Source organism: Gasterosteus aculeatus, chromosome 9 (genome assembly GCF_964276395.1).
Source record: "Gasterosteus aculeatus chromosome 9, fGasAcu3.hap1.1, whole genome shotgun sequence".
In the NCBI taxonomy this organism is placed as follows: Eukaryota; Metazoa; Chordata; class Actinopteri; order Perciformes; family Gasterosteidae; genus Gasterosteus; species Gasterosteus aculeatus.
Genome location: NC_135696.1, coordinates 6824372 through 7076075, shown reverse-complemented (window position 1 = coordinate 7076075; position 251704 = coordinate 6824372). Strand labels below are relative to the sequence as shown.

The 251704-nt window shown below is 43.8% G+C and overlaps 24 protein-coding genes across 47 annotated transcripts; 11 read left to right on the top strand and 13 right to left on the bottom strand.

The window, feature by feature from the left end:
* The first annotated feature begins 9375 nt into the window (after positions 1 to 9375).
* Positions 9376 to 30373, top strand: abcc6a (ATP-binding cassette, sub-family C (CFTR/MRP), member 6a). The gene is made up of 31 exons (XM_040185765.2): positions 9376 to 9564; positions 11636 to 11812; positions 11939 to 12064; positions 16642 to 16779; positions 18688 to 18810; positions 19753 to 19814; positions 19919 to 20050; positions 20463 to 20669; positions 21742 to 21919; positions 22128 to 22289; positions 22382 to 22474; positions 22997 to 23200; positions 23377 to 23523; positions 23638 to 23725; positions 24271 to 24340; positions 24423 to 24549; positions 24642 to 24818; positions 24915 to 25082; positions 25291 to 25474; positions 25583 to 25667; positions 25756 to 25873; positions 26026 to 26233; positions 26345 to 26655; positions 26941 to 27140; positions 27261 to 27387; positions 27639 to 27740; positions 27849 to 27995; positions 28094 to 28252; positions 28405 to 28571; positions 28724 to 28918; positions 29070 to 30373. Exons 1-31 carry the CDS (start codon positions 9523 to 9525, stop codon positions 29176 to 29178), a joined length of 4533 nt encoding a protein of 1510 aa, XP_040041699.2. The 5' UTR covers positions 9376 to 9522; the 3' UTR covers positions 29179 to 30373.
* A 213-nt stretch (positions 30374 to 30586) lies between these two features.
* cep20 (centrosomal protein 20) lies at positions 30587 to 32675 on the top strand. Its single transcript, XM_040185938.2, has 4 exons — positions 30587 to 30805; positions 31501 to 31698; positions 31772 to 31856; positions 32174 to 32675. Exons 1-4 carry the CDS (start codon positions 30778 to 30780, stop codon positions 32301 to 32303), a joined length of 441 nt encoding a protein of 146 aa, XP_040041872.1. The 5' UTR covers positions 30587 to 30777; the 3' UTR covers positions 32304 to 32675.
* A 3626-nt stretch (positions 32676 to 36301) lies between these two features.
* Positions 36302 to 60942, top strand: myh11a (myosin, heavy chain 11a, smooth muscle). 4 transcript variants are annotated; one of them, XM_078080325.1, is made up of 43 exons: positions 36302 to 36493; positions 39387 to 39751; positions 40050 to 40206; positions 44185 to 44212; positions 46917 to 47016; positions 47146 to 47172; positions 48946 to 49038; positions 49148 to 49211; positions 49601 to 49699; positions 49799 to 49942; positions 50027 to 50122; positions 50260 to 50378; positions 50466 to 50618; positions 50725 to 50898; positions 51039 to 51212; positions 51365 to 51479; positions 51632 to 51825; positions 52516 to 52637; positions 52736 to 52805; positions 52911 to 53071; positions 53235 to 53343; positions 53490 to 53621; positions 53742 to 53948; positions 54060 to 54197; positions 54268 to 54391; positions 54495 to 54666; positions 54818 to 55030; positions 55174 to 55318; positions 55407 to 55613; positions 55725 to 55829; positions 55971 to 56123; positions 56221 to 56469; positions 56596 to 56808; positions 56949 to 57161; positions 57382 to 57543; positions 57874 to 58002; positions 58083 to 58171; positions 58251 to 58374; positions 58457 to 58665; positions 58831 to 58939; positions 59031 to 59203; positions 59581 to 59612; positions 59992 to 60942. In XM_078080325.1, the coding sequence occupies exons 2-42, from the start codon at positions 39410 to 39412 to the stop codon at positions 59603 to 59605; spliced, it is 5832 nt and encodes a 1943-aa protein (XP_077936451.1). In that variant the 5' UTR covers positions 36302 to 36493; positions 39387 to 39409; the 3' UTR covers positions 59606 to 59612; positions 59992 to 60942. The 4 variants fall into 4 exon arrangements, with proteins under 4 accessions (XP_077936451.1, XP_077936452.1, XP_040041690.2 ...); XM_078080326.1 differs by lacking the exon at positions 47146 to 47172; XM_040185756.2 differs by lacking the exon at positions 59581 to 59612.
* Positions 60943 to 60946: 4 nt separating this feature from the next.
* Positions 60947 to 65924, bottom strand: LOC120824806 (nuclear distribution protein nudE homolog 1). Of its 2 annotated transcripts, none has more exons than XM_040185884.2 (9): positions 65654 to 65924; positions 65122 to 65252; positions 64821 to 64974; positions 64436 to 64584; positions 64131 to 64267; positions 63366 to 63542; positions 63189 to 63274; positions 62897 to 63051; positions 60947 to 62592 (listed from the first exon to the last, which is right to left on the bottom strand). In XM_040185884.2, exons 2-9 carry the CDS (start codon positions 65205 to 65207, stop codon positions 62499 to 62501), a joined length of 1038 nt encoding a protein of 345 aa, XP_040041818.2. In that variant the 5' UTR covers positions 65208 to 65252; positions 65654 to 65924; the 3' UTR covers positions 60947 to 62498. The 2 variants fall into 2 exon arrangements, with proteins under 2 accessions (XP_040041818.2, XP_040041819.2); XM_040185885.2 differs by having other exon boundaries at positions 65122 to 65300; positions 65654 to 65913.
* A 172-nt stretch (positions 65925 to 66096) lies between these two features.
* On the bottom strand, positions 66097 to 71358 carry LOC120824799 (pannexin-1). Its single transcript, XM_040185879.2, has 6 exons — positions 70221 to 71358; positions 68906 to 69027; positions 67925 to 68124; positions 67296 to 67797; positions 67039 to 67198; positions 66097 to 66918 (listed from the first exon to the last, which is right to left on the bottom strand). The coding sequence occupies exons 1-5, from the start codon at positions 70399 to 70401 to the stop codon at positions 67049 to 67051; spliced, it is 1155 nt and encodes a 384-aa protein (XP_040041813.2). The 5' UTR covers positions 70402 to 71358; the 3' UTR covers positions 66097 to 66918; positions 67039 to 67048.
* On the top strand, positions 71321 to 85550 carry marf1 (meiosis regulator and mRNA stability factor 1). Of its 2 annotated transcripts, XM_040185763.2 has the most exons (28): positions 71321 to 71471; positions 71966 to 72176; positions 72487 to 73359; positions 73570 to 73732; positions 73857 to 74071; positions 74256 to 74373; positions 74465 to 74637; positions 74957 to 75469; positions 76203 to 76357; positions 76443 to 76604; positions 76730 to 76916; positions 77047 to 77225; positions 77312 to 77392; positions 77516 to 77752; positions 77996 to 78115; positions 78202 to 78380; positions 78478 to 78698; positions 78775 to 78917; positions 79094 to 79227; positions 79506 to 79708; positions 80077 to 80304; positions 80718 to 80957; positions 81039 to 81290; positions 81411 to 81471; positions 81643 to 81747; positions 82179 to 82337; positions 82780 to 82978; positions 83585 to 85550. In XM_040185763.2, the coding sequence occupies exons 2-27, from the start codon at positions 72024 to 72026 to the stop codon at positions 82962 to 82964; spliced, it is 5439 nt and encodes a 1812-aa protein (XP_040041697.2). In that variant the 5' UTR covers positions 71321 to 71471; positions 71966 to 72023; the 3' UTR covers positions 82965 to 82978; positions 83585 to 85550. The 2 variants fall into 2 exon arrangements, with proteins under 2 accessions (XP_040041697.2, XP_040041695.2); XM_040185761.2 differs by having other exon boundaries at positions 82780 to 85550.
* Positions 85551 to 85612: 62 nt separating this feature from the next.
* Positions 85613 to 99819, bottom strand: bmerb1 (bMERB domain containing 1). 2 transcript variants are annotated; one of them, XM_078080336.1, is made up of 6 exons: positions 98866 to 99819; positions 91893 to 92013; positions 89285 to 89358; positions 87662 to 87776; positions 87075 to 87157; positions 85613 to 86955 (listed from the first exon to the last, which is right to left on the bottom strand). In XM_078080336.1, exons 1-6 carry the CDS (start codon positions 99167 to 99169, stop codon positions 86837 to 86839), a joined length of 816 nt encoding a protein of 271 aa, XP_077936462.1. In that variant the 5' UTR covers positions 99170 to 99819; the 3' UTR covers positions 85613 to 86836. The 2 variants fall into 2 exon arrangements, with proteins under 2 accessions (XP_077936462.1, XP_040041855.1); XM_040185921.2 differs by lacking the exon at positions 98866 to 99819 and adding an exon at positions 94960 to 95231.
* Positions 99820 to 104146, bottom strand: ntan1 (N-terminal asparagine amidase). The gene is made up of 10 exons (XM_040185896.2): positions 103869 to 104146; positions 103246 to 103348; positions 102649 to 102714; positions 102437 to 102545; positions 102286 to 102359; positions 102139 to 102192; positions 101998 to 102051; positions 101814 to 101911; positions 101468 to 101581; positions 99820 to 101324 (listed from the first exon to the last, which is right to left on the bottom strand). Exons 1-10 carry the CDS (start codon positions 103947 to 103949, stop codon positions 101160 to 101162), a joined length of 918 nt encoding a protein of 305 aa, XP_040041830.1. The 5' UTR covers positions 103950 to 104146; the 3' UTR covers positions 99820 to 101159.
* Positions 104147 to 104277: 131 nt separating this feature from the next.
* On the top strand, positions 104278 to 111676 carry LOC120824769 (putative ATP-dependent RNA helicase DDX17). Its single transcript, XM_040185812.2, has 13 exons — positions 104278 to 104528; positions 105305 to 105464; positions 105778 to 105874; positions 106060 to 106193; positions 106397 to 106462; positions 106554 to 106695; positions 106829 to 106989; positions 107091 to 107263; positions 107408 to 107518; positions 107646 to 107707; positions 107956 to 108015; positions 110127 to 110372; positions 110458 to 111676. Exons 1-13 carry the CDS (start codon positions 104488 to 104490, stop codon positions 110928 to 110930), a joined length of 1926 nt encoding a protein of 641 aa, XP_040041746.1. The 5' UTR covers positions 104278 to 104487; the 3' UTR covers positions 110931 to 111676.
* Position 111677: 1 nt separating this feature from the next.
* Positions 111678 to 122253, bottom strand: LOC120824767 (ADP-ribosylation factor-binding protein GGA1). Its single transcript, XM_040185809.2, has 17 exons — positions 121288 to 122253; positions 120551 to 120635; positions 120150 to 120225; positions 119946 to 120044; positions 117955 to 118078; positions 117373 to 117473; positions 117178 to 117258; positions 116658 to 116795; positions 116465 to 116546; positions 116227 to 116337; positions 115983 to 116120; positions 115649 to 115692; positions 115274 to 115464; positions 114818 to 115092; positions 114522 to 114691; positions 114311 to 114421; positions 111678 to 114208 (listed from the first exon to the last, which is right to left on the bottom strand). Exons 1-17 carry the CDS (start codon positions 121334 to 121336, stop codon positions 114098 to 114100), a joined length of 1986 nt encoding a protein of 661 aa, XP_040041743.2. The 5' UTR covers positions 121337 to 122253; the 3' UTR covers positions 111678 to 114097.
* On the top strand, positions 121420 to 143672 carry micall1a (MICAL-like 1a). Of its 3 annotated transcripts, XR_013450650.1 has the most exons (17): positions 121420 to 122351; positions 134225 to 134273; positions 135478 to 135619; positions 135772 to 135872; positions 137065 to 137213; positions 137339 to 137943; positions 138035 to 138095; positions 138302 to 138723; positions 139029 to 139420; positions 139495 to 139623; positions 139824 to 139950; positions 140293 to 140383; positions 140958 to 141183; positions 141281 to 141354; positions 141493 to 141607; positions 141709 to 141755; positions 141881 to 143672. XR_013450650.1 is itself a non-coding variant. In XM_078080327.1 (16 exons), exons 1-16 carry the CDS (start codon positions 122209 to 122211, stop codon positions 142009 to 142011), a joined length of 2736 nt encoding a protein of 911 aa, XP_077936453.1. In that variant the 5' UTR covers positions 121420 to 122208; the 3' UTR covers positions 142012 to 143672. The 3 variants fall into 3 exon arrangements, 2 of the variants coding, with proteins under 2 accessions (XP_077936453.1, XP_040041712.2); XM_078080327.1 differs by lacking the exon at positions 140958 to 141183 and having other exon boundaries at positions 139071 to 139420; XM_040185778.2 differs by lacking the exon at positions 140958 to 141183.
* Positions 143218 to 148425, bottom strand: c9h22orf23 (chromosome 9 C22orf23 homolog). 6 transcript variants are annotated; one of them, XM_078080334.1, is made up of 7 exons: positions 148302 to 148425; positions 145292 to 145385; positions 145094 to 145156; positions 144791 to 144964; positions 144548 to 144685; positions 144255 to 144355; positions 143218 to 143987 (listed from the first exon to the last, which is right to left on the bottom strand). In XM_078080334.1, exons 2-7 carry the CDS (start codon positions 145383 to 145385, stop codon positions 143892 to 143894), a joined length of 666 nt encoding a protein of 221 aa, XP_077936460.1. In that variant the 5' UTR covers positions 148302 to 148425; the 3' UTR covers positions 143218 to 143891. The 6 variants fall into 6 exon arrangements, with proteins under 6 accessions (XP_077936460.1, XP_040041844.2, XP_040041842.2 ...); XM_040185910.2 differs by lacking the exon at positions 148302 to 148425 and adding an exon at positions 147069 to 147156; XM_040185908.2 differs by lacking the exon at positions 148302 to 148425 and adding an exon at positions 145768 to 145920.
* On the top strand, positions 148425 to 152032 carry klf1 (Kruppel like factor 1 (erythroid)). Its single transcript, XM_040185881.2, has 3 exons — positions 148425 to 148714; positions 149760 to 150618; positions 150704 to 152032. Exons 1-3 carry the CDS (start codon positions 148640 to 148642, stop codon positions 150877 to 150879), a joined length of 1110 nt encoding a protein of 369 aa, XP_040041815.2. The 5' UTR covers positions 148425 to 148639; the 3' UTR covers positions 150880 to 152032.
* Positions 152033 to 156884: 4852 nt separating this feature from the next.
* On the top strand, positions 156885 to 160405 carry LOC120824795 (uncharacterized). The gene is made up of 2 exons (XM_040185872.2): positions 156885 to 158007; positions 158479 to 160405. Exon 2 carries the CDS (start codon positions 158571 to 158573, stop codon positions 159825 to 159827), a length of 1257 nt encoding a protein of 418 aa, XP_040041806.2. The 5' UTR covers positions 156885 to 158007; positions 158479 to 158570; the 3' UTR covers positions 159828 to 160405.
* Positions 160406 to 162595: 2190 nt separating this feature from the next.
* nfil3-5 (nuclear factor, interleukin 3 regulated, member 5) lies at positions 162596 to 171408 on the top strand. Its single transcript, XM_040185814.2, has 2 exons — positions 162596 to 163065; positions 167486 to 171408. Exon 2 carries the CDS (start codon positions 168022 to 168024, stop codon positions 169879 to 169881), a length of 1860 nt encoding a protein of 619 aa, XP_040041748.2. The 5' UTR covers positions 162596 to 163065; positions 167486 to 168021; the 3' UTR covers positions 169882 to 171408.
* Positions 171409 to 178365: 6957 nt separating this feature from the next.
* rgl3a (ral guanine nucleotide dissociation stimulator-like 3a) lies at positions 178366 to 193212 on the bottom strand. Of its 3 annotated transcripts, none has more exons than XM_040185801.2 (18): positions 193085 to 193212; positions 191382 to 191622; positions 187010 to 187299; positions 185269 to 185313; positions 184863 to 185032; positions 184624 to 184772; positions 184209 to 184523; positions 184010 to 184113; positions 183710 to 183794; positions 182945 to 182995; positions 182249 to 182335; positions 182129 to 182161; positions 181892 to 182013; positions 181525 to 181617; positions 181202 to 181337; positions 180673 to 180939; positions 180229 to 180343; positions 178366 to 179741 (listed from the first exon to the last, which is right to left on the bottom strand). In XM_040185801.2, exons 2-18 carry the CDS (start codon positions 191550 to 191552, stop codon positions 179587 to 179589), a joined length of 2388 nt encoding a protein of 795 aa, XP_040041735.2. In that variant the 5' UTR covers positions 191553 to 191622; positions 193085 to 193212; the 3' UTR covers positions 178366 to 179586. The 3 variants fall into 3 exon arrangements, with proteins under 3 accessions (XP_040041735.2, XP_040041734.2, XP_040041736.2); XM_040185800.2 differs by lacking the exon at positions 193085 to 193212 and adding an exon at positions 192331 to 192470; XM_040185802.2 differs by lacking the exons at positions 191382 to 191622; positions 193085 to 193212 and adding an exon at positions 188367 to 188636.
* Positions 193213 to 194006: 794 nt separating this feature from the next.
* Positions 194007 to 200406, bottom strand: odad3 (outer dynein arm docking complex subunit 3). 2 transcript variants are annotated; one of them, XM_078080331.1, is made up of 13 exons: positions 200191 to 200406; positions 199848 to 199969; positions 199642 to 199719; positions 199118 to 199309; positions 198910 to 199011; positions 198263 to 198388; positions 197895 to 198017; positions 197548 to 197697; positions 197296 to 197456; positions 197049 to 197205; positions 196760 to 196912; positions 194900 to 195020; positions 194007 to 194793 (listed from the first exon to the last, which is right to left on the bottom strand). In XM_078080331.1, the coding sequence occupies exons 1-13, from the start codon at positions 200267 to 200269 to the stop codon at positions 194669 to 194671; spliced, it is 1689 nt and encodes a 562-aa protein (XP_077936457.1). In that variant the 5' UTR covers positions 200270 to 200406; the 3' UTR covers positions 194007 to 194668. The 2 variants fall into 2 exon arrangements, with proteins under 2 accessions (XP_077936457.1, XP_040041756.2); XM_040185822.2 differs by having other exon boundaries at positions 194900 to 194987; positions 200191 to 200404.
* A 341-nt stretch (positions 200407 to 200747) lies between these two features.
* On the bottom strand, positions 200748 to 215052 carry slc44a2 (solute carrier family 44 member 2 (CTL2 blood group)). 4 transcript variants are annotated; one of them, XM_040185787.2, is made up of 22 exons: positions 214848 to 215052; positions 209598 to 209646; positions 209446 to 209519; positions 209064 to 209148; positions 208900 to 208984; positions 208659 to 208778; positions 208507 to 208567; positions 208293 to 208419; positions 207463 to 207546; positions 207035 to 207147; positions 206811 to 206942; positions 206617 to 206716; positions 206230 to 206322; positions 205827 to 205911; positions 205440 to 205702; positions 205208 to 205302; positions 204627 to 204730; positions 204473 to 204546; positions 204299 to 204369; positions 204099 to 204187; positions 203938 to 204022; positions 200748 to 203694 (listed from the first exon to the last, which is right to left on the bottom strand). In XM_040185787.2, the coding sequence occupies exons 1-22, from the start codon at positions 214882 to 214884 to the stop codon at positions 203231 to 203233; spliced, it is 2490 nt and encodes an 829-aa protein (XP_040041721.2). In that variant the 5' UTR covers positions 214885 to 215052; the 3' UTR covers positions 200748 to 203230. The 4 variants fall into 4 exon arrangements, with proteins under 4 accessions (XP_040041721.2, XP_040041725.2, XP_040041722.2 ...); XM_040185791.2 differs by having other exon boundaries at positions 200748 to 201560; XM_040185788.2 differs by lacking the exon at positions 214848 to 215052 and adding an exon at positions 210966 to 211381.
* Positions 215053 to 216242: 1190 nt separating this feature from the next.
* On the top strand, positions 216243 to 220660 carry LOC120824791 (glutaryl-CoA dehydrogenase, mitochondrial). Its single transcript, XM_040185865.2, has 12 exons — positions 216243 to 216665; positions 217108 to 217210; positions 217358 to 217390; positions 217508 to 217648; positions 217948 to 218010; positions 218163 to 218333; positions 218445 to 218574; positions 219121 to 219337; positions 219436 to 219539; positions 219622 to 219747; positions 219837 to 219997; positions 220225 to 220660. The coding sequence occupies exons 2-12, from the start codon at positions 217108 to 217110 to the stop codon at positions 220296 to 220298; spliced, it is 1323 nt and encodes a 440-aa protein (XP_040041799.1). The 5' UTR covers positions 216243 to 216665; the 3' UTR covers positions 220299 to 220660.
* Positions 220661 to 220720: 60 nt separating this feature from the next.
* Positions 220721 to 222940, bottom strand: syce2 (synaptonemal complex central element protein 2). The gene is made up of 5 exons (XM_040185934.2): positions 222674 to 222940; positions 222025 to 222151; positions 221698 to 221771; positions 221418 to 221532; positions 220721 to 221235 (listed from the first exon to the last, which is right to left on the bottom strand). Exons 2-5 carry the CDS (start codon positions 222136 to 222138, stop codon positions 221035 to 221037), a joined length of 504 nt encoding a protein of 167 aa, XP_040041868.2. The 5' UTR covers positions 222139 to 222151; positions 222674 to 222940; the 3' UTR covers positions 220721 to 221034.
* Positions 222941 to 223374: 434 nt separating this feature from the next.
* LOC144383294 (uncharacterized) lies at positions 223375 to 225157 on the top strand. Its single transcript, XM_078080337.1, has 3 exons — positions 223375 to 223552; positions 223866 to 224018; positions 224262 to 225157. Exons 1-3 carry the CDS (start codon positions 223441 to 223443, stop codon positions 224552 to 224554), a joined length of 558 nt encoding a protein of 185 aa, XP_077936463.1. The 5' UTR covers positions 223375 to 223440; the 3' UTR covers positions 224555 to 225157.
* A 2161-nt stretch (positions 225158 to 227318) lies between these two features.
* On the bottom strand, positions 227319 to 231135 carry acp5a (acid phosphatase 5a, tartrate resistant). 2 transcript variants are annotated; one of them, XM_040185891.2, is made up of 6 exons: positions 230192 to 231135; positions 229694 to 229784; positions 228476 to 228675; positions 228254 to 228378; positions 227814 to 228159; positions 227319 to 227724 (listed from the first exon to the last, which is right to left on the bottom strand). In XM_040185891.2, the coding sequence occupies exons 2-6, from the start codon at positions 229782 to 229784 to the stop codon at positions 227485 to 227487; spliced, it is 1002 nt and encodes a 333-aa protein (XP_040041825.2). In that variant the 5' UTR covers positions 230192 to 231135; the 3' UTR covers positions 227319 to 227484. The 2 variants fall into 2 exon arrangements, with proteins under 2 accessions (XP_040041825.2, XP_040041826.1); XM_040185892.2 differs by lacking the exon at positions 229694 to 229784 and having other exon boundaries at positions 230192 to 230566.
* Positions 231136 to 231749: 614 nt separating this feature from the next.
* LOC120824757 (interleukin enhancer-binding factor 3 homolog) lies at positions 231750 to 241664 on the bottom strand. Of its 4 annotated transcripts, none has more exons than XM_040185781.2 (20): positions 241242 to 241664; positions 240875 to 241015; positions 240433 to 240544; positions 239840 to 240033; positions 239535 to 239703; positions 239256 to 239421; positions 237395 to 237486; positions 236814 to 236909; positions 236560 to 236671; positions 236375 to 236472; positions 236186 to 236294; positions 235951 to 236091; positions 234190 to 234380; positions 233844 to 233963; positions 233583 to 233714; positions 233241 to 233390; positions 232861 to 232987; positions 232713 to 232751; positions 232274 to 232603; positions 231750 to 232164 (listed from the first exon to the last, which is right to left on the bottom strand). In XM_040185781.2, the coding sequence occupies exons 2-20, from the start codon at positions 240982 to 240984 to the stop codon at positions 232058 to 232060; spliced, it is 2595 nt and encodes an 864-aa protein (XP_040041715.2). In that variant the 5' UTR covers positions 240985 to 241015; positions 241242 to 241664; the 3' UTR covers positions 231750 to 232057. The 4 variants fall into 4 exon arrangements, with proteins under 4 accessions (XP_040041715.2, XP_040041716.2, XP_077936455.1 ...); XM_040185782.2 differs by having other exon boundaries at positions 241500 to 241664; XM_078080329.1 differs by having other exon boundaries at positions 239840 to 240308; positions 241500 to 241588.
* A 1484-nt stretch (positions 241665 to 243148) lies between these two features.
* Positions 243149 to 247892, bottom strand: LOC120824801 (prostaglandin E2 receptor EP1 subtype). Its single transcript, XM_040185880.2, has 3 exons — positions 247432 to 247892; positions 245778 to 246688; positions 243149 to 244242 (listed from the first exon to the last, which is right to left on the bottom strand). The coding sequence occupies exons 2-3, from the start codon at positions 246645 to 246647 to the stop codon at positions 243976 to 243978; spliced, it is 1137 nt and encodes a 378-aa protein (XP_040041814.1). The 5' UTR covers positions 246648 to 246688; positions 247432 to 247892; the 3' UTR covers positions 243149 to 243975.
* Positions 247893 to 251704: the final 3812 nt, after the last annotated feature.

Here is a 251704-nt window from a genome sequence, read left to right as displayed (position 1 = left end):
TATTTACCCAGAAGAAGAATGTATGACGTCAACATGCATCAGTGTCTGAGCGTACACACGTAATATTGCTTTTGACATCGCTGTCCTATAATAAAGTTGCAAAAAATAATAATTTTTCTTTAAAGCATTACTTTCTGTCAGATTTAGCATCTCCACAATCTTTCTGAAGTTGTGTATGTGTCTATTTGGGAAAGTTTTTCCCTCAAAGATAAATAGAGCCCTACAGAAAATACAGCAATGTAAGTTTTTATTGTCATTCTAGCTAAAAGTTTAAAAAAGGACCAGAGTAAGCATAAAGGGGGTACTCAAACAATAAAACATTGCACTTCCATCAAGGGGCTATGGTTCAAATTTAAAGGAGCAGAGGCCAAGCTGTCCTGACTTTTATGCCACACAAATTCATTTCAAAAGAGTGTTTTAAAAGAAAAATGTTCCACGTCCGAACGGGCGTTCCAGTGTCATTTGAGGAACAAGCCATAGAAAGGAATATCATGTGACTGTTCACGGGCTCGCAGGTCCTGGTACAAACGGGAAGTAGAAGTGGTTGTTTAGTTACAAAGAAATACAGTATTATTCTGCTAATAATAAAAACATGCTCTTCTATAATCTTCCCCTCAAACAGACAAATCTTTCTCGCAAAAAGAGAAAAACTTATTAGTTAAAAAGTCCATAGTTTATTCCAGTATTCAAGCTGCATCCTGTATTTCTCATTATACAACTTACTAATATGTGTTTATGAATCCCTCCCTGGTTTATGTTAACACATCAATATATTTAATTTTCTCCAACTCTGCCTGTTGGTTTTGCATCTTACCAACGAAGCCTCTAACCATCTTCTTCTTCATTTTCAGACACAAGTACCTCCTTCTTCTTGTCCACTACCCGTTTTAATTCCTCCTCCAAAAGTTTGTTCTTGGCCACGTCCTTCTGAAACTTTCAATCCAGAACCTTCAATCTGAACTTGGATCTCTGTTCTTGCAAGTGCTTTGTGAATTTGTCCCAGATTTTTGTGTTTTTCCTGCCAGGCTTCCACTCTTGTTGAGCTCAGTTTCTTTGCTGCTCAGCTGTTTTTCATCTCTGTGAGCTTCTCAGAGCGACTGTCCTTATCTTTGTTGAGATGCAGGAATTGGGCCCTCTGCACCGATCGCTTGCCCCACTTGATTCCAAGTGTGTGCACGTCCTGTTGTTCCAGGTCCAGGTCTTCCAGTGCATTTGTTCTCTGATAATCCTCTGCTCTATTTCAGCCTTGCTGTAAAGAAATGTGTTAATGTAGCGTTAGACATTCCTGCAGCAGTCTATCGTTAGTACAGCCGCCAACGTGGTCAGTTAATACGTCCCAGTATTATTATTCACGGGAGAAAAAGGACAGACCGCCATCGTCTCTTTGGTCTGAGAACTCGCACTGACCGGTTTTATTTCGCGCTTATTTACATCAGCATCCAGGTGCACGCAGGCACACGTGTTCCAATGTGACGTCATTACGTTAGCTATTTGACATGGCTTTGGACTCATATATGCTCAACAGTTAAAAAAAAAAGAAAAAATGCAATCATGTAAAAATCCATAACCCGACCAAAGCCAGGGTCATTTTATTTGCTGCACGGGTCATGTCAGTGTGACCACGACCACAATCAATGTATTTGATAAAAAACAATTCTTACTCGTATGTGAACTTACCTTGAGCATTTCCTGAGTAAAAGATCTCCTGTGTGGAAATGGTTACCTCGCTTTTTAAGTAAATGTCACAGATTTATTTGTCGTTTTATCCTGGAAAAGAAATATTTCTGGGGAAATGCAGAAGAACAGCAGCACATTGCATCCGATGGCTCAGTAGCACGGTTATATGCCTTCAGTTATGAAGCCTCTGTCCTTTCTTTGTATTGGGATGATTCTGAGGTCAAATAATTAATAAAACTGTTTTCTAGTCCACTTTTAACTTTAATAATCACGTAAGACACTATTCAAAGTGGCAGGAGGTCAGTGACTTAGTCACTTAGATGACCTCCAGAGTTTGGGTTATGTTGGGAAAATTAAAACAAAGTTCAGTGTGGTGAGTGGACAGAAGGTCGGTGACCTCTTGAACTGATACGTGTTCCTGAGATAAACAGATGTTAAGGATCTGGGTATTTTCCCAAGGAACTCATGTCGTGAAGTTTTATTGCTTAAGTGTAAACAACGATTCTCTTCCTTCTATCATGAACAACACTGCTGTCTCTCTCCCTCTCGCTGTCTCTCTTTGATGTGGAGGTGACCAGTGGGAGCAGATCCAGCCCTCCCCTCCCCCGAGGAGGGGGCACAGACGTCTGTCACCTCAGACTGTGTAACTTGAAGCTGAAGGAAGAATCCTTTGAGCAGCCTTGCGTCTTGCAAGCATTTAACAAACGTCCTGTTCAATGATCGCACACGGGGTCGAGTCAAATCTCTCTAACAGGTTATCACAACCAGAGTTGCGTGTCACTTTTATTTATGACCTCGGGGGAAGCTTTGCTGATACACACAAAAGCTGGACAGGCTACTTTTGACAGTATAAATTCAGTTTTAAAAAAAGCAGTTAACCAACCCAAACTGCTATAAAAAAAAGAAAATAAATTAAAGTTATCCAACACTGTTTAAAAAGCCAAACATTTTATGGTGTCTCTCTGGAAAAGGAAAGATGTCTCCTAAAGTAGCACAAAAAAGAGATTCATTTCACCAACCCTTGAAAAACCCCACCTAAGCCTTTTTTATAAATGGGTTTACAAGATTTAGAACCAGGGGGAGGGATTCCTCTTCCATTATTTGAAAATGTATCTTGTACAGACCTAGTAAAAGCTCTCTCTAAAACGCCTGTTTTCATGCACACTGAAGAGTGTATTTAGCTTTGTCTGGTACAAGTTGTCCCGTCTGTCTGGCGCTTTTCTTTTAGCTCTATTTTCTTTCACCAGAGGAACGGGAGATAGTGTTAAAATCTATTCCTTTAGTTTGGAGCGGGAAGGGAGGGGGGGTCATGGCTGCCCTGGCGATGCACGTTGAGACCAATTTCTCAATAAACCAGTCACATAAAACTGTCAGTTCAGATGGGGAGCCAATTGAGATAAAGATGCAAACAAGCTCGGGAAAATGAGCCAAAAGTAAAGCGTCGTCAATGGCAAGCTCAGACGTATCATCAGGTTTATAAAAAGAAGGTGTGCTCAGTCGGAGAGTTAACCAAGTCATTTGATGCACTTGAAGAGAAACTGTTCCTTTTCATAGTAATGTAGTCCAGGATAGGGGAATCAACGTTTTTGGTTGACATAATGAAACATCTGAATGCGCTGAATGTTAATCTTTGAGAAAAAGATGCAGAGGTGAGCCAGCTATACGCTCACATCAAGGCCTTTGGAACCAAACGGAGCCCTGCACTCCCCCTCGTTGACAGTTTCCCGCAGGACAACATCCGTGCCCAAGTGAAGAGTTATGCAACAGCTATCGGATCTATTTCTGTCGAATTTAACAATTGCCTCCGGGACAGTTATCGAAAAGGACAGGTTGCCTTTCCCTTCTCCCGTCTCTCCGTGGACCCTGATGATGCTGGAGCTCATTGAACTCCAGTGTGACGACAAAAGCAGGTTTCCGGACATGCGATCATTCACTACCAACATTCTGAGCTTATTCGGCTCCAAATACTTGTGTGAGCAAACACTCTTAGTCAGGAAGTCAAACAAGAACCGATTCATGAGGCAAAGATATTTAACTCATTGAAATTTCTATTCTATACAGTTTGTTCAATGTTATCTGACCTAATGAAAGGGAATTTTGTGTTTTTAGAGTTGTTCACGTCTTCCTGAGTGGCTCACATTTAGTTACATGGTCATTTCAAAAATAAAGTTCTGTATTTTCATGTAACTTGTTAAAAAAAATCTCAGAAGGAACTATTTGCCCCCGTGCATTTTTACTTCATCAAATTTAGCACTCTATGCAAAAAGTTTGGAAACCGCTGATTTAAAGGGTGTGATGCCGAGCTGCGCAGCCCTTCATTTGTGCAAGCCTGTCATTTAAGCAGCATTTCCTGTTAGCCACAGGATGTGGCTCGCTTTACTTGGCCTTTGCTGTCCTGAATGGTTTTTCCGGAAGTCATGTTTGCACTCTCGGATTTCCAGACTACAAATTGTGGGTTACCAGTGTGTATGAGGACGTACTGTACAAATGGCCCTGCAATACGAAGTTGAGTGACAATTGCTAGTCTTGTATTTTGGGTGCGTCATGTTGGCAGATATACAATTTGCCATCGTGTATGGGACTCATTTCCTGGCATTTTTTTATGACTCAATGTAGAATCTGTTTTGGATAGAATGAATTCATGGAAATATCGTCATGAGTTTCTGAATGTACAATTTTAACCGACGCAAAATAAGTCCAAGTTCTACCACAAAGATGAAAACATCAACATATTTCACGCTCACTTTGTCAGTTTTGGGCTGCAGGGATTGCGACTAGCTGGCACATGTTAACTTTTATTGTTGCTGTTATTGTAAAACGGCAATGACCCAAATGAGTGCTAAACAGCTGGCTGCAGTCCAAAAGACATAACATAAAAAGCCAAAACCCACCAGAATTAAGGCTGCGGTGGACTTCGGTATTTGGAACATAAGATATAGTAACAACAGCAGGCAGTGGTAGGAAATCTGCCGGTCATGATTTTACCACATTTACTCATCCGGTTGGGTTTTTAAGGTGCGCGGGGAGTGGATGATTCCCTAATAAATGTCACCACCACAATACAGGCCGCCCCCTTCAGTTTTTCTTGGTGATATTTTTAGAAGGGTTCGGTCCCACAAGCCGCAAGGGAAATGCCATATTGTTTTTGTTGATGGCCGTCTCACCACTTCAGTGCGGTGATTCACGATGAGCTGCTGTCGGCGTACGTCACGAGAGGCGGCAGCGACTGGGAGTCAGGCTCCGTGCTCTATTAGGAGGGTGCCAGTCGTCCGCGTTATTGGGCAAATAGTGACGGGGTACCGTCCCGTGCATTTCAACTCGCTGCTATTTCAGGCCAGCCGTCTGTTTTGACTTTAGAGCGAAGCCACAGGACCCTATTAAGCATTGTTGGAGTAATTGGGCTGTGTTTTCTCTGAGGGCCGGCATTTATAAACGGTGGCTCCTGAGTTTGTGTAGAGACGATGCAAGACAAATGACAAATAACATCTATCTTTACAACTAAACACTTGATGAAATGATGAAGGCAAGGTATGAGATAATGTAAACGATCCTTTGGTGTTTAATTTTTACCTCTTTAAGATTTCATTTTTCTTTTTACAAAATATACCAAAACACTGGCAAAGAGGAAGATCTTAGGTAGATAATAACAAGAATACATATGAAAACAAATCACACCCTTTAACACATTTCTTTTAAATGAACGTCACTTAAACGTTCTATAGAAATTATTTGTATCCAACTCCAAACTTTAATTGATACTGAGAAATTGTATTCAGAATATGTCAAATTCAAGAACACTTTCAAATCCGAGAACTTATCACGATTCATGGAAACAACACCAAATAAACGTGTCACGATCACGATGTCATGTTCGAGAAGAGTCTTTCAAAAAGAATATCTGGCAACAGCTTAAAGTTTATGTAAAATAATTGAATTCAGCATTCTCTAAAAGTTGGTATAAGTACAAATAGTGGTTTGTTTTCAGGGCAGATTTACAAAATTCCTCCAACATTGAAAAAAACCCATCACTTTAACATGGCTTTTAGGTTCAGGGAATCGTTTGTGACGTCAGGGGTCGGGATGGTTCGTAATGGAGCAGCAGGCCAGACATGTATTTTGGCCATTTGTAAGAAAAAAATAACTCACCACCCACGGTCTCTGCCGTATATAAAAAAAGAAATACAGGTGGTCTTTAGAATGACTAACTCAAAACACCCAGATTTCTTGATCTGACTAATAGACTCACTTGACACATCGTGCAGTGGAAAACATGTCTGTAAGTGAAGTTTTTTTTTTTCTTTGAATTTCCTCCTTGTTTTCAGTGGCAATGTCACAGAACGCCATTTACCACCAAGTAATCACAGAAGCAGAAAAAAAATACAAAAAAGTTTACATTGACGTGTGTTCTTTTCCATTGTTTGTCTGAGGGCTCCAAACCAATCCCGAGACACTTCTGGATTTCTCCTGCCGGGGAATCGTCCCCCTGGTTTTCCTCTGAATGGTAATCACAGCACAGATTCAGACAACTTCCGGTTCCAGGCCCGTGGAGAAAATAATAGCACGACATCTTGCGTCCTTCTTTACTGTGTCTGAGGTTTGGAGAAGTCGCCCTGGGAATAGATCCACCATAGAAAAAAGCGACTGGGGCCCAGCAATTACCTTACTAATTCTGAACCGGCTGTGCAACTGAATTATCTCCTGGTGTTAGATGGGGGTGCTAGTAGACATTTTCTGGTCTTTATGATAAGGTAAAATAACTCTCATCTAAATCTAAGGATAGCAAATACGTTTATTTTCCAAAACTTTGACGTGATTGTGTCTATAACCATTTCTACAACAGTGCGAATAATCGAGCCGCGTGTATTTGGACCTTTTATGAATGCCTCTCAGCAGGTGATGAGCAGTAAGGTGACAAATACTTTCATGCTTGCATCACTCTCGGAGGCATGTGAGAAGGGTCTGGAGGACGACACAATGAGGAAGCAGGTCTGACACACGCAGTCTCACACGTGTGTGTGCTTTCACTGTAACTTCCTCGACATATCAAGCGTAGCTCAGCAGTGCAGTTGACAAACGGACCAAAGGTGCGTCTAAAGAGCGGAGCAGTAAGGAAAAAATAAAGATGGCACTCTGTGTGAAGGCGGGAGGGAGAGAAGCGGAAGACCAATTATAACTATAATAGCGTGGGCTGACACATCTGAATTTAAAGATTCGACTCGCTCATCTAAAATTGCTTGTTTAAGAGTTAAGAGAGAATAAAAGACGGCAGATATTTGACCTTACCCTACTTTATTTCTGTTTTGGTCTCCTGCCTTAGTTTTGCTGTTGCTAAATTTGTCTCCGGTTGCTCCAAGGTAAGAAGCTATAATGACACCATTATATTGACTAGACTGTGTTGTGTCCCGAGCAGAGAGGCCAGAGGAAGTGTAGGTGACCTACACTGGTTAACCACCGCGTGCCACCCTCTGCATCCTGCCAGGTCCACATTACAACTACTACTCACCACGACCGCAAGTGGTCCTGCTGCAGTCTCCCATCGCGCTGGGTGCCTTTTCTCTTGTAAACAGTCTGCCGTCTGGCCATCGGCTGGCCCGGAGCTCATATTGGTCGTATTTGCCGGCTAAATGTGTGCATGTTTATGTACGTTAACCAGTCTTGGGCCCGTGCCAGCAGCAGTTTGCACGACTCTGCACACGTGTTGTTTTTGTGCGACCTTTCCTCCATGAATTGCAACACCTCCTGACCTCAAGCCGCTGTCTGGGGGCAATCAGCTGAGGAGTCTTGGCTCTGTTGCTACAGAGAAGTTTATTCTGGATGCACCTGGGGGCGATATCAAACTATCTCACCTGAACTCACCTGAAAACAGAAAACCCAAAAATATATAAATACGCACATTTACTTACAGCCGAGGTGACCACAGGGCACCTTTTCAAGGGAAGTCCTCATAAACCTACGCAGCCAAACACCACATGTCGTCTTCTGATTACTGTTGATTAGAAAACGCAAACACTCCCTGTAACAAATATTCCAGAATGTCACCGACATGAGTTAAAACAGAAAGGGAAGACATGCAACGTGTCTTTCTCTCTGCGTTTGGACCCCGGGTGTTATTTGGAACAAAGAGGTGTACTGTAAACACTAAAGCCTCTGATTGTCGCGTGCACAGACACACACACCCACACACACACACACAGCGCACCCCACTGGTCCGTGGTACATTGCATGAGGTGTTTCAGACCATTCCTTGGTGGTAGAGGCCCTCCACTCACGCTCTGGGAGTGAGACATAACAGGTTGCGCCTTGGACATCTTTTTTTGGTTTACATCTGTCTGACAGCTACATTAGGCTTTGTCAGATGGTGGTCTGTTAACCCCTCCATTAGTTCATTTTGAAGCCAGCAGGATAAACATTGGGGGCACCAGAAGCTCATGTCGAACTTTCTGTCCTTGGCACCAACTCATAATCATCTAACTTTTAAAGGAATATCTGATACAAATGAATCCATAATTACACAATACTCATAATTTTACACCCGGTGCTGAGGTGCTGAATAGAAAACACCCGCCATCCTGGAGTGATGACTCATGTTTAAAAGAATAATAATGTCATATTTTCACATGGCGAGACACAGGACCTGGTGGTGGTCTGCTGAACTTTCCATGTTCCTTCTCAGCGGTGATGATGGCCACGGTGGTGTTAGTCCTGGAGACACTGTCATACTTTCCTGCACAGCTGCTGTTTTTCCCCAGTGTCTTAAACAGCGTAGCTGTCATCACGCCATTCAGTGATGCTTTTCAACAGACTACAAAGAGCTTTCAGGCCATACAACCTTTCCCTTTAAACTGTGTATAAAAATGTTTAGGATTGATTCTGTACTTTTTATTTTGCGTTTAATGATGCAACTGCATCCCTTTGCACGCATCAAGTATTTCAGACTTGCACACATGATGCAAATAAACTGTTTCCTTCAGAGTTCCTTTACCGCCAAATTGGTCACAGAAATTACACTTATTTTGGCATTTTACATACGATGACTTATTAACTGACACATTCCCTTTTCTTGCCGTATCAGCACTTTTTTTTTCCGCAGTACCAGGCTACATATTTCAAAAAACGTTTAGACTGATAAACTGAATTTTGCAACGTACTGTTTTGTAACGCATGTGTGACGCACTATGTGTGACGCACATGCTATGTGATATATTGCCTAATATGATATGCTAGCACGTGTGATATACTTTGCACCAAGCTGGCAAAACTATAAGGTTTGCCAGAGCCCTGCATTTAAGTAATGTAAATGTAAAAGTCTGAACAAACAGACTGGTGGTAGGATGAGCGGTTTGGAATGACAAAACACCACAGCTTCTCATCGCCCCAATGAGAATCTGTTTTGTGAGTGTGAGAGAGCGAGAGAGCGAGAGAGAGAGAGAGAGATTTCCACCCACCTAAGAAAGTGACACACTCATAAACAGAAGGCAGGCAGAGTAAAAGTCAGATAGACTCAAGATCTCAGGACAGCAGCAGATCAAACAGCGAGACAGACGGAGACAGAGATTCATTGAGAGAAGCTGTTAAATTAAAGGGGAGGAAAAGTCACGCTGACACACTCAAATACACACACACACACACACACACGCACACACACGCGTACACACTAATAAGCATAGCATGAGCATGAGCCAGACAGGAACCAGCTAACCCCAAGGTTTACTGCCATTAGCCAGAGAAGAAAAGTCCAAACTCTAGCCCCCCACATTACACACACACACAGACACACACACACACTGGTGCCGAGAGGCTGCTACCTGGCGTGAGGAGAAGGGCCGATCAACCCCCAACGAGTGGATGGATGCATTTTGCAGAATCAGCGGGCTGGATCCCCTGTGGGTAAGTTAATGTCGTGTTCCCCTGTAATATTTGTGTCAAGCAAGTTACTTTTGTCACTCAAGCTTGTTTTTTTTAAGCCCGTATTGATGGGTAAACGTTCTGGTAAAAAAAAATGCGTTCTTGTGTTTATGAGCCTGCATTACTGTTAGAAGAGAATTGTTATCGCACTTTTTAGCCTGAATGTAGATATTTAAGCATGTTTGAAATCCACACTGAATTGAGGAATTATCATTAATATTGCGCCGAAAACATTGTTTAGCGTCACTGAACTCTGCGATTCAGCACAATGAGATGCTGAGAGGTGGGAGAGCATCACAATGAGTGAGCGGCTGTCGTTGGAAAAGCCATATGGTGTTTTATGTCCACATTCTGGATCTGGCTGGAGGGTGGACATGTCAGCCGAAAGTGAAAAATTCTTGAATGCAATCGCTCCCAACTTTTTCCCCCTCTTCCTCTCTTTCTCTCTCCTTCTGCTCCTTTGTTTCTCATTATGGCTATTTTTTTAATTTTCGCTCTGGCAAAACCTCAAAACAGTGGCACTGTTTCCAGATGTTGCGCTGCCCTCTTTGCCACAGAAGTTTAATGTACAGATGCTTGTTTTTGGCCACGCTACATCAATTGCAATGCATAGTTTTAACAGATTTTTTGACTTACTATGTTGGCTGCAAAGTATTCAGTTGTTAACTGTACTAATCATCCTTTCACGTACTTCTGGGACAGCGTCACGGGGATTTATATTTTTTACTACTGAACTGAACTGTCACAATTCAGCTCAGCAGGAGAGGTTTAATCCAGAATGCATGTGAGCTTTTTAGGCTGCACTGATTGGAAAGGGGTCATCACAGAAGCCAGGAAATGTGTATGGGTGAGACTGATCAATGCCAACAATATCCGCACAAGATTTGGTTTATTTCACTTATTGTTAGCCACTGAGTTTGTGCGGATTCAGCGGGTTCGCAGCACAGTTATAGTCTCTACTACTTTCACATCACTGTGCTAGTCGGGCAGAAATAGCCTCCTCAAAGCCAGTGGCATCGTCTTCGTCCACCACAGAAAGAGGCTGCTGAACAAAATGCACAAGAAAGTGCTTGGAGAGGGTTTGACAAGTTGAATTTCTTTTCATAAAAGCGCACTGTTCATCGTCTGCCACTGACCACTGAGTCAGAAGGGTTTGCGAAATCCTCCCACACACTGCCTAGTGTGTTCATTATATACCCTAAACCCCATCCAATCCAAAGCTGTAGCTGCGTGGGAATTTTGTAAACCTGCTGCAGTCAAAGGAGCGACACCTGATTTTAACAGGTATTCTACCGTGATTCAGACTTTTGCGGCTCCAGAGGAGGGAAACAGGAGAAAATGATGGTGAAGTGAGGGAAACGCCGCCCTCCCAGAACAGCAGCAACTACCAGAAGTTATGCGTCTCACCTGGCCAGGTTCAGCACCGGGGCTGTTACGTAACGGAGCCGCATCTGCCACCAATTGCGGCTTCTCTTCCTTGTCCCAGTTTAGAGTGCACCAGCAGGGCCAGACTGCTCCGCCACGGTCGGAGCTCTAAACCACTTCCTGCGCCGTCTCCACAGGGCAGCCTCGTTAGCGCAGCCAGACACCCTGTCCCTCATTAGGCCAGTCAAGTAATAAACAAGTCAAGCAACACTACAACAGGCCACTTATACCTCGGTGTTGTTTGTTTTGCTGAAGAAAACCCACCTTGCTTCTGGTGCTGTTACACAATCTCAAACTTGTGCTGTTTAAAGGCTTCGTTAACAGTGTAACCCTTGGCCTTACTTTTTAATGTGCTTACTGAAATTAGAAAACACACATCGGCAGATGTGGTACAAAACAAAACAAAACACAAACTGACTCCGCTTTTTAGCAAAAAAAAGCCGTTTCCAACTCACACAGTGTCGGAATGGGTACACGCTGTGGTTTGACTGTGCGCTACCCAGATGGATGGAACTAAGGTCTCACGTCTGAATCCACTGGACTCCCATCGCTGATGATCGACGTAACCTCTCTGTTTGACTGCAGGGTATTATCTTGATCCAGCTTTGTTACCCTCTGTTTGTTGTAGGACTGGAATCGCACATGGTACACAGCCAACCCAGACCTGACCCAGTGTTTCCAGAACACAGTGCTGGTGTGGGTGCCGTGTATTTATCTGTGGCTGTTGGCGCCTTTCTACTGCCTTCACCTCTACTGCCATGACTCCGGACGCATTCGAATGTCCTGCCTCTGCTGCGCCAAGACGGTGAGACTTCACTTTATTGTCCAAAGCTTTTCACACAAAAGAAAAACGGTTTTAATTTACCTCAACGTAAATCTTAATTATCGACTGAAAATGTGACAGCTTTTACTACTTTTTTGTCCCATGCAGATGTTGGGCTTCCTGCTGGCCTCCTTTGGCTTTGTGGAGTTCTTCTACATACTGCTGGAGAGGAGTCAGGAGATCGAGCAGCACATGGTCTTTTTACTGAGCCCCATCATACGCAGCATGACTGTGGTAAATACCGTGTCTCGTTTCCCGTTGTGCTGTTCACACACACATTTTATTTATCTAAACTGGGAATTATCTGATCCATTTCAATTTCAAGCTTTTTTGGTGCCGTCAAAGCGAAGGGCCTTCTTTGACTGCTTGTATGGATTTAAGGATTTAATGGCACTAGCAGTGAGGTTACGGACTGCAAAGAACTGAATACCCTTCTACTACTCTCCTTTAGAAAATCAAAAATGAAGAGTCTTCGAGGCTAATGCAGAATCTGTAGACTGAATATATCAATTGGAGTTGATTAGTGCGACAATAGACCTTGCTTTGTGGGATGTCAATTTGCAGCCTTGAGTTATTTTGGCCATCACCAGCTTGTTTTTTTCCATTACATCTTGATTTTGAATAAGATATTTTTAGATTATGTAAAAGGTTACAATTACCTTTCCTGAACCAAAAACACACTGGAAAAGTGTTAAAAGTGGAGAAAATTAAAATAAACAACTCCCAGACCATGAAATTATCTTTACAATGTTTGCAAGCGTAATAAAATTAATGAGAATCAGTCATTTTCTCATATATTTAAACACATTTTAAAAACCTTTTGCACCCAGAGGTGTCTTCTCCTGATGGCCATTAGAGAGAATGAATGGAAGAGAAATCAACAATAATTTAAATTGTTGTCTGGGCATTAAGTCCAGTTTGAAGACTCATCCATCTAAAACAGCCAGTACACGCACTGAGTAGAATTTAACAGAAAAGTGCCTTTCATACATACCTAATTGTTTCACATTGTGTGTTAATTGTTGAACCATTATAAAACTGTTGACAGGTCCTGAAATAATTGAAATAACTTCCTATTTCAAAGCAATTTCACAAGTCTCTATAAATAGGGAAATATGAATACTCTGTTGTAAATTCTTGATCAAGTATGACATTCATACTGACATGTGAGGGAATGGCAAAATAATAAGGCAATTTTTCATTAGTTTATCAGTTGCTCTAAGTATTGAGCTCACCCATCTGACATCCCTCCAGGGTTGCTCTGGGTAACAGAAGTTTTGGGAATATTTTTACTTGATCCCCGCTGGCTCACATGTTTATAAGAATATACAGCCTATGTATGTGTTGGACAGGCACTGAGGTGCAAAGATGCTTAACCAGGTTAGATTTATAGTGTGCAGGCAATGCAAATATCCCAGTACCCTGTGAACGCCGCCAGTATTTGACCACCACTCATCAGTGTGCAGTGTACATGTGTAGTGACATCAGCTACTATTTGATGTTGAATTGAACTGTCTACGTAAGTGCAAAGTTTCAATTCAATGAAAAATGTGCTTGGTAGGTGCTGTGCAAGTGAGAGGCCATATGTCAAAAACAAAAATAATGTATATATATATATATATGTATATATATATATATAAAGAATTGAGAGGCTTTACTATTTCCCACACCATTGCCATTTCAGGATGATCTTAGTCAGAAACTGTGACGACTGAGTCACTCATAAACTCCAAGTTGACAGTCAGCACTTTTCCACCCAAAGTTATTAAATGTAAATGAGTTGTACAGTGATGGCAGCGTGTTGACTCATTATGCACTTTAAGTCAAGCTCATCCGAATCTCTTCCAACCTTTTTGTTCATCTTTTAAAAAACACAAAACCACCAAATACATCGGCGATGAAACACAATTGTCGTCAAACCTAATTACACAGAAAGCTCCAGTCTTTTATAGGCAAGGCTACGGGTGTGGACTGTTGCACTGGTTTGATGCCAGTTCCTTATTTGAGTGCCATTGTTCTGACCAAAACTGTATTTGTTGCGATGCAGAATGAGCTCCAAACATTCATTTAACTTAACCTTGGAATAAGAACCTGAGGTCTTGAATAAACATAACCATCCCCAAATTCTAGTGAAAAATAGTGCACATTTATATTGCTCAGGTCTGAGGAGGAAGAAGTGCTAACTGAAATGTTGGGATCCATTTACGTGGTATAGATGAGATGTGTAATCTTTACAAATGTTGTTTGTCTTACTTTCAAGCATCTTTAATCAAACTATAACCCCCAGAGAGGTATTTATAGAAGACACTGGCTGCTGTGCAATCAGAGAAGGGTTTCAGAGGCTTGTGTTGATGAAAACAACCCTGAACATGGACCCCGCTCATTTTCATTTGATGAATGTAACTACAGTGATGAGTAGGCGCCCAGAGAAAAGGGTGCGGCCGACCACATGGATGGAAAGTTTAAAATGCTGTCTGTCTTGAGACGGAGTGACGTAACATTTACAACGCAGTACAGTAAAGGTTTCCTGTGGCCCGCTGAGCTGTTTACTCACCGAGCTTCCTCTCTCTGCGGCCTCATACATGTACTGCCGTCTCAGACAGCCCACCTGTGGTCTTTTCTGGCTCCTGAGTCAATAGCAAAACACGTTTGGGTACAAATACACTGATATAGTTAAACAATTTTTCAGGCCAAAGGGAAAGACAGCAAACATTTACTACACCCAGACCTCGAGCTTGTCACCAATCTGCAAATGCACCTGCCAGACTATCTCTATTGAAGGATATGACTTTCTTGATCGTAGCCGTCCACCATCAGCCGTTCCCTGAGTGCAGGACTGGAACACTGTGCGCTTGTTGCTCAGGGTTTGGTAACAGTTTTCAGCCCACACATCGTGGTCACTATTGATGAAAAGCACACACGACACTGACTATAATCGGCAATACCATGACGTAAAAGTCCCATTCCTTCCCAAGAGCTGCACACTTCCCGTGTAATTATAGGGCAGGGTTTTGATTTGGGGCTCATTGATGGACTTGGTTCCACCCACGGATGGTTTGGAGCAATATGGCAAGTTAGAAGGGAGGGCATGAAAAGCAGGGTTCTTGCCCTCAGATCCTGACCCGAGGTCAGCTTTATGAGTCAACCACCTATACTAAGGTTTGGATTGAGGCTGATGCAGCCTCTACCTCTTTAGCACTAAACGCACCAGCAATCTAGGACATAAAGGTCTTACCATGGGTCTGGTGCTGCCCGGTGACCAGAGGAAACTTGAAAAGTTGATCAAAACTAGAGAGGAAAAAATTACACATATATTTGGCTTACATTTTACAGCTGCAGTAATCCATATTTTAAAATCCACAATAGATGAAATGACCCTGTGTATCTCATATAGTGATGAAAACAAAAAAGATCATCACAGACTGTAGTTGCCCTCAGCTCTTTCTTTAAAAATATTTCCGCTAATTGTGTTGGTTTGGTGCCCTTTTAGAATAAAGTACATTAATAATCCTCTGTGCACTATATCTCCAGCACCAATCAGCAGAAGAGGTTAGTGAGAAAATAACAGAGCATTTGGCTGCCAGAGAGACACATTTTTCTTTCAGGAGTTGATGGAGATGAAATCGGAGCTAAAAGGAGAGTAACTATTGTACCCACATTCATGAGGTGGATGCAAACACTGTAACGTTGCTTCATTATGACTGGATGCGTAAACTGTTTGCCAACATGTTTGCAATTAAAATTTCACAGGATGATAATACGTCAATTATTTGCTTACAGATTTTATATTCCAATTGGCCAAAAGAATGGTAATAGTAATTGTTATCGGTCGATTCTCGCCTCTACGCACAGTTCGTTTCGTCCACTCTTTATTTGCGCTTTCGGCTCAAACACGCAGTAAAGTGGACTGGAGACTCTAAATTCCCCATAGGTATGTCTGTAAATGCCTGTCTCTCTGTATTCCTCCTTCAATAGGCTAGTATCAAGTGTGCAGGGAAAATGAATGCACATAAGAATAAAGAATCAGTGTGTCACCACATTTAATGGAAAGTGTTGTTTGAATCTACCGGAGCGGATGAGGATCTTTACCCTCACAAAACAGAATTCTGTACACATCTCCCAGAGGAATGTATACGGTTGTTGATGTGAAAAACGTATGTAATTACAAAGTCACTGTGGTTTATAACAGGACACGTCTGTGGCTCATCTCAAAGTAACCTAAAGCTGCTTTGGGCCGGCAGGACAACGTGACGTTTCACTGGCCAACCCCTCACAGAGGGACCAATTACAGTGGTTCAGGAGCAGATGAGTGACTCCTCTGAGACAACAGCGTCGAAACCCTGAATCCGGCCAATTTTTGGGAACACGTCCCGCTATAGAACTTGTTTTTTTTTTTAAGGATAGTATGTGTTCATGCACGGCATGCAGCATACCATGCATTCCTTTTTTTGCAGGCCTGAGGTCAGCTGGAAACCATCAGTTCTTTCTCAAAACCACAATAGACTACATTAAAGTGAATATTACTATGCCTTCACTGTTGAACAGGTTTGCATTAACATATGCAATTGACATGGGAGAGAGGGCTTTATTTCTTTGCATTTTTTGGTTTAGAACTAGCATGCGAACATAAAGCTAATGGGTTGGTAAATAAGATTTGTTTTTCTTTCAAAAAGCTAATCCCTACTTAGAAATTATGTTTTTCTTGTTCTTGTTGAAGATTATAGTGCTGTCTAAATCAGGGATTGCTTCCTCTCCTGTGCTATGAGACCCCAACATAAAGTCCCCCTATACCTCTGTGTCTCCCTCTCTAGATCTTGGCCTTATGCATCATCCAGTTGGAAAGAATACGAGGCTGTCGTTCCTCTGTATTCCTCTTCCTCTTCTGGGTCTTGGCCGTGGTCTGTTCCCTGGTTCCTCTAAGAGCGAAGATCCAGCTGGCCATGGATGAGGTATGTCTTTAGACTAATTAATGTTAAGTATTGACAAAATAACATTATTTCATTAAACAATACATCAGTGCATTCCAAGCATCCCAAAATGCCCTTGAAGAAAGTGTGTTTGTCAGGTTTGAACTCAGTGAACTCTCCGGGATAAATAATCAGGTCCACTTCTACCCGTAGTCTAGACACACGACTCCAGCAGCGCAGCTTGAGACAAACCCTCTGTTTCATCCCCGCGTTTCAACCGAGGTAGCCGACGTCAACCAAGCGTTGGAGGACGGCACTGACAATTCCGCTTGTGTGTGTTTAAGTTTTCCTTTTCTTCCCCGTGCCTCGCGTCAGACACTGCAATCACTGTCGTGTGGGGTAAGCTTCTATTTAAGTGCACACTGCAGCCGTGGGGCAGTCGCATTTGCATTTCTATAAAAACACACAAACAAACACACATCCATATTTCTGTTTTATCGTCCTCAGTGTGACATTCCCACACTGCTTGGGGGAGAGTAATGATGGCCCTTGGATAAATGCTGGTGAGACATGGCAGCCCAGGGTCAGACCAGAGGAACGTCAGTGCTGTGTTGCGGTGCCATTTGGAAAAGGCAATTCACTAAACCATAAAACCAAAAAAACTAAAGGTTCTCCTGCTACAGAGAGCAATAATTTGACATTTGGATACGCTTGCTAAAAAAACTAATAAGCTAAGCACAAAGACTTGATGAAAAAGCTAACTTTACTTTTTCCAAGTTTGGTTGCATATTGTGGACCTAACTGGCTGATATCTCCAGCATTGTGGTGTTATTACAGTAAGTCTTGTAGGTTGTTGTACGCTGCTGCTGAGTTACTATTGCAGGGCAATTCATCTGACATGGTAATGATTACTTTACTCCTGCAAGAAGTATTTGTGCCAACATTTGTGTTGCCCATTTTAGCCGTTTGTCCGTGTCTAGTGTGTCAACTCACATTAAATACACACATTGTGAATATTTATGAAGACAGTGTCTAATTCACATCGCAGCGTTGATGGCCTGAGTTGACTGACCTCCTGTTTGTCGATCCTCGGCCATTTTTAAGTCGCCTGACCCACATTTTTCCACCCACTCCCCGACCACCCTGACCCTTTTTTCACTGTGTGGCCGGATCCATTTGGCCCCATTCATATCTCCTTTCTGGGCACAGCACCACACTTTCAGAGGGATGTTTTTACTGTTTGCCATCTGACTTTCATGCACACCCGTTGCATGCACGTTGCACAGACTGGCTGTGGCAGTGGCCTTGACCAAATAGTAAACAATGCACCTGCCAAACCCCCAAATTTCTGTACTTCAAGAATAACAAGTCCCTTATACATTTCACAAAAGTCTCAGAGTGGTTAATATCGCAGCTACTCCCTTGATTGACTGTGACTGGACTGGTTTGTACAACCACAATCTCTCTATTTACAGATACAGGCTCTTAGCGTGGCTGAGAGGCACCTATAACTATCACTTCATTTATTTAAAGTACACTATTAACGCCTGGGTTCTCACTCTGATTTAGCTTAAAGGTCCAAAATACTTTTTATTGTGTCTGTGATCTTAAATAATACGTCCGCTATACATTGTAAGAATGCAAAAGCAAGGTGTTCAAGTTGCAGGGTATTGTGTGATTTTTTAATAATGTTGAAAGGAAGAAAACAGCCAAAACACAACGATCACGTTGAAAACCTCACGTCTTATTTTAAGAGCAATGTTTTTGTTATTTGGAATGTGCTCGGCCAAAAAGCCAATTAATTGTGTCCTTTGCTTAACATATAAGTCTAACTATAAAAAACCTGTCTGGAATGGTTCAACACAGATAAACAGAAAGGACAAAAGGGCAAAAGACTGGTATTTTCATCCCTGTAGCAGCTTCCTTAATCTGTGCTCTCTTATTCCACAGGGAATTTCCTCAGACATCGTACGATACTTCGCCTTCTTCTCCTACTTCACAATACAATTGGCCCAGCTCTTCCTCTGTTGTTTTGCTGACAAGCCAGCCGAGGGAAAAAAACTCTTGGAAAAGGTAGGCGTAGGAGAACGCATCCCACTTCCGTCAGAAACATCCACACCTATTTGTTACCTGGGAAAGGAAACGTCTGTTGTCAAGATGTTTTCCCTTTTGCAGGAAATGATGTGTTTCACACTCTTCCTTCCTTCCGCTCTCACTACACCACTTTGGCTTCCTAGTGCTAATGTGTGTGTTTGTGGTTGTTCTTCTGCATACCATCGCCACGACTCATTCACTACAGCGCCGGACAACATCAGGACCGCTGCTGTTACAATGCAACAGCAAAGGCCTTACTCAATACATATCTCACCATCCCAACAAATATGAACCCCATGACACTCGAGCTCCAAATAGCAAGCAGCTGACAGGTTCATGAAAATGAATTTGTAATCAATCAAAAAGACGTGTGACGCAACGTTTCCCCAGTGATGAAATTAAAATAATAGTCCCTATGTAAAGTCCCTATGAAGCCCTTGGCTTGTATTGAAGAGGCTGAGGGGGCAGAAGCCGCAGTCTGGCGTGGCGGACGCACCCATTGGTCGCTCTTTGCCGTGTCCTACTTGTCCTCCTCCACCTTCTCCTCCTCTCCGCCCTACGCTCTGGGTAGAGTTACTCACAGGAAGTACGAGCAAGAGCGCTGGAGATGAAGTGAGCAGGGTGGAGAGACGCCATGAAGACACATTTTCTCTGTGTATCAACTCGTTGGACAGTTTGTGATTAGAGGTTTCGTTCTGTTTGAGCTAGACCTCAAAACGTCATCCCCCGCCCGTGACACTGAACTCTATTTATTCTGTCCTGTGGGAGTGCATGGCCTCACCCGACTGTAGACACATTAGCGTACTTAAACACACTCCTCACTAGTGCGCCATTCAATCATCACCCGACGACTTCTGTGAAGCTGTGCGTGTCTAAATGGCCGCGAAAACAACATTGAGTCCAGTCTTTAACCTGTTGCAGAATCCCTGTCCCGTGAAGGACGCCTCTTTTCTGTCAAAGATTCTCTTCTGGTGGTTCACTGGGTAAGATGGTTCTTCCAAAACCCGTCATTTTTTGGCTTAGGCCGAGCGACAGCAATATGTGTGTTTTGTTGACGATTGTGTGTGTAAAAAATCATCCTCCCCAGGCTTGTTGTGAAAGGATATCGCACCCCGCTGGAAGCAGAGGACTTGTGGACCCTGAGAGAGGAAGACACGTCGCGCAAGATAATAGCTGAGCTGGAGGAGGACTGGACGGATGAATGTGCCAAAGTTCAAAAGTGAGAGCCTCGGACAATTTGGTATTGAACTTTCGTAAAAGTTGAGTTAAGCGAGTACAAGGCATGCGTGTCCTGCACAAAGAATACATTTTGCGGCCAAACATCAGCATGGCGTCGGTTGAATTTATGACCCAAGCAGAGCGGGACCATGATTGCAGCAAATTGGAATTTGGGATGTGTCATCGCCAAAAGCATTTTGGGCCACAAATAGGTTCAAAGCGGTCCCTCGAGCACACAGATCACCATCATGTCAATGGATAATGTCAGTGAATAATGTCTTTTACTAGTGGCCAATTATTGAGTCCATCGTTGATGGTGCGAATAACAACAGCCTGTTTTACATTAAAGACTGGAAAGGCGCAGCATCATGACACAGATGGATTGTCTGTAACAACAGCTTGTTCTCTTGCAGGCAGGAGAAGGCCTTAGCGGCGGTTGCGGCGCTGGGGAGCAGATTACCAGACCAGGCGCAGCTCCTCAGGAAGCTGCAGAAGGAGCAGAGCTCCGGCTTTTTCCTGCTCAGGACGATGGCACGCAAGTTCGGCCCGTACTTTCTGACCGGCACCCTGTATATTATATTCCACGATGCCTTCATGTTCGCCATCCCCCAGGTGCTGAGGTAAGAAACAGGAAGAGGTCATTGAAACCATCACAATGAGTGCAATCTGTCAAAATGAATTCAAATGAAATGCTTCTTTGAGATTTGCCCAATACTTGTAGAGATTCTCTGGAACCAGTCCCACGAAGCTCAGGTTTATTTGGTTTTACACTTCCAAAGAGCACCACAAATAAAAAGATAATACACAAAAGATTATTGATTTGAAGTACAGTTGGTATCGCAAATGACCATACTTGGAAAATGTTGTTTTTCAAATATCACTTTCCCAGCTTCTCAGTGTTTGGAGTCCCACAAACCATACGGCATTGCGAACTCTGTATCAAGGAAAGTTGCAGCCAATATTTCAAAACCTCAGCTCAGACTGAAATTACCTTGATTGACTCCAGTCGAGAGTAAAATTAGGTTTTATAGGGATTTTGTGGGCGTTGACTGTCCAATTTAGGGATTTAGGCAGAAGAGAGTACATTTTCCTGGTATTATTTAAATAATCATTGGTTAGGCAGATACTCCGTGCTCCACATATGGATACACTTTTGTGTCTAAACAAATGGTTAACAAGATATCCCCTTCATTGTCCTGTTTTTCAATGATTTGTGGCTCGAGCAACAACAGACGCTGGCAGCAATGAAAACAGGTTACGCTGCTCAATCGTACCAGCCAGACTGGAATGTTGTTGTTGATGCACAAACAATCAGTGGAAGTGGTAATTACGGTCATGGAGCTGTGAGCAGATAAAGTAGACGACGAGACCGCAGCCCTGTGTTCTCCATTGAGGAGGACAGGCCTGGAGGGAGAGCAGCCTGTAAACAGCAGAAATGCTGTCGTACCACAATAAGGGAAGCGCTGGCCAAGTGTGAGCGTCGCTGGTTTAGGGACACAGTGAAAGTCACATAATACCACATTGACTTTAAAAATAAGAAGGGTTCGGTAAGCTCGTCTGTGACTGCTTTCATTGGTTTCACTGCGCTCCAGGGAAAACCAGACATAGTAACTGAGTTTTTTTTTTTTTATTGGACTAACATGCATTTAAAAACCGAACATCCGGATTAAGTATTAACTTCCTCCTCCGCAGTCTTCTTCTGGATTTCATGAGGGATGAAGATGCTCCGCTGTGGAAAGGCTACTTCTACGCCACTCTGATGTTCCTGCTGTCCTGTCTCCAGTCCCTCTTCAACCATCAGTACATGTACACATGCTTCACAGTGGGAATGAGGGTGAAGACAGCTGTGATGGGCTTGGTTTACAGGAAGGTGTGTAAATTTGCATCCACGGACGTGTAGCCGCCAACCTCGTGAATCACGTCTTAAACAGCAAAAACAACAGCTGTCTCTCCTTCCAGACAGGAAAATCGAGCAAGATTACCAGTTTTTTTTAGTCTAAAATGAATAATCGTCTGGTATCTTTTTGAGTGTGCAGTTCTATATTGGACAGCTGAAATGTCTTTTGTTGTCAATCCAGTCTTTGGTGATAAACAGCTCTGCCAGAAGGACTTGCACTGTGGGCGAGATTGTGAATCTGGTTTCGGCGGACACTCAGAAGCTCATGGACTTTGTGGTGTACTTCAACGCCGTCTGGCTGGCTCCCATTGAAATTTCTCTTTGTCTCTTCTTCCTCTGGCAGGTATGTCCAAATGTTTTTCCACTGCCCCTCATTCATGCACAACTGCCTCTTCACTTTCAACTTGACACCGTTTCAATCTTTATTTTATTCAGCATCTCGGGCCGTCGGCTTTGGCAGGAATCGCCACTGTCATTCTCATTTTCCCCCTCAACGGATTAATAGCAAAGAAAAGAAGCAAGCTTCAGGTAAAAGCGTGACAGGAATTTTCTGACTTTTCGTTCCTGACATCTGGCATGTTGGGTCGGGGATGTCGCAGCTGGTTTAGATAGTGGCTGAAGAGCCACGTGGCTGTTTTGGCTTGGATGCTACATTCTCCCTTGTCCTTTTGATGTCCATCCCATATAACGTGCTTAAAAGACAATGAAGGGAAAGGGTGGCAGTAGGCGGGCATAACATTTAATTTCATTGGAAAAACAACAGACTGTAAATTTAGATGGAAATTTAATCAAACTTATTCTTGAATGCAGTGACCACATTGCACGCCCTTTGTTGTTTACTTGTACAAGAATCACTAAAATGTAACAAGCAATACTTACTGAATTGAACAATTTATATGATGTTCAGGAAAATGACTACAGTTGTGATGAGTGCCGACCAAATACATGCGTATTTGCTTTGATGTGGTAATGTATCTCTAGTGTGTGACTATCTTACAATAGTTTAATTGTCTTCACGACAAAAATAAATTGCTCACGTCTGGTCAACAGGAGGTGCAAATGAAGTTCATGGACGGACGCATCCGACTGATGAATGAGATCCTGAGTGGAATAAAGATCTTGAAGTTTTATGCCTGGGAGAAGGCCTTCCTGGAGCAGGTTTTGGGACTAAGAGAAAAGGAGCTCAAAGCCCTGAAGAAGTCTCAGATCCTTTATTCAATCTCCATCGCGTCCTTCAACTCCTCTTCTTTCCTGGTAATAGCACAAAAATAGCTATCAATAAAAAGGGTACATGTAATTCGAGGCACTGCAAGTCTAACACAAATTGATTGGATTGGAGAAATGTATAATAACACCAGCCTTATCCTATAAATTGTGTCTCCAAAGATCCTCCAGTCTTTTCCCTAATATTCCCTCTATTTGTCCCAAAGATTGCCTTCTCCATGTTTGGAGTCTACGTGATGCTTGATGACAGGAACGTCCTGGATGCACAGAAAGTTTTTGTCTCAATGGCGCTGATCAACATTCTGAAGACCCCACTCAGTCAGCTTCCATTTGCTATAAGCACAACTATGCAGGTAGGTTGTATTGTAATGTCGTATGTGATTGTTCTTTTTTTTTTTTTTTTTGTACTTCCATGGTGCATGATATGTTATTATGTGCTCTGTTAACTAACGCTGTTACTGTTCCAGGCTATGGTTTCACTGAGACGTCTGGGAAAATACCTGTGCTCAGAGGAGCTGAGAGAAGACAATGTCTCAAAGGCTCCGTTCTGTTCTGGTACGAGCCCCACCCATGTATCAACTTTAACATTAAATGACATTATGTCATTATTCCGCACGGTTCACCACATTCCACAATATGGTCCCTGTACTGCCTTAAATCATACGCTGTCATAATCAATATCAACAACCCGCAAGATTATGTTGTTGTTATTTCTGTGGAGCCCCAAAAACCTTGTATGGATCATACGCGCTGTCACTTTCTGCGTCCCTGGCTAACTGGTAGACAGGGTAATGATATGATGTCCCCACTTAGTGGTTGGATGTAAATCACAGCATGAATTCAGACCTATGATTCATAGAGAAAGAATATAGAGAAGCCCTGCAGTTCTCGGTATGTAATCTGTCAACACTTCCTAAGACAGCTTGTGAAAAAGCAACAGCTCTGTAATTTGCATGATTAAGCTAATTCACTTGTAATTACGCCCAGGCTGAAACTTCAAGGGGGATTTTTGTTTTGAAGGTTTGTTTGTTACTCAGGTTGAAAGAACAGCATTTATTGCAGGTTTTCTTCACTTAACTCAACATTTCTTTCTTGCTAAGATGGGGAAGACGTGGTGATAGAAAACGGCAATTTTAGCTGGTCTGCTGAGGGCCCTCCATGTCTGAAAAGGTACGAGTTTAAAAAAATAATGAAATGTAATTTAACATAAATACAAAAAGTGTAACAGAAGAAAATGTTTCTTTGTTGACAGGATCAGTATCCATGTGCCACGCGGCTCCCTCGTCGCTGTGGTCGGCCATGTGGGCAGTGGAAAGTCCTCCTTGTTGTCCGCCATGCTCGGCGAAACAGAGAAAAGAAGTGGCTGCGTCACAGTAAAGGTATTGAGTGTTTTACATGAAGGTTCAATTCTCAGTCGTGAGTTTCATTTCATCAATGCTGACGGCTTGACTATTGACGTATGTCTTCACAGGGCTCGGTGGCGTATGTGCCCCAGCAGGCCTGGATCCAGAATGCCACAGTCCAAGACAACATTTTATTCGGCCGTGAGAAACTAAAGACATGGTACCACCGAGTGCTGGAAGGCTGTGCACTGCTGCCCGACCTCGAAATCCTACCTGCTGGAGACGCTACCGAAATTGGAGAAAAGGTTTTGAAATGGAGAAATAGAAGATACATGTTTTTTCTTCTTTATCTCCAAATCCCTTGAGGTTATCTAAACCTTTGAATCCTTGTGTCTCTGCAGGGATTGAACCTCTCAGGTGGGCAGAAGCAGAGGGTGAGCCTGGCTAGGGCCGTCTACAGAAAGGCGGATGTGTACCTCATGGATGATCCTCTGTCTGCTGTCGATGCACATGTAGGCCAACACATCTTTGACAAAGTCATTGGACCAAAAGGAGTCCTTAGAGACAAGGTAATACATGTAACATAACCAAAGTGCATTTCAGCTGCAAGAAGCTAAAACGCGGTCTTACAATAACTTGAACCACTTACGTGGCATGAGCTGCTGTTCAATACGGAAACCACCATTTTGCTGACACTTTTGTTTTGAAGAAAGCCTCAATTAAGTACGGGGTTGTGCTTACATGCTATTTTACTCACTTGTGTGGCTTTCTCAACAGACCCGCATCCTAGTGACCCACGGGATGAGCTTCCTGCCGCAGGCTGACTTCATCCTCGTCTTAGGAGACGGAGAAATCACAGAGAGCGGCTCCTATCAGGAGCTCCTAAGCCGCCATGGCGCCTTCGCTGACTTCATTCACACCTTTGCCAACGCCGAGCGAAAAGAGAGTGCCATACAGAGAGGTGAGAAGCATTCTGTCAAAAGACGACCGTGCAAATCAAATTCAGTCTGTGCAGAAAGGAGGACCTAAAGATCCCAATGGTGAACCCCTAAATGTCCCTTTCTTGAAGCTGGTTCCAGGAGGTCCAATGCTCGTCTCAGCATGGTGGACTTCATGCCATCTTCCAGAGACCTGTCCCAGGAGCAGCTCATCGGGTGTGTAAACAATCATGTAAACTGAAAATTTGTGATAAAGATGTTTGGCATCCCAAGCATGACCTCCAAGCGTCTCCGTATTGTGCAGGGGTGACACGACAAATACAAACCTGCAGAACATGGAGCCCGTGTCTGAAACAGACCAGGAACCGGTACCAGAGGACTTGGGCAAGCTAACTGAGGCTGACAAGGCCCGCAGTGGAAGGGTAAGTCTGAACGTTGCTTTTGACGTTTTTGAGATTCAGCACTGGCTAAACATGAATTATTATCAGATAAAACATGAAATAGTTGATACAATCATCATCGGATTCTTTGAGATTCATCGTGTTGTACTGCTATTCTGCTGTTCTTCTATCAGGTGCGGTTGGCGACGTACAACAAGTACTTCAAGACCATCGGCTTGGCCATCATCATTCCCATAGTCTTCCTGTACGCTTTTCAGCAAGGCGCCTCATTGGCCTACAACTACTGGCTGAGCGTGTGGGCTGACGACCCGATCGTCAACGGCACCCAGACCGACACGGACCTGAAACTGATCGTGTTTGGTGCGCTTGGCTTTGTGCAAGGTCAGTTCCAGAGCTTTAAATATCGCCAAAGCTCAACCCGATGAAGAGTCGACCCCGGTTTGTTGATGTTTGCCTCTGATGTGATCTGAACGCGCTCCCCCCTTACTTCAGGCATCGCCATCTTTGGTACGACGGTCGCCATCTCCGTCTGCGGCATCATAGCCTCTTCCCATCTGCACGCGGACCTGCTGATCAACGTGCTGCGCTCTCCGATGTCATTTTTCGAGTGCACGCCCAGCGGCAACCTTCTCAACCGCTTTTCCAAAGAGATTGACGCCATCGACTGCATGGTCCCAGACGGCTTGAAGATGATGTTGTGCTACGTCTTCAAACTCATGGAGGTCTGCATCATTGTGCTGCTGGCGATGCCCTTTGCAGCCGTGGTCATCCTGCCTCTGGCTTTACTTTACGCATTCGTCCAGGTACATTTCTCCACCAACATTTAAACTCACCGCAAATCAAATGTTTTCTTTGAGAGTTTCATGTCAAAGGTGACTCAGCAAGAGCTGGCTTCCATTAAAGTGTATTATTGGAAAGCTCCGGGCCCAAAACCAACCCTGCTGATTTTGCCATTCACTTGTGTTTTGTTTCCCAACTTGCTGACATGGATGTTACACACATTCCCCACGAATTATGGGAAAGCCCTCGCTGCTCCCTCTTGTTTTCACTCATTAAACGTGTGTTTTATTTTTCCACCGCGCCTACAGAGCTTCTACGTCGCCACATCCTGTCAGCTGAGGAGGCTGGAAGCCGTGAGCCGCTCGCCCATCTACACTCACTTCAACGAGACGGTGCAGGGCGCCAGCGTGATCCGGGCCTTTGGCGAGCAGTCCAGGTTTATTCTGCAGACTAACAAGAGGGTCGACTTCAATCAGACCTCTTACTTCCCTAGATTTGTGGCCACCCGGTGAGATGATGTGATGATTATAATGTGCTCTCATTTCACACAGAAGGACTTTTGGCTTAAGTAATAAGGATACATTTTGGTAGTCGCCTGCCAACAACTAAATCAATATTGCATCCACAGATGGCTGGCAGTCAACCTGGAGTTTGTTGGCAATGGTGTGGTCTTAGCTGCCGCCATACTCTCTGTGATGGGAAAAGGCACCCTGAGCCCAGGCATAGTTGGTTTGGCTGTGTCACACTCCCTCCAGGTAAGAGACTCTGCCTGCAGACACACTCACACGCATTCTCACACAGCAGTTCTGGAAGTTTCCCAGTAGCCGACTTATTACGAACAAAGACAGCCGACTCCCCACACCGCACGGCACTGTGCGATTGCCATTGGAGCTTAAAATTGAGACAGTGGAATATAAATGCGTTGCTTTTGCTCAATCAGCAAATGCACTTGTCGGCACAGGAACGTATAAGATCTAAAGTAAACCTAAGTGTTGGATATTTACAGGTGACTGGAATCCTGAGTTGGATTGTGAGATCCTGGACTGATGTGGAAAACAACATTGTGTCCGTGGAGAGAGTCAACGAGTATGCTGATACTCCTAAAGAGGCAAGTGTTCCCACCGCACCCACACAAACACATCACAGCTCCAAACACAAAATCCAACATGAAAAAATAAAAGTTTTGGTACTCACCCTTCCTTATTGTCTAATGCAGGCGAGTTGGAGTATTGAAGGCAGCTCCTTGCCCCCGGACTGGCCACAGAGGGGCACCATTGAGTTCCAGGACTATGGGCTGCAGTACCGTAAAGGCCTTGAGTTGGCTCTGAAGGGCATCACCTTACAAGTTCACGAAAGAGAGAGAGTGAGTCATTTTGTGTCATTTAACCATCTTACGTCTGGATGTTTTGCATTTCTTGTATTATGTTGTATACACATTCTGACTAAAAACCTCTTTTCCAGGTTGGAATTGTGGGCCGGACAGGAGCAGGGAAGTCCTCGCTAGCCCTGGGAATCTTCAGGATCTTAGAGGCTGCAAAGGGAAAGATCTTAATAGATGGCGTCGACATCGCCGACGTCGGACTCCATGACCTCAGATCACGCATTACTATCATTCCTCAGGTGCGACAGTGGTAATAACAGGATTTGAGCCTTGGCTTTCATCACATAAACTGTTTGTAATAGCTGCAATCTGTATCTAATGAAGAATAAGCCATTCTAAATTATCGTAAGTGTGTTACCGGCGGTGAATAACACGTGCCGTCCTCTATCAGGACCCGGTGCTGTTCTCAGGCTCCCTCCGAATGAACCTCGACCCCTTTGATACCTACACGGACGAGGAGGTGTGGAGGTCACTGGAGCTCGCTCACCTTCAAAATTTTGTCTCTAATCTGCCAGACAAAATCAACCATGAATGCTCAGAGGGAGGGGAAAACCTCAGGTAAACAGATGTGACTCCACGTAATGTATATAAAACGCTGACCATTGTTTTTCTAGTGTGTAAACAGACTTCATAGAAGGAATAGCCACATAGAGTTTCATGGTACATACAGGATCAAATCTGACATAATTGTATCCCTCTCCTTTGTATAGTCTGGGTCAGCGCCAGCTAGTGTGCTTGGCAAGGGCCTTGCTGAGAAAAACCAAGATCCTGGTTTTGGACGAGGCGACAGCTGCTGTTGACCTGGAGACAGACGCGCTCATCCAGTCCACAATTCGAACGCAGTTTGAAGACTGCACAGTCCTGACCGTTGCTCACCGCCTCAACACCATCATGGACTACACCAGGTACAACGCTATCTGCTCAGTGGTCCACGTGAAAAAACAAATTTTGAAGTGGTAACAACACAAATCCCACGATTTTAGATGTGAGGTGAGGTGTGAAAAATAAATGCCGGATCTAAAAAAAAACACCCTACACTTTTTTGCCACTTCACAGAGTGATCGTCATGGACAGAGGACACATTTCAGAGATGGACACTCCAGCCAACCTCATCGCGCAGCGCGGACAGTTCTACCGAATGTGCCGGGAAGCTGGTCTGATGTAATTTCTCATTGGGCTTTGTACCACGAAGCCGGTGTCCAGGTGTTCAGTTCTGGCATCTTATTTGTGTGGCTCTACAGCACGGGTAAAATTGTGCAATTCCAACCTCTGCGGCAGCTCAAAGCTCCACGAGGGCATCGCCAATGAATCTGAAGAGCAGCTGCTGACAAAGTCCCTAAATGTTGGTTTTCAACGCACAGTCTGTCCTGAAGACTTTATTATCCTCGGATAATGATCCTTTGGAAGAAATCTACAGTGGTCTCCGAGCTATAAATATTGTATATAAAGTGTTGGAGTCAATTTATTCCAGGAAAAGATAAAGTCCAGAGCTACAAAATAAGACTTAAAGTCACAAATCTAAAGGATTTTTGTTCTCTTTTTTAAGGACGTTGTGTTGTTTTTACAGTTTTGTAAGTGGTTTAAAGCATGTGATATATTTTCTATGTTGTCTCAGGCCTTGCTGATGTTTACTTGTTTTTTTTTATTACTTTTTTAGCCTTTTATACCAAGAAAGAGACAATTTTGTAATTGTAAACTGTTACGATTCAATTTCATCTTCTCGCCCCAGAAACTGGGACAGGAAATACTCTGACACACTAACCTTCAGAAATCTGAGCTGGAAGCAGTCCAGGTGGACTTTTTATATGTCTGGGAAAAGAGGAAAACATTGAAGTGAGCCAAGACATAAGCAAATGTCCAACTATTTTGTGGCTGTTGTTTATTTCTGTCAAAGCAAACACATAAAAAAAGTCCATAGAGACCTTGCTGGTCAGATTCAACCTGACGCGGTACTGCAAACCACCACGAATGAAGAGAATGCCTTTTCAAAACAATGGTGATGAATCTCTGCGGGATTGCCGCTCTGCTTCCACCACACAACTCAGGCCATGTGTAGAGAAGGAAAAAAAACCTGTATTATTCTTATGGTGCTGACATCACAGACTGTAAATAGTCCACGTCGACCTCAATTTCAAAGGAAGAACCCAATGAACTTTTTAAAGAGAAGAGGCATTCACTGTTTTGTCTTACTGGTTTAGACAATATATTATAAGGAATTGTATTTATGTTAAAGGACAAAATGTATTAAGCGTCCTTAAGATTTGTATTATATTTATACTTTTCATAACGAGCTTGTTATTTTTTTAACTTTTACCGGTAATGTACTGTCTTGCTGAATAATAAAATTGTATTTGAGTCTACAGTGTCTTTACTATTACCTTACTACTATTTGCAAATTAGTGCTGAGGGAAAATATTAATAAAATTAACTAAATACTTTGCTCCAGAGGGACCAAAGCATTATTGATTCTCCACATTTTTTTCATAAACCTAACACAATCAAGTCTACGTACTGCATCTGATCATGGATGGCCATATTTGGATAGAAGTGGATGTGATTTACTTCTAATCATCATGCAACAAAAAAAACTGCGCCAACGCTCATTTGGGGCATACATGTTGAAGAAAATCCCAATAATAATACGTTTTACTACACTGATTTATTGGAGCGATTGCACGTGGTGTTTGGGGTCTTTTAGTCGAAATGACACAACCACGTCACCAGAGGGCAGACGTTTGTGTTATGAACCTTTACACTTGTTTCAATGGCGACCATCACTGAGCTGAAGTGTGGTAAGCGCTCGCTTTCATTTGTCTACAGATATTTATTATATTCTTGAATCAAACTGGAACAGATAAACAACGGATCGAGTTACTGCACGTGTTAGTTAATCTGTCGGTAGCTCTGGTCCGCTAACGTTAAATCGACGCCGTCGTTTGAATCGGTCTCCATTTAAAATTCCAACAATTGTAAAAGATAAGAGAGGCTTGTGTCCTCTATTGGTCACCTGAAAGTGCTCTGAAGTTATACTAAACTGGTGAAACCTTTTATGTAAGTTCGGCCTGTGTGAATGATAGCTATGTGCCACACAGTTCTTGGTTTTCATGGATTTCCCACCCAGCTCGCCGCTGACGTTACCCCGCTACGAGGTCCTCCAGTCGGGGTCACGTTGCGTCCGCTCCGGCAGAAGACATTCGTAGGAATATAATAAATATACATTTTTGAGAATCGAGAATGATGTGATTCATGCCGATTTGAAGGCCAGTTCCTAATGCTTCGGTTACAATATTGAAACACGTGTAAAGAGGTTTGTATTTCTTTTATTAGTTCAGCGCGTTTTAATTTCGCAAAAAGCGACTGGAGCACGGCAATTATCAGACGGCCCATTTTGCGACCAACAAGTCAACTGAATTCCGACTGGTACCAAGTCACGTCAAAGTCCAGCCGACGCACCGAATACCCAACTTCTCTCTTTGTTTCCTGTCAGCCGTGAGGGACACGCTGGAGTCGCGCGGTGTGATGGGGCAGCTGAAGGCTCGCATCCGGGCGGAGGTGTTCAGCGCCCTGGATGAGCAGCGGGAGCCTCGCCCGCCGCTGCCCCGCGAAAACCTGCTCATCAACGAGCTCATCCGGGACTACCTGGAGTTCAACAAGTACCGGCACACCGCGTCGGTGCTCACTGCAGGTGGTGGTGAATGACTGGCACGTTTTACCGTGGTGTCCCTTAGTATTTACTTAGCTACTTTGTGTCTTCTCAGAATCGGGCCAGCCTGATGTTCCCTTGGACCGACAGTTCTTGGCGAACGAGCTGAACGTCACAGAGGATGCGAGCTCCAAGTCTGTGTAAGTGCTGTGCGGTCAGCTGTCCACCAACACGCTGTGACTCACTGGGACTATAGTCAGTTATTTTATAACACTTGTGTTCTAACTCGGAGTACAGTACTCAAGGTTTTCTATATGTGCTTGTTTTTGCAAAGCTAAGCACATGAGAGTATTCCAATGAGACCAAAATGATCTGGGTTTTATTCTGGCCCTGGACCTTAATCGTTTCCTACACTCCGTTTGTTAAAATAAATTATGTTTACTAGATAGATATCCTTATTTTTGTGTCATTCACATTCACCATCATGGGTTTATAAGACCACACATGTTATGCACAGGCCTCTCCTCTATGGCCTGATGGCCCACTTTGTGAACAGCGGCGGTCCTGGTGGGAAGGTGTTTCTGCGGGGGGGCTCCCTGCCAGCTGCTACTCCTGCCGGCAACACTGTACCTGGACTGGATGCTTAAAAGTTGATGGACTAAAAAGATGCCTTTGCACACTCTTTGAGTGACAGAATGTTCTTTGTCAGTAGTTTTTCACTGTATTCTCACAGCGTGGACTGTGCAGATACGAATGCAAAACATCTTTGTGTTGATTCATGCTGCAAGTTGCCGATGTTCCCAGATGGCCTTTTTGTTTGGCTTTGAATATCTGGCTGTATCAATAGGTTTGGCATCAGTCGCGCTGTTACTGCTTGCATTAATCCACCTTCTGCATTTTCCCCATAGTTCAGACCAAAAAGGTATGATAACATTCCTTGATTTCTTCTGTTTTAATCTACAAATGTTTTATACTCTCGTATTCCCTTAGTTGTCAAATATTAAATGTTTTATATTTTATTTGTGCAAGTGCTATTTATTTGTCGACCACATGGTGGAAGCCTCACCCCAAAAAAAAGATGGTGTTCACCCCCATGTGGCAAAGTATGTAAAAACTGGGTCCTGTGACTGCCTTAATATAGTGATGTTTTACAACATACATACTGTTAATTCAATAATATGAAGATATGAATTCACATGTTTAAGCAAACGTGTGTCGCTTGTAATCAGAACTGTATTTGCAGTTAAAGTTGGTGCTTTTGAACATTGGCACCCAGGTTTCTAACCTCACTATAAGCTACTTTCCTGTCACTGTCGTAACATTGTGGGACTCCCCGGTGTCTGTAACCGAAACCGCATTAGGATGTTTTTCTTCTCTGGCTCACATATTTGATGATCCACATGTTTACGCTGTGATAAATAGAAAATCCTGCAGATATTTGTCTGCAGCTGCACACCTGCTGGTCCGCGCCTTTTGCTTCGCTGTCTGCAGCGTAGCGACTGGGGCTGTGGAAGTCGTCGTGACCTCCCTTCAGCAGCTCATAAAAGATACATCAACAGAAGTACATACGATAAAGGAACACCACCAAATGTGTCCCGTCTCCCGCCACAAGCCAATAATATCTGCATCTCACTTCCTTTCTCACCATTTATGGGAGCTTGATGCACTTCGCACACGACTAAAAGCACTGATCCATTTGCAGGCCTCGTTGCTGAAGCTGGGAGCTTTGCAGAATCTGCTCCATGTCTACATTGTTTTTTGTTTTTTTGCAGTACACTTCTTGTCTTCTCTACCATGTCTACACGTCTCAGTCTGCATTGTAGTGGGATTAATGGATGCGATCGTAGCGCTCAGATAAGCTCATTGACAGAATCAGGTCTAAATACGCAGCACGCTGTGTATCTTACTGAATTAACCTTCGCCTCTGATAAGTGTGAGTCTCTGGCTGCAAAGTAACTAACTATTTGCCATCAGCGAAGATTTTTGCAGTAAGATGTAATACTCACTTAACTTGTGACATCATTTATTTCTTCTTCAGTTCAATTAGAAACGATGAGTTGTGTGCGCTGAGAATGGAGTCACAGCCTCATCTGGGACACTTGATTTAATATTCCTCCCCGGGAGCAAACATGTATTTGCCCTTAAAGGCTTGTTGCCCTGAGGCGCCTAGTTTGTTGGCACCGCATATCATTGTTCCCTTCAAAATGGCTATATAAGCGGAGGAAGGTGAACAATGGTACATGATTGTTCAATTGGCAGGTTGCCCCATAATAGGTAGCACTGTATAAGTCAGTGGTGTGTAAGAGAGACAGCTGTATAAATACTATTGAATGCACTAGTCTTTTGAATGCAGCAGAGTGGACTGATGTTTGCCCCTGGGCTCAAATTAGAAATCAACTGCATTCCACAAGGGTCAAACATATTCATAAACATATTTTCTTTCCAATAGACGGCCATCTATGGACATGAAGGTGAAGAAAAAACGTAAGAGATTTCTGCAATCTCCTGTTGCTTTGATTATGTATTTATTCTACCACATTACATTGAAGGACAGGCCACATGTACGCCGTCAGCTGTTACCATTTTGACTAGTTTAGGTGTGGTGGGGGTAGATAGAGTCATGTGACTTCAGTCATTTGTCTCATGAAGTTACTTGCAAGTGTGCACAGCAGATACATTTAATATTTATTTTAGATTTTAAAAAAGTTAACTGCCCTTCAGCCAGACTTTTTATCCATGTCCTCTCCATCCTCCTCGTGGGTTTACACGTTGCTCTCAGTGAAGAGACTTCTTTGTCTCAGACACCCAGGAGAGGTTAAATCTTCTGGTCAAAGTCTGACAATTTTTTGTCAGCACACAGTGCCCCAACTTTCACATGAACCCCTCCAGTTGTTTTAGATTCCTATCTTCAATTCTTCTCGTTGCACGAACATCCGTATATCACATGAAAGAGAAATTTCAAAGGGACCTAATTTCCGACAGCAGGCATGAACTAATGATCGTGGGGATTAGAGAGGTAGGAGAGTCATACTGACCACAAGAGAAATAAACACCGTATATTCCTCCCCTCAGACGGAAAGAATTGATGAGCCATTCAAAATGTCGCAGGTAAAGAAACAACTTTGTTTGTTTGAACAATGGTGTTGCTGCTGGACCATATTTAGTCACTGGGGCTCGGGGTGCTTGCCTCTGCTAGACTTTGAAAGTTACACACAAAGCGGCCGAGATTCCATACAGACCCCACCGTCCTTATATGGCACAGACTGCAACCCCTCTGTTCAGTGTATCTGCTGCTTTGTCTGCCTCTCTCCTCCTCCTCCTCCTCCTCCTCCTCCTCCTCCTCCTCCCCATCCTCCTCCTCCTTCTTCACCCCTCCCTCTAACTGCCCCGTCTCTCCCCTTCGTTAACGCCACCCCGCCTCCTTGATGTTGGCCAGAGGGAGTCGGCGGTCCTCCATGTTGCTTCTTTCGTCTGCCACTTTCTCATACACACACACACACACACACACACACACACACACACACACAGGCACACACTACAAACACATGCACACACCACCAGCACGGTACCGTGCGTCTGGCATAAAACAGGCCGGCCCGAGGCTAACCAGCAGCTTGATCTATTGGATCAAATAGATCGCTGTCCTTATATAGGAAGTTCCATTTGAAAGGAGCTGGAAACGGGAGGGAGGTGGAGCTGATTGTGACGGTGGAATGCGATGTGCGTGGGATGTACACACATTCATCTGGTAAATGATGAGTTATTTTACGGAGGGGGACCTCTCTGGAGCGGTTACAGTAAAGGGGATTCCTGTGCTGGGGACAGCTTGCCTTATGAGGAGTGGGAACAGATTACATAATCTATATGCAGGGAGCTTGCAGCCTCTCTGTTAGTTGTTGTGTTTCCATCACGTAATTGTGATGCCTTTGAGAAAATTGTTTACATTTTTTTAATCCCTTATTTCACCTCAGATGTCGTTCACTTTATGTTCCTGAATGCAATAAATGACTAATATTTAAGTTTTGATGAGGTTTGACTGAGCATGGAAAAGTGAAGTATTTCATCTACTGGACTTTTTCTCCAGAAGACCCTTTGACACAAATGTTCCTACAATCTGCATGTCGGCTTTCTGTCACATTTTCATGGCTCACGACTCTTGAAAATAACTGAGCCATCGATAAAGTAACTAGTAACCTGCCCTTCTCCCACTATGAAACTAGAGCTACAGAAGTATTACTGTACATAAGTACAACAAGTACCCATAAGCACAAATAATCATTGCGTTTTATAAATAGGGGATTATTATTGGTCGTAAGCAGCATTTCAAGTTGATTTAATTATACTAATTTGTAATTTATGACAGACTATATTCTAATATTAATCTGGAAATAATCTAGCAAACCAGTCAGGTAGAAGTACAAGATGGGAAATAAACACCTTACATACAAACACACAGACAAACATTGCAAGTGCCAGTCCAGCCGCGAGGAGAAACCATTTACAACGACTTTTGTGATTTGGATCAACGTGTTTTCCGCAGGACTCTCTGCCCCATTCAGCGGCTTCACGTCCTTCCTGCGGCCGTGCGCACTGCGCATGTCCGCTGCCTCCTCCTCCTCCTCCTGCCCCGGCGGGTGGATGCTCTGCGACGCTGGACGCGGTCCAGCTCGTGCGGCTCCACCCTCGCCCGACCGTGCGCAGTTTAAATGGTAAGACTCGGAGCTCGACGGGGGTCATTTGGACTGTTCGTTTTTGGAGTACCTCGTCCACCGCCCGCTGCTCCAGACGCTGACTTTCCAAACCCAAAGTTCCCTCTGAACGCCAATCTCGTTCTTATGTAAGTATTTGTAGGTGGTCGTTTTGCGGGTGATGCTGCAGCGCACTTGTCAAACCGCACTGTGAAAACGTGTTAACTGAAACTGCCTTTGAGGAAGAAAAGTTTACATGCTTTATTTATTTTTCTCTGTGTTTTATAAGTCGATTTCAATTTGAAGCAAACTTAGTTTAATAGGAATTTGCTTACTTTTTTGTTCAGTTCTTGCATTAGGCTAAACAACTCAGGTGCTCGGGTACCTGCTTAATACATGATGCATTTACTTTGCTAGCACATTTAGTTCATCCAGCACTACATTTGTGTGTTAAATAATGAACTGGCTGTTAAGAGTTCCATGCAACACGCAGTTGACAGTGAGGAAGTTATGGGGATGTTATGTCTGAATATCGCAGTAAAGAAATTGGCTCATTTCAAACCGTGGAGTTTCCTGTTTTCCAAACATGGTCAGAAGACTGAAAAAACAGTTGAGGCTGAAGATGCAAACTTTTGCAGTGAAAACTGACAGTTTGTCACACGTCACCAACGAAACGTTATCAGTTTGGACATAATGTATTTAGCCTTTTCTTAAAACCCTGGTTACCGTTTGTTGTTAGTTCTCGCTATAGTGGCGTTCACTCATGGCAGTAATGTCCAGATTTGCCTCTCTTTTTCTGTCTACATATATAATGTTCATCAGCTCAAAAAAAAAAACCCTCTCCCTGGCTGCCGTAGTTATATTTGAACGGACAGTTGTGTAGTTCTTGGACCTTTTCTCTAAACTTTTCCCTTTTCTCTAGACCAACCAACCTTTATCTGTTTTATTATTTGGGATTGAATTGTTTTCATGCTGTAATCCTAATCGTCTTGAATGTATCATTGAGAAGACGGTCACAGGGACGATGTCTGTGGGACCAGAGAGGAAGCGGGTAAAAGCCTTCACAGGCCCTGCAGGTCAAACTTGTTCCCACACAAATAGAAACAGTCACGATGTCTCTTTGGTGACATTTACACTTGTTTATTATTATTTTAAATAGAGATTATGAAATAAAATCATTGTTATTGGACAACGTCATAGATTTGGATCATGTTCTCCTTCTCCGTGTTTGAGAATGGTCGCCAACATCTAACGGCAGCGAGGGATCTAAACAGAAATGTGATGCTTCTTTGAGTCGAGGGTTTGGCTGAAACAAGCAGTGGCCTTTGTGCCAAACGGTGTCAGTTAAAAGTGACACTTTCAATAAATTATGACTGTGAACACAGACGTTGTAATGCAGCTTTGATAGTTTGGTATCGTGGCAAATGATGCATGTGATGCCAAACAGCTTTTACATTTCAGTCAGTCTGTAACAACGTGTTATAAACTCCAGTGCAAAGCAGTGTTGACACGACAGAGGGACAGAGGGACAGAGGGACAGAGGGACAGAGGGGGAGGGAGAGGGAGAGAGAGAGAGAGAGGAGGCTGTACAAATGCAATAAGGTGAGGACAGTTTAAGGGGTTTAGGAGGAAAGCTTTAATTGGCTGAATGTACTTAAGCACAGGGTGGAGTGTCAGGAAAAGTCTGTTTACTTTTATCTGCAGAAAAAGCTAATCATCAAAGCATCGGCTGGTCGTTTCCTCACAACCTCAGAATCTCAGCTCACTGGACTGATTCCCCAGCGCTTTCAACAAATAGGAAGTGTCCAGTTAATATTTCTGCAATAGATTTTACTAATTTTCTGGGTGGTGTGGTTTGGCTGGTCCCTTTATAGGCTTTCTATGGAGGCTCAGTGACTTTTTTACACAGTTGTCAGTCAATTAAAGTGTCTGCCAGTCACTTAGGAAAGGAACGCCTGTGAACATGAGTGACTCATCGTAATCCAGAAACCATCATCTCAATGCGCTATTAGTCTCACTGAACCAATTTTGTTTGGTTGCACATTCAGACGTATGCTGCAGAGAATGCTGATATTAAACATTTGCTACCGTGGTGTCCTTTGTACTTTGTTTAATGTGCAATTGCCACACCTTCGCATTCTGCAGGTCTTTCTCCTTGACACCGTTTGGTGATTCAGTCAATGTTTGTTGCAGTTTAAAATGAGTGTCGCCAAGGACCCAAATGCCGCCAAATGATTGTTAAAGCCCCGTCCTCCCTCCTGCGCTCTGCCTCGCTGTTATCATTTTCAAGTAAACGACCAGGCCAGCAAGAGACATACTATTCCCTAAATGGGCTTTGTTTGGGAGTTCACTCGCCTTGCTGTTTAGATCTGCAGAAAAAGAGTCCTGCTCCAGAGAAGAGGCCCTTATATGGTCATCCCAGCACGAGACTGGAGCCTCCTCGCAGACAGACAGACAGAGAGAGAGACAGAGAGAGAGACATGGAAAACATGGATGGATGTCAATTAAGCACTGACTTCATGATTGAGTATATGAGTAAAGGCCAGTTTGCATTAATGGTTTGGGGATATTTTAGAAAAGCCTGTTGCTCCTTTGGAGATTGTTTTGTTAGTGACTTGATTAAAATCAATTGGCCGGTCTTAATCTTTCTATCTTTCTATCTCCCTAGTGGCATATGTGCATGTGCAGGGTTGTGAGGGGGTGGAGGTCTGGGAGAAGGACTGAACTCTGGGAACTTCCTGATGAAACCAGTACCGAGAGACTCGTCACTTGCTGCAGTTTCTAGTTAGCCGCAGGGGCTTTATGAATCTATCATCTGTATCATGAAGTGTATTTGCTGCAATAACTAAATGTCCAGCAAAATGTTGCCTCATTTGGATTCCGCCTCATCTATTTCTAATTCCCTCCTTCCGGCTTTGCTTTGTTCCCTCTTGCCTCTGTTTCTTCCTGTGTTGGTTTCCTCCTCAACTACTTTCCACCTCCCTTCCTTCCTCACTCTTTTTCAACATCCAATTCATTTCCACATTTTTCTTTCCCAAACAGCTGGACCCCCGCCATAACCCAAAATGTCTAAGAAGGCCCCGACCGAGGACGAGAAGTTCCTCTTTGTTGACAAAGACTTCTTGAACAGCCCCATGGCTCAGGCCGACTGGTCGGCCAAGAAGCTGGTGTGGATCCCATCGGAGAGGCACGGCTTCGAGGCGGCCAGCGTCAAGGAAGAGCACGGCGACGAGGTGCTGGTGGAGCTGGCTGACAACTGCAAGAAGGTGACGGTCAACAAGGACGACATCCAGAAGATGAACCCGCCCAAATTCAGCAAGGTGGAGGACATGGCTGAGCTCACCTGCCTGAACGAAGCCTCCGTGTTGCACAACATCCGCGAGAGGTACTACTCTGGGCTAATTTATGTAAGTATACGGTGAAAACCTGTAGATGCTCACACAAGCATTCACTCGCACCACAACGACGTGCAGCTGCATACAGATGTTTGTTTCAATATATTTATTAGCATTTTCTTACTATTGATTTCCCTAATCATATTTTCAACCTTAGACAAACGTTTACGCAAATACTGATGATTTTTAAGCTCTCTGGCAAAGCCACTATTTAGGGATTTCAACCGTATTTCAATCTTCGTCATTGCCTCCCTGTTATTGAAATACAGAAACAACATGCTCATCTACCTGCCGGCCTTTTCTTTCTCAGACGTACTCCGGCCTGTTCTGTGTGGTGGTGAACCCCTACAAAATGCTGCCCATCTACTCAGAGAAGATCATTGATATGTACAAAGGGAAGAAACGACATGAAGTCCCCCCTCATATCTACTCGATCGCCGACAATGCCTACAGGAACATGATGCAAGGTAGGATGTTGCCACCGCCTCTGTCACTTTGTGATATCTACCGCCATCATTTCCCTAAAAATAATGGATTTTTTAGATGTCCCTGTTGTTTTTGTAAAGAAAGGTTTTCAACACATGGCATGAAAACACCGACAATACAAACATATCTTTCAGTTTTGTGTTTCCAGCTTTGTTGTCTTCATGTTGTGCTGGTTGGCTGTCCACGGCGTGGGTGCATAAAGAGAGCTGATATGTTGAGTGCGTTGCCCCGTTGGTTCCTATGAAAGCTGCTCAACTGTGCATGAAGCTAAACAAGTCACACTTTTGAGTTTAAAATGAACCAAATCTTCCGGCTTTCTTCTGCATTTTGGCGTCCAGAGACCAAGAGCGCTGCCGTTACCTTTAAGTTCTCCTCCCAGCCGAGTCCAGCCTCCTCATTCACAAAAACGCACCAGTGAAAATATCTTTTAGGACATAAAGATTCAAATAAAGGGCTACTTCAGTATTCATATTAGGAAGTTGATTCACCTAAAAAAATCTATGGGAAAAATATCTTTTTTTGGGCCCCAGGGCATCATGTGACAGACCCCGGAAACTGTAATGTGCTCCTCTTCCTGGGGGCTTGGTCCTCAGTCATCCCCTTAGTATCAGCCTCTAATAACTCTCACAAATAAAAACAAACAAACGTTTTTTTTGCAGGCTGCTGGCGTCATAAGTTTTCTGGGGATTTCTGTCAGATGGAAGTGTTTGCCTGTTATCTTTAAAAAGCGTGCCGCGGGTGAGCTCGAAAAGGTCTCGCTTCTGTCGGAGTGATGACAGCTGGAAGCATTTAGCTCTGCCATGATGACAAAGCGGTTATTAAAAACCACAAAAGGGCCAGCGCTTTCGGGCTGATAGTTTCATCTGCAGAGGGGTGATAATTACCATTCACGCTTGAAAATAAACCGTGTTACTTGCCCTACAAGTACAAGTCAGAGTTGTGAGAGTGTGAAAAAACTGTTTTTTATGGCCTATTAGAGAGTCTGTGTGTTGCAGATGTGGCGATAGTGTTCTTTTCAAAGCCGTGTTTACAGTAAATGGCTCTTGCATAAGCCTCCAGTGGTACAGAGCAGCTAGTTTCCCACAGACGCTGTTGCTCGTGCTCCCAGGGGGTCGTGCCCACTGGAACTTAGTGTGGATGTGAGGACGTTCTCTCAGAGGGGGTGACATCTGGACTGCACGTCTGGAGGGCTGTAAAACCTTTCCTGTTTTATTCAAATACTCTCACTATATATTTTTCTCTCAATGAGAATACAGTAGAGATGCTTTTTCTTCATGCAAGAAACAGGCCGTTTAAAGTTCTCATTAAATGGGTTTGAGATTGTACTCCTTTGTTTTGGTTTGGTGAATTCCCCAATGAAACAGGATGTTTTGACAGGACTTACAGTAAAGTTCGGAAGTGATTGTTTAGAGAGCTCTTAAGAAGGCGGGATTATCCCAAATCCTCCACATCCACACCATTCAATCTCTCTGGCTGCCAACGGAGAGACTAGAGACAGTTTAGGCATTCAAGTCACTTTGTCACTGAGATGATTTGACACAAGACAAGCATAGACATGTTTTTTCAATATTCTTTGTGATTTGCAGTTTTCCTTTATGTGAACATACATTATGAAAAATACATTAGTATGCATTCCTCACCGTCATGCTGTCCAGAGCACTGGTGTTTAGGATTTTAGCTTCACACAAGCAAAGTGAGAGCATCCAGGCGTTGTATGGAAAATAAACTTGAACTTCAAGTTCAAGCTTCAAGTTCCATCTCTTAGTTGGTCTCCGTTTCGGTTTTATTATTTTAAGGGAATTGAAACCTTTAACTGGTGCTTCAATTACAGTGTGGCAGCTCCTAAGAATGACTCAAAGGAAGTAAGAAACAACACAGCTGGATGAATGTCTGGCAATAGACATACTACGACTATCAGATTCACTCTTCAATTTCATGAATATCTGCAGCGTTGTTATAACTAGTATCCCAAATGTGTTATGGGTCTTTGAACATGTGAAATATTGATTGATCCCACTTTGAGAATGCAACTTAAACTAATATGTACATTTTTGTATGTATCTGTTGTGTGTAAACACGGAGTCGCATGTAAACAAGAAGGGTGTGCATTGATCTGTGTTTGGATTAAACTCCGTCAGCTCATCCCTGTTGAAGATCCCACACAGCTGCAACTCGGAGACCATTTTCACCCTGAACACCACATTCACATGAAAAAGTGCTGCATTTATTTCAGATTAAACAAATCAGATGTAAGCTCGGGCTCATGAGAAATAACAACAGATGTTTCTGATGGTGAACCACCCGTTTTAGAATTCAAAACGTGCCTTTAGAACTGCTTTGCCCATTAAAAAGTACTAAAGGAAACGAAGCAGCAAAAGCAGCATCGCCAGTCAATACATTTGATAGAAAAGATTGGGGAAGACCATAAACCGGAGGAAATGGACCCAACAACAAAGAAAATCATCACATGAAAGTGCCTCTTTAAACATGACTTTTAACACGTGACAAAGTGTTTCACGGTGCAAATGTGCTTTGACAGTGTCCACATCTGCAGGGTTGAAGAAGGAATCAGCTGCTAGATTGGTTTGCTGGTTTCGTATTATGATCTTTTAGGTTTTGGGGTGTGGCTACCTTGTGATTGACAGGTTGCTGCCAGCGTTGCCTTGTCTGGGAGAGTTTGTCTGTAACCCTTTCACAGTGTGTTTTACTTCATCAAACGCACGTTACCATTCAAGTCGGCTAAAAATGTGTTGATCAAGGTTCCTACTCCACCCTCTGCTTTCCAAAGAACAAGGCTGACAAACTTGAGGCTTCCAAGACGGTCAGCGGCAAATCAACGGGTCACGTCAGGGTGACTACGTCCTCTTCTTATACACAGTCTGTGGTCTTGAAGCATTATGAAGGACATATACGTTCAAGTGTGGTCGCCTATAAAAAATGTTTTTAAATCCTCAACTACGACTAAATATACACATGCGTGAAGCCTTTTTTGAGCCTTTGTTAGCAGGGAGTTGTGTTGCTCAATTACTTTGTGGGATTTCCCATGAAGGAGTGACCAATGGCAAGGGATGTCTACAGTGAGCAGCTCACATGTTACAGTGGAAGTGATGCATAACGACTGCAAATCCAGATAACTGGACGCCTAAGCTCCGAGACATGAGGCATTCTGAGACATTCCAAGATCCCATTCTTCCAAAATAGCGCCTCAGTCTTTGATGTCCAGGAGAAACTATTTGAAAATTCCCGCAGGGAGTTTGCTGTCCCCTTACATGTTTCTTCTGCGCTCCCATTGTATTTGTGTTTTCCAGACAGGTGCAGAGACATCAAAACTCCGACATTCTGACATCAAAAGTCAGATTTTTCCTTTATACTTCCTCTGAACAGTGTTACAAACTCATGCTAGTTTACAGTTTAAGGCCGACTGCTCACTGTAACACAACTTAATGACGTCGCTGCAGATTAGTGATGCTCTTCGCTGTATGAGGATGAGGAATTGTTGGCAGTAAAGCTTCCAGATGTCACTTACGAATAGGTTTTAATGTTGAAAACTGAGAGCAAAGTTATCTTTTCCCCTGGGCGTTGTCCCTGTACTCCCCCAGATCCACTTTGCATTGACGAACAACGTTACAAAAAAGCCTTACATGGACTCACTGTATTCTCCCAGGAGTATTTTTGGAGCTGATGTAATGACTCATTGCTATGCGCATTTAGAGTCGATTGTCATGGTATTTGTGGGAGTTGCATGTTTCTTTAGGCACAGGGGATCCTTCTGCAAATCACCGAGCCTCATCTAAGCCTTGAATGGAATCCCAGGTTGTGTCTTAAGTTTAACACATGATTCATCTTTTTTTCTGAAGAAAGGATTGTGAGTTTTAGGCCTTTATACAAGTGATCTGAACACTCATTCACTGCATGTCATAAAACCTGTTTAACGCTACAAACGTTCTTTGTGTCTACAGATCGTGAGGACCAGTCCATTCTCTGCACGTAAGTCAAAATCTGTCACCTCCAAATCGACCCTTGTTGTCTCTCCTTGACCTTTTTCCTGGAGGTCACATCGGTGGAAGAAAAGAGGCGTGAATATCTGTGTTTTTGTGTGCAAGAACAGTTATTTAATGCTTGTGTAAACACAAAGTCAAATAAGTTAGATATCTCTCTGGTCCAGACCGCCAGCAAGAAATCATGCTTAATATAACTGTGAAATATTCTCTGGCTTGATTGGTAATGCTGTAGTTTGTTGGATTTTGTGGCAGACACTTGTTTTGTATTCACATGGAGCCAAACTGGATGAGCGTTAATGCGTCCCAGAGGGCTGTGGCCTCGCTCCCTTCGGTCAGGAAGTATGCCCTTTCTGCCGATGGGAGAACCAGATTAGCTCGGCAAATGTTTGGTCTCTGTTTAGTTTGGTTTATTTATTTATTTTCAAACCAATTATTGAAGAACTCGGACATCCATCGGACATCCAGGGATAAAGGGTCTCAATTTGGCAGCAGTAAGAGCTTCGCCCTGGGCTGTAATTTAATTTATTAATTTACATTTTTTAGTAATATTGTTTTGTATAAATTGTATGTTTTCCCAGGTCATGTTTTGTTAATACATATTGGTTTATTCCCGATTCCCAACTATTTCCACTCAGTTTGCACTCACACGTACTACATACATACGCGTGTTTATCCCTTTCCACTTGTTTCTACTGGTAACATTTACTCCATGCTTATTTCATCAGATCGATAACTGTTGAGGGGGAGAGCTTTTGTGCTCCAAGTAGAACAAATAAGAGATATTGAAATAAATTGAAGGATTACTATCAAGGAGCTGAGCGGGTCAACACCCAGATCACATTATCTCCCGCATTAGTTTTAAGTGAGAAAGTAGCATCCAGTTGTTCCCAGAAAGGGGATGAAAGGACGGCTCTCTCTTCTCCAAATGTACAGATGCTTGGATGCTTCACATTTTTGGACCTCATCAGACCATTTCCTCAACTTCCAGGCTCTCTCTGCAAGTATTTATCCCTCCGTCGTGTGGAGGGAGGTTTTTGTTTACAGTTGGGGTGAAGATGAAGCTTTTTGATACAAAGCACTATTTAAAAATGAGTTTGATGGGATAAACTGGTCCCATCATACCACAGAGCTCCGTGGAACATTGGTCACGTTCACACAGTCACTTACACGTCGGAGTTTGAGCTACAGCTGGTCTCATTCTCAGCAGGCGTCTGGAGCCATATATGGGAGAAAGGTTTGCAGTGCGATACGTGGAATGTCATGTATGACATGCTCCTCCTGCACGCGTGTTTACACGTGTGGTTCATTGCACCGTGTGTTCTTCTTTGGTATTGTTTTTACAGCAATCCTTCATCCTTTCATGACCTTTTAAAGCATGGCATTTGTAAGTGTTTGTTAACAGGTTGTTATGGGAGAGTTGTGAAACTTTAATTGTAGGGATTTTATCGTTCATTTGTTTTCATTTGTGCAAAGAAACACATTTTGTAGACCTTTTCAGCAGTTGAAGGGACACTTCTCCTGCATGTGTGTTCTGGTAATTCTAGCAGTGATTCTAGTCCTCAAATTCCTCCACACAGTAGCGATATTTTGTCATGGGAAAGAGGTTGGGAGCCCGCAGCTGAATCCATTGCAGAGACGTTGACATTTCATCTCAGCGGGGTCACCAATTTCCTCGGTCCAATGCGTGTGTGTGTGTGTGTGTGAGGAAATAGACTTAGTGGTCGTGAAGTTGCAGGATGTCGCAGAAAAGTACAGATGTTCAGCCTTTTTTTTCAAACGCCACTGAGGACTTGGGGGCATCACATGCAATAATGGAGGGGTTCCTTAAATTGAGGTGCGCTGCAGGGATTCTCTGCTACTCTAGTGCAGGAGAAGAGAGTTTGATCGGCCATCTGGAGGAAAAACTCAGAATGGATTGTGTCCTAACAGCTCCCTGCAGCAGGAGCCTGGATGTCGTATGTCCTTACGAACTCCACCAGGACGGAGTAATTAGATTCCTCTCACGGCTGCCAAGTCCCAACACATGGAGCATCCCATTCCTTTTATGGATGGATGTTTCTGTGAGTTGGACTGCTGGCTGAAGGCTCTGTGATCATTCACCTTTGTCCTTCTAAATATCCCGGATCGTTTTCGGGAAAGAATGTCCTCTTGCTTCTGTTTGAAACTGTTTGCGTTGTAAAATGTCTCCTAAAAAGTTAAGTACAGATTTAACTTTGAGGTTTCTGACATAGTATATGTCCTAATGATTTAGCAACTGTTATACGGTTTTATTACAGCTATAAACACACAAAACAAGTATACATGTATTCACTTTCATAAATAGAGATTACCCACTGCAAGAGCAACCTGTTAGCTTAGCAAAGAGGCTCACTTAAGACTAAAGGCACATGCCAAAAACATGCCTCCTAGTTTCTGAGTAATTGTTGTTGTACAACGATTCCCGTAAAGCCCTAAAATAAATCACTAAATAGATATGGATTATGGACATGATAGTTGGTTAAACGGATCTGGTCACCAGCGTGTAGTAGGCCGACTGAAGAATAACGTTATGCTTGGAGTTAGACATTGGACAGACATTTCCATTCAATTAAACTGGGTTATTGAACTGTGAACAGAGTACCTGTCAGTGCTGCTTATCTTCTTGCTCTCTCTGTATCTTTTAATCCCCCCGCTCATTCTTTCCTCTCTAGTGGAGAGTCTGGTGCTGGCAAGACGGAGAACACCAAGAAGGTCATCCAGTATCTGGCTGTTGTGGCCTCCTCGCATAAAGGCAAGAAGGACAGCAGTGCTGTAAGTATCCCTGTGAAGGGATCACATCGCATTCAAAGTTTGGGGCGTGTTAGCCAGTTCCCTCACTCTTCAACATGTGCAGGAAACTGCCCGCTTTAATCTTTTTATATCGCCATTTCCTCCAAATAGCAACAATCAGGAACACAGTTTGCCTACGTGAGTAAAAGGGAATGCCCGGAGTGTGTTTTTGTGTGTAGTGTTTGTGTGTGTCCCTTCCTTAGGCTAGAAAAGTGCATGAGGAAAGTGTCACTGAGTTCCCCAAATGAGCTGTTTCTGTGATGACTTGTCCACACCAAAGGGTCGCGATCCCAAACCTCGCTGCTCGTGAGTTCGGAGGTGTTTTACTCTAACGTTCGTTGTGTCTGTAACTTACCCAACAACAGTCGATTTAGAGTGCATGACCGTCATCAAAGTACTGACTCCCAGTCACTTTTCCAAAGCTCCTGGATGTCCGGCGACGGCCTCGTGGTGTCTTTGCCTACTTCTGGTCAATCATGTTGAGTTTGGTGTCATCGATCCTCTTATCAACACCCTTTCGCTGCCGGCGGAGAGCCTCCCCGACAGCGACAGGGTCTCTCACAGATCAACGAGCACAGTGTGAGCATGTCCTGTCCTGATCTGTTAAGCACCCCTCCCCCCCCTTTATCCCCCATCCTCCATCCCCTCCGTCCTACTCGTCTTCTCATCTGACATTTGACCCCCGTGGAGCGCCGCTGGTTGTTTTTGAACCGCACTTTGAGTCAGGATGAGTAAAATGGCGTCACGGGTGGTTTGTGGTGTTGCTCTGCCGGCGGTGAAGGTCTGAAGGATTCATTTGTGTGTCAAAACGATTGGCTTGGACTCGCTATCGGCTCCGGCCACCGAGGAAACAACGTACTGACTTAAGTCTACAGCGCAACAGGAAAGAGGATCACTGTTTTCATTCAGCCCAGCGCTCATTAGTTTGAGCTTAACGGTTTTATTAACAGTATTTGGGGAACAATACTTCCCATCTGCTTTCTTTTGCTTTCTTGCCATTTTGCTGCACTTTGTTTCTCTTCTCCTTTCTTTCTCCCAGTGGCTTTATTGAACAAGACTCTCCTCTCTGCTCTGCCAACTGTGAACTGCACCTCTTCAGCTGGTCTGTATCTTTCAAGTTCTTCCTTAAACATGAAAAAAGATTGACCTTTAATGACTAATGATCTTTTTAGAGATCTCACCGCGGCCGTTTTTTGTTACAATAATAACGCAGCCCCCTCTCCTCTCTGTGGCTTTAGCTGGTTTACAGCTGAGGGGAGTGTTGTTAAGGTACAGATCTCCAGCACCTGACCGTGATGCGAGGCTGAAACAGACGCCTTTGATCAGCGGGATTAGCTGGATTCAGAGTGAAGGAGTGTCTGCCTCATTTACTGACCGTCACCCAGCTGCACTTAGCAGTCTGCAGGCACGCTGGAGGAAAATCAAAGCTCCAGAAGGCCGTTTGTGAATCTGAATCATTTGGATTTTCCAACACATTGAATGCAAATACGTTGGCAGGATTCATCAAAGGTTTAATTTTTTTTTTTTTAAGTGATACAGATGCCGCCTCTCCGGACATGACCTCGCTTGTTCATCTTGCTCTCTCTGTTTCCACACCAGCAAAAGCAGCTTCTCCTCTTTTTTAAGACTTTGTCTTTCAAAGCAGACGGTGTTACGTAAAGTACTGAAGAAAGTCAAAGGAGATCGGGAAGGAGTTATTCCGTCACATTGAAGCAACGAACAACTGGTTTAACTTTGTAATGTTGATTGATTAACTCCTTCACACTGTCGCTGACACATCCGTGGTAATGCTCCGATAAACCGGCCCGCATCCACTTCATCATCACTGACCGCCACCTGAGGTGCAGCTCTCGGCCTCCAGCCACTCATCGCCGTGTCAGTGATGTTTCTGTATCCCACCGTTGTCACCAGGGGGAGCTGGAGAAGCAGCTCCTGCAGGCCAATCCCATCATGGAGGCCTTTGGAAATGCCAAGACCATCAAGAATGACAACTCGTCCCGATTTGTGAGTGCGCTGCTTTCAGAAAGAGAAGTAGTGCTGTTTCTTGTGTGCCTCTCTAGGGCCTGTCGTGTTTATCACAGCATTTCAATTGCCACATATTGTTGTCTCACAGGGTAAATTCATCCGCATCAACTTTGATGTGACCGGCTACATCGTTGGCGCCAACATTGAGACTTGTATCCTGTCTGTCGGGGGCTTCGCACTCTGGAAAACAGCTTCTGTTTGGGCACTTTTTGTTAGGGGAATCTTTGAAAAGGATATCTCACATTCACTATCAGTTCAGTTTTAATCCAAGAGGAGATTTATTTAGTCTCTAAGCATTTTCTTTTGCTTAAGGTAATTTTGTATACATGATATGTACATTTTAAAATGAACCACTTTTTTCAAAGCACTGCCAATTTAATGCTAGATTATTATTCTTAATTAATCTGTCCAGCTTTAGAGAGAGAGGTGGATTAGACGTAAAATAGCGCTGGACTCTTCTCCCAATGTGGAACACAGCTGGATTTCCTTTTTAAACCTTCCCCAGTGTGCGTATTTATTCTCTAAAAACTAAAACTCTCAGACTTGCTGGAGAAGTCTCGCTGTATCAGACAAGCAAAGACAGAAAGAGCTTTTCACATCTTCTACTACATGATTGCCGGAGCCCAGGGCAAACTGCGCGGTGAGTGGAAGCTCAATCAGCCATACCGCGTCCTGCTGGACGGCCACGTTTAGCTGCAACGTGTTCACATCGCCACTGTCGTTCGTGGATGTCTTTCAGAGGAGCTTCTTCTGGAGCCTTTCGGCAATTACCGCTTCCTGAGCGCGGGTCACGTTCAGATCACCGGCCAGCAGGACGATGAGATGTACGAAGAGACCATGGAGGCAATGAAGATCATGGGCTTCACCGACGAGGAGAGAATCGGTATCAGCGATCTTGACTCCACTTGGCGAGTGTACGATGGGCCAAACCGGAGGTGCCGCTAACTCTCACGTGGCTGTGTTTCAGATATCCTGAAGGTGTGCTCGACCGTCATGCAGCTGGGAAACATTGAGTTCAAGAAAGAGAGGAACCAGGAGCAGGCCACCATGCCGGACAACACCGGTCAGACACGACAACCGCTCTCCTTTCTTGTTACCAACAAAATATGGACTCCAAATTGTATCTACACAAATGTACAAAAAAAAAGAAGAAGAAGCATTTGTGTGCTAAGTGTGCCCACATATTTCTATTCTCTCTAGCGGCCCAGAAGGTGTGTCACTTGCAGGGCATCAATGTGACGGACTTCACTCGGGCCATCCTCACCCCTCGGATCAAAGTGGGCAGGGAGGTGGTGCAGAAGGCACAGACCAAAGAGCAGGTACCACAGGGAGCACACGGTGTGAAACACGAAGACCAACGAGGCTTCATTCAATGAACATTTACTGCTTACACGTATGTTTGCTAGGCTGACTTTGCTACTGAGGCCCTGGCTAAAGCTGTGTTTGAGCGACTCTTCCGCTGGATCTTGTGCCGAGTCAACAAGGCCCTGGACAAAACCAAACGCCAGGGAGCCTCCTTCCTGGGAATCCTCGACATCGCTGGCTTTGAGATCTTTGAGGTTTGGACAGGAGGGACATACATTCTGATATACAATACTGGTAATAGATATAGGCACAAACATTTTCAGGTGTCGTGTGTTTGATTTTGGATTTTGGTTGTTGCAGGACAACTCTTTTGAGCAGCTGTGCATCAACTACACCAATGAGAAGCTGCAGCAGCTCTTCAACCACACCATGTTCGTCTTGGAGCAAGAGGAGTACCAGAGGGAGGGCATCGAGTGGAGCTTCATTGACTTCGGCCTCGACCTGCAGCCCTGCATTGAGCTCATTGAGAGGCCGGTGAGCGGCCTTGAGACAATAGAAGCACAGCCTCATTTAAATCCACTTCCGCTTGTGTTCTCCTGCCTGCCGCACATATTTGGTTATGTAAGATGTGTCTTAATTTACATTTCACTTGCTAATCACTACATTCTCTGCAGAACAACCCTCCAGGCATCCTGGCTCTGCTGGACGAGGAGTGCTGGTTTCCCAAAGCCACAGATGTCTCCTTCGTGGAGAAACTCATGAACACCCAAGGGAACCACGTGAAATTTGCCAAACCTAAACAGCTCAAAGACAAAACAGAGTTTTCTCTTTTCCATTATGCAGGGAGGGTGAGTATTACGGGGTGTGTGTATGATATCAAGTCTATGTGGTGTCCTGATACGCTGTCGTTGAGTTGCAATTTGGATAAAATGATTGGAAACAATATTGCTGTTACATGTAAGATCATTTGTGTAAGTGTGTAAGTGTCGTTTGCTTGTAGGTGGACTACAATGCCACATCCTGGTTGACGAAGAACATGGACCCTCTAAATGACAACGTCACATCGCTGCTCAACAACTCGTCCAGCCAGTTTGTGCAGGACCTCTGGAAAGATGGTGAGGTGTTTGGGTGTTGACTTGCAATAGAAAGCAAGTAACCATGTAGTGAAAGAAATCCCCAGGAAAGATATTTAGATGGGCACCAAAAACATTCAATCCACCACATTTTTTCAACTTTTTTTCACATAAGCATAATGTGTCTATTTCAGCGGACAGAGTCGTGGGTCTTGACACACTTGCCAAGATGACGGACAGCTCCATGCCGAGCGGCTCAAAGACCAAGAAGGGAATGTTCCGCACGGTGGGGCAGCTCTACAAAGAGTCTCTGGCCAAACTCATGACCACGCTGCACAACACCCAGCCCAACTTCGTCAGATGCATCATCCCCAACCACGAGAAGAGGGTAAAGAACACTGCAGAAATGGGTCAGATGGGACGTATTGTAGATGTGATGAGATAGAAATATGGGAATAATTTATTTATATTATTTGCCCAAGTGGTCCAAATGGTTGCAAATGAGTAGAATAAAAGTAAATATGTTACAGACAGAGGAAAAATAACGTCTTTTTTGCTTTTCTTTTTTCTTTTAATTACAATTGCTTTGTCTTGCAGTGTCATAAACACTAAAGAAATGTGTGGTGAGGCATGTAATCTGTTTTACACAGTGAGAAAAGGGTCAGTTTATCAGATGATGAAATAACTTGTTTTCCCAATCATATTGTTTAACAGGAGGCGGCTGTCACTTTCCTGTGTGTTTACTGATATGTGCCTCGTGAGACCGGTGCACTTTATGACTGCCCGTAGGATCATTAGTTCACAAAATGTCCCTCTTGAGGGATCAATAAAGAATCTATCTATCTATATGGATGTTTTCTAAAAATAAAAAGAATAAGCAGCATTTTCTTTCGTTCTTTACCTTTACCTTCTGGTACAATCAAACACACGTGTGCGTTTCCTAAAGCCGTGACATGATTTCGATAACATTTAAAGAAATACCCACTTGGTTTTAAGCAGTAACCATGCAGTACTTTGTGATATGTGTCATTCCTTCTTAAAACCCAGCGTATTAAGACTTAAATTCTTTTACTCCCAGGCCGGGAAGCTGGATGCTTTCCTGGTCCTGGAGCAGCTGAGGTGCAATGGTGTGTTGGAGGGGATCAGAATCTGCCGACAAGGTTTTCCCAACAGAATCGTCTTCCAGGAGTTTCGCCAGCGGTGAGCGGGATCCGAGGAGACACACTAGCTGATAAAGTGCCACTAAAGATTATAATATTTGTAAACCTTACCGAGCATATCTCTTCCCTGTCTCATAGTTATGAGATCCTGGCTGCTAGTGCCATCCCCAAAGGCTTCATGGATGGCAAACAAGCCTGCTGCCTCATGGTAAACGCTAAAGTTCACAAAATGTCCATTAAAATGTACGTTCATTCTGAGGTTTTTGTACACCGTGACAGCCTTCTTTTTCTCACTGATCTCCTGTCTGTGTAGATCAAGCATCTGGACTTGGACCCCAACCTGTACAGGATCGGACTCAGCAAGATCTTCTTCCGCACGGGGGTGCTGGCCCAGCTGGAGGAGGAGAGAGATCTGAAGATCACCGTGGTCATCATCGCTTTCCAAGCCCAGACTAGAGGGTTCCTGGCCAGAAAGTATGAATACTTAAAGCCTCCTCTCCGCTCATTTCTTATGATATCTAGTCTTTTGTCACAGTACAGGTGGTTTCTATAACTTTTTGACAAATATGTACCACTATAAATTATAAAGACTTTGCTTTAGGTAATACATGGTTGAGGTTTCCCTGTATTTTTGAAGGGCATTTGCCAAGAGGCAGCAGCAACTCACAGCCATGAAGGTGATCCAGAGGAACTGTGCTGCCTACCTCAAACTCAGGAACTGGCAGTGGTGGAGGCTCTTCACAAAGGTCAGCTTATCATTCTGCAGATAAGGCAGCACAACCACAGTACAATGCTTTTATAATATTTTAAATGTATTACTCGAATGAGTTATTCATGTCCTTTAGTTAACCTATTTTTAAAATGTGACGATACCCATCCTCCTAAACAACAGGTCAAGCCTCTGCTGCAAGTGACCCGCCAGGAGGAGGAGATGGGTCTAAAAGACGAAGAGCTGCAGAGAGCCAAAGAAATTGCTTTAAAGACTGAATCTGAGTTGAAGGAGATCACCTTGAAGCACACATCGGTAAAGTCTCAAAATCTTTTTAGTCTTTCATTTAATACACGGGTAAAAACAGTGGGAGTCCTTTTGAAGCCTTACCAGTTACCAACGAAGCTCAGCTTGTATCCGATCTTTCTGCTCCAGGTTTTGGAGGAGAGGAACGCACTGCAGGAGCAGCTACAGGCAGAGACGGAGCTGTATGCTGAGGCTGAGGAGATGAGGATTCGCCTGGCGTCTAAGAAGCAGGAGTTAGAGGAGATCCTCCATGAGATGGAGGCAAGACTGGATGAAGAGGAAGAACGTGCTCAAGCGCTGTTGGTGGATAAGAAGAAGATGCAGCAGCAGATGCAGGTCTACACATTTGTTTCTTCGTTCTCAACGTTTTTATACAGATTCTGTATCAAAAACGATGATGGGAGGAAATAGCATCAGAAGGTGAATGCTCCAATAATGTTCCTGTAGGAATTGGAAGAACATCTGGAGGAAGAGGAAGATGCCCGTCAAAAGCTGCAGCTGGAGAAGGTCACCTCTGAGGGAAAGGTCAAAAAGCTGGAGGACGACATCTTGGTGATGGAGGACCACAACAACAAGCTGCTGAAGGTAAGTCCGGACAGAGACACTTATATTGGTCAGTCACTTGTCAGAAGACAAAATACCTATTCTTCTGTAGGAGAGGAAGCTGATGGAAGAGAGGATTGCTGACTTCAGTTCCAACCTGGCAGAGGAAGAGGAGAAGTCAAAGAACCTCACCAAGCTCAAAAACAAGCACGAGTCCATGATCTCTGAACTAGAGGGTAATCATCTGTTGTGTCGTGTATTAACACCCTCAATTCCATTATGTCCCAACTGGAGCGATGTTTATTCGTGCTTATTTTGATCTCTCTGCTGTGCTTCTAGTCCGTTTGAAAAAGGAAGAGAAGGGTCGACAGGAACTGGACAAGGCTAAGCGGAAGCTGGAAGCAGAGTCGAATGACATGCAAGAGCAGATTGCCGACCTGCAGGCCCAGATTGCTGACCTCAAAGCCCAGCTCGCAAAGAAGGAGGAGGAGTTACAGAACGCTTTGGCCAGGTAATGTTCGGAGAAGTGACAAAAGTGGAAGCCATTTACAGCTTAACACAATTTATCGAAGGTAGAGAAGCATGTGAACGTTGAACGTCTTGGATTCAATTCATGCAATTTAATCCATGCTGACAAATATCCTCCTCGATCGACATATCAGGTTAGAAGATGAGACAGCTCAGAAGAACAATGCTCTGAAGAAGATCAGGGAGCTGGAGGGACACATCTCCGACCTGCAGGAGGACCTCGACTCTGAGCGGGCGGCTAGGAACAAAGCAGAGAAGATCAAACGGGACCTCGGAGAGGAGCTGGAGGCCCTCAAGTCTGAGCTAGAGGACACTTTGGACACCACCGCCACACAGCAGGAACTCAGGTCGGTCATACAATACTTGTACATATACAAATGTAGTGATGTAAAATGATCACATGGTATGCTATGGTATGGTATGGTATGGTGGAGGTTTTATAGAAAAGTAATATTACATTGATACACATCGGCATGAACCATCTATCCAGGGCCAAACGTGAGCAGGAGGTGAACCTGCTGAAGAAAGCCATCGACGAGGAAAACCGCTCCCACGAGTCCCAGACACAGGAGATGAGGCAGAAACACACGCAGGTTGTGGAGGAGCTCACAGACCAGCTGGAGCAGTCCAAACGAGTATGCCCACGTCATTTCATGCAAATGCATTCACCTTCATCTACACAAAACATTGGATATTGATCTTGTATCTTGCTCTTTTGCGCAGGTGAAGTCGAACCTGGAGAAGGCCAAACAAGCTCTGGAGAAGGAGACATCAGATCTAACCATTGAGGTGCGCTCTCTCTCCCAAGCCAAACAAGACGGGGACAACAAGAGGAAGAAGTTGGAGGGTCAAGTGACAGAACTACAGTCACGCTTCACCGACAGCGAGAAGCAGAAGGCCGAGCTGGGAGAGCGCTGCGCCAAGATCACTGTAAATGACTTTCAGCAGCTACATCAGTCCTGCACACACGAAAGCATTCATTTTTAAATGCTACCAGACCGTGGTGACGAAAGTCCCAGAAACCTCTTTGTCTTGGTGCAGGTTGAGCTGGAGAGTGTGACAAACTTTCTGAATGAAGCAGAAGGCAAGAACATCAAACTGAGCAAAGATGTTTCCAGCCTTACCTCCCAGCTCCAAGACTCACAGGTAACTGGAATTTAAGCAGGTTCATTTCAGTCATTCAGTCAACGTGTTACCTTCACAGTGAAAATGCAATACACCGCACAATACTTCCTAACAAAATGTCAGAATCAAAGCATCAACCTTTGACCTGGTGTGCTGCCACAGGAGCTGCTGGCCGAGGAGACACGTCAGAAATTGCAGTTCTCTACAAAACTGCGGCAGGCGGAAGACGACAAGAATAACCTCCAGGAGCAGCTTGAAGAGGAGATGGAGGCCAAGAGGAACGTGGAGAGACACGTGTCCACCCTCAACATCCAGGTCAGAGTTCAAACGGACTCTAATTCACGTTGAATTTCAGTGAAGATTTACCGTCGTCTTCAACAACGTGAGCCATAAAGTCTTCTTCTGTCTTCAGCTGTCAGATTCGAAGAAGAAGCTTGATGAAATGACAGGAAACATCGAGCTGCTGGAAGAAGGTAAGAAACGTCTGCAGAGAGATTTGGAGGCAGCAAACACCCAGTTTGAGGAGAAGGCCTCTGCATATGATAAGATGGAAAAGACCAAGAACCGTCTGCAGCAGGAGCTTGAGGACACGCTGATGGACCTGGACAACCAGAGACAGAATGTGTCCAACCTGGAAAAGAAGCAGAAGAAGTTTGACCAGGTCAGCTGTTTTAAATTACTATTATTACCCAAAGAAAATCCAATCCAATCCGCAACACTACTAATTACTTTACTAGCATTACTCCCTAAAAACCTTCTCCATGGTTTCTCCTCTCCTCGTCTCCAGATGCTGGCTGAGGAGAAGAGTATCTCCAGTAAATACGCAGATGAGAGAGACAGAGCTGAAGCTGAGGCCAGAGAAAAGGAGACCAAGGCTCTGTCCCTGGCGAGAGCTCTGGATGAGGCCCAGGGCTCAAGAGAAGAGCTGGACAGAGCCAACAAGGCCCTGAGGATGGAGATGGAGGACCTGATCAGCTCCAAGGATGATGTGGGAAAAAATGTTAGTGCTGAAACACCCTTTCATCACAAACTTCACTGACTAACAATGACATTTGGAGACTGAAAGTAGTGGTTTAACTGGTTACTTTATGCTACTGATACCAGAAATATTGAAGTTACTTTATTCTTATATGATGGCAGGTTCATGAGCTGGAGAAGTCCAAGCGTGGTCTGGAGGCCCAGGTGGAGGAGATGAGGACCCAGCTGGAGGAGCTAGAGGACGAGCTGCAGGCGGCTGAGGACGCCAAGCTGCGCCTGGAGGTCAACATGCAGGCCCTTAAAGCCCAGTTTGACAGGGACCTCCAGGGCCGAGATGAGATGGGAGAGGAGAAGAAGAGACAGCTTGTCAAGCAGGTAACAGGGTCCTTGAGTGAGTTCTACGGGGTCCCAGCAGAAAAAATGGAATCATTTACTTTCATTATAATTCCATCCACAAATAACACAATGACTTCACTCAGTAATAAAACAAAAGTCATATGAGATCCGATCAGGTACCGTGGGTCTAATTAATGGGTCCTTGACGTGTAAACGTTTGGACACCACTGATCTAAGCGGTACGGAATCCCTACTGCAGGTCCGTGAGCTGGAGACGGAGCTGGAGGACGAACGTAAGCAGAGGACCCTGGCGACCGCAGCCAAGAAGAAGCTGGAAACAGACATGAAGGACCTGGAGGGACAAATCGAGACGACCAGTAAGGGACGGGATGAGGCCATCAAACAGCTCCGCAAGCTCCAGGTGAGACTGAAGGGAAGGACGAAATTCAACAGCAGCATTTCATTTTAAATTTCATTTGAACTGATTTTAGATGAAGTTATCTTTTTGAGTCCATGTTGGAAGTGTGTACTTAGCGCGTCTCTAGTACCAGCTTCTAATTAAACAAATCATTTGGTACCTGCGGCACTTAAACTAAAGCGCTTATGAGTTAGAAATGAATAAATGTAAGTATTATGTGTTGAGTGTTGCATCCACAATCAAAGCTCTGATTACTGCTTTACTGTAAATGTACCTGCTGAATAAATCCAATTCTGATGCACCCCTTATTTCTGTTCCTCTTCATCACATCAGGCACAGATGAAGGACTACCAGAGAGAGTTGGAAGATGCCCACGCTGCCAGAGAGGAGGTGTTAATCACCGCAAAGGAGAGTGAGAAGAAGGCCAAGGGTCTGGAGGCTGAGCTCATGCAGCTACAGGAGGTAACGGCAGATCACAAACAAGCAAATTGTTTTGAATTAGAGGCTCTTAATTACAGATTCATCTCCAACAATGTCTCCAGGACCTGGCTGCAGCTGAGAGGGCCCGGAAGCAGGCAGAGGCCGAACGCGACGAGCTGTCTGATGAGCTGTCCAGTAACTCCTCTGGAAAGTGGGTGAAGATCTGAGTCCTTTGGCTGTGAAATGAACGCCGAGGACACAGTATCGGTTATACTGGTTTCTGTGTACAGGTCCGCCTTGGCAGATGAGAAACGCCGTCTGGAAGCTAAGATCTCCCAGCTGGAAGAGGAGCTGGAAGAGGAGCAGAGCAACATGGAGATCCTCAACGACAGGCTGAGAAAGAGCACGCTGCAGGTGACCAGACCGCACCAGCTACTCGAGTCCCAAAGGGCTCCAGATGTGCGCGGGCCTCACCCTCTTTCCTGCGTGCATACAGACGGATCAGCTGAACACGGAGCTGCAGGCGGAGCGTAGCACCTCCCAGAAGAACGAGAGCGCCCGGCAGCAGATGGAGCGCCAGAACAAGGAGCTGAAGGCAAAACTCCAGGAGATGGAGAACCAGGTCAAGTCCAAGTTCAAGTCCTCTATCACTTCCTTGGAGGCGAAGGTGGCACAGCTGGAGGAGCAGCTGGAGCAGGAGAGCAGGTCAGGAACAGAGAACGTCTGATCAAATTGTTTTTCAAATGATTTTACTACCTCTAAGATCTAAAATGAATGAATGTGGCATCAATGTTCTCGTGTCATTAAAAACTTCAAACCAACAGTGGAGAGGTCAAAGGTTAAATAGCGTTCACCTCTGCACTCTCTCAGGGAGAAGCAGGCATCGGCTAAGACCGTGCGCCAGAAGGACAAGAAGCTCAAGGAACTGATTCTGCAGGTGGAAGATGAAAGGAAACAGGCGGAGCAGTACAAAGACCAGGTACGGCGCTCATGTGTTCGGTTTCCATTCTTCTGACTACAGATTGTATCCCAGATGAAAGTCAGTGCATTTCCTCTGTCCGCCCCGCCAGGCGGAAAAGTCAAATACCCGCATGAAGCAGCTGAAGCGGCAGCTGGAGGAGTCAGAGGAGGAGTCTCAGCGCGCTACAGCCGCCCGCAGGAAGCTGCAGCGGGAGCTGGACGAAGCCACTGAGGCCAGTGACGCCATGAGCCGCGAGGTCAACACGCTCAAGAGCAAACTCAGGTGAAAGAAAAAAAGACAAAAGTGCCCAAGAGTCCATCTTTCCTTCATGTGGCTGGGAGGAGCGTTGTTTTGTGTCTCTAGTCTTGTTTTTATCCCTGTGACACTACGAGAGGACACAGATACCCCGGTAGGAGAATTAACAGGGTTGTAAATAGTCCCAATCAGCGGGATTCATGTGTATTTGTGTATCGTTTCACACAAATCATTTAATTCAAGTAGCAATATCTGTTCTCAGGTCACCTGCATTTCAGTGCTAAAGAGCACGTTGCCACTACCGGCTTGTAAACACACATTTAACGCAGTAGAATGTGAGTAGCATTTAGTTTGGTGGCCTTCACTGAGCATAAGCACAACAATGGTGTCCATCTCTATTCCAGAGGCAACCCTGAACCCAAGGAGTAACCAGCAGGTACCTCTGCGCCTAAGTTACCATAACTTCTCATCCCCCCCATGCACTTTTAATGCTGTCATTTCTTTCATTGAGCCTAACTGAGACAAATATGGCTCATCAGCTACCATGACTTCCTTGGAAAAACTAAACTGTTTGTTAGCCAACGGGTGGCCATATTCTTCTCAGTGCTTGGTTTAATTGCCATAAACCAAACTCATTTTTCTGAGCCAGGAGTCAAATGAGTTACAAAGATAACCAGCGTGCGTCATGCGTAACCAAAGCACAACTGTCCATTCTGTATTTCATCAACACAAGCGTGGTTTTCTTCACCAGCTCATAAAGTGTCGCGTAGCCGCTCCTCTCACTGTTGGGATACGTGTCTCTTTGGCGATTTTAGGCGTGGAAATGAGCCCTCCTTCGGCAGCACGGCCCGGCGTATGGGGGGCGGCCGACGGGTGCTGGAAGACGCCTCCGAGGAGGAGGCCGACTCCCAAAGCGACTTCAACGGAACCAAGTCTGGGGAGTGAGGGACGCCGAATAAATCCGAAGGACCTACCAGGACACCTTCTGCCACCTGGACAGAGAATAACTTCAAAGCCTGTTATTCGATCTTGTTCTTCCATATAACTAAAATATATATTTTCTTAGACTAATGTACTGATCTGTCGTCTTGTTTCAGAGCACCTTTGCTTGGTACACAATAACCAGAAGGGGAGTTGTTTGGGTGGCTATGCTGATGTGTGATTTGCTGTTCCTTTGTTTTTTTGAAGTTACACTGTTTTGTAATGCTCCCTCCCTATGCAAGTTTTGTATACAGGTGCCTCTAATTACCACGCAGACCCGCCAGCAAAGCCTCGAGTGTCTCTAATATGTCAGCACAACTTAACGCAGACATCATGTAAATCAATGGACGTGGATCCGTGTCGTCCTGTCGCCTGTGACTGCTGTTTAGAGCACCACTGATTGGATGCAGACTGAAAAATCTTTCTACACATCCAGTCAGTGCTGCCGTTTGTATCCCAGTAAACAAATATTTAGCTGTTAAACATTTTTGAAGTCACGGTTTTATATAACTTGCACTTTTCTTATGCCCCGATGTTTAAATTACTTTTCAACTAACCCGGTCAGCATTTTGTTTCGGTTAGACAAGCTTTCTGGTAGCCTCAAATATATAAATCACCAACCGCATTTTATCGCAATTTACTGTAAATGGTGAAAAAGCCTCTTAGTACCCTGAAAACAACTCTCATTTGATCATCTTATCTGTAAGCAGCTGCTGTTTACGTGACACCAATTCTATCTATTTACTGTTGAACCACCTGCACAAGAAATAAAGATCTTTAAACAAAAACAATGATTTACTCCTTTTAATATTTGCATTTTGGTCAGTAACGTCAAAGATCATTAGAACATTGTTCAGTTCAATAGAAAAACAACTGCAAACCAACAGGATAAAAGTTGGGTATAGTACCTCAGGCACATACAGTTCATAGAAGCAGTTGCCGGGTGCTGCTGTATACAAACACCTGGTACACAGTGGTGGTGGATGAGTTCGCTCAAGAGAGGTTGAAGAGCAAACAGAAGCTTCTCATATGAATTAACCCCAAGATAACGCCACACCAAACCTGCACCGCAATGTGGTATTCAAATATGTACTGTAATGTTTGATAAATAAGATGCTGGATGGCAGTAGTGACCGCTCCAGATTAACCAGAAACATTTCAAGGAATAGCAAAAATGTCACGTTAAATCTCTATTTCCCCGAGTCACAATATCTCCTACTAAAAAGGCATAAACGCCATATATACAGACACAAATGTACGTGATGGACTGTGCTTATCTTTGACCTGTTAAAATACATTATTGCTTTGTATTATTCCTCATTCGCCCATCGTGATGGCTGACGGGGTCTCACACTTATTAGGGAATCATTACTATACATTCAGTAGTGAAAAATGTGCCAACTAACAATCCTTATGAGAGTCATTGGCAACACTAGATCATGACTGACAAATGAACATCTCACCTCTGAGGCAGAAAACCATTTCTATGCTTTACGTCCATCGTCTGGCGACCACATAATGATGAGCCAGCAATAAACAAGTCCGTGCAAAGGTAAGACGACGGTGCTGCAAAAGAACCTGCGTCACACCACGCGATATGAAACGAGCCTGAAGGGAAGCGGCATTATCTCGCTCCTAGACGACTTCAATTATTACAGCAAATTGCTACAACCGGAGGAGGTCACGACGTGGAGTAAGGCAGCGATGGCTAAACTATCCACACCAGTTCTTGGCAGCGACTTGTTAGCAGTAGAAAATATTAGTCGCTTCTAGAAAACAAATATGGGGCTATCATTTTAATATCTAGTTAATTAATGTTAGTTTCGTTTAGTGCTACAATATTTGAGCGACACAGAGCGAAAATATTAAAAAGTGTCACTGTTTTGTTTTTCTGTTCAGTTATTATTTATTAATCATTACTTTTAACTTTGTTCAGTTCTCCCGTATTTCAAAGCTTTGGTTTTTAACTGTCATCAAAATATTTTTTTTATGAACGATGCTTCAGGTTCTTGATTCCTTCATCAGGGTCAGTGGCTCTTATTCATTCAGCAGAGTAAGAAAATCAGTAGACAGAAGGTTTTAGTGAATGCTTCCCACAGAAGGAGTGTGAGCTGTGGCTCCTCTGTCCCTTCCTGCAGCATCCGTTGACGGGTGGTGTGGGATACTAGCCTGATCGTGTGGAGCGAAGAGAGTGGCTTTCTTGTTCCAAATTGCTCAGTGGGGGCCCGTGGCGACAAGGGAAGGCCGCTCAGTTCAAAGTCCAAATGGCTGAAGCTCATCAAGGATGGAGAATCGACAGGTTATTGAATGAGGGGAAGGCGCTTCGTCGTCTTATTTTCTCTCATAGCAGAATCTTCACCCCACCCTGGGGAGACTGAGCACCCTGGGAGACGCCTCTTGGAGGAGCTGGTCCGAATTCTAACCGTTTGACTAAGCTGCAAGACAAGAAGCAGCACAGACACTCGTGAGCAAACCTCAGCTACAACTAAGCGCAAACGTATTGGTCCTGATATTCGTTGGCTTTACTGACAAAAAATAAATACAGAAAAATCTAAATGATTCCAATAGTTTAAAAACAGCTGACTCTGTAGCTTACATCATGAAATAAACCGGTGTAGCCCTGTTTAGGTAGAAGTAAGATGATGCTTAAGGGAAACACGGACTTAAAAGCCCAATAAAAGCAAATGCATTTCCAGTCATTACACTTCCAACTGCTGATGATGTTGTGGTTTTCCTCACCTGTCATACTGGGGGGGAGGGCTCATGCTGCTAGCTTGGACCTCTGAGCCTTTTTCTAAACAAGAAGGACTACCAGGGCCAGCCGGAAGTGCTGGCCTGTTGACAGACGGGTCGTACACAAAGTCTCGACAGGACGCCAACTTTGACTCCAGATTCTGGCAGGGATATAAAAATTTAAAAAAGCTCATACACCGGAGGGAAAAAAAAGTGCAGTGATCCTGTTCAGAAATAACAGCTGTGTACATCATGCATTCATAGAGTACTGTGTAGGGGTCGTCTTTAAATCGCTTACTCCAACTTTTCTCAGCAGCTCCCCGACAATGTTCAGTGCAGATATTCTAGCAGACGTTGTGAGGGGCGTCCCCGTTAGACCATCTCCTAAAACCCAACAGATGCGAGTAGGTGCACACATGTGTTAATATTAAGTTGCTACAGTCTCTATTACTGTGGTCCACGTTGTTCTATTCACCTCGTCGGATACTGGAAGGAGGTGGCGTGGCAAACGAGCTGATGGGTTTGGAGGGTGTGACGGCGCCGGACGGGGAACCGGCCGAGGGGAACTGCGGATCTGCTCTGTCCAGGTCTTTGCCCAGGCTGATGGACGGACGTCTCTCCTTCTGACGTACAGCCAGCTCCTGGCGGAGGTCTGACACGAACAGGACGGGCAGGAAATTTAGATGATGACAAAGATTTCAGAGCAACATGTTTGACGAAAAACATCAGTGACCATTGCGTTTTATGAAGTACAAAATGGTTTTATCTGCGACTTTGAAGTACTATAAATAGATCATTCATGAGGATGTGTCACTTGTAATCGTGTGCATTCTTTTATCCAAACAAGAAGCGACAATTCAAAACATTTAAGCAAGGGTCTTATAACACAGAAGCGACATGAAAGCTAACATAACAAACATCTTAGTCTAATGTTAAAGATACACCTGAGTAGACCACAAAGGGCACGGCCAGCTGATCAAGATGTGCTCTGCACATCCCCATTACACAAGCAAAAGAAAATCTCTAGTCCCCATTGACCGTATAAAAACCATTTTACCCTAGAGTGAATTTGATTCTTCACAAATGCTCAAAAAACATTGTTAACATGAGTTAAGTATGCATGTCAGTTTTCAGAGATCAGCAACTCTTGCAAACTTGAGAAGCCACAATGTGTGTGTGTGTGTGTGTGTGTGTGTGTGTGTGTGTGTGTGTGTGTGTGTGTGTGCACGCACGCACGCACCTCTGGCTTCATCCTTCAGCCTCTGAACAGACTCAAGCAGGTTCTCTTTCTCGTCCAACTCGCTTTCAAGAAAGGCATTCCTCTCAATGACATGGTTCATTCTCTGCTCAAAGTCCTCCAGAGACATGATGGTAGCCCTGGGACAGAGAAAAGGGGCCATGAAAGTAAACACTGGGTCTATTTATTATATTGGCTGTGCGTGCTCCACTCTAACTGTACGGGTATTAATGACAGGGACAGCGGTTTTATTGGATGACAAAAGCCCATTGGTGAGAAAAAGACACGAGACCTATTACGACACAGACCTTTTGGTCCTCTCCAGGTCATCGTTGGACTGCTCTAGCTCTCGGATGTATTTCTGCAGGTGATCTCTGACTGCTGTGGTTTGTGCCAGATTTTCCTCCAGGGTTGAGATGTGCCTAAAAGCTTCGGAATGCTGAGCCTCAAATTTCTCCTGCGGACAGAACACGGAAAAATCAGATTCATACACATCCCATTGCCTGCTTAGCAATAGCATGGTAGATTAATTGGTACAAGTGCACACATGTTTAAAAAACATAGCGGTCAGCTGCCTAACAGCAAGGCAGCAATTTTCCTGATCGCAGCAGCAATGCTGAATATGGGTCAGCTAATGGTCTCTGTCCTCATCACTTGTCAGTAACTGGAGCATCAGATCTGCAGGGGCCCAACCTTTATGCTTTCCAGTTCCATGCGTAGTCGGTTGTTGTCTAGAAGCAGCTCTTTATTTCGACCCTCACACTGTTTCAGCTCTGCTTCCAGCTCCGCTTCATAGTCTCGGCTCATCTGCTGAAACTCCTGCAGCTCCTCCTGAGCCTCATCAGCCCTGATGACAAGACCATGTTAACGCCCACATATAACGTTAACTCACTTCCCCCACGCTGTGTGACATTGCATGGTTGTGATTTCAGGTGCTTATTAAACATTCTTAATGAGTGGCGTTTCCTTTCATGTTAACGTGGAGCATCGCTACCTTTGCTGATGTGCCTCTGCCTGCTCCTTCCAGAAGCCCAGCTCTTCTGCTGCGGACACAAACGTGCGTGACGCCGGCTCTGCCATGTCTGCAGCGTCGTGTCAGGATAACGGGGATCGGCGACCTATTAACTGTAAACCACGGCAACGTCACTGTGTTTGATTTGACACCGCGTGCATCTGCCAAAACAGTAGAAACATCCTAAACATCCCAACAGGATAACTGTTGAGGTTAGCCGATGCTAGCGAAGCGTTAGTTAGCTAGCGCTAATCTACAGCGCTATTTGGCGTACTAAAACTACAGAAGCATGTTATGGCATTTACTTGTATCGAGTGAGGAAACGTAAATACATGAACTGAACGCATTAGAAACTTTAAAAAGCCAACAGCGGCGCTGCACGGTGCATGTGGCTAACGAAGCTAATGTCAGCTAGCTGACTCAGCTAAGTAACTTAACGTTGTAACTTATAGCTAACGTTAGCCAGAATGTGAGATCCAAACACAGCAAAAACACGGAGACTAGTCGGACTCACCCGCATATAAGGGAATGATTCAAACAAGCTGTAGCTAAGGAAATATTTTAAGCGGTAGAACTAAATGTTGGAGACTTTTGCAACAGCCGGATTGTGATTGCACTAACTAATCTCTCGTAACGTTAAGACGGTGCTCGAATCACCAACCAAATGTAAACGAAGCTTCACTTCTCGGACGCGATTGGACAACATCGATGACGTTGCGACCGTATCATCCAATCATATTACCCAACACACTTAAAGCTGCGGGAAGCGGAGCCACAACACAACACAACGCTCATAGCTGTAGCGGTAGTTGTCTTACCCCCCCTGTTGATATGCGCATATGGTGCAGTACAATGAAAAGGGCAAACTATTACAGTTTGTATGGTGTTTCTAGTATTTTCCTCCCAAATTTAAGCATTACCATATAATGCAATGCAATATCACACAATAGACCAAGATCATTTCACAATTACCTTTTAGGTATCGTATTTATTGCAAGGCAGTTGTTTGCATTATGTACAGACCTTTCTAGTTCCCTGGTCACAAGTATTCTGGAAATTAATATATTTTACAAGAAGCGTGAAATGGAATTCATTCAGATTAGACTTAAACTTCACATAAATGATATAAAGGGAAACAACTAACGTCATTGTATATGGCCAACTAAAGCTGCATCGGTTAAATCAGACCAGTGTTATTGGCATTCTATTTCCTCTAAGAAACTTCATCCATCTTTCATATGAAAGGAACAGCTGCCATCTCTCCATCTGTCTGGACAACCCACGGTCTTGTTTTACTTTCAACATGCAGTATACCACCTGTTGTTAACAGCACATCTATGCATAAATAAAGGCATGTTTACAGTCGAGACACGGCTGCTCTAGAGGTTCTTATATTACCAAACAATTAATGTTGATATTATGCTCAGTCCAGACTTTTGAATCTGCCGGCTCCACAGTGTTACAATTAGAAACAACTGACAATTCTGTCTGATATCAGGTAAGAGAAAAGTAGCATCTACCATAGAAAAAGAAACAGCGTAAATGGTCAGCAGCCTATCGCCTAAAACTTGGAATAATCACATTTATTAAAAATAAGACATCGGAGAAATAGAATGTCCTCTGGCCAAACTACAGACTGTGTGCATGTATGGAGGCCTCTGTTTTTGATGTGTATTAAACTGCTGTAAGGCAATACGTCACCAGCAATTCATAGAAAATGTAAGTGCACAGGTTTTCTCACTGATCTTCTTTTCCACCGCAGCAGATCTCATTCCTTTGCTGTTGAATCAATAGGGAAACATGCAGAAATGAAGGAAAATTAAACATGTTCAAGGTTAAATCCACCACATAATCTGTTCATTTCACTGAAGTTTACACAGGGTAAATCTTCGTCCTTACCTCAGAGGAATCATTCCTCAGCTTTAGTAGTTTCTTTGTTGTTCTTGCGTGAGCACGTCTTCTCACTGTCTATCACGTCAGTCTTCACCTGACCCAGAGTTCGCAGCAGGCACATGGTGTCGAAACCCTCGTCACCAGCCTCTTGCAACAACCCAAGCACCTGTAAATACGTCAAGACGCTTAGTTTTCCACAGAAAAAGCCAACGCAAACGCCCAATGAGGTGTTCTAACTACAGGCCGACAGTATCTTCACTGACCTGCAGACACTTGTATGATTTCAGTTCGCTCAAATTCTCCTGCAGGAACAGCAGGTAGATACTGAGGTCGTTGTAGAAGGGCGTGACCACACCCAAAGCGCCAAAGCCCGGCAGCAGCTCGTAAGGCCGGAGAAAGCTGGAGCTCTGGCGAGCTGGTCCGAGAGCAGCGTACACCACCAGCGGAGCCAGAAGCACGTAGACCCCCAGGTTGATGTAGCTGAGCAGCCTGAAGACTCCCACTGCAACCAGCTTACACTGCACAGCGGACGGCACCGTGCTGTCGTTCTTCAGCACCCCGGTACGCAGGTTACAGGAAAACTCGTCGGTGAGGGAGGCGAGTTGGATGTAGTAGCCTAGGTAGACGCAGGCCAGCAGGAGGGTCAGCAGAGTCAGGCCCCGACCTGATAGGTACTTCACCACGAGGCAGCGAGAGAAGCGCTTGGTTTTTAGATATTGCTCCACCAAAGGGTACTTGAAGCAACTGTCGTTCAGATCCAAAACACTGCAGAAGAGAGGGACATTTTTGCGTTTTTTAAAAAGAAACGCAAACGTCACAGTATTTACCTGAAAAAGATCATCGCATCTCCTGCTGAAGAGGACATAGTAGTGAGCAGCAACGAGGTGTTTACCTCTGGGTGTCCTCGGATGCAGCTTTGCTATCTAAGGCTGCTAGATTCTTGGCCATTCTGATGGCTCGATTATAAAAGCGGTCCAGCTCCTCCATGATGAAGTTCAGGTCAGAGGAGAGGTGAGGAGCTGCAGAGAAACGCCAGAACAGTGCCGGGATGTACATGAGGATGGCCAGTAAGAGCAGGATGTATGGGAAGAACTGAGGGAATCACAGAAAGAGAGACGAGAGAAGAGAGAAAAATAAGACCAAACAGGACTTCTGTAAACATTTAGGAGCAGAACACAGGGACGGCTTGAAGGAGGCGTCTTCCAGTCCCCCTCCAAACCAGACTGTGATCACTTTTATTACACCTATAAATTAGTGGGGAGACAATTAGAGGCCCTTCTGACCAGATACCAGACCAAGACTGTGAAGACCATGAAACCCCCCCTGGAGAAGAGCGACGGGAGTAACCAGGAACTGCTAGAGGCCCCAATGACTTACTCAGGCTCCCTCATGACAGCCATGGCAATTTTCTTTCACTTGACAGAAAAATGTACCCCGATACAAGATGGGTGATGGTGTTCAACATCAGATTAGATCAACTCTCCTCTTTATTAATACATTAATATAGTACTTTTCCTTGCGGTTATTGTGTACTGTATTCCTTAATTGCTTGGAAATTGGAAGTTGCTTTGTAACCAAATTCCTCAAAGTCATAGGAATATAGACATCAGGTATTATTTCTTCTCACTGTAAACTGCTGTGCATCAGAACAGATATTCAGATCTTTTAATAACTATGTATGATCATTTAAGAAGTTCTGTGTTCTGAGATCTGTGTTTATCATGGATACCGCCACCTTTAGCTGAGCATGTCTGGTGATTGGTTATACGTTTCCCACACCCGTCTTACCGCACTCTGCCTATAAAAGCCTATAACAACACAGTGACATGTCAATGGGCATTTGTGGTTGAAAATTAAAGACAGAAACATGTACCTTGTGCAGCCATAGCGGCGAGCTGTCACTTTGTTGCTGTACAGCTGCCCAACAAAACGAGTCCACGTATGCGGCCTGTTTCCAAGAGAAGTTAGTTGGAGCAAAGCAACTGATCTGTGTACCTTGGGGAGGAAAGTAAAGAGTTAACATGAGCTGACTCCTTTTAGGCATTCTGAAAAGAGAAACAAAGACTTGCACAATTGTCAGTCTTCCAGCTCTAATTTGTTGGTGTTTTTTTTTAACATACGTTGTGTCAGTAATTAAGCCATACTGCTGGTATTGTGAGGAGGGGGTTCAATCAGGCATGTACAAGTCACAAATGACCCAGATAGTTACCGACAGCCATACTAATATTAATATACAGAGTATTCTTTAAACTAACTGAACACATTCTCACTGCAAAAGTATTTATGTGTTGGTTTACATCAACGATTCAATCTTTATATAGTGTTTGTTTGGAGAATGAAGCACAGGGCTTTTTACATAATGGACAGTTCATACTGTTCTCTGACTTTTACTAACCACCAGGGACCATCAGGGTTACCCAACTAACAAACTAACTAACCCAAAACTACCCAAATAACTAGAAAATATTAATAAAAATAACTAAACCGACTATCAAACAGAAATATAATAATATAGTATAATACATTTATCATTCAAACTCAATATGCTAACATAAAAAATAACAATAACAATACTGATTCTGAATACAACATTTTAATTTTACAGACTGCGAACATTATGACCTATGAAGATAACAGAGATTTGTTAAAACGCTGATAAAGATGTTTATATTTTAGTCTTAGACTGAAAAAGAAAGCAGATTACTTTCTGTTCATTTGTGTGAGCTGTTCTTCTATTACTTACTCAAGTCCTCACCCCACTATGAACTGCCCAAACATCCTATTACCCTCACCACCATCACCCTTATCCTCACAATTATCAGCAGCAGCAGAACGTCTCTCTCTCTCTCTCTCTCTCTCTCTCCCTCTCTCTCTCTCTCTCTGTCTCTCTCTCTCTCTCTCTCTGGCCGTGAGATAAACAGAAGGGTGGAGACTTAAACCACACCCTCTCCAACCTTCACACCTCGATTGTTCTGGCCTTATTCTGAATAAAATACATCTCCATTCATGCTGTTTGGTTAATTGGAATAAAACGTGTCCACAGCAGCAGGCATCCGGAGAGGGACAAAGAAGCTTAGCAAGGCTCCCGAAACCCACAGGATTGATACCCTCAGATGGAGGTGGTGGTGGTGGTGATGGTGGTGATGACGGATGCTCCTGACAGGATGCCCACAAATTCAGCAACTCACCCACTGACACCTCTTGAGCGAAAGCGAGGGAGATGAGAAACAAAGGCAGTCCCACCGCCAGAAACGTGACCATCTTGTCCACCGCCAGCTCCAGACGCACGCCTCTGTACTTGGCCTCGGTGGGGTCCTTCAACAAAAAATCGGAAAAAACGTATTCGGTGGCTACGTGCGCGATCGCCATGACGGACGCGAACAAGAAGCCGGTGTTGTTTAATTGATGCAAAAGTCGAGCGTATTTTCAATTAGTCCAAAGCGAACTGCGCGGGAGGTTTCAAATAAATGTAAAAAAACAACAACCGCAGAATAGAAACGAGTAGAGTTTAAGACACTGGTGCGTTATTGTTAATCCATCACCGCTCCCAACTGGGACTGATGGTTAAGCTGCTGTCCCGTTACTGTGGCCCTGTCATCACAGGCATTGTGCGTCCCTGCCGGCCGCTAGAGAGCGCTGCTGTGCCATGAAGTGCACATGCCAAACATAAAGCCCGACATGCAGACAGGGTGGGACAGTGTGGCTTTTAGAGACAAAGAATAATACGATAGTCTTTTATTTTGAGTGACTTTTCCATAACTGCGTTTATCTGCATGATGAGTATTTTTAGGTATTTAGGTAATGGATCAATTCAGAATACATTATGTTATTAGTGATGTTTGGTTTAATCCAAGCAATACTATTTAAGTTGGTCAAACTATGTTCTAAGGAATACAAACGGGAGAATTCTAATTCTAATTAGCTAAACGTAGCATTGAATGGAAATACTCAAAACATGATGAAATGCAAAAAAATCATGACAGCACAAAAGAGTAAATTAAATCGCAGTGAGTAAATAAAATAACAAGATAGGTTCAACATAATCTAAGACATGTGTCTAAAGGCCAAACAAAATATCATCATGGCTATCAAATAGTGATAACGTGCGTGGTTTTCTAGCACATTTTATGGCCCAATTTAAAAACCTAATTCAACGCACGTATGCAACGAAATAACAGTGTTTCAAGATTTGTATTTATTTCATTTTGTTTAAACAAACGAAAAAAACAGCGCTCAATGTGAACGCGTCTAATACCTCCTGAGTGTGAGCATATGCCCGCCGCGTGCCAGTCACAACAACAACAACAACAACAACATTTGCGACAGCTGAGAGTGATTTCTGGCAGAAGTAGGTTACAAAAAGGTGCGGGGAGCCTACGGCGCCAGACGGGAGCAACAACGGTGCTTGGAGGAGGATGTAAGAGACGAGGTCTTTCCAGGTATCCGACTAACTCACTTTTAAAGACATTTCTTTAGCTGTTTACCGTGAAGGCGACGGGCGGCAGCAGCTAACGTAGCGTTAGCTGCCTGTTTAACAAGCTAACGAATGGTGTCCGTTGTTCGCTTAAATCTTAACGCTCGCTCCTGGGAAACAATCTCACGGTAACGGAAGTGAACGACGGCTCATTAGTTAAATTGCCGTCTAGCCGTTTAACCAGTTCACGTTAATTAATTTTGTAATCAGCTTACGTCAAGTAACGTTAGCTAAGTTAGCCGAGACACTGGTAAAAAAAAAAAAACTGGATCGCGAGCTAGCTTGTGGCTAGTTATCGATAACGTCGATCGCTTCGCTTGAACTAATTTGGTAAAACGCTACTTTCTGCGTTGATTGGCTTCCTGTAAGTAAACTAGTCCAACACGCGTCTCACGTAATCCCATGCAATTGAAAGTGCGACCAGCTGCACTTTCATAACTTTCGTTTTCCTCTTTACAGGAAAGCATGAGAGAGAAGATCGGAGAAAGTATGGTGAAAGACCTCTGCGGGTCGTGTAATGGAAGGACTGGGAGCCGAGAGATCGCTATGCAGCTCTAGACCCTTCCCATGGCTCAGACACCCCCAGACGGAGGCCTCCACCCTGCTATGGAAGCTCGACGACCGCTTCCCCACCAATGAGGCGCCTTCTGCTCACCTCGCAGATACAGAAGTACGTATTTCTATGTATTTAGTGTACACTGGCACCAAGGGACAATCACCCAGGCTCTTTATCAGAGATGTGGTTCTAGGGAACTATCCTGCGTTGTTTATTTCATACATATCTATATTACCGTGTCTGCGTTACATCATAGCTGTGACATTTTTAAATGCAGTTGGGACGGTTATCCATCAAAAGTGCTGTTTATAATTCTACAGCTTCAGATAATGTTTCCCTTTTGCTGAAGATTTTAGCTTGTTATCAATAACTGATCAACAGAACATTATTAAAGTGAAATAATGTGCTGGTCATTCTGTTACAGAACACTTACATGGATAGCAGGAAGGCCGTGCTGGAACTGAAAGATGTCCCTCCTCCTCCACACCATACATCCTCTTCCCATCCATCTCAGCCCTTCCCTCTGGCCCCTCTCGCTATGCCTCCTCCCCGCTTGCCTCCTCCTCCTCAGCTTACACACGACTCCCACCAGCAACCGCCACAATCACAGCTGCAACAAGAGGGGACTGGCCCTAAAGTAAGCATTTCCACGCACTGTGACTATTGCAGCGCAGATGCCTACAGGTTATCAGGTGGTGGGAATGTTCTTGGTACCAGCAGCAGCATCGCTGGGGTTGTCTCGCTCTATATGGCCCCAGGCTCCCTAGCAGCACCCATCAGCACCAGCAGTATTGGCAGTTCAGACCTCTGCTCTGTAGCTTCTGTCCATCAGTACAAACACATGAGCTGCAGAAGTGGAGGTGAACCTCTTGGTTTCCTGCCTCCTCTCGGTTACAAACCTCCGCTGTCGTCTTCTGTTGCTACCTCTCAGCCGGTTTCGTCACAACCCTACCTCTCCTGCTGCTCAGGGCTTCTCCACACATACCCAGGTGCACCGCTTTCATGCAGTCAACCCAGCCTCTTTCACTCCTCTGCACCCCTGGCTTCCTCTCTCCCCTTTGTTTCCTCTACACCCACCCCCTTGCGTGGCTCTTGCCTGGCCTCTTCTGGCTACTACACCTGTGGTGCTGACTGCTGCCCGTTGGCCAGAAGATCCCAGAGAACCACACTTGGTGATCCCCCAACCATCACCACTACAACCACCTCAGCACACTTCTGCTCCAATCCTATGCACCTAAATGTAGAACACACGGTTTGTGTGAAGGGCGCACACTACTGCCAGGAGTGCCTGTTGAAGGTTGGTAGAGTTCACTTCACAAAGTGTGGCCTGTCTTTTATATCTGTGTACCCAAGAGATCTATGTAGGTAACTTTGTTATTTGTTGGATGTCCTTGCCATGTGAGACTTTCCTTATGTCTGTGGAGAGTGTTGCTCGCAGTTGAAGTTAGTTTGTATTTATTTTTACGCATTCCTACTGACCTTTGTACTGATTTGTACCCACCTGCAGCCCATGAACGGTCTGGCATCTGACTTGGAGAAGGCATGGCCCAATGCACCTATTCCCCAGTCTGCTCCTATGCCTATTCCCATTTGTAATGGCTGTGGAACGGCCTCTGATGGCATGATGCTAATGCCGTCAGCCAACCTTGGCAAGACTGGCCAGAAGTATGGTTAGTGGATGCTACATTTTATTTTTTTTGCTGTTGGTCTTGTGAAATATTGTTTGGACTGATAACGTTCAGGCTGTTAAAGCCAGAAATATATTTTTCTGATTGTTTGCAACCGGTTTGGTAGGTTCTCCAGAGAATGGCGGTCCTGAAAACATCCCCCCGGTGGGCGTCTTCTGGGACATTGAGAACTGCAGTGTCCCTAGCGGGCGCTGCGCTGGCGCTGTGGTCCAGCGTATTCGCAGCAACTTCTTTCAGGGCCACCGTGAGGCAGAATTCATCTGTGTCTGTGATATCAGTAAGGAGAATAAAGCCGTCATCCAAGAGCTTAACAACTGCCAGGTACCATCAAATGGGTATTGTTTATGATCTCGCTCATTATGAGGGACATTTAAACCTGAATTGGTGCCCTTGAGCTACAGTTTATGCTAGCCAGAGTGACCTCACACATTGATCTCCATAAAATTACAAACAAGTCCAATGATTTCGCACAAAAGCAATCAACTAAATGAGTTTGTCACATCAGGTTACTGTTGCACATATCAACGCCACGGCCAAGAATGCTGCAGATGACAAGCTTCGCCAGAGCCTGCGACGTTTTGCTGAGACCCACACGGCACCTGCAACTGTTGTACTGGTATCCTGTGAGTCCACATCTCACACACTGACTACAACCTTGACATCACACACAACTTTTTTTTGTAATGATGTGCATTTTCTTTTTGTTTTTATTAGCGGATGTGAACTTCGCAAGTGAGCTGAGTGACTTGCGTCATCGCCATGGTTTCCAGGTGATCCTGGTCCATGGCAGCCATACATCTTCAGCCCTGCTGCAGCATGCCCACCGCCACATGGCCTTCCAGGACATCACGGCTGATCTGCCCCCACGTTTGCTTGTCAAAGCACAGGTAGGCCCCACAAATGCTTCATTAGGACTGAATGTTTCTTTTAGATCTGTTCTGTATTAAATAAGGTGAGTAGCTTTTGGCAAATGTAACCACGGAGAATTTAATTTCAGTGCGGACCATCCAACAGGGGAGACAGGCAGTTGGAATGTGAATTTGATAAACTTTGCAACCATTTACTCACGCAGTTATTCTTTTTGGGATTCAAGTTTTCCATAACCTCCATTACTCTGCGCCATTGTTTTTCAACTAAAAGGAAGACTGCTTTAATTTTAAAGTGTAAATCATACAAACCAGACAGGCTCTTCCTCCCCTCCCTCAGCCCAGTTTCAACCTCCTCTATGTGCACAACCTCCCTGTCAACTGTGACAAGAGCCTACGGAACGCCGTGAAGCTCAGGCTACGCCGCCTATCAGACAACTGTGGTGGCAAGGTGCTGGGCGTGGCCCAGGGCACAGCCGTCCTCCGTTTCGGCAGCGCCGAGGCCGCTGCGCGTGCCCACAAGCGAATGGAAAATGAGGATGTATTTGGCCGCCGAATCAGCGTCTCCTTCTCCCCGCGGCCTAGAGACGATGCAAGTCCTGAGCCTGAGCCGGAGTCTCGGCCCCACCCCTTGACTCTGGCCCAGACCGGTCAAAACCAGGACTTAATGTTCGAATCGCCCCTGTCCCTATCCACCTCCGCATTTCTGCCCTTGGGGATGCAGAGGTCACCCAGGAGGCCACGGCGAGCAACCCGCCCAAGCCATGCCTCTGGCCCCTTGCCAGAAAGGCCCTACAGCCCCAGGAGGGGGTGCAGTGGGCCTCCCGGTGGTGCTCCAGCAAAGCCCCATCAGGTCAGCAGACTCGTCGGTGCCTGCTTCCCCCATAACCTCCGCCGCCCTCTGTCCTTGTCTGGGCTGCAGCCCAGTGTCCCTCTAACTACTGCTTTGACTAACCGCCTTGAGCTGCACACTAAGCTTCACTTGTCTGCTTGTGCTAGCATGCATTAGTTATCATTAGCACTTCATATGTCTCCTATTGTCCTGTATAGTCCTTGGTCATTTTGCATTTTAGTGCATGAAATAGCCTGTAGCTTGTGTTTTTTCCAGTATATCAGTGCTGATATACTTAATGTAACTAATGTGCGCCATGCCTCGGTTTTTGTTTTGTCCTTTAATTTATCCTGTTTGAAATGTGTAGAATGAAATTAAACCAGTGTGGAAGACAAACGGTTTTAACCTGCCCAACTCGAGCAAAATGGGAATACAGCGGTAACATTACAATTAAGTTTAGGAGTACCGAAAATGCATGACTATCAGCTTTGTTCTTGGAGTACCTAGTACAGTGTGACTACCAATAAGCTGTTAATAACAAAGCTCATAAGAGCTTGGATGCACCAAATCATTTGTGTTGATTACTGCCGTTTTCTCTTCAACCAGTTGATTTTCAATGTACAACCCTAATTAAACTTCCAAATGCCATTCCCTGACACACACACACACACACACACACACCTCTCAACACATCAGCCGTATCCAGCCACCCGCCATCTACAGTATTAACATCTGCTGCCTCTCTCTGGTCCAGGATCCGGGTATTTTGGAGGGCAAGCCCAGAATGAGCTTCCACCCCCTGGAGAAAGGACGCGCTGCTTCCTCGTCCCCTCAGAGTAATGGTGAGACGGGAGCCGTGGAACCGCTCTCCAAGCCGGGCCTCACGGGAGAGTCCATGTACAGGAAGAGGTGTGCACAGGAAAGAGTGATATTAGTCCAAGTAAAGTGATAATAGGATGAAATTTCCTTTAATGATTATTTCATCTCCATGTAGAAGAGACGGCTCGCACCCTCGTAGTGTGACCGAATCCCCTATAGAACAGGCGGACAGGAGCTCAGGGGACTTCCAGATCAGCACACCCTCAGCCTTCAGCAAGTTGAACCTGCACAGGAGCTTCAGTCCCCTCATCCTGTCTCCGGGCTCCTGGTCATCCAGGTGACATATTGGGTCATATTTTAATAAGTCTACTTGCACCATTGTGCAGAGGTAGCATATTGCTAATGCTGCATACATTCTCCAAACCTTCATTGAAGTTTTCTCTGCCTTTTCTCTAACAAAAGGAGTGCATCACCCTGTCTGTCCAGCCGGTCCTCCCCCCTACCGGCTGCCACTCGTAGCCAGTGTCCTGAAGGTCCACATGAGCCCTTCTCGGATGGGGCAGAGGTCCAGGTGGCCAACCTGGACTACAGAATGTCTCGCAAGGATCTGCAGCAGACGCTGCATGAAACATTCTCCCGTTACGGCCGGGTATGGCCAACTCAGTCCTGTCTTATTCACAGCAGATATTTGATTTAGTACTGTAGTAAAGCCCAGGTGTAAGGATTTAAATGATTATTATTACATTTTTGTTGACACGTGATTCTTTTTTTTTGTCCAGGTGAAAGCTGTGGAGCTTAACCCCCACACAGACTATCAGCTCAAGGCCACAATCCAGATGTTTTCCCTGCAGCAGGCCATAAGTGCAGTCAGTGGCCTGCACCGTTACAAGATCGGAGGCAAGCGGATCCAGGTGTCTCTGATCACTGGTGGAAGCAACAAATCCCTTTTCCTGCTCAGGTACAGTTGATTTTAGTTGAAGTTTGTTTTCTTTAGACTCCTTTGTTTGGACTGTGAGGGTAAATTTCTGCTCTTTAACTATACAGCTCGGAGATCATCAGCATTCTTCAAGATGCACCTGCCAGTTGCCTTCCCCTCTTCAAGTTTTCAGAGATCTATGAAAAAAAGTAAGTAGCTTTGTCTCCACTTTACTCGTAGAATTTGTTTTACTTTGAGTAAAGCAGTTCCATAGCGGTGATGTGCTTTTCAGAGTAGTTTTGTGTGGCCCAACGACATGCTCCTCTCTCCAGATATTCCCGTAAGCTGGTGGCTGGGGATCTGTACAGGCTACCCGATGTGGTGGCAGTGCGGGAGCAGGGAGGCTCCAGGCTGGTGTGCCTTCTGCCCAGCAGCCAAATCCGTCAGAGCCCACTGGGATCTTCCAAGTCGCAGGAGGGCTCCTCTGCCGGCGGCAGCCCTGTGGTCTTTGAGGAGTTGGAGTACCATGAACCAGTCTGCAGAGAACATTACACACAGCGGGACTTCAGGTTATTACAATTTTGTTTGTGATATGATGCAAAATGTGTAACGACATTCACTACGATGGACGCTGGTTCCTTTGAAACTTGTTCAGCTGAGAAAGCTTTAGTTATTTTATGTATTTAAATAGTATTTTCTGTTTAGTGTTTCGTATTGTTGGCCAACTGGAAGCATCTGACCCGCCCTAATCTTGTCTACATACGTTTCCATAACGGATTGTCTTATTAATCTTTTTTTCTCGTTTTTTTTAGTGAGGCTGACTTTGACCCCGACTCTTATCAAATACCTTTTGTTGTGATGTCGCTGAGCACCATTGCATCGGAGGTCCACAGTCTTCTGCAGTCACATGAGGGAACTCTTCCATTACTAAGGTTACAACCAGCTCTTTAAATGTATTTTTATTATCCTAATAACACTCAAAAATGTATAAGATTGTAATTCTGTATTTTTCACGTAGTTTTCCAGACTGCTACGCAGCTAAATTCGGCCTTCTGCAGCTGGGAAATGAAACCTTGGAGGGGGGGGTTCCTCTGGAGCACCTAATTACTTGTGTTCCCAGTATCACCATCGTCACGGCTCAGAATGGCTTCAAAGTCATCAAGTGGATCCACAACAAACCACCAGCACCAAACTGTGGTAGGCAACATTAGAAAAAATAAAAATAAAAAATACCATCCATATGTATCAAATTCTGTCATTTCAATTGAAATACAAAAAACGTTTTTCTTTGAAGAGCCATGGATTCAGCGCTGCAAGAGTTCAGTTGGCAACCCGCAACTCATCCAATTCAGCCGTGAGATAATTGACTTGTTAAAGAGTCAGCCTTCTTGCCTCATGCCCATGAGCAAGTTCATACCTTCTTACCACCATCACTTTGCCAAGCAGTGCCGTGTCTCTGACTACGGCTACTCCAAGCTGCTGGAGCTACTGGAGGCGGTGCCACATGTCCTGCAGGTATTCTGGTTAATGACGAACTCTGAACTGTTTTTATTCCATGTTTTTTGTGTTTATTTATTTTCTTTGCTTCCAGATATTGGGTATGGGTACCAAGCGTTTACTGACTCTGACTCATCGTGCTCAAGTGAAGCGCTTCACGCAAGACCTTCTCAAACTGCTTAAATTTCAAGCCAGCAAACACGTGTCAATCAAGGACTTCATGCAGGCATACCATTGGTCAGTCAGCATATTTTACAGATTAAGATTCTGTATTTACAATGCCTTTATACTTTCTGGAAGTTAGAATTTCATTGAGCTAAATGTAAAATTTACAGATAGCTCTGTCTGTAAAGGAGGAGGAAAGTATTAAAAAGTTGTATTGTTAATGTTTGTAATGTAATCTTGTGCATCAGGTGCTTCTCTAGAGACTGGAGGGTAATAGACTACGGCACATGTGACCTGATGGACCTTTTGACTGAGATCCCAGACACCACCATCACTATAACGCATCAGGACATGGATACCGTCATCTCTGTTCCCAAGAGAGGTCTGTTACCACCGCTTTAAATTGTCTAGGCTTCTTCTCTACGAAGGGCGATGGGAACGGTTATTTCTGTCATCCCAAAGAAACGTTTGTTCTTAAATGTACATTTTCTTTTTAATTAAATGTTTTAAAAGCAACAAATTTCAATGCTACTGGCATATGAAAGTACTTTAATTCTCTTAAGGGATGGATTGATTGATTGATTGTATTGAACCATACTGATGTTGGTAATTTGAAGTTCTACTTTTTTCATTGATTACATTTCTCTTATGTCCCTGCAGAGCGCACGGCGGACGAAATGGAGCGCACTAAGCAGTTTGGGAAGGAGGTGGTGGACCTGCTCCGCCACCAGCCGCACTGCCGGATGGCCTTCAGTAAGTTCATCCCCACCTACCACCATCACTTCGGTCGGCAGTGCAAGCTCAGCTACTACGGCTTCACCAAGCTCATGGAGCTCTTCGAGGCCATCCCCAACATAGTGATGGTGAGTTGGAAAAGGTGTTTGTATTGTACTGCCCTGCGACAACCCCCAACAATGAGGAATTCACGGGTATTTCTGTTATCCGACCACGTCCTTGGCGTCCATGTCGTGCAGCCAAAACAAATGATTGCAAGGTCCAGGATGAAATCTCTAGACGTGGACTGTTGTTAGTTCATGACTTGTATGTTTCCATCTGCTTTATCAAGCTGACTAGCTTCAAACTGACCCAATACTTTCTAATCATTAAGCTCCTCCCGTTGTATTTACAGGCTTGTGTCAAAAGTCATGTGTTTGTATTGAACGGTGTTATTGAATCGATTTTTAATTGCGTAAAAATGTTTTCCCAGTCTTATTTATTTTTATTTTGTCAGGTGTTGGAATGCGGTGAAGAGAAAGTGCTGACTCTGACAGAAGTCGAGCGCATTAAGGCTCTGGCGGCTCAGCTGGTCAAGCTGCTCCGGGTTCAGAAGAACTCCAGCCTTCCTGTCAGCCAGCTGCTCACAGAGTACAGCAAGACCTTCGGTTATGGGCTCCGCCTGCAGGACTACGACGCCAGCTCCCTGCCGGCTCTGCTGGCCAAACTCTGCCATGTAGTCAAGGTAAAGAGTCTAGTGTTTTTATTGGTCACATTTCACTGTTTCCGTTCGTGCTGCTGTAAGTCTTCGAAATACAAGAATCCTTTTTATTACGGGAGTTTAATCTGCTTTAGATATGAGACTACTGGCATCCAGCGAAACAAAATGATCCACTCAATGCTACAGCTTCTTTGGCAAGTCTAACTAGCCAATTAATAAGCCTGTCAATCATGTATTTGAATGCATTCTTCGTTAAAGTCCAATTAACCAAGCATTGGGAGACTTTCGATCAAATCTATCGCTGCTCTTTGGACCCAGGAATAAAAGTTAAAAGCTCAGTAGATGACTTCAACCTGCACATTCGATCAAAAAGTAAATTGATCAAACAAATAGTTTTCATCAAAACAATCAAGCTGTAACGTTCTTTAAATTTCAAGGTGGCGGACGGCTCGGAGGGCCGCGAGGTGCAGTTGATCAACAGGAAGTCTTTGCGCTCGCTCACCTCCCAGCTGCTGGCGTTGCTCATGTCCCAAGAGGAGCAGCAAGTCACCAGGGGCCTCCGAGTGGAGGAGCTGAGTCAGCATTACCTGATTGTCTACGGAGCCCCGCTCAACCCATGTGAATATGGGTTCCTCTCTCTCAGCGAGTTACTCAAGAGCCTGCCCTACCTTGTGGAGGCAAGAATGCGTTCAAAGATGACGGGAAAAGCAAAATCTTCCATGTCCCTGTGCTCTAGTCACATTCTCTTCTTTCCACAGTTGTATAATATAGAAAATAACAACGATGACAAAGCTGGCAACGCTGCCAGTGGTTACGGCGAGGAGTGGGTGAGGCTAACGAGGCTTTACCAGTTTGCCCGTAACGTGCGCGCCCTGCTCCACACCTACCATTACAACCAGATCTTCCTGACGGAGTTCCAGGCGGCTTACAGCAAATTCACGGGCTGCGGCCTCGAGCCGCGTCCCTTCGGATACACCAGCACCGACGAGCTGCTCAGCGCCATTCCACAGGTGGGATCGCATTTCCTTCTGCCCGTTATCAATTTGTATTTTGTTTCTAGTCTGAGTTTTGATGGAACGCTGCACTATCTGCCCATTTTGTGTCATTGCTTTGTTGCGTGTCATTATCAGGTCGTCTGGATCAAAGGGCACGGTCACAAGAGGATTATCGTTTTGAAGAACGATATGAAAGGTGATGGCATGCTTTGTTAAAGTCAAGCTTATCAGTTTGCAAATGGCATTTACAGGCTAATCATATGATGGTTTTTGGAACCATGAATACTTGGGTTGTTTTTTTTCAAGTGGAGCCGACAACAAGAATGAAAAGAAAGTACAAAGATTTGAGTTTGTTTTCTTTCTGTAGCAAGGGCAAGCCCTTCAGTCCCTTGTAGCCCCCAGCCGGGACAGAGCATGGAGAGCCCAACGTCCAGCCTGACTAGCATCGCCACTTCTGGAACCCATAGTCCAGGTAACGTATTTCTTCTTACTAGTACGGGAGAAGGGAATGATTTGTTTCAATGCTTATCTAGTAAAAAGTCTTGATGAATGATCAAAGTTGTAAAAGTCAATGTATTGCTTGCAAGCAGGGGATTAAATACACAAGCACGTATTACAGTGCGTCTCTGGGAATTTCCACTGATACATATGACACTAGGTTGTGAAACAAGAAAAGGAACTGCCAACTACCACATCCTCAACTGTACCCCAATTGTCTCACCTGCTTTACGAGAGCATGTTGACTCGCCCTCCTTTCTTCAAACACAGCGGCCATTTTACCATCACAGGTCACACGCGTATTTATACCACGATTAGTTTGTTTGTTAATTAGGAATATAGTAAAGTAATTGTATTACTATTGAGCCAAACTAAATTCTTCGTTTTGTTTTTTTTACCTGGCAGATGGTGCCGCGGAATCCGAGCTGGCTTTTCTGACCTCATCTGGAGATCTACTGTGTGGTCCTGTACCATCCTGCCTACCTTCACCTCAGCTCCACCCAGACCCGGTTCTCCTCCAGGAGACGGACCTGATTCACTTTGAGGAGAAAACGGCACAAACAGGTCACTTTTAAATCCTCCAAGTTGGCATTTCATCACCTGTACTTGTTTTCTTGTGAATAATGTTTTTCACTTCTGTTTAGCAATGCTAGTAATCTTTCTTTTAGCTTTTACTTGAAAGCAGGTTAATGTTAACCAGCCACTAAATTTGATAAGTTTTTTTTTGTTTTTTTTTGTTTTGTTTTTTTAATATACTCTCAAATAGTAATCTTCCCAATGCTGTGTGCTCTAATCCGGTCTGCTTGTCTGACTATTTTGAGCCATGGAGGCTTGAACCTTCTTAGAGCATTGGCCTTTCGTAGTTATGAAACTAACAAATGAGTGGACTGTAGTGGCCTTTCACCCACATGCGCTGTCTAGTTTTCAAAAACATGCAAGCGGAAAGTCATAAAATGCGTATTGAGTGCGTCACTTATTCTTATTCCCTCTGTACGTGTGTTGTCAGTGAGCGGGGAACCAGAGGTGGCAGCTGTTGCTGAAAGCGCATCGGATCCAGACGACTCTGCAGCCAGACCTCCGTCCCCTCCGCCCAACGCGACGTGCACCGCCTCAATGGACAGTCCCAGCAGACGAGGCACACGAAGCAGAATTAAGCTAGCCGCCAACTTCTCCTTCACAGCAGGCCTATGATCCTTTTCACACATGTAAGCAATACTAACTCGCACATATTGTAACTCTAAATACAAGAGTTGACCAGCTACAGAGGACCCCTGAGGACCGTTGGCGTCCCCCTCCACGTCCTTCCACAGGCTGTTGCTTTCTTCCTCATTGGGCATCTTTGTGCTTTGTTTCACAATCCGTGAGTTCTTCTGATGTTCACCAAACTGAGTTTCTTCTTTGCAGGTATTCTGCAATTCCTTAGTTGGCCCAATTCATGTACTGTAACCTATGTTTGATCTCACCTTAAGGGGCGTTAAGTAATGTTTTCATGCGCATCTGCGGTTTATAAAACACTGGCTTGCGATGACTGAAGAGTCTAAAGATGAGTTCGTTGCCACTGTATGCAGAGCATTAGTTCGTGGGAGAAATGCCATCGGCGACTTTTGTGTTCCATCAAAGACGTGTCGTTGCCCACCTTCTCCGTTCATTGACAAATAACAGAAGGTTTATAGAGCCATTTTGTCCATGTACCATATAGAGGAACCTCCCTGTGAACCATTTTCTTGCTGTATCTTAGTGATGGAGCATTTGATTTAGAACATTCATTTTTAAAATTCCTGTGACTGTTTGGGATGGATTTTGCTTTGTAGGTGACCATAGACTCGTCAACTGGACGCTGAGCCCCGGCCCGATTCAGTCTTTCATGCACTAAGGATTTCTGAAGAGGTAGCTTCTCTTTGAGGTATATTCTTTTTCTTTTTTGTTCGTCAAGCAGCCTCGTGACAGTATCTTCTGTTCCTTTTTATATTCTGCAGAGTATTCTGTTGTCTGCGGACGAGATTTGTCTAAATGTGTTGTGTATTTGGTGCCGATTCAATGTTGTAACTGCACATCGGTGTTCACTGTTCAGGTTGTGGCTTTTTGTTAACTCAAGCTAACTGGTTCTGAACAGTCTCTGCACCATCGCAGGGTTTTGCCGGATATTGTGACAAACGCTGCTCTCGGGAATTTTTATTCTTGTTGTACTTTGACTTAATTTATTGCAAAGACTTTGGCTCATCTCTCCAGGGCCACTGACGAAGGCCTGATGTGTGCTACGGCAGCAGGAACTGGGATCAGTAAACTGAATGTTCGGCTTTAGCCAGCAGCTGCTGCCTTTTTTCCTTTTTAGCTGTGTTTTGTGTGGGTTACACTGGAGATGGTGGCGTGAAGTATGCAGGGTGTGCATAAATAAGTTTATGCATGGTGTAAGCCCATGAGAAACAGACGGGGACAAGAGATCGCAAGACATTTAAGATCGGCCTTTTATTTCCACCATGTTTTAGGGATTTCGGCGTTTGCCTCACCCTCGCAGTTGCGACTTGAATGCTCAAGGTTTTTAAGAGTTAACCTTGTTGCCGATCAGCGCTGCGCGCGTGGGAAGGTCCATGCCTGAGTTGAAGATATCAAGGGCAGCAGTGAGCCCTCATGAGTTTTTGATTTTTAATGACTAGGTGATTGGTTGTGTGATTTTTAGAGGAGAGAGCGATGGGCCGGGAGGCGGGAAGCTCTTAGTGGAGCAGCATAGAGGCTCTGTGCAGCCTCCTGAGCAAACGGGACGCTGTGCGGCTCTCTGGAATCCGCCGGGCTTTTACAATGGCTTGTATCTGCCACGGTGCCAAAGGGATCGCCGTTGTATATCCCCGTTGCCCACATCTTGAAAAAAGGAGAAAAAAGGATACCTACTGATGTGTCCTTCTCCTCCGTCTCAAGTGTCTACAAGACTGTTGTCTACTGAATAGCCACCAAACAATGTCTGCTGCCGTTAAGTTGAAGTCTGAGGGTTGTTTGCGTTCAGAGAAAAGGCTCAAAGAATGGGTGAGAGCCCATTTAATCAGTCTCTGTCCAGCTAGTGTTTACCTCTTTAGCCAGAAGTGGCAGTGTTGATGATTTCCTTTCCAGACTTTATTTTTGACTTGGTACGAAAAGCCTTTTTAAAGCTGAGATATTCCACCTCCCAACTCGCCAAAAAACTTCAACGTCTATCCAAATGTTTTTAATTGGGGCTCTAAGGGTTCAGGTCTCTCCTGCAATGTTTTACTGACTCTTTGATTAAGGGATGGATAGTTATTGATTTAGAATAGTTAATGATAGAAACCGGGTGTAAATGATTTCACTTTGGCTGTAGGGATGTATAACTTTTTGTGACTTGCTCTCCCCGGAGGACCACAGTGGCAACCAACTCATGAATAGATTTAACTTCTTTTTAGCTTGCGCTCTTTTTGGTTGGATCAGTGAGAAGCTACTGTACCTGTCAAAATATGCACTTATGCATAGTTTTGCTTCATGAAATACAAATGTGAGATTGGGTAGTGGCCCGGGAGGGGCTGCAACATGTTTGTGTCTTCTGCTGTCTAACTGAATCTGGTCCTGTTTTCACTACAAGAAAATGTTTCCTTTATTCAGCAGTGTCCTTTAAACGCCTGCCCTGCGATACATTTTTGTTGACTCTCACTGTTGTTTTCCCTCTATACCCCCACCCCCCAGTCAGTTTTACTGCCTCACGAGACTAAAAGTCACAAAGTCTAACGTTAAAGGGACCAAAACATTTCTGTTAATAAATTTCACAAGCATCAATTCTGCTTAGTCTGTTTTTTTGTGTTTAAGACTCAAATTACTTAAATAAATAACCCGGCAAGTTCCTCAAAGTTCCTTTATTTAAATATGTATGTACAAGTACGTTCAGCTTATTTTCTGCATATTTGTTCAATGTTTAACATAAGGGCTTTCATAAATTCACTACTACAGAATAAGTTAAAGGTAAGAAGGAAGGTAGTAAAGTGACAAAGAGCAACACTTTTCATGGAACATGTCACTAATCTCCTAAATACACTCAAACATACACAATCTATCGTAGGCATTTACAAGATTTGCATTAATTTCCTGGTTATCATATAAATGCAAGACTAAGTTCAGAGGATGCAATATTCATTGTCATACTACGACTGTCAATAACTCCTATTTGCAGATGGCTGAGATGAAGCGAGCAGCGATGGGATGACGAAGTTTGGTCCATGTTTGGGGCATGAAATGTCACCATGGTGACTACGTACGTTTTTGCATGTACAGAAGTTGACAAAGATGATGAAAGGGTTGTGAATGACTGGGAACTGCAAAGTCTCGTCTTGAGGTGGCGTGACATGAAGTGATGGGCTTTAAAGAGAAAGATGCACACACACAGCGACATGTCTCATGTGATCAGACTTTGTTGCAGCAGGTTAAAAATATTGCTCGGCTCTGGGGAAAAAAAGGGAGAAAAAAAAGAAAAAAAGTGCACGCTGGCATTCTTGTAACATTTTCACGCCAATCATTGAATCGGTAGCCATATTGTTTATCTGAGTGGCATGTGATCAAACATTAGTTGTAGACTCTTGAAAGTGAAAGTTCACTGGCTGATAAAAGATGAAATGGGAGAATTACCCGTCTTCGAACATGACTCATTGATGACTTCTTCTTTTTCCTGTCTGTCAGAGAACCTCAGCATTTATACTTTGTGAACATTGTGCTTGTAGTTCTGTAAAATGCTTCTGTTAGTATTTGCCTCACCAAATCATTTTAAAGGAATGTTGAATCATGACCAAATCAGCTTCTAATTTAAGAACTTTTTATTTTCAGTTCCCGTCACGTTATGTACGCGGTGAAGTGTCTTCACTTAAAGAAGCTCCTCGTTGTACATCAGCTCCAGAACTCTGAGCTGCAGCCTTGTGGCTGAAAACGTATCTGCGATTCTACTACGAAACCAGACTCCTGAGCAGTTTTGAGGGGTGGGGGGAGAAACCCCCCCCAGTTAACAGGTTCACTGATCCACAGGAAGGTGTGTCCGTCCGTCCGTCCGTCCGAGGCCGTGGAGCGGTCCGGCTCAGCTACATGACGGCACACTGCGTGGCGCCGCAGCAATCCTTGATGATTGCCGCCCCCGACTTGGTGATGGAGGGCTTGTTGGGAGGCGGCTCCGGGATTTGTCTCTTAGGCTTTGGAGGATCTTGAAATAAAAAGGGGGAGGGGGGGAAAGATGATCACACCATGGAAGTGAACACAAATGGCACTTGTGCCACTCTAATTTTTTATATTTTATTTTTTTAATTCAAACCAACCACTCACTCTGCGAGGATTTGAGCTTCTTCTCCAGAGGCACGAGCTTCAGTCTGAGGTACTCGGCCATCTCCTTGTCCTCCTCTTGCTCTCTGTTTGAAAAGCACTCGCATAGTCAGCTGTTTAATAACAATGAGGTTTGTGGTGCATACTTTCATGCTTTTATCAGCCCTTCACCACGATCACAGATGGAAAAGCAGTGGTGGAAATTAAAAATGTAGCTGGCTGAATTCCATTTTTTAAATTTAACAGGATCAAATGCATTATTTAGTAAAGGAGAAAGAAAGCGTGTAAATATACCTACAAATCTAGAGTTCAAATTGTATTCTACGGTTTCTTGCCTGATTTTAAATACATAAAAAGCGTAGCTGTTGGGATCTTTAATGTCATCTGAAATAGCTGATTTCTAATATCTAATTTTGTACAAATATCCACATTCCCCAGAAGCTGAATCCCAATTCATTCAATTCATTTCCCCTCTGGCCTTTGTCGATCAAATGAAGAGATGGATGCAGTTCAACCCAAAACTATCCGGGTAAACATCCGGTCAGTCCGCTCCCGGATATTAACCGTGGTCGTCTGTGGCAGAGCGCTACCTTAGTCTCTCCACCTCTGCGTCGTCGACCAGGAAGTCCCTTTCCTGCACCAGTTTATGAATCTTCAGGATCAGCTCTTCTTCCCGCTGCTTGTGCTTCTTGTTTTTTTCTTTTTCTGGGGTGGAACAAAGAAGAATGATTGTCATGTACACATAATAAATGGAAAGATGGTTGACATGAAAACAAAAGTTGGCTGACTTACAGCTACGCCAGCTGGCTCATCACAAACTGACCCATAATCCTCCTTGTGTATAGTTTATCATTTAAACAAAAAAAAGATCACGCACATGGTGGAGGGCTGTTTTTTGTTTTCAGTCAGATCTAGAAACATCCGCTTTGATTAGTCTCACTTATAACCTTCACCCTTCGAAGCGCAAACCGATCAAGGAACACACACACACACGAGCAGACCGCTGCAGAGAGATTGTCTGCCCCTGCTGGACTGGATGGATGAAAATGGTTTGTAAAATGACTGCTGACTAGAGTAAAGCGCCGACAACTGGTCCACCAACAGTAAGCATGAGGCCCCAGTGGCTCGTGGGAATGTCTGCATGGTTCACCTTTTTGTGTGACATTGTCATCACGAATGCATGCATGCAGGGAGGGGGGGATTCGTAATGGGGACGAGTCACAGGATAATCAAAGTTGCAGCTGAGGAAAGTGAGGCCACATCGGAGTTTTTTTGCTGGGAGTTTGGTGGCTTTCATTCAACAATATAAACAAATGGTTGATATTTTACAGACCTGTTCCTGTAATTTTTAGGACAGATATTTAGATTTTCCTTCTTGTCAACGAACAAAAATACAAAATAAAAGATTCAGTATTTCCAAAAATAACCACTGAGGTAAATCAACATTTTTCTAACGTACAAAGAAACATCAGCTAACACGCCCGTATCCCGTATCAGGCGTTTGTAATTCTGTCCTCACGCTCAACAATGCAGGTTAATATTCTAAGTAAAGAAAACGCCTGGTGATTGACAGGTCACCGGTTCCTTTCCAAGGAACGCTAATGGGCATGTGCCTTGTGTGTCCTTGAAAACGACACCAGCCCCCCTCCTCCCCTCACCCCCCCCCCCCCACACTTCGCTCAAACACTGACACATGATGACGTGCAGGAGGAGTGTTCTCTCCTTGTTGCCAGGTCCTCTGCGGGGCCTCGCGTAGGCCTGCGTTGCTATGAGTGACGCTTTTAGTGTCAGTACACACAGACAGACAACCGTGGAACGGTGGAGTTGAACAAGAATTTGATTCTGTTCTATAAAAAAAAACATCCAGGTAGTAAAAAACGTGTGTTTACTGAATTTCAATTTGGACGCCTCGTCTGCAAAGTTTACATCAGCTCATATTACCTCAGCACGCAAATGCAGGTGGGCTTGTGTGTGCTTGTGTGTGTGTGTGTGTGTGTGCATGTTTATCCTTGGGACATACTAATACTACTTGTTAGTTGTGTGTACATTAATCGTATGTAGTTTAGCGTGACGACGACTCCTATAGATCATGAATCCTTCAGAGGTTATGGAACTTGGTGCAAGCTGCAAAAAGAATGACACTGATATGTTTACCGCTGGTTATCATTAGGAGAATGAAGGTGTATGTGTTTGTTTGTTTGTTTGTACTGTACCTGGGACTGTGACAATCTGTCTCAGCTCCTGCTTTAAACTCATGATGTCTTTGCAGAGCTGAATGTCGTCCATCCTAAAAAGAAAATTTAAAAAAAAATGAGAAGGAAAGAAAACAGTACATCAGTGGCCTCTATTAGATTACAGGCAACTTTTATTTTTTGCTGTTTCAGATTTGGATGTAATAATCTGACTGGAATGATGTTTGGCAGAGTTTTTTTGAATTGTGAACTGACGGCAGACTGAACAATCGGTGGAAGGGATCTATGCACCAGTTTTATTTGATTAAATGAAAAGTTATTCTATTTCCAAAACCCAGAAATTCATGTTTTTAACTTTCTCTGGTCATCCACAATATAGATGAAAAGAAACATTGTGGAGTAGGTAAAAAGGAAGAGGTTATCATATTTCTGCTATGGGAATTAGGGGGCATCAATCTGTAATTGTTCTAACCCTAATTGTAACTGTTTTAAAGCTCTTTGTAAGGAAGGTTGTTGGTACTCATGTATCAGTTGAACACACAAGTACTACTATACGGTGTCCGGTTCAGGAATGGACTCCACCCTATCCGGATAGCTCTGACAGTGATGATGAGTGTGAGGATTGTGTGTAACTAGACAGCATGTATGTGTTAATGTTTGAACTCTGAGGCGTTCTGAGGTGAACTTGAACCATTGTTCTATGATCTGATTGACTATCAACACATCCCGAGCTATGCTCCTTACCTAGAATAGTTATGTTGGAAAATGTTTTAGCTTATTCTGAAAAAGATGTGAAAAGCATCTTCCTTACTAGAATAGTACCCACAAGACTTTGAGAGGCAGATAAATACAAGTAGGGGACTGAAAGGTGTAGATAAGATAATACACAAGATATTAAACCAACAATTGATACAAATCATGATTAAATCCCACCATTTACAAACTTGCAAGGACATGTTTGGCACGTTTGCTAAACAACTCAGTGAAACCATTATTCTGAATGACTGCTTTGTCGACACATCATTCCCCCACTAATCCCTGCACCGTGTTGTAAAAACACTCTTGCACTTGTATTCTGGACGTCAGTGACTCGGACCCCGATGTGATGGAAAACGTGCAACGTGAATAACTCCATGCTTCTCCCTGAGCCCTTTGCAGCCCTGACACTCGGGGCCGAAGCACAGTACCTCTTTTCCTGCTTGAATCCTCTCTCTCTCTCTCTCTCTCTCTCTGCAGAGCAGTGACAGCTACCACAGATTTAATTCTGTCTTGTGATGGATCAGGCCGGTGACTCATCTCTCCTCCTCCTCCTCCCCCTGCGTTCACCCTTGTTGCTCAGTTTTACACCTCCCTCTTTCTCTCTTCCCCTTGACCCCTCCCTGCAGCTTCTTTCGCCTCCTCACTTTCTGTTATTCTCCCTCTTTCTGCCTTGTTTCACTCCCTCGGTGCTATCTGACGATTTCAGCTGCTTCTGCACTCTGACACAACATCTGCTAGTGTGTGTGTGTGTGTGTGTGTGTGTGTGTGTGTGTGTGTGTGTGTGTGTGAGGCTCACACACACCAACAAGCCTTGAGTCACACAGAGCCTGACGACAACACAACAGAGAGGAAAGCGCCTAATGAAGCCTTTCAAGTGGCCGTGTGAATCAACATGTTCGACTGAGTGAGCTTTCTACGATGTGTCTCAGCTTCGTGCGACACATCGACCATCGGGCCCCGATGTTTGGGGCGTGATGACCCACGAAAGGCCCGATTCTCTTAGATACGTCAGACTGATGAGACAGTTTAATGCAGTTCAATACGTCAAAATAAACAGGACAGCCGCTATTTCCAATTACAAATTGAGTTTAAAATATACATTTAAAAAAAAGTAAAGCAGTTTGTTTTGTTCTTATATGAAAGACAACAGGACATGGGGACAAAAGATGATTTGTTTCAGCTCAATAACAAAATTGCCAATTTGGAGCAGCACAGCAGTATGAGTGCAGAATCCTTCTCTATAGAATATCAATATATTGATTTTGCATCATTTTATTGATACAAATTTATTATTAATTTGGCGCTGCAACGGTTAGTGGAATTATTTGGTCATGAATGATGTAGCTTCAATGAGAATTTGCTGCTCTACTTGTTTTACACTGAAGTAAAGGGATTATTTGGGGATTTTGGACTGTATTTAGTGTAACGACATCTGGGGGCCTTTGAGATGATTCTATAATTCCTAATTGCTCACTTGTAAACGTTTTACTGCTGGATGTTCAGCTACTCATCCACCCAATAAACATCGGCAATACTGGTATTATTGTATTGTATTGTAAACGGGTTTCTGTATTGAACAATACAACGAGAGACCAGATTGTAATTTGCCGCTAAACTCGCATAGAAAAATCCATGATCTTTAAGGCTGATCTTGGTGAGAAGCCAAATGAGTTGATCGTGGTGACGCATCAGGCCTCGGATCGTCATCCTCTCTCAGCATCTCAGCCATCCCGGGGAAATGACTCCGCGGCACCACAGAAAACGCCATTACCAACTCCAGCGTGGCGGTGGGGGTTGTTGTGACATTTTGTCCAACTCGATGACGCGTGTTGTCACAACTAAACGCACACAGACAAGTCCGGCAACTCACATGAAGCGCAGCTCGGACTCTCTGCGCACCAGAACCTCGCGCAGGCGCTGGATGCGCGTCATCTCCACCTCGATCTCCTCCGGGGCCATGGTGCTCTCTGCCATGGACACATCGGAGTGACCTGCGAGTGAAGGCAGGGAGAGAAGAAATAAGTATCCAACATGGCTGATGTTTTCTCCTACAAAAGGACGCTCTGCTTTTGGGCGTCTCTGTTACGCAATTCTCTTCACTTTCGAGAGCAAATTGTGGCACAAAAGTAGTTTGATGCAAAATGTTAGTCGTGAATATTTTCTTTTGTTTTTCTGTCACACATTTATCCACGAGTTCCGTGTTTAGTCACTTTTTTTTGCAAAGTTCCCACAGTGTCGGCGTCTTGCCAAACGCATTTCTCACCTCGCCTCCCCGTGACGCGTCCTCGCGCGTCAGCCAACAACACGATATTTGGAGAGAAGCGGCATAAGAGAGCTGTGATTTGCGCTTTAAATTCACAGCAGTAACTCACACAGCGTCAGTCACGGGTGAAAATGTGTGTGACATGAAGGAACGGATATGCTCCCTCATGGAGAACAGTGATCATGTTGCTTTGGCCCTGATGGATCACAAAGTAACTTGTGAGAAACATCTCTGCTCGACACAAGATTTAAAGTGGTGCGTTTTAGCCAATTGGCTGTTGAGGAGGAGAAAATAGACCTTCCCACCCAGCTGTGGCTCCCTGCTGATTGGGTCACTCTTCTCTGACCCCACGCTCTCTAACAATCAAAAAACACTTACACTGACCAACACTTATTGCAGTGATCAATGCAGCGACCACTGCAAATGCAGCAACAGACCGACATTATCCGCTCCAACAAGCAAGCAACAGAATCTTGATTTGAAGCAACAAATAATGAAACTGAAGGAGTTGATTGTACATTATTTTGTTGTCCTGGTTTTCAGCATGTCTTTGATGAAGTCATCAAGCTTTCTTACTCCAAATGTTCCCAACCTTCCGTTGCAAATAATTAAAGAAGCGCTCCAGCAAAGATGGGTTTACTTGTCAGCTACTCAGCCTTTCCAATAGTTGTATAATGTCTGTGGGAGGAGCTTTGTCAAGCTTGGAGAAATAATCATTTATATTCACACCAAAGTTTTAACAGAAAGAAAATGTGGTCAGAGAGAGTCTTATTAAAGATGCACTGTGGGAAGTGCAGGATGAAGGATGTGACCCTTGATGCTTGGGCATAATATCACTTCATTTTGAGCTATTTTTCTGCCTCTTGCAAGCCGCCCATTGGGAGGTAAAACATTCTACAAAAATATTATTTATTGATTAAATGTTTGGTCTAAAATAATTCAGAACATATAAGATGTAAGGGGATGCCTTTGAATGTCTCGTTTCATCAACTGTCCAAAAAACTACAGATATTCCATTTATAAACACACGTGCAAATTAGAGAACATGGAACCAGAAATGATTTTTGCTTATATTAGTCTTAATATGGACACACATTTGTTATATATGGATATTAACCCTCCTGAAATCCCTTATTATGACAAAATCCCCATTCCGCAAGCAGATAGTTCTTCATACAACTGAATACAAAGTAGTTGCATGTCCCGAGCAGACAGGAGGCCTGCCGTTTGTCCACTGTGTGCCTTGCAACACTAGAGGACGGGATCAGCTCCTCGTCATCCTGCAGCAACATAAACTGCAGTCTGCATTTGAGGTACTTTTCATGGATGCCTGCTGAGGACGGAGCTGACTCACCACAGCAGACAGAAGTCTGCACAGGAGGGCCCGCTTTGCTTTGTGCCTCGCTGATATTGAATCATCACCCGACGTGTCTGCTGAAATATGACGCGGACACACAAATATCGAACTTTGCACCATGAAATAACGGCCCAATGCAAAACACAGCAGGAGCTTTTCTCAGTGTTTTCTTTGTACACTCCAGCCATGTGTTTACAATCACTAAGCCCTGACTGGTGTCAAAGTGGCGTTTGATAATGTCTTCACAGCTCCACCTTAACTGAGCAAGCCACTCTGCATTCAAGACATTACAGGGAACAAAGCACTTCTGCACTTCCTAATTAAAAGCGTTTTGTCCACCGGGCCCAAGTCATCAGCTGCAAATACAAACCAGTCTCATACACTGAGTTAATTAATCAGCATGAAAAGGCCTGTTTCATTATAACAATCTGGATCATCAATGTGCATTAAGATTATGAGGATTGGTGCGGGGGGTGCAGCGCCCACATGGGGGTCGCCAACATGTCATTATCTGCAGTCCCACTGTACATGAGGCTGCTGATGAACGTCTTCAATGTGTCATTCATTGCTCGTCATCAAACAGGACAAAATAGTGATAGAAAGCTCGAAAAACAATGGCTCTGCCACCATTATTTCTTTTTGTTTTAAACTCTTCAGCGTTAGGGTTGATTTTGAGGCACTTATTTAATTTAATTGACAACATGTCAATTAAATAAATACTAATTGTCATGAATTAAGCAAAACAGTGATTTCAGCTGTGAGAATTTGCTGCTTTTTCCAGGGTGACAATTTGCTGAGATCATTGAGTGTTGAGCTGTGGGTTAAAAAAAACACTTGCAAGTAATATAGTTAATCATATACATTTCCAATTAATTTGTGGTTTAAATTGTGTTAAGGGGGTATATGCTCATCTTTGTCGTCAATAGCCCGCTGTGACATTGTATTATGTCAATAGAAACTATTTTTATTGTGCAAAAAATATAATTTGCCCCGTAACAACTTAAAAAAGAATAACACAGTGATGATATGAGATGGACCACAAATGTGGTCCAGAGTCTATGAAAGACCAGGTATTGGACTCCTCGTGCTGCATCAGCTCAGGCTGAATCCAACCTTCACATTCATTCACAAACAGCACGGAACCCGTAGTGCCCGTGTGGGGAATTAATGGGCCCTTGAGCACCGGGGCAGCGCTATTCATAGCATCCCAACCCCCCCGCGCGTCATGTGGGGGGACATCCACCGGGAAAAGAAACGCACACGTTACCGTCCTATCCGGGACCACCGGGCGGGCGGAACAGCATCGGCGGCGCTCACCTTTGTCCGTTGTCCACGCCGTTTCCGACACGGCGCCGTAGCTCCTGAGCGCGCGCTCGGTGTCCGAAAAGGATTTCTTCAGTTCCATGTCGTTGTCTTTCTCTTAAAACCACACGGCTCTTCTGCGTGCGTCCTCGCTGATGGGTCGTTTTTTTTGTTTTTTTGTTTTACCCGGTGACAAGCCTGCGAGCCGAGACGCTGAGCATCTTCATTCGAGCTTTCAAGCTCCTCGACGTGTGGATGGAGAAAAGGATGCAGGGCGCATGCGCAGTGCGGGCAGGGACGTGAAGACTTGGGAGACACCCACCACGATGATGTTAAAAATAAAACAACAGGCCCAGTTGCTCTGGAGTTTTTATCCGCAAGCCATACACATGTGTTTCTGCCTGGTTAAATTTATTATTAATAAATATATTTCTTGATTCAAGGTAGCGTATTTTAGACTGCATAAAGAAAGCATGCAGCAGACGGGCCCTTTCAAGCAAGCGTTGTTCTTCATATATTCCCAGAGACAGAGCTTGAACGAAGACGTGAGTGATATTTCTGTTTGAACACAACACACGCACTGCTGATAGAGTGGTAACAGATGACGTACATGATGCAGCTCAGATCAAGACAACTGTGGGTCTGTTATGTAGACAAATATAACATTCTACTTTCAAGCACTCAAAGTCAGTCATGACTGATTTATTTTGTACACCCAGTAAAGATGCAATGAGTCATTGGGATGTTTTCTTTGTTTATTTAACAATAAATAATACTTATCTGTGATAAAATACGTTTTATACATTACAATCAAGAGCCCCAGTATACCTTTGTTATATCCAAACTATCAAATTTGATACAGAAATGCAGTAAAAATTCACATCTTTGAATTATTTAGTAATATTACTCATTCTTCAGTTTCTGAACTGAACCAAAGGAATATTCAATGATGTTCCAGTTTAGCACGTCAGCATACAAAGAACAAACAAACCGTAAAAGATTATTGTGATATTAATGTCATTATTCATTCAGTTCTGTGAGGCAGACAAAATACTTCAAATCAAAGAGCGTCTACTCTCTCACACATTTTGCATAAAGCACAAACACAAGTCAATGAAATGTTTTTTTTCCCTTTGTAAAGATCGGCCTGAGGCACACGAGATATCTTTGCACTAGAACTAATAGCTCTCGTGCTGAGCTATTTATAAAAATGACCTCTATAGAAATCTGCCTGGCGGTGGCATCTGATGTTTCGTTACATCCCAGTTTTCAAGAATCTCTGCAGGCGATCAGACAAAGATTTTCTCATATCCAAGAATTGATGAAATAGCAAACAGTATTTAAAAATGTGGAAATGACGCAAAGAGATATAGCAGAGTTTACTCCACAGTACAACATTAACACAAGTATAACAGGCAGGCAGGATTTCTACATTCAAGTAAATGGATGTCTGAGACAACCGTCGTCAAGTAACAACGAAAAAACTGAAAGGAATAAGTGATTGATTGCCACACTATTTTGTAAAGGGAAATCAAAATGGAACAGAAGCAGAACGTCCTAGGAGATGAAACACTATGTTGCAGTAAAAGTACACCGTTTTGAGATATTGATATTTAAATGATTAAACATCTGCCCAATCTAATAAAAGGAAAAGTATAAGCCTATTATTAAGATTGGCTGCCACTGCAGCAACATTTCCCTCTGAGGAGATTTGCTGCTTTGTTATTTTTAGCGCCGTTTCACAAAGCACCGTTTTAATTTCACCGAGACTTTCAGTGAGACGTTTAACTCAAACCTTGGCGAGAGACGGTGCAACATGAAGGACAGGTTGGACAGCCTGGATGGGACGCCTGCTGCTTTCATTGCTTTCAGTTGTCAGCAGGTTTGGAAGCATCCGCCCTGTCATTGTCTTTTGCTTCACCTTCTTTAGGGAACATCCACGTCAGAGCGGCGCTGGCCGTGCCGTCGCCGCTCTGACGTGAGAAGCAGAGGAAAGTGGCCCAGACGAAGGCACAGCAGCCGGTGAAGGTGGTCCGCACATACAGAGGCACCAAGGCGAAGTTCACAAACTGAGGAAGGTATAGACAAAGATGAGCGTGTATTTATATCATTGTGGCCGAGGTATTACATGTTCACATATTGACTAATAACATTTATTGTTGTGTAGTATCTAAAATAAATAAATGCACTCACTTAGTCAGTAATGTGTTATTAATAATAACAATAATAATAATAGTAATCTGCACTAGTTATCTGCAAGATTTCCTTACAGAATTGATCATATTATCACATATAGCAGGTGCTGAAAATAACGGAAGTCAGAGGAAATGTAAGATTTGAATGGTAAAGCAAATGCAGACTCTCGGGGTCCACTCACTGAGCCACCAGGTTCATTGTGAGGCAGTGAGATATGGCTCAGAGTAAAGAATCATTAGCCGGTGGACCTTTGAGCTTAGATTGTCTTCGCTACGTGTTTTGTTCACAACGGTCAACGATTAACATCCATGCCCGTCAGATGTTAATATTTACCTGCACAAATGGCCAGAACATAAGCCCCGTCTGAAAAAGGGAGACAAACAGAAAGCAACATGAATCCAACTTACACAAATGTTTACTGACGGAATCAATAATGTCAAGAACATTAAAGGCCGGCGCATGCTTCTGCGTCGTTGCGTCGACGCACTCGTTTCAATTCATGGTTCTGCGTGTGTTGCAGAGCAATTCGCCGCCAGAACGACAGGCGGAGTGGCGCGTTTTGTTGAAGACGGCCTAGAGAGTCACGTCTATTTATTTATTAGTAGACACCTCCCAAAACCAGATAACGCATCACAAATGAACTGTTGGCATGCAAAGTCCTCTAAATAGAATGGGCGTGTTGCCACCACAGCTTCTCCTCTTTAGATTTAACAAGTCTCTCGACATGTGAAGGTGCTGCTACCGGCTGGTCTCGGCCCCCACTCACCTTATACGTATTTAGGAATTTTCCCCTCCAGTCTTCAAAGATGTCCTCTTTGCCCTCCAGGAAGCTGACACCTGGGTGGAAACAAGGCAAAAGGGCCGTCCGGTCTGTGAGTGGTTTGACTGACGGAAGGTTTAAAGACAGCGTGAAGGCACGATGAATACAGTATATGTGTCGAATAGGAGGAGGATAAATGATCACTTTAGGTTTTCTCAAGCAGTGTTATTGACACACTGGGCCAAATATTGACACAAACTATTGTGTAATAATACCAGTAAGTATGACAGCATGAACAATGTATTGATTAAGGATGAGTATTATGAAACTGCTGCCATCAGTTTTCTGCTTGGCTTTTTGGCATCAGATTAATGATATGGTTACATCACATTCATTTTCTGTTCTCTATAATTGTGTGACATTTTATATTATATAGGTAAATAGAGGCTTTCTGCCTCTTGCTGCACTGTGATCCTATCACTGTCAGGTTTGTGTCATCTGGTTATCATTTTTTTGTGCAAAATAATTAAACTAAACTGAGCAACTGTAAGGTTGTATTTTTCATGGACTTTTTTTTATATAATTCCACATATGAATGAAATCCCACACTTCATAAAATATGGATTTTGACAGAAGCATTCAACTGTGCTCTTAGTTATTGGCATTTATTACCATGTATGTGTGATACCGATCCTGATAATTAACAGGTCTGTTAACGCCGCTCCACCACCATGATGTCAAATATGAAATCTAACAATTAATCTGCTCAGCGATGACTGACCCTTGACCCCTGACCCCTGGTCAGGCTGGTCCTCGGGACCACGGAGTACTGATCTTTGCTCTACAAGAGGCGAGCACGGGGAGGATTTGCGATCAGGTTACAAACTGACAGCTATCTATTTTGAAGTGGACCAAGAACTACCCCGGCAGGGTAAACGCCCCCTCCCCACTGCCCCCCGTCCTACCCGTGTAGAAGACGCTGGTGGCCAGCGGGGCCGCCGTGGTCTGGTCCAGGAGCAGCTTCCTCATCACCATCCTCAGGGAGTTCCCGGGGAACCTGCGCTCCAGGAACCGCATCCAGAGGAAGTTGAAGTTTCCATGGAAACCGAACGCGACGAGGGCCACGTTCCGCGTCTGCCTCCAGTCCATTTCCCGCCGCCGCGAGAACCACTGGTGCACGACGTCGCCCCCGGCGAACAGCCCCCCGTACAGCGTGACGTTGATGGCCCACGGGAACCGACGGACGTGTCTCAGCAACGCCTCTCGCATCGCGGTCCAGTTAGTCAAAACAGCGGAAAGAAATTACCCCCCCCCCTCTTCTTCTTTTTAGCGAAATGTAAATTTGCTCAGAGTAATCTTAGCTAAATGGGACCAATTCCATCGACGTCATCTCTGCGTGGAAGCAGCGAACACGACATTCCGGTCCAACGGGGGGAGGCTCGCGAGGCGCGTCGTCGACGCGCTGCTTGTAGTCCTCGTGGAATGAAGTGGTTAAAGTCAATGTCGTGTAGGACACCCGCTTGTCATCCGGCGTTACCCGGTGCGGGACCCGGCGCGGGACATGGCTGTCAATGACTACGCCCCTTTTTACGTAAAAAAAAACCGAAAAGCAGGTTCGTCCACGCGGTGGAGGGCGGAGCGAAGCCGCAGCGGACAGAGTCCAACGCAAACGCGATAGAAGGGAGACATTAAAGGGACCTGCATTACGTTGAAAACCACCATGAAACTCATACCAACCTGTCAGAATGTGTTTCAATTTAAGTGCAACCGATACAGAATTGTTTAGGCTGACGTCGAGTTTTAAAGGATACATTTGCTAATTAATGACAGGATCCTGTCAGGTCGTGGCCAACGCGTGGATCACTTAATGGAAAAACTATGAAGGTCAATCAATTTCAGTGTAATAGACATATTTAGCCTTTTTTAGATTAGATACGTTTTAATTGCATATTGCTGTTAATGGGCAGTGTGACATTGCATTTAGCAAAACATTTATTCTATTGAAGTGCTGAAATAAAAAAACAAAAATAAAAACATTTTTCACCCCATTCAACTTCATTCACTCTGAGTATGAACATGTTATACTAGATATGACCATTCATATTTATTTAGCAACAGGTATGGTAGGTTTGAAAGTTTCACTGAATGCTTTAAGCACCGTGTCATTTTCTGAACAACACAACTGATGAAAAGGCCTCAGACAGTATATATGTTTTCATAAAGAAATTGGAAATCAAAATCATATTTAGTTGTGTTTGATAAGAATCCACATCTTCCCCTACAGACTGCTAGACACATTTACACATGCGGTTTCCTAAAACATACACAGTCATGGCAAGTATACAGCGGTATGAAGTAGAATATCATATTCCGCTCTCGTCTGGAAGGTGCGTTTGTGGAGAAAAAATAAAGTTTGCTCAACTCAAAAACAGTGCAGAACTTGGCAATTAGTATTATCTTCACTGATTTAAACAAATTAAAAATAGACATTTGTTATTTAAGTTCTCCACCTCAAATGACTCGTCAATAGTAGGTCAGGCTTTCGGTCATTCATATGGTTTCACATGTTTCACCCTGTAAATACATATTGTGCATACAGTTCCATACCTTTTAAGTTTAGTTTTACATTGTAATATCTTCCAGAAAAGAAAAAAAACGATTTAAAACTCGTTTGGGTTGGCCCGGTTGGATTTCCTGGGAACACAGTATTTGACAACATTAACCGACAAAAGAATATCAAACAAGTTAAGTTTTAATTGTTCGAGTTGCTTGACTGTACTGTTGTAAGCTGAACAATCGATGCATCCAAGTAAGGAGGTAAAAAATGCTTTGTAAAATACAGGTTTTGAACCAAAAATAAATACATAAAAAGGTTCAGAATTGTGCTGGAAATTAAACAAAAATGTGAATAAGTACATTTACAATTTAAAACAGCCATATGGTGAATTTCACTTTCATTCACTGCAGAGGGCATACGTTGCTGACTTGACACTATCTCCCGAAGTTGTAAAGATGAATTGTTAAGAGGCATGTTGTTCCTTCTCTATACTCTTTACTACTCGAATGGCAGATTCAGATATTTTGTCCCAGTCAGGAGTCAGGAGAGCCACTCACCAGAGAACACTGCAGCCAGGCGCCGACTCCATGTTAAGACAAAACGAACAAAGCAATGCCGTAGATGAGTCACAGTGTATCCACTGAGCGGAGAGGCAACCCCCACCCCCCCCGCTTCCATGGTGAGGTCCAGTGAGCTCGATGACTAGACAGCCCTCTCCCAGTCCCCACTCGCAGTCCTGTGGTAGAACTGTGGCTGACCCCCGGGGAACAGGCTGTCAGAGTTGGGGTGTTCTAAGAGGAACCGGATGGTGGTCTTCATGTGCTGAACGAAGTGTGGCGGCTCGGCCATCGGCGAGGTGGACAGGTACTGGGCAGGGGAGAGAACTACCGCCGTCAGGACAGCCGCTTGACACTCACAGTTTCTGAGACTTAACGAGCGCCCTCGAGCGAAGCATGAAAATTATGAGGCAAACCGTCTTTTTAGGAGTAACGACTTTCACATTCCTTTACCTTTAGAATTGTGTCATCATCTTGTGACAACCAGAAGGCGATATCCAGATTTGGAGACCACTTGCAAGGCCCGATTTGAACGAGCCCTCGACTTGAATCATATGTGTCGGCCATCTGCAAGAAGAAGCAAATCACTTTAATTTGTTTACAGACCTTCACATTGAGACTGTGCCCTTTTTAATATGCCGAATGAACAATTACCAATTCTAGAAAGAAATTCCTATTTGCTTTTTTTCCTCATAAAACATAGTTAAACATGTGACTATGCCTTTTTTGGATGCATGCTTTTGTGCCATACATGTGCAGTATTCCCACATAGTAAAACATGTTGTATATCTCAGAGTACCTGGCCCCCAGTGAACGTCCTTGCCGAACGCAGCTCCTCTGCAGGTCCTTTATAAGTGAACGACGAAGGGAAAACTTCGCCTGTTTTAACATCTACACCTGTGCAGAAACAGACATGTGCAACATATTACAGGTCACATGCTATGAACGCATTTCTCTCACTTTGTAGCATCTTCATGACTTACCTATTCCGTATACTATAGGCCGATGAGTTCCATCAACAACAATGTCATTCATTTCTACAAACACAGAACAGAACGGTAAGCTGGATGAAGGTTTAACTGCTTGAGTACATGTAAACAACAGTAAACAAGTATCAAGGTTACCTGTGATGCAACATGTTTCCAGATAAATATCCTCTTTAATTTTCTGGAAAGCTGCTGCAAAGTAACAAAGGGTCTTTTTACGTGGTGCAAAGCTCAACAGCTGCCAGCATTATGTTAAAATAAGACAGCTCGTTTGTAAGACTATACCCAGTATGTTAAGGCTGAGTTTAAGGGATGTTTTTGACTCATCGTTAAATCCACCCGCAAGATGGAGCTCAAGCCTGCAAAATGGAAAGCAAAGGAAGTCAAGACCATCATTCCCTTTTTTTAAAAGTGCTTTTACTGGTGTAATCCCTACCTGCCCTCCTTACTGATGTCACTCAGTGACGTCACTGCTTTCACAAGGAGCGGGACTTCAGTCCAGGTGCTGGAACCATCGCAATGAGCGAGGCAAACTGCTCCACTTCCTAAGAAACGATAAAACATTTCACCCGTTAAACATGTCATTCCTAACTGCATACACAGCCAGAATAAGACAAACAGCATGAATTTAAATGAAGTGAATGTTACCGGTGTGTCGCAGCACAACCAAATGGCAGGTGGTGGCATCACCAGATCCAATCACTGAAACGCAGTCTGATGGGTACGACAAAAGGCCGGCGTTATCAGTTTGATCCTGAATCGTTAACCAAGCCTTTAGTTATAAACAAACAAACGTTGCGATTCTAGATTTCATCTCAAAGACTGCAATCAAATAAAAGTGCAAATATGTGTTATAGCCGAAGAGTGCATTCAAGATAAAGAAACTTGTTTTGGATCAGACATTCCACTCAATTTGAAGGGACTGTTACAATTTCTACACCGTGTGCACAATTATTAGGCAAGAGAATAGTTGGACCATATCATCATTTATATACATATTTTCCAACTACAAGCTGTATGAACTTGAATGCCTATTGGATTAAGACAGGTGCATTTGTGTTCATTATTATTTATAATAAATATGCTTAATTGGGCATTTTCTTTTCCTCTGTGATGTTTAACATTTTGGATTGACCGAGAGCACTTTGGTTGTCAAATAATAAAATAAATCCTCAAAAATCGAGCTTGCCTAATTGTGCGTGCTGATATTCAGGTGACTGGTTCCAACCACGAGGCTTCACTTACTGTCTGCTGGTGTTGTTGCGGCAAACTCTCTTTGCTGGACGTACAAGAGGCCTTTTGGGTCGACGTCCACAAGTGGCATGGAGCTAAATTTCCTTGCATTTTCCTGTGACCAGGGTAGAAATTAAACGTATTTATTAAACACCAAGGGTCTATGTTACTTCCGAGTAATCAACACAGACTGTAAACTGTCTTCTGAATGACCTATAAAGGAACATTTAGTCCAATATTTAAACTGATGAGAGAAACGACTTAGTGAAAAGTGTAGAAACCATAAACTTGTCCTTGAAGTTGACGTTAGAACAAAAATAATTTACAAAAATAACAGACAGAAGGTCATCAACTAGGTCAGCCATCCCTGTTTTATGTCATTTATTGAATTTTAGGAAAAATCCACTAACGTTACGCTCCTTTAGATTCAAACAAACATAACGCACGGGTTTGTGTTTTCCCTGATTGATTATTATATCACACCAAAACCCCGTCCACACGTCCAACAACCAGCTTGCCTCATCATTAACGGTGGCTCTGCCAATTAATGGGTAACTGTCACATACACAAACAACTATGACACCGCTGACAGTGTCTCAGTTGACTGAAATTAGCCACGCTTCCTGGATACAAACCTGTAAATGTGGATATTTGTCGAACAGTTCCGCCGTCGAGGTTATGCAGTCGAGTCCTCTATTTTGAATTAACAACGGCATTTTCGTACGGTCCACTTTAATATGAGCGGATAGTCATACAACTATAAAGACTGGTACTTCATATATTATGGGTTAACACGTAATTCTAGCTGAAAAACAAACGATGGGATGGAGTTTCCTGAAGGTTTTCTTCTTCTTCTGAGGATCCAGGATCGCAGTTTCTGACACAGCGACACCAACCGTCAAAAGGCACGCACGCGTACAACCATAGTATTCCCTATTGTTGTTAAGTGCAAAGTTGTGCGCAGTGTCGGTAGCCGAAAGCAGGCTACGTAGAACTACTAGTGTGGTTTACGTAGCGTTATCAAAGCGGCCAGGCAGGAGTGGGAGGCGGGAGTAGTTTCGCAAACGTCGCGTGACGCATTCGACATTTGTTTACCGAACATACGTATTTGTGCGTAGTTATCGACCAATAGACACGTTTTGCTATCGTGAATAATATTTTCTAACAGCGCACAACGCAAACGAACAGGTGGAAAACGATCTAAACGTTTTGCTACGTTACAAGTATCGCGGATAATTGTTACTTTGTTTCAACATGAGAGGGGGATCCTCCTTTGGCGACCATGGACGAGACAGGTAACGTTACGTCTGTTGGTCTCACGTGGAAATTAAACTCATTAACGCTGTATTCTATCGCATTTGTTGCATAATGTGTAGGTAGACGTCACAAGCGGTTTGGCCCATATTATGAAAAATGCAACGTTTAACGTAAAGTAGTGCTCAAAGCTCCGCGAGGCCTCTTCTCCTCCGCGGTGCGTTCACTGTGAACACGGACCCGGGTTCATGTCGTGTTTACACCAACGTCTGCGGGCTGCAAGACGGTTACTGCCATCACAAATTAGTTGTTTTCGTCCACATAATGGATGTGGAAAATACGCCCCAACAGTTTATTTTCAGGCCACCGTTGTCATAATGATGAAATATATGGACGAACCGCGAGCAGACGAACATATTCACAGTAAAAAGCTTTTAAAATTTCCGTGACGTTCATTAAACTTTGGACATTTTAATTAATAAACCGGATTCGTAGATCTAGGCGTGTACGTGCAGCTCTATGCAGTAATATTTATAGCGTAAGAGCCATTTTGTTTTTGTTTTGTTAACCTCCCACCACTTGGGGGCGCAAGGCCGCTGTCCGCGAGGACCGTGCAAGGAGGTGACAGGGTTGTTCGACGTTGAAGGCCATAATTAATAGTATTATTATATTAGGTTAATTTTGAGTAGGACGGTTTGAATGAAGAAAAAGAACGTGATATGTTTTATATTTATAATTTGGAGAACAAATTCATTAAGTAAATGCATTGTTGATAGTTAGTCGATTGTCCATTGTTCTTATCTCTCTCCTCTCTCAGGCCACGGTTTGGGGCTATGAACAGTCGCAGTGGACCCTCACCGATGAAGTTTGGGAATCCAGGTGAGCGTCTCCACAAGAAGAAATGGAACCTGGATGAGCTGCCCAAATTTGAGAAGAACTTCTATGCTGAACACGCTGAGGTCCAACACATGAGTCAGGTAAATTGTTATATTCCTCTGTCTTACTTGCAAACATTAATACATCATAAAACGAACACCGAAAGCGATAAATTACATTTCAATGACCCTTATTTATAATTAGTTTAATCATCATTTATGTTCATCATTTATTTTGTTATGTTGTAATTGCAGACAATATCTATACACCAAGCAACAAACAATAACACATTTAATCCTCTTGTCGAAGTACCATCATAACTAATATAATGTCTACTCATAATCATATTTCCTCCCTGTATCAGAGCACACCGTTTCCAAACGTACTTTTCCTCTTTCTCTTTTAAATATCCAGCTTGACATGGAAGAGTTTCGCAAAAAGAAGGAGATCACAGTCAGAGGCACAGGCTGCCCAAAGGCGATCCCTGCTTTTCACCAGGCGCAGTTTCCTCGTTAGTAATCCATACACTAAAATAAAACGTATCTTGTCTGTAAGGTGAAACCGTACACTTGCACTTGTAATACTTACTAGGAGAAAATATGGACTGTGCTTTTTGTAAAGTCCAAAAGTTAGAGACCCAATTAAAAGTCCAGAGTATAAGTGTCTTGTTGCTTGTCTCCCTCCTTCTTCTGGCAGAGCACGTGACGGATGTGCTGAGGCAGCAAAACTTCAATGAGCCAACAGCAATCCAGTCTCAGGGCTTCCCCGTGGCCCTGAGCGGCAGGGACATGGTGGGGATCGCACAGACTGGCTCCGGAAAGACACTGGCTGTAAGGCTGCCTGGCAATCATCATCCACGATGATGTCATTTGGTCATAAAAGGCTTACTCGCATGGCACATTGTGCATTTAAACATAACATAAAAATTCATAAACCGTACCATGATTTCATGGCACATAAAAAATCGTATTAGTTATTTAAATATAGATGTTTAAATGTTGTTTGTGTTTTTTTTTTTTTTCCTTCCCTGCAGTATCTCCTTCCTTCAATTGTACATATCAACCACCAGCCTTACCTAGAGAGAGGAGATGGCCCAATAGTGAGTGCAAATTACATTTGTGTAAGCTTAGTGTTTTGCCTAAAGTGTACAATCCGCCTGTGAAACATTGCACTTTGACCTCTCTTCATAGTGTCTGGTGTTGGCGCCAACCAGAGAGCTGGCTCAGCAGGTTCAACAGGTTGCATATGCGTATGGCAGGTCTTCCCGTATCAAAAGCACCTGTGTCTATGGCGGAGCACCTAAAGGACCACAGCTTCGAGACCTCGAGAGGGGTGGGTACAGTTGTAGACGACCACATGCAATAGATAATTCAAAGTAGAGTGTAGTTTTAAAATATGTGTATCAAGTAATTGTGCTGCTCAAACAAAGCATCTTATAATGTATGTTTTTTCTGTTTGACTGTAGGTGTGGAGATATGTATCGCCACACCTGGTCGTCTTATTGACTTCCTGGAGAGTGGGAAAACTAACCTGCGGCGCTGCACCTACCTGGTGCTGGACGAGGCTGACCGCATGCTGGACATGGGCTTTGAGCCACAGATTCGCAAGATAGTTGAACAAATCAGGGTAAGCTCAGTCAGCTACAGACATACTGTTTTGATATGATCATCATGACTTATTTATTTGAAAGTTAAACCAGTTGCATGCTCTCCCTCTCTTTGTTTTAGCCGGATAGACAGACTCTGATGTGGAGCGCAACCTGGCCAAAGGATGTTCGCAAGCTTGCGGAGGACTTCCTAAAGGACCACGTCCAGATCAACGTTGGCGCTCTGGAGCTCAGCGCCAACCACAACATCCTGCAGATAGTTGATGTCTGCATGGACAATGAAAAGGACCATAAGTAAGTGACCGTAAACCATGTTATGCCATGATTATCTCTCATTAGCTGCTGAAATTGCGTTAGAGAACACAAGCTCGCCATTTCTCACAGTTGAAACGGAGCGTGAGGCCACTGATGTGCTGTGATCGTTTCCCCTGTCTACAGACTTTTTCAACTGATGGAGGAAATAATGGCTGAGAAAGAAAACAAAACCATCATCTTTGTGGAGACAAAGAAGCGTTGTGATGATCTTACCAAGAGGATGAGGCGGGAAGGGTGAGAAATGACTGTTATGGCATAACTTGATGACGTTTATACTATGGTGACTCATCGATAATATTTGATTTTGAGACCTAAGCTATTCAGAGTCTAATCATCCCACTTCATTGTGTTTTTTGTTTAGATGGCCAGCTATGTGTATCCATGGAGACAAGAGCCAGCCAGAAAGAGACTGGGTACTCATTGGTAAGAGTAACTGGAACACAATGATATTACTGTCCGCTGTTTACATGTAATTTCCCAGTCCACACTGGTCTTCATCTGTCATCCCTGGGGAGCAAGTTGACAGCAATACAGACGTGTCACAGCACAAAGACTAGTGATCAATCATTGAGGGCACTAGTTTTAAAGTTGGTCATTCATTATGGCCTGCGTTGTGTGTGAGTGAAGAGGACTTCCTTGTCTAATTCCTAATATTTGGTTTGATCCTACAGAATTTCGCAGTGGTAAAAATCCGATCCTGATCGCTACCGATGTGGCCTCACGTGGTCTGGGTATGTCTGCTCACACATACAGTCGAAGCTGCAGAATGTCTCACACTATTGTCGGTTAGCTCATTCTTTGATGCATTTTCCTGTAATTTTTTTCCTATAAATAATATTGAGTGTATTAAACACTTATGGACTAACCCAAGAAAACAACCACCACAGTTAATCGTGTACGGTACAACTGCAACTTTTTTTTTTTTTTACCAAGAGGTGAGTATGTTACGGATGAGAGAAGCTCAAACTGTCCGGAAATCAGATGGGGCAAAAACATTCTTAGCGTTAATTATTTAATTGAATAATTGACTAGGTGATACGATGACAGTTCACTACTTCTTGTAACGGGTATCACACTAGGGATGTTGTGGTATCCGTTTGAATTGGATAATTGACACTGAAATAAATTGGGACGTTATATTTCAGAATCTGTCACTATTATAACTGACGGTTCAACGTCAGCCTAGTGTGGAGGCTCCAGGCTTGCTGGGTTTATAGTCTGTTTCTTGTTACTGCACTTAAAGAGCTTCCTTTAATCGGGGCTGTTTTGCTGCCTGAAAGGAGGGCCGTGTGGGGCAGCTGCTACTGCACACCTTTTCTTCTCCTTTTAAAGTGTCACTAAAAAGTAACCTAAGATGCTGCAGACATTACCCGTCCTTCCACGTACTCAATCATAAACTGTATTATGTCGTGAATCTTTTGTTCCCGGGTATAATTCTGCAGCATGATCCACATCGTTTAGTTGTGCGGATGCAATGGAGCAGGGCCGTGTCAGCGGAACTGTCTCCGGTCCATCATCATTTAGGAAGGCTATTATCTATTTTGTTGGCAGGATAAATGTGAGAAGGGGGGATGAGTGAAGTGTCTTTGACTTGCTAAAATCCCCATGACCGTATCCTTGTTCTTTTTTTTTTCCCCCTCTTCTCCTCTCAGGGTTTGACAGCACACGGCAGCTGTAACAGTCTGCGCTGCTGTCCCTTCCCCGTCAGTCACGTTAAAGTAGAAGCTCGGCTAGTTTTAGAGGGATTAAAGCCCTCCTGTTCTTCTTGGGTAACTTAAGATCCCCCTGCCCAGTATTGTCAGAGTTTTAAATCCAACGAGCCTTCCTCGGGAGAAGCCTGAGGGCAGACGCCCATCGGTCCGTCCCAAAAAGCAGACGGACGGGGGCGAGAGAGTTAGATGGGCTCGTCTGGATCCAGTCCTGGCCAGGGTCTGAGGAGGGTCCTGCCATGCAGCGAGAGCAACATAACCGGCCGTTGTGCGTGTTAACGGTTCTGCTCCCCTGGTGTGTGCAGAAGGTGAGGGATGAATCCTGTCTCCCTCCCCCTCAGCCCCTCACTATATACCAGGACTGATCAGGGGGAACTGACTACCTTTGTAAAAACGACATGACGGGGGTAAGTACCTCACCGCCCCTTTCTCCTCCATGAGCTCACCATACATTCAGGAACTTCCATCGTGGTCATATTGTAGTCTAAAGAATATCCAAGTTTTGATCCCCGCACACGGTCATTCTGTTACTCAGTAGGTCTCGGTTGGTGAAATGGTTTCCCGCTGTCATGCTGGAGGGGAAAAGGTGCTGTCAAAGCCTCACTTCTTATGTAATACGAAACAGGCTCCTGGTCGTCACACATTTGACCAATTCTCCTATTGATAATGAAGCCTGACCTTGATTAATGTTCAGCTTGATGTCAAAAACCCTGAAGTCAAGATCAGTTTTAACTTCATAGGTTTTAAATTAGTTACTTAAATAACTCAAATAAGTTATTGGATTTGTCGATTCTTTTTTTTTTTTGTCGATTTTTTTTAATTTTATTTTTTCACGACGATGAAGCAGGTAAGTTACTTTTCTTATGAAAAATATATATACATATATTTGTACGTATAAAAATGAAAACTATATATATAAGCGTATGGCTATATATATATATGTATAACCAAACGCTGTGCGCTTTTTAAATGTGTGTGTGTGTGTATATATATGTATATATATGTATATATATATATATATAACACAATTTATCAACTGTTGCATTCTTTTCTCCGGAAGCTTTTCCCCTGTGACGTTATCGTGTTTTCTTCTTTCCTCCACGCTGTAAAACCAATTGCTCTTTATCCAAAAGATGTGGAAGATATCAAGTTCGTCATCAACTATGACTATCCCAACTCCTCCGAGGATTATGTCCACCGTATTGGACGTACGGCCCGCAGTTCCAACAAGGGAACTGCCTACACCTTTTTTACCCCGGGGAACTTGCGGCAGGCTCGTGACCTCGTCCGGGTTCTGGCAGAGGCCCGGCAGGCCATCAACCCCAAGCTGCTTCAGTTCGTGGAGTCGGGCCGTGGTCTAGGAGGAGGAGGTGGAGGCGGTAAGAACAACTTACCACATCGCAGCACTACATACTGTAAAACAAGGTTCAGGAATATTGACTCTGCTTTTGATTTTTGTTTCAGGCGGCAGGATGCGTTACCGTGGCAGCAGCTCTAACAACACGTACCAGGGGGGATATGATCGCCGCATGCACGCCGGTGGTGGTGGCGGTGGCGGCGGCGGCAAGGACAGCCACAGCAGCTTCAACCGTGACGGACGCTACAACCATGATGGAGACCGCTCCACTTCCTCTTTCAGGGACAGAGGCCAGGATCACAGGAATAGCCACAACTCGGGCTCAGACCAGTACCAGAGTTACAGCGGCGGCTACAACTCCCGCAACGGAGGCCAGTCCAGCGGAGGTCAGGAGAAGTCCAGCCAGCTGCAGGGTCAGTTCGGCCAGCCTCCCGCTCCTCCTGCTCTGTCCGGAGGGATGCCGGCCCTGCTACCTCAGCCGTTCGCAGCACAGCAAACGCTCATGGGCTTCATGGGGCAACCGCCGTACCCTTTTGCTGCTCCACCCCCTCCTCCGGGCCTTCCACCTACCAGGAAGTAGAATTATGAGCAGGAAGCACTGCGTTTATTTCTGTTCAAAGGGTCATTTTAATTTCACTGTCAACTCTTTCTCTCAAAGAGGGGATGTGAAAAAGTGTTTGGCTAAGGAGGAAAGGGCTTCTATCTTTGTTGCACATTTTCTACTAAACTAAACCTTAAACTTTAACCTTTTTTTTCTTTTTAAGCCCAACCTAAGAGTTTCTGGACTTAATTTCATATATACACTTTTCAGGGAATTTAACCTTTTTTCCCCTCAGTCTTCACTTTAGGTCGTTGATCAGCTGTGTTAAGATTTGATGACCATGAAAACTTGGTCATCAATTGATTATATACGTCTCAGTCCAGAGAAATGTTTCGCTCTGGTTTCATTAGAGTGAGGCGTTTTCTTTCCTTTTTTTGTTTAAGCTTTTGAGTAGCATTACTTAACTATTGCATTGATTTGGGGGTTGTGTTATTCTAAACAATGCAACCAAGTTGTGAATCTTTTGATACCATGTTAGCACAATTATTTTATTTTTATTATTTTTAGTAGTCAGGATCTTTTAGATAGATTTTCTCTTTAGTTGTTCCCGTCCAAGATAAAACCTGTGTTTCTATTTACTTGTAACTGTTAACTCCCATATTGTTTTAATAAGCAGGTCAGCTGTTGCAGACCTGTTTTCGGATGGATTGTGGACTAAATTGCAGTTTGTTGCTTTGCCTTTTCATGTATTTTTTTCTTCCTAAATAAAAAAATAGTATTCTCTACTTTATTTATTTATTCATTGGGTAAATTTGCCATACAAATGACTTTATTTGCCATAAATCACATTTGTAGTACATTCTCATTTTGTATCCAGCAGTATGTACAGTATTTTTATATATCTAAATATACATCATGGCAATACACTTTTATTTACAATAGAACCTTCCCTTCTTCAGAAATACACAGATGTAGAGGCCTTGTTACAACACTTAAAGGTGTTTTACTTTCAGTTGTGTAACAACCTAAAATATGTGGATCCAGTTTAGTTCCTTCAATGGTTTTTCTTGCAAGTCAAAATGAAGCGAGTTCCAGTTTGATAATACTCTCAGAAGCTGGACTAGGATGACAGAATTGCATTAACAGTGCTTTGTGACTTTTTGTAGTGAAGCATAGTTTTTATAAGTAAGTAAAAGAGGGATTTCCATCTGGAACAGGCTTTGTAGCGCCTCCCTAAATAAATACTTCTCCCGGGCACAAAGCCGCATTGCTACAAGACTCTTCTCTCTAATCTATCAGCGCAGGCAGGGGAGACAAATTACAAGTGACTTGCTGAGTTAATAACAGAAAGCGGCGTAGTCGTCATCGGCCTCACAGACTAATCATTTAAATATGTATTCTGATTTATGCTACTGCGGTCAAATAATGGGCTCACACTAAAAAGAAATAAGCGCTAAACCTCCAGGCAATGACAAAAGGCAAATATGTGCACGTGTGAATGAGCTTAATCTGTTTCTCTCAATGTAGTCAAACACGTTACAGCCCCCTCAGTGCATAGTTTACGACACATCGTACAATGTTTATTATTTGAAATCAGCTCAGCTTAAGCCACGCACCGAAGACCGAAAGGAGCTGCCTGAGGCTACTTTGTCTCTTTTTGCGGTCTTCCTTCCAGTCACAGACGAGTGAGTGCTGGACCTGTAAGTAAATGAAAGCATGTCTCTGTGGCTCATTCAGAGCATCGGGAAGCAGCCCATCTTAATGATGACTGTGTGATGAGTTAATCTACCGTAACAACTGAACTGAATCAACACTACGCATTCTGAAATTCATCCCTCATATCATGAAGTGAACCTCCAGCTCCACTGTAGTAACACACATTTGGAGTTCATCCTGTTTCAAAATCGTACTTCTCAGGTAGAACCAATCTGATTCTATTTGAATCTTTATGATGCTTAGTGCTCCAATCAACTCAACGGACGGGATGATGCTGTGACATTTGAGGTGTCTGTTGTTTTACTAATCGTATGTGATACGGACGTGGACGTATGAAAACAAAAACAAAGATCAAACTAGTTACTTCCATACTTAAATGTACAAGAGCAAATAAAAATATAGGTTCCATCCCAGGCACGTGTGGTAGAATCAAACTAGACGTAGGAGACGTCAACTCAGGACTGCACATGTTCCTCTTTGGGTCAATCAACAGTAGGAAAGTAGCAAATGAGAAAAGACAATGTGTTGGTAAATGTAATGGTTTCATGTGCAAAAGTAAAACAAAATAAATGGACAACTCATGTTGTGTAAAATAACTCAAATGGGAAATCCTCAGTGAAACAACATCGAAAAAATAAAAAGTGCAGAAATCAAAAGTCCCTTCCTTCATGGTCTCTCTTCACAGAAGACATTTTGAAAACGTATTAAACACCTGTGCTTTTCTTGTGACAAGTACGATAAAAGCAGTTTGTCACAGTTAAGACACACACTGACCCTCCACCACATCAAGAATAACCACCAAATCACTACCTTAAAACGTTGTACCAATTCATGACGTATACTAGCAGGAGGCACTGCTCCATTGACTGTAAGGGGGAAAAAGACTTCAATCGTTTCAAAGTGTTGATTCAATTTAGTTTCATCAATTCCTGATGCAACTAAAAGTTTGGCAAGATAGAATCCAACTATTAAATCCACTGATGCTGCTCTTCCTAGAGCACTGATGTTGTACTGAAACACATCAATCGTTTGATAGGAAATACATTCAAATTCTGGTAATCAAATTATTTATCAGGTACAAATAACCAGTGCTCCATACCATAGGTTAAATACAGGAGTGTTTTGGCTGTAAACATCAATATAAGCATGTAACGGACTATGTTTAACAGAAAAATATTAACGATGTATTGAAAAAAAAAAACTGTAACAATAACTGACTGTATTGAACCAAAGTTTTGTATGAGAATGATTGTTGGAAGAAAAAGAAAAAGAAAATCAAGATACGATACACAGGAACATGGAGCTGATTGAAAAAGGAAAGGAAGGCACAAGGTAGAAGCTGGTTCCCACAACTGGTCCCTTGTCAGTCTGTATTACCCAACCAGAGTTTGAAGCCACTGAAGTCTCATCTCAAGCCGGTGACGAGGGACACCTTCAATCTAAAGCTAAAGGAAGCAGCAGTTTAGATGACAGCAGGCTGCTTTCTCTCCCTACAGGTTTCCCCAGGTGCCTGGAGGCGGGAACTGGTCCACATCACCAGATTCATCATGACACGCGTCCCCCAGGTTGAATGTCAGCTTGTACCGCAAACGCACTTTTTCCTAGAAAACACAAGAGAGAAAAAACATCAGTTTTCTTAAAAATGGTGAAAGTCTCAGTGTACACTCAGTGCTGATCAGCGTGATGAAGTGTGGGCGGAGCACCTTGTGAGGGTTCGCCAACAGTAGGATCTGTGTGACGGCGGCTGGAGGCAGGATGGGATTGAAGGCTGGGAGCTCGGTGCTAGAGGGAGGCTGCAGCTTCACTTTCATCACCTGAGCACATCCACACAAAAATCATATTAGCTATGATATGCGCCAATAATGCTTTCCTTGAAACGACGTGGTTTCCAACAGACAGGTGCCTTGAACCAACCTTTGGTACGGCTGCCTGAAAGCGGATGTTGGTGACTGGAATGGGGGCGAAGGACAGCATGGAGATGATCACCACCAGCAGGTCGGGCCGGGATGGAGGACAGTCACGGGAAAAGGTGAACAAAACACGGAGACTGTGTTTGTCGAACACGGTCACCGGTAATAAACTGCCTGAAATATGTGCAGAAACACGGGAGGAAAAAAAAGCACAACGCAACATGAGAAATGAAAGAGAAAATTGCACGTATGACAAGACTCAGCGTCCCGGTTGGGCCTGGTGATGCTGCCCGTGCTTACTAGGTCTGATGGCTTCCAGAGGCACCGTAACGTCAGACAGAGAGATGTTGTCAGAGGGGTCAGTAGCAGCTAACGAGCCTCTCTCAGCAGCTGCAAGACTGAGAGCGGATGGGAGCAGAGTGGCTGGCTGCTCGGGAGGGACAGCCGATGGGGGTCCTGCAGCCAGAGCAGGACCAGCAGAGTGTGTGGTGGCATTAGGAGCCGGTCTAGAGCTGGCGTTGGACTTGGTCTGCAGATCTCGTAAGGTGACTCTGGATCGCGGTTGGAGCTTATCCCTAGACACACAGACACAAGTTAGAAGGAAGAAACAACATGAAGCGCATAACTCCCCATTATCAGTGCACTCAGGGCAATGGAGGACTAGTGCATCAAACACAGACATACTTTCTTAAATCAAAGAATTAACAACTCAAAAAAAGGTTAATGATTCCATATACTCCAGTTTACTTAACTTACCATTTGACCTGCTGGCTCTGTGGGGGTAAGCACTGCTGTAACAAGGTCTTCCCCAACAAGTCCAGCTCCTCCATGGGTTTGGGAGCAGCAGTCGGCCCCCCTGCTGCTGCAGCCTGTGGTGCTTGGACCACAGCAGGTTGCAGCACCGCAGCACGGACGGACGGAGCAAATGAACCGGGGCCATCAGGGGACTGAGGGGACAAACAGAGGGTTCAAATCTGCCTGACAAAAAAGTGTATTAGAAGACAGCAATGATTCAAAATGAAATCAGTAAGATTATCTAAAAGCGTAGGTTTTTGTTGAGTTTTTTTAGTCTGTTTTGTGAAGCCTTTACATATAATGCTTTTTAATGAGATCAATACAGTAAAATCACACCTGAAGATTGTTCTGAGAGTTGGAGTTTTCTGTTACATTCAGTCCTAGGAAATAAGAGACAATGGTTAACTCAGTTTTATTCCAATCTCTGGTGTTTACGACATATTAAAAGAAAACACCGTTCAAAATTCATGCAAATAAATCCTGTACATGAAAATTTGTGTTGTGAAATGCCAGATGTGGCCTGCTTCTGAGGATGCCATCTTAGACCAAAGGAGGGCCACACACACACAACTCAATGTGCTCACTCTGCAGTTTTTAGCTTGTTTCGGTGTCTACCATCTTACTATTCTACCTTTGCATTTACAAGCCAGAAGAGGTTTTTTGTGCTTACCTAGTGACATGAGCTCATCATCCAAGAGGCTGACGCGCTGAGCTGGTGTCTGGAGGCCAGAGGGCTCTGGGTTGGATGATGTCACGTTGCCTGATGCGTTAAGTCCCATCAAGTCTACAAGGGCTGAGCTACTGCTGCCTGTTTTGGACCAACGGAACACATCTGTGATCATATAGTCTACAAAAATGTTTGAAAGATCTGTGGATCAAGCTTAGTAAACCGATGAATGCCAAATCCCACCTACCTGGTTGTGAGGGCAGGGTTATTCCATCCTTTGACACATCCTCTCCCTTTACCAGCTTCCTGTACAGGTTGATGACCTGAGTCAGGTTGTCATTGGCCTGTAGGATCTCAGCTGAAAGCAGAAAAAAAACACTCATTAAATTAACACGCTTTGAAAAAGGGCCTGATTCCTAATTAGAAGCCGATTCTCCCTATTCTCAAATGACATAATGTCAAAGCCACGAGGTCCTCGATCTTACCTAAAGCATCGTCACTATCCTCTGTATCACTTGCTAATCGGAATAGAGTGGGCCTCATCTTCTCACAGCGCTGGTAAAGATCCTGCGAACGGACACATGTTAAAAACACTTAAATCACACCTGGGGTGAGTGGCACAAGCACAATTACTAGACTGTGGCTGCAGCTAATTTCAATGCGTCGAGATGTGCCGACCTTAATGAGCTCCTGGTTGCTCTGGGAGCAGGTCTCCTTGCTGTAGCCATCCAGCAACTGGCTCAGCAGGCTGACACTTTCCTTCAGCTCCTGGATGGCATTCAGTCGCTTGGACACCTTCTCTACGCGCTTTTGGTCCTGAAGAGAGAGCGTGTCATCAAGAGGGTGACCATGGAGTCAATATATAGTGTGATGTAATTAAAGGCCATCTTACAGTTAAGGGCTATTCTTATACATATTTGAATACACCATTTTTTATAATGCTTCACTCTAATAATTTAATCTGAAAAACGTGATTATTAATTGGATAGTCAGCCTTCCACATCTGTTGTCGATGTTGGAGTTTTAAACACCATGATAATAAAGAAAAAAAGAAGGCCTCAAAATAAATATTCAGGTGCATTAATATTGTCACGTTACATAATCTGGTGTGTTATTTGTGCAAAGGATGGAAAAAAAGAGACGTGCCTTTGCCCCACGCACTCAACAGCACATTTGTTTAACAAAACGAATGACTCACCTCCTGCACCATTTCCTTGATGAGCTTGTTTGCTGCTCTGAGATCCTCTTGGTGATTGCTGTTCAATAAGCGAGACAGCGTCTAACAAACAGGATAGGACAAAGGAGGGAGAGGAAAGAAAAGAGGGGAAGAGGAGGAGAACTTTATAAACAGTTGAGCTACTTCAAGTGACGGGTGCGTTGTGGCTACTGATACCTTGGATTTCTCCTCATCCTCAAAAAGGACATTTTTGGCTCTAGGTGGAGGAGGTGGGAGGGGCTTGTCATCAGGAAGCTCAGGATCCAGCTTAACAATACCTGGAAGGGGAGCAAGAATACAAATTAACCGAATGTGTAAACAGCTCAGACGAGTCAAGGTCATCTGGGTCACCTCCTATTATAAACGTCACATAACATGTAAATCACACTACACTAACTATGACTAAGGGCGTTGGTCTCATGTTTGTGGCTCATCCCCATAAAAAAGGAGAACAGACTGGGAAGCAAAATATAAAATATGGGAACTGAACAAAAACATGTATTCATGAAACTTCTTCTTTTGTCTAATGACAGCAGATGTTGTTTGCATTTAGTTTCCAATTAGATTTTTTTTAAGTTTAAGGAAAACTTCCTTCTTTGATACAACCCCCACCATTTAAAACCACTAACACTTATGTTTTGGTAGTGGGAAGAAACCTGTAAAATGCAAACGCCACCCCACTAGGCCCTGAGTGGGGATCGAACAGTGCTGTTTATCTTAATGGTTTGTTATCTTCTCTTCTCGTCCTGAAACGCTTACCCTGTTTTTTCAGCATCTGATAAGCGTCTGCGATCTTGGTCTCATCAGGCAGCCTCACGGTCCAGCTGTAAATTATTTCTAACACCTTCTTCTTCACAGGCTCTGGAGCCCGGGTACCCAAATACTGCAGAAAAGAGGGAATTCATGTTTTAGTTGTTCATTTACATGTGATTATGGTTTAACAACAACTGGGTAAATTCACTGACAAAACTGGCCTCCTGCTTTTCATTTTCTATAAGCATTTCCATAAGAGTTTTTCTAAGCCCTACCCCCCAAAAAATACAGTTTCAGCCAAACAGGTACAGTTGCAATCAAAATTATTCAACCCCTCCATTGCACATTAGGTTTATTAGCAAAATATACAATTTCTCAGCTGTTTGCAATAAACAAATTACACAATAATTGTTTAAGTAGTTTAATAAAACTAATATTACAACGGTTTTATCCAAATTCAACACAAAATGCTACTTTTAATGAATTTACTGCAGTCTCAAAATGATTCAACCCCTTCGTGACAAGCATCTTCAGTACTTACTAGTAGACTATACTACTACTTACTAGTAGTACAGTACTAGTAGAGCACCCTTTGAAATGATTCAACTCCCTGTATCAAGAACACCAGGTGCAACTAATCAAGGGCTTCATTAGTTCAGGTGTGCTTGAGATAGAACACATAAATACCTGGTCTGGCTCCGGGTTTGTTCAGAGTGACGTTTGATTGCATGTTAGAAATATGTCTAAGTCAAAAGAATTGTCCAAAAAGTTCATTGCCTTGCACTAACAAGGAAAAGGATACAAAAGGATGCAAAATCACTGAATGTCCCTAGAAATACAGTTGGAAACATAGTTTGCAAGTTCAAAGTTGAAGGAACAGTGGCTACACTACCTGGACGTGGCAGAAAGAAGAAGCTATCAGCGGCTGCCACCAGATTCCTGAGGAGGCAACTGGTCAAAAAGCCTCGAGTGACTCAAAACACCTGCAGCAAGACTTGGTGGCAACAGGCACTGAGGTTTCAGTTTGCACAGTAAGGCGCATACTAAACACTGAAGGGTTCCATGCCCGGACCCCAAGACGCACACCACTACTGACCCAAAAGCACAAGAAAAGTCAGCTCCAATATGCTGAAAACCATATAAATAAGTTTGGGAATTCTGTTCTGTGGAGCGATGAGACAAAACTAGAACTATTCGGGCCTATGGATCAGCGCTATGTCTGGAGGAAGAAGAATGAAGCATATGCTGAAAAGAACACCCTGCCTACAGTGAAGCATGGCAGTGGCTCAGTGATGCTCTGGGGCTGCTTTGCTGCCTCTGGCACTGGAAACCTGCAGCGTGTGGAGGGCACGATGGATTCAGTCAAATATCAGGAAATCTTAGGAAAAAACGGCATGCCGTCTGTGATGAAGCTGAAACTTGGGCGTCATTGGACCTTCCAACAGGACAATGATCCCAAGCATACCTCAAAGTCCACCAAGGCTTGGTTTCAGAAGAAGAAATTGAAGATTCTAGAGTGGTCGTCACAGTCACCTGACTTGAACCCCATCGAAAATCTCTGGTGGGATTTGAAGAAGGCGGTTGCAAAACGCACACCAAAGAATATTACTGAACTGGAGGCCATTGCCCATGAGGAATGGGCTAAGATTCCTCAGGAACGCTGTCAGAAGCTGGTGTCTGGCTATGCATCACGTTTGCAGCAGGTCATAACAGCAAAAGGGTGCTCTACTAAGTACTGAAGATGCTTGTCATGAAGGGGTTGAATCATTTGAGACTGCAGTAAATTCATTAAAGTCATTAAAAGTAGCATTTTGTGTTGAATTTGGACAAAACCTTTGTAATATTAGTTTCATTAAACTATTTAAACAATTCTTGTGTAATTTGTTTTTTGCAAACCGCTGAGAAATTGTATATTCTGCCAATAAACCTAATGTGCAATGGGGGGTGAATAATTTTGATTGCAACTGTATGTAGGTATAAATTACTGGTATCATTACCTTAGGCGACACCACTTTGATGAGTTCATTGAGAAAGCGAAACTTTCCCACCTCACTGTGAAATCGCTTTCCACAGTTCTTAATGCACGTCTCCAGAACCTGGGGATTGTGTAATTGTTTTATTTTACATTTGTACAGACAAGCTAAAGAAGACAAGTTCCTGTCTTGTGGTGTTCTGTAGATCTTTTATACTTGCTAGCTCACCATAAGGGATTGCATGGCCTCCCACTCCTGAGGTGACTGAATTTTGTGGGCCAGAAGTCTGGTTGCAAGCTGGGGACTGAAAGGGAACAACAACATGTAACTATTGTAGATTAACACAAGGAATGAATGTAATATATGCCATAAAAAAAACAGAAAATGTGGAGAGTTTAAAGCCATACAGAAAATGTGAATGGCCAGACATATATTGTTTTGTGATTAAATATTATGTAGCTTATATGATTTTTCTTTGATTTTTCTGACAGAGCTGTGAAAACCAGATTAAAACCGGTTGTTAGTGTGTATCCATCACAGGAACAGCACTGATTTAATTGTGTTTTTTTCTATACAGCGATCAACAAAAATGCACTTTGTAATGATGTAATTGATCATTATCATCTCACCCTTCTGGTTCATTGTTGAGCTCATCACAAAATCCCTTGATAGTGTCCCAGTCGGTCTCCTTATTCAGAGGGTTGGTGGCCCTGTCTGTGCAAAACGAAAATACATTAGGTTAAATTCTCTATCAGCTGGGGTTTTAAAACTCAAAAACGACTATGTGTGAAGGCTGTTCAAGCTCTAGGTTTCGAAAGGTCTTGTGGCAAACTAGAGTGGAGTCTTTTTAAACAAGGAGTTCTCTGGTGTGAAACAGGCAAAGACAGCCGCTCTTGTTTGAGAAAAAATGGGTTTTCTGATCCATGCAGCGCTGCTCGTTAAACCAGACGTCTAGTGTCTGGTGGCTCCTGATTCAGTGTTTGTTCAACTGGCTTGTCTTGATCCTGGAGGTAACCGCCAGCAGCTAACGTTAGCCCGCAACCGCTGTCTTTCTTTCTTTTTTAATTCAGCGTTTAATGCTATGTTTTTGTAGCTGAGCTCGACATGTCAACATAACATACAATTAGCTCAAAATACGAGCGTCTGACAGTTAGCGTGTTAACGGTTATAATATCTGAAGGAGTTTGTTAATTAACGTTAAGTTAATTCGGATGACATTCGCTGTCATGATTCTCAAAAATATCCTCCCTCTGGAAAGTGCTATGGCAGACAACAACGACTTTAGCCTGACAATGTGTCTCCGTGCCCTCTTAAAGCGTGTCGTCTATCGCTTTCTGTTGAGAAGTTTATCTGTGCAATGACTTACTGATGCGAGCCTGGAGTGTAGCCTCATCCGGAGGCGCCGCCGCCGCCATCTTTCGTGAATTCTAAACAAGTGTCAAATCTCGCGAGATTTAGAAACATCGCGCAGGTAGCAGTTGGAGAAAAAAAAAACGTCACTGGAGCTGCCCGAATAGCGAGGCGGAACGACAACGTGTATGTCGTCAGGCGGGTACAGATTAACTAGGATACAACCGGTGCGACGCTGTTTTAATCCACATTCCTTCTCGGGGGTATATAACGTTATATATATTATTTGCAGTGGCGCAATCAGGGGACGAAAAGAGGACGTCGCCATTAGTGCACGACTTTGTATCCGGCGTTTTAACAGCCATTGCACTCACTGCAGCAACAAACCAAACCGCGTTGTGATCCACCTCCAGGAGGAGGACACCGTCACCTCGGCACGAAACGGGATCAACGCCCCACACGGTCAAAGACAATCCCCAGAGCCAGCCGGCGCCCGCTAAAAAGAAGCAGAATTGCAAGATGTAAAGTTGGACATAAGCTGACAGCGGGCTAACACACCGTAGCGTCTTAGCTAACGTCAGTAGTCGCTACGTCAAGAACTTTGTTTGTTTGTTTTTTTGGTCCGTGGTTTTGGCCACAGTACGTTTGCACTTTAAATGTTGTCACAGCTGTCTGCATAACTCGATACGGAGGCATAACGCAATTTGTACTTTCCAAACTGCGGTAACGTCTCGCTAGCCATGCTAGTTTTCTCGACGTCACTCGCTGGCAATGAATGTATCGCATCGCATCGTCGGGTGTCGTCTGGCCGTCGCCCCCTTCACTGAAACTCCGCCGGTGACTCGTGATGTAACCAGGGATAAATACGCCTCGAGGAACGGGACCATTTTAAATTGACAGCGATACCGGTTGCTTGGACTTCATCGGCAGTCGTATCATGGGGTCTCTGAAGGCTCTCCAGGAGTGGTGTCGGATCCAGTGTGAACATTACAACGATGTGGAGGTAAAGGACATGTCGACGTCCTTTCGGGACGGTTTGGCGTTTTGTGCCATAATACATCGTTACAGACCGGATCTGATGTAAGTATCCCGAAATTGATCGACGCAATGTTGCTATTACTTCTAATAACCTTAACGTTAATTAAGCCAATTTAGGATTGAGGAACCCGGGGTTAAAGTTCACGGTGCAGTGAAACGTGCATTGTTTCAGGAGTCACCGGCTACATGCTGTTTTTAAATTGTTTTAAAAGGTGTAGTATTTGGTATGTTAATCCATTTTAGATACAAATGCAGAATGAACTCAGTAGCTAGCCAGATCTAGATCTTGCTCCGGATAAATCCCTTAAAAAGCGTTTAAGGACTCTGATAGTTAAGGGCTCCTCTTAAACATGGTTCTTTTTCTAAAGTAATTTTAAGTAGAGGCTGTTATGGCACACAATCACTGCATATGATAGTATTGGGAATTCAATCACTTTTTCTACATGTATTTTTTTAATAGGCTTTTATATTACATGTCTACCCCATCTAATCTTTGTTGATGTTTTTGCGCTGATGGTGTGGCAAAAACACTTTGAATAGGTGTAAAGAACGTTGTCAGGCCACTGTGATTAACTGTGGCTGACAAGTCGTGCCCTGTGTGTACCAACTCACCCCTCCTCTCTGCGTTTTACACCTACACACACTACAAAACACAACCGCACTGCCACTGGGACTAAACAAGGATTGTGAATATGAGGAAATCTAATTGTTTTGGTAGACAAATGTCCCACAGTCCATCAGCTGATGTATTTCTTACAGGTGAGGATCGGCCTTTCAATACTTTGATGTTTGTAACAAGAGAGCCGTCGAGTGTTTGTTGTGTTAAAGGCAGGGAAATCGCTTGATTTCAATTGTTTCATTATCTGCAGTGCTTCATGAGATATTGGATGTGCATCTCTTTGGAAAAGCTCTAGTCCTGTGCAGCATAACGGGCCTCAGTGCAGCTCAGTGGGAGGTCAACTTGATTGACAGCGTTACATTAGGGGTTTAAGTTCCTCTGAAAGAAGTCCACGACTCACCCAGTTGTAGGAAGAGTAAAAGCAGCCTGCAAGTTACATTTAATTTAGTTTTTTGTTTTTTTCTCCCGGTGGGGTAAATATGCTACGATGGAATGACGACCAGCATCTTGCTGGTGCTGCTAACCTCTCAGGTGGGCCAGGCTCTTGTGAGCAAATTTGACTCTGCTTGAATGGTAGCAGAGCAAACATTCACTGGACCAGTCACTGAAGGACAAGTCAGTGGCAGTAAATACAGCCTTTTCCCAGTAAAGCTGACTGTAAGATAGTGGACAAATCCTAAATACCCAGCTTTCAAGCTCTGCCTCTCCAATTTGTGACCCAGCCTGTCTCCCCGTTCAGCCCTCTGTGGCCCAACGGAGCTCTCTCTGATTCAGACGGACAGTTTGTCAGGCTAATCTGCAGCTGAGACCTCCGCCTGTCAAACAGGATTTAGGTCTTAACACTGGTCCTGGCCATTGTATGGTGATCCCGGCTGCACTCCGCAGCCAATGTATCCTCATCAAAATACAGCACACTGATGCAGAGGAGGGACAATACTTAGTGCAGCAAATGGCCACCATGTCTGTTTAAGCCAAGACTAACTGTGTCCACCGGTGGGAGAAGTAGACATGGCTGTGAGCATAACTAGAGTGCATGTCATCTTTTAATTTAAATTCCATGTGATCCATGTAGCAGTGCAAACAGGTCATACATTTATTTTCCATAATTCACTACCTAAAATTACTATTATTACATATGGATATGCTTCATTTTTGATCGACATCACTAGATCTTGTATGCTCCAGCACAACAGTTTTGTCTGTCAGTACCAGACTCCGAATATACTGTGTACTGGTACACCCAGCTTTTGATCTTGTTGATCCTGAAACACACACACACACACACACACACACACACACACACACACACACTGTTTCTTAGCAGTCCTCTTTCCCAAAATACACTTTTGAGCGAGACACCGTGAATTAGTTTGCAGTTCAGATCGCATTCTGCACTTTGCTCATGTCCGTATTGGCTGGCACTGTCTGTTCTGTGAGTGTCAACAAATTGTGGAAATATTTTTAAAGTAGCTGATCCAGTGGACTTGTGTGGACACTGTCTTGCTATTGGAGCTGTTTCCCAGTGTGTTTGTGACCATGGGAACTAGATTAGAGAGAACAGAGGTTACTTTGTCTGCCCCCAACACGGATCTCATTCACAGGGTTTTTCCTTCTTGAGAGTTCCACATGGCCTCCACATGCTCTCACCAGGGTCTTGGTGGGTTTTTTTTTTACTGCCACATTGCTGTTCCACTAACAGACGCGGTCACCTTATATTTACTTTATGCACACAACAACACTTTCATCCCAAAACACCTCTGAATGTTTCCAGGTTTACTGCAGGATGTTCACTGGCTTTTGCTCTTGGCCCCTGGCATCTCAAAGCGGAGCCTTGTAACTATTAGCCCATCCCTCCTGTTTGGTGCTGGAGTTCTTTCCTTTAGAGCTGGCACATGGAGCATCATTTATGAGAGGGGTCGGGACAAGTTGTTAACTTTGTTAGTCTGGAAGCTTAACTGCTCAGCATTGCTGCATGTCCTGCTGTCAGGCCAATAATAGCTTATAACATAAGTAGCGTCCTATATCAGTATTGCTATTCACTTCTTTATGGTCTTCTTCTGCTATACAAGCGTGCTGACATAAAGCAAGATAACTTTATGTGCCTTTAGAGCTGTAAGCTGATTACCCTGTAAGAATACGTGTTCAAGATTTGGAGCCTGGTCGGGGTTATCAAAAATTCAGCCGAATGACTTCTCTCGTTCTGGGAAATTTATTTGTCAGATCACAGGTCAAGTATCAGCGCTGCGTTTGCAAAGGCAGGAGCAGTTCAGGCAGCACACAGGCCGGAAGAACAACTAACTAACATCAGCAAGAACATCATGTTTTATAACCCTTGAAAGACAGAGAAGGAAATATTTCTATTGGCCCTAAACTGGCGTAGAGGAGGACCTTCCACCTCCCGCATCTAAGATCCGGTCACATCCAATGTCCAGACTCCTGACTTAACGTAAACATCGTAAACAGAGTGTGTATGTTGAATAGTGTTGGTGTGTCTCTAACCCCCTTTGGCTGGTAAATCTTCTAGTTGACCCGCAGACCTTACACTCCTCAGCCAGGACAGAAACTGACTCCCCATCCTGTCAGACTCGTGTCTGCCTGCTTGGCAGATCCTGCTTACCCCCTTACTTAACTCTTAAATCAAGACAAGACAGCAAACCCCCAACTAAGCCCATGAAAATAACTTTTGATTATCAATTCCCCCTTTTTACATAATTCATTATGTAAACCAAAAAAAAAATCAAAAGAAACCACCAATCTAAACGCTAAATATCTATATCAGTGAATACGGGTGAATGCAGCAGTCATGGAAATCCCTAAACAGTACAAAAAATCTAAACCGAGTATAATAGACACAGAATACATCCTAGCCTAGAAATATCACACCATCTACGTGTATGCATCCACTATATATGATGTGTGCAACAGTTAGCAGATCACGCGGACAGGAATGTTGAACCTAAAAGGATTTCTTCTTCGGGTCCCTCGAAGTCGTTCTTACCATACCTATCTCCTCCGGCCCTAACAATTGGATCCTTTCATGTAACAAAGCCATCTGGTATGGCAGGGGTATTTTAGCATCTATTGCAGAGGTGATGCGTCGGAGACATAGTTGTCTGATAAAGGGGATGTAGCAGCATCCACTAAGGGCAAAAACCACTATTGCGATTACTAAGGTCAGAAAAACTGACAGGAAGAAGCCCTTCCATTGTCCAAAGTATTTACCAAACCAATTACCGACGGTGCCGTCTATACCAGAGTGTTCAGCTAATTCAACAGACATAACTCTGAGTCCGTGTAATGCTCTAGTAAAGGATCCATCTGGGGCGGTGTTATTGGGGATAAAAGTGCAGCACGCTTGGCCAAACATCGCACACACTCCTCCTTTTTCAGCTAATAACATATCCAAAGCCACCCGGTTCTGGTAAGTCATCAATGAGGTGGCCGATAGTTGGCTGTGCACCCCTTCCAGAGCATCTCTTGTCATATTAGTGAGCCGCTGGATATTGAAATGTACATAATTTAGTCGATCCACATTTTTGTTTACAGTTATAAAAAGGGAACAATGATTCCCATCCGGCCGCTATCTGATCCGTTAACTTGTATTGATCAGGTACCCCTCTCGGCACACTATCACACAGTGCGTGGTTACTTCTGCAACTTTGTATGGACCTTCCTAGCGGGGATCAGTCCAACTGAATCTGGCTACTTTACGTAGTACCCAGTCATCCACCTCCACTGGTGCACACTCTCCTTCTTCTTCAGAAAGGATCTCTGTCACCTGTTGAGAGATACTCATCACAGTATTATTACACATTCTCATATAGTCAGATATTTCCACATGTTGGTACTGCAATGGGCTGACAGTGGTAGGCAAAGTGGTTGTTAACGGACAAGGCATCTTTCTTCCCGTTAATACCTCATGGGGGCTTATCCCTAACTTAGAGTTAGGACATGATCTTATCCCATACAGCACTATCGGCAGGGCTGCCACCCACGTCAGCTTCGTTTCAGCACAGACTTTAGCCAAACCTTCCTTTATGGTTCTGTTCTCTCTCAACTAGCCCTTGAGACTGAGGATGATAAACTGCCCCAAATTTATGTTTGATCCCAAACGTTTTCTCTATTTCTTGTAGTTCAGCGTTCGAGAAGTGTGAACCATTATCCGATCGTATGACTTCTGGAATACCAAATCTGGGTATTAGTTCTCTGGTCAGCCATTTTACTACGTCTGCTGCTCTTTCTGATTTTGTGGGGATCACCTCCACCCACCTAGAAAAAGGATCAACGCATACCAACAAATACCTCTTGCCCTCAACTTGATTCTTCATTCCCATGTCTGTGAAGTCAATTACCACCTCTTTCCATGGTGCCATAGGGGCAGGGAAACTTCCAAGTCCAGCCTTCAGTGTTAATCTCCACTTTTATTGCTCTTCAGCCCAAAAGCAAAGCAGAGGGTGGGAGACATGTCACAGACACTTGCAGATAAAACTCAGCTCATGCTCAGTTTGATCCAATCTATTCATTCATTACTGATAGATCACCAACCTCTCATGGTTAGCGTATCCAAATGTAAGGGTGTACTACTTGTTGAACATTACAGGATGACCGTCTGTAACAAGTTTCCATATTTCGTGTACTGGTGCTATAAATGTTCCTTTGATCAGACATTTGCTTCCATCATCAAGATACTGTATCAAGTGTATCGTGCACTATACACTCAATAGCAGCACTCAACAATTTACCGCCCATCTCTGAATTTAGGAGAAAACTCGAAAAACTACAAACATTAATCCAAAAAATGGACAATATATACAACAACTCTCCTAATTCCTTATCACCTTCATTCCTCATTTAAATCTTACACAACCGTATCTCTTAATTTTCAATGACTGATTGTCTTGCCGTGGAAAGTGTGAACGCGTTTGACTGTAAGAACGCAACTATTCCATGCGATGTGTGCACAACAGTCTGGTGTTCCATTGTTATATGGGCCGTTTTAATCAACGCTCTTCCAATAGCAGCTACGTTTCTGACACACGAGGGATGCCCTATTTCCACGTTATCCAGCTTACCACTATAGCACATCAAAACCTTACGATCTATGTTACCCTCCCCCTTCTGAAACAGAACGGAATTCACAAATCCGTTCTTTTCATCAACATCCAGATGGATGCGTCTCGAGTAGTCAGGGGGGTGAAACGTGGCTGCGCTGGCCATGGCCTGCTTGGTGGCAATAAATGCAGTCTCCGCCTCCCGGGTCCACACCAAAGGCTCTGAGTAGTTTTTATAGCCTGCACCCAATATTAGCGCCCTCAAAGGAGCCACCTGCACCGAGAAATCAGGTATAATATTCTAGCTCCATGTTACAAGTCCTAAGAATTTCATCATTTCTCTAACCGTCGTTGGCCGAGGATGTTGCAAAATGGACGACTTCTGTGTGTCAGTCATAGCTTGCCCTGATGGTGACACAATTCTCCACAGAAAATTCACCTTCTGTCTCCCAATCTGCAATTTCAATTTGGACACTTTGAAGCCGTTCTCCTGTAACCACTGCAGAACCGTTCTGGTAGACATAATCGTTTCTGAACTAGTCCCTGCTAGCAGGATGTCATCCACATATTGTAGTAAAACAACTCCTCCTGGTAGTTCCAACTCGGCCAAAATGGTCTCCAGAACATGGTTAAAAATCGATGGTGAGTCCACATAACCCTGTGGTAACCGCGTATATGTATATTGGCACCCCTTATACGTAAACGCAAACATTAGTCTCGAGCGCACAGCTAGAGGGACACAGAAAAAAGAGTTCGCCAGGTCAATGCAGGTGAACCATCTTTTATCAGGGCCTATTGCATTTAACATTGTATAAGGATTTGGGGTGTCATAGTGAGTTGGTACTACAACTTTGTTGACGAGCCTCAAATCATGCACCATTCTATAATCAGGCTTTCCGGGTTTAGGGACCGGGTTAATCGGGGTATTCCAGGGGGACCCCGTCCTCTCCAATACACCTGCCTGCAGCAACACTTCAATTGTTTTTTCTATCCCTGCGATTTGTTCCTCCCTTAAGGGGTACTGAGGACGGTAAATTTGGACCGTTCCGGTTTTTAATTCAATTACCACTGGGGCCATTGGAATCAATCCCACATCAGCTCCCCCTTTTGTCCAAAATGTATCAGGAAAATCAACTAGCATGAGCTGTGTGTTCTCATGGTCAGTATTTTCCCTACCATGTGTGCGGCTTAGCAGGTGTTTCTCTGGTATAAGTTTTACTTCTGAGGTATGTGCAATATGGTACATGTCATTAGCCTGAGAGTAATGTAAGTTAACATTTTAAGTGGGCACCCAGTCCGTGGCATCAACCCCCGCTTTAACCATCGGCCCCATGTTCTCGGCTTCTCCTCCGCTTTGGATGAGCAAGGTGATGTGAGGAGCAGAGGTCTCTTGTAGCGCATATAGAACTTGTAACTCAGAGGTTAGTTCCACCGCAGCTGCCACACCTTGTTTCCCCACATAGATCTCTCGGACCTTAACAGCAGGATGTCCATGGACCTCGCTTTCAAACTCAAGTCCACTCCACAGGGTGTCATAGTTCTCATCAGGAGACAGCGAATAGTTCATCGTGCAATGAGGAGGATCCGCAGGTGGTTCAGTCGGGTGTAATACCTTAAACCATGGGCCCCAACGGCGGACAGTCTCATGCAGAACAGTTCCATCATAGTCCTCCACTCTCCCCCACCAGACCTCTGCTTCGTCATTCAGCGTCTGTTGAACTTCAGCTTGCAGCAACTGGTGGCCATAAGAGTGGGGTGTGGCACATCGTTGCTGTGTCCCATCCGGGAATGTTACAGTGATACATCCCTTCGTCATTTGCATAATGATATTTTGGGAACACAAAATGTCTCTTCCGTTGATTGTCAGAGTCACCATGGGTTCTGGGAACAGGTTTCCGTCAGCCGTCGGATCTGGGCACCCCTATGGCATTTGCTGATGACCTGGGGCCTGATGCCGCAGGCTATTACCCTGTTGTAGTGTATGTGGTGCTTGCGGTGGATAGATATCGTAAGGGTATTGAGCTGGGTAGGACTGAGGCCTCTGACCCTGAGGTGGATGGGGGCATGCGTCGGACCAATGTCCAATCTGCCCACAGCTGAAACAAGTATTCTGTCGTTGTCTAAACTGCCCTAAATTGTTTGGAACTCGGCCACGATTTCCCCCTCCCCACTGTCTTTTCGGTTGCCTGAAGCCACCGTACAGTGGGGCCCCCATCATGTGTTGTGGTTGCGGGGCATAAGGTTGGGGATAGTAAGCCTGTGGAGGAGTGTACACGGCCTGTTGTGGCTGCTGGCAGGCTGGCGCACATGGGAAGGGAGGGGGGTCTGGATAAGGGTCATATTGAGGTGGCCCTTCCCCCTGAGATGGCGCTGTTGTTTGGGTCATCTGTTTGGCTTCACTCTTGCCCTGGTTCACCTTCTCTCTGCTTTACTCCAGCTGTGCTTTCGCCAATTGTAACTGAATATTGTTTAATTCACCCTTTTCCTTATCATATTTTTCTCTGCTCCGGTCCACATAGTGTTTAATCTGTGAGGACCAAGCATCAAAATTCATGTCAGACAACCCCACTATTCCTCTTAGTTGGGTCTTCATTGTCTCCGAGACAGATGACTCTATGGCGCCGCGAAAAAGAAGCTTGGTTCTGTGATCATCCATGACATCTTCCCCTAACTTGTTGTCCCATAATTCTCTGACTCTCCTTAAATAACTATTTCCACCCTCACTGTCGTGTGGGGGAACATAAGTGAGTTCTGTGGTAGCCACCTTCACAGGATATTGGAGTCTGAGCTTTGGCCAGAGCACTGACACCCAATTTGCCAGAGGCTCCCCGTCAGGGAGGTCAGAGGTCCTGGCTTCCCCCTCTAACTTCTGGAGGTCAGCTAGTGAGGCACACGCCACAAAAATTCTTCTAAGATCCCCCAAACCGGGAACACTACCCGCACACTGAGCAAGGAACCCACGAATCCACACTGCACCACCCTTCTCTATTTTAGGTAATGCGAGCTTCATCATGCTTAGGTCTGACAATGCGAGTGGCGCATATGTTGTTTTTTCACTTCCGTCTCTACAAATAGCCGTTAACAGTGGTAGTTGATGAGAGGCCTGAGCATCCCGTCTGATTTTTGACTTCAAATCATTACATTGATGCACATTCGCTCTGGCTGCATTCCCCTGATAATATCTGTTCCTATTACCTCTTAACCCCTGTCTCATGGCGCTCCATCGGAGTAGATGACTGTGGTTTTTGTGACTCTAGCGCTGCTCCATGCTCCTGAAATTCCTCGTCCCAATCATCTGCAGGGCCAGGCTCATCTTCCTCTGACTCAACCTGCCTCCCCCGCTCATCCTATCCACGCCGGGTGATTGATTGCCGCTCTGCCTGGGCTATGACTAACAAAGTTTCTTCTCCTGAAACTCTTTCTCCCCCTACATTAAATGAGGTCATAGGTCTGTGCTCGGGTTGCCGCTTCTTTACGACTGTCGAGTGACCCTGTGTTGTGTTAGGATTACTCCAATGACAGGCTCCGACTGGGGCCTGTCCTCCAAATATTGTAGCGTCTCTGAGAGAAAAGCAGAAACCTTCTCCACCCCATCATTCTCTTCATGTGGATATAAGGTTACCTGTAACAACCCTTTTTGAACTACCAAAACCTGAGATTCTCCTGGATTAGTAGCTTTCCCTTGCCTCAGTGGCATCTGATGTGGTTCATTTAACAACCGATTAGCCTCCGCATATGGGCCTGTCGAGTAGGTAGGAGGCGCACTAGATTTACAACCGGTCTCATGCACTTTCTCTTCTCCTGCTTTGGTTTGCGGCAACTGCATTGCCGTCTTACTCACGAATACCGCATTTATTTCTCCCAGAAATGTTCTACAGTCCACTAAGAACTCATCTGCCTTTTCTGCACTTTCCTTCTCTTTTCCACAAAATCTCCCCTTAACGGCAAGGAGCGCATGCGCTTGGTCTTTTCCTCTTCTCGCCATCCTAAGATGGTCCTGCAGCTGCTCGCCTGTTGGTTGAGAATCTATCTCCCTTCCAAACATTCCTCTTTCCTGCATCTGTGCAACCCACTTCACATATTTTTTGTTACACATTTCCTATCTTTTTCTAGGGTTTTATCCATATGTCTCTTATAAGTCTTAAATAGGGCGAAACCCAGAGTGCCTTCTTTACACCTCTCCCATATCGTTATGGTTTCCTCCATTTTCATCACAGGTTATTTATTTATTCACACGTGGTTTTTGAACACAAGAGAAAGGACTCAATGCCCAATACTGTGAACCCAATCAAGAACCTTCTACTGTATTAGAGGAATACAGCGCTCGATTGTTGAGGCTTATAACACCAGTTCACTCGTATTGTTTTATTTCTCTCGTATTTATACCACCATCATTTAACTATGATTTTCCCTTTTACCCTTTAATACATATCCCCACAGATGTGTAATCCGGTCAAACACTTTTCACTGTCGGATTCTCAGTCCTTTTTCAAGTCCTGATACGCACAGCTTCCAGGTTCGGTAAAACACCAGGAGTTACACCAACCACCCACACATTTCCCAGTATGAAAAACAACAAATCTTTCCCTGTGTCCTTATTTCTTCATCTAATATTCTAACCTGCCAGTCCAAGAATCACACGAGTAGGACTGCAGGACCAGAGGTATCTACGTACCACACGGATTGCAACTTGGATTTCTACAGACTAAGATTAACATAAATCCCTGCTCTATTCTAAACTGCCAGCCCACTGCATGCAAACGTGGGACCCCAGTCACCAGAGGTATCTACGTACCACACGGATTGTAACTTGGATTTCTACAGACTAAGAGTCGACCTCAGGGAACTCAAGTGAGCCCCGTCATTCCTTTTTAAACTCCTCATATATTTACCTAAGTCCCTAAACCTAAACCTAAACCTAAACCTAAACCCCTACACTGTCTAAACTGCCAGTCCACTGCATGCAAACGTGGGACTGCAGTTACCAGAGGTATCTACGTACCACACGGATTGTAACTTGGATTTCTACAGACTAAGAGTCGACCTCAGGGAACTCAAGTGAGCCCCGTCATTCCTTTTTAAACTCTTCATGTATTTACCTAAGTCCCTAAACCTAAACCCCTACACTGTTCTAAACTGCCAGTCCACTGCATGCAAACGTGGGACTGCAGTTACCAGAGGTATCTACGTACCACACGGATTGCAACTTGGATTTCTACCGACTAAGATTATATATATTTTTACCTAAATCCCTAAACCTATGGACACTTATTCACTTTCCCTAACGTTGAATTCAGTGTGAGTATGTGCTTATACTTTACATGTGATCAACAGGAAATTTTCAAATTTAGTTTTAAATTTAATGGTCTTATAACGACCTTATTCAGTCAATGGACAGAGACGAATTCTGCAGTTGACAACAAATCTTTTTAGAAGTATCCAATCACAGACATTTTATTCATTTAGAACAAAAGGTTGTCTGCTCACCTGATTCTGTTTGCGCGCCTGTTGTCAATGCTGAACCACGCCGCCGGTCCTTTCGGCTCGGTCCGGAAAACGGACGTCCCCGTCTTTCTTTGTCCAGGTCAGCAAATCACGTCGGGGTCACCAAATTGTAAGAATACGTGTTCAAGATTTGGAGCCTGGTCGGGGTTATCAAAAATTCAGCCGAATGACTTCTCTCGTTCTGGGAAATTTATTTGTCAGATCACAGGTCAAGTATCAGCGCTGCGTTTGCAAAGGCAGGAGCAGTTCAGGCAGCACACAGGCCGGAAGAACAACTAACTAACATCAGCAAGAACATCATGTTTTATAACCCTTGAAAGACAGAGAAGGAAATATTTCTATTGGCCCTAAACTGGCGTAGAGGAGGACCTTCCACCTCCCGCATCTAAGATCCGGTCACATCCAATGTCCAGACTCCTGACTTAACGTAAACATCGTAAACAGAGTGTGTATGTTGAATAGTGTTGGTGTGTCTCTAACCCCCTTTGGCTGGTAAATCTTCTAGTTGACCCGCAGACCTTACACTCCTCAGCCAGGACAGAAACTGACTCCCCATCCTGTCAGACTCGTGTCTGCCTGCTTGGCAGATCCTGCTTACCCCTTACCTAACTCTTAAATCAAGACAAGACAGCAAACCCCCAACTAAGCCCATGAAAATAACTTTTGATTATCAACCCGCATGCACAGACGTATCTCACGTGCCATGAAGTTTTCTAACAAAATCTGTCTCTTTTTTTCAGTGACTTTGGCTCGCTGTCCAAAGAGAATGTATACGAGAACAACCGCCTGGTGAGTCAATTGCACTGCTGTTTTTCTGCTTTCAACACTCCCGTGATCTTGTTTTGCACACTGTTTTCAGGTTATGAGACAATCTGCTCTTGAAGGGAGGGGAAATCACCTATGTGGTTTCAGTCACTGCCTGAGTCACTCTACGTGCCTCATTCAGCCATAAAATACTAAACCGTACCTATAATTGTGTTCAGTCATTTGGGTGTCACTCCAGAATATCCAACGGTCTGTGTGAAGAGCTGTGTAATTTAATCAAGTTGGAGCCTGACCAGGTAAAAGAGGGAGGAGGCCAGAGCATTCAATGTCGTCAGAAACGTTCAAGTTAAATGAAGAACTCTTTATTCTATTTCCCTGGTTGTTGTTTTTTCCACATTGACTGTAAGCAGAACATTGAGGGAGTCTCCTTGTTTCCAGTCAGAGCTCAGCTTGACAGTTTTTTGCTGCTGTTTGCGTACTTTTTATCAAACTGCTTTCAGGGAAAGTGAGACAGCTGGAGGAAGCATGAGGAACAAATGATGTCTACTGGTTCAGTCTGCATTTACCTGTGGGCTGGATTATTTCAGTGTTGTGTGACGGCCGATGATAGAATGCTTGTGTTCTGTAATATCACCCCCCACTCCCCCTCGTTTCCTCAGTGGAATTTTTCATTAGACCGATAACAAAATGTTACACTATTAGCTGAGGACTGATGTTTTGTCATCCGTCAGATTATTCAGGTTGTTCAATATGTGCTCGTTGGTGAGTTGTGGAAAGCTTTTAGTTTGACTGAAATATTTTCATGTCTGAACAATGACAACGTTCTCTCATTCTGCTGCCACCGCAGTACAATGATGGTAAAAATAACTTTGCTTCAAGCTCGGAGCAAAGATGATTTATATTTGAAAGAAAACAGCAGCGTGTCTTTCTATAAACATCGTCCCAGTTACTAAGGGGGGGGGGTTCATCTACCTCCTTTGTTCCATAGCAATAATCCCAAAAGTATGTTGAGTTGTGTTCAGTCACTTAGTTCACACATCACTGTATTTGGTTAAGATTGGTAGTGATAATCCTGATCATAATAATAGTTATTAATTATTGTATACATGCATGTAAACATACTGCTTAGCAGTGTGCGGGCTAATTTCAGGAATATAATTTTAGGGGAAACACTGGCTTACTGTCTGTCAACAACGTACCTCCCTCTTCTGTCTTTGGTTCCTTGTAGGCCTTTGATGTGGCAGAGACACAGCTGGGGATCCCAGCCCTGTTGGACCCAGAAGACATGGTGTCCATGAAAGTGCCTGACCGTCTCAGCATCATCACCTACGTCTCTCAGTACTACAACTTCTTCAACAACAAGTCTGGAGGTGGATACAGTCAATTTGTTTGCGTTTCCCTTCAAGCAATGTGCACATAAAACAAACGTAGTTCTTGAGGCGGAGCAACTTGTTGAACTACTGGGTGTCTGACAACAACATATATTATTTGTTAAACAACATCATGACTTCCTTTTCTGCAGCAAATCCCCCTTGCTTGAAAAGGCTGAGTTCTGTGGGTCATAATGAGCCTGCCCAGAAGAGGCCACCAACCCCTTTGGAAGACAAAGTAGTTGAGTCTGAGGTAAGAACACGACTCGGCACCAGCAGAAACCCTCGGCAGGATTTGATTTAGAATATTTTTTAAATTTACTCCAAGCCATAAATAATACCTTTTAAAAAAATATGCATCAGTTAACTAAATTATGTCTGCATGATACTCTACTGGAGTTACTCAAACCATAGAGCTTGTAACATGTAACTTTTCTTTTGGTGTCCTTTTCAAGGCCCGGTTAACCACACTTAACCGGCATCCGCTTTTTATGTTTGTTATTACATCGGTGTGTATCTGAAGCCTTTCATTATCTAAGTCTAATTCTGCATGTACTATTTGGGGATGTTATGTCATCAGATCTGTACAATACAAATCCCATCCTGCCGTTGCAGTACGACAATCTCACCATAAGTATTCTATAATTACTACTTCCTTGTGTGGGCTATGTATTGCACAGCTGGGGAAAAGCTAAGCACCAGAGGTAGAGTACGTCTACAAAGATAGCCTCTACATCCTGTCTCTTTTCTTTCGCATGCCTTCAACTTCTTTCATCCATTGCCATACTTCCATGTACTGGACACCCCCATCCCCCACCCACCTCCCCCTCTACTTCAGATGGAAATCCATTCCACTCCTTCCTCTTCCTGTTCTTCTTCCTCATCCCATCTGATCCCCCCTCGACTCTGTGGTCCCGAGCCTAGGCAGTAGGATGGGGGTGGGGTGGCCTAGGAGGTTAAAAAACCAGTTAGGCTAGTTAAGTCTTTTTTTTAATACTAATGGTAGCTCTTTCCTAACACCGTGTGCAAAGGTTTGCAATGCGCTGCTGCTAACCCCTTTTTATTTTAAAACTAATTTTAAGAAATACCTAAAAACAATAAATGTGTCCTGAACGTCAATCTATTCGTAAAGTGTGACTCCCAGAACGCCTAATCCAGCTGTTTGGATTTTGTTACTAATAAATTACAAACCTTTTTCTATTTGTCAAATTCTTTTAAAAAAAGTATTTTTTAATCCAAAGTAGAAAAAAGTATCCATTTCAACCACAGGAATTGATGAGCTGTAGAAGACACAGATTCACCCAGCCAATCAAAATGAACAATCAGCATCCTCAAATCCTGACTCCGTGTTTGATCTCCCCGTCAACCATTACTCTCCATCTTCCCCCCCTTTCCCCCGACATCTCCCCTCTCCCTGTACACGACGTCCTGGTTGCTCGCACTAGCCGAGCCGGCCTGCGCAGACCGGTGCAGAAGCGGTTGCAGCAGTCAGGCCCGGTACACTCAGCAGCACCTGTGCCGCCTGCCAGAAACATGTCCACCTGGTTCAGAGATTTCTGGTGGACGGCAAACTCTTTCATCGCAGCTGCTTCAGGTGAGCTCTGTCGCTGCGGCAACTGCCTACATGCGTGTGATGCTATTATTATTTTGACCTGCGCTCACATACATTGTAACTTTATCTCAACAATCTTTATGCCGGTTTTAAATGTGTTGTCCCAGGTGCACGGAGTGTCACAGCACTTTGCTTCCTGGATCTTACAAATTCGGAAGCAGCTCTGGGGCCTTGGTCTGTACACATCACCTTGCAAGGCATGCTTTAGCCAATCAGAACGGCCGGCCGGATTTTAGTAAGAGACCAGTGGAAGGTCAGTCTTCAAGGATCAGTGGGAGCATAATCGCTCACACCTCGCCCTCTGAGGTCGACCGAGCAGAGACTCCTTCTCCAGTAAACCAAACCAATGAAACTGACATGCCAACCAACGACTGTGACGCGGTCCCTGCTGTCACAACAAATGGAGGAGACTCTTTGGAAGAAGCCAAAGTGATGGACGGCAGTGGAGAGAGGGAGGAAACGCCTCGTTCTTCTTCTCCTCCCAACCCTTTTGATGAGAGCGATGAAGAAGTGGAAGCGGCAGAGAAGGCGGAAGAGACAAACACTCCAGCCAAATTAACAATCAATGGGGACCTCCCTTCTGCAGCGACCAGTCATAACGAAGGTGCCAGTCGGCCAGTACCGGCACCTCGTCGGGTCCCGGATCCCTCCCCTCCTCCTCGCCCTGCCCCTCGGGTTCGGTTAACCTGTACGGGAGACGGCCTTACAGTCGGTGCGTGCTGTAATGAATGAGTATGAATGATTATTGATGAAGAATAAAGGATCCGTTGATATTCATCCTCACATATTTCTTGAAATCACAGATGAATACCAGAAACCTCCGATTCCTCCCAAACCGCGAGCGAGATCACAATCTCCTAGAAGGTAGCTGAATTTTCCTTAATTGACTTTTTTTCCACCCACTGTCACCATTTCATTGACCTTAATTGTGTCTTCCTTGTTCTGTCTCATTTTTTAATCGCGTCTTGTTACAGGATGTTCTTGCTTGACCCGTCATGCCCGCATTAGGCCTTATTTTGTTGTCTTCCCCTCTGTGACCACTCCATCCCTATCTGTCTCTCACTGTCCAGCATGTCAAGTGGCACCCATAAACCCAAAGACCCACCATGGCTCGCCCTGGTCCAATCAGAATCCAAGAAGAAGAAAGCCCCTCCCCCTCCCGGACTGGCAACCCTCCCCAATATAGGCTCTCTGTCCTCTCCCAAAGGGGAAGGCTCCAGACCCAGAACGCCCCCTGTACCCGCCAACCCCTTTGAGGAGGATGATGATGAAGAGGAAAATGCGGGGGAAGCAGAGGGGAGCGGAGGAGGGGCAATTCCGCCCCCAGTGGTGGCGGGCCACCCGTGGTACAGAATCACTCAGGCACCTGACGAGACGGGTGCTGACCCTCCCCCTAGAGGAGGAAGCTCGTCCCGCTCTGCGAGCCCCGGGAGCGCCAAGAGCAAGAAACGGGCGGCACCTCGTGCTCCGCATCCACCTGCAGGTCCCCAAGGTCAGTCTGATCAGCAGCTATGCTCACCTTTGGGGTTTCATTTTGTAAAGACATGCAAGACACACAATGCAAAGAGGACACTGTACATTTTTTGGGGGGGTTTATTGTCCTCTCACCTCACCAGCTCGTACTTTGTGGAGACGTGGCGGTTTGAAATGAAAGGTTGGAGTACAAAAGGAGAGACTGACTGGAATGTTGTGTATAGATAATCATTGTTTTTTGTTATTCTCCCCATTTCCTCTATATTTCCGTCTCAACTTCTTTTACTCCTGTTTAATTTTTATCGAACCATCCTGTCTCTTCAGTTCCGTCTCACTCTCAGCCCTCCTCTTGCTCTCCTTCTCCAGCTCTCAGCACAGAGAGTCTGTCCTCCAACTTGGACTACAGCTCCTCCCATCCCCAGTTAGGTGGCTGTGCCAGCGGCGACCAGGAACACGCCTTCTCCAAAAGTGTCTCTGAGCCTTCCATCTGTTCACCGTGCAGCGCCACGCCATCTCCTTCCTCCTCCTCGACCGAGGGTCTTCCTCATCCTTCCCTAAGCCCCTACCCTTCTCCCATGCCATCAAATGCCAGCTCAGCTCCAGCTACCCCACAGCCAAGTCGCAGCCCTGGGACGAAGGGGAGCGTAGACCCTCCCCCACGACCCGCGACGACCCCCAGCTCATTGGCCACGGGAGCCGCCCGGCCACACAATAAGGTAATAAGTCCACCTCCAAAGGGAAAAAATACACTTTGTACGTTATATTCCAGCTTTATCTCTTCTCATTTTAGCGGATCTGCAAAGAGAATCCATTCAACCGGAAAGCTTCTCCCACTCCCGAGAAATCCAAACCAGCAAAAGGCCCTCGTCCAGCCAGACCCCCGGCCCCGGGCCACGGCTTCCCTCTTATCAAACGCAAGGTAGGAAACTAAAGACAATATATACTTCATGGTTTGGTGTTAAAGGAAAAAAATACAATGCCTCCCCTAGTTTTACAACTTGGGGGGGGGGGCGGCAGTAGTTGGGCAAAGGGTTCAGCCCACCAGAAGTGAGGGGTTGTAGTCTGTCTATCAATGCATGAAGTTCCCAAATGATCCGTCTTGTCCAAACATCAATCCAGGTGCAGTCAGACCAGTACATCCCAGTAGAGGACATCCATGGGGAGATGGGTCAGCTGGAGAAGCATCTGGATGAACTGGAGCAGAAGGGAGTGGAGCTGGAGAAGAAGCTGAGAGACAAACCCAACGGTAACACATTGTTCGATCAGCTAACGGCCAGTTACATACTGAAAAGGACTTTTAGTTCCAGAGGAAACTCTCCAAAGTGGTTTCCGTTCGGTTCAGCACTTCCTTTTGAGCAAAGGTTTTATCCCCTACCTGCAGGGCTTACAAGATTCCCCGTAATCCAAAATAGAAAACTCAAATAGCTTAAATAGCTCACAAACGTATGACAGAGGATTGTAACCAAAACAAATGATCGGCTAGAGGAAAAGAGGGGGAGGCAATATCCTTCGCTTTGACTTGAAAGTTCTGTACATGATAATATAAACATGACACACATAACTCTGTGTTCCTTTTTTCTGTTTCCAGATGAGGATGAGGAGCACCTGTTGGTGGACTGGTTCACTCTCATCCATGAGAAACATCTCTTAGTACGACGAGAAGCTGAGCTTGTCTACACGTACGTATGAGACCGCAGCAAGGGGGCAAAGGATGGAACTATTGGCCTTCTTTGCCGATTAGTTATTTTTACTTCACTGAAGAGCAGTATTTAACTAAAGAATAAAAGGTCAGGTCATAAAAGGAGTATTTATAAGCTCCGACATTACTGATGCTTTTTATCCGTACTTTTTGTATAATTCGTTATCGCACTGCAGCTTCTACTCTCCCTGCTAAGCTCCTCCAGCTACACGTGCACACACACACACACACACCCACACACAACAAGCTAAAACAAGCTGTCCGTGTGTTGTCCAACATTCTGCCTTAGTTTGCCCCAGTAACCTTCCATGCTGGCCAAGACAAAGCAGCCAGGAGGTCAGAGGTCAGAATGAGTGGCCGACACAGACTCATTTTTCATAAACTTTACTCTGTGATATTTTTTATTTTATTAATATTTTGGATTAGATTTCAATGCATTATTAATTACTTTGTCCACTAACTTTTCTGTTGGAAAAACAAATATTTATTTCAAATGTAAATGCATTGTAATCTGTTTTTGGAATTTATTAGTTTTTAAAATATGTGTTTCAAAGAAAATCCTCCAGTCATGAAGAAGCATGGAGAATCCTTTGTAGTCTCTGAGACGCTTGCAACCAGAAGGGTCAGCGGAGGGTTTTGTATGAGACCTGCAACTCGCCACCAGATGCCACTAAGTCTCAGTGACCTAATTCCTTCACTCCTCTGTCAGCCGGGTAGTACAAGATCAGAGAAGGCTTTTCAGCGTTTCCACACCCAGCTATTGTAATTGCATGAAATCAGGCGAGTTTAGTATCCACAGTAGTTGCGTTACAAAAACAATTGTAAACGGAAAGTATTAAATTGAAGGTTACCGGTGTGTAAATGTTGCTCCCTGCAGAGCGAAGCAGCAGAGCCTGGAAGAGAGACAAGCTGATGTGGAGTATGAGCTGAGGTGTCTTCTCAACAAACCAGGTGTGTTTTATATGTTAAAAAAACTCTTATGTAATTGTTTGTAATGCTTGACCCATGTTCCCAGGCAAACGAATGCCACCCACATAAATACATACTATATAACGCTATAGTCTATAAATAAAAAAAACTCTTTAACAGAGAAAGACTGGACGGAGGAGGACAAGAGTCGGGAGCAGGAGTTAATGGCTGAGCTGGTCACCATCATCGAACAGCGTAACCAAATTGTTAACAACATGGACCAGGACAGGCAGCGGTAACTCATTTACACAGGTTTTTCTGCAAGAACCCCACTGTGTTTTTCATCACTGATATTATTCCAACTAGCAGCAATGTGTAACAGTCATTCTGTCACAGGGACGAAGAGGAGGACAAACTCATGGAAGCCATGCTGAAGAAAAAAGGTAGGGTTTATAGTGAGCTCTATTTGTAGTTGATTGGTTAAACATTAATTTAACGTAGAAAGTAGATGTGGCATCTTCCGGTTTCTTAATCCTCTTACCTCTTATCTTATTTTCATCCGCTTCAGACTTCCATAAGGATCCGGATGTTGACCCGCCAAAGAAAAAAGGGGGAAAGTTCAAACCCATAAAGGTGCTTAAGCGGCTGAGCCATAAAGGAGAACCAGGCAAGAGCCCCCGAAAGGAGAAAACGCCGTAGCAAGAACTGCCTTTTTTCTCAGCGCCGGCTTCCTTTTTTTCCCCCCCCCAACTGTTGTCAATAAGGAGATGCGGCCACCTACTGAAAGGATGCTGCCCCCAGCCTCTTATTATGGCCCCTTCTATTTTTTTGTGCAAGCGTTTCTAGAGCTTCAGGTGTAAAAGATATGAACTGTTTAAAAAAAAGAGCTTGTGCATTACAGTAGAACGTGGAGGGAAAGCTTGTTCTGGTTGTTTAGAATTTTAGTTTGGTTACTTGCTATCATAACAAAGACCGAAAAGCTCATTTTGAGCCGATCAGCAGGGCGGACTGAGTACTGCTGGTGATTTTATTACCTTACACCTTGTGTCGCCTTGCTGTAATGTTACAGATGTGCGCATCTATTAGAAACATGAGGGAGAAATCCTTTGATGCACGTTGGGACAAATGCGTAACAGACCAAATAGACAATAACGTCATTGAAGCACTCCCCAGGAAAAGTGTGCTATGTGGAATCGGGCCCGAAGGCAAATATAAGACAAGGAGAAAAGAAATGCACCAGATGCAGAAGATAAGATGAGGTCACCTTTAACTGTAACATAAATGACTTTGACTCTCCGCTCACATCTCACTTGATGCTTCTCTGCAGTGACTATTAACAGTTGCCTTTTGTGTTTTTAAAGAGACAACTTAACATTTCAACTGCTTTAAGAGCTGGCGTGTTTATAAGCTCTCTGACCTTTCAATTGAGTGAATTGTTGTCCGTTGCAGAGTATGTGCATCCTGCAGGCCTGAGTCAAGGATCATCCATAGTCAGACCAGACAGTTGGCTTTGAATGAAGTCTGATGGATGCAAATTTATGTTTTTAATATGCTCCTGTGTTATATCGGTGTCTCCTGCTCCCAATGGTAGGAGTTGGATATCCGAGAAGGTTTCACCTCGTGTCTGGATTGAGCCTTTGGTACGAGCAAAAGTTAAAAAGTTTCATATGAGCTATGCTTCAAATGCTCGAGCTGCAAAGGCGACCCAAGCTCTCCAGCTGCTGTGTTATGATTGTCTGTGCTGTCCTTGTTTTTACGTTTCTTCTGTGATAGTTTTGCAATGGTGTCTTTTTTTTGTAAATGCATATCCTTAAAGACGTGGATGAGCGTAGAAACAGTATTTGTGCGTGTGTGATTGGACACAAAGTAGAAAACATGAGCTTATGAAAGTCAGCACATAAAAACTTGTTCAACTGATGTCAGAAGGTTTATTAATATGAAAGGTCACTCATGCAATAATGAAAATTAAAAGACCGATCTATGATATTTGAACTGTAACAAAGCACCATCTTATAACAGTTTTAACCATCAGGGAAAACCTGAATATGCAATCATTAATTTATATTTTAATGTTTTTCCATATGTCTGTTTTGCCTTAATGGATAGGAAAAAATGTGTTAATAGTGTTTGTACCAGTGCCATTTATTTAATTACAGGTTTGGATAAGCACCATTTGTTCAACTTATGTAAAGTATGTTTTGTCGCGTTAGAATCTGCACTCCCTTCTAAATGGTAATCTCTGTTGTGTCTGTTTCTGCCCTGTTTCTGTCTTCATGTCCCGCTGAAACCATGGGCTTCTGTAGCAGGATTATAAAAAAGAATGACACAGGAAGGCGGAGGATTAAAATAACTTAAAGCGGCTTGTTCATGTTTCTTGTTCATCAAATGTTTTCACGGCCTGATGTCACAGTTTTGTCTTTACATTGTTTTATAGTACTGCTTATATAGTTGCAGCCAGTTTGCTTTGACCTCTCTGCATCACTACCACACACATTGCATCCATAATCTAAATAGCAGATTGTGATGCTTCCACCAAGGTAATTTCCAAATGTCCTCTCTCTCTCTCTCGTCTCTTTAAATTACATCTTTTCTGTTGTCTTCTCTTTCTGCTCGGATGTAATCTCAGCGCTCCCGGGACTGCACGCCTTGTCCAACACCCGCAGTTCTAGAATCCTCTGTTATTTGAGTGGTGACACAGCACAGGTTTAAGTGAAATTACTCACATTTCAGAGGGCATTGATACTATATTTTCCGTCTGATTTCTGAATCTAAATGCTGCGATACAGCCAGGCACTAATATTACTTCAATGAGTCAGTATCACGTTATCCTGTTTAAAACAACATCACACTAAACGACGCATCAGTGGAGTCAAAAAGATCCAAGACCGCATAATGCCACCTTAATATGAGGCAATATGTAAACTATTGGTTTTTTATTTTACCTGCGATATCTCTGTGTTGATGATGTTGACGTACTGCTTTGCTTCACCCAGAGAAGACATATCTGCCAGAAACTGTCTTCTCTCCTCTATCTCATCCAGGACTACAAATGAAACAAGTTAAAATTAGACTTATTCAAAAGGCCCTGGATATATTTAGTCAAGCAAAGTAACACAGAGCAAGGTTTATTTGGGTAGGTATTAATAGAAACCGACTCAACTGAAACAATACTCAAATGTGGTTTGCTTCTTTTCATGTTGTAATGTAACATGTAACTTCATGCAGTCAGCCTCACCTTCCTGATACCGGTCTTTCTGCTCTGCCACCTCTGGGTTCGGACATGCAGGAACATTTCTGTAAGACGCTGGTTTGGGCTCCTCTTCTCCTGTTGCCAATATATTCTGAAGTCTCCTCTTCTCTTTCTCCAGGTCTCCTAGGAAAGCAAAACAGAAAAAAGGAACACGGAATTGTTTTTACTGTAAACCTGTCGCGACATATGAACGCCGGATCAATAACGTTGTCAGCTTGAAGAACACACTGGAGGGACCAGGATGGTACTGCTCTCTGACGTAGGTGTTCCCGGAGCGGCAGGCTTCGGCGGAGCGTCTCTGAGGCTTGCATGGCAGACTGTTCGGGACATATTTAGTGGTTTTAGGATTAGTTGGGGGAGCTGGTGACGTGTGCTCAGAAGTCGGTGGTGAAGCTGCTCCACCTGTGTAGGAAAGTATTGGGAGTATTTTATGTGGTACTGCAACATATAAACTATTGTTAGTACTGTAGAGAATGCAATTCATCACCACATTGCATCCGTTAACACCTCACCCAAAGGTCTCCGACTTACTCTTTAGACTTTCGTTGATCTTTTTTCTCTGGAGGTGGGTGAGTTTTGATTGCTGCATCATTACTGAGGTCCAGGAGAGAGAATTATTACACAAAAAGTGCACACATGCTAACACACTTGAAATGACATCCACATCAACTCGTTAGTTTACCATTCTCAACCAGTTACACAAAAATAGCAACAGGTGCATCATCTCACATTGCAGCATATCCTGGGTCTCTTTGCTGAACTGGGTGACTCTGCCTTTCTTCCACAGTCCTCTGCCACCTTTTCTCTGTGAGGAGGCCTCCATCTGCAAACACAAAGACACACAACAATACATTAGCAGCCATCTCTGCGGCTCAGATTCACGATGTTACCTTGAACAAATCCCCAGACAGGTGGACATGCAGTGTGGACGTAATTTAACGGCTATTTACAGCTGAAAGGGCGACATGCGAATATATAAGACAGGATGCAGAATTATGTCAAATGAAAGTTCCAAAATGTACAGTCAATAAATTATTATAAGAAATACAACGTTATATAGGCCTACTATATTTTCCGACACCTACAACAAACTAACGTTACGTTAATCGTTCGCTGACGAGTAAGAAGTTGACGTAACATCATATGACCTTACACGAAACAAACATAAACAGAAAGGATACAACTTAACTTTATAAATAGCCTACCATGCACTCATTCTCTTATCACACGTCGTTAGTAAACACAGCTAATTTCGCTAGACTAAATTATACAGCGTGTGTCTCAGTTGCTTAGTAACCGAGTAACTACAGTCACTTCCGGGAACTTTCCTTTTCCTGCCACAATTTCCGGTAACGCACAACTTTAGCGCCGTAAAAAACACTACTACTACACTACTATCACATTTTTTTCTCACGTTTTTTAAAATTGCTAAAAAGTATTGTTCAATACTGAAACCACATTTTCAAAAGTGTATTGCTATAGTATTACAAATAATTGTAAACAATTCGCATAGAGATCATCATAAAAACGCTATTGAGTGTGTAATATTGCATAAAATCTACCATAACTTATTCAATATTAATATACTCCTTAAACAATGCCACTGTATAGAATACAATAGCATCAAATAATGCCAACATATGTCAAAAATGTTTAGTTTTTCATGAAAAGAAATCATAAAAATGTAATATTATAGTATGTTATAAGAAACATGATCTAAAATATGCCATTGTGCGCCATACAAATGTATAAATGTATACTAGAGAAAACAAAAGCTAAATGGTATGTTAGCAATACTAACCAAAAATATATAATGTTCCCAACTGAGATAGGATTGTTGTATTTAATTATGTGGTTGATTTATTGTTCTTTTTCATTTCATTTGCCTTTTTCTCTGAAAAGAAATTGCAACAAGATTAAGAAAATGCCATGTAAATGCAGTTATTTGTTGTTATTGTTGCTGAAAACTAACGACAACTGAAACTCAACACATTGTTCGTTGCAGATCCTCTGATCTGACTGCACAACAGCCCATTCAAAAATGTATTAAAAATTATATTTCTCTGTCTCTCTTATTTTTAATTTCATTGATTTAAAGATTAATTATCTAAATATATTTATTTTTGGATTAATTTGACATTTTTTAACATTCTATTACATTCATTTTTGGACTAGGTTTTTCAGCTGAAAATCATACACATTTTCTCTGAATTTCTGTAAAAAAAAAAAAGAGTCATTGCATAGCTTGTCCCATTAGTGTCATTAAAGAGGTTGAAAAAAGTAATGAGTAAGTCAAAGTAGAGTTTGCCAAACAAAGGACATACAAGCTCACAGTGTAATATGTCATTAGTATATAAAAAATAGAGTTACTGTACTGAAGTTACTGACTGTCATATTGGTATTTTCACACATGCTCAACACATTTTTATTGACTTGTATTTACATTCACCTTATTAGGCATATTGAGCTATATTTTTGAAATACTAAAATATACTTATTAGATCACCTTTTTGAATGTTTTTTTTTTAGATTCTTTTTTTTAGGGCCATAAAGAAGCTGCCCTCAAACCTTTCAGTCTGCGTAGTGGATGACTTGTGTAGTATTCTTCCCTAGGTCTTTATCAGTGGTGGGCACGTCATCAGGGACCAGCAGCAGTCAGGAGACCATTATCTGTGAGAGGACAGCAGCGTGCCTCTGCACATGTCAACAGATAAACCGCAGCTAGAATATAATCACCTTTCACACACAGGTCTTCTCAGAAGCCATGTGTCCTCACTAGGTGGACAGAGACCGACCCGCGTATGTGTTTAGATTGACTTAAAACTATTTGGCTCAACAATGGGATTGACGTTTTATTTGCAAACTTCAATGGAATCCCGACGTGTTTTACTACTTGGTGTGTGTTTGTTTACGGGCTACCTGCTCATCCGTTAACTATAATGCACTAATATTTGTTTGTATCATGTCTTGACACTTCAATATACATTTACCAACACAGTCTGCACTCTGCGCCAAAGCATGCTTTATTAGATAGCGAACAGACATCTGATAACAAGGTTGTGAATGAAAAATGCCATTGAGTACCCTGAACTAATCTGCAGTTTTAAGGGGGAAATTTTACAGCATTTTTTAAACTTGTAGTACATTTTATAGAGAATTTAGATGATTATTTTATTTATCTATATTTTATTTGTATTTATATTAATTGCAATTAATCTTTAGAAATAGATGATTGATTGTTGCTGTTAATTTGTTGTTTGATCATCATGTAATAAGTCAAAAGTCACTGTTTTTGGTGTGTTTTATAAACAATTGCGTTTAACACTGAACGCTTTGTCTTGGAAGTCTCATTGGCTCGTTTGGTTTTGTATTTTGGTTTCTGTATTCTAGTCAATGATTGTTTTCTATGCATCTAATCTTTTTATATAGTTGTATTCTATTCTGTTATAAATGTTTTAATATGCTTGTGATTTATTTTACATTATTATACATTTTCATTCTTTAAATCAAGCACTCAATGTGCAAAAGGTGACATAAAAAAAAACTTCTCAAGTTAATTTTCTTCCAATGAAAAACGTCATGGGATGAATGTTTTGTCTTAATTTCTGAACTTTCTTTATGAAATTACAGCTCTGCGCTCATCGGTTTACTTTTTGCTGTGAAAAAACAGGAGACACGAAGGCAGTGAGTTCAGGTGAGATAGTACTGTCAGTTTCTTACTGACGTATATATTTACAACCTTAATGGACGAAAAAAGGGGGGGCCAGCAAAGAAACGTCTGCTTACGCTCCACCTCCCAACGGTCAAAACCTACGTGAAAAAGAGAGATTTGCAGTTAGACTTGAAGCTGACAGAGATAGACAAGAGAGAGGAGGGAGAGATAGCGGGGGAGGAATGGAGAAAAGGGGGCAGCTTTAAGAGCCTGTTTCTCGGGCCTTGTAACACTGAGCGGACTGTAACTGGGATGAGTAGCTTTTGAATTTCTGTCGGTTGAGCTCAAAATGGCCACTTGAAGACTAAAAAGAAAAAAAACACGGGGAGAAATTTCACTTCATCGGCCTCCTATCAAAGTGCTTGATGGCAGTTACACAGGCTGGGCTGCCCTCCTTCAGCTCCTTCTCCAACCTCGCCCAATCCAGTGACAGTATGAAAGTAAGTATCTGGTTGACTCTAATTGTTTGATTCCTGCACAAGGACAGAAGACGACTTATTGTAGGTATTATTGCGCTGATAATTTGTTTATTCCACACAAAAAATGTCAATGATTTGTCAAATGTGTCCGTCTCTCCAAATTAACTGGAGACGAGATCAAAAACCTCTGCTTCTTATGTATATTTTTAACAAAGGCAATATTGTGAATAATCTAAAAAGGTCTGAATATCTGAGCATACCTGACAGTTATTGGTGACCGTGCTGTCGTATCTGGCCGCAAAAGATTTTCCCTTTTCCAACCGTCTTTTTGAAGTCTGTCATATCAGTTCAAAATTCCCACCTTTTGCCTCCACTCAGTGTCTCCTTGCTGAGCCACACAAAAAGGGTTAAAGAGCAGAGTGGTCATTTTGTGCTGAAAACTAACTTTGGAAGACAAACCCACACGGATGTGAGAGATCGGGACTTGTGAAGCTCATATCGGCTTCAGCTGATCTCCTAACGGCTCTAATTGACAACTACAGGCTGTGTTGTTAGACCAGTGCTTAGGCATTCCACTCTAACTGTGGGGGACCTGGGATCGATTCCCACATGTCACCCACATGTTTGGGGTCGTTGTGGGGCAGGGGGTAGAGTGGGTGCACTGGGAACTGCAAGGTTGGTGGTTCGAGTCCTGGCTCCCCCCTGTCTGAAGTCAAAGTGTCCCTGAGCAAGACATCTAATACCTAATTGCTCCCCGGGCAAAAATGTAAGGAGCCATGGGTTAAAAGTGTGATGTAAGTTGCTTTTGGATAAAAGCGTCAGCTAAATTACCTGTAATGTAATACAGCAAGAGTGACACAATTTATTCATATCAATTTATTTGATTAAATTGCTTTTTTTCTTACAAAGTTAAGAAAACAACATTTGTGCCTTTCACATAAAACACTCAATAAAACACTCGAATTGGTGTGAACAGAAAAAAGTCGACACTCGGTCCTCATTTTATAACTTCACAAGTTGATGCTCGATGATCTTCACTTGTCGACACTCTCCGACCCCCTTCTAGGTGTGGAAGTCTGAGGCGGACTCGCTGCTTCTGGAACCTGTCGGCAACAAACCGTCGGCAGGCAGCTCTGAGCAGCTGCAGGTCTCTCAACAGATAACAGAGGAGCTCCTGGACGATGACAGCCGGGCATCTTGGGACATCGAGTTCCTGCTCTCTGATTGGAGCAGCCCATCGCCCGACCTCAACCTACCTCTGGACAACAGCGATCAGCGGCTCGTGCAGGACCCGAACACAGTGTACCAAGAGGCGGACGCGTTCAAGGACCAAGCTGGACAAGCGCAGAGTGTGCAGCTGAACAGCGGCTGCCTCATGGCGGAGCTTCTGGCCCCAGCTCAGACGACAACGCCAGTCCAGCCAGAGCTGTTCCAGCAGGGTTATAAAGATGAGCAAACTGGTCAGACTTCCTTTCCCAATCTGCCGAATGTAGATCAGTTTGGCTTTCCTCAAGGAGGCACCTACGAGAGGCACAGCAGAGGAAACCTCACTAAAGTCTCATTTTGGGACTTTAACCCTTACTATGCGCACCAACACCCCTCCATGGTGACCTTCCCAGATAGCAGGTTCATGCCACCGCAAGCGGTGACCCCTGACCCTAGACACTACGGCTACGCGCCACACTTTAACCACAACGCCAACAACTTCTGTGAATACCCCCGCAGCCAGACCACTAGTCAACTGCCTCCTCACCAGCAGGCCGTGCTGGTTGCTCCGCAGCTGCCCCCTGGTGGGATGGAGGGGAGGCGAGGTCGAAGGGCAACTGGAAAAAAGAGGCCCGCCATCCACAGCTGTGAATATCCGGGCTGCAGGAAGACTTACACCAAGAGCTCACACCTCAAGGCTCATCTCCGCACCCACACAGGTACACCACCCCGACGAGAAACCGCCCAAGAGTCAGCATAAGCCTCAATAAATGATTTCATGAATTTGTTTGCTTTTCTCCTCAGGGGAGAAGCCTTACCAATGTTCATGGGAAGGCTGCAGCTGGAAATTTGCCCGCTCAGATGAGCTGACGCGTCACTACCGCAAGCACACGGGCCAAAAGCCCTACGAGTGTCTGCTGTGTCAGAGGGCCTTCTCCCGCTCCGACCACCTGGCTCTGCACATGAAGAGACACACCTGATGCGCTGGTGCGAACATACACACCTACATACACAATCATGCTTTCTAAACGAAAAAAAAATTAAAAAGGTAGACTTATGATGATTTGGATACACTTAATTAGTACAATTAAGGGACCTCGAGATATTAACTGAACATGTTCCCCCGTATTACCTTGATATCTGCACTTGATTATCTCTGTGGTTAATTAAATGCCAGCACGGAGACTTGACAACCACGACAGCCCGAGGGGAGATGTTTGAACCGTTGACAGTTTTTGTTTAACTTCAGACTACAAATGAGTGAAATTTAAGTTATGGCAGTAGAGGCAAGTGTGTCCTCGAGCCGCTTACTTCAAGCAGCGACCAGAAGCGTCCGGTGTCCTCAAAGTTCGGTAAGATCACTTTTATACTTCTAATACCACAACCTCCAGTTTATTTTCATTTTCAAACTGACATCATTTAAGACAATTCATCAGACTTGACACATGTCCGTCACAAACCACCAAAAACATTGTTTCCCATGCTTGCAGTGTTGCTCCCCTAACGGCCACTGTACACACTGTGGGTGTGAAGACAGGAAACATTAACACTAACAACAGACCCACAAAAATGTGACTAATACGGGTTATAAAACAATATAGAATATATATATATATAAATATATATATATATATATAGTCCACCCTGTAGGATCTCATGGCACGCTGAACAAAGACTGCTTAGTTACAATGCAGCTGTATTAATGCTGAGATGATCTGATATCTTTGTCCGATTTCTCTGAGAACTTTTGGTGATTGATTGTAACACAAACAAACAAAGAATGAAGTATTTCTTAAGCCATTTGATTGTAAAGTAAATCCGAGATCATCTAACTTTATACTTGTCTTTATACTTGTCTGTTTGTTTTAGTTTTTTTTAAATTTAATAAAAACGTATATGCTTTTGTGTTTTGCATTCGGCAGAGTTTAAAACTGTAAATAATGAGCATCTTTATTAGTACTTTATATTATCTAAACATGTCAGCAACGTATTTAATATTTAATAGTTCAAATGAAAGAAGATGGCTACTATATTATTTTACGCTTTTTTTTTTATATAAAAGGAGTGTTTTAATGTCTTTTAATTATTGTTTTCATTGTCATTATTCTAATAAAGTCCTCTAATGCTGTAAAACAGTCAGACGTGATTGATTCAGGCACCCAATCTTACCATTACACCACTTAACTTTGGAAGGGCTTTACAAACATGCATCTGTCCTCCATGAAGCAAAAGAAAATATGTATCCACAGAATTCATCTGGAACCAGATTTGATTTTTGACCTTTTCACCCACCTCATTCCCACAAGTAATGTCTGCTCGTGGCCTTCAGGTGGCAGAACTCTGTGACTGTGTGAGCCTTGATGCTGCAGGCCGGCTTCAGCAGCACGTTGCCAATTGTTTTCTGCAGCGTCAAATCTGGATGAGGTCAGGATGAGAATTTCCTTATGTAACTCCGCACTCACTGATTCGTTCTGATTATCACGCTCCCTCTCTCTCGCATACACTTGAAAACCCTGAGGAAAGAAAAGGCCCCGAAAAGCAAACCATATTCCTGATTCCTTTAACAACATGTGTAACGCTGACAGGAAGTTGCATCTGCTCGTAGACACAGTTTGAACTTTCTTTGAGTTCTGTTTACATTCGGCAAGATCCAAGTTGTTAATGTTATATTTATATTGTTACCATTAATGAACAAAGAGGGTCATTTGTTTGGAGCTTTGAGTACATTGACTTTGAAGGGGCCCTGATTTTACATTAAGTGTGGTGTTATCATCATGAAGAGAACTGCTCTGCCTGTAAAATGAGTTATATGACAACTGCTCTGACTTTTCAAACGTTTCTTGTCTTGCATTTCAGATTAAATGGTTTAATATGATCCATTTATTTCTACTTGTATGTGTAGCTATTACTCTTTAATTGTTAAGTCAAATTTGCCTCTTTGCTGCACTAACAAGGCTACGATTGGCTTCTTAAACCTGCTGACCTAAGAAGGCCTGTTGGCAGACGAGCGGGTAAGTGAGCCCACACCGTTGGTCCACATCACCGTGAAGCAATCCTGATCATTGAAGTGCAGCAGATACCCACTGGCCATTAATAATCTGTCCTCACATAGCAAGATATCACACATCAGCATATAAATCCACAGCTCCTCATTGAGGCTCCATCTGCAGAGAGAGTTTATCTCCATGAAGAGTGAGTGATTCAGGATTCAGAGTTGACACGAGGACGGGGGCAGAGTTCTGACCGGCAGTGCCCCGAGACGAACAAACAAGCTCTTTCTACTTCCACTTTCTCGTTCCTCCTTCCCTGTTTGCATGATGTGATAGTTGTAAAGAGGGTACTGTGCATAAAGGACAATACTCGGTGAACAGTTTACAAAACATCACTGAAGTCATGAATTATTAGACTCTGTTAAGATTTTGTGTTTTTCTTTGAGTCTGAGCAGCTAAACAGGTCAAAGGTGAAACATTGCTTTTTTTGTAATATTTGTGACCAGGCCAGGGCTTAAAATCTCAATATTGTGTGCTGTAAAGAATTCTAACAGTGTGATGGGTCTTCATGCCCTGGTTTGTTTTTCTCTGCTATCGTTTTCTGCCTTATTACAAATAGTAAATTCTAATAAAACCACTTTGACCTTTAACTGTGATTATTGTTATGTAATAGATCATATAGAGCATCGTGTGGTGGGAAGAAACATACATCCTCAACACGGAAAGAGAGAATAACTGGAGAAGCTGAAGGAAGGTTTATTGCTGATATGTGTAATAAAATTCCCTTTCGCTTTCTAGTTTTGCTCTGTGGAGAAATGCCGAAAAATATTTCTTTATGTATGAAGAGGATCTGTGCACAATGAAGAGAAAATACATTCACCTTCTAAAAAACGTGTTTGACATTTCAAGCTTAATGTTTCTCTCAGTATGGAAACATATGGACATACATACAGTATGTGTTTTAACATACAGTAACTATCTGTTTATATTGTTATTCTTATTCTTTGTATATTTTGATCTTATTTTACTTTATCTTACTTTATTATTTTATTTTATTCTTATATTGCACCAATGCACCAATGTACTGTAAATGGATTCTGATTCTAATGAAAGCTATTAAGCTATAAGATTTTATAATCAGAAAAACACTTTTGGTTACCCAAATATTATTGTCACATCTATTCAAATATTACCATTCAAAGTCCCTGATGCTACAGGCACACACACACACACACACACACACACACACACACACACTGTGACATCCAGTGTACGGGAACAAAGTGAGCAGAACAACAGTGATACTGAGAAAAGGCCGGGGCACCGTTGACGCAGCACGGCAACTTGTGTTCAGCAAACAGGCTTCTGCACACAGAGAAACGCTCTTACACCACTCACACACTGAACTGAGGTCACAACAGGTGCTGCGCCTCCCCAGTGATCGTCTGTGAATGGATTCTCTCTGCATTATTGAACACTGCTGCCAGCCTTCAAACCGAGATATCTATCCACAGCTTGCGTCCATCTACATCTGCAGTGGGCAGAGGCCACACGTTCATGGAGAGAGACAGACTGAGAAATCCCGCGTGTTGTTTAAGAGGCGTTGAATTTCTAAACGCGGATAAACAGAGCGAGCGCCTGTTCTCACTCCTATGAAAGTCCTCGCTTAGCTCAAACAAAGTGGATTCACTTTGTGTGTAATTGTTGATTCTAACGTTTGTTCAGGATTACACAAGTTCACAAAACTGGAGTCTCGCTCTGATGGCCAAAAGCAGAATGACGGCTGCTGGCACAGTGCTGAGACCGTCGAGAGGGAATGTGAGTCCAAGTGATCGAGGGATGCAAAAAGGCAGGGGAGAGAGGGGGAGTGAGGGGGGGGGGACGGGTGGGAGGCTGAGAAGGGTGAGGGCTGATTCCCCTGATTTGAACTTCAGCGTACACACATAGTCAAACAAGGCCAGTGTGCACTCTGTGCTCAGGCAGGCAATTACTTTCTAAATCTCCAGGTACCTTTGAACCGTGGTACCTACGAGGACCCTTGTTGAAATAATACCTCAACTAGCCAGCTTAACCATAAAAGGAGCAGCGGTGATTTACCATTAAACTCAAGACGGTTGAAATTGGGAGTATTAACAATCAAAGCCAACTGGAGTTGAGACATGGGATCACACACCCCTCCTTAATTCCTAACCCCTGTTTCTGGCGACCTCACTCAGACCACTCCCGTCCTCCAGAGTCAACACTCCATAACTGAAAAGCACATTCCATGACGGATATGTACAGTGGGTACGGAAAGTATTCAAACCCCTTTAAAAAAAATAATTGTTAATTATTAATTAGATTTTTCACTCTTTGTTTAATTGCAGCCATTTGCTAAAATCAAAAAAGTTTATTTTATTTCTCATTAATGTACAGTCAGCACCCATCTTGACAGAAAAAAACAGAAATGTAGAAATTTTTGCGAATTTATTAAAAAAGAAAAACTGAAAAGTCACATGGTCATAAGTATTCAGACCCTTTGCTCAGTATCGAGTAGAAGCACCCTTTTGAGCCATGAGTCCTCTTGGGAATGATGCAAGAATGATGCAAGAAAGTTGATTTTAGCAAATGGCTGCAATGAAACAGAGTGAAAAATGTAAAGGGGTCTGAATACTTTCCGTACCCACTGTATATTTGGTCTGTAATACTCACTCTTACCTCAAACGTAACCTTGTTTTAATTAAGTATTGACCCACACACTTGTTCTATTTCTGCTTTGGAATGGCTCACTTTTGAAAAATATATATAATATGTGGTTAACTTAACATTTTGCATGTTTACAGCACCCAGTAAGCTCCTTTTAAGGGGAAAAAGTGTGGCCTTTCATATGGATGTCGAATCAGAACTGATCATACAAATAAAGTGTGGTATTTCCCCTTTAATACCCAAAGTGTTTCATTAAAAAACTGCTGTTCCTGCTTCCACAGCATGAAGTCAGACGTGTGTGTGTGTGTGTGTATTGTTGGTGAGGCCTTCGGTTACTTCACTATTGTTGGTAACTCAATGGCCGTGGAGATTTTATTTTTACAGCGATAATCAACTATTTAAATGCATTTTAAAAGAGGTAAGCCCCTCCACCCCCTCATGTCTATCTAAAGCACTGGAGGTCAATTACTCCCCACCTCAGTATTAAAGGTTCAAACTCACACATAAACACACACACACACACACACACACACACACACACACATTGAGGCTTTCAAATGTTACACAATATTATTAAATTCTAGTTAGATAATCCAAGATACAGATTGGACCATTTGTCCGGCGATGCAGCCATTCATAACTTCAGTACCTGTGGGCAGCAATGGAGTAAAAATCTGGTAACACGCAGCACCGGGAAGATTAGCTCCAACTATTGGGTGGATTAATAAAACATTTTCAGTTGATTATAAATAGAAAAAGAAAAACTCCTCTCTGCAATGATAGTGATATCTTTCAAACATGACTTTTTGCCGTGTAACCCTGTGCAGGAAACTGCTAGAATTCCTGGGAAAATACTTTCCTAAAAGAGAGGGAACCCTTAAAACAGCAGTGAGGCAGGAAAGGAAATCAAAATGTCGTCTTTTAGAATAGAATTTCACCTCATCCTCTTCTCTGAGCGTCACTGCGTGTCAGAGCCGTGAAGCAACATTTTGAAACTGTTCCGCCAAGGTCATCGAAACAGGTCAACACCCATATACATTATCCAGAGAGGATCGGCACGAATTAACCAGCGAGAAGTCAACCCGTGCCTTGTTTTGGAGAAATCGGTGTGCTTGACAAGGCGACGGAGTCGGAGTCCTGGGTGAAACGTTTCCACGTGCGGGGAGGAAGAATCCCTTTCCAGCAGATCACACGTGGAACAATGTTCCTTTTTTTCTGGGCAGCCTCACCCCAGCTGAACTTCCTGCAGAGCACAGTCCTCACATGCTCTCGCTCGCTTGCAGTATTGCGTAACAGCTGTTACGCTGTAACAACTGGAATTCAAATGAGCTGTTTGTAGAGAGACAAGCGACGCATGCACACGGCTCATTCTCCCGTGCAGCTGACTTACCTTGAACCTGCATGGAGCAAACGAGGACAACTGCATCTACCTTAACCGCCTTCCACGCGAGACTCATTGAATACGGTAACGCAAAACAGGGCTCCACAGGCCTGTTAGTGAACCAGGTGTTGACTGGAGGAATTAATTAATTAATTACAATTCCAAGAAATACATGTTTTTATGTTAGGAGTACAAAAAAATAACTAAATATCAAATTAACTTGAAACAAACTCCCACACCACACGTAGTGGAAAACACCACACGGTTCTTGAATCCTCTCGTCTGATTGAGTATCCTTAAAAACTGATCACCTTCCCACCAACCTCAGCTGGAACGTTACTTTGCGTTTAGGAGCCGGTAATCGCAGATAGTTCAGGTTGTGAGTATCTGGGGATAGAACAGCTCAAATGAAGCTCTGCGTGAATGTAGTGAATTCATGGGTGTGTTTGTAAATGAAACTATACTTGTAATTCATATTGCCTCATAAGAGCCGGCCAAACACGATCTCTTTATCAGCCACTTTACATAGAAATGTGTCGTAGGCGAGCTGGCGTGAACCCAACTACGAGGGGGTGAGTTTAAGCTGCGGAGGCCCCCCGGGGTCGAGTTATCTGACGCATCGCACGTGTACCGGAAGATAAAAAGCGCAGCGGGCCAGCGTGCTTTACGTCAGTCACGTGTCCTGCTTGTTTGCCTTAGTGTTATTCTAAAGCTAACGTTGTTAATCTACTACTTTATACTTTGCCCAGTTGCTCTTTTGTGTTGTGTGTCATCAGACGGAACGACCCGTCCGGATCGGTTACTGCGCGGGTTTGTTGTTGTTTACTCCGCAGCGCGTCCCCGCCGGTCGGACTCGGCCGGCTGGCCGTGCGCAGGAGGAGGTGGGAGGGGGATTTGGGGGTGGGTCATCCGGGTTGTGGATCCGACCCTAAACGAGAGAAGACCGTGGAGGAGCAGAAGGCTTCAAGCGATTAGTGAAGCTGCGCATGAATCTCCTCCTCGCGCTCAATGAAGACGCTTTCAGCGAGTTTCCCGTTTCTGCAGCTGGTTCTGTAAGTAAGATCTACTTTATTATTATATTATCATTCATTCAATCAATATGTGTTTGTTGCTTATCATGCAAGGTCATTCGGATTAATTATAATATGATTCGGGTTTAATGAGAAATAGTTGGTAGTGATAACACTAATTGTAAATAATGGTTAGCAAATAATTACTATGAGAGCCATAATGATATTTACATTTGTTCTGTTTTTGAACTTTTCAAATGAGCATTTGATTGATAAAATGTTACAATGACATTTCTCCCCGACATGTGGATAAAATGACCAAAATAGGACCATTCTTTTAATGTATATCAATATAGTTTTATCACCCGGTAATGCCTGTAAGTGTGTAAGTATGTATTTAATATTGTAGTTTTTTTAATTTGCATTTTTATTTTAACATTGCATTAAATTTTTCAACTGGCATAGGTAAAATATTGATTTACTGTTTACCATGAAAACGTATTTCACCGCTAGGTGGTGCCATTACCGCACAGTTCGCCCTAAAGGCCAACTACCAAGCTCCTCACACACTCACTGCTCCCCCAAGAATCAATCGGTGTGAGAACATGACGGGTCGGACTGTGGGAGGCCTCCTCCGGGACCTGTCCGTTCCCTCATTGCCGACTGTGGAAGGACTGGTTTCCAGGCCTCTTGGAAAGGCTGTGTCCTTAACTGACGGGACTGTGTCCAATCCGACTTCCACAAGCCAGCTGGCCCAAAACCTACTGAGTCACACCTTCGACCTCAAACACAAGGAGCTCCTTTCCAACGACGAAGCGAAAGCCGGGAGCAGCTGCGATGAAGAGAACGGCAACAACGCGCGTCGCAAGCGAGAGTTCATCCCTGCAGAGAAGAAAGATGATGGCTATTGGGACAAGAGGAAAAAAAACAACGAGTCCGCCAAGCGGTCCAGGGAGAAGAGGCGAGCCAATGACACGGTGCTGGAGAGGCGAGTCGTGGGCCTGCTGGAGGAGAACGGCCGCCTGAGAGCCGAGCTGCTGGCGCTGAAGTTTCGCTTCGGTCTGGTCAAAGACTCGTCCGATGTTTCCTCCAGGACGCTGTCTGCACCCCTCTGTCCCCAACCAGCACCAAGACTGACACATTTCTACCAACCTCACGCTGACGGCTTCCCATACCCCAACAACCCTCCCAGCACCCACCTCACCCACCCTCGCCCTCCCCAGCAGGGGGCCGTTTATGGGCCGAGGGGAGCTGGACTTCTTTCAGCCAACAGTGTATCCGAGGAGTCCGGTGTGTCCGCCTCATGGCGCTCAGAAGGGGGCAGCCCTGTGTTTTTTGATGACGCAATATGTGAGCGTAGTGGACCTCCTCTCAGGGAGCCGAGGGAGGATCAACAAAGCTACGACTCCCACAGCTGTCCCATGGAGGTCAACAGGAGTCCGTATGTAAGCAGACTGGACTCACCAGAGGGTTTGAGGAGCCTCCCGCATAAGCTCCGCTTCAAAGGGCCTGCTGGTTGCAGCGATGGAGGGGAGATGTCTCCACCCTCCGACACCAGACACGATGGACCCCCTGTAGCCACGGTGTGGCCGAACATCCAGGTGAGGAACAACCAGTACTCGGCATGGGACAATCAGACTGAAGGTCAGGTTTCTGGGTTCTGTGGTGGACCACGGCAGCAGTGTCAGGGTCCGTTATCTGGACCGTACAACGCCTCCTCTCTGCAGTACTCCAGGGACTCGTCCCGGGATTCAACAGAAGATGTCAGTCTCAGGTCTCAGATCAGCTGTTTGTCTCAGGAAGTGGCCCAGCTCAAGAGGCTCTTCTCTCAACAGCTGCTCTCCAAATCGGTTAAAGCCTGAGCACAAGGACGGGCACATTTCTCACTACACCTTCGGAGGCCGTTGATGCGGACTCCTGGCTTGCGCAGGACAGCGTGGCCTCCGCTGACCTCCCAAATCTCATTTCACACACCTGCTTCACTGGAAAGGTTTGGGAGCCTGTTTGTTATGTTATTTCACTTTTAAAATGAGATTCTACTAATGAAGGCAAAGGTTTAAGGGGTTTCTGTGTTAATCCTTCTGTTATTTGAAGGATTGTACATTTCTGAATACTTGACTGAATGAACCCCAGAACGACTGAACCTGTAGATACAACAATGTGTCATATCATACATCTCACCAGGTCCACTTTTTGTCTTTTTTGGAACAATATTTTGTTTATAGGCTTATGAACACAAATAATATGTATCAATATTACGTGATGTCTCCGAAAATTCACTATTATTTGTTTAATTATTTTTGTTATCTTTAAATTGATCGATGCATTTTTATCTTATGAGAGGGAGTTATTATGAATCACTTTTATTGTTGCGTGATTATAATATACAGTAGAACAAGTGAACTGTACTTGAAAATAAAATAATATTTTATACAAAGAATGAATCTCAATCTCTGACAGATTTCTTTCAGTAGATTTTACATGACAACTCGTCCTCATATGGTTTTGTCAAGGCAGAGCAGGCAGCATTCTCTGTCTTCCAGATTGTATGACCTTGTTAATAACTTAGACATATCAATGTTTTGTATCTGCTCTAAAGGCCACGCATATTTTAAGAGACACCGCCGTGATTATACATTATGCAATAGAGTTTTAAGCTTTTTCTTTTTCTTTTAAAAAACAGTAACTGCATTTTTCATTACATCCCAGGTCAGTAGACCAGGCAACAAAAACGAGGGAATCCAGCTGGGGCATAGAGAGAAATTGCAAGTGTGACACTGGAGTGCGTGAGAGTTTGAATATGACACAAATTCTCCTTTTTATTCTTTTGAATGTCATTAATGAATGCTTTAAAAATAAAGCCCTGATGCCAGTCCTTCACTCACTGGGATAAGGTCACTGAAATGAGGGGACGATGCCAGCCGGTGGTGTTTGGATGCAGGGGAAGGAGCGAGACTCTGCATGAGTCATCTATCACGTCAGCAGTACGGAAGCTATTTTTAGCAATGAAGCAGCTGCAGTGGAGACTGATTGGCCCATATGAGAGTGAAGGGTACAGGTTCAGAATACCTTAACACCTGGAAAGAGTTCAAATCTGCAGATAGACATCAGAACAGCTTCTGTAAAAAAAAAAGCAGAGGGCAGAAAGCAGCCATACAGCAACACAAGCAGAATTACAAATCATGGGTTGGTAATGTAATGATAACGTGACTGAATGCCACCATTTGTGTTGAAGCAACACATTCTTTAACATTTACACTTTCAGTATCCGCCGTCTTTTTATCACCACAAGGTGGTGCCAAGTGTCTTTGTCGGCATGGATCACTGATTCATTCATTCATTCACAGCAGTGTTACTAGAGGTCGGCTCCCCCCACCGTGCTCGCTGTAGTACCACATTCTGCATAACAAGCTAGGATGTTATTCGCTGTTGAAAAGACAGCACTGTCTCCTTCAAGAATGAAGCCGGAGCTTGAAAATTACATTCAGATGACATCCACGGATACAAAATGAATGCGTCAAGTTAAAAAGGTAACAGAGCGGCATTGACCCCTCCTGTGAAGGCCCAGACGACCACAACACAAGATACACATGCGATCTTTGGTCTGCAATCAATCTTCATCGAGCCCAGGCTGCAAACCCCCATTCCACGAGCCACGGAGCCACATCGTGAGGAGAGAGATCCTGCTGGTTGCTAGGCAGGCACCAACACACCACAGTTGCCAAGGGAATGCCTGCATGCAGGGGCAGATGAGGAATATGTTGGGGGTTGGGGGTTAAAACAGAGGACTGTGGGGGAGGTGCTCGACAAGTTCAAGGCCACCGTTTCCCCCAACGTGGTCTAATGGTGCGGGTGGTGGTGTGTGTGTGTGTGCGTGTGTGTGGTGAATGGGTTCATGTGTTTGGTTTGAGACAAAGCAGGGGGAAGGGATGTGAATGAAAAGGTTGGTTGGAAGTGAATGCGTGTCTGATAGCAAACAGGGCTGACGTAATAGAATATAGTGGGGTTGAGGACAAGGAGCTCGACGGGATGGTAGTAAAAGCTCAAAGCAGACACGTCCATTTTCAGTCAAGATAAACAAAATGCAATGAATATTATCCGCATAAAATCTGAATAAAATTGTATTTAAAAGAAATGCTAAAAAAAGATTGTTAGCATGATTTGGTTTTAATCATGCTATATATATTATATTATAGAGTATGGCAAAATAAATCACTTGATGAATATGGCATTTTAGTTATAACACCAAACTGTAGCACATTATTGTCAATGTTTTTGAAACAATAACACGATGAAGATGTGTGAACAAAGAGATAAACTGTCGTGATCCAAGCACGGGATTGAAATCCGTCATGGCCTTTAGTTTCTCACTCTCAGCTTAAAAAAATGGATCACGAAACAATATATTTTATGCAGAATATACTGCATATTCTGACATATCCTAACACAGTTGTACTGAAAATATATATACATATTGTTTTAATCTTTGCTGCATATCATCCGCAGGATCCACTATCATGAGAGCAGAGACACCAGTGACCGAAGACTCAAAGGACACGCTGTTGCATTCTATTATTGGACCTCTGCTGATACCAAAAACGCTTCCATGGCGCTTGTTATAAACTCCCTCGAAAGAGATCATGTTTCTTCGCGGAGGAGACGGAGATGGAAAAGGGGGAGAGAGAGAGAGAGAGAGAGAGAGAGAGAGGGGGGGGGGAAGAGAGGACAAGAACGTGACGAGGCAGCCCAAGAGCTGTTATGCAACCGCTGACCTACTAACACACATATCTCCAGCGAGGCAGCCGGAGAGAAACTGGAGCAAAGTGTCCGGCAGCGCACAACACGCACAGGCAGCTCCAGCCAGGAGACGCCAGCGGCCCCCAGTGACTCCAGCGCGCCGCGCCGAGCGACCGCACGACAACTACACGGAAACTTTGTTTTTCCGGGGGAAGGGTTTTTTTTTTGGGGGGGGGGGGGGGGGGGCGCAAAGAAAGGAGGAAAAAACGGGAGAGAGCTTTTGAGTGTTCGGGGAAGCAGATTTTTTTTTCCTTCTTCTTCTTCTTCTTCTTCTTCTCCCCCGCTGCTCCAGGACATGGAAAGGTATGTTAGGACCGAGCGGAAGGCGTTTCGTCTTTGTCTCTTTGTCTCCCCGGTATTCGCTGTGATCTCACTCGGCGCCGTCGTACTTGAACGCGTTCCGGCGGCGCGATGCTTATGGCCGGTTTATTGTTCACATGGCGCCGGTCGGATCCTCCGGCGCGCGCCCGTGACTTTGAGACGTCTGCGGCGGCCGCTGCTCTCTGTTTTTTTTTGCCACATTACGCACGAAAAACTCCGCATGCCACTTTGTTGCGTTTTTTTTTTAGGACTGTTCTTTTTCGACAGGTGATATTTTAACAACAACAAAAAAAAAGGAACCGAAAACGTGGTTGGGCCACGTCGTCCCACGTTATGCGCTCAATGTCAAGGCGAGGTTATTCCCCGCGTGGGGGTGTTTTCCAGGGAATGGGGCTGACGTCGCTCTGTGTTGTCTGGTTGGTACAGACACACAAGGCACTAGCTTTATTAGCTCCTACACGTGGCACGGGGCTGTTTGTATGTGCGCGGAGCTCACATGTAGGTCACCAGATCATCCGGTCCTCTTTCGGGGTGTGCGCGCAAATATCAGCGTGGATGAGCTAAAGCGGGGCTGCTTTTAGGGGACTACCTCGCACAAAGGGCGCTGCTCACGCCACATCTTCAATATCCACCCCGAGAACTCGTGTCAAAGAGGTTATACAATATTTATAAAGATATTGTTTTGAAATACGTCTAACATCAGTAAGGTTTTCAGGATTATCAAGGTTATTCATAGGTTACACAGATTATATCACAGAAACACCACAGGGGTAAAAACACGTGATTGCAACAGGCTTCCTTAAAATGTTTTTGTTTTATTCGTGTGTATCTTTAAAAGTCCCCTTTCTCCAAATATTCAAAGCATTTCACACAGCTGGCAGAATTGTAGATTTTCAAGTTCAAAGGAGAAACAAAATGTCTGATTTTCATTCAAAGTGAGTCACGCTGTGATTTCCTCCCTTTTTTGTACTCATGAGGTGTGTTAAGCCGAGCACAGAGCTGGGCTTTGAGGGGGTATGACATAACCAGCACACAGCAGGGACACCAATAACCAGCAGCTCTCTCTCTCGGGACATGAGGCCTGTAATTGATTCCCGTTCACACCCCTCAGTCACACCTAAAATGAACACCAAATCCCTGTCGCTGAAACAGATAGATATTTTAGAAACGCTTTCATCGTAGACGTAACACAGCTGCTCAGCATCCACCAGTTATTTTTAACTTTCCCCTCCCAAGAGGGAAAAAAAAAATAGGGAACATAAAAAAAACAGAAGTAGTCAGAAGTCTTGATCCAGATAATCCCCCTTTTTTGTTTGGTGTCCCCGAGATCTCTGCTTTACTTTGTTGGGAAATTAGAACGTGAACATCCAGGATGTGATGCAATGCAAATGGAAACTCGTGTCTGGCGAAAGGCAGAGTTCTGGTGGCTGTTGGTCTCGTTGCTGCCAGCTGGTCCTCCTCGCTCCGTCCCAGCTGCGTGAATGTAGGTCAGACCCGTATCGGGCTGAGGAGACGCACCAGGAGAAGCTGTGGGCCCACAGAGCTTTGTAGCCACAGTTGTCTATTAATCAATACTTTCATTTAAAAAAAGGGCTTTTTAGTTTAAAATATATAGGTCACATGTTACCATTTGATCATGTAAGGTTCAAAACACTTAGCCGAGCATTATGCAAATATGTGCTCTTAATAATACGGTGAATCTTTATTTAAAATAGCGCTTCTTTGTCCCGTATTACCTGAAAGGTAAGTATTAAACGGCACTCAGCCAAACATCCCACTTGTTGTGCTGGAAGGTCTGGATTCTTGTCTCTTAGTTTTGTTTCTCAACACAGAGCTATGTTGCAAAATGGTGCCCCCCCCCCCCCCTAGCTGGGGCCCCTCCGCGTGTGTGGTGTTGGATCACTTAAAAGATGGAGGAGGGGAAGAGGATGCCTTGAGCTTTACTCACACTTGCCTCAGAGCAGGTCAGAGGTGAAGCATTCCTCCCGGCAAGTGCCTGGTAACTGCTTTGGAACCCGTGTTTACCGGAGCCCAAAGCCCGGAGAACAAACTGCCCACAGTAACCGCAGCCAATCATCCGTTAGAAAATCAGGAAATTTGCCTCTGTACAAAGAGCCGATTACTCAACGTACCGCGCGCATCTTTGTTTTCCAACTCAAGTCGTGCCTTTTATTCGGAGCACAACATGCGCAGAGGCCAGTGGGTGGTGGAGATTGCGCAGCACTCGCGCGCACCGCCAGTAACCTGTGGCTTTCGCTGCGATGTAACATGCATGTGTTACGCGAGCTTTGCTCCGCAACAAGAGAGCAAATTCAGAGCACGTACGCTACGAGCAACGACAGCAGCCCCTCCCCATGCAGTCCGGAGAGAGGCAGCCTGTTACGTGTGAATTTGGCTGCGGCGATGGGTGTGTGCTCTGACGTCAATGCCGTCTCTCACTATTGTTTCATCTGGCACTGATGCATTGGACGTCGTGCGGTTCTAAGGGATTACTGCTGCATGAGAATCACTGGGGCTTTCATAATTGTATTTCTAGGCCGGTGACAAAGACAAGTTTGTGTGTTTGTTTATTTTTATTTGTATTCTTCCTGCTGCAGATTCTGTAAAATCCCCGTCACATTTCCACCAACCACATTACTTGATCAGCTCCCTCCGTTGCCTCTTTCTGTCACGCTATTTATAGAGTGCTCTCTTAATACCCGCTTTCCCAATCCTGGCCTCCCTCCCTTTCAGTCCCACTGACCTATTTTATGGCACACCGTCAAAGACCACAGTGTTTACCGCTAAGAGTCGTTTCTAGGTCAGTGGGACAGCGCAGACGTATGCATGCTTCCTTCACGCAAGCCTTTGTCCCCCCCCCCTCCCATCGCCCCTCCCCTGTCTGCAAGTATGAAAAAATATTCAGGGCCGGGGAGCGAGGGTGGGGCTGACCTTACATTTTTCCACATCTGTTCGGCATATCTGTACTCCAGCGAACACCAGCCTTGTTTTGGCATTGAAGGAAAGAATTCAGTTGGGAATGAAGCCTGCACAGCATTTGCGTTACAACATAACTGAAGCGGGTAAATAAATGGTTAACTACTTGAAGCAGCTTATTTGAAGGTCTCAATATGGGTTTTCTGAACGGGAGATAATGTAACGAGGTCATTGACTCCGGGGGAAGCAGATAAATGCTGTAACCAGTCTGGAGAAGATGCACGTTAGATGAAATAGTTGTGGCATTGAGCAGATGAGCAGTAAGTGGTTTGGGAACTATAAATTGCAGCGCAGTGAAAGCAGGTCAAGTTTTGTTTAACTGAAGTACCTTTGTTCCACTCGCTTTGGGATTCGAGTGGGGTTTTTTGGCGCTTTTTCCATCAGACGAAATAATTTGAGAAGACTGTCGAGCACCTTTGTTCAGGTCAGACATTCTGCGATGTCTAGCTTTCAAACGCCACTAAGCCGAGCAATTGACAAATATGGGAGCATAAAAAGAAATTATGTAATGCAGCTGTAACGAAACCACTTAAACTGATTATTTGCATTCCTCTGCTCCTCTTTCAAACTGCAACTGTACTGGTTCTGTACTGTAATGAACTCTTTGACTACCGGTGATGCGTTTTTAATGACTTTATACCAACTGTGCAATGCCGCGCAGACTCAGAAGCAGAGGAATCCGTCCAGCAACAAGTGCAGATCTAGTTATTACATAACATCTGTCCGTGCTACATTAACCCCAGATTTCGAAGGCAAAACGCAGGCTGGGTGTGCACAGCTTGCTGTTGAGCTACGGTGTAGACGGTGTGTACGGATGTTCAGCAGGCAGTGGTGTAAATTCAGACAGCGGGAGAGCGACTAGAGAGACATAGGAGGTCTCATAGAAATAAACACACACAAAGATGCCAAAAAGTGAACATTTAAAATGTAATGGCACATCATTTGTTTATTAACTTACCAAACTATAATTACCTGTAGTATAATTACAATATATCATAGTGACGATGCATAAGTTGCTCGTCCCTACAGCTGTCAGTCTCTGCAGAGCTGCCACCAGGTCGTCCGGGCTCCGTCCTGTTATGTGACTATGACGGCAGCGCCTTACACAAGAGCTCTGCAGCAGCAGCATCAGCACGTACAGTGTGTTTAATCCCGGCCACAGTCACACCGTGTGTATCTACTCAGACACTCTGTGAGGTCAATAAAAGACCAAGTCAAACATTTCCTGATATCGTGGGCTTACGCCTCTGGCACAGGTTGAACTGTGATGAACAGATTTTGTATTAATCACAAACTTTGCAGTTACTCTCAATAGTTCATAAGTCTAATCGTACCTGACTGAATTGTGTATGTAAATTGCAAAGAACTACAGCTCATCTAATACTTTCTCTCTCCCTCTCCTCTCTTTTTCTCTCCACCTGCACAGTTAGTGGTCAGCAAACCGCAGCACAGAAGCTGGATCCTTGGGGAGCCCTGAACTGCACGGACTGACCTTCATCCTCCGTAAGACACACAGAGAAATTGTGTAGCAGCTCGACTGGCATCCCGGCTCTGGTGAAGATTGACAAGTAGCAAATTAAGTCAAAATGACCCGCAAGTTCACTGAGAAAACTCCCGTCTGATCGCCGGTGCAGCTGGAAGACTCTTCCAAATACCTACGGGTTTCTTTTTTTAAGTTCCTCGTTCACGACACAAGTTCAATGTCTGAGGTCTTTGTGGAGTTCCACCTCTTTTTGATCTTCTTGGCTTATATGGACACTTGAACATCTAGAAAAATAACGGAAATAAATGAGGCTACCTCCTTCAAGGAGCATAAATAACTCATCTAGAAGTTTTCACCGATCACACAACGTAGGTAAAACCACTTAGTGACAGAGCAGAAGACTCCTACAGTTTTACATATTTTCCCTTTCCCCCCTTTACCCTTTGCTTGTTACACTCTTGCCCCTAGCTGGGAAAAAAATGGAAAGTCTGAATATACACATCCCATCCACCAGCAACAAAAATGCCATGGAGGTCGACTCCTTTTCCTCCTACAGCGGCAGCCTCCCATCCCCGACTCCCGAAGGCGGAGCGCGGGTAAGCCGGCAGTCCAAAGGCTCCAAGTCAAGTGCGAGCTGCCGTCGCAAGCGGGAGTTTATTTCTGATGAGAAGAAAGACGCCTCCTATTGGGAAAAACGGAGGAAGAACAACGAAGCAGCCAAGCGCTCAAGGGAGAAGCGTCGCCTCAATGACATGGTGCTGGAGAACCGGGTCATGGCGCTGAACGAAGAGAATGTTCGCATAAAAACAGAGCTCCTCCAGCTCAAGTTGCGCTTTGGCCTCATCAGCACAGCCGCCTACATGGAAAAAAGTCAGCAGATCTCCAACAGCGCCGCTGCAGCTGCAGCTGCTGCAGCAGCAGCAGCTGCCGCAGCCGGCGGCAGTAGCGGGAGCAGCAACGGCACCCCAAATAGTAACGCCTACCTCTCAAGCAGCGGCTACTCCAGTGCATCGCAGGTGATGCTGAATTCGGACTCATCGGAAACCGAACAGTCCAGTCGAGGCGAGCGCCACGGCATGCTCCACCAGTACTCCCCGCGGGGCTCCGTCTCCGACATGTCTGACGGCTCCTCCAGAGACAGCCCCGAGCCCTTCAACATAAAGACAGAGCCCTCAAGCATGGACATGGCCAGACTGGAAAGCAACGAGGCATCCGACAGCGGGGCTTACCGCGGCAACCACGCCGCGCTGGTTTCTCCTCATCAGCAGAACGCGCCATTGGCTGAAAGCGTCATGGACTACCAGCACCACCACCAACAGCAGCAGCAGCGCCACACGGGGGCCTCGAGTCCGGCTCCTCTGGCCACCTGCGCGCAGAGGAGCGTCATCTTGTACCGCTCCAGCAGCGGCTGTTACCCCATGGAGACCCAACGGGCCGAGGACCAGCAGAGCAGACCTCTGCAGCCCGGCCAGCTCTCCTCAACCTCCTCCAAGTTCTCGGACTGCTCAGCGACCATCACAGAGGTTGCTGAGAAACTGGAGAGGACAAAAACCATGGACTCCCCCGAGTACGAATACACGGATGCCCATGCGGAGGCCAGAGAGGAGCTGCAGACCAGGTACGATGCCGACGGACAACAACAACAACAGCACGAGATTCGTCACGGCCACTACAGGTGCCAGAGTCAGGAGAGAAGTCTTCAGCATGCAGAAAGCCAGCAGAACCCCTTCGCCCCAGATCTGATCAACAACACTGAGGAGGGCAAGTCCTCCTTCCCACAGCACAACGGCTACCTCAACACGCTGCACGAGGACCCCCCCGTGCTCACCTACGAGGGAGGCCCGCTGGCCGGCGGTTTCTTCCAGGAGAACTCCTCCACTAAAGACACCTCATCCAGCGATGGGGACCCCCGCAGCTCTGACAAGGAGGGCTCCACAGACGACGAGTCCCCTTCCTCGTCCTCGGACATCAGCAGCTACCACCAGAAGGAGGCGGCCGGCGGTTCGCACGGCGAGCTCCAAGCCGAGGTCAAAGGCACCGCGCTGCCCCACAAGCTCCGCCTCAAGTACAGAGCTCTGTCCAACGGGGCGGCAGGACTGCAGATGGAGGCGACGGTCAACACCTCCACGTCCCCCTCTCCCACTCTGCCCCAGCACCCTTATTTAGCTCTACCCAGCAACCCTCACAGCAGCCAGTCCAGCGGGGAGAGCAAAGAGGTGGAGAATGACACCGAGTACGCGGAAGAGCTCGACCCTTTGGACGAGAGGGTGGAGGCTAGAAAGGAGGGAGGGAAAAAGGGATCCAGCAGCAGAGGTGGTCGCAACAAGAGGCGAGAATAAGGACGAACGGGAGCATCTTCCTGTACCGTACAAACCATGACTCACGCCGCCACCTGGCCAGACGGACAGCACGCCCGTGTGAGGTGATTTCACCAAGTTTCACTGTGTCACCTGTTCCTCTCCACTGTCGCTCTTCGCCTACCTCCCACCTGTCCCTCCCATGAAAAGGATGGATTGCTTAAAGAGGCAGGGGCCGGAATGAAACTTCAGCGCTGGGGACCGGGATATTTCCCTTGAGGAAAACTCCAACGTTATTCAATTATTCGTTTTTGTAAACTGCCTTTGAGAGCTGGTCAGCATTTATAGTGGCATTATGGGAACATTCCTTTGACCAAAGAATACACATCCTTCCTGCAGTGTTTTCCTTTTTTTGGCAAAGAGTAAGTCTCTTCCTTTCCTTGATCACACTAGCACCATTTAATCCTCCGTCCTCTCACCATCTGCACACACAAGTCCCCGTCAGTTCTGCAGCACTTAGATTGTATATTACTGTGACATACATTTGCATATGAGGAGTATATATTTTAAGCAGAAAAATGTGGCAAAAAACACACAGAAAATGAGTTGAAGCATTGGGTTGCGGAAGTCATAGACTTAAAGGTGATTAGTTGGTTCATGCTGAGACACCTTGTATGGACGCTCTTTGTCTTGAAAGAAAAAAAGAAGTATGGGCCCCAACTTGTAAAAAAAAAAAAGAAAAGAAAGGTACACTTCTTTTCTCAGGGCCCCATTCAGGTGCTCTTGAGGTCTTTGACACTCAGAATCTGTCAAAACGGTAAAGTCCAGCCGTTCGCATATCAGTCAAGTCTATGCAGTCACACGTTGCTGTTTGCAAAACCTGACAAGCACAAGGCAAGACGCGCCTGCCAGCCGCTCTACGAAAATCATCACATCTCAAATATTGTCCGTCTAAGATGAATAAAATGGCTCTCCAGTCACAAACCAGCAAAGCTGCTCTCTCTTCATAAGGTGCCTCTTTATTGTGTTGTCACTTGTCCCTACTAGGCCAATGTCGTACCGGCCCCTCACCTCTGCACTGAGTTGTTTTAGCTACAGGAGCTACACTAGATCATACAGTGTGTGTACAAGTTTCAATGTTTCACGTCTTGGTGCCTGCCTCCGGCCACGATGTATAAATGTAAAGTTGTCTCTATCTCTTGTATACTGATGTCTTTATTTTATTATTATTTTATTGATATTGTTATTTTCTATTATATTTGGGTATTGTTTGGGCTTTTATTATGTGCATTTTTCCGTCATCCTGTTGTGACATTTTGCTCTATACTGTTCCTGGTTGTGCTGTGTATTTACCCATAAGGCCCTTTAGCCCCGGTTACCATTTGTACTCCGTGTGATCGTATAAACTTTGTTGTTTGCCGAAAGGCTTTCCGAAAATGAAAAAAAGAAATTTGAATAAGACCTATCCAGAAGTGATTATGTATTGCTATATTTCATGTGGAAATGCAAAATGGTTACAAAAACACTCATTTTGGATTGTGAAAGATAAAAAATAAAATGTTGAATTTATCTACATGTCTTTTGAACTTTTTAAGTCGCTCTCATGAAATGCAGAGACTAGTAGGCCGACTAGTCGATTCACAGCTCATTTCCGTCTGCCAGTACGGCTCAGTGTGAGCCAACGCCGCCAGAAGAACCTCACTGGTTTCCCGAGTCATCACTATATTCCGCCCGCCCACTGGCAGAGACACAGACGAAACAAGTCAGAACAACACTGAGCCACTGAGTGGTGCAGCAGTGCAGGCAGAACTTAACCTCAGTCTGAATACTTATGTAATATGATTAAATAAACTCAGATAAAGTGAGTTACTGAGAACGGCTCATGGCTTTGTCACCACATACCAAGCGGTAATACATCAACTAGTACTTCCACTTCTCCGTCTCTGATGTTACTGCGTAAAGGAGCAGGGACTTTTACAGATGTGCTTAGGTTGGACAAAAGCAGGGAAATAAATCACCGACTGTAACGTTGGGAAACAAGTGTAAACAAGTTACACAACAGGCTTGGGAGAAACTGCGTCAGACTGTGCGGCAGACGACCATCTGACCGTGCTGCTGATGAAGCAATCGTCTCCTGGGAATTTGTCGTGTGCAGAGCGTTCCAGCGACGAGGATTTCACAAGAGCCATTACGGGACCAAGAGCCTATGAGATACAGACGTGTTGCAACCTCAAGGAAACGCCCAAATTTACTTGAGAATCTTGGGGCAGGGTCAACAAAGACTTTATTTGCTCATCCTTAAATGTTGTGACGCAATAAAAATGCACCCGCCTTACTCCTCCACGTTAGCTCGTTCCTTCATCCCAGGTTCAGACGAACTGCAGGAGGAAATAGAGATGAGCTGGCCACTGATGGACTTCACCCACCAGACAGCTGAGGTGACATTCCTGAGAAAACAGCAGTGCTTACAAGTGTCCTTGCCTCAGTCTGTTTCCTACATTCCCCATCCCTCCCCCGCCTCCCCCCCTCCTCCGCTCAGTGTGTGCTGATCTCTCTCTCGCTCTCTTTGCCCCCCTTTCTTTTTCCAACCCATCGTTGAGCTGTAAAAAGCTGCTTTGTATTGTGCGGAAACGGGCCAGGAGAGTAAAAGTAGGTCAGGGAGGAGGGATGTGAGAGGATGGAGGGGGAAGAGAGAGAGGTTAGTCATAAAGGGGTGACGGAGGGAGGGAGGGTTACGTCACATGCTTCTATCGTCTAAACTTGTACAAACTACTTATAAAGAAGCTCTTTCTCGTTGCTGCCTGAGGACAGCACACACACACACACAAACACACACACACACACACACACACACATGCACACACACGCACGCGTGCACACGCACACACGTACACGAGTTATATTGCTGCGTTAGTTTGCATAAAAACTGACTTTTTGTATTCAAATTATACACAGAGAGGTTTATTGCCTCACATATATTTGGATAATCCATTGGAAATAACCATGAGATTATCAAATGATTGTAGATCGTTATCACAACTATCACGGGTTCTAGTGACGTCTTATGAAAGACTAAAGATCTTATGGTTTGTATTCATTGATTTACTGGAAGTTGGGTGGTTAAATTAGCTCCACGATCCACTTTAATTTACGGGATTTAACAATCCCTCGTATGGTAGTCACTTAAAATGTAACCAGCTGACAATTGTCCTTTGAAGTAGGATAAACTGCTCATTGTAGTTGGATCTAATTTGGATTTTTATCTCAATGTTTTCCCACACAAACCATTTTAATCCGACAGCCTCTCGGGTCTCCGACCCTGGATTCTAAACTTTGTGCTGTGGGGGGAGTGAATGAAAGGTTTAAGTCGTAAAGTGAGTGAGCGTGTGGTTGTGAAAGAGAGGGGGAGTGAAGGGGGGTGAAGGGAGGTGAAGGAGGGTGAAGGGAGGTGAAGGGGGTGAAGGGGGGTGAAGGGGGGTGTCGGCCCCCTGCTCCCTGCGGTGATCAACAGCCCTGGCTGGTTATGTAACTGTGGCGCTGCAGTATGTAGGTCAGCAGCACAGGGAGAGGCAGGGACGGGGTAAGAAGGGTGAAGCCGGGGAGGGTGTTGCTGTGTGTCGCATTGGTGTTCACACTTCCACGTATCTGGTTTGGGTCATTTTAGCCTGTTTTCCATTTACAGGATGTGCAGGTCATATCACACCGAGCAGACGTCCAACACCATCACTCGCTGCAGACGTCTCTGCTGAAGGAGACTCAGATTCACAGGCTGAGGAAGTCGTTGTGCAATGAAGCCAAACTGACCAAGCTTTAAACATTAACTCAGGAGTGTTCACATATCTGAGGGTTGCTTTTCAAAATCCAATCCTCATAAAGTCTTATCACAGGATGTTCCGTCCTCTCAAGGAAATAAAAGCAAAAGGTAAATATTTCATCACATGAAATGACAAATCCAAAAGCTTGAAGCAGTAACTTGCAATGAAGGTCAAATTAAAAGTATTTTACCGTATCATTTGCAAGTGTCTTCATCATTTCAAGTGTTTGATTCTTATTAAATAACAAAAAGGAACAATTTCCTAAATATCTAACTTAAAAGCTATTTAACTCTATATTGACAATTAGGAACAGAGACCTGTTGTGAGTGTTTGTTAGATTGATACTGATATTGTTGACATTATGTTAATACTGTTCACATGTTTCAGGCACATGAACAATGGTTTACCGGAAGTTCTCCAGTTACAGAATAAATAACTGTGGAATGCAGATAATCAATGATTAAACGCTTTGCAGCATGACTGGACACGGAGTCTCTGTGAGGTTTATTAGAGCCGTTCTATAGAGCTTTTTATAAAAGTCACATCTATAGAGCTTTTTATAAAAGTTTCATCCTCCATTTCCGGTGGTAATAGTTGCTGTGATTAGAATAAATTGAAAATGAATGTAGGCCAGTAGGAATGACGTGTGTGTGTGTGTGTGTGTGTGTGTGTGTGTGTGTGTGTGTGTGTGTGTGTGTGTGTGTGTGTGTGTGTGTGTGTGTGTGTGTGTGTGTGTGTGTGTGATGAATCAGCTCCATGTTATGCAACGCCAAACCGCTCTTGGGTCAAATTACCGTTTCTTCTACCCTTGTGCTACAGGAAGTAGCCTTTTACCATGCGTGTCTTTGTCCAAATGGAGGCGAAAGACAGTGAGACCCTTTGGCATCGGGCAATCAATCATCAGGCTGTTGAATTTGTCCGCCTGCTGAGCCTCCACATGTTTTCTGCATGGTGAGTTTGAAGACAAATGGAGCTGCTCTCTTTTTTTCTAATTGGATTACCTTGACAGAATCCTATTTGAAGTTATTCCATGTTCATCTCACTCCATCCTCTTTTGGTCAAAATGTATTTAGGGGGATTTAAGGAAAAGTGAAATTTAAAGTAATTAAACATGGATTTCTGTATTGGTTTTAAGTTAACGTTAAGTTAGTTCAACTTTAAGGCAGAGGCAATTTATTTGTTGAAATATGACTAAATATTAACAACGTGGTACGAACCTCAGTTCATTTAAAGTTTGAAAGAGATCATATTGGACATTTGGGAAAATAAAATCATTTGTTTTGTTCTCCCAGGCTGCCTCCATGTCCTAGTGTGCTCTCACTAGCAGCCACTAGCTTAAGCTTAGCTTAGTTTAGCACAAAGACTGGTTCTGTTCTGTCTAACATGCTGCTTACAGCCACATATTTAGAGTACTAGTGGGTAACTATATTCTCAACTACTGAAACTCCAGCAAGAAAGCATATACGTTCATTTTAATTTCCCAAATGTCCTACTTAACAGTTGTTTAACTGTCTACGGTTTAAAATGAAAATCGATGGTATTAAAGGGGAGTCATCTCATCAAGTCTCACTAAAACAGTTTGTGTTCTAGCTTTTTGAGGGTCTTTTTTATCATTGTCAAATTAAGCTGAGCATTACAGCAAATGTCTCACATTGCATCAGAGGACACTACCTGATAAATCAAGAATACTGATTCAGTCAACAGTTTCCCTCAAGCTGTCTACAAACACTTTGGGTGTTTTTAATTTTCCTCCTCAAATTTCACTTGAATTATTCATATATTCATGAGCTAAATGTGTAAAAATTGTTTACTGGTATCAGATAAACACCAAGAGAAAGACATTAACTCAAGTGGATCGATTCAATCCAAGCTGGGCTGTTCCATGAATATTTTAACTGGAACATCACTGTAGATCATTGAAGATAATTAACCAATGGAGAGGGTTAACACTCTGATTTAAGAGAAAACTACTCACACTTAGTTGTTTTGTTTTTAATTTATACTTGTTAAATAATACAATTATTGATCAATAGTTTACTAATCAGCCGTAAGCTTCCAAAATTCCACTCCCAGCTTGAGTCTGTGTGCATATCTTTGAAGGTGCAGTGTGTAGCATTTAGTGCATTTAGCGGTGAGGTAACAGATGGCAGCCGACTACAGAGCCCTTTGCTCACCTCCAAGACTCCACTAATGTGTGCCGCCAATACTTATACTCAAGACGTTTGCCTTCTGATGCTCATGTTAACGTAGTTTTCACAGGCGTGTCCCAGAACCATGAGCGCGTTTTGGGCATGTGCACTAGTGCGCTATAATAAAACATTACGTACATAACAAGCCATTACTTTTGCTTTTACAGGGTTTAATGTATTTCAGTTTGAATTATGTGACAAAATCTAATGACTTTCGGACACATGGATTCATTTATCTTGATACAGACCAAAGTGCATGTTGTCTCCCATCACTTCAAATGAAATTAGGAGCGGATCTCTTCAGTGAGAAGACAAGTGATTAAAGACGCGTTGGCTTGTGAAAGCAAGCAGTAGACTGATTCACGTATCCTGTATCCTACGTATTGATATTACGTTGATGCTTTGATACAGTTCGCCCAGCTGGTACTGCGTTGCTTCCTAAGGATTCATACCCATTGTCCTTATGAGCCACATTATTTCAGCTCCAGCAGCAGCAGCCTGACAGCATAACAACATGTTAGGTAACCTGCGGTCCTTCGTGGTGGTTATTAAGTGGATTAACCCCTTTGGATTAGTCTCAGCCTTTTCTCCCATCTGTCACACTACAGATCTGCCACTGTGCAGCCAACACGGGACACACACACACACACACACACAAAGATACATAAATAAAGAGGCATTAGAAGTATGTTGCATGTGAGCAAATCTTCCGACTGCACGTCTATGTGACTGAACAGGCAGCACACACAAACATACACACTGTACAAATATTCCTCACATGTGCTCACACAGTGACCTCTGTCTCAAAGGCAAGAAAACACACACACACACGCGCACACACTAATCTGTGATTAGTCGTTATTATTCTCAGTTGAGTGAATAGGAGACGTTATGGGTATCGCTCCATATTGACAGCTTTAGACTTTATGTATTTCTTCACGTGTACTTATAATTGTGCTTGAATGTGTGTTTCCAAATGGACTAAAGTCACTCTGAAAGCCTAACGCAAAGTTGCAAAGAGCTTCTTTCACAGACCATCATGTTCCCATACACTTACATTTACACTAATCACAAAACATTCCTGAATGTCAGTCATACACAACATTTTCATATGGTATATGGTAGAAATATTTTGGGAAAGCAACAAAAAGTAACAAGGCAACCGGGTTTTTCCCAGATGTTTCAGTTTATATGGAACAATTTTGAACCCAAACAAACTATTAGTTACGTCACAATCTGAGCAAGTGCCAAACCAAACTACTGAGGATTTATTTTTTTGCTGCAGTTCTAGTTTCTATTCAACCATTAAGAAGAAAAATATAAAACCTCCATGAAACACAAATCATGTAAAACTAATTTCAGCAGCTCCTAAATAACTCTTCCATAAGTCTGCACGAGGTCTCACATGATACCCGTTGACTGAATGGTTGGTGAGCCTATTGATTGATTCTACCGCCTGTAAGCTCATGACAGGAAAGCGGCCTGATCTGGCCCCATGCAAACGGGAAGTCACTACGACTACGATTAACCACGAGGCCCCGAGGGCAGAACAAGGAACCACCAATGAGGAAAAAGGTAACTCTGCTCCTCCAAAAAAAAACAGATTCCTCCACAAGCGATCAGGGGAGAGTGAAGTGCCACTAAATCATCCTGCACAGATCGTCAACAGCAATGAGTTAACCACACACATGAACAACAGATCCGTTTGCCATTTGATGAGTTACAACTAATGAATACAAAGCATTACCAACACGTTCACCACACAGAGGCCGACACCACAGTTTACACGCAGACCACGTGCATTTTGCATTGAGAAATCTAACCTCTCTCCTACAGTTAACGTGTGCATAGGAATATGGAAATTAGAGCTCCAACAATGCAAAACCAGTCAAACAGGTTGCAACCTCGCACTACCAGAAACGCACACACACACACACCGGGACATCTGTCAGTTTGACCTCTGACCTCATAGTGTTTACTGTTTCATCAGGTTGCAGAAGCAGTAGAACCACCCCAGTGACCCGGGCTTCCTCTCCTCACTCACGTTCTGCAACGTTCCTGCAGATCTTTAGTCTCATCGCGCTCTGCTTGGACAACGGTGTTTCCCTAAGGAAGTTTTGTCTTAGTCTTTACGCTCCCCGCAAAGCCAGCGCAGGTCACCATGAAGACACTGGACGTCTGACTGGAGGATAAACCAGTTTGTTTGTTTCAAGAATGGGAAACTGTGAGGTGAACAAAGCAAGACAGAACAATCCAAGAAGGGTTGTTTGGCTCCACCAGGTGGCCAGCTATGCTCAGTGTTTATAGTTCGGTTTCAGTGGCCATCCTAAATATGAGCTTATGTAAATCTTTAAAATACCAATTTATAAACTGAAGCCTAAAGGTAACATCAAACAACAAACCACCTCACAATTAGAAGCATTTGGTTCCTTTTTGAACTACAGAAATTCCTAAATTTCAGAGAAGATGGACAAACATCCGTGAATGGAGGTCCATTCTTGTGATGAAAAAAAACACTGATAAATAATAAATTGTCTTTATTATCGTACATAGTAATTATAAACATCAAGTTCTAACTTTAAAAATAGAGAATCTGTTTAAAAAAAATAAAAGTTTAGGCTTCCATTACAACTTGCATACAGTACCGTTCACAACTTCACTTACAGATCAAACATACCGGAGAGAATAAAAATTAAAACCTACAAATGAGATGAGAAGAGATGCTAAATCCTTCCCAAAACTAAGGAGAAATTCACCAACGGTCTTCATGTCTTTCTGGCTCAGTTTAAAACAGGAACGCAAAAATTTGACGTCAAACCAGTTGGCTCTTAAAATACTTGCTAGATATCCAGGAGTTTTGGGGAGGATTTCCCATCGCTGTGATAATTGTACATTTAATTCACCTCCGCAGACATTCATTTTCACTTCAGATTAATCTCATTCGCGGCCCAACAGGTGGAGTGACCTTCACGGCACTGCTTGTAAAAAGTCAGTTATTTAATTGCTAAAGGAATACAGACGGCAGTAACCAGCAGCCCCAACGAGCCAGAGACACTTCTACGTGCACAATACAACTCCTATCAAATCCATGGACACAAACACAGTCCAGCCTCCTTTACAGCAGAGTTGTCGGTCTTCATCAGAAATAATACAAACTTGAGTTGCTTGTGAGACAAAAAAGCAATTTAAGTACAATTTATAGTTCAGTGTTGGAGACACAAAACAAAAAAAAAAAGTCAAAGCACATTTTCCTCATGCCCCTCAAGCTGAATACTGAAATGTATTATTTTATTTAAGCTGAAAATTACATTAAGTTATAATAAAACGTTGCTCTTCGTTGAAATGTTGACTCACAAACTAACAGGCGGCACAATGTCCACTTAGTCGCTGCGCTTTAGGAGTTCGTTAGTCATTCGGCCACACGGGCTGTAGAAAAAGTCCCTTTCCATCCTCATCCTGCTTGTCCTGAGAGACGTTGACGTTAAAGGTGGAGGACCTTTTGTCTTTCTCAGCTTCGTCTTGGTGACTCACGCCGGTGCACCTGGACATTTCGCTCATCCTGCATTTAAACCGTCCAGACCTCAGGATTATCCGTCAGCATCGTGAGCCCGTGGGTCTCCGTTTCGGAGTCGCCCATATCGGCCGTGCAGAGACAATCGTCATGGCGACGAGTAGATGCAAACAGCCGTTGTTGAGGTTGTTTGCAGACGAGCAGCTAACTCCTCGCGTTCTGCCAGTCCTCGTCACTTGGTGTAGCGGCTCTTGGGTTGGTGTCCGGGACTGGAGGAGGCGCACAGACGACTCCCGTGGCTTCTCCAGCGTTGGCGCAGCACAAAGTCATTGTCGGCGGAGGGGCACATGGCATAGAACACGTTGGCTTTGTCGGGGATCTGAAGGTCTGAGGCAGAAAGGAATTTCGTCAGCCTAATTCAAGTTTTTCTCTGAATGATGTTGTTATGAAGTGTTATCCTCAGAATGGCCTCCATTCTAAATCTATTTAGAAAGAATGACAGCATTGTTTAAAGCGATGGAAATATTATAAGACCAGTGGGGGGTGAAGGAGCTGGTTTTTGCTTCCTTAACAATATATTTCTTACATTTACTGTTCATGTGTTCCGGAGGCCAAAATGTTTTGTGCTACGTCATTAAATATTACTTTTAGTCAGCTGACGCACACACATTGTTTCAAGGTTGAAATTTCTTTTTAGCATAAAAGGAAACAGAAGAATTAATGTTGTTGGTGGTCTAGTATTTAATTACAAGCTCCTGAACACACGTGTGCACACAAAACAAGAATAAGGCCTGAAGAGTTAATCCTGTGATAAGGATGTTTTCCATCCAAACATTATACTGCTTGAGGAAAAGTCTGACGAGGTGAAATTCACCTTTTCCATTGTTGAGCATCTGGAAAAGGTTGAAATCATGGCAGCTTGAATCCTCCATGTTGTGTTTTTCAAGAGCCCTCTCGATCACCTGCCGTGTGCGGTCCTGACTGGTCAGCTGGGGAGGAAGCAGAAAGCCAGACGGCAAAACACAATGTGATAAAGTAATACAATGTTTTTGAGAATTAGTCATTTGCTAAGTAGAAATGTGTATGATACATTTTAGAGTGGTTACTTGCATAATAAAATATTGTAATGATTTGTAAAGATTCAATTTTATGAGCATGCCCAAATCTTTGGTGTTCTTTTTTAAAAACTCTGTTTTCCAGAACTAGGTTGACAAAAAATATGAAGAAATGGCAACTCTTTGTCCTTTCCATTGGTTTTAATCTACTTTTCTATTTTAGAAAACGTTGACTCGAGTCAACCAAACAACATTGTTCTTACCAGAATGCTCTTGTAGACGTTTCCATTGCTGACGGACTCCACGCGGACCCGGATTATACACGAGTCAGCACCCTGTTTGTTGTAAAGGGGCAGCGCGGCCGGAGAGGAGCAGCCGGACAAAGAGGACTCTGGGCTCAAGGCCACCGAGGAAGAGCAGAGGTCCGGCTGGGAAGAGCTGCAGGAGGAGCTGGAGAGGCTGGGAGAGGAGGAGGACGAAGAGGTGGAGGAGAAATCCTCTGCGACATCGCGGAGTGAGCCCGAGAGAGACTGACAGAGGGGAACAGAGAGAGAGGGGAGACAATATGAAAACAATGGAAACCTCTGATCGGGGTCAAATTGATTGATACAGAAGTGGATATAAAATCCCCAAAATGGAAATTGTAAGGGACTAGAAAGGGAGCTCCACTGTATAATGCTACAGCTTAAAAACACCTTACTAGATGTTTAAACCAACTAGAAAATCTCTGTCATATTGTGGTTGTTTCATGTTTGTAAATAAGGTAGAGCAGTTTAAGACAAGTCTTAAGACCTTAAGTTTGAGTCTGAGGGGAGAGAGCTGGGGGACGGCGAGGTCCTCCATCTCTGAACTGCTGGAGCCAGAAGAGGACACACTCATCTGGTCCGCCTGGGTTTTCCTCAGATAGCTGTTGCTGCCGGTTTGCGACCTGCACACACATACAAACACAGTTTACATTCATCCTGACACGTAGAAATGTTAAGTCCTCTCGGTCTGACAACACACATACACAATGAGCTGAAGTTTTATATCGGAGCGGTCAGCTGGGGTTGTACAGTATGTTGCAGGCTGCAGGAGGTTCCATGTGTTGCTAGAGGGTTTCTATCCAGACTTACGTGGCATGTTTCTTGGTCAGCAGACTGCTCCATGAGGAAGGAGAGGTGGGACAGGGGTCAACTGGAGGCTCCAGGTCCCGGGACAGCTCATAGCTTCAGTAGAGAGAGAAAGGGAACTTTAGCAAATGAGAGATGAAAGATTTAAGTGTAAAAGTCAGCCATGCTTCGTGCTGCTCCACTTCTCATTCGGTTGTTAAACCGTTAAACCTCAGTGAGTCTGACACATGCTGTAGATCGGTTTAAACAAAGTTATCCCGCTACAAAAGTAGCAACGCTACAAATGAAGTTGGTTTCCACACTGACCATCAGCTACGTTGATTTGAAGGTGACTGTTTGTTTTACTCCTCCTCTATTCCTATAGCCTCACCTCTCCTGGTCTGTGAGCAGTGTGTGTGGCTGCAGCCAGGTGGTGATCTGAGCATTTACTGGCAGGCTGTAGCGGGAGGAAGAAGCCTGAAGCTGCCGAATCTGAGAGAGAATCTCAAACTCCTACAAGAGAAATAAATAAAACCCGATTAAAACATACAGCCGAAAATACAACCTGGAAGATATTGAGAACAATTGTGGTGATTCATGCAAAACAACACTAGGAGGCGACACCTACCCGTCTGCGCTTCTCAAAGTTGATGAGTCCACCCTGTGTAAAATGGAACGTTGTTACAAACATGGCACCATAAAAAACACCAGCAAAAGCAGAGCAGACTGAAGCTGCGGGCGTCCTTACCTCTACGGTGTCAGTCAGAGCGGTGTCCAGCATGGTGAGGACGGTCAGGTAGGTGCCCAGGTACGGCACGACACCACTGCTGAAGCTCTATATATATATATATATGTAAATATATTCATTTTTTTGGTGAGAATTGACTAATTACTTGTAAATATGTAATTAACATATTTGCAAAAAGCAGAAAGAACATTTCATTAGTACTCTTTAATGTTGCTTTCATGGAAAACTAGCATGAAGTAACTTGAGAAGAACATTGAGCTCATTGTGTACCATGTCAATACAAATAAAAGTATATTGTATATAATATAAAACATCACGTGTCCCCACCCAGACTGAGTAAACTGCCAGACTGTGAGAAACATTGCGCACACGTCAACTTTTACACCCGTAACCGGCGTATGTGGGAAAACTAACAGTTGGATACACGTGTATCATGTATGTAACATACTGAGGAAGGAGACGGAACTGGAAATCTGGTGTCTATGTCGGAAAACTGTATTAGCTCGAAAACATGTGACTTTTAGGGAAGTAGAATTGATGATCTAGACAGAAGAAAAGATATCTCTGTCTTGTACTGTTAAGTAGAAATAGCTGAGACATTCATTTTATTTTTGGTGGTTGGACCTGAAATTAAAAAAATGCCTTAAAGAGGGTTATTCCCACATAGAGTTATTGCAGTAAGTGATATTTCCTTACAGGTCTGGACTCTGAGCCCGCGGTGGCTCCGCCATCTGGATGAGCCCCATCCTGCACAAAACAAACAACATGCCACGTCAACCGGGACGAAATACAACAACTATAATTAGAATGAGAGGACAACAAAACATGTACGTTTTTCAATTGTTCTCCCCTGGGTGGAGCACCAGCAAACAGGGTGTTGCCAAGTGTCAGTGACTTGCAGTCATTGCCAAACAAACTACCTTTATTTGTGGTTTTATTGTGCTGGCTGCCAACCGCATTACTCCATAGAAAGTTGGCTGCAGATAACAGCGCTTGAATACTTCAGTCATTTTCACAGCGCACAAAGGACAAAGAATGGCAGGTGAGCTGGAGACGGAACTTTAAGTTAACCGTGTCAATAAAAAAGATATGAGATTAGATGGACCAATACGGAGCATTGCTTGACAAAGGACCTCAATTTACTTCACGTTTGTTTAAAACTTTTACTCATACACAAATGCAAACTGTTTCTTTTCTTATTGTGGATTGTTTTTAATACATCAATTCCTGCCTGATGAAATAACACACTCTGTTGGGTGAATATCAACTAATGGTTTCATCATAATACAGACTAAACCGTGCAAAGGTAAGAGGCAGACGGTCCGTATAGTGGAAAATGAACAAGCAACCTGTTATTGTCTTTTTTCAGCAATTGCTTTGGAGTGAATCCACCCAATTCAAAGACTTCATCTCCTCATTAAAATCAGTAAACCACCATACGTCATGCACACATGCAGTTACCTCCACCAGGATCTCTCTGTTGGTCAGCACACAGTTCTCGTTGGGGAAAGTCTCACTCAAGTGGTCGAAGGTGTTCATACTTTCCCTGAAACCAAACCAAAAACATCTCTTAAGGCCATCTTCCTTTTGCCATGTAGTCACCGTGAAAAAGGTTGCATGCGGAAAAAATGACTGATTAACCAAGAATGGAATTGACTCTCTTTCTTAATTGACTTGTTCATTTTTGCATCCCAAAGAAGAAAAAGGTGTGTTTCACAGAACTGTTTAATAAGTTGTAGTGTCTTCTAAGGGTTTACTGACCGGCCCACAGCAGCCCAGGTCTTCTTGAGGCGATACACGGAGTTGGACTGAAGGGCTGAAAGGATGGCCCTCAGAGAGGAGAAATTCTTCAGCTGTCTGCACTCCTGCAGAGAGAACACACAAGAAAACACAGTCATGCTGTGTTGTTTTGGCCAAAGTTATGTTCATTTATGCATTGTAACCTCGCTTTGACCCTGACCTGAGCAATGGCGATCCAGCCCTCGACGATGCGCGCTCTGAGGCCGGGGCTACTGTGACCGCAGCGAGGCGACATCGGGGCAGCGGAGGGGCTCAGGAAGGCGGAGGAGGAGGAGCCGGGTGGTGAGCTCGGAGAGAGAGTGGAAGGGCCGGGGGAGGACGGGCAGAGGATTGAGGTGATGACGCGGTTGGTGACCGCGTTGAACTGGGAGATGGTGGCGCGGACGGTGGGCGCCAGGTTCCTGTTCTGCCTTTTGTCGCGTTGGGACCAGACGCAGCCCAAGCAGTGGAAGGGCTTCACCCTAACAAACAGCTCCTGAGCCGCAGATGGAGACAAGGAGACAATACGAATGAGCGACCTACACTGAAAAAAAAAAAAAAAGAAACACTTTCAAATACTTGTTAAAGAAACCTACAGCGTCCAACCGGGTGAGCTGCTCCGCCACTTCTCTCACAGCAAAGTCCATGAAGTTGCATTTGTCTTCCTCCCTAATGGACGTGTCCGCGCTGTCCTCTGGATCCCCGAGCTCCCCCGACGTGCCGTGCGACAAAGTCTGGCTGCAATCTGTCCAACAAAGCAATGGATAAATGTCAACAAAGCTGGGTTTCATACGACCTACGATCCACGGTAATCCCGTCTGCCATTCCCCTGTACCTCGCTCCTTGAGACTCTTGAGGAGGTTCTCTGCAGTGTGAGCCAAGCATCTGAAGCAGCGGCGATGCCGCAGGTGGACACACAACATCTGGAGGGCCTGACACTGAGGGGGCTCATGGAAGTCTTCGCCATGTTCCTCGAGCAACAGCTGGATCACCCGGAATAGAGCACTGATGGAATGATAAGGGACATTAAATGGAGTTAGTTATAGTGTGTCGGCCCTCTTTCCCGTTCAGATGAAAGGAAGCACGGACGATATGTGTTAAGTTGTGGCAGACAAATAAAAAAAAGAGCAAAGTAAAGCAAAGTCTCATGAAGTGTGGGACAACGTCATTTTACTCACATCACATTGTCATAACTCAATGAGACTGATGGGAAAATACAAAATAATCTTTGCTAGACTCACTTGCGTTGGCAGACAGTGTTATCCAGGTCGACGACTGAATCCTCCCTGTGGAATAAAGGTAAACGCAATCATCAGAGAGCTACATTTCAATGAGAATCTTCACACAAACAGACACCGTGCTTTGGATGGTGCACGCTTGGACGGATACATGGAATAAAAAGATATTCCGGAGTGGGTATAGTTTGCTCACACAATGAAAACACTGGAATCAGAGGGTAGAATGAGTGTGTGCCATATTATACAAATGAATACAACAGAACATACAATGTGGCGTCAACATCAGTGGTATCAGTACTGTTGCATGCTGGGTGTACGATTGTGTGTGTGTGTGTGTGTGTGTGTTTGTAGAGGTGTTGAAGGTGCATAACAAACAGACACCTAAAACAAAGTTAGCCTGACAGAAGAGATTAGATGAGTAAAGAAGATGGAAACCATGAGTGTGAATACAGATTAGAATACACTCCAGAAAGTGATTACAGTCTCTAGCTGTTAAAGTAAAGCGTGTTGGTGGCGATGGCGGTCGGCCAGTATTTGACCAGCCCAACCCGTCTGTATCCGCCATGGCCGGTCCGCCCCTGAATGTGAGGGGCGGAGGGGGTTCCACAGGATGGACCACCTGTTGGCACAGGTGGTCCATCCTGTGGAAATGTCCCGCAACACTCTGCAGGCCTGCAGAGACACTGTGGCCTTCATTCAAGGTCAAACACGCAACATCCAAAGTCATCACAAATCTGTGCTGCTCAGACTGCACACGTTTTCACACCAAAGGACGGACTGGAGACAGACTATCTTCCCCTGGGAGGAACCCCAGAGCAGGTCTGTGAAGCCTCTGAGACGTTGGGAGACCTCTTTGAGACTGGCCGAGCAGCCGGTCTCGTGAGATTTAGAGTAACAATAAAGACTGTGTCATTTTATTGAGTTGCAATATGTTTGCAAAGCCATAAAGTAACCGACTTCCATTCGGCTGTCTTTTTATCCAGATAGTACCTGTGATTTCCTGTTCTCAGAGATACGGCCCGGCCCTCACTTATCAAGTTTAAAAGAAGGATGCCAAAGCCATAAAACGCTACATCTTGAACAAAGTCCTTTAGGGCAAAAGAGGGACAACAGTTCCCAGGATGTCCTGACCTCACACAAAGCTCACAGGAAATCTGTTGCCACCAGCAGCGCCGATATGAGGGTGACTGTTTGACACATAATACATCAACTGAACGGCACTAATGGTCACAGTTTCACACAGGCAGTCATTTTTAATACATTTAGCTGAGTTGAGCTGTAAGGAACCGAGAAAGACTAAAGACCAGTTGTTTAAATAAGTAAATATTAAACATTTTATTGGAACATCTCCTATAAGTAGTAAAACCAAATGAGGCCCTGAAATGTATTAAATACATTCCTCACGCAGTGAAAATAAATATCAGTATTTCAGGTTACTGGGGTTGGATGCAGAAGCACCTTCGCTGGGTGTGGAGGGCGTAGTCATGAGCACGCTGGAACAAAACAAAGCGCCGAACCAATTTGCGTACAGTGACGATCTTTCTAAAAATAACACGTGGTGGAAAAACAAATGAATGTCGATAAGGTGATAAGGAGATTAAGGGGAGATAAAAGCCCTCGAAGCTGCATAAAGATTATGAAAAGAATAAAGCTTTTTTCCAAATAAAAAAGGTAAAAAGAACAAACAAGGGCCCGGCAGTAAAATGAACGATGCCACTAAGCGCGGGTGTGGCCCGTTTCTCACCTCTGAAACAGCAGCTTGACGAGGGTGCTGGTGGAGGTGAAGGTCCTGTAGGTGCAGAGGAAGATCTGGGTGTAGTCAGGTTCCTGGTGCTCAGGGTCCAGCAGGTGGGCGACCAGGCGCTCCAGGGTGCCGGCCTTCAGCCTGCGCACCTTCACCGCGTGGTACTGGACGAAGCTGAAGGCCGTCGGGGGCTCCGGTGTGTCTGGGCTCGGCGGCACGAGCTCCCTGCGCAGCGTGACCACAAACACGGCCCCGTCCTCCTTCTCCTCGCCCCACTCCTGCACCGGATCCTGCAGGACCGAACACAAGGTCATCAAGATCTGGCGAATAATACCTCAAACACTTTCTTGTTTCTTTGTGACGTGGTAGATAACACAGTTGAATGCGCGTTGAATCCCGTGCAGGTATCGTATATAACAAAACTAAAAGTACAAAAAAGACATTTTTAGTTTTTTTAATGGACACCGCCTGCATACGTACTACTCAAACCGATAACTAATGAAATAAACCTTGCGACGGGGTCGTTCCGTCAAACTCCGCGTCAATTAACTTCACCCTTGAGATTCTGCATGAGATCCGGCCTTGGACTCTGACGCAGACGGACACCTGGTCACTGGACCGATTACCGGACGAAGACACGTCCGTCAGTTCATCTAATGTACACAGGGACAACGCATCCAACCACGACACCACTTCACCTTCATCTCATTGTTGCTTTGTAAGAATAGCAACGTCTCCCTGCACACTACGTCATAAAAACCGTAGAGAGACAATAAGAACAATCCAGGTTTCACTGACTTAGTTATTAATAAGTGTGACTCATTTGACAACCATATTTTGTGAATGTGTCGTAGCTTTAGCTGTAGAGCGTTTTGTTTTCATTTTAGAAAGAAACAAAAAACATATTTGAAGTGATAACAAACAGAAAATTATGGCCCAGAACTAATTGCCCACAGTTTAGTCACACCCCGTGGCAATTTTGTGGAACAAAGTAAGAAAATCCATCTTGATACATCATGACATCTCTTATTGAGGGTCAACTATTTGTTCTTAGCACATAATATGTAATTTAATGTGCTAAGAACAAATAGTTAACTATCCATAAGTAACAACAAGCGAACCACGTTCAAGAAAAAATGCAATCACATGACAGAAACAGACAAAACCAGTGTGCTATTTGCAGATAGAATGACACACTGGTGGATCTGTGTGAATAAGCACATTAGAACCGTCACGTTGTAGCTGACTTCATATGCAAATTAAAACAATGAATAAATAAGTGAGACATAATGGCACCGGGCAGACAACCTCGTTAACTTATTCCAACTCGTTTATGAAGGCATTTCATTTGACCTACCATCGATAAGTTCCATTTTCCCATTTTCGTGTCCTCCGAGGCGTGATATCCCATAATATTGTGTTGCAAGTGGTAAACCGGCAGTCCAGGTGGAAGTTAAGGATTTAGCGCCGTCCTAAGGCCGTTCACTTCCGTCCGCGTTATAGCTTTCATTTTTGAGGATAATTTCAAAAAGGTGATGATAAAGTAGAGTCGAACTGTATCCAGACGTTTGAGTCAGACACCGACGGACTGACTCCGCATGGAGCAGCGACCGAGAGCGAGGAGCCCAAGGGAGGAGCCGTACGTCAGTGGGCGGGGCTACGGGGACAGACACGGGCGTGGCTTATTTATTTAATAATAACAATAATAAATAAATCATTGCAATTAATCCTGAAAAAAATTAGTTACATCAGGAAATGTATATAAAATATAAATATGTTAATATAATGTGATTTAAAATGGGCATTTTTCAAGACGCTACTCTCATGGCTTTAAAACAAGAGGTACAAATAAAAATACCAGGAGGCATAGAGAACACAAGAAAGGCTGTCTAATAAAAAGTAACACATTGATGATAATACATACTTATGCCCTAGAGAAGTGTGAATACTTGTTACTTGGTATGACCCACGTGGCAGGATGCTGAGCTTTTCGTGTAGCCTTTTGTGTATTATTATTTTTGAGATGAACCGGTTTGAAATCCCACATGCAGCCCTAGACATCTGTTCACATTTGATAGAAATAGATGTTAAATCCACAGCTGTGAGTGAGTGGAGAGCTCGGCCGTGCTTCATTCAGAGGATTGGCAGTTCATGGGTTAATCAGCAAAATATCACCACTAAAGTAACCTGTAAAACAACTACATGGGGCACTTCACATGATGAATTTACTGTTTACCAGAACACAAATGAGACAGCAGGTCTGTCTCACTCGGCGTCGCTAGGAGACAATTTGCGGGGAGGAGAGCAACAACAACTCTGCAGACAGACCTGCAGTTAGCAGAGGGGCCGCAGGCTGTGATTATGCATGAAGCTTCTGCTGGTGAATAGGTCAGAATTATATATCTATTGGCTATCTAATAAAACGGCAGTCCATAGACCAAAAGCATCAGCTATTATAATGCAGCCACATTAAATAAGTGGCAGACTGATGCGTAATTGGAGTCAGGTTATATTTTGGCGGGGGCAAAAGGGGGCACTAAGGGGTCGTCGTGGCGCAGGGGTTAGAGAAGGTGTGCTGGGAAGCACAAGGTTGTTGGTTCGATTCCAGGCTGCCCCATGTTCCACGTCGAAGTGTCCCTGAGCAAGACACCTAACCCCTAATTGCTCCATGGGCAAAAATGTGAAAAAGGCCATGGGTTAAAAAGTGTAATGTAAGTCGCTTTGGATAAAAGCGTCTGCTAAATGACATGTAATGTAACTATGAGGCGTTTTGGGTTCTGGCAGAACTGGTGTTCCCACTCAGGCCAGAGATCAACGCTCTGATATGTGTTCTGTATCTTTGATAGACTCACAGTTATGAGTGATGGATATGAATACACTCTCAGTAGTTTGTAAACAAACAAAGAAACGTTGTCCCGACTGCACTCACTGTGGCCACCAGGATGTTCGTACGGGTCACCGTGGAACAATAAAAGAGACAAACTGTCCTCAAGCTCTTTGTCTGGAGCAAGAGAAGGCTCATTAAAAAAAGTCCAGTGGTCATTTCACAGGAAAATTGATGCAGAAGGAATTATTATCAGGCTAACGTCACCAGGCAACGAACAGCACCTGTCAGTGCCACTAGAGGTAAAGAATCCAGTCGGGACGGTTTGTGTCATCAGCCAGGAGCTTATGTCCCTGCGCATGGTATCGGGGGCGTGGTGACGGCATACCGCTTCAAACACGTCTGTTCCTCAACACTACGTCCAACATTGTGACGTCAAGGAAGTACAAAAGAAAACCGCAGAAATTCAAAAAGCTTTTCAGTACTGAAAAAGGGTATTTCATTACGGCCACGGACAGATTAACATGCCGCAACTCAGCACACGCTGAGCGTCTTTAAATCGGGCCGTCCGCCTATCTCCCGGCTCAAAAAAAATAAAGAGCTTTTTGTTTCTCTAATGAGACTCTGTGAACTTGAAATCGACCATTATTCTCCCATGTTCTCCCATTCCACTGAGCCTCTCCACACAGGCTGAACAAAAGAGCAGAGAAAGTGCCAGGCGATATCTCAATTAGTCCTCATTAGACACATGAACGGCTGATGAGGCGACAGGGAAGCAACTATTTAAACCATGAATGCAAGATAAGGCCTAAAATATACTGGTTGAAGTCGAGTCTTTGATGAAAAGACATACTTTAGAGGGACATTCTGCGTTGTCTGTCAATGTCAATCTGTCAATGTCTGATGGGGTGTATGATGATGACCACAATACACCAAAAACGGTGCACGGGACTTTAAACAGCAGCGTACTTCACAACAACACAAGTCTTGTTATAGGCCACCATCACTTTTGTTAAATAACAAATAAATGAATGGGTTACTTAGCCAGATATTTAACATTTGATAACTCAGTATTCATGTCTGCCTTAATTAACTGGTTCTAGCTTTGAAAAAGTAAAGAAGGTATGAAAATGTTTGACAGTTATATCAACAAGCATATGTAAATGGCTTGTAGGCTTTAAGGGGGGGGACTCATTACTAATGAGGATGAAAGCCATAAGACATTATTAAACACTACATTACCAGCAAACCATACATGAATAGACACAGACACACAGTATATTCATATTAGGACTTCCTTGCTCTACCTCAGTAATTTGTTCGTGTTTCAGTGATGAGGCCTCTTACATCAGAGTGAGCCTCCTACGTTGGTCGTGTGAGTGTGTTTTGCATCCCTCTTGCTCTGTTTTACCAAGAATTTAAAGAATAAAACAGAGCGGAGAGGAACGGGCTTTCAAACAAAGTGATGTTCGAGGACACCAAAAGCAGCTGTCACAGTGAACTGCGGCCAAAGAACAAATCCCGCGGTGTGGTTTCGTTCTGTCTCACCTCGTACCGGCCATCATCATTATCCAACGCCTGGAAGCCGGTCAGCCACACGCCGGGCTCCGTGGCCGCGCAGGGACTCGCCCTGAGCCACAGCAGCTTCTTCATCCGGCTGCGGAGGCCGCGGGACTCCCCTCGGTCACCGCCTTCGTACGCAGGAATAATAGTCCTCATCTCCAACTCCGTGTCACGCTCACGGGCCCACGCACAAATCGTCAGATCTCGCCTACGCCTGCTGCCTCGTCTGCGCCGGGGAGGAGAGAGCGGAGGCATTAGACCGTTGTTTCTTACCGCTTAGAGAGGTTTTTGAAACCATCAAAGGAGCGTCCAGCTCAGCTGTAAGCCGATGCATTCAAATCCTCCTCAACGTTAAAATGGTATTGATGAGCTGCCTAATGAGCTGCGTTAGATGCAGTTAAAATTGAGCATAAAATCCATGATTAGATTTATCAACGTGAGAGTTTAGTTTAACTCAATTAGTCAATTAGTTAATTTTGCTTCCCATTCACTGAATCCCTTCATAACAAAAAGGCACCTAAAACCTCTAAACAAGCCAATTGTGTCTAAATTTAGGAACCCTCTATAAAAATGTAGACAAGACAATAACCATGATCTACAAAGTGTACATTACCTTAACCAGCGTTGTAGGATTATTATCCTATAATAATAATAATTATCTCTTATCTCCAAAATGACCATGACCAACAATCCACAAAAATATGAAGACTGCGATACAATATACAGTATAATATAGCTACCATGCTAATGCTCAAGATGAACATCATTGTTTTAAAGATATAAAACCCACATTCAGTTACATACACAATTCCCAAAACACCTTAGTTATTTAAAAGTTTTACTCCTACAGCATCCTCAATAAAAATCTGGATACCATTTAAAAGAGACTTTAAATGCAATAACAACCCCATTATCCAACAAAACAGTTACTCACAAGCCTGCCTTGAATCCTGATGAAGACCATGTTCAGGAGCGGTGTGTGTGATCGGTAGTGATCTATGTAGAGAGTGTTAAACTCTGATTGAACAGACTCTGGTATTTATACCAGAGGACCGGTTGTTCTCTGTGTTTGTGGGCGGAGGATGCTCGTGTGTCTGAGTGTGTGTTGGATTGGATTGGATTGGCCTACTTCCCAGATGGCTGTTCTACCGTATAATAATGTCCCATTTTGATTATATCAAACCATTCCAGGTCACTTGTATACTCATTACAACAGCACCTCCACCTCAGAGCGGAACACAATGTCTCCAGCACAGGTTTGTACTCACCTGGCATAGAAATGTCACTCAACATTTGGAAACCACTCAGTTTTCAGTGGAATCAGACAATGTAAATCATATAACCATATATATGGTGTGTGTGTATATATATATATATATATATATATATATATATATATATATATATATATATATATATTCAACTTATGATTTTTCTATATATATATATATATATATATATATATATATAAAAATCATAAGTTGAATGTCTTAATATAAACATGCCGTCTTTGGCACGTGCTAATCGTTTTGCCTGTTAGTACAAACTCTGAAGCACACACCCGGATGATCATTATTTTTGGGGCAGAATCATCCACATATCTTTTTGTTCCACGTGTATTGAACTCGACCTGACAAAAAGTTCGCTTACGTCAATGAAAGGCTTCGACGGGCTTCGATGTTTCTTACCTGAGGTCGGCTTACAGGCGTACAAAAACGTGACAATTAAAAAGCCCATTAGACCCCCGGTACACGTTGGCAGCCATTCACAACCTGCAGCAGTCTGGACGCGAAGCCCCGCCCCCCGCCAGTGATTGGTCAGCGGAAATGACTAAAAACACTAATAGGAAACTTCAGGTCCACACATTTATATTGTTTTACCTGTATATCAGCCAGCGAGTCTCCAATATGATAGAAGTTGATTTCTGTCTGTGGAACGTTCAACCAAACTTTATATTTTAGTGTCCTATTTGAGAAACACAGTCTGTCACAATATTCTGCTTGCCATGGATCCCTATGAAATAAAAAAAAAATCTCATATGGAAAAACATAATGTGTGGTTCATAATCTAGTTTAGTTCCTTTTTTGTTCAATCTGTGTTTTTAGTTCTTCTTTTCTCTTTTTTTGAGAATTTGGACAAACGTGTCAGAATAAACAATAATAATAATCCAATACAATCTCATTATGTTACTTTCCATCGTATGTCCTTCTTTAGTGAGTGAGTTTGATTAAGGCCGCTGTGAATGTAGGCTTTGTTATGAGGCCCAGGGGGAGGGGGGCATTTCTCAGAGCAGGCCCATATTTTCATTAAAGATTTTTTTTTTTTATTGGGTCATCACAGAATGACAGAATGTCTGGTGACGGCATTCCACTTTAAACACGTCTGTTCCACGCCACTACGTCCAACATTGTGACGTCAAGGAAATACAAAAGAAGACATTCTGGGGGGCAGGTACTCAAACCAAAACAAAAGACCACCCATCGCCAAAATTATTCATGAAATTAAAAATTATAATAATTAAATAAAAAACACAGCATTTTCAACTTATCTATGTATTTTTTTTAACAAACTCAAATTGAATAAATAAATAAAAAACAGTCAAACTCAAACCACATTGAAAGTCATTTTTATTCTTAGACATTGATGAATAAAGAAAAAATTGGGCTCCAGCAGAAGGGACACTTTTGTCATCTAGGGCAAAAGGGCAGGTGCTTGAGCACCAATGGGGGTCTATCTGTGCACGTGCCTGAGTATGGAACATTATTCGGGCTATCCTCTGACTCACAGAACACGAAAATCCACCTCACTTCTAGGAGTTGGCTTAATTAACATCACAGCATTTGAGGAAATAGGTGCAACCATTCCTGAGATGCTGAACATTGCACAGACGGTTGAGGCCACGTGTGTGTAAGCAGTAGCTGTTTCGTGCACAGGGCACACGTTGTACGGGACAACGCATTTGCGGCTCTATGTAATCTGTGTAATTTAGCCATGAAATTAAAGGCTGGATTGGTGATCAAGTGATAGTTGCGTTTTTTTGATGTGTGAAAAAGAGGAACATTACTGTCAACAAAACACAAACATTTATAAAACAAATACTCGTCATCACAACACATCATCAAAAATAGTGCTTGTGTTTCTTTTGTGTCTAAGATTGTTCCTTGTTCATTTCAGCCAACAATTTACTTGAAAATTTAAGATTTTTTTGTAACAGCACTTATTGATAATTGTGGCGGTTATCTTTCCTTAAGTCTTGGGACAGTTCTGTCTGTTCAGAATTTGCCCTTCTTCTTATTCCAGGACTTTTTCTTGGATTTAGAGTCAATGATCAGCTGAGATTGACGCTTCAGTGCCTCACGCGATATGATGTCAGACTCTTCCTCGTCACTCTTTTCCTCTGAAACACAAAGAGTGACAGTTTAAACGGTGCGCTTGTATGAGAGTGTAATGTGTGTGTGCGTGCGCGTTATTGTGTGTGTTAGTGACGTTGGCTCCCGACTCACCATCATTGAATAGGTCCAGACTTTGCTCCTCATGTAGCTTGACACGCGTGTTGTAAACTGGCAGTTTGCCTTCAATCCTCACGTAGAACTGCTCAGAGCAACAAAAAGAAGAAAAAAAACACTAAACTAAACTTGTATGTTATATTTCTTCATTGTAAATTGGCAAAATCAGGGATTCTCAAGATTTGTTTTCAATATCAAGATTTTTTCTTTTCTTTCTTGTCTTCTAAGAATAATAACAGAAAATAATAAGTGTTAACACTGATCTTCTGGTGATGTTCCTGTCTATGTTCTTGTCATGTAAATGGTATGAGGGGCGCACGGTCAATCTTCCCCAGAATGGATGCACTTCTTTATGGTAGAAGTGTGAGTTCTTTGACCTGCTTATTACCGTAGCGGTCAGGCAAACAAGGCTACGCTGATTTTGAAATTATCAGCTCAGAGTTGCGTCAAACAGAAAGATTATGCTTTCTAAAAATGGTCAAAGTCAATAGCAGGTCTTACAGTGTGTTACGTGTTTCCTACAGTCCACTCTGATATCCCGCAGTGTGTCATCAAACAGAGAGGTTGCTGCTGAGCGTCAGCAATCAAGAACAAACACTCCAATGGCCGCCTTTCCGTTCAGATAAGCTATGCACGCGAAGCCGCAACCCGCCACGCTGCGTCCATTTATGGCACCACGCAATGCAGACAAGAGCCCAAAATGCCCTCTGAACTGCATTCTCCTCTGAAGATTCACGCCGCTGCTCACACCGTCAAAGCAGGAGTCCACATTCAAAATGTACTTTACACAAACTAACACAGGAAAGTGTTATGAGACGCATGTCCCCAATCCCTTCCCTGTGGTCGCCTCGCACACGTTTGTCAAATGACTTTCAGGAGGCCTCTTGCCAGAGATTCCTCTGTGGGGACACGTTTAATTCTGCTTGAACGCCTCTGTTGAGTACTGAATGTACTTTGTGGTTGATCTAGTTATTTTGAACCTTTGCCACACACCTGTCATTACCGTAATCACAGCACTTATATTGTTCTCACCGTGAGTCTTTCCCCTTGGCAACACGTGGTTTTGGAGACGTCTACTGTGTTCTGAGTACTTTGCCAGGTGATGTATGTGGACACGGGGTGTTAGTTTCATAGTGTTCGTGATAGAGCGACATCCATCAACGGAATGTCAAACCGCTTATTTCAGAAGAGAAGCTAAAAAAAAGCGAAATATTGAGAAATACAAACGACACGTTTCTTCTACAGCTCTACTCCACTGCAGGAATAAGATTTGGCTCTGCATTTTGAAACAATATTTATTTAGAATTGTGTTGAAAACATCTTTTCTTTCTGTCCTATGCTGGACTTCAATGGCGAATTGTTGATCAGGTGTTTTGAGGCTACTGAGGACAGATTTTAATAATGCCTCTTCCCCCCCGCCCGCCCTCCCTCTTCCACACCCAGCTTCAAACTCAACCTTCATATGTAACAACTCGTACATTTTGTGACACTATCACGTTTCACTTACACAGACAGACATTTGGGTCAACCACGCAGACACCGTCGCTGCTGCCAACTCCATACTGCTGTGATTGGTGAATGTCGCAGTATAACCTGCATTTAAAACTACCGTAGGGCCGCTTCAGTGCCAACATTCTCCGTTCAGGAGAAGTGTGCTATAACTAAATGTGCTACGTGGTTGATCTAATTACCTTCTGCCTCTCGCACACACTTGTCATTTTAACGATGTACATAAACCTTATATGTTTGCCAGGCTATTTATGCAAATGATTCAACAATTTTCAAAATCCTGTTCAGCAACAGAACCTTTATTTAAAACCACAGGGAAGCCGGATGAGTGCTGATGAGTGGACTCACCTCCTCTTCCTCCATCTCCTTCAGGGTAGTAGCCAAGTCCTTTCCCTGAAGCTCCTCGAGGAGCAACTGCAACCTCAGCTCACACTGAGTCATCAGCTCCACCACAAACTCATCTGAGTCCGGAGACACGCCGGAGGCCTCTGTATCCTCACTCTGGATGATATGGTGGTCACATGTACAATTATCAGGATTTCTGAGCAGAAAGCCATTTATACTAGACATGGATGTGTTTAGGGAAAACGTAAATTAACACATGACCTACGGTCATGATGGTTGGAGGCGTATTTACCAGCGTGATGTGTTGCAGTTTGTCTGCAAGGTGCTGCACTCCGGCTCGGACAGTACCGAGGGCTTTAACAAGCCCTTCCAGGCGCTCTTCGCTAGCATCACACCTCTGCTGTTGAGCCCGCAGTTGCATCTCACACTCCTGCAGCATCTGTTGGTCGCTGATAAAGCCGGAGAGAACGTGAGGACACTTGAGGCTAAACATCACAGTCACTTGGTTCTACTCCAGCACTACTGTCCGAGTGTCTCACCTGGAGAGTTTAGCCTCTCCAGAATATGTCATATCCTGGTACTGTTGGTCCAGGAGCTCCTTCTGCTCCTTCAGCTGCTGCAGCACCTTCTCATTCTCTCCCTTCAGCTTCTGCAGATGTTGGTGTGTCTCTTTCTGGGAGATAAAGCGCTCCACTATCTCCTAAAAAGGAGAACCTGTTATCAAAACACCCATCCATGTGTGCATGAATACACAGCTGGTGTGAGCAGTCCTTCTCTTTCCACATCCACACCTGTACATCTGTCACCCCGGTGGCCTCCTTGATTTGTTGGAAGGCCTCCTCAAAAGTGGAGATGACCTTTTCCTCTTCATCCCCCATCCTGGGTGTGCTGCGCTGGGCTTCACTGTTCAGCTCATCTGGCTGCATAGTTGTTCTCTGAGCCTTAAAAGCATAAACAATCAACTGTTATTTGAACTAGACAAAAAATACTAATGAGGCTGGCTGAGTGTTGGAGGCCTTTCTGTGGTCATGTGCACATGGCCAGTGAGAAAGTAGCTGTTCAAACAACTGTGCGTCAGTACAAATACTACAATAACGTTGTTGAAGTGTACAAACATGTAACATCATGTGTATCTCACCCTTCTATCGACTTTTTCAGCCTGGGCCTTGTGCTCCTCGACCGTTTTCCTGTAGCCTGCTAAAATGCGCTCTCTCTCCTTGCGCTCCTTGTAGAGCAATTCCTCCTGCTGCTGTAAGTCCAGCTGGGGGGGAGCAGACGATATAGGAGGAGAAACATTTTTAGGGGGAGAATCGCTGTTTGTAAAGTGATGAGGGAGGTTAATGCATCTGTTTTTGTCGTATCCATGCGTCGACACAGTTGGGGAAACACCGATAGGAACGCTTTGACTCATACAGCTATGTTATTAATAACGAGTGAATCATCCTTGTGACGCCGCAGTAGAAACAGGCATGTTGAAAACCCACTCGCTGGAGAGTTGCGAGTCACCTTTGCAGCTTCTTTAGAGAGTTGTGCCTTGTTGTTCACGACCTGCATGTGGTGAAGCTCCTCTCTGTGCTGCAGGATGTCTGCTTCCAGACTGTCCAACTGGTTCTGGAAAGTGAGACTGTCCTCCTGGAGTGGTGCCAGTAAAGACGTGAAAAGGGGAAAGGACAGCAAGAGTGTCACTGAGCGTTTCTAGAATACAGGATCTGTTGTGACACCGCAATATAAACCTCCGCGTGATTTATAACCGTTCCGTTGTCATTTAGTCACTTTAGTCCGAACAAAGGTAAAGTGAGCCTGTGAAAGGAAGGACCGTACGACTCATCGTTTACACATCACAAACACAAGGGCACGACAACGTGTCAGGGTGAGGGCCATCACCCTGCAGAGAAACAGCAAACATCCACTTTTTCTGTACATAGTACCTATATTACTGGCAGACACGGTGGCGAAAACACAGCCTCATAAGGGTATCTGCTCACGGGCAACGCACGGCTAACCTCCAGTGTACTTAAGTAAGTTGCAGTATAATGTCTACAACGAGCTGAGGCACAAATCATTATGTGAGGTGGTGACAACAACACTGGGGGGGGGGGGAGATTTGCACAATATCTTATTTTGATGCTAACAGTTTGAACTATTGAACTGACCTGCAGGTGACTTTTGAGTTTCTGATAGTTAACCATGATGTTCTGTGCCTCTTTGCATTTATACTGGGTCTTCTCCAGGCTGTTCTCCAGTGCCCGCAGGTTCTGAGGACACACATGCACACTGTTTACAGGCCGTGTACTATTAAGTTATGTACATATCGTACGGGCGGACAATAGAATTAGTTTCATTTCTTCACGAGGTAACCACCATGGCATCTTCCTCCTTTTTCCAAATGCGAGCATCAGGAGACGGTGCTCCGCTGCTGCTGTCTGGTTTCATTCTCTGGTATTCCATCTGCAGCTCCTCCAGGCGACGCTGGTGGGTCTGGCTGGTGTGTTTTAGGGCATTGAGTTGTTTCTTCTTGGACAACACCCTGTGCTCGAGTGTTGTCAGAGCGGTCTGAGAAAGGACATGCACGAGTGTGTGAGAGCAAACAAGGGACAGACATGATGACAGTGAGCCAGAAAAGGAGAGTTGTATTATTATTTTTATTTTATTATGCTACTTTTTTAGACACCAAACTGAGAACTTTGTCTATTTTAAATGTTGTTATTGCATTTTACTGGTACCAACAGTAGTTCAGCTTGGATTAGCAGCAGCAAACCCTGTGGTGAAATAGTCCAACAATATAATTGTGTAGATTAAAACAAAAATATATATAAAATATTTTTTTTTAATAATAAAAGTGAACAATTCTGCAATCTCAGAGTATGGATGCTCGTTCCTCTCACCTTCCCTGAAACGCTGCAGTAGGCATCCTTCTTCAACCCGCTGTTGCGAAGGGCCTTCGTGACGATATTTCCATCACCCTACAGCAAGCAGAACACCAAAAAGAACCAGTCAGCAATGATATTTGACTGCTTTATTGACTAAGATAAGCAAGGACACATAATAGGCAACAGATATGGGAAGGTTTTCCCAGCATGGTGGAGCTCACAGCATTGGCCTCTGCCAGCTCTCTGCAGAGCCTCTTGTTGTCCTGCCTCAGCCGGCGGATGTGCTCGCTGTTGCTCCTCACGGTGGACTGAGAGCTCTCATACGAGGCGCTTCTGTCGCCCTCTGGTGGACACATTGAATCGTTACACCAACAATACATAATACACGATACGTGCGTCTCATAGTGTGATAGTCACGAAGCTGACCGCTGGTTTCTGTTGGATTTAGTTATGGGTGGAGAGCAGCTGGTCCCCGGGGCGGATTCAAAGTGAATTCTGGCTGCTTGGAGCGAAGCGAACGTCCGCGGCGACGTGAACGCTCAAGAGACGAAAATACGAACTCACCCAGAAGTTGGATTTTTCGCTGCATCTCCGTGATCTGGTCGTGATGGGGGGGTTTCTTCGCGTCGGCACTGAGAGGCATTGTCGTGCAGATAAATCTTGCACGCAAATTAGCAAAGGCGACGTGGAGCGCTAGCTTGACCCGTGCCTGGCAGCCTCCGGTGTTGCCTAGCAACGTGTAAACTTACAGAAATACTATCACTGTTGGGAAAATACCGTGCTACGCCTGTAAAAAAGTCAGAGGTAAATACTCGAAAATAATTTGTAAAATTTGGCCTCAATTGGGAGCAATGATCATTTTACAATTGGCACAGTTGGACCTATAGGTCCTATATCACTGAACAGAATACACATTTCTGTTCAAATACATGACGCTGCTTTAACAAGTGGATCAAATATATTTAGGCTAATGTTCCTAAATGGCATTCCCTTAAAAAAAAGAGTAACGTTTATAATAAGCTGTTATATGTCGTCATTAGGAAAATAGAATAGACAATGCTGACAATCTATAATCCACGTCGCTGCAAGCCCGAACTTAAGAAGCAGTGGAAATGTTTCTGTTTTGGTGTTCTTATTTGGCAAGACAAGCTTTTATTGGTTTCCAACAAAATAAAATGAAATGTAAAACTTAAAACTTCCTTACAAACTCAACATATGCACATTGATCGTGGATGTTTTATTACACACGTTATATTAAAAAAATAACTTCAGACAAACCAAGTGAAATCACTTGGGTCTTTCGTAATCTCTTAAGGCTTTGAGTAACACACACTTTTAAATGCGTGCAGTAGCAACTTTGGTTTTGAGAGCAAACTGCCAAGTGCAACATAATTAGTTAAACTGACACACAGCTTGAGTCATGTATTAACAGGCTGCATTCAAACATAAACTGGAAATCCAATTGGAATAGAATGGACTCAAAGCTTTCATGTAAATACATAACAGTATACGCGCAATGTGAAAAAAACAATGCCAGAAATATTAAACAATATTTTAAGGCTGTTACTTAAATCCACTGTATGATCTGTAAATCCACTTACCATATTCCTTCAGAAACAAAATAATACGGCTTAAGGCATTGTTACAAAACACAAAAGAAACAATAAAATGCAGACAACATAATTAATCTCATTTGAAAGCATAAGACAGACGTACTTGTACCAACAAAGGAAATGGCACAGTAACCTTTCTTTATGTTCTGCTTTCCCCTTACACCAACACAACCGCACGCACACACACACACACACACACACACACACACGCTTAATCCACAGACTTGGCTTGTTCATTGGACTTCTTTAGGAGGTCGAGCAGCTTCTGGGACATGAAATACGGCCTCTCTGCTGACCCATCGTTGCGCTCCAGATCCTCCACTGTGACGGACAGAAGCAGTTGAGGACATTTTACCAAAAACATGCCAACACTAAATAGTCATTGAACTATTCTCCTATTCATGCATTGCCTCTCTTTAGCATGTTTTGCCTTTCAGCTGAAGAGCCTCCCGTCCCTAAGAGGGACAGTTAAAGCGTCACTTGAAGGAGTATCTTACCTCCAACATCGTCATCTGTACATCTTCACTCACCCTCTGTGACTTCTCACATAGCTCGACGGTGAACAAAGAATCGCTTTTAAAAACAACAAAACAATTTTCGATTCCCTGTTGGCAGTGGTGGCATGTGAGAAAAGGCTTTTCTTACAAATTCAATGTAGTGAGTTATTGATATAAAATAAGTCTTTTTTGGGGGGCTGTAGTGTTCTTCTGCCATTCATGCGTAAACCCGTGTTGCGTTTCCCTCTCTATGGAAGCCCTATAGGGTCAGAACTGAACATAATGAGAATATTCATAAATCTATGACAAATGGTTGTTATTTCTTCAATTTATATTATGTTTTCCATATTAAATCGAATATTTCTGGATATCAAAATATGATGTCTAAATGAATGTACCCCAGGCAGATTCTCTTCTCTCTGGTCAAATTACTTCAACATGTAAAATTAGTCCTGGCCCATTTTGTGGACATAAAAACTCACCTGCCTCCAAACGCCGGACCACCTTCAAACCCACACGTTTAGCCATAACAGCACCACTGATTAACTACAATCACCTTTAATCAAGATTTACATCCAATAAATATGGAATGCCATCAGTAAATTCATTGAGAAAAATCAACTTACATCTTTCACAAGGTGACAAACACAAAAAACGGTACAAAAGCATCCAGAGTATTAAGTTGTTAGTCGGGAGCATTCAGAAGGCCATGTCAAAACCATGCAGCACTTAGATAGAGAGACAGCGAGAGGACAGGGGCACAGCGAGGCGGGTGGAATCAGTTAACTACTGGGACGGGGGGACGGGGGGTCCGCAGAGAGGTCACGGCGATTGCGTCACGGCGACACAAACGCAGCACTTACGCCAGTCCGAAATACCAAGGCAAGTAGGTGGCAATACAATACGTGGAATCCCATCTCGGATCTCTACGGGCCTGAAGCCAAAGAAAATACGTAACAGACGTACAATGCTGCAGCTATATATACATATATATATATATATAGTTCCATAGGAAAAGAAAAATGCAATATTCATACATTATATCAAATATGTGTAACATTTTGGCGTTGGCTGGTATTATTGTAAACAGTGAAAAGAGATTCACCGTTGATTGAGATGTGTGTGTTTTGACTGTAAACACGGTTTTGTAGTGCATTAGGCAACCAGATTAAGACAACAAATATCAGTGACAGCAATCAGGCACAGGTTCAGCACTCACGATGTTCTACAGATCGTCACAATATCAAAACCAACACTGTTCTAAAACCAACACGAGAGAGCTTTTTTTTTGTTTTCCAAGCTACAGAGATGCACCGGGCTTTTGACCTGCTTTGACCTTCGCACGTGGACAACCAGCCTCTCCAGCCGCACGCGGCAACTCTCGCACAGCAGGGCCCTCTCATATTTAAGCTTCAGCTAAGTCGTAGAAACATTTCTATCCATCTTGTGAGGTTTACCGAGCCTCATTTCTCCGCCTTTCATTGCTGGGGACTTCTACTCTTGTGGCGCAGCGGGAGGATTTTCTTCCTTTTCACCAGTCTTCTCTTTCTCCACCTCCTCCTTCTCTTCCTCTTTCTTCTCCTCATGTTTCATCTCCTGCGTTTCCACCTCTTCTTTCTTCTCAGCTTCTTCTCTCTGCTCAGACTCCTCCTCCTGAATCACTTTCTCTTCTTCTTCTTCTTCCTCTTTTTTCTCCTCTTCAGCGTCGGCCTGCAGCGGCTGCTGCTCCTCGTTGCCCTGCTTCAGCACGGCGTGCTGTTTCAGTTGTATCTGCCCGTCTGGTTGCTCCTGAAGAGGAGTCTCCTCCTCCACCTTCACCTCGTCCGCCTGCTTTGCAGAATCCCCCTGCTCGACATCATCGTGGTCTTCCTCCGTCGCCTTGGAGAGGATTTCGTGCAGCTCGAGGGACATGAAGTAAGGCCGTTCGGACGAGCCGTCGTTTCTCTCCAAGTCCTCACCTTTTGGGTGTGTCGGGGGATGCGTGTTTTGGTGTTTTGGATCGGGTTAATGGAAAAATCAGGGGGGAAATTGAAACGTGAAATGAAGGGAATGTGTGAAAATGAAGAAAAGTAAAAGAGAAAGGAAGAGAAGTCAGAAACATGGCAGGAAGAAGAAACCAGCATTTCAGCTTGGAGACACTTGCATAAGTGCTTGAAAGCAGGACGACCAGAGGAGGTTCGGCTGAATGCAAAGTTACTCACAGAAGCAGAGGAACAGTGTGTCCACACACATGGCGTACACGCTGAAGAAGCCGTGGGCGATGAGGTAGGATCCCACTACCAGCGTCTGGGTGGAGAAAAATCACATTCATCGAAGCCCACAGGCGAGCAGCTAAAAAAGGATCCATATCACTGCCTCTCACCAGTATTGGCACCCAGTAGTAGTTCAGGGACGGGGTCGCGTCCTCTATGGCACGGATTCTCCCAGAGAAGAAGAAGAAAGAGAAGATGCCTGTGTGGAACGAGAATGTGTGTTAGCGTATTTCAACTTAAGGATCCCGGACAGATCTCTCTCCAAAGTAGACAACAGACACATTTGGTCTAAAAATAGCTGCGCTCCTACCAACGATTCCAACAATGAGGAGCTTCCCAAGAAACAGCAGGAAGTCAGTCACTTTATCTAAAACAGCCACCCTGTGTTGTAAAGGGCGCAGCAGAGAATAGGAGAGTGTAACGTTAAACATTGATAAATGCTCGTAGGGTTACAGCTGTGGGCAGTAATGCGATGAAATCCCACCTGACAATGTTCCTCATCAGAAGGAAGAAGGCGTCTCTGGCTGAAGGACAGAAACTTTTTCCATAGATGGCAATCTGGAGGTAAAAGGCGACACTTTAAGACCTGAGCAGAGCTGAGATCTCTCACACGGCTGCGTCCTGTTACGAGGTCTCACCATGATGTAGGCGTTCCTGTTGAGAAACTTGATGCACTTCTCCAGACACCAGAAGCAGCACTTCATGCAGCTTAGCAGGAACTTGGCAAACTTATTCTGAGCACCTGAAGGATGAGAGCAAGAATTCCGTTGTGGGTTAGATATTATTATGACGTTTGGTTTTACACATGAATCCAATAGCAATATTCTAAATGCATATTAGCAGAGACAGTTCGCCCCCAAAATGAATAGAGACATACGGATGTTTCTATTAAATGCAAATGAGTGTTGGGGATTATTTATTGCGTCCATTATTCCCACATGAAACTGCTTACTGGGCAGGATTTCTGGAGAGGGTTAGATGTTTTAAACCTGTTCTTTGGTGGTTTGAGCACCACATGCAGTGGGCCATTTGGTTCCAGTATATTGGTAAACAGTATCTCCTACACTAGGCATCTCACATCAAAACAATCTGACTGAAAAACAACATCACAGGTAAGGATAAATATGTGTATCTTCGATATCGGGGTGAACTGTCCCTTTAACACGGTCTCTGATAAATATATGATTACGGTGATGATTCAGAAGTTAAATCTTCTCACCTTTCAACTTGTGATCCAAGTACTCCAGAAGGACCCTGATGACCTGGACCATGGACAGGATCAGGGAGCCAAAAGCCAGGGAGCCTGTGTGGTATCTGGACAGAAGCCAAGCATCAGCATTAAAAACAAAACTCTGCTTTTATATATACTGTATAAAACCAGCAGATCGCAAACACATGCAAGTGGAAAGGGTTGCACACGCAAATACGAAAATATAAATGAAGCCGCTAACCGAAGGGCCCGACCGAGCGAGGAGAAGATGGGGAAGGCGGGGATATCATCGGGCTTCTTGAAGGCCCAGTAATATGAGGCGAAGGCCCCCGACAGAGTGACTTGGCCCAGGGCCGTCACAAAGTTGGCGCACCAGAAGAAGAGAAAGACGTTGTAGAACTGGAACAGGATGAGGTATTTGTGGTAGAGGGTCTCCCCACCGTAGAAGGCAAACAGGCACTCTGCATCAGGACACACCGCTGAAACGTTGGAAGTGTTGAAAGTCTGGAGAAAGAGAGAGACCACAAAACGGTGACACAATGTGGGAAATTTCTGCCTTACTTCTTTTTTTTTTAAATATAAGCAGTATATTTTGCCTTTCTTGTGGCGGTGGCATTTAGAAGCGTACCTTGGGGTTGCAGGTCTCTCTTGCGTACTCACAATCAGAGTTGTTGAACACTTTGTACACCTGCTCGTTGGAGGTGGACAAGAAACTGGTCAGAGCGGTCAAGGAGGTTCAGTCAACACCGGGAGGACGTCTCACAATCAAGAGAAATCGCCATCAAATGTATCTTCGACTAATAACAAAATAAAAAAACAAGTAATAAAGTAAATAGCATAGGATTTAGGGGAAATGTTTTCATTAATTTTTATCTTTACAGGCATTTGATGAAATATTTATTATTAAATGTTTCTTCTTACTTTTCTTTTAACGCAAAATATAGGGAGATATTATTGGAAACAATTTAAGAAACAACTGCATGTAGAGTTGAAAATCTAACTTTTAAGATTGTGACACATGGGAAGGATACACAGCTGTGATGGCCCAGTAAGCAATCACCACGGCGAGGAGGGCAAAGGTCAGCAGGGGGTATAACAGCGATGACATCACGTGACCAACAGCTCTGAAACGAGGAGAAAATCAATTCTTGTAACTAAGAGCAACCGCTTTTATGTAAGAAAATTAGGAAACTGTTTTAGGGAGAAAGACTTCTTGAAGGCTTGTTGAAAGCACAAGCGCTTTTCTTGCAGTGCGCAGCGACTAAACCACATCCAGCCCGGCCTTTTGAGGTGCTGGATGAAACTCTTTAAATATAAAAGGGGTCTTGGTAGATTCCCACAGGGGCCTATTTGTTTGCACCCTTGAAAGGTGGACTTGCAGAGTTCTGATTGGAACTATCACATCATTCAAGACTCACCTGCTGGCCTCTTTGATGAGGGCGATGGCAATCATGATTCTCTTCCTGAGGAAGATGAGGAGCAGGATGACGACGACCTCCACAATAGCCAGGATGATCACTGCAAAACAGAGACCGCGTTAGATGATTGTTATTAGAGCAGGGTTCATAAACACTTCACACAGAGGTGCGCTGAAGACCGGAGGTGTGCATACTGAAGGCCAGCCAGGTCTGTCTGATCTGCAGGTAGACGGAGAAGTCCGTCTGCAGGCCCAGGTCACGGATGGTGACGTCAGAGCCCGGCTCTCCCTTCAGACTCGCAAACTCCATGTAACAGTGGGCGATGCCTTTTGGTAAAAGAACATTCATACATGTTAAGTTCTTCATTTAAAAAAAAAAAAAAAAAAAAGTGGATAACCTCTAGAAGATTGGAGTTTACCATATCCGATGACCAAAATGACCAAAACGATCATGACCCAGACCATGATGCCAGCCAGGAATCGCAGCAGGACGATGAAAATCAAGCTCACAACCATGGCGATGACCAGCCCACTGCAGGGGGGGACACATCAAGGCAACAACACAGTTCCTCAGCCATTTTGCCTGGTAGCTTGACAATCGCGGTCATGCATGCGGTAAAAAATAATCAATAGCTTTTAGTCGGTATTGAACACTCCAAAGTAAAAAAACATTGCCTTGATTACTGTGTTTCGAAAGCTACAGAATGTCAGCTGACTGAATCAGCTTAGTGGCTATAAAAAACAGTTAATAGGAAAAAATATGTAATTTCTAAAAAAAGAATGTTGTGTTACACTCCTGATGTTTTGGTACTGGCTACTTTTACCACTGCGAAGTGGACAAACTTACAGTAAAATCCAGTGCCAGGACTGAGTGTAGTCCTCAAAGATTCTCATGGCCACCTGGCGAGCCTCAACAACCACATTCGATTTCCTGTAAAATGCAAATGAATTCAACAACCATGTCGCAAAAAGAATCCTGTAGACATGTGCAGAATTGGAGAACCGAACCAAATAATAGCCGGTTTGTGAAAGAAAAAGATAAACGTTTGTAAAATCAATCAATTACACGGGAGGGATTGGTTGTTATGTTATTTGTATTGAACATACTGAAGTCGCTCTATTACAGTAGTTAAATGAATTTAGCCAGGGAGCTTTTACTACATGTTTAAGTTTGGGGGCTTTGTAAGGTCAAATAATAAATGTTACATAACGTTTACTTTAGAATGTAATTATTACGTAATAAATTACACATAGAAAATTAAGATGACGATTGCAGTAATAATAATTTGACTCCAGCTGCTGTCTGCAGCAAGAATACAACGGAACAGCTTGTGACACTCGTCATCTTGATAAATAGCATCCAGGGAGCATTGCAACGGCCCCCAGCGGGAATCATGAGGGTAGAAAACACAGACATAAAGCCCCCCCGGGGGAACACACTAATAGAGCAGAAGCAAAGCAGGCGTACGACGTACCAGACACACGGGAACGCGCGGGCAGAATGAGAGCAGAAGGAGCTTTAAGAAGCCCACCAATCGCTGAGGTGTGATGCGCCTGCAGTCAGCTGACGCGTGGCTCGTTAGAGATCGATAACCGCTGCGATTATTAAACGGATCCGGTGGCTTTTAATGACATCCACGTAGCCTCTGTAAGTCGGCGTACGGCGGCGGGACTCACTTGGACGCCTCCAGCACGTCTGTGGCGTTGATGTTGTAGCCCTGTCCGGCATCGAAAGTGGTCTCGTTGCCCACCACCACGACCCCACCTTTCAGTGTTCCCAAGGCCGGAAGGCAGCGGCGCGTGACTGTGGAGGGAGGACACAATCCGTTTGCATACAGACCTTTAAATATCGTTCCATTCGTCACAGGCGCAGGACGAGCTTCTCACTCACAGGCTTTGCTTGGCATCAGCATGGCAGGACACAAGCCGTCTTTCAGGATCTCGGGTGGACTCTGAATCAAGTGAGACGCCCTTTAATACACCGCAGCTTTTGCACATTCATCAATTTAAGCTTGTGTATAATGGGACTAATCAAATAATTACCAATTTAGCAAAGTTCACTCCATCCTTGCAGTACTGTTGGAAGTATTCACGGTCTTCTTTGCTGCCTAACTTGGCTTTCACCAACGTCAGATGCCTGTCGGGGCAGCTCTCCACGCATAACTGGACACGAGAAACGCAATACAGTCACGACACTAAATGAATGGGACAGTTGTTCTCTGGTGTGAGGAGGGAGAGAAAATGTGGCAATGAACACAAAATACAAAGAGATATTGCTTCTGACCTGTGTGGTGGGACACTGGAACTCCAGCAGCACCAGAGGGCTGGCACATTTCAAGATGTTGAAGTAGAACAGAAGAGGCTTCCTCCTGTAGAACAAAACTGTTATTATCACAAATCATGGTCTCAAAAGTGAAACTGAAGACTTTATACAGTCAGCTGACTTACTCCAGAGGGGTCCCAGCTTGTCCGCAGAACTGGCCCCTGCTGTCCGTGGGATAGATCACTTTCCTGGGGTCACCCTGAGACCAGGCTGCACGGAGAACCAAAGGTGACCATTCCATCGAATGACGAAAAACATCCAGAGCGGAAAAGTGGCACGTGGTGCTGGCGTCGGGTCTTTCTAATCATACTAAATCAAACTAACATTTTCCATATCGAGTGTATGAGCGATCACCTTTCGAGGTTGCATTCTGGGAAACACACAACCGCTTGAATATTTGCTTTGCATAATTTGTAATAAACAAATTGGTGAAGGAGAGCCGTGAGACACGTTTTAATAAACAAATAACTTGGACAGCGCCAATGAAACAGTTTGTATGCCTCTTACCGACGATACCAACAGCAAAGTAACCCAACAAGGCCAAGATGAAGAGAATACAGCACAGGACATCTGTGCAGCCCCTGAGCAGAGGAGAGCAAGAGGCAGAGTACGTTTATTTGGGTCTGAATTGTTATTGGAGATTGAAAAAGACATGTCACCTGTTGTGAAGCGGCCCTTTGAAGTTGGGGTCAAACTTCCTGGACTCCCCTGTTGATAGAAACAGACAACGAAGCTTGTTAATGTCTCAGACCAGGAATTGAATTCGAAACATTAAGGACACTAAACCAAAAAGTAGCCGTCTACATCGATGGACCACAAACCACATTCTCAACGAAGACCTGAATGAAAACTTCTTTCCCGTAAGTAAAATACATTTTTGATAATTGAATAAATTAAGTTATGTCAGTTAACTTTTTAACACATTGAATTCCTCGGTTGTCTGTTGTATACTGACATTGGAATTAATATCACAGTATAAATGAATACATATCTATTCCAATTCCACTAAATGATCATACTAATAGAATAAATGCCCATAGTTGCCAATAGTCTTGCTGTCCTTTGACTAGTATATTTTTATAGGAGATGGGAACTAAAATAAAATACACTAAAATGTGTTAAATAAAATAAAAAATAACGAGAATATGAGCACCTCCTGATTGGTAAGTCAATTGTCTTAAGAATTTATATGGCTATTACTATTACTTATGGCTAAAATAATATGAATATGCACCTGTGACTGTTTATTAACACTAATCTTCATTTGTCGGGATCAAAAATGAATGTTCCTCGTGCAACAACACCGCTTGATGGTTTATTTAGATGATTTGATGTCCCGGGGTTTTTCTGTCACAGTTAAGTCCAGTTAGATAAATGGGCAGAAAATATTGTTCCTTGGTACTTTTGAAGTGCTTATTGGAGCACGGTAGCTTTGGCAAGATATGCATGTATGATAGTTTCTAAACTGAACTTTAAATCAATCAGAACATGGTTAAGTGTCACATACTTTGACAAACAGCAGTTCTTCCAATAATGTGCACTAAATCTTGAATGATTACTGCTCACTGTCAATATCTACAAAAGACTCAATGTGTGTCCTCACAAACATGTCTCCTGGTGAGGGAGATACACATATACAAGCTTAAGTCCAAGTATTGACAAAGACCAGACATTCTTAAGAACAAAAGGATTCTCCTGCCCGTCTTGCCGTGCCTAGCAACCCACAAAATGGCTCCCCGGCGACAGGGAGCTCCCCCGTGGACCTCACCAGCCGCCATGGAAACACCTCGGAGCCGCACATCAACCCAGCACAGTGAGCTCATCCTCCCGTTTAGTGTCCCACCTTGTCTTACACGTCTAACATCTAACAGTCTCCTGGACACGCACACCCACAGAACACACGCAGACACGCTGTGTTCGAGGCAACGTGCGACCCAAAGCAGCCCGCTAACTGATTATAGACGGACAGGCTCGAGTAACGACAATAAGACCATCAGTAGAACCCGAGTTCATCATAACCACAGTACCTTGTCGGTCGTATTTTGTCATTCCGTCGTTGTTTCTGTCTCAGTGTCTGTCATGGACTCGGTGTGCCGAGTGCTCCTTCCTGTATGAGATCTAAGTCCTCTCACCCCGAAGTCTTCACTTCCTTTTTTTGAGCATATTCAAAGATGTGCCCAACGCCTCCTGTTCCCTCTATCTTCTCTCTCGCTCTCTCTCGGCCGGGATTCGTCGGGGCGACTTGCAGCAAAAAACTCGGCAACGACGGGGGAATTAGAGAGAGGAGCCGCAGACGCAACAAACACCGGAGACGGCGCCTGTGACCAAAAGGGACGACACGGCGTGGTCTGGAAAAGTAACAGTTATTTTGGGCTTTAACTCAACGAGATGAGCTGTGTTTAGCGTTTCTTTGATACAGCTGTTTTCTCAGCTTCCTGTTTCTACTTTGGGTTGTGTTTTTCCACCCCCGCCACCACATCCTCCCTCTGTCACGTTCAAATGTTACATCAAGAACTTGCTGAGCAAATAGAAACTGAGCAAACACTGGGGATTTATTGAAATGGTTTCTTGCATTTTCAAGGCAATGATTTGGTTATCATGCTCAGTGTGTGTGTGTGTGTGTGTGTGTGTGTGTGTGTGTGTGTGTGTGTGTGTGTGTGTGTGTGTGTGTGTGTGTGTGTGAGACCCGTGTGAGGCGGAGGGACTGAACTGTTCATCAGGGACAAGATCGTCTCTGGTGACACATGGTCTGTTCATCCCACGTCTGCTGCCATGTGACCGCATGCCAAAGCATGAAATACAACCCTGACTGTCGGCCTCACTCACACACACACACTCACACACACACACGTGCCTGTTATATACACGCTGCTGGGTCGTTGCACATACAAACTGAACCTAGTTCTTTCTTATAAATTGAGCCCCCTTAGCCTGTATTGTAGCCCAACAGAGGTGTATATCAACACTAAAGACTGCGTATTTGCTTTCTTTCTTAGAAGGATGAGAATATTGCTTATTGCACATATCCAGAGTGTTATTAAGCGAGAAAATCAATCCCCAAATCTGATATATTAGCCAACATTCATGATTTAGAAGATGCGCTACAACATATCATAATTTTTGATTGGAGATACTGTTTCAATTACCGTGAATGTATGTGTGTGTTGTTTCTATGATGTCATCTCTTACTGCTCAAATTTACTGATATATCAATACAACTATGCTTTCAATTGAGAATGTTATTGCCTACAGAGTTACTTCTAAGTAGAAGCCGATTATTGGTTTTCAAATATGATTCAGTTATAGATTTGGATTGTTGAGATATTAAACCATAATAATTCTGGGCAAATGTGAATTTACACCAGTACCCACAAGTTGCATCAATTAAATCTGCAAAGGTTTTCAGTGTTCTGTCAGCAGATAGAAGTAGTTAGTATTTTATATAGAAAGTTGAAAGGCTTTGCTGATGCTTCTCGCCCGCCCCCTGCCATCACTTTGTAGGTTTACACTTTCTCTTTTTCTATCCGCACAATGACAAAGATTTTAAGTAGTTTTTCCATCAGCCTTTCCATGCATGGACCATATGATAATGTGAGAGACGCAGCTCCATTAGAGCTGGACAAACAGGAGACTCTTTGATTGCTTTCTCCCATAAACAATCTCTGATTGTGCATGAAAAGCATTCCAACACAATTGTTGTGCACAAATGCTGCCAAATGTCTGGTAGTTTATCTAAATCTGTAATTGGTAAATGAATGGGACAGTTGTTCTCTGGTGTCAGTCTCAGTAAATAGCAGTAGCAAGGAGATTCATTTTTTAAGATGTGTACATTTTTTCTCTGTGGCCTGTGGTGTGAACACACACAAGGCCTGCCAGGCAACGTCAGTCTTCATTCAGGTCCACGCAGAGTTCAGGACGTCTGCCCAACCTTACTGATGTGATCTCTGTTTAGTAAAACCATGAAATACTTCCTAAAAGTGGAATATACACAAATGTAAATGGCAAAAGTGGAATGATACCATAAAGTATCTGCTTCTGCTGACGACATGCTTTGCGTCTCTGGTGTGTGTGTGTGTGTGTTGCAGGAAGTGATGATGTCATGACTGAGGTGATTCACTAATGGGCCCAGAGGGGTTATCATATGAACCCTGCCATGGCTGCCCTAATGGGTTAGCGGCTACTGTGGTTGGTTGCGTGCGTGTGAGCGTGTGTGTGTGTGTGTGTGTGTGTGTGTGTGTGTGTGTGTGTGTGTGTGTGTGTGTGTGTGTGCTGTGATGCATGGGATATTGTGAGTACACACTGCTGAAAACAGTAAGAATGCCTGGTAAGTATTCTCAGAAATGAAGGCACATCAGGATGATGTTGTTATGAGGTGCTGAAAGGCCTTCTTCAAGATGGACAAAATTGAGGGCCAGAGTGTGAAAGACTTTTGGATTCTTAGTTGGAGCCTGTAGATAGTGATGGTTAACATGTGTGTTTTACCGCTGTATTTAGCAGCTGTTAGTAAAACTCCTCTTTGTCACATACCAATCAGCTCTTTGGCCTACAGATTCATCCAAGAAGGAAACACATTAAAGTCTCTTTTTTGGTGTAGATAAATACTTGACAACCAGTAGCTTAGATCACTAGAAACTTCTGGATGAAAAAAACAGTTTGTCAGATTCCCCCGAACCAACAATTGAAATGAGAAGCAATCATTGTGAAACATTTAGCAGCGGTGTCTCAGCGTGTATGTGTGTGTACATACGCTGTGATAGTGTCTACTGAGGGGTTTGAGCAGGCAAGGCTAAACACACCCCGGCCTTTGCAGGCTGCAGCCTGCCGGCCTGCAAAGCACAGCGGCCTCGGGAGAGGGGAAGTCTAGTAGCAACTGTGTGCAACCAGGGACTCACAGGTCCAACAGTGCTGATAAAAAAAGACTGCTGTAAAGATCACCGGCGAGCTGGAATGTGCATTGTGCGTTCGCATCATATAAAACCTTTATCTCTGCTTTTTGACCTTTCAGCCTACAAGAGGGGGGGGGCGAAGAAACCAGAGCTGGTGTGCTTGAACAGGACGTGCTCTGCAGAGGGAGCTTCGTGGATTGACTGGATTCGGGTGTGGGGCTGTCGGGTTATTCTTACATTGTGAAAGAAGGAACAACGTGACCATCTGAAAACATTAGCGCTGTCCTCCTAGTAAATTCCAGCGTGGAGGCTGCGGTTTGCCGTGGGCCCCGTCTCATGTAACAACACATCGGCAAAGGGTTTTAAAGGAACTTCATGACTCAACAATAATCCGGCCCAGACACAAGGCCGGGCTGCTGTGGGTTACTAAACGGAGAAAACGCATAGATGACACACATGACAATTGGCAATGAGTAATGGTCTGGCGTAAAGAGAGAACACGATCTAGCTGGCCTACTGGTGGTGTGTTCCTGCAGTACCGAATACACTGCAGGTAAAGCTAATGTAATCACAGCATTTAAACACAAGCCTTGTTTTAATAGATAGCAACCTAGTTGTTCTTATTATTTGGGTTTTCAGTGACATTAAGTCGTATACCAACAATAATAATAGTATATATTCTTTCATAGGTGTTTAGTTTCAGTTGTGGTTTCATTGGAGGCTTTTCAGTACGGGCGGTTAAAATACGGCAAAATTATCCCAAAACCACCAGGTAATTTGCAGCCCGACGCTTTCATTCGTGTGTATAGACAAAGGAAAAAAAGCAAGACTAACAGTTCAGTGAACATATTATGAGATTAAACATAAGAAGCCCTCTGAAAAATAACTCGGGAGTGGAGGATGAGGAGGACTTCTGCATGAGGTCCACACCCATCCATCCCCTGCGGTCATTGTTTCCATTCCCTCGCCTGCTAAGTGGAAATCAAAGATCGAAGAGAAAACTGTGACATTAAACCTCTTTACCGTATTTTGGGTCCGTTTTTTTTTCGTCCGGCTCCATTTTCACACACTGCTTGGCTCCTCGCGGCTGATCAGACGTTAGACAGGACAGTTACCATGGACATGTCGAGGGGAAATCATCAATAACAGTGGTGTAGCGCTCCAGCGACATACACACAGAGCGAGAGAGAGAGACCCTCCCAAACGGAACCCCGGTGCATTCCAGCCTGGTGGAAAAGAAAGGCAGCCAATTGCAGAGCAGAACAAGGTGACGAGCAGCTGCCGCAGCCAATCACAGTGCGTCTGCATAGAATAATACAATTTTGCTTGCCGTTACTTCAGTGGAATGTGCAGAGAATCGATACACCTTCATTTTTTGTGTAACGAACATAATTAATTTAGTAAAACTGGTTGAAATGACCACTTTCCTATTTAAGATTAAATTAGATTAAATTTAGTTGAGTGTTTAAACACAATGTGTGTGATTATGTGAGACAAAGTACACCCAATAAATGATTATTACTAAACTGCTGTATTTAAGTACAATTAAGAGCTTTGCAGATAGATGCACCCGTTTTGCCACGGTATGTCTCTGCGATCAGTGTATAAGATGTGATGAATCATTATAGATTCAACTGCCCAGAAGTACTGAAAGTATTTTTAAAAAAACACTCTATTGTTTTGTGGTGCTTTTCATTAAGCTGCTTGTGTGTACACCTACTTAATTAACATTGACAATAAAGGTCCTTTGATTATTGGAGGTTTTCTAATGCTTTATTGATACATTTTATTTTCTATAAATGTAATTAAGAACTTTTCCTAGCAGATAAACTAAACGGCAAAGTAAGGAGAGGCTATAACATGCACATTTTAAATAACTTGGCTGAATGGTGAACCGTGACGGATTGCTCTGCCACACCTCTGGCCACAAAGGTGTCAGACATGTCGGTAATAATTTAAAGGTTTCTCAAGAAGGCTGTGAGAGCATGTTTGGCATCTAAAGTATCACTAAGTCTTAATGTCTTGCATCCATGTTACAAAGCATCCCGGTAACATGTTTCCAGGGAAAATCAATGGTGACATCTGATTAATTTGTACCCCCGTAACACTAGATTGTTACATTGCAAAAGGTCCTGTCTTTTGTTATTAAAATGAAAGCTCATGGTCATACTAAACCATTTCAAAACATTTGGTCTTTAATGGGCATTTGTCTTTTCGTTTTTGTCCGTCTTCTTTCCTACATTACTTACAATAATATAAATACTGATATAATACTGTCGGTATTTTGTCAGCTGGCCCCCTTTCAATAGCAGTGTCACTTATAAAAGTTGGGGGGCAGAAGGCATCGAGGGCTTCTTATTTTGGGAGCCAATGAGCTGCGAGGCCGCGGGTCAACACCCACCCCTCACCCCTCACCCCGGCCCCCCGGCGGCCCAGATCGCCATTTTAAGTGTGGAAAGACCCTGAGAGTCTTCTTTAATTATCTGTCACCTCTTGTAATTTAAGTCTTTGGCCGTGGTCGATACTGGAGGCCGCCCCCAACCGAAGAGCTCCCCGAGTTACTTCGATAAGATCACTCATTCACTCGAGCAGACGGTCCAGAGCAGAATGCGTTACTTGCGTAACTTGCGTAGCTTGCGTAACGTTCATGCGTTGTACAACCGTAGCTCGCGCATTGCCTCCAGTGTTCTCCGCCTCACCTGTCATGGTGGGAGGGAGCTCCCACGTTTGACGTTACGTATGCCTGTGACGTAGCAAGCGCGGAATATTACTTAAGCGACTTTCTCCAGCCGCGCCTGACCGCTTCAGATCTGCAGATCAGCCGATAAAGGAAGGAAAAAGGTACCGTAGACCGAGGCTTTCCGCAGGAAAACGTCACCACGTCTTCATCCTCGTTGTTGGACGGACCATTCGGTTTAGGATTTAGTTTCAACGTGGCTCACAAAGAAAGGGACGTATCGCTTGTTTGTTCTGACTCTCAGTCTTAACATTACAAAACACATTTCAAATAGTTTTGCCTAAAAAGTGTCTAAACGATGACCAAAGTCCTGCAGGAGTCATTATAATGAAACGTTATGCTCGAAACCATGTTTATGGGGCCAACAGAACTGTAGTTAACATCTGGTCAATTTAGCCTACAGCTGTGTTGCATAACAATGTAATATTAACAGTGAATGTGCTTCATTTGGATGTTACTTTCTCTCTGGGACAGTTTCAACGGTCTTAAAGCGATTTAAGTTTAAATCATCCAACTCTAACAATATTTTTCATCTTCTTTTCCCAGATGTCTCTCAGAGGTTCTGTAACCCGTCTGCTCGCCAACAGCCAGAAATGTGCTGCCGTCACTGCCTGCAGAGCCCAGGGCACAGCTGCTGCGGCTGTCAAAGGTACACTTAAATGTCTTCAGCAATTCTTTCAAATTTAAGAAATAAATCCTCATGTACTGTATTTGGATAAAAAGGAAAAAAAAACTTCCATGAGGTGAAACAAGGTATAAGTCGTTTGAATTTGTCAACATTCTTCTTCCTTTTTAGATGTCGCCGAAAGCAAAAAGCCTGCGAAGGCCCGTAAGTGAATTTGTAATAAGTCAAAAGTAGTGTTCATATTCCTTTTGCATGCTCTTCGGTCTCATGTCACCGTGACAAAACCACAGCATGCGTCTCTGTACATGTTTTGACCCTCAGCCAAGGTGCCGTTCAACTGGCGAGACGCCCTAAATCTGGAGGGTCAGCTGACGGAGGAGGAGATCATGATCCGGGACTCCTTCCGCGACTACTGCCAGGAAAAACTCATGCCCCGCGTCCTAATGGCCAACAGACACGAACGTAAGCAAAGCACACAGCCATGGCCTGTCTGTCTGGAATCTGCCTATGGAACTGTGTCGTCCCAGTTTACTGCAGGTGCTGCATTAACAAAAAAATAATAACGGCAGGAAAGACAAGAAGGGCTCATATAGAATGTTTATAAAGTTTGAAAATGTCCATATTGGAGTATCATAGATCAAGCTTGTATAACATAAACTTCCTTTTTAGAGCTCTTTGTAGTCAGTTTTGGGCTTTTTTAAATGTACTTACAGATATTTCATTGTCAGTTTTTAATTTTCCCAACATGCACCCTGCCACAGAATTCCACCGTGAGATTGTCTCAGAGATGGGAGATTTGGGCGTCTTAGGCCCGACTATTAAAGGTAAACAGAAAGAATGCAACATTATCAATATGGTCCGACAGAATATACATGCTCAAGTATCTTTTGTTCTACCGGGTTTCTAGATACGCCTTTTACATGTTTTCTATTTGTTGCGGTGAGGACTACCTGACGGTGTTTCATCCCCCCTGCAGGGTACGGCTGTGCAGGCACTAGTTATGTGGCGTACGGCCTGATCGCCAGAGAGGTCGAGAGAGTGGACAGCGGGTATCGGTCCGTCATGAGTGTGCAGTCCTCACTCGTCATGCATCCAATCAATGCTTATGGCACCGAGGCCCAGAAGGAGAAGTACCTGCCCCGGCTTGGTGAGGAGGACGTGTCCATGTGACGTGTCTGTATTTGCACATGACATCGTATATAAATAAAGCCAAAGGTCAGTCTCTAGATTGTCCTTCATGTTGCCATTCGTCTCACAGCTCGAGGAGAGATCCTGGGCTGCTTCGGCCTGACGGAGCCCAACCACGGCAGTGATCCCAGCAGTATGGAGACCAGGGCCAAATACAACCCGTCCAGTGGTACCTTCTCCATCAGCGGATCCAAGACCTGGTAGGCAGAACGAGCAAGATGCGTTGATTTCTCTTGTCTCGAACGAGACGAACATGATGATATGGAGGCCGCTGCTGGAAAAATATTTGTGTTTTTAGAAGGTATTTAATGCCTTACGTGTTTGTTTGGATCAATCCTACATTCCGAGGAAAACTTTTTAATAGAATTAAAATATTTTAATTAATTATGGCATTAATTAATTGTAGTCCTTCCAATTTAAAAGTCAAACTTTACTCTGCTGCTGCAGCGCAGAACATTTCAAAAGTGTCTTCTGTAGTTTTGGACCCAGCAATAATTTAGAATGTACACCCGTGTGTTTACTGCCTGCTGCCCGGGATTTAAAATGGTTTGGGGGTATAGTTTTTGGAGACTGGTGATAATTTATACTGCAGAGCTTCCGGAATGTATTAACCAATGCAGTTCATCACCTAAGTTGAAAATAACGATTAAGACTGTTGCAAACGGCGAGCCCTTAAAGTGAAACACTTCACTGTGTAATCATTCGCTGAATGTGTTTCATGTTGCTCGTCCTCCTTCCTCTCTCAGGATCACAAATTCTCCTGTGGCAGACATTGCAGTGGTGTGGGCCAAGTGTGAAGATGGCAAAGTGCGGGGTTTCATCTTGGAGCGTGGAATGAAGGGTTTCGCCACCCCCAAGATTGAGGGCAAGTTCTCGCTGAGGGCGTCCGCCACTGGCATGATCCTGATGGATGAAGTGGAAGTTCCCGAGGAGAACCTACTGCCCAACGTCTCTGGTCTAGCTGTGCGTTGGTGCACTCGTCGTTCAGCTCAGCTCCAGCAAAACTGAAATAGATTTCACCCAAAAATGTAACCTCTCTTTTGTTGACCTTTTCCAACCAGGGTCCCTTTGGCTGTCTGAACAACGCTCGGTATGGCATCGCATGGGGAGCTCTGGGAGCTGCTGAGTTCTGCTTCCACGCTGCCAGGCAGTACACTCTGGACAGGTACGGGACGCTGTGAGCTGAACTCTATGGAGATTGATTGATGGTTTTCTTCTTTTTATTTTATTTTCTCCCCTCCTATCAGAATGCAGTTCGGGGTGCCACTGGCCAGGAACCAGCTGATGCAGAAGAAAATGGCTGACATGCTGACAGAGATCACGCTTGGGCTTCAGTCATGTCTGGCCTTGGGAAGACTTATTGATGATAAAAAGTGAGTCTTCTCTGTCTTGCTTTAAATATCGGTCCCTCTTTACTAATAAAAACATTTCCCGTTAAATGGGTTTGTTCTCGTCCTAACAGAGCAGCGCCTGACATGATCTCCATGCTCAAGAGGAACAGCTGTGGTAAGGCTTTGGATATTGCCAGACAAGCCAGAGACATGCTGGGTGGAAATGGCATCTCAGATGAGTACCACATAATCCGGCACGTCATGAACCTAGAGGCCGTCAACACATACGAAGGTAAGCACGTGGGTCACTAATGCAAGAAAAGATCATTTCAAACTTAAATAGCATTTATGTAAATCTACCACTAGGGGGCAGCAGTGCATAATTACTACACGTTGATTAAGAGACATGTTGCTGAACTTTGTTGTTGTTATTCTGTTAGAATTTAGCAAAATTACTGTTAAAAAAAAAGTGAAACGAAATTATGTTTAATGTTTTTTTTTGTCCATTGTTGTTTATAGGAACTCATGACATTCATGCCTTGATCCTGGGCAGAGCCATCACTGGACTGCAGTCTTTCACTGTTGAAAAGTAAAGGCTGATTTGGACTTGCTCTGATATCTGCTTCGAATTTGGTAAAGTCATACGTGTAGAAACATGAAGTAATGTACCTCACATTATGAGCTTACCCCAATGGACATACAACATACAAATCAATACATTTTTATGTTATTGTGACGGGAGCTTTGGCATCTTTGGTGAATATGTAGGGTCAACATAGCTCTGCATTGGGTCCAACAGTGATGACATTTATACAGTTAGGAAGTCTGAAATGAACTTCAGACACCGCCTACGCATGGTGCATGTACACGGTGTGGCATTATGACTGTTTATTTTTTGTTGTTGTCACAATTGGATAATATGTAAATAAATGGCTTTGAAATGATGATACATACTAACATTATGTATGTTGTAAGAACCTTGTCCCTTTGTGCTGACTCATTTCAGTAATGGGCCTTATTTGTTTTTTTTAATTGAATTAACAAATACTGGAATTGTACATAAAATATAAACATATTTTCAGCTTTTGCTCTTTTATTCTATAACAATCAACAACTACAACAATCATGAGCTGTGAACTGAACTGAACTGCTCTCCCAACCACAAAGACACAATTATGCGTGTGTTCTTGAGGAAGAAGAAAGAGGAAATGGGAGAAATCTAAATAACTCCTGCATTGGGAGAAAATAAACTAGTCTGAAGACACAACTCATTGACCTAACGAACACATTAACTAATTAAAAATCAAAACAAAAATCACAACTAGTTCATCAGGGTTCTGATGCCTGCGTAATGGCCAGCGCTCCTCTGAGACTCTCCAGCGCCTGGCTGGCCTCCTCGAGCTCACTGTTGAGCTTAGTGCAGCTCTCCAGCACCTCGCATAACTCCTGCAGCATCACCTCCATCTCTTTACTGGTCTCGTCATAGATCGTGTACATGTGCTCCTTCATCTTCTGACACGTCTCTGTCACCTTGGGGATAATATGTGAGGTGAAAGAACAAATCAGTCCCAACGTTTCTGGTGGCGCCAGAAACACAGTTAAGAACGGAGAAGAGGTGTCACTCCGTAATAAAAGCGTGCAGTTTATTCGGGCCAAACATGGAAGTTATGTACATAGTCTTTGGTGTGTACAGCAGGACATTAGTTTTGTACCTTCTCCACTAACTTCTCCTGGAAGCTGTCCAAAACTTGCTGGTTGGTGGTGCGGCTGTCATTCATCTTTTCAACCAGTTCCTGAACTCTTCTGCTGATCTCAGCTATACTTGAGCTACAAGACATATTGACATGTGTGTAGTTGGAACTTGACTTTAAACCTAACTGGATTATTTACTGTCCGCCCAGGGGCAAGTAAACCGAGCTGCTCAAGTAAAAGCACCTCCTGTATGAATTGTCCCTTCAGTAAATGGATTGGACCGTGTGGGTAAAGCTGTACCTGGTATGCTGCTCTTGACCCTCGGTCGCGCTCGTGAGAGAGGACTTCCCGCTCCATGACTTAGGATCTTCTGGCTGTATCAAGGTCAACGACAGATTAAAAACTATTGCATCATCCTTCCCAGGTGGCTGGCAGTAAACCTGAAGGGTTCAGGTATCGTTTACGGGATCCCAAAAGACAATCCGGATTATAATACCATTAATGGTCAACGACAAAAAAAACACAATACACGTTATACATTATGCTGCCCCAATCTATCATCATTTTTTCAACAGTAGTATTTTGTGTTTTGCAAGTTCATTCTGTGCAGTGCTTGTAAAGAAATACCATATCTGGGGACAGGTGGGTCTCTGCTGTGAAGCCATGTGGCTCTTCGTGTTGCATGTCGGATGTGGACTGAGAGCTGGAGGGCAACGCGAGGTCATCGAAGAAAAAATCCATTTATGGTTGACAGCTAAAACCGGTTTGAAATAACACAAACCTGTTCAAATGCACGAATATTGCCAGTGAACAGCAGAGATGTAGGCTAACGTTAGCAGTCTTATAGCAGCATAATATAATTAAATGCCTCCATTCTCAACTTTCTAACTTAGCTCACTGGTTTTAACTAAATGAACGTTAGCCATCCTAGCTGTAAAGTCTCCTTAAGCTCAACATTTACAACACCACATAATTATTAGAATTGTTTAGTTATAGTGTATATGTGTGCGGCTTTATAATCCCTCTACTCACATAACCTGAGTTATTAAGACAGTATCTTGCTGAGTGTAAAGTTCATCTTAGCATTAGCTACGAGCACGCTAGCTAGTTAGCTAAATGCTAAAAGCTAAAAAAGCTACACACAATTGAAAATGCTGTTTTCAATTGTGTTGCTTAACAAGCCAAAATACTACAACCCACTCGCTTAAAAACGTAGAATAGACACGCTATATTTATAAAGGTACCGTATATGGTTAAAATAATAACATGTTCTCACCTGGTTAGCAGTGCTGGAAGCAGTAAAATAGCAACAACTCCCAATAAAAATACTCTGATTTTCACAATACTGTGAAATGAATGAAGATACTTGAGAGTTGCTTTTTATTATGCAGCCCCTTAGTATGCTCAGGAGTGTAATTTTAATAAAAAAATATAGTAAGATTATATTTGGTAGGTGCAAAACAGAACATGGAAATACTCAAAGTTTACCTGAAAACTGGCAGGTTACTTTCCACTATATTATATACTATATATATTATATTATATCATATTCAAACAACGTTGCAACCAATACATTAGGATATTGGCAGAAAACCAAAGAGATTATGTTATTGTGTTAAAACAAATCTAATTTTAACCACTCCAGTCAGGAAGTCTGCGGGATTTTAATTGTTTTTATTTATTTATTTATCATTGACGTCAAAACAGTTTAGAATTTATTGGCCAAGATTTAGGTATTTTTTGTGAGTGAGAACGAGAGAGAGAGAGAGAGAGAGAGAGAGAGAGAGAGAGAGAGATTATTATGAAGGGGAACGCAAAACTCGCTGGGGATTAAGTCATGTAATGTTACAGGGGAGGGATGGGGAGTGGATGAGGGGGGTTGATTGATGGTTGCTGCAATTGGACGTGTAATCCCTTCCCCCCCTCCCCCTCTCTATCTCTCTCTCCCTCTCTCTCTCTCTTATCTCTGTGTCACCGCCCAGTCTGGATTATTTCGGCACAGAGGGCAAAGCACACTGCACAAAGGCTGCTCTGCATGTCTTCATGTGTGGTGGAGGATGGAGTGATGATTGCAACATGATGCTAAACATGAAACTTGTTACAGGATGTGAAACGGCGCTGCAAAGGTCCAGACGTGTTAACTTGGTCGCGACAGGTGGGTGAATTTATTCACTGGTCTGTTTTCAAATTGGTCAAGTTTTTTCAATCTTCCATTTGCTTTATATTAAAGTTAATTAGAAATAGAATATCAACGCATTTACTTTACCTTCAGCTAGTGGATTTAGACTGTGTCTCTCTTCATTCTAGGGAGCTACGCCTTTGTGGATGAATGTGGATGAATCAAATTGGGAACGTTTTTGCTTTTAATTGGTAAAATAACTGTGGAGGCTCCTAATCTGGGAATATGGACAACTTTAATATCACAAACGAAGGTGGACGTTCATTCCAGTTCTTGGTTCATAATCTAGAGCCTCTGTACAAGGAGTACAAGCCTCCCGCTAGGGACGTCATCCAGCTCCCCAAATCCATCCTCTACCTCCTCGTGGCCGCTCTGGTTGTAGTTGCTGTGGCTTACGCTATCGTTGGACACCTCATCAAAGACCTCATGCTGGACATTACAGGTACTTCAGTCTGTTAGAAACTGCCTCATACAAACATATTTGTATGCCACCATTATGGAATAAGTTTGATTAAGTTTCTTGTGCATAAATCTATGTTATAACTGTGTTATTTCTGTGAGAAATGGAAAAGGCTGAAATAGCAACAAATTATTTTCCAAGTAATTTCTCTTGGTGATAAATAAATGCTGAACTAGTGTTTGTAACATGACAATGCAAATGCATGTCTTCTATCCGTGAACACAGACTGTTTACTGGGCCCATACGAGGACGACCTGAAAAAAGATGGAGAGGTGGAGAAAGTCAGTCCGCTGCACATGCAGCCTGTGCTCAACCACTCTCATCCGAATGCCTTCCACGTTTGGGACCAAGACGACGTCATCATTTCCATACCTTTCGGAGGCGAGGGCACCCTGTCCAGCCCTCTATCCAGCCCTCTGATTGCTGTCATCCCAAAAATACCTTATTTTTTCCCCAACTCCCATAGCGTCAACAGCCCGTCCCACAATCAGCCGATCCCGAGGGAGAGTGATGCCTGAGGCAAGTCACAGGATCCGAGACATTTGTCAAGCGATTTTCATCCCTTCTGGTCGCTGTCATTTATTGTCTTTAGTTGAACGTCTTCAGCTCCTCGTTTTTGATCTCTGAAACCTATTCTACCCCAATTTGGGTGTCGGGAACATTGTATTGATTTCTGGAATGATATCAAAATCGGAATGTGTCACAAATCCAGCAACATCCAATGGCCTGTAGAGCCATTTCAGATGTCTGCCGTAGTAACCGATGCTTCTTATTGAGACTAAAGAAACAAAGAAACGGACAGCCTTCACTTTGGATTTGTGCCAAGTTAGAATGATTTATCAGCAGTTATGATCACAATGTTATATTTGTCTTTACTTTGTTACACAAACTTCAGATGAGGTTGTGATCATGTCCAATATCAAATAATCCAAATTCATGCTCATGCTTACTGTTGTCTTTTGTTTCAGTGAATGACAGATTTGGCCAAAAATGACATCCAAACACCTCTGTTTCACTGATTCCTAAATGCATCTATTTTATTTAAACACATTTATTTTTACTCCTGATGAAAGATTGGGAGACGAGTGTGAGTTCTTCTGTCAAATAAAAGGTGAATAATTGTTAGCTTCAATCTTACTCTGATACTCCCTTATGGGCGGATCGACCTACTAACTAATAGGGTAAAGTTAATTAAATTAGTGGAGGTGAGTGCGTTAACGTGACTGTGTGCTGCCCTGTAGGCTCAGACGGGTGAACAGAATGATCGTCCGCACAAATCTATTTTGGTAAAGTTAAAAAAAAACACACACCAAACCCAGTAATGCAAAATCAGTTTCTTCTCCTTATTTGTATTAAATGTTTACATGGTAAAAAGCGACTGTGACACAGGGTTCCTTACTAAGGCCTCATTATAGTTTTATATTATTGTATATATATATATATATATATATATATATATATATATATATATATATATATATATATTATAAGTTTTATATGACGTGCAGCTCTCTTTTGCTAGTTGGCATCCAAACACTCACACTGCTACACAACTCCAAATGACCGATTATAAGCAGGATATTGACATGCAGAAATCTTGGGATATTAAAACCACCTGAAGGCTGTAGCATCTCTCTGTCACACGCACACACTTTAGCTCAGTATTAGCAGTTTAATTTACTTCTCATTTTCACCTTGTTTGCACCCATAATTACAAAGAAGGTTATTGCACCTTTGCTCTGGGAAAACATTTTATTGTATAAAGTGACACTTTTTGGGCACCCTCATTGAGGTAACATTCTATTTCATCTGTAAAACTCAGAGGGCCCCACATTCAGTGAGGGCTGGAGATTAAGGGGTGAAGATTAAAAGACTCGCTAAGCCTTTAATACACCATCCTTTTATTACTTCTAGATAATCGGACAGCAGCACCCTAATCTGACAAATGTATCCACAATTTATTCTGCTTGTACGATGGCATTAATATGGATCCGCATTGAGTTACGCTGGGAGAGCAAACATTTTTATGTATCACGTTCCAGTTTATAATGTCCAACACGCAAGATTTTTGAAACAAATCATTGTGTTACAATTTGTCAGCGTGGTTTTCTCTCTGTTTCACCAGTCAGACCGGTGTGGCCAGATAGACGGCTTCTCTTGTTGCTGTCAGAGTCAGTGCTCTAAACAGTTTACTTGCTGCAAACCCCTTGTGTTACCCGTTGAGAAGTCCTGCAGGTGAGACCTGTTGTACATGCATATAGTCACTTTGAATACTGAAGGGGTCTAATCATCAGTTTTGTCGCTCTCTTTTTGCTCTGCAGGCAGTTTACATCATTCAGCGTTAAGAGATCCTTATCCGTCTCTCAGGCGCATGTGACAGTTTACCCCTAAGCTGATTTCTTACGGACATTGACTCAGTTCAAAGATCAAGCTCCCAGTTTGAGGATGCATGACACCAGATGACTGCGACTCCTTCCAAGTGGATCAGCAACACGATTAAGTAACCCTATAACATCCAGACTGGGGTTAGGACGGGATAAACACATGAGGGATGTGGGGGATGGGGGGGGGGGGCACTAAACATTGCATTCAATTTGACATATTACACAACATGCAGTTTTATTTGCATGTTACACAACATGCAAATAAAAGAGGTGAGAGCCCAAAATCCTCCTTATGTAAAGAAATTAGGGCAGTAAAAGCAAAACAATGTCAGCAGAAGGATGTAGAAAAAAAACATATCATAGGTTGTGCTTTACCCAGTTATTCGTTGGCTGGCAGAGTTTATCCTGGTCGGCGGCAATCTGTCATTCAGCCTAATCCTCTGGTGGAAGACCAGGTGGTCCCCTGACAAAGCAGTTAGCAAAGTCTTTGCATTTTCCAACAGTCAACTTATTTCTGTATTTTAACTCTGCGTGTGAGCACCATGAAAACAATGACCCGCGTTCTTCGCCAGCTCAGACACCACCATGTTAATTCTGCACAGCCAGGAATGTATCTCACTAAAGTGTAAGCACGGGCTATAATTATAATCCTCATTTTAAAATGTTTAAATCATACAAGCCTTTGTGCTCCAATCAACATCGAACTACAGAGTTTAAACAAGCAGAGTACATGGCAGTCACCTGACCAAGAACAAAGACGGCACTGTATGTTCAGATTACGAAGAAATAAAAAAAAAATACAGTACAGTCCTAGAATCTAGCACAAGCCCATAATCTATACAACTAAAGTGCATTAGAGACTTTTCCACCGCAAGCGATAACCAAGCAAACGCGACACTTTTTAGGAACAACATTTATTATTTTATCACAATAAAATCATATTTCTTTTAAAATAAATCTTTAAAATACAAATGACAAATATAATTGTTTAAAAACGATTAACAGTAGTGATTTACGTAGACTATACTGTATGTAAATAACATCTATTGCTTCGATGAGCCGGTCTACTCAAAGCTCCTTTGTGAGAGCGCCGTGCGGTAGAGAGAAGTGCCTGTAGCCTGGAAGAAGGTCAAGAACATCTTGTCCTTTGTGACTTCTGCATGGACAAAGCCTCCCAGCGTCGAAGCTTTCCCACTGAAGAACTTCACAGAACCTTTGGGAACGCGATTCCAGTGACGGATATCGGGATCCAGGAAGTTGCCAGCGCCGCTCACCACGTAGCCCACGCCGGACTCTTCGATGTACTGTAGCGAAGGGGGACAAAGACACGATTGGGACGGGAGGCAGACGGCGGGCCTTTGCCAAAAGGCCTTTACGCGTCGCACAAACCAACCTGCAGGTTGTGGTCATGGCCGCAGAGGTAAGCGGTGGCGTTGTATTTGACGAGCAGGGGCTTGACCCGCTGCAGCAGACACGCCGTGGGCCCGTGCTCGGACACCGACCACACGGGGTAATGGCCGGCCACCAACAGGAAGTCGGCCCTGGACTGAGCCAATCGCTCCTGCAGCCACGTCACCTGGCGGTTGGCGTCCATCATGCGCAGAGGGCCTCTGGGCGTCTCGTCCAGGAAGTCGTCAGAGTTACCGCACAGCAACACGGTGTCGAGCATGATGATGGTCAGAGTCTTCCCGGTGTTGGGGATGTGGAAGTTCAGCTCATAATAGTAGGAGGGGAAGTTCCTATTTAAAAACAAAAAAGAAGAACCCAGAGGTGTGATACTTAAGTTTATCCATGTACAGTTTGAGGCGTTGACGTTTTAAAGATGGTCCTTACCAGCGGTCAGATTTGTGGCTGTACTCAATCTGGGCTTTGACGTTGCCTGCATGGTCATGATTGCCAGCAAGCACATACCAGGGGATTTTGAGAGACTTTGCGGTGTACACCGACTCAAAAGTATCCTGATAGGAGGATTCAGGGGGACATTTTCTATTTTTTTACTGCCACAATGTTGCTTCATCACGACATTTCAAAAGAGACCTTCAGTTAACAACTGACCTGAAACCGAGGCGAATCGACACTGTCCACACCTCTGAAGTAGAAGTTATCGCCAAGGGCCAGAACAAAGTCAGCTCCCATCTGCTGTGCTACTTTGCTCATTTCTCGAGCAGTAGCCTTCTGCACAGCAGTGATGTAGGGGGGATAAGGCACCCCACCCCAGTCTCCTAAAGCCAGGAACTTTATGGAGGTTCGGTTGCCTGGAAGGAAAACATAAAATTGTGAAGAGCAGATAGTCTGAGGCGGCAAGACGTCACGTTTAATACATATTTCTGCCCCCCAGGCCTTTTGAGTGTATAGAAACATTTTAAGACCCTCGATTAAAAAAATAATTTGATTTTATATAGTAAAAAAATGAAAGTCATTCCTTCTTTGGTTTGAATTAATTGCATTATAAAATAAATAATTTTTACTTCACCTTCCCACTTAAAACATTCATTCAAGTCAATGTACATCAAATATTTATAGTGAGAAACTGTGCATAGACATAATTCCACAATTAACAGGAAGTTTTTTTCAAACCAGTGTTTGAAATGAGAATGCAGACACATAAAAGTGTAAACTTCTCCCACCATGAGAAACTCAGGGGCTTGTTCACGTGATCGGGGTGATGGGTTTCAGAGTGTCTTCAATTTAGTGGGCTTCATAGCATTATATTTGATTACTCGTGCACTGTCGTCTTGTTGTGTATTGTCGTATTGTCTGCGGTTATGCACCAACCGTCAAGTCAAATTCCTTGCATGTCTGACATATTATGGCAATAAATGTTCCCTGATTCATATAGCTGCCCACTTACACACGGAGGTCTCATTCCCCATAGTTCTCTAAAAGCACAGGGACAGAAATCTCGTTCTACTTTCCAGCTTTTAACTTTTTTTTTACATTTTTAGCTTTAGCTGTTTTGTTCAGCCGTTGTTGAGGTGGTCACGTTGTGAGACTTGCTACCTGTCACAGGTCTGTCCATCTTTGTATATTGCTTGATTCCTAACGCTATGTCTTATCTTTGCTCCGCTCGGGGGGAGAAGGGGGCGAAGTTCAAACACAGCGCATGTTGAGTCTTCATGTCGGTTTTGCTTTCGTTCTTTTTCCACACTTTTAAACAGTCGTTGCTGTGTGTTAAGGTTGGTGATGAATGATGAAGCCTCGACCCCCCGTTGCCCCAGCCCAGGAAATCACTGGTTTAATAGGTCATAAAAGCCCATATAAAGCAATACTCACTGCCAGTTTCTACCAGGTCTTCAAAGGCAGGAGAATAGCAGTAGGCCACAGGAATGGCAGCAATTAAGATGTATACCAGTGTGAGCCGCATCTTTAAAAAAAGACAAAACAGCAAAAGCTAAGAAGTCACAATACAAAGAAATTGTCAAAACAAGAACTGAAGCCAGCGGCAGCGTGCCGTGTGAACATACACTTCCTGTCTCCTCCCTGTTGCATAACAACAAGTTTCACTTGCTTTCATGTTGAAAGGTCAGTTGTGATTGGCTGCAGCTTAAAGCAGACATGTCACAGCTGCAGCTAATAGAAGCTAATCAAAGCAGCCACGTCTGTGAGGCTGAGGGGGGTCAGAGGTCACAATTCCATGTCAAAGCGTGTAATTTCATCTCTGCCTCTTTTGAATAAGAAACCGACACAGAGACAGAGACATCGCCCAGATCAAGAACTGCCTCGGTCCTGTTGCATCAAGACAGAGAAAGAGTCAAAGTAAAAACCACTTACAGCTGATAACTGGTGGGTTGAGCTCAGGATGACCTGACGGGAACCTCTTCGTCCTCGCAGCGCTTCTCCCGCCTGCCTTTTATCAGGATTCCTGGAGGGGAAGCTGCAGGAGGGTCAGGGGCATGATCATTGCTCACCCCTTGACTCAGTCTCGAGACTGCAGGGTCATCCGGGCCGCATGTGATCCACAGCGGTTATTATAGCTGGTGTCCAGACTCCGCTTCTTCTTCTTCCACTTCCACGTTAATCACTCTTTTCCTTCTTCCTTTTGTTCAGCATTTTGGACCGTTTGATAATATGGGAACCAGAGCGGTGGCTTCTTGAGTTTATCTCAGCGGGTAAATGTTGACGGCTCGGGCAACGGGTCGGACTCACAGGGAGCAGTCCTTCCACTTTGTCTTATCAAAGGGTTCCACCCTCCCTTATCTTCTCACTTTAACAGGAAAACACTGTTACTGACTGCGCTCTTCCCGCCTTTGAGACCATCATTATCTCATTTAGAACTGTGTATTTATTTATTTATTTATTGTGTGCTCTCCTGAATCAAGCTGTCACCGACTCATTTTTACATGATAAAAAAAAATAAGCGTGCCAGATGCAGATAACAGCTGCGTTCATAACTTGTTGTACTGGTAACACATGCAGATGTCAAAAAAGTGTATTTGTCAGGAGTACTACCTTGTCCAAGTACCTAGTCTTCTGTAGCACTGGAGGGAGCTTTTACCAGTTTGAGATTCAGTGTCAAAGGCACTTTAGACAGGAAGCTCTAATAGCTGACTAGGGGCAGTGGCCACATTTAATTAAATTGTGCTTCTTTTTTTTTTTTCAAATCGGTTTCACAATATCGGTGGAAGAGTCATTTCAAATGTGTGCAGTATCCCACACAAGACATTCCAGCAATTCATACTATTCATTCATATGTATAAAGTATATATTCCACATTTTGAAACACAGAACCTAGAGTATAATAATGACTGCTGAACACACTAGCAGTATGCACATTTTACATATATTTACATATTGGTTTTTCTGCTTGTGCCTAAATGTTCTCCCTGAGGAAACAACCAATGTTTGCATTCCATAACCAGATTTCCTCACAGGGATCAATGAGGCTTCAACTTATCTTTTTTTTTTAAACGGCCAGACAACAACTGCAGGTCTGCTGAGACTTAGCGGCTTCAAATGAAGATTGAAGGTCCTTTTCTTTTTCCTTATGTTTTAATGCTTTTATGTGAAGCACTTTCAAATGACTTGTTGTTGAAACGTGCTACACAAATAAACTTTACCTGCCACATCGTGATACTACGTGCACACTAGAGCGGCTGATACTGTGGAGCGTCTGCAGGCAATGCACAAGCCATTCATGGGTTTAACAAAACATTACCAGTAACGCAGATGTGAGGAATATCTTTGGAATTTATGGAGGAAAGTTTTAGTTTTTTAGTGTTTTTTTTTTATTACACCTTTGAAGACATGATTGATACGACTGTGACATTCATAATCACATAATAATTTTGAAATCAAATGTAAATTTGATAGCAGACACATGCAAAGAAACTTTGCTCCAAAAAAATATTTATTTTACAAGTGAAATTTGAGCATTTTATAGGACACAGCTACAAGCAGAAATAAAAAAAACAGAACCTACTGATACAGAACGAGTACACAACAACCCTAGAAACCGACATAAGGATTGATTTTTACACTCCTGTCAACATAGACATGAGGGATACTGAGGAAGAAAACAAATACCTTTTATTCAAAAGATTAGCCTGCATCTTTGACCTAAAACTTTGTTCACCAGAAAGGAGCTGAAAACACCAAACCGGCATAATGCGATACAAAGGTCTGGACACGATGGGATGATTAGTAATTCATGCCTCCGTATCCAGAAAACGAGCCCCGGTTTTCTCCTCCGAAACCCTGGTGAATGCCGTATCCCTGCTCATTGCCAGATGACTGGTTTCCCCAGCCTGTGGAGTGACATCAAACCAGAAGGCGTTATTTTATCTATCTGTTGAAACACCACATCAACGCAGCGACGGATCAGCTGTACATATGCAAGTAGATTTCTTCACTCACCGTAGTTGTTGTACGCTTGACCCCCCGTCACAGAGCTGGGGTAAGCTGTACTGTACATAGAGTAGCCTCCTGCCAGGGCCTCATTCTGACCTTGGGTCAGCATCTTCTTCTTCTCATCTCCATACCCGTAGCTGTAGGGGCTCTCCTGGTCAGCAGGAGGAGGCATCGACTGGTAGCTCTCCGCCTGCGGGGCGCTGGGATCGGAGCTGGAGACGGGTTGGGAGGCGAAGTTGTCGCTGCCCTCGGGGTAAAAGGTGCCGTAGCCAATGCTGCTGCCTGACCCAGTGCATTCGGCTGTGGTGCTTGCTGCATTGTTAATATAGAGCTGATCTAAAAACAGATGAAACAAGAGCAACATCAATGCTGTGTTTGATACGATTTATTTAACGGCAAAAACAGAGAAGTACGTGTAGGTGTATTCAGGTGAGGAGTGACTTACGATAACCTGCGCTGGTGTTGCCCTCATAACTGTAGTTAGCTTTTAAAATAAAATGGGGAGAAAAGAATATCTAGTCAATTATTTACAAGTACACACAAGTGTACTTTAAGGAGCTTATTGTTAAAATGACACCTGGAGAAGTATTTACCCTTGTTGTAGCTCGGTCCAGGTAGAAACGGTTTGCCCCGGCCCCGGCCACGGCCCCTGTTGAGACCCCAGCCGCGAGTCCCGCAGTCTGAAGGAATGCCACGGATCGTGCCAAACCCGGGGATGTGCTGTTAGACAGGAAACGGAAGACAATATGTTGTTAAGAGCGAACGCTTTTAGCCGAGATGTGCACGCAGAGGCCAATGTGTTAGATATGCCGTCGGACATTCAGATGAAAAGGAAGAGTTCCATAAGTGAGGATGTATTCTTAGTCAACAATTATACATTCATACCGGGAAGCCACAATCATATAAAGAGCCACAATCACCCGTAATGGTCCAAATACAGGCCGTTCACACTGCTATCAAGTGGATGAATTACCATGTCGGTGTAAGTGACCTTCTTCTTTGCAGTATTCCTGTTGCTGTCGTCGTCTGGGAACAGCTTCTCCAGAGCAGTGAGGGCAGCGTAGGCCTTCGCTTCCTTCTTATTGGAACCTCTCCCTTTGAACTTCTGCCCATCGACCTCCACCTGGACAGGAGAACAGTAAGGCATTTTGTTTATTTGCAAGCATCGCTTCCTGTGAGAGAGTCTAGACTCAGCCAAGTCAGACAACTGGGAAAGTCCATCGGGGATAAAAGTGTTTTATATACCACAAAGAGAACAGAAATGATTTGATTATCTTTATAGCATCGTTTTTTGCAGACGATACCGCTGACTCACCTCCATGACAAAACACTTTTCATGAGAGCCGCCCGTCTCGGCAGACAGTTCGTACTTCAGGCTGCGGCGCTTCTCATTCAGCTCCATCACAGGGTTCTTCCCCTTTTTGGTCAAGATAGGACCCTGACCGCTCTATTCGAAGCAAATGGGCAAACAATGGCTGTTACACACACGACTCCAAACCCTTTTTTTAACTCTCTGATGAAAGCAAAGGATCGAGACGGAGCTAAAGTGTGGGAGTTCTTATAAAGAGAGCCGTACTTCTTCCGATGTAGAAGAGGCCGCGCTGCCAGGTTTTACTAAGTCTTGGGTTCCCTCAACATCACCAGAAGACTCTGCTTTAGATTCTGAGCCTGTTGGAAGACCGAGGTCCTGCAGAACCTGAGAAATACAAAAGGTCACAACATCAACGTGGGATGAAATGGTCATACGACAGGTAGGTTTTTTCAGCAACCAACCAAGTCGAGCTTGGGTTTGTAATTGAGCAGAGAAGACAGGAAGCGATTAACACAATGCTAATTCACAACCCCGGATGCCATGCTGACCCGGAAACTAGCTTTAGCACTAAAGTAACTCATGTCAACAAGAGAGAACACAAAGCTCTTGCCTTGGTGGCTACATTAAGTTTGGCAGCTCGTTTGGAGGGCCCCGTCGCCTCGTAGGGCTTCCCGTTCAAGTCCACGGCCATCGTGAAGACCGGCTCGTGGACCGGACCAGTCTGAGATATGAGTCGGTACTCCAGGCCGGGTTTGTACTGGTTTAGACGCATCACGGCATTCATGCTGAAATCATCTGTGACTACAGAGAAAAAAAAAGAAAAGGGACAGGTAGAGAAAAGGCAGAAATAAGAGCGATACAATTGCAATGTGGAGATTAAATAATTCCATATTTCTTAAGCCCATCGAAAGAACATAAACAAGTTTCTATTAGCAGGGTTAAAACATTCCTGATCAGGTGAACTGAAAGCAACACATATAGTTAAGGGTTTTTCATAAGGATTTCCAGGTTAGTGATTAATCTACAACACATACTGTGTACTTATGTGCTATTATATCCTTTAATACTCATCAAAGTCTACAACAATTTAACAAAAGTAATGCTGATCCTTGGACAATAGCTTCTGAGCAATTTACTTCAGAAATATACAAACATTAAAACCTGCTGCAACTATAATCATTTCAATAATTATGTACATTGCGTTGCCAATTTATTAAGTAGATAGACATTATATTTCATTAGGGGTGACCTTCAGTAGTCAATCATTTGATCTAAGGAGCCTTATTTGAATGCCAGTCTCACAGTTGAATTGTCGCAGTGGCGGGAAAATGTAATTAAAAAATTTTTTTAAAAAGATTTCATTCTCACTGTATGAGGGTGCTGAATATCTGAATTGCATCATGATATTGCCTATTTTGCATAAATATAAGCCTATTAATATTGCGTAGTTATTGCAGATTAGAAAATAACTCACGTGCTTTCAATCAATCTCCTTAGTGTGCAGGAATAAATCACCATAAGTTGTACTATCGGGAGCGTCGCAGCAGCCTCCTGGGACAGCCTCAGAAAGGCAAAATGACAACATAAGGCGACTATCAAAAGCAAAGAATAGAAACAGACTGCCTTCTGTCTGTGAGTAGCTTCAAAAGGGCCAAATCTGTCTATCGATATCCTCAATTCAGCACTGCGCACAGCGTCACACCAACACACACATACACTATGAGTATCGTATAACAAACCAGCAAAAAAACAAAAACATAATTCAACGATAATTAAATCGGATTGGTCAAAACTCTAAACTAAATTCTTAGCTCTGGACACCCCTAGATTTCATTAGATTTAGCAAAGTGTTCATAATAAACTGGCATCTCAATGCATGTGGACGTACAATGCATCCGGAAAATATTAACAGCGCTTCACCTTTTCCACATTTTGTTATGTTACAGTCTTATTTCAAAATTGATTCATTTTTCCCTCAAAATTCTACACACAAGTACATAAGTATTCACAGCCGTTGCTCAATACAATTCTTTATTTTTAATAAATTTGCGAAACCTTTTCACTTTGTCTTTATGAGGTATTGTGTGTAGAATTTTGAGGGAAAAAATGAATTTAATCAATTTTGAAATAAGGCTGTAATAACAAAATATGGAAAAGGTCAAGCGTTCTGGATGCACTGTATATAATGTATTTGTACAAAACGTTGGAATAAATATTCAATTTGATTGAAATTACATCCAGTGTCCTTTAAATAGGCAAGCTGACAATGTACAGTTGTTTTTTGTAACAGCTGTACAACGTCATAAACCCACGGCTCATTTCACAGTTAAAAAGGCCCACAGCCGACAGCAGAGTGATATTCACTACTAACATGATTTCCTCTGAAAGCGCTTCTGGAATTTGAGAAACTTCCTCTGTTTGCTGTTGAGTTGGGGCCCCTCCCCTTCCTTCTCCATCTCTGTGTGAGGTCTCTTGGATGGCAGGTTGAAGTGTCCAGCAGGTGGGATTTGTGCTGCATAAAACAGCAGAAACAAGCAGAAGAACAGAATGTTTCGGGGAAGTTTTTTGTGAACAGCACAGAAGGTGTAGGTCAGATTGTCAGGTACCTGTGCCCTCTCTGCCGCCAGGTCCTGCTGATATCCGTGGCTTTATGGGTTTATAGTCCATCCCCAACACCTTGTGCATTTGTCCGAATGCACACAACCTCAAAGCAAACTGAAGAAAATGCAAATGTTAGAGACTATTCGCAGAAATACGAGTGTGATCTGGTGGATGTCCAGGCATCCTCCCGTTACCTGGGCACTCTGTGTGATGTCTTCCCGCTGCTGCAGAGACAGATATGCGGTGGCGTCGACCGTTTCCTTCTCACACGGGTCTTTTATTCCAGGGCCGTCTTCGCACAGACACAGTGACCACGACGGATTAATGTTGCTGCCATTGTACAAACATCCTGGTTTCACAACTCAATAAAACAGTCTACCTTCCATGAGGATTCCCGATGCAACGCACTCCAAAACCCTTCGTAACGACTCGCCTGCTCCCATTGGTCTCTCCGACGTACCGATGGCCTTCTCTACCAGCAGTTCAAGAGGCTGCGTGGAGATGAGATGCACAGTTTAGACACCAATTATCAAGTTCCACGGTTTTGATCAAAGAGCTGATGAAGAGCTTCCAAAAAAAATTTTTTTTTAGCCTAGATGCAGTTGTGTAGAAACCAAACAGGTGCCACCTCACCCATCCGGAGAGTGGCGTCCAGGTAGGAACACGGTTACACAAGTCTCTCATGATCCGGATCACGAGGACGGCAGAACTTAGATTGTTGACTTTGGCCTGGAGACACAAACGACAGCCAGTTGAGTCGGAGGAGGTGCCGCCTCTGATGCCACGTCAAACGTGTGCTCTGAGGCTTCACAAAACGATCCGAAAACAGAGCACAGGCGGTCAGAACAATTGAGCCGTCCCCAAATCAACAACTGTTAAGACAAACACACGTTATCACAACGCTTTGTCCACATTCTGTTTGTTGTGGACAAACAGTTAAAACTGAGAGAGTTCCGTAAAGATAGATAAAGTAAATGATCGGCGGGTGTTTATAGAAAGTGTCATTGGTACGGATCAGCAGATCAGTCTTTATGAGCATATAAGCAAAATTCTGAAACTTCCGACACGCTTTCACCTTTCATAAGTTTTAAGAGTACATGAACAACAACTGAGGGCACATTTTAGATCTGTCACGGTCTCTAAATTGAAAATAAATAGAGACCATTCAAAGAAATAGCTCAACCTTATGCACAAATAAGGACGTGAATGCAAACCTGGAACCACTTGGCGTGGCGGAGAGACGCCAAGGCAGTGAGGCATTTCTGCCTGTCCAGAACGTCCGGCGGATCGTCAACTGTTCGCGTCGCTATTGGCGAAATGGGGTAAGAAGAAAAGGTACAGTTTGACCAAGGGGGTCGGCTCTGTCTCGCAGCTCAGGGAGTAGCAGTTTCCCCCAAACCGGAAACCAGCGGGGGAAGGGAGTTCTAAGTACGTAATGCGTACATCTTGGGTGCCAAACAACGACACTAGTCACCGGTCACAGATGCCAGCTAACTTTTGCAGTGTGTGAAAGTAAAAAAATGTCACAAAGACACATCAGCATTTACAACATTCCACTGCATGTTGTAAATGTAGGCAATAGATAGACTGCAGTAACACCCCCTTCCCCCAGCCCCTCAGCCTGGGTTTGCTGCTTTCCCCCCTTCCTGAGACAGGGTGTCCAGTTGGTCAAAGGTCCAGCGTTCCTAAAAACTTGACAAACTAAAAAGGTAATAAATTGTAAATCACAAGCATTTAGATAATCTTCACGTGTGCCCCACACTGCAGCAAAACTGATGGAGCCCCTCATTCCAAAGTGGCATAAACTGGCCTTCATAATAATGGCCTCTTTTCTTTTCACTATGAATACAGTTGAACGGATCTATCAGGATCAGATGATATTCATTCTGTAAAATGTATAGATCAGACTAAGGAAGGTTTAGGGTTATTAGGGTACTATCCAGAGCCTGTATTCTTCTCAACGTTCAACATAACAGTAACTATAATTAGATTACATAACACTCATAACAATGTTGCTTTATTATCGGGTATCCCTGAAACAGGGTCTGACCCAATACTTGTAGCGTTAATTAAGTGTGTGTCTCATACATTATAATAACATACTGTATGTAGCCTACTTAATCTGACACGCGTTATTCATGTTTTCAAAAATAGCTGAAATTGTTGATATATGAATGCAAGATGAACTGGAAACATTTGACTCTTGGCTTGATGGGATCAGCTGGAATGAAGACTGCCAGCTCAATGGTCCCTGGTCTTCACTAATTAACTAGTACTTATTGAATCATTGCATTCTACATTGTCGGTACTGCACCTGATCTAGTCTGAAGGGTTTTGGCAGCAAAATGTACGTTTACAGTTATTACTTGAGTTATTTAATTGAAGTGCACTAAATAGACTAAAACTGCACTGAGGCAGGTATGGATCGGTTTGTGGGGCTACAGGACTCACTTATAACCTTTAAATTAATGTATTTTGGCTTTAGATTCCCTAGCAAAAACATTTCATGCAAAAACAGTTCACTGACCAACTCAGTCATCTATAAAAAAAAGGGATTAAATTGTTGCTACTTTTTTCCTGTCCAGTTAAACTTTCCAAGGGAAGCCACACACGTCTTTATAGTCAGTTTCCTATTACATTTACATCAGTTTTGCTGCAGCTGGGGCCAAATGGATATGTTCAGCATCAAGTACATGCAATGCGCGCTTCAACTTGTTATTCTTGAAAAGCCTTCACTTTAAAACATGAGAACCACTCAACCAGAATGAACAGCGTCTGTTTGGTTTTTGATTTTCACTCTTGTATTGTTCTGGAAAAAGCCAGTTTGTCCGAAAACGATGACAGGACTCTTGGGTCAGTGAAAAGCCAACGTTCATTGCTTGATCACTGGTATCGGTTTAAGGCAGCCACTGTACAAGCTCCACTGATGTTTAATGAGATGAAGATGTACGACATTTGTTGGGTTCGAGCTGTCAGTGCATAGTGACAGATCAATGGAGCTGTACAGTGTCAGCATACTGAGAACACACATCAGGCTGTGGTAGCTGATGTTGGAGACCCAACCAACATACGTACCTTCTTCTTCCTCGTCCTTTTCTGGAGCTTGTCTCTCTTGCTTTGTCCTGACCAGAGGTGACGTCAGGTGGATAGTGAGAGTCAGGGCCGACTCCTTAGTGCTCGTCACAACAAGTGCTGCGTCCTCTGGACACTTGCTTACTTTATACGTCGCAGCTGAACTTGCCTATTGAAAAAGGAACAAATCATAAGAAAATCGGAGCGGGGTTTCTAAATATATAAATGGTTTTTTTATGGAGAACCACGTAAAACAAATGAGGGTAGACTACGCAGTCCTACCTCTAACTGTGCATATAATTGTTCAGCCACTTGATTGAGCAGGGTGGTGGTAGGCTTGCTGGAACAAAGCAGGACAAGCTCCAAGTCCTTGTCTCCGGTCAGCAGGAGTCCCTTGGCCACCAGGCCGACCCTCATAACCCCACGTAGGACCCGGTCTTGTGACTCACCACTTTTAACAGATGAAGGGGTAAAGAATAGGATATAATAATTTATTTATATAAAGAGTGAAAACTGTTGGGCTTATTTTGAACACCTTTTGATGACATTTTTAAATCAAAGGAACAACATTTGGACATTTCACTCACCTCCCTAACTCTGTATTTGGTTTGTTATCTTTTGGGATATCAATCTGGTCCGACACAGTCTTAAGGGCACACTCCACTCGGGAAACAATTGACTGCACCGCCTCCAGCTCCTCTGGTGAAGGGTACACTTCAGAGTGTTTAGCCATCACGTGACGATCATGCGGCCCTGCGCACACCTGTGGGACTGCAGCTTCCTAAATTGGTAAATCCGAAAAAGATAAACACTGTAGATGAGGAAATATAGCTTGTGTTTATAGAGAAATCAAAAGAAGATATTTATTACAGAAATAACTTCAAAAGCAGTTCTGGCTTTCTTCAATTAGTGTTTTGCTACTTGGATTGATTCAAATCTCATACGATAAGTATAACAATTATTGGGAAGTAAAATATGAATAGTGACACCGGATCTTATTTTTGTAAAAGCATATAGCAGCATATAGCTCTTTCATGCCAAAGGAAGAACCATCCTCTGCAAGAAAAAATGAGATGTTCAGATTTGTTGAGGAGGATTGGACAAGCAGAATCAGCGTCAAATTGAAAAGTGTATAAATGATCGGTCTGTGGGTAAACACTTAAACAGGTGAAACAAAAACCTCAAGGTGCCGATGGTCCTCAATTTCGCCAATAACGGAGATGTAATCATGGTACTGTCGCAGCTCCTCCTCATAACACAAGCAGTCATACCAGTATCGTAGGTCCTCATATCTGGAGAGAGGAAAAAACAAAATGAGGACGACTGCTTTAGTTTTTCCATCTTTTTTCTGTATTATCATTAACTGTAAATCATATTTAACGTTTACTTATGTATTTAAGCAATAAGGTACGAGAGGCTGTACTCCGGTCAATGTAAACAGGTACAGTACACACCACGTGACTCACTTAACCAATCAGAACGCCGGATTTCGTCCTCCCGTATTATAATTAAATATAGTACATAGTACACATAGTTTGCATATGATTAATTTGACAAAACAAATGATTGCCTCACTCCCACGTTAGCTGTTTGATGGATTATAAGACCACAGCCAAAGCTACCTGTCGAAGTCGTGCGGGAGGAGGCGGTGGCCCTGTTGAATGAGGCTGTCCCAGTACAGCAGCTCCTCGTACGCCTGGTGCTCATCCCACTGCGATGCAGCGGCCGCCATGCTGTCACGACTTTCGGATCGAGGCTGTCACCTTTTCAGAGGCAAACGAGTACGTTAGTCTGCGCGCGACTGGTAGATAACTGGTTCCGTGTGGTCAAATGAAATGTAATAAATGACATTAGTGTATGACGGTCTGATGACAGCTAACGTCACGCAATCCGTTTCGGATACGAACGAGATGAGGACCGTGTGCATCAGTGTCGGTAGTTTAGCACGCCTCTAATTAACACGGAGCGTATCGCACAGCGCAGCATTACCTTCTCGTCCTCCGTCGTCTGTAGAACGCTATATTTAACGTTAGATCCAATTAAAGTGAAGGAGCTGCGGCGGGCAGCGGCCGTTAGTTAGCAGAGGCTAATGTTTGTAGCACTGACTGCCCACTTGGTGCTAGCCAGCTAACGTTAGCAGACGTTGGACGTCACGCCAGCGCCATTGTTGTTCATTTGTCATCAGGGGCGTTGTTGTCATTCACCTCTGACTTCTGTCTAAGTTCCGCTTGAGTAGTCAAGGCTTACCGTGGACAGCTAGCGGCCAAGACCGTTTCGCTGTAACGTAACGTTAGCCACGGACCATCAAAGGGTCACTAGGCCTGAGGATGACGTCTGTTTCTTCTTCTTTGGTTTTATTGGCCGTGCGCTATAAACTGACTTTGGGGTGCACGCCGCCGCCCATCGGGCCGGGGTGTCGGAGGCGTCTTTGACGAGCAACTTCTATTTGCACATGTACTGTAAAATAATATTACATGTGAATGATTCTACTTGGTAATCATATGTAATTAATACAGGTACGATTGCCTCAATAGTTCATCTATTCAGGTCTATAGAACAACAAAGTGAATTAGATATAATAATCCCACAAAATTACTGCAAATGCTCCCTCAAGTAATTGACATGATTGATGTTCTAGCTCTCCTACATTATCATAGTGAATTGTAAACCTTGAGGTTCCTTAAGGCTGGCAATGTAATTGAGAATCAACAATAAATGAAATACAATGTATAATTGAACCCCTGTATAATTGCTGCATACCACTATTGATATATTTTAAATATATATATTTATATATATTTTATTTATACGTATATGTTTGTCCGTTTTGGGAAAATTGTAGTACTCTGCCACCCAGTGGTGTTTTTGTTGTAAATGTTAAATGCTTTCTTTTTTATATAACCCTGTTTTACTATTGCTTTAGCTCAATTTCAAAAAACATTGTGCTCTGCCAAATCAGTGTGATTCTACTTTAAACATAAAATTCTGCCATTGCATTGTAAGTGCAATATTTTAATTTGCATTTAGTCCTTAGCTGGTTTGCGTTAACATAGATCATGCTCATCATCTGCACAGAAACATTACAGATTACATAGAGACTGAAAGAGAGAGATGTATTACATACAACGCCACTTTAATTACAGTTTGGAATTTTACTTCCAGTTATACTTTGATATTTAATTGTATCTTTAATGCCTTTTAACATTTTAGAATGCTCCTTGAAAAAACTGATGTCAAAAACTAAGCAGATATCCAGTAGGGGACTCTCCAAGTTTATGACACACCAGACAAAACAGTGTTAAATGAGCTCTTCAAGGTGAGTCAGATATCACTACATGTTTCCAGGTCAGGAATGTGGAAAGAGACGATGCAGAAGAGCAAACAGATAAAAGAAAGTTGGTAATATTTCATTGAAGCCCTGCACCTCCTCCAAAGTCATAGTTTATAGAAACAGCAACAGAGTTAAACCTGAATCAAAAATATTTCTTCAACAACCTTATTGATTAATTATGTTATTATCAAGACCTTTGGGAATGATTGATTCATCATCATTTTCATTCAAAGTGAAGCTTACCCTGCTGCAGATCACATTGTCAGCAGATGTAAATAATCGACAACTCGAGTAAAGATGTGTTTCATTAGTTCTCAACAGCAGATAGAAAGTACTGCAATGCAAAATGATCTTTTTCCATTATACTGAAACGGATCAAATCAATAACACTTGTGTTTTTAGGAGTTATATTCAAACCTGCAGCACTGCTCAGCTACCAGGAAGAGTCTATAACTTCACCATTGTATGTTGTGCAATATATTCATTAACCCAACAATTAGAGTATTTTGAAGGAAAATTGAGGAAAAGACAATTAGTCAAAAAGAAATGCAAAAATCCAGAGTAAGTTCACATTGAAATGTTTTAATTATATTTACATATCCTTTGTAAGTTGAGGGTATTACATTCAAGTATTAACTTATACAATCTTACATCATTTAACATACAAATTACGGTATAAACATATGAAAAGCATATTCAAACTACACAAACACCACAATATTTCAACATTGACATTCCTCCATAAAACACATTGAGCAGAATAATGAACATTATGATTACAATCTAAATACTGCCTCTGGTGGTTACAATGATTGAGCATCGTTCTTCCTCATGTATCTGCTACAGAGCAAATGCTGTTGATCTTTTACTTCCAAAGCTGGTGAAAATCAAGTTAGGAAATAAAACCAAATAATCCTCAGTCCTTCTGTAAGTACCACTCCTGCAAACGTTGGAGTCCCTCAGGGCCGTGTGGAGTCAAATTGTACCATATACACCTGTGCACGTACCAAGAGTTTCAAATGGGGGTAACGTTAAAGAATATTCTGTAATATTACTTGCAGTAAGTGACCTACTGCAAGTAAACAACTACAGTTTATGTGCAAAATCACAGCATTAGCTTGCTTTCATTTGAAAGGTTTGACTACAAAGTCACTGGTAAATGTTTATAAAACAGAAGCATGAACGAGATATTTTTTATTTAAATTCATGAAACCTTTCCAAAGTGGACCAGCAGAGGAAAGTCAACCTGCTAATCCACTTGACTCCACCATTGTATCAACAGTTCATTTCCTGTATCTACAGGTGCCTCGTTCTAAAGGTCTTGGTCAGGTGAGTCCTTTAAATGTTCAATGACCTGTTTACAAAGTAAATCCTCAACTCTTTTTCTCAATTTCAAACCTGGTTGACGTTCTTCTCTGAGCTACGAAAAGAGGAGGGCTCCCATCGGCCCAACACATTAGCCCTGAGTCCTGCCTGGCACTTTGCAATGAGGTAGATTTTGCGGAGGACCGTGCGGCGCAGCAGGATGTAGACCCAGGGGTCGAGGATCTGGTTCCACGTGGCCAGCCTCACGCTCATCACCATCAGAGTTTTGTAGCTGGAAAAGTCTTCTCCAATAGAGCCTGTGTAGGAGTGGATCACAGACATCAGGGCCAAGATCTGCAAGAAACACGTGCTTGCAATTATTAAACCTCATAAGAGCAAACACACTGCATGAACCAATTGTTTTATTCTCCCAACAAGCAACCATCTGAACTGATAACAGGTGGGGCGCAGCTCTAAAGCTGGTCCTTACTACTGCTAATACTAGAGCCTAATGTGGTTTTGATATCAATACATTACATGGCAGAATCACCCATTTTTATATCAATACTCATATTATTAACAGCTCTTATGTAGCGTAATTTGATTACTTCAATCACATGCAAGACTGTTTACAATGTAAATAGTAGTTAATTTAAGTGTGAATCATCTGATCTATTGAATGGATCGCTGCACACACACACACACACACACACACACACACACACACACACACAGCTGCAGGGAGCCGGAAAGGGCGTCAAGAGCCCTTGAACGTAATCTAATGTGAGACGGATCAAGTATTTTGGAATTGACTATTGATCCCATTAAGATGATACTCAGAAGAAAACTATCTTCTAGTAACTGAAAGAGGCTTCAGCAGAATCTGCCATCAGTGTTTGTTACTCCCTCCATAGACATCGTATTTTGCATGTTTTATTTCTATGAGACCTTCTCTTCCTTACTATTGGGGCTATGCGTATTTTTTAACCTTTATTAGTGTTTTCCTGTTTTAATAACCATTGATTAGAGTTTATACTTTTTTAAGTCTATTCAAATCCAAATCTTACAATTATTAACCAAGAGGAGAGAGACAATATAATAATATATACACTTTTAACTCAATATAACTCAATCAATATACATTACCATTCAAATGATTCTACACACTTTCTCATTCAATTTAATTAAATGATTTAGATTTGCTAATGATTACTTCATTAAATTAAAAAAATAAAAGAGTATCAGGACATTTGACTGGTCATATAATATATCATAATATCTCTATGGTCCATACCAGTGTGCTAATGCAGAGGATATTTTACATTCTAGATCCAGCTAACCACTGTCATATGTTGTTGTGGTTTTAAATTACAACACTATTTTAAATCTGTTGCTAATCTTTCAGTGACATGAAGTGACATAATGCTGCTGATTATCCTCTGCAAAAATAGAGGCACTAAAATGACTTAAAGTCCCTCCACATACACACAACTGTTTTCAGTTTTCTGTTTGATTGGTGGTGAAAAAATACACTTACAAAGTGTATGCTGTTGCATGCAGTGTGCATTTAACTAGGAGACACTACTTCATAAAAGCAAAGCACCTTGAACCATCACCATCTTTCTCATATACCTGCTGTGCAAAGGATTGTTTGTCAGGAAAAACATAAAACCAGCCTGACTTGCACACTGCACAATGAAATTGAATGCAGAAGAACATCCTTGTTTTTTGGCATACTGCATTTGACATACTAATTATTGGGACAAACTAAAATATGTTCCAGCCACACAGCCATACAATAGTATGGAGGTTTAGCTATTGGAACACACGGGTGATGTCCTTTGGATCTGACCGCATGCCATGCTCTTGTTGTACCATGTCCTACTCACCAGCAGAGGGCTCCAACAGATGCACGAGGTGACCATGATGCCGACCAGTTGCACAACCATCTCTATGTCATGGGACTTGGCTGAATGATGGGAGCCGGGCTTCCTCCTGAGCCGAGCGAGCACCAGGGTCAGTCCACTGATGGTGTTGCACACCAGCGCCACGGCCAGCGAGGTCAGACCGAGTCCGGAGAACAGCACCACAAACACCAAATCCACCTCCTGAGTGTCACTGAGCACTTTGATGAAACACCAGGTACCTGGTTCCTGATAGGTGTAAGAGCCGAGCCGTAAGCACGGCAACATGGCCACGCACAGAGGTACCAGCCAGATGACAGACAGGCAGATCTTTGTTCGGGTTTTGGTTACCAGGGATGAGTGCAGCAGCGGCTTAGTGACACCCAGGCAACGCTCAGCCGCCATGGCGCAGCCCATAAAGAGTGGGCACAGGCCAAAGAAGACCATGCTGCCACCCAGGAACTGACACATCCTATCAGAGTCGTTGAAGTCCTCGGGGTGCGCACCTCCAGAGAGGTAGAGTCGGAGAACAAGGGCACCCGGGATCACGTGGCCGACGAAGTCTGTGACCACCAGTGAACTGGCAAACAGAAGAAATGTGGCTTTGGTGCGCCGACGCTGGAGCGAGTAGGCATTGGCTAGGATGAAGAGAGCCACGATGTTGGAGATGATGCCCAATGTCATGGACAGAATGACGACGACAACGCCGCCGGTGGTGGGCTGCCCATGGGTGTGGTTTTCCTGCAGCGACAGACCTTCAACAGCCACCCTAAACTCCACCTTCCCTCCGCTGTCATTGGAGGGACGAGGGAGCGGCTGGGAAGCGGAGGAGTTGCAGCGGCTCAAAGCTAACATCACTGAACTGTGAAGGTCAAGAGGTCCACAGTTGAGGGACGCTGCAAAAGAAAGAGGATAATATGTTGTGGGTCAACACAATTGAAATGCTGGCGATTTGATGATATTAGAGGTATTATTAAAACAGGAAAAGCTAAGGATTAATCGATGTGAGAATTCCTGTAGAAATCTTGAGTGCAGATACAGGAAACGAGTAGGCCTACTCACTGAAACGGTTTGATGCAAATAAAATGATATGGATAGTAGGATATGGCTGCAGTCGCCAAATCTCATGAAGGAATATCTGTGAGAGATTTTGGAATAGGAGACTCTCTCCACCACTATCACCAGAGCAGTTAAGGAGAATTAAAGAGCACTGAAGCTAAACTAAGACACTAATAATATCACAATTTGGGGAGTTCAAAAGAGTTTAAAATAACTAAAAAAATTCTTTGAAGTTTGGCGGGAGGGCGAACAATAGTAGAAAAATAGAAAACCCCACTATGGCTTATGGGAATGTTGTAAATTGCAACCTTACATGGCAACTTGGAACTGCTAAGAGGATAGACAATTTTTTTTTAACCATAGATTATTTCTCAAAACACACAAGCAATTTGCAGAATATTTTCCAAGCAGCGTTAAAGAGAATGAAAATGAAAAGTATGATAACAGTAATAAAACAGTCAACACGTTATTTTACAAATAATTGTCATATATTTCAACAAATATGCAGCCAGTCAAAGCTTGAATGTTGCCCAAACCGATCTACCTCATTCTTTTAGCTTTAAAATGAACAATGTCCCACCTTTACATGGTTCAGATATCCTTCTTGGTCCAGCTGAACAACCAGATCCAGAGATACAAAAAGGCTCTTTGAAACTTCTTCAGCTCCACAGACAGATGAACACATGTCTGAAGAGAAACCCCGTTTCCCATTGAGAAAGTCCAGCGCGTCGATGTCCACGGCTCAATCCGTCCGGTTGTTTCATGGCGGCTTTAATGTCGCGAAGGCTATTTTTTAACCATGTGTCCGTCAGTCCGTGAGCGCGTCTCCGCGCGTCTCCGCGCGTCGAGTCAAGTCTCCTCCGCTCTGCGCTTCTCTCCGTTTACATGAAGCATGCGGTCACTGGAACACGAGGGGCCGTTTTGGAATAAACCACCGAGACGCTCTCACGCGTACTAACGAAACACTGCTACCTTCACTGTTGAAATGCACACACGCACACACACTGAGACACTCACACACACACATGCGCTGCAACATGCACGCGCATATATGAAACACACTCATTATGCGCTATGTACACTTATACGTACATATGAGAAATACTCACGCATAGATATATACTTATGTGTACATATGCACTGTATTTAGATGCTTTTAAGATCGGACTTGTATATTGAGGTCACGGAATGTACTTTTTAGGACTTTTTCAGACAAGAAGTTGGTTGTTTAGGCAACATTTCTGCGGTCGGTTTGTCAACATTCAGCCTTCGTAACGAAGGTTGAATGTGTCCCAATAGTGTCTCAATAGTTGAGTCCTAAACGTCCCCTGATACTGGAGCGTCCTACCTGCATTCAAACAAATTATATCAAATTGGCCCGTTTTGTCTTTAGGGACAGGGACAAGGAGTGGGACAGTGTCTTCAGTCTAGGGGCATCTTTTGTTTTTGGTGTCTGATCGACTAAACATATTCAGTTTCATACACAGTATTTTTTTTTACACAGTTTTGCGCCACAAATAACCTCTGCGGTATGAATTATCCAGAGAGATCCATTGCATGGTGGATTCGCCTGCTCCCACAGAGGGTTTCTATTTCAGTTTTCTGAATACATGATCTCAGTGTACTCAGTGTTGTCGAGTTATCAGATATTTATCAAAATATATAAAATACCTGGATGAAAACTAAAAAATGTGCATAAAAGTCCTATTTTTCCCCATAAAAGCTCCAGATGTTCGTCAAGGACTTTTAGGTTTTTACAGCTGCATTATGTAAATCTGTCACTTACACATTGGAACCATGAATGAGGCATTGTGTTTTTCTGACTTAGGTCCTCTAGCTGCGGACTGAGGACAGGTGGTTATGTTTGTTTTCCTTTTTCCGGGAGCTTGCAGCAGCTGGAAACGTTCTTTTAAAAGTTCAGGAAAAGAGAATCGTCTGCCGGTTGAGAGGGACGAGGGCGTAGGTGGGCACTGGCATGGATTGGAAAGGCAGAGGAGACATCACAGGATCTTAAAAGTCAGCTGGATGCATCCTCTGCTGAAGCATGAAGGACATATCATGGCTGCAACAGTCCAAGGATTTCACTCAAACCCCAAACATTGACGCCGGTCCCTCATTTAGCTTTCTAATAAAAGCATAAAATGGCAAAAGAAAACTGCCATCAGAGGGTTCATGATCTGGCAACCATTCACTTAGACTAATATTTGAATTCAATAGGTTCTTCTAGAAATACCACTATAAAACGAGTCACACAAAAAGGCAGCTGACTTTATGCACATTCATTTCTGATTCCAAAATCCACAAAAGGAATTCAGACTGAATTGACAGTCAATGCTGGACTAAATCTCCATATATTACATTGGCATTGTCAGCACATCCGATTAGGCATGTTGCAGGGTGTGCTGCTCTTGGACCAGACAGCCAATCATTTGTCTGATTGTTGTCCTTTTTGGTCACCATTTTGACTCAAATAATCAAGTGTTTGGCCAACATGTGGGTTCTTCCTCCTGCTATGAAATGAGACCGTCTCGCCCCCATTTTCCTCCTCAATTTCTCGTACAAATGGTGCTATTTGGCCTCTGGAGCCCACCTGCTTTTACAATGCCAAGTCTGTGGTTTATGGGGTCGAGGCACCTTTCAACACCCTTCTTCGGACCACAAATGGAAAACACCCAGCGGCATCAGAATAGCTGGTGATCATTGAAGCACTCTGAAATGGAGGAGCTCCTCAGATCAGAAACATTTTGAGTAAGATCCATGTTTGAAATGTATGAAAAAATAGTTCCTCTCATTAACCCTTTTTGCCAATACTTTCTGCAGAGCACAGGACTAAACCAGGGCCGAGAACTGGACCAAAAACATTTGATGGGAGTTTGCTCAATAAAATTTAAGCCTAGGTGTCCGTCATCTAGATGAAGGACATCTGGGCTTATGACATTAATTCTCACGATTGCAAGGAGCTATTTCCAATTGTGCAATGACATCATGTAAGCGTATGGTGGTTACTTGACCGTTCCTCACTGACGTTTTAACCAGATGCTGGTTATTTTCAGTGGAAAGCCACGCGTTGTCTGTCTGCGCCCCTCAGAAACTGTCCAGATATTAAACATCTGTTTGCATGAAAATATTCAGCTGAGCGAAGAGGAGACAAACATGCTGTTAAAGACAGAAAAAAGTTCAGCTACTTTCATCTGATGAAAGGTACACACACTCCTTGTAGTGCGAGTTGTTTAAAAACATGCTGCCTGGCTGTCTAGCCAGGACTAAGAGGTCATTTCTAATATTTGGTTACTGTTTTTGCAACTGTATCTATCAAACTCTGCACAGATGGGAGGGAGAGCTCTCTGAGCCAGGAAAAATAACAAAATGTTAAGATAGTGAAATCAACAAATGCTCAACTGCAACTACTGATCATCTATTCTGAGCAAAGCAGAACTCAAGGTTCATCACAGCGGATTTTCCTGTTCCCAGCATAAAGAAAATTAAAAAGTACCAATGTTAACTAGTGTTCTTTGATACAGTAGCAACGTAGAGTCCATCCTGTGAAGCGATGCAGATTTTGGCATTAGTTGGTTATTCCTGCGCGCGGCAAAGCGACCTCACGGCTGCCAGCGGCCTCCCCCCCGTTGGCCCGGAGCAACGCTTAGACGCACTGTTCCGCTGGTACTAAACGCAATACCACGCTGCTGGAGGCCCAGCTCGCGTTGCTGTGCGCGCTGGAGTGAAGGGAGGATGGGGAGAAACAGAGCGAAGACTGTAAATTCAGAGGTTTTCTAGAGGGACTCTAGAAAGTTCTGTGACTTTACGTGTAGCCTCTCAAGCTGCCGGTGGGACTGAAAACTTTACTCAAATATTGTTTACTGTTCAATTAAATCAGGAACATGGACGGGCCCCAATGCATTAGGCTGTCAATGGTATCCGATCTACTCTGACTGCACAGAGCTGTAAGCAGGAGATACACACCACTTTGTGATATCGGTTTCTATTGATCATTTCCATCAGCATGACACTAAAGATAGACTTGTAATGCATCATTCTTAGGTTATTGACCTCTCTCTGGTTATTTATCATTGAATTATTTGTTCAGTCATGGTGACACAAACGTTTCTATACAGTAGATGATTTGATCACAAATGCGGGAGAAATTCCTCACATCAAACACCAAATGTAACGTCTCTTCTGTTATCGGTATCCAAATGAGGTCAAATGAATGCTGCTGTCGAGGACAACTGTCTTGCTCTTTTATTATTCACCATGTTGGGTCTTCAGCATGTCCTTGGAGATTTGTAAACCTATGGCGATGACTGGTAGAAACTCTGTCGTACTCAGTGAAATGTGACGGTTTGTATGGTTGTGTTTGTCCTCCTGAAATGCAAGGTTATGAATTCCTGTCTTTATTTCTGTTCCTTTCACCAGATCAATAATTCGGCAAGTAAAGTAAAACAGGGAAGCAAAGAGAAAGATCAGCGTCGGCCTCCAGAGCACACGGGAGACTAGCAGAGCCAACGCAATCAGGTTGTTTTGTAACAATTTATTTTCTGTGTCCGGGTTTAATTGTTGAGGTTTGGGGAGTTGGAGGGAGGGAAACACACAAACAGAACATGTGATGTGATGTGAAGTGATGTCATGAAATGTACAAAGTAAAAATGAGAAAAAAACACTTAGAAGCCAGCCTCTGTGGCCCATTCACACACATGCATGCGGTTTCAGCGAGTGTCTACTGCTCGGTGCTTGATGCCGGCGTTTATCTTCTCATGCAAATCATTCACTTTTATCTTCATCTTCTAATATATTATGTTATATCTCAAATATCACTTATTGTTACGACAGCTTCATTTGCAATGAATCACAAA

What these genes read in the sequence shown, in the direction of transcription:
- abcc6a (XM_040185765.2), top strand. Translation starts at nt 9,523, where the DNA reads ATGGATGCATTTTGCAGAATCAGCGGGCTGGATCCCCTGTGG. An exon ending in ACAAGGCCCGCAGTGGAAGG is followed by an intron (nt 25,874 to 26,025) that starts GTAAGTCTGAAC and finishes TTCTTCTATCAG; the next exon opens with GTGCGGTTGGCGACGTACAA. An exon ending in ATGCTGATACTCCTAAAGAG is followed by an intron (nt 27,741 to 27,848) that starts GCAAGTGTTCCC and finishes TGTCTAATGCAG; the next exon opens with GCGAGTTGGAGTATTGAAGG.
- cep20 (XM_040185938.2), top strand. Translation starts at nt 30,778, where the DNA reads ATGGCGACCATCACTGAGCTGAAGTGTG. An exon ending in CATCACTGAGCTGAAGTGTG is followed by an intron (nt 30,806 to 31,500) that starts GTAAGCGCTCGC and finishes GTTTCCTGTCAG; the next exon opens with CCGTGAGGGACACGCTGGAG. An exon ending in CGCGTCGGTGCTCACTGCAG is followed by an intron (nt 31,699 to 31,771) that starts GTGGTGGTGAAT and finishes GTGTCTTCTCAG; the next exon opens with AATCGGGCCAGCCTGATGTT.
- myh11a (XM_040185756.2), top strand. Translation starts at nt 39,410, where the DNA reads ATGTCTAAGAAGGCCCCGACCGAGGACGAGAAGTTCCTCTTTGTTGAC. An exon ending in AACAAGCCTGCTGCCTCATG is followed by an intron (nt 52,806 to 52,910) that starts GTAAACGCTAAA and finishes CTGTCTGTGTAG; the next exon opens with ATCAAGCATCTGGACTTGGA. An exon ending in TTACAGAACGCTTTGGCCAG is followed by an intron (nt 54,667 to 54,817) that starts GTAATGTTCGGA and finishes TCGACATATCAG; the next exon opens with GTTAGAAGATGAGACAGCTC.
- LOC120824806 (XM_040185884.2), bottom strand. Translation starts at nt 65,207, where the DNA reads ATGGCAGAGCCGGCGTCACGCACGTTTGTGTCCGCAGCAGAAGAGCTG. An exon ending in GCAGAGGCACATCAGCAAAG is followed by an intron (nt 64,975 to 65,121) that starts GTAGCGATGCTC and finishes TCTTGTCATCAG; the next exon opens with GGCTGATGAGGCTCAGGAGG. An exon ending in TGGAACTGGAAAGCATAAAG is followed by an intron (nt 64,585 to 64,820) that starts GTTGGGCCCCTG and finishes TTCTGTCCGCAG; the next exon opens with GAGAAATTTGAGGCTCAGCA.
- LOC120824799 (XM_040185879.2), bottom strand. Translation starts at nt 70,401, where the DNA reads ATGGCGATCGCGCACGTAGCCACCGAATACGTTTTTTCCGATTTTTTG. An exon ending in CGCCGCTATGGCTGCACAAG is followed by an intron (nt 68,125 to 68,905) that starts GTACATGTTTCT and finishes TGATTCCCTCAG; the next exon opens with TTCTTCCCATACATCCTGCT. An exon ending in AATCATACAAGTGTCTGCAG is followed by an intron (nt 67,199 to 67,295) that starts GTCAGTGAAGAT and finishes ACGTATTTACAG; the next exon opens with GTGCTTGGGTTGTTGCAAGA.
- marf1 (XM_040185763.2), top strand. Translation starts at nt 72,024, where the DNA reads ATGGAAGGACTGGGAGCCGAGAGATCGCTATGCAGCTCTAGACCCTTC. An exon ending in GAGTCCATGTACAGGAAGAG is followed by an intron (nt 76,358 to 76,442) that starts GTGTGCACAGGA and finishes ATCTCCATGTAG; the next exon opens with AAGAGACGGCTCGCACCCTC. An exon ending in GGAGAAAACGGCACAAACAG is followed by an intron (nt 82,338 to 82,779) that starts GTCACTTTTAAA and finishes GTGTGTTGTCAG; the next exon opens with TGAGCGGGGAACCAGAGGTG.
- bmerb1 (XM_078080336.1), bottom strand. Translation starts at nt 99,169, where the DNA reads ATGCGAGAGGCGTTGCTGAGACACGTCCGTCGGTTCCCGTGGGCCATC. An exon ending in GAGTCCGAGCTGCGCTTCAT is followed by an intron (nt 89,359 to 91,892) that starts GTGAGTTGCCGG and finishes TTTTCTTTTTAG; the next exon opens with GATGGACGACATTCAGCTCT. An exon ending in ACAGATTGTCACAGTCCCAG is followed by an intron (nt 87,777 to 89,284) that starts GTACAGTACAAA and finishes GTTCCACCCCAG; the next exon opens with AAAAAGAAAAAAACAAGAAG.
- ntan1 (XM_040185896.2), bottom strand. Translation starts at nt 103,949, where the DNA reads ATGCCGTTGTTAATTCAAAATAGAGGACTCGACTGCATAACCTCGACG. An exon ending in GCCTATAGTATACGGAATAG is followed by an intron (nt 101,912 to 101,997) that starts GTAAGTCATGAA and finishes GTTTCTGCACAG; the next exon opens with GTGTAGATGTTAAAACAGGC. An exon ending in GGACGTTCACTGGGGGCCAG is followed by an intron (nt 101,582 to 101,813) that starts GTACTCTGAGAT and finishes TTCTTCTTGCAG; the next exon opens with ATGGCCGACACATATGATTC.
- LOC120824769 (XM_040185812.2), top strand. Translation starts at nt 104,488, where the DNA reads ATGAGAGGGGGATCCTCCTTTGGCGACCATGGACGAGACAG. An exon ending in AGATAGTTGAACAAATCAGG is followed by an intron (nt 106,990 to 107,090) that starts GTAAGCTCAGTC and finishes TCTTTGTTTTAG; the next exon opens with CCGGATAGACAGACTCTGAT. An exon ending in AAGAGACTGGGTACTCATTG is followed by an intron (nt 107,708 to 107,955) that starts GTAAGAGTAACT and finishes TTGATCCTACAG; the next exon opens with AATTTCGCAGTGGTAAAAAT.
- LOC120824767 (XM_040185809.2), bottom strand. Translation starts at nt 121,336, where the DNA reads ATGGCGGCGGCGGCGCCTCCGGATGAGGCTACACTCCAGGCTCGCATC. An exon ending in AGGCCATGCAATCCCTTATG is followed by an intron (nt 120,045 to 120,149) that starts GTGAGCTAGCAA and finishes CACAATCCCCAG; the next exon opens with GTTCTGGAGACGTGCATTAA. An exon ending in TTCAGGCAGCCGTACCAAAG is followed by an intron (nt 114,422 to 114,521) that starts GTTGGTTCAAGG and finishes GGATGTGCTCAG; the next exon opens with GTGATGAAAGTGAAGCTGCA.
- micall1a (XM_040185778.2), top strand. Translation starts at nt 122,209, where the DNA reads ATGGGGTCTCTGAAGGCTCTCCAGGAGTGGTGTCGGATCCAGTGTGAA. An exon ending in ACAAAGTAGTTGAGTCTGAG is followed by an intron (nt 135,873 to 137,064) that starts GTAAGAACACGA and finishes TGCTCGCACTAG; the next exon opens with CCGAGCCGGCCTGCGCAGAC. An exon ending in GGGAGACGGCCTTACAGTCG is followed by an intron (nt 137,944 to 138,034) that starts GTGCGTGCTGTA and finishes TTGAAATCACAG; the next exon opens with ATGAATACCAGAAACCTCCG.
- c9h22orf23 (XM_040185908.2), bottom strand. An exon ending in GAAAGACCGGTATCAGGAAG is followed by an intron (nt 144,356 to 144,547) that starts GTGAGGCTGACT and finishes TTTCATTTGTAG; the next exon opens with TCCTGGATGAGATAGAGGAG. An exon ending in TCAACACAGAGATATCGCAG is followed by an intron (nt 143,988 to 144,254) that starts GTAAAATAAAAA and finishes CTCAAATAACAG; the next exon opens with AGGATTCTAGAACTGCGGGT.
- klf1 (XM_040185881.2), top strand. Translation starts at nt 148,640, where the DNA reads ATGGCAGTTACACAGGCTGGGCTGCCCTCCTTCAGCTCCTTCTCCAAC. An exon ending in AATCCAGTGACAGTATGAAA is followed by an intron (nt 148,715 to 149,759) that starts GTAAGTATCTGG and finishes ACCCCCTTCTAG; the next exon opens with GTGTGGAAGTCTGAGGCGGA. An exon ending in TCATCTCCGCACCCACACAG is followed by an intron (nt 150,619 to 150,703) that starts GTACACCACCCC and finishes TTTTCTCCTCAG; the next exon opens with GGGAGAAGCCTTACCAATGT.
- LOC120824795 (XM_040185872.2), top strand. Translation starts at nt 158,571, where the DNA reads ATGACGGGTCGGACTGTGGGAGGCCTCCTCCGGGACCTGTCCGTTCCC.
- nfil3-5 (XM_040185814.2), top strand. Translation starts at nt 168,022, where the DNA reads ATGGAAAGTCTGAATATACACATCCCATCCACCAGCAACAAAAATGCC.
- rgl3a (XM_040185801.2), bottom strand. Translation starts at nt 191,552, where the DNA reads ATGAGGACTATTATTCCTGCGTACGAAGGCGGTGACCGAGGGGAGTCC. An exon ending in GTCAAGCTGCTGTTTCAGAG is followed by an intron (nt 185,314 to 187,009) that starts GTGAGAAACGGG and finishes TTTATTCCACAG; the next exon opens with GGAGGATTCAGTCGTCGACC. An exon ending in GCTGGATCGCCATTGCTCAG is followed by an intron (nt 184,114 to 184,208) that starts GTCAGGGTCAAA and finishes TTCTCTCTGCAG; the next exon opens with GAGTGCAGACAGCTGAAGAA.
- odad3 (XM_078080331.1), bottom strand. Translation starts at nt 200,269, where the DNA reads ATGCCTCTCAGTGCCGACGCGAAGAAACCCCCCCATCACGACCAGATC. An exon ending in GCGAAAAATCCAACTTCTGG is followed by an intron (nt 199,970 to 200,190) that starts GTGAGTTCGTAT and finishes TGTGTCCACCAG; the next exon opens with AGGGCGACAGAAGCGCCTCG. An exon ending in TCTCTAAAGAAGCTGCAAAG is followed by an intron (nt 198,018 to 198,262) that starts GTGACTCGCAAC and finishes GCTCCCCCCCAG; the next exon opens with CTGGACTTACAGCAGCAGGA.
- slc44a2 (XM_040185787.2), bottom strand. Translation starts at nt 214,884, where the DNA reads ATGGAGCCGGACGAAAAAAAAACGGACCCAAAATACG. An exon ending in ACAGGAACGCCTACATCATG is followed by an intron (nt 204,547 to 204,626) that starts GTGAGACCTCGT and finishes TTTTACCTCCAG; the next exon opens with ATTGCCATCTATGGAAAAAG. An exon ending in CACACTGTTCCTCTGCTTCT is followed by an intron (nt 203,695 to 203,937) that starts GTGAGTAACTTT and finishes CACACCCAAAAG; the next exon opens with GTGAGGACTTGGAGAGAAAC.
- LOC120824791 (XM_040185865.2), top strand. Translation starts at nt 217,108, where the DNA reads ATGTCTCTCAGAGGTTCTGTAACCCGTCTGCTCGCCAACAGCCAGAAA. An exon ending in GAAGTACCTGCCCCGGCTTG is followed by an intron (nt 218,334 to 218,444) that starts GTGAGGAGGACG and finishes TTCGTCTCACAG; the next exon opens with CTCGAGGAGAGATCCTGGGC. An exon ending in AGGCAGTACACTCTGGACAG is followed by an intron (nt 219,540 to 219,621) that starts GTACGGGACGCT and finishes CCCTCCTATCAG; the next exon opens with AATGCAGTTCGGGGTGCCAC.
- syce2 (XM_040185934.2), bottom strand. Translation starts at nt 222,138, where the DNA reads ATGGATTTTTTCTTCGATGACCTCGCGTTGCCCTCCAGCTCTCAGTCC. An exon ending in GGTCAAGAGCAGCATACCAG is followed by an intron (nt 221,533 to 221,697) that starts GTACAGCTTTAC and finishes TATGTCTTGTAG; the next exon opens with CTCAAGTATAGCTGAGATCA. An exon ending in AGGAGAAGTTAGTGGAGAAG is followed by an intron (nt 221,236 to 221,417) that starts GTACAAAACTAA and finishes ATTATCCCCAAG; the next exon opens with GTGACAGAGACGTGTCAGAA.
- LOC144383294 (XM_078080337.1), top strand. Translation starts at nt 223,441, where the DNA reads ATGTGTGGTGGAGGATGGAGTGATGATTGCAACATGATGCTAAACATG. An exon ending in TGTTAACTTGGTCGCGACAG is followed by an intron (nt 223,553 to 223,865) that starts GTGGGTGAATTT and finishes TTCATAATCTAG; the next exon opens with AGCCTCTGTACAAGGAGTAC. An exon ending in CCTCATGCTGGACATTACAG is followed by an intron (nt 224,019 to 224,261) that starts GTACTTCAGTCT and finishes CCGTGAACACAG; the next exon opens with ACTGTTTACTGGGCCCATAC.
- acp5a (XM_040185891.2), bottom strand. Translation starts at nt 229,784, where the DNA reads ATGCGGCTCACACTGGTATACATCTTAATTGCTGCCATTCCTGTGGCC. An exon ending in TCGATTCGCCTCGGTTTCAG is followed by an intron (nt 228,379 to 228,475) that starts GTCAGTTGTTAA and finishes TCCTCCTATCAG; the next exon opens with GATACTTTTGAGTCGGTGTA. An exon ending in GCCATGACCACAACCTGCAG is followed by an intron (nt 227,725 to 227,813) that starts GTTGGTTTGTGC and finishes CCTTCGCTACAG; the next exon opens with TACATCGAAGAGTCCGGCGT.
- LOC120824757 (XM_040185781.2), bottom strand. Translation starts at nt 240,984, where the DNA reads ATGGCGGCCGCTGCATCGCAGTGGGATGAGCACCAGGCGTACGAGGAG. An exon ending in AGGACCATCGGCACCTTGAG is followed by an intron (nt 240,034 to 240,432) that starts GTTTTTGTTTCA and finishes TTACCAATTTAG; the next exon opens with GAAGCTGCAGTCCCACAGGT. An exon ending in CAACACCAGCGCAGGTTATC is followed by an intron (nt 232,604 to 232,712) that starts GTAAGTCACTCC and finishes ATCTGTTTTTAG; the next exon opens with ATCAGCTCTATATTAACAAT.
- LOC120824801 (XM_040185880.2), bottom strand. Translation starts at nt 246,647, where the DNA reads ATGTTAGCTTTGAGCCGCTGCAACTCCTCCGCTTCCCAGCCGCTCCCT. An exon ending in TCTGTTGGAGCCCTCTGCTG is followed by an intron (nt 244,243 to 245,777) that starts GTGAGTAGGACA and finishes TGTTTCTTGCAG; the next exon opens with ATCTTGGCCCTGATGTCTGT.